The 288358-nt window shown below is 41.9% G+C and overlaps 2 protein-coding genes and 2 non-coding genes across 7 annotated transcripts; 3 read left to right on the top strand and 1 right to left on the bottom strand.

Moving 5' to 3' along the window:
- The first annotated feature begins 69023 nt into the window (after window positions 1-69023).
- ACTN2 (actinin alpha 2) lies at window positions 69024-144459 on the top strand. Of its 4 annotated transcripts, none has more exons than XM_068982230.1 (21): window positions 69024-69149; window positions 97962-98076; window positions 98942-99061; window positions 102249-102335; window positions 108003-108090; window positions 109654-109732; window positions 113114-113193; window positions 116030-116117; window positions 118921-119013; window positions 120861-121091; window positions 123435-123582; window positions 125475-125625; window positions 129399-129507; window positions 131750-131890; window positions 133561-133743; window positions 136255-136389; window positions 137300-137479; window positions 138360-138506; window positions 140227-140292; window positions 142674-142832; window positions 144301-144459. In XM_068982230.1, the coding sequence occupies exons 1-21, from the start codon at window positions 69024-69026 to the stop codon at window positions 144457-144459; spliced, it is 2685 nt and encodes an 894-aa protein (XP_068838331.1). The 4 variants fall into 4 exon arrangements, with proteins under 4 accessions (XP_068838331.1, XP_068838330.1, XP_068838332.1 ...); XM_068982229.1 differs by lacking the exon at window positions 116030-116117 and adding an exon at window positions 117228-117313 and having other exon boundaries at window positions 113114-113195; XM_068982231.1 differs by lacking the exon at window positions 116030-116117 and adding an exon at window positions 117228-117313 and having other exon boundaries at window positions 69064-69149; window positions 113114-113195; window positions 142650-142832.
- Window positions 105409-105515, bottom strand: LOC138088054 (U6 spliceosomal RNA). Its single transcript, XR_011145646.1, has one exon. It is a non-coding gene; the product is annotated as a U6 spliceosomal RNA (small nuclear RNA).
- A 29872-nt stretch (window positions 144460-174331) lies between the features above and the next one.
- Window positions 174332-287758, top strand: MTR (5-methyltetrahydrofolate-homocysteine methyltransferase). The gene is made up of 32 exons (XM_068982985.1): window positions 174332-174541; window positions 185073-185162; window positions 187767-187836; window positions 189832-189924; window positions 191290-191396; window positions 193433-193492; window positions 194236-194330; window positions 197627-197727; window positions 198758-198819; window positions 199865-199932; window positions 201988-202067; window positions 204681-204793; window positions 208034-208174; window positions 209313-209498; window positions 228326-228505; window positions 231023-231139; window positions 231446-231586; window positions 243179-243268; window positions 244293-244445; window positions 247465-247572; window positions 248599-248699; window positions 256644-256711; window positions 257307-257427; window positions 266135-266216; window positions 270998-271096; window positions 272124-272199; window positions 275420-275575; window positions 277181-277377; window positions 279893-280093; window positions 280781-280973; window positions 282381-282493; window positions 282942-287758. The coding sequence occupies exons 1-32, from the start codon at window positions 174332-174334 to the stop codon at window positions 283026-283028; spliced, it is 3759 nt and encodes a 1252-aa protein (XP_068839086.1). The 3' UTR covers window positions 283029-287758.
- TRNAE-UUC (transfer RNA glutamic acid (anticodon UUC)) lies at window positions 237389-237461 on the top strand. The gene has a single exon. It is a non-coding gene; the product is annotated as a tRNA-Glu (tRNA).
- Window positions 287759-288358: the final 600 nt, after the last annotated feature.

Below are 288358 nucleotides of genomic sequence, written 5' to 3'. Positions count from 1 at the left end.
CACCCACACAAGGAGCAAGATGAAAACAACACCGAGTCTCATCCTAATCAAATGGTGAAAATCTATATAAAATAAGTAGTAGAAAACCCAGAAAACAATGGAGCTGCATATTTATCAATATGGGGAATGATGTGAGAGAAGACTTTCTAGACTTTTCGGAAAACAATTATTGAGGAAAAGTTCAGCAGATGTAACTACATATAAATGGCAAATTTAAGTATCTTCTGCTTTTTAAAATAATGGGTAAACAAAGTAAATGACCTTGAAAAGACAAACAACAGAGTGAAAAAACAACAAATACAGAAAATAAGAGGATAAAATATGTATATATGTATGCTTATAACACATAGCTCATAAGAATAATGATAAAAACACTGAGTTTAATAGATAAACAGCCAAAAATATAAACAAATGATTCACATGTACAAAGTCCAATTATTAAATTTACAGGAAAATGTTCAACTCTGTAGGAATGTAGATTAGATTACTGTACCATATACCTACTAGATTACTGTACCATATACCTACTAAATTAATGTACCATATACCTACTAAATTAATGTACCATATATCTACTAAATTTTCTACAAAGTAATGTTTATTCCTGGAAAAAGCAGATTTCAATTTATATTTTGACGCATTACAAGTGATACTATACATCAGTATCACCCTTTCAGATGCAACTTGGAAATATGCAGCAGGAATGCAAAATATGTTTATATCCATTACTGGAATGCAAAAGTAGGAAGTCAAGAAACACCTGGAGTAACAGGCAAATTTGGCCTTGGAATGCAGAATGAAGCAGGGCAAAGACTAATAGAGTTTTGCCAAGAAAATGCACTGGTCATAGCAAATACCCTCTTCCAACAACACAAGAGAAGACTCTACACATGGACATCACCAGATGGTCAACACTGAAATCAGATTGATTATATTCTCTGCAGCCAAAGATGGAGAAGCTCTATACAGTCAACAAAAACAAGACCAGGAGCTGACTGTGGCTCAGATCATGAACTCCTTCTTGCCAAATTCAGACTTAAATTGAAGAAAATGGGGAAAACTGCTAGACATTGAGGTATGACCTAAATCAAATCCCTTATGATTATACAGTGGAAGTGAGAAATAGATTTAAGGGCCTAGATCTGATAGATAGAGTGCCTGATGAACTATGGAATGAGGTTCGTGACATTGTACAGGAGACAGGGATCAAGACCATCCCCATGGAAAAGAAATACAAAAAAGCAAAACGGCTGTCTGGGGAAGGCTTACAAATAGCTGTGAAAAGAAGAGAAGCGAAAAGCCAAGGAGAAAAGGAAAGATATAAGCATCTGAATGCAGAGTTCCAAAGAATAGCAAGAAGAGATAAGAAAGCCTTCCTCAGCAATCAATGCAAAGAAATAGAGGAAAACAACAGAATGGGAAAGACTAGAGATCTCTTCAAGAAAATTAGAGATACCAAGGGAACATTTCATGCAAAGATGGGCACGATAAAGGACAGAAATGGTATGGACCTAACAGAAGCAGAAGATATTAAGAAGAGGTGGCAAGAAGACACAGAAGAAATGTACATAAAGGATCTTCACGACCCGGATAATCATGATGGTGTGATCACTCATCTAGAGCCAGACATCCTGGAATGTGAAGTCAAGTGGGCCTTAGAAAGCATCACTACGAACAAAGCTAGTGGAGGTGATGGAATTCCAGTAAAGCTATTTCAAATCCTAAAAGATGATGCTGTGAAAGTGCTGCACTCAATATGCCAGCAAATTTGGAAAACTCAGCAGTGGCCACAAGACTGGAAAAGGTCAGTTTTCATTCCACTCTCAAAGAAAGGCAATGCCAAAGCCTGCTCAAACTACCACACAATTGCACTCATCTCACACGCTAGTAAAGTAATGCTCAAAATTCTCCAAGCCAGGTTTCAGCAATACGTGAACTGTAAACTTCCTGATGTTCAAGCTGGTTTTAGAAAAGGCAGAGGAACCAGAGATCAAATTGCCAACATCTGCTGGATCATGGAAAAAGCAAGAGAGTTCCAGAAAAACATCTATTTCTGCTTTATTGACTATGCCAAAGCCTTTGACTGTGTGGATCACAATAAACTGTGGAAAGTTCTGAAAGAGATGAACCCGCCTCTTAAGAAACCTGTATGCAGGTCAGGAAGCAACAGTTAGAACTGGACATGGAACAACAGACTGGTTCCAAATAGGAAAAGGAGTACGTCAAGGCTGTATATTGTCACCTTGCTTATTTAACTTATGCAGAGTACATCATGAGAAACGCTGGACTGGAAGAAACACAAGCTGGAATCAAGATTGCCGGGAGAAATATCAATCACCTCAGATATGCAGATGACACCATCCTTATGGCAGAAAGTTAAGAGGAACTCAAAAGCCTCTTGATGAAAGTGAAAAAGGAGAGTGAAAAAGTTGGCTTAAAGCTTAACATTCAGAAAACAAATATCATGGCATCTGGTCCCATCACTTCATGGGAAATACATGGAGAAACAGTGGAAACAGTGTCAGACTTTATTTTTGAGGGGCTCCAAAATCACTGCAGATGGTGATTGCAGCCATGAAATTAAAAGACGCTTACTCCTTGGGAGGAAAGTTATGACCAACCTAGGTAGCATATTCAAAAGCAGAGACATTACTTTGCCGACTAAGGTCCATCTAGTCAAGGCTATGGGTTTTCCAGTAGTCATGTATGGATGTGAGAGTTGGACTGTGAAGAAGGCTGAGTGCCAAAGAATTGATGCTTTTGAACTGTGGTGTTGGAGAAGACTCTTGAGAGTCCCTTGGACTGCAAGGAGATCCAACCATTCCATTCTGAAGGAGATCAACCCTGGGATTTCTTTGGAAGAAATGATGCTAAAGCTGAAACTCCAGTACTTTGGCCACCTCATGTGAAGAGTTGGCTCATTGGAAAAGACTTTGATGCTGGGAGGGATTGGGGGCAGGAGAAGAAGGGGGCGATAGAGGATGAGATGGCTGGATGGCATCACTGACTCGATGGACGTGAGTCTGAGTGAACTCCGGGAGATGGTGATGGACAGGGAGGCCTGGTGTGCTGCGATTCATGGCGTCACAAAGAGTCGGACATGACTGAGCGACTGAACTGAACTGAACTGAACTTCCTAATTTCATTTCTGTTAAGTCTGTAGCTGTCCAACATGCCACAGTTGTAAACACTGTTGTCACTTTATTATGTGGAATGGTGGATTCTAAAAAGTAAAGTTACATGTAATTAAATGTACAGTTAATATACAAGTATAGATTTTAAATATAAGCATATAATTTTACAGTTTAAAACAAAAATAATCAAAGATCAATTGAAAAATGAAAAAAAATCAGTCTTTTCCTGAATTACCTATGCATACCAACCATTTTTACATAATGTTATTTTTCATTTGAAGTCAGCTTCTAATATTTGAACTTTAATATAGTTAAGTTTTCTTCATAAATAGCTCGACATAATTGATTAAAGAAAATCTGTTAAGTATTTAAATAAAAAAGGACATTTTGGGATATGCTTTTTAGTCCCAGTTTGATTGAGAAATAATTGGCCTACATCACTGTATAAAGCATAAAATGTGATGGTTTCACTTACATATATTGTGAAATGATAACCACAATAAGTTCAGCTAAAATCCATCTTCCTGAGTAGGTTCAGTAAAAGGAAGAGAAAAAAGCTTTCTCCTTGTGATGAGAACTCTCAGGATTTATTCTCTAATAGCTTTCCTATCTATCGCACAGCAGTGGTCACTATAGTTACCATGTTATACAGTGCACCCTTCATACTTATAATTGGACGCTGGTACCTTTTGAATTATGTTATTTTTCCAAGGGCTTTTCTTTAGCCTTAGAACAAAAGAGCATACTTTGAAGAAGATACTCAGTTCCAGGAATCAGATTTCTGTAACAGAAAGAATAATGAAATGAATTCACTCTATTTGCTATACATATAAAGACAAAAAATTTTTCAGTCTGTATCTCAGAGGACCTCTCTGTAAAAATCATACTTATACAAATTTTAAGCTACCAGTGGAATTACAGACATTAAAGAATTCAAGGTCTTAGATTACAGGGCAATGTACCCATATATAGACAGTTATTATTTTGGACTCTCAGATAGGTAAATGGGGAATCCATTACATTGGAGCTTCAAAATCGGTCACATCAAAGTTCTCTGAACGTTTTAAAGGTTGGAAGGACGGTCGTATGCCTTTAAAAGTTAATCGGATTAACAGTACCAAAGGGAGTTCTATTTTATTTCACACGTTGTTAGCCTTTTGTTTTCATGGCATGTTCTGTCAAGCATTTCAAAAGATCGCAGAATCTTTAGGGAACCATGGCTATTGTACAAGTACATCAAAGAAGACTATAAAAATAATGGATTGAAATAGTAAACATCTTTCTCCCAATAATAAGGAGCCTGGGATTGCTGTGCTAGAGATATGATTCATTCAGAGGTTCCATGATTTGTAACTGTAGTTTATACACAATGCTTTCTTAGAACTCATACCATGATCGCTAATAAAACGAGCCTCCAAGTACATTCCAGGTTTTCCTGGAGGGTCAGTTCAAGTTAATTCAGTGAACGTCAACTACATCTCTGCAGTGTGCTTGACGCTTTGATAAATGATGGGAAGGTGACCAATACACAAGGCCCACGTTTTCCCAGAAAGAGGTGTTAGCAGAGTCTAGTACAGAGGCAGCTGTTGAAAATAACCTCTGCCATCTGTGTAATAGACATGAGACCAGAGATTGAGGGCACAAAAGGGGTCGGCTCTCCCCAGGGAGTTCATCTTCCCAGGGAAGGTGACGTGTGAGCTGCACCTTGAAACATTGAAAAGAAACAAACAAGGGGTGACATGCCTGGGGATGAATTATTTTGAGCAGCGGATCTACCTGTGAAAAGTCACTGAGACACAGAGCAGAGAGTTTGGGGAACTGCCAGGCTGATAGGAACACGGAGTACACTCAACAAAAAAGGCAAGAAAGGAAGTGGGCTTGGGAGACCAAGATTGGATATGGAAGATGCTCTAAGCCAAATCTCTTTCAGGCAGGAAATCGGGTCAAAGGAGCAAAGGCTGCTGGCAGAGACCAGTAGGAGGTGATAATTATGATAGTTCATCCTCGGGGTTATGTTACCGTTTTAATAAATTTCTTCACAAATGCCATTTAGAAATTATTTCCTGCATTTTAGGGAATTTGGGGGGGGGGTGTTGGATACGTGTATCTATGTGGCTGAGTCCCTTTGCTGTCCACCTGAAACTATCAAAACATTGTTAATCGGCCACAAAAAGTGAAAGTGTTAGTCTGTCATGTCTGACTCTTTCTGACCCCATGGACCATAGCCCATGAGGGTCCTCTGCCCATTGGATTCTCCAGTCAAGAATACTGGAGTGAGTTGCCAGGCCCTATTCCAGGGGATCTTCCCAACCCAGGGATCGAGCCTGGGTCTCGTGCATTACAGGCAGATTCTTTACTGTCTGAGCCTATGCTCCAATATAAAATAAAAGGTTTTTTTTTAAAGAAAAAAGAAATTATTTCCTTCATTTTATAGTATGATTGACTGAAAATTTAGAAGGTAAAAGTTTTGAAACTGTGCAAGGATTTTATGAAATGAGAAGCTACCAGAAAGGAAGGTGTCACACAAAAACCAATGGTAATTAAGACATAAGCCTCTGCCTATGTCTGGAGCTCGGTGGAGACTCACAAATGCCTTACATTTAGGAGCTGGCTTCCAAACTGCCACTTAAAAGAAATAGTAACTCAATGGGATAAGTGAGTGCCAGAGTCAGAAGGGCACATCAGTCAAACTAACCTTGCCCTGGGTAGATTTTCTGTTGCTCCGTCATAATCTTTTTTTCCCCTCCTGAGGCTAGCTGACGATTTTATTAGCATTAGCATGATATCTACATATCTAAATTTAGCCAGAAAGACATTAACTGATATAGTTTCATCAGTAGAATTACCAATAGTTACAGAGTCCATGTCAAATATTGAGGTTTTGTCCTTGAATTGTTACAACATGTAGCACTGAATGAAGGATTATGTATTTCTAGTGCTTTTGTGACTTTTTTTGGTGATTTGTCTGTTTGTTTTTAGTTAAAATTGCTGACTATAGCAATATTTGTCTTCCTTCGAATCAGAGAAGATTGTCAGATTCCATATCTCTAACTAGATCTCCCGCCTCCTCTGGAATCCTCAGCAGAAATCTCAGGACTATACATTATAGTTTTGCAGATAGACCAGAAACAGCCCAGAAAAGTCCATTATGATGCCCGACATTTACGTCTTTAGGGAAGGCAATTTTGTTTTCCATGTAACTCCACACGTAGTCTTTTATTTATTAAAAAAAATTTATTTTGCACACCACGCAGCATGTGAGATCTTCAGTTCTCTCACAAGGGATCAAACCCACACCCCCTGCATTGGAAGCACAGTCTTAACCGCTGAAGAGCCAGGGAAAGCCCCCACATGTACCATTTTCTGATTAAGGAAAATATCAAATGGTAATTTGGGGAAGGGCAGTTTGTCACCACCTACACAAATTTTAAAAATTTGCTCATTTTAAGAAAGCAATCCTGGGACTTCCCTGGTGGTCCAGTGGTTAAGACAGTGCACTCCCAGTGCAAAGGCCACAGGTTCCATGCCTGGTGAAGGAACGAAGATTCTGCATGCAATGCAGCATGGCCAAAAAGCAGAAAAAAGTAAAAAAGCTATCCTGAAGAAACCTAATACATATACATTGAATATATCTTCCAATGTGTTTCATAATTTTTAGATGGTGAAAAATTGGGGGCAATGTAAACGTCCATCAGTAGTGGAAATTGTTTCATGGACTAGGGTATCTCTGTACCATGAAATATAAGACTGCAGTTGGATAGAATGTCCACCATATAGTATTAAGTGGAAAAAGCAAATTATAAGATAATATATGGAGTTTGTTTTACCTTGTTATAGAGAAGTATATTTGAATGATGGACACCAGATTTTTAACAGTGATTACATTACACCATGGAGTGGACTCAGAAAGTGAGGCAAAGTACATTTTTACTTTATATACTTAAATATTGCTTACAGTTTTTTTTTTTTTTTAACGAGCATGCATTACTTTTATCTTTTCTTTTTTTGGAAGAAAAATCTGAGTCTCAGATAAGTGAAGTAATTTGTTCAAATCACTCAGTTAGTGAAAATGACAGGATGAGAGTCCAGGTTTTCTAATTCCAACCAGATGCTTTTTCTCCCAAACAAGGCCCTGAGATACTTTACCTGAATATCTAGCTTCCTGCAGGGTTTCCCGGGTGGCTCAGACTGTAAAGAATCTGCCTGCAACACAGGAGACCTGCGTTCGATCCTTGTGTCAGAAAGATCCCCTGGAGAAGGCAATGGCTACCCACTCCAGTATTCTTGTCTGGAGAATCCCATGGACAGAGGAGCCTGGAGGGCTACAGTCCATGGGGTCACGAAAGAGTCTGATATGACTGAGTGACTAACAGCACACAAACACACTAGCTTTCTGCAGATCTAGTCAGGTTGCATATTTCTTAAGAAAGTAGGTTAAAAATAGGGCTTCCCTGGTTGTCCAATGGTTAAGACCCTGTGCTTCCAAAGCAGGGGGCATGGGTTTGATCACTAGTTGGGGGACTAGGATTCTGCATGCCATGTGGTGCAGCCTAAAAATAAGTAAATAAATAAAATTTTAAATTAAAAAAAATTTTTTAAGAAAAAGTTAAAAAAAGAAAGTAGGTAAAGTGTATAATTTCCTTCTTTTATCAAGGCAAATAAATTTCTGAGCCTCTTAACAATATATCCTTCTCAAAAATTTTTTTCTCTAGTACTATTATAATCATCAGGGAAATATTCATTTACAACTACTATATTTTATTTATTGACCAGTTCTGACCATTTCCCTAACTACTAGCCTACAAAGACAAGATTGAAATTAAGTTGGATACTATTTCATAGTTGAACAGAAGACCCAGACTTTCCAACAGAGCTCATAAGTCTATTCGCAACTACAGAGGAATTTGCTATCATGTTTCCTCATCTGTTCTTAGAATATCTTTTGCTGTCTTACTCAACCATAGTTGTTATTTTTAGTTGCATTTTGGTATTCATGATGGATGGCACCACTGCTCTTCATAAAATAAAATATATGAAATCTTTGTTTAAAATCGACAGCAATAATAGATTTTTCCATATGTCTAGTTTTTTAAGTTTACTTTTAGAGATTAAAAAATTTCCAGTGTGGAGTTAGAATTTTCAAACTTTAGGAGTGGCCATAATATATGGTTGATCTTTTACTCAATTGATAAATGAGACATCTGAAAGTAATTCAATCAGGGTCTTCCGCACTGCAGGCAAATTCTTTACCATCTGAGCCACCAGGGAACCCCAAAGAATTATGAAGTGGGTAACCATTCCCTTCACCAGGGGATCTTCCTGACCGAGGAATCAAACTCAGGTCTCCCGTACTGCAGGCAGATTTCTTTACCGTCTGAACCACTAGGGAAGCCCATAATTATTGGGTTGATCTTTTTCTCAATTGATAAATGAAAGGAAGCATCTAAAAGTAATTTGAGGGTAATTACATGTTTAATTGAATACTTAATTATGTTGGAAATGTCACTATGCTAAATAAAAAGAGATACCAAATGTATATTTTATATCTAATCATATATGCAAAAAATAAGATCTTGAAAAAATGTATACCAATATTAATATTAACTCTGGATGAGGAAACTCTGATTTTTGTTTTCTTCTCTGAATTCCTTGCAGTTTCTTATTTTGTTGAAAGAATGTTTATTTTTGACATCAGAAAAAAAGACCTAGAAGCCAATTTAACTTGAAACAATACTTTCTAAATGTCATTTTCTGAGAACAATAGTCAACTTTAGGCACTTCTGGAAGAGAGTGACATAGTCTCATTTTAATTTGTGTGTATTCTTGCTGGTTTGCTAAGCAGGAGACATCAGTTCAATCCCTGAGTCGGTAAGATCCCCTAGAGAAGGAAATGGCAACCCACTCCAGAATTCTTGCCTGGGGAATCCCATGGACAGAGGAGCCTGGAGGGCTACCATCCATGGGGCAGCAAGAGTCCAACACAATATAGCAGTTAAACACTCTTGCTGGTGATAAGGTGTAATTGAAATTTGACCTTTTTAAAGAAAAATTAGCCTTCAGTGAAGAGAGAAAAGGAAACTAAAAGACAAGAAGAGAGGGAAAAGAAGTAAGTAGACTGACTTGATTTGCCTGGGTGGAGCACAGATTTCAAACTAGGATGTACAAAGCCAGGGACTTCCAAGCAGGGACTTGACAGAAGGGAAGGGGTGTTATAGAGTGACTGGGAAAGGAAACTTTCTTCTGGGCACAGGAAAGCAGCAGCTGTAACTGGGTTTTCCTTTCCTCACCCCATCCTTCAGCCATGCCTTAACACAATCTCAAGTACGTAGCAGGCTTTTTTCTCTTTTTTTTAGGATGATAAATGAAGAAAGTACAGCTGTTTGAACCTAGATAGGACTGAAGTAGTGACTACAATAATAGGGGGAAATCCAAGATGCAGCTCACTCTTGCTGGGATCATGATGTTGGTGGACAGCTCTGTTACTCAGCTGAGTCCACAAGAGTTTGTATCTGAAAGCCCCATGGTGGGTCCTAACATGCAGTCAAAGAGTAGACTAAAACGGGGAAACTGAGCTAATTATCATAAAAGGCACTGGCAACGCACTCCAGTACTCTTGCCTGGAAACTCCCATGGACGGAGGAGCCTGGTGGGCTGCTGTCCATGGGGTCACTAAGAGTCGGACACGACTGAAGCGACTTAGCAGCAGCAACAAGAGTTGTTAGAAGGAAAAAGAAAAGACTAATGATCTAATTAGTTATTTGTCGTTTTATTTTCCTAGGAATCAAGAAATGTTGAGTAGCATGGATGGATGGATCTAAGTGACCCATCACTTAGATCACTTATCACACTAAGTGAAGTTCATCAGAAAGAGAAAGACAAATGCTATATGATATCAGTTATATGTGGAATCAAAAATACAACACAAATAAACTACAGAAACAGACTCAAAGACATAAAGAAAACAGACTTGTGGTTATTAAGCAGGGGTGGGGGGAAGGATTGGGAGTTTGGGATTAGCAAACTATTATGTATAGGATGGATAAACAGCAAGGTCCTACTGTGGAGCACAAGGAACTATATTCAATATGCTGGGATAAACCATAATAGAACATGGTTCTACATGAATATGCTGCTAAGTCAGTCGTGTCCGACTCTGTGCGACCCCGTAGACGGCAGCCCACCAGGCTCCCCCGTCCCTGGGATTCTCCAGGCAAGAACACTGGAGTGGGTTGCCATTTCCTTCTCCAGTGCATGAAAGTGAAAGGTGAAAGTGAAGTTGCTCAGTCATGTCCGACTCTTAGCGACCCCATAGACTGCAGCCTACCAGGCTCCTCCGTCCATAGGATTTTCCAGGCAAGAGTACTGGAGTGGGGCGCCATTGCCTTCTCCGCTGTATGAATAGATATATGTGTATAACAATCACTTTGCTGAAGAGCAGAAATTAACACTGAATCAACCACACTTCAATAAAACTAAAAAAATATTTCATACATTAAAGAAAGAAAACATTGAGTAGGAAATAAAAAGGTCTTAGTCATACTAAAGATAGATTGATAAGTGATATTAATATCTATTATTTGATGGACCACTGACTTTCAAAGTAAAAATATTAACAGCTGTTATTTGACAAGCCACTGACTTTTTCATCTTGTAAAAAAATTTTAGCCTCTTTCCATGCTTCAATATTCACTTCTGTAAAATAGGATCCAAAGTATACTCATCCATATTCGTTAAAGCAAAGACATTACTTTGCCAACAAAGGTCCGTCTAGTCAAGGCTATGGTTTTTCTAGTAGTCATGAATGGATGTGAGAGTTGGACTATAAAGAAAGCTGAGTGCTGAGGAATTGATGCTTTTGAACTGTGGTGTTGGAGAAGACTATTGAGAGTCGCTTGGATTGCAAGGAGATCCAACCAGTCCATCCTAAAGGAAATCAACCATGACTATTGACTGGAGGGACTGATGCTGAAGCTGAAACTCCCAATACTTTGGCCACCTGATGTGAAGACCTGATTCATTTGAAAAGACCCTGATGCTGGGAAAGATTGAAGGTGGGAGAAGGGGACAACAGAGGATGAGATGGTTGGATGGCATCACTGACTCGATGGACATGAGTTTGAGTGAACTCCAGAAGTTGGTGATGGACAGGGAAGCCTGGCATGCTGCAGTTCATGGGATAGCAAAGAACTGGACACGACTGAGCGACTGAACTGAATATTCCTTAAAAATGGTGTAAGCATTAAAATGCGCTGCTGAAATAACAGCTTATAAACATATCATGATATGTTAGCATTTAGTATTCTTGAGGGAAAATTCTCTAGCCCACTCACTCCTGGTGAGTAACAGTTGTTTTGGGTGAAGTAAAAAATAGCAAGGAATTATTTATAGTAAGTTCTCAATAGTACTGGGGTTATTTACTTGGTTCCTTATTTTTCTTCCTCATTCATTCTAAAGTTCAAAATCAATTGGATATTCATTACCAACTGCTAAAGTTGTGGTCCAAAATAGGAAATGTAATGCCAATTCCTTCCATTTTTCTTCTTGTTAGTCAGTTTCAGAAGTCATATCAAGAAATACAGTTGAAACTATAGCTTAAAACAAGGAATACTAGATTATCTGTGAATTTCACCTGCCTAAAGCATCCTTAACCAGGGGCCATGCCATTTGCCACTGTTACCTCCTCTACTAGTTGATGGCACTGGGGAAGGTGCAGTGAAGTTGGTTCCTTAGAAGAAGTAGAGTGCAAGTTTTGGAGATTAGGGAGGTTGTGTTTTTGTTTTTTTTTTTGTAATAATGCATAGAAATTAATATTGCTTGCATATCTCCACAGAATATTTTGATATCAGTTTTAAATCTTCTGAAACTGATCTGTTTGTCAAAAAAACCCCACTTACTAAGAGCTTAATATATCAAAGGGAGTTATACTAAGGGGTTAGATATACAAAGATAAATAAGACAGTCCTCAATCTCAAATAGATCATGCTCTCAAATAAAAATAAGCAAAAAGTTCTAAAACTAGGACTTTTAATACAAAAGAATATATTTCACTGTATTTTTCGATATAGCTAAGTTAAAAGAAATAGAAAATCACCCATTTTCCTTATCACCTAAAAATAACCACTTTTAATATACACACATAAATGCATATACTTTAAAGAAATCATGTTTGAAATCACTACTGTTTTTTCAAACTGCTTCCCTACTCCAGGAATATTTTTCCATGCTAAAATCTCTGTTAATAGCTACAAAATTTGAGGGTACTATACTTTATGGGGGTCATAATTTATTTAAATATTTCCCAAACATTTAAGCTCTGGAAAATATTCCATGTTTTTAAAAAATATGGGCTTCCCTGATGGCTCAGTGGTAAAGAATCCACCTGCAATGGAGGAGATGCAGGAGACGTGGGTTGATCCCTGGATGAAGAAAATCCCCTGGAGAAGGGAATGGCAACCCACTCTAGTATCTTGCCTGGGAAATCCCATAGACAGAGGAGCCTGGGGGGCTACAGTCCATGGGGTTTCAAAAGAGTCAGACACAACTGTGAAGCGACTGAACACACACAAAAATATACTCCAGACAGGATTCTGAGTCTGTGCCACCTGAGTGAGGCTAAATTGTAATTTTACTGTCTGTGCCTCACCTGGACCAGGTAGCTGCAGCAGCAGCAGCCAGAAGTAGGCCCTTTGTTGTGTGTGTGGTTGAGATGCTCTCTAGGTACCAGGGAAGAGCATGGAGTCTAATAACATCAAGAAACTCTTGCATGAAGACCATAAAGGAGAGACTCCTGGGTAGAGCATGTCCTGCTAAAAACCTATCCTCCTTCCTATGGTAGGCTGGCTTTGAATGTGTGAGCGTGTCTGGTCTTCTTGGCCCCAACAGGGCAAGAAGGAACTTGTGGCTGGGCCTTCTCTGGTGGTCCAGTGGTTAAGACTCCACAGGGAGCACAGGTTCCATCTCTGGTTGGGTAGCTTAAGATGCTGCCCCATGTGACAAAAAAAAGAAAGAAAAAAAAGAAAGAAACCACTGGCAGACAGATCCTGAAGTGGTCCCCCATAGTCCTTTTACTGGTCTTCACGCCTTTACATTTCCTCTTGAGTGAAGATGGGACTGGTGACTGGTGACTTGCTTCCAACCAATGGAATATGGCAAAGGTGACAAGATATGTGATTACATGTATACAACTGTAGCATTAATCTCACCAGGAGACTCTCTTCCTTCTTGGCTCTGAGGAAACAAGGGACTGTTGGGAATACCTACCTAGCAAGGAACTTAGGGCTGCTTCCAGCTGACATCCAGAAGGAAATGGAGGCCCTCAGTCCAACAGCCCATAAAGAACTAAAGGCTGCCAACAACCACATGAACTGGGATGCAGATCCTTCCCCACTTGAGCCGCAGATGCACCCACAGCCCCTGCTGATGCTTTAATTTCAGGTCTGTGAGATGCTGAACTGTGCCTGGACCCCTGACCCACAGAAAATGTGAGATAATGAACATGTGGTTTTGCAGTAGCGTTGGCACCTAGCAATGATTACTACTGTGAAGTTTGATAATGCCCTGAGTCATCAATGGTCTCTAGGCTAGGAAAGTAAGAAGAAGCTGGACACAGAAAGACTTTGTCTGTAATCCTTGATGAGACTCTTCACCCACCTGGTTCTGTACTGTCAAGTCATAGGAGGAGAGACAGCTTCAGCTTTTATTACATGGAGGGAGCCATCAACTTGGGCAATCCAATATCAGACCAGGAGAATGGCTGTAACTTGGGAATTGTTAAGGAAAGCATGCTGCAACCCTGAGAAGGAAAGGAAAAATGAGCCATGGGCAAAGAAGGAACTTCTTCCTTGGAAAAAAGAAAAAACAAAGAAAAATGTACCTTATTTCCAAAGATGTGGAAATAGCCAAACAGAGGAATATGAGTCAGAACTAACACAACATGTTGCTGAAAATGATTACCAACATCTTGGATTTAAAAAAATAATAAAAGAAGTCACTTCTACAACTGATAGGGTAGCTCAGATGGACTAATTTTCTTGCTGATAAAAATCATTAAGCCTTCACAAATTGTTTAAAAATCTTAAAATTTGAGGTAGTAGAGAATGACTTATAGCAGGCAGACACTGCAGAGATAATCCTTGAATAATGAGCTGTGAACCAGTAAGATCTCTTAAAGTGACCTCAGCTCTTTTTCTCATTTATTAATTCTCTGCAAGAAGCCAGCCGGGCACTGCTGAACCTCTGTGTCTGGGGTTTGTTGATCCCTTCCAGGACGGGCCTCTCCTTGAATCTTCTTGCCTCTGCAGACTCAGATTTGCAGTGTTCCTCACTTACTAAGGGCCAAACCTCTGACTCAATAGTGAGGTCTCTAGCCCCTCCCTTCCCCATGTCTCATTTTCCTTTTCTTCTCAGGGCTGCAGAAATTACCACCTTATCTACAACACAAGGTGAATTTGGCCTCTGAGTATCACCATCCCAAGTCAGTATAGTCCTATGTCATATTGTAGGGCTTCCCTAGTGGATCAGATGGTACAAAATCTGCCTGCAATGCGGGAAACCCAGGTTCGATGTCTGGATCAGGAAGATCCCCTGGAGAAGGGAATGGTTACCCACTCCACTATTTTTGCCTGGAGAATCCCACGGACTGAGGAGCCTGACAGGCTACAGTCCACAGGGTCACAAATAGTTGGATACAACTAAGTGACTGACATACTATTGTATGATACTATTGTAGATCACTGCCCTGTCAGGGCCTAGTCCCCTAATATCTCCTTGGCCTCTTCACCTTTTTCTCTCTGTTTTTCTCGCTCAAATCCAGCCACATTTGCATTGTTGATGCTTGCTGTTCCTCTAACACAGGAGACACACTTCCACCTCAGGGGCTTTAACTTGCTGTTTCCTCTGCCTTAAAGTTTCTTTCCCCAAGTATCTCCATGGCTCTCTCTCTTTTCTCAGGTCTTTGCTTAAATATCACTTTTTTTTATATAAAGATTTTTTAATGTGGATCTTTTAAAAATTTTATTGAATTTGTTAGTTGGAAATTGGTCAAGAATCTACCTGCAATGCAGGAGACTTGGGTTCGATCCCTGGGTTGAGAAGATCCTCTACAGAAAGGAATGGCAATCCATTCCAGTATTCTTGCCTGGAGAATTCCATGGACAGAGGAGCCTGAGGAGCTATAGTCCATGGGGTTGCAAAGATTCTGACAGGACTCAGCAGCTAACACATGCACACATAGAATTTGTTACAATATTGCTCTTTTTGTACCTTGGTTTTTTGGACCTGAGGTATGCAGGATCTTAGTTCTCCAACCAGGAATCAAACCTGCACCCGTTGATTGGAAGGCAAAGCTTTAACCACTGGATCACCAAGGAAGTCCTTCAAATATCACTCTTTTGGTGAGCTCTTACCTGCAAATTCCATCTAAAATTATCACCCCATGACCTCTCTCATGATGCACCTATCTCTTTTCCCTTAGCACTTTTTATTTAATATGCTAGATGTTTTGTTTATTTATCCTGTTTGCTGTCTCTCCAGCTAAAATATAAGTGCTGGTTGTGGATGCATGGATTGGTGCATGTTTTTTTTTTTCCTTTTGTTACTTCTGTAGTACATAGAACAGTGACTGACATGTCAATCATTACTTGTTGAATTTCTCAACTTGGTTTAAAAGATTCTTTTTCTCATAGTACCATTTCTCCCATAGACTTTTAGGCTAGTACTAAGTTGCAGAGATGTCTTGGTGATCCACGACTATGGTTTTAATATTTCAGTTCCTTTTGACTAGAAGTACTTGTTCTTAACTGACTAAGGCGAAGTAAATAGAATATCTAGGACTTCCCAACGGACAGAGTCATGGGTTCCAAAGTTCATTTACAAGTCAATTGTTTGCACATCCTGAACTTATTTTCAGAACACTATGGGCACAGCTAGTTAACTGCAGGGAGTCTGAGAAGACTGGATAATGCCAGAACTGGGAACCAGATATCCCACTGGGATGGGGCAGACCCCAAAAGGACAGCAGCAGGTGCACTGAACTCTGAGGATGTTTCATGCAGCCAGCAAGAGACACTGTCCTGAAGGCCAGGGCACAGGCAACAGTTACATTAGAGAGAATCCGAAGAAACGGGGTGACCCCATTGGGAAGCAGAGTTTAGCAAATGGCTGTCTGCTGCTGCTAAGTCACTTCAGTCGTGTCCGACTCTGTGCGACCCCATAGATGGCAGCCCACTAGGCTCCTCTGTCCCTGGGATCCTCCAGGCAAGAACACTGGAGTGGGTTGCCATGTCCTTCTCCAATGCATGAAAGTGAAAAGTGAAAGTGAAGTCGCTCAGTTGTGTCCGATTCTTAGCGACCCCATGGACTGCAGCCTACCAGGCTCCTCCGTCCATGGGATTTTCCAGGCGAGAGTACTGGAGTGGGTTGCCATTGCCTTCTCCGAAATGGCCGTCTAGGAGTAATGATACTTTAAAGACGAGTTTATCAAAAAACACCATGAAGCTCAAAGGCAAGCCAAAGAACAGAGAGAAAATATTTACCATATGCATATCTGACAAATGGATCATATCCAGATTATTTAAGGAACAACTTCAAATGAAAAAGGAAAGATAGATGACCCAACAGAAACATGGGCAAAAGTCTTTAGCAGTCATTTCAAAAAAGACAATCTCTAAATGTCTAATAAACATATGGATATGTTCTTAGCATCAATTGTAACAGTCAAACTAAAGCCACAGTGAGACTTTATTATACATCCACTAGAATGGCTAACACTGGGAAGGCTGGAAATCGAATGGTATTGCCATAAAAACAGACACATAAATCAGTGGGACAGAAATGACAGCCCAGAAATGAATCTACACATACATTATCAATTCATTACGACAGAAGAGACAAGAAGGTGGGACACATGTACAATCATGGCTGACTCATGTCGATGTATGGCGAAAACCACCACAATATTGTAAAGCAATTAGCCTGCAATTAAAATAAATTAATTAATAAAAAATAAGAGAGACAAGAATATACAACAGGGAAAGGGAAGTCTTTTCAAGAAATGGTATTTGGAAAACTGGACAGCCACATACCGAAGAATGAAACTGGACCACTCTCTCATACCATACACAAGAAAGTAACTCTTTAAACCTGGACATAAGACCATAGTGCCGGGGGCCAGCGTGAGGAACTCCGCCCATGGCAAAGGTCATGAGGAAGGAGGCTTGGCATACGCAAAGGCGTGATCAAGCCTCAGGAAACCCCTTGTTCCCGAGCATCTCACCCCAAAACCAGAGTCTGTTTTATGCTCTCACCTACACCTCTGACTTTACGGGGGGCTCTCCCCCATAACCGTTTCTCTCGGAGAAGGAGTAAACGTGCAGCTCCAAGGCAATAAAAATTCTTGGGTGTGACAAGAGTGTTTCAGCTTACGGACTCCTCTGAAGGTGATCTAGCCCACCTGTATAGGTTCGTCCGGCCACATGTGATTATTTACAGCCTCCCAACCTGAGAGGCACGAGATGTTTTAGACTTACTAAAGGCAATTTCTCTTGTGGAGTTAGAAATTATTAGTATGATGGGTTGGTTAGGAATTATATTGGTGAAGGGTTTTTCATTTGTTGTGTCAATAATTGCTGCTAATTCCCTGCTCTGGGTGGGACAAGGATGTCTCAGGTCAAACCTCTCTGCTGACAGACTAGCTTGTGTGACAGGATTATCCATACTCCTGCCACATGATTGTTTACTACCTCTTAACCATAAACAGCACAGAGAGTATTTTGAGAGTCTTAATTAGCATAGGGCTTTTTCTTCTTGTTGAGTCAATTATTGCCGCCAGGCCTCCATATTCTTAGGCACCTGGGAATATATTAATCAATGTATTTGGAATATAGAAAAGGAAATGTAGTAGTTTTTGATGTTAGCAATACTAGACTTTTTGAGTTAATGGATTTTCTCTTTTGTAATAGATCACTGTACTTTGTTATAAATCACTGTGTCCTTGCTATGTAAAAATGTAACTTTATCATATCTTAAGACTAAATAGATCTTAAGGGGAGCATTGGTGAAAGGATTTTCATTTGTTGGGCTGATGTTTGCTGCTAAATCTCCATGTTCCCTACCCTTATAATGAATATAACTAACATATAGGAGAAATAAGTATTAACCTTTAAGACTAATCATGTTAACCTTGGGTTAAATAAATTCCTTTCTTGATTGTAACTCACTACACCCTCACCCTATAGGAATGTAACTTTATTTGGAGGGTGGTGCCTGGTTTAAGAAAAAACACACTTGGAAAAAATAAGTTTTTTGGTTATCAGAAAGAAAGGATCATAAAATGTCAGCGGGTCTCACTCATGGCCAGATGATGATGTAATATCCCTAAGACCTTTTTTTATACATTTATGTGAAGCACCTGATTTTGATAAAGGTCAGGACTGCTGACCCCCGCATGACTCTGTATTCATCCCTATGTGTAACAAAAGGTATATAAGCAAACCCAAAAATAAAGAAATCGGATCAGTTTCCGGAAAGACTGATTGCCCCATGTCGCTTCTTTCTTGCTCCCGTTTTTCTGGCTGAATTCCCATCTGGAGCATGGATGCTATTCCACGTAATCCAAGTTATTCAGCCTCTTTTTCTCCACTAATCTTCCTACTACACTATCTATTTCTAATCTCTCTATATCTGTGATTAAATATGTATTTTTCCAAAGACACCGACTCCGTCCCCCCACCTTCGAATCACCCTGGATCCACTGGGGCTGGACCCCGGCACCATAGATTATAAAATTCCTAGAAGAAAACATAATCAGTAGCTCCATGTCATCAGTGTTGGCGATGATTTTTTGGATTTGACATCAAAAACAAAGAGAAAAATAAATAAGTGAGACGTCATCAAACTAAAAAGCTTCTGCACAGCAAAGGAAACTATTAACAAAATGAAAAAGCAACCTACCAAATGGGAAAAAATACTTGCAAGTCAGATATCTGATAAAAGTGAAAATCCAAGATATATAAAGAATTCATATACTTAGTAGCAAAAAACCAAACAGTTCAGTTAAAAATGAGCAGGATAAACATTTTTCCAAAGAAGACATACAGATGGCCAACAGATATATAAAAAGATGCTCAGCATCATTAATCATCGAGAAAATGAAAATCAAGACCACAATAAGATATTACCTAACACCTGTTATAATGGCTATTATTTAGCAAGACCAGAAATAAGTGTTGGTGAGGCTGTGGAGAGAATGGAACACTTGTGCACCATTGATTGGAATGCAAATTGGTGCAGCTACAAACAGTATAGGAGCCTCAAAAATTTAAATAGAACTACTGAATGACCCAGAAAATCCTATTTTGGATATTAATCCAAAGAAAACAAAAATCTTAACTCAGAAAGATATAGGCGCTCCAGTGTTCATTGCAGCATTATTTGGGCTTCCCTGGTAGCTCAGATGGTAAAGAATCCGCCTGCAATGTAGGAGACCTGGGTTTGATCCCTGGGTTGAGAAGATACTGTGGAGGAAGGCATGGCAACCCACTCAGTATTCTTGCCTGGAGAATCTCCAAGAACAGAGTATTATTTACTATGGCCAAAATAAGGAAATAACCTAGGCGTCCATTAATGGATGAGTGGATAAAGAAAAACATGGTGTATTTTATGGTATAAAGTATATTTTATACTTTATATTATTACTCATAATAATATTACGGAAAATTATTCAGCCATAAAAAGATAAGGGAAATTTGCTGTTTGCAACAATGTGGATGAATTTTGAAGGCATGTGCTTAGTGAAATAAGTCAGACAGATAAAGACAAATACTATATGATCTTGCTTAGGTGTGGAATCTAAAACAAACAAACAACTGAACTCATAGCTAGACTGAGGGTTGCCAGAGATGGGGTAGGAAGGTGGGAGGATGGGAGAAATGGGTGAAGGGTATCAAGAGGCACAAATTTCCAGTTATAAAATAAATAAGTCCTGGGGATGTAATGTACAGCATGGTGACTATAGTTAATGAGGGGGTTGACTCATCTCTGCTCCAGCATGTTGGGGCTGGGAAGCCTGGAAGGCAGGGGTGACTTGCTGTTGCCTTAACTCACACCCTGGTGGTTGATGCTGGTTGGTGGCTGGGACCTCAGTGGGGCCCACTGAGGGGACACCTCATTGCAGAGGGGACACCTCTCCACGTGGTGGAGAGGGGATACCTGTCCATGTGATGTCTCTGCTAGGGCTGGTCTGGGCTTCCTCACAACACAGCTAAGGATTCCAAGAGAACAAAGCAGAAGCTGTACCATTTTTTTGTGTGTGGTAAAAAACATATAACATAAAACTGACTATCTTAACCATTTAAAAAAAGAAGAAGACACTTCCCTTGTTGTCCAGTGGTTAAGACTCCATGATTCCACTGCAGGGGATGCAGGTTGGATTCGCCAAAAACTAAGATCCTATATGCCAGACAGCACGGCCAAAAAAAGCAAAACAAACAAGCAAACAAAAAAAACCTGTCTTCTTTTCAAGCAAAAGTTAGAGGAGATATTTCCCAGCTTGTTGGGTTGGAAAATAAAACTATTTTGTATTTTCAGCATCTCCAGCCTCTTTGAATATTGGCAGAAGCGGCAGAAGTGACATTCTGGGACTTCCAGTCCCAGCACTTAGAAGGCACTGTGGCTTCTCCTTTCCCCCTCATGGGATCCAGTTGCCTAAAAAGGAGTTCAAGATATACCACTAAATGATGAGAAACCAGAGGGAGAGCAGAAGGCCCAGGCAGCCCCCAGCCATTAGCTTCGTTGTTTGCAGTGTGCAGTCCCTAACATGCAGTTAAGGAAACCATGTTTGTGGTCTATCCTCAGGGGAGCCCCAAGCTGAGCACAGCTGCATGTGGGACCTCAGCCAATACCTCATGGAACAGAGTCAAGTCATCCCCATGGAGCTCTGCCCAGATTGCAAAATCAGAAGCAGATAAACGGTGGTGTTTGCTTCAAGACACGAAGGGTTCAGGTGGTTTTCATGCATAAAGTGACAACTGAAATACCTGGCACTAGGCAGCACACAGTGTGACATTTTCATATTCCTTAGCCCAGTGTACAAGGTCCTAAAAGATCTGTTCCTCTGCCTGCTGTTCTGACTTCCTCTGGTATCACTCTCTGTGCTAGTCAGCTTGGTCTTTCTTCACAAAATACCACAGACTGGGAGCTTAAACAACAGAAATTTCTCTTCTTACAGTTCCAGAGGCTGGAAGTCCAAGGTCTAGGTTATCATCTTGCATATAATGTTATCATCTTACATGATAAGTCAAAGGTGTATCATATATTTGACTCCACTCATCAAACACACATTAGTTTACCACACACTAGTTCCCTGGGACTTGAAGATAGATCAGATATGTTCCTTGACCTCCCAAACGTTCCCCCTGGCTGCATACGGTGCCTGGAGGAGGGCAGAACATAGACAAAACCTTGAACACAATGTGATTAAACACTCTAATAGAAGTGTGCATGAGAAGAGGGATGCAAATCCAGGTTAGGGAACAATGAATTCTGCCTGGCGAAGCAGGTCATAAAGAACTACAGACAGGACATTTTAGTTGTTCCTTGAAGAAGGAATAGCAAATGGTTAGGAGCTGAAAGGCAACATTTCATACAAAGAAAGAGTGTGGGGACTTCCCTGGAGGTCCAGTGGTTAAGAATCCACCTTCCAATGCACAGAACGTGGATTTGACCCCTGGTGGGGGGACTAAGATCCCACATGCTGTGAAGCAGCTAAGCTCCCACACTGCAGCTACTGAGCCCACGCTCAGAAACAAAGAGCCTGTCCATGGCAACGAAGACCCAGCCCAGCCAAAAGGAAAAATAAAAGAAAAAAATATGAAGGATAATAGGCTTCCTGGGTAGCTCAGCTGGTAAAGGATCCGCCTGCAATGTGAGATCTCAGTTCAATTCCTGGATTGGGAAGATCCCCCAGGAGAAGGGATAGGCTACCCACTCCAATATTCTTGGGCTTCCCAGGTGGCTCAGATGGTAAAGAATCCGCCTGCAACGTGGTAGATGTGGGTTTGATACCTAGGTTGGGAAGATCCCCTGGAGGAGGGCATGGCAACCCACTCCAGCATTCATGCCTTGAGAATCCCCATTGACAGAGGAGCCTGGTGGGCTACAGTCCATGGGATCGCAAAGAGTTAAACACAACTGAGCGACTAAGCACACGTGAAGGAAAAGGTAGGTGTTATGTTGGCTTGATGTGGGGAGGGTATAGGAAAGAGGGTGGGCGGCAGGTAAGGCTGGAGAGAGGGGCAGGGCTAGGTTATAAAAAGCCTGTGGACCATAATCTGTACTTTGTTCTGTAGGTACTGGGGAGATGAGAGCAAATCCTACTCTGACAGAGACCTAACTCTGGATGTCAAGAACTTACCTTACTACCACTTGTAGTCCTAGAAATGATTAAGAACCTCCTGGGTCTACACTACTAGCAAGGATCCCATGGCCGAGGTCAGAAGTTACTGAGCCTTGGAGGCTGGGAAGAAGTGGGGAGTAAGGATTGGAGATCCTAAAGAGGAAGGGACTTGGGCAGGAGATGTGGGAACAGAGAGGGGCTGGGGGTGGACTGGGCAGGGCTGGTGGGTAGAGGTCCCTCTGGGGGGTGAGTAATAGTATGACACAGTGAGTGGGTCAGGGGCAATGAGGGACAGCACTGGGCCCCAGCCTCTTTGGGTCTATCTTTTCCCATCTTCCTCTCACTCTTCTCATCACAGACATGTGGAGGGAGCAAGGTGGTAGGGAGGGGAAGAGGTGCAGAAGCAGGACATAGGTGACAAGGTGAGTCTCTGCATTGTCAATACCAGGGACTAGAGTTGGGGAGGGTGCCTGGCGAGGAGGCTAAGGTGGAAAGGGACTCTCTATCTCTATGCTGCCCCCTCTCTATCTTTTCTCCAGCAAAGCTCCTATTTTCAACAGATACTCACTGTGGAAACGAGAGAGGAGGGGGCGAGGAGGGGTTGTCATGTGGAAGACAGTATTGGCTAAACTCAGACATGGTGTGATGCGGCGATGATTCTGCAGTGGCAAAGGAACCCAGCAGAGACAGGCAAAGTGTGTGTATGTTCGCAGGAGCATGTGGGTACCTCAACTGTTATGAAGCGGAGGGACAGGGAATCTCTGGAATTGCCCAGTTGGGGTGTTGGGGAGGGGCAGGTGCAAGCAGCCTGTGTAGATCAATGTCCTGAAGTCAGGGAGGGGCTGCCCAGGCCCAGAGACTCGGAGCAGAAGGGAAGCCACAGGGCTTGGCTCAGTGGTTCTACCGCAGTGGCTTCTGAGGTTCGTGCCAAGAACTCCTTGATGGACTCCTACAGGATTGGCATTGGCCTTCAGTGGAAAGAATGGCTCCCCTAGGGTAAGACCAAGAGGGTGTAGATTAAAGAAAAGCATGCTAGTCATCTGATGGTCAGATTGCTTGTTTTGTTTTGGTTTTTAATTAAGAAGGTTAAAGGACATATTTCGAATTTGCTTTTAAGCCTTTCCCCAAACTCCTAGAATGGTTCCAACTCTATGCACTGTTTTTCTATAACAATATATAAAAAGATTTCAGGTTGCAAAACTTACCTTCTCCACTTAGACTTCATTCTATTACTATTAGAAGTAACTGTTTAAATTTAAATGGAGTCAGTTTAATTATTGAAAGCCTATAAATGAACAGTATTTAGGTAACTATAACACGTACGTATATTTCAAAATCAAAGTATAAGAACTCTGAGGGCTTCCCAGGTGGCCCAGTGGTAAAGAATCCTCCTGCCAATGCAAGAGAGTCGGGAGACACAGGTTTGCTCCTTGGGTCGGGAAGATCCCCTGGAGGAGGGCATGGCAACCCATTCCAGTATTCTTGCCTGGAGAATCCCATAGACAGAGGAGTTTGGTAGGCTTACAGTCCATGGGATTGCAAAGAGTTGGACATGACGGAAGCGATTGAGCAGGCATGCTATATACATATATAAACAATCACTTTGCTGTGTACCTAAAACTAACATAACACTGTAAATTAACCATATTTCCATCTTTAAAATGGTTTTAAAAAGATGAGAAAAGAGCAAAAATCTCAAAAAAAAAAGGTATCATTCACTAAATTATACAAGGAGTGTATATATATATATTCTATATATAAATGTGTATATTTCACTGTTAGTTCACTGCTGTTATTTTTGTTATAACAGCAACTAACATCTTTTAAAAAGAAGGTTCTGAAATCTTGCCCTGGCTTCCAGAATTCTGGGGAGAATAGTCCATTGTAAGGACTAATTAGATATTCACTGCCTGCTTTATGGTCTGCTGGGCAAAAATAAAGATAACTGGCTTTGGACAAGTCTGGCTAAACATAGCCTTCAAGTGTGTAAACTCTATCCTCTTCCAGGATGCATTTCCAACATCAAATAGTGATGAATTAAAGCTTTACTTTATCTTCTCGGTAATGAGTAGGCTCGCTCGACAGGACACTTCAAACAGGAAATAAAAGGCAACGTCATTACATTCTCTGTCCACAAGGCTGTCTTACGCACTTAGTTCCAGTCCATTCAGCTTACAGAGTCCTGGCTGTGAACATCCTCTGAGGTTACGATGCTGTTCGGGTGTCCAGCGTCATCACTTTCCATTCCCTCCGGCGTCTGGAGTCTCATTTTAGCTGCCGAGATCACGCGGCTTGTCTATCACGTCACTTGTGGATCCTGGGGCTGTTTCGACTCTACGGTCCAGCGTCCCCACTCCCAACACCCAGGGTCACGTACCGTGTGTGTGATTTAGAAGATGAGGATCTAACCAGAAGGCTTTTCCTGCAACAGATGTTTCTAGAGGAAAGTGTGAGACACAGAGTACAAACTTCGGGTTAGCAAAGAGGAAGGCGGGTAGGGACAATTAGGAGTTTGGAATTAGCAGATACACACTACTATATATAAAACAGATAAACAACAAGGTCCTACTGTATAACACAGGGAACTATATTCAATACCTTATAATAAAATACAATGGAAGTATATGGTTATGTTTCATATATATATGTAATATATATATCTGAATCATTTTGCTAAGTGATTCAACATTGTAAATCAACTATACTTCAATAAAATAAATAAATACAGAAAGAAAGTGTGAGCAAGGCAGTTTCTCAGTGTGCAGCAATGAATTCAGCCCCACTACCTAGGTAGCTGTAACCCACATCGCCTTTCCCCTAGAGTAAGTGACAATAGAGTAAAAATCCCCCTCTGAATTCCCAGGGCTCCAATTGTCCTTCAAATCCTCCCACAAGTCCACCAAGACCACCATCACATAGGTGGGGGCAGGGATTCTCAGTAACCCATTTTTTTCACCCAGGAATATCTCTTTAGGATGATCACTTTTACTTCATTGCTATTCAGTTCCAGACCTAGAAACGTAAAGAGGGAAATCCAGAAATAGAATTGGAAGACAAAGCAAGCAAGCAGTGGAACAAAATCCTTTCTGAGAGTTACAAGGACTTTGTGGAATTTCCTTTCTTAATAATCCTCAGGATCATCAAAAATAGGTTCCGGCTGCCCTTCTGGGTCCTGCAAAGTTCTTGGTCATGTACCCCCTCCTAATTTGAACACCAGGCTGGGCAGGTGGGAGCCCTTGGGGCAGGGGTCCCTTACAGAGCAGCTGCACAGAAGCCTCGGGAGCTCAGGGTTGCCAGCCCTCCCATAGCGGCTTGCCAGGTTTCCAGAGTGTTAGAATAGTAAACAGTTGTTTCTCCGAAACAGAGATGGGGTTATCCACAGCCTCACATGCTAAATTTAAGTTTAATGAAGCTCTTTCCTAACAACCCAGATCAGCGATTTTAAACAGGCTGGTGGCGAGGCGAGATCCATCTCTCAGGGTTTGGGGGAATCAACTGGCGAGTGTAGTCTGAGAAAGCTCCCAGGTGATTCGGTGCTCTACCTGCAAACCCCAGGGCCTCTTCAGAAAACCGCTGGCACAGATCTCGGATGCTGACAGAGGCCCTCTCTGGCTTCTGCAATTTGCCCACAGTGCTCCTGACATCTCAGAGTTAACCTCTGAAGCACTTAGGGAAGATGACACAAGCCTCCCCTGCCAATACTTCCATGTGAACTTTTTCACACAGAGCATAGAGAGAATGAAGACCATTTAATCAAACGTTGACAACAGTTGGCTGAGTAGTTAGGTTTGATCCTTGGAGGGGAAGATCTTCAGCAGAAGATCTCAAGTGTAAATTTGCATGTCATCAATCACGTCTTCCATAAGCCCTGTAGAACAGGGATGGTTGCACAGTCTGAAGCAAAAGACTGACGGTGGAGGCAGATACATCCTTCCACTGCCCTGACTCAGATGCGTTTTCCCGCTCCATATCCTATACTCATGCCCTGAGCTTTCGAGGGAAGTGTCCTCCTTGCAGAGATGCCTGGAAAGAGGGGAAACACAGGCATTATTTATCTGAGCTGTGATGGGAAAGATCTTATGACTTTTGAAACCCAAAGGCATATTAGGGAAACAAAAATGAGCCTGCATTTTCAAAGCTGCTGGTCGTTTTCTGCTTGGTAAGGCACGAAGAATTTTACATAATTGTGGGGACGACTGTTCCTTCTGAGGTTAACACTTATATTGGCCATTTACTTATGCAAATAAAAGATAAAGCCCCAGATTGGAACATGAGACCTTGGCAGACACCCCTTGATGACTTCCAAACTAATGACCATGTCTATGCCACTCTGGTTCTCAAAGCAGTCCTGAGACCCTTTCAGGGGATCTGTGAGATTGGAACTATTTTTCCAACACAAAGAACTTGGTTTTGCTACTCCCATCCTCTCACAAATGTATAGTCAAATTCTCCCAATGTTATATGACATGTGATAATGGAACAGATTGCTGGAGCTGATAGGAGAATCTAGCTATCTTCTATGAACATACCATATAGGGACCTTCCCGGCAGTCCAGTGGTTGAGACTTTGTCTTCCAATGCAAGGGGTACAGGTTTGATCCCCACATGCCTCATGACCAAAAGAGCAAAACACAAGACAGAAGCATTATTATAACAAATTCAATAAAGACTCTGATAATCATCCACATCAAAAAAATCCTTAAAATGACAAAAGTCAACCTAAACAAAAAGAGACATAATAAAGATGTGCAAAAAAAATGCTAAACAATGCTACTGCATTCACTATATTTTTTCAAAATACAGTTATGTTTCATAAAAATATATTCTTTGTGTGAAACTAATATTATGGGTTTGTTATTGTTATTTTTAAATGAAGTAATAAATATTCTTAAAATTTGTTTTTTTCTTTTTAAAATTATTATTGTGATCAAATATACATCACAATTTAACATTTTAACTGTTTTAAATGTACAGTTCAGTGGCATTAAGTACATTCATATTATTGTACAACCATCACCACTATCCATATTCAGAACTTTTTCATCATCCCAAACTAAACTGTACTAAACATTAATGCCTCATTAGCCCTTTTTCCCAGGCCCTGGGAACCACTATTCTACTTTGTTTCTATGAATTTGACTACACCAGGTACCTCATACAAGTGGAATTATACAGTATTTGTCCTCTTGTGGCTGGCTCCCATCACTTAATATTTCCAAGATTCATTTATGCTGCATCAGAATTTCATTCCTTTCTAAGGCTGTATAATATTCCAGTGTAAGTACATACCACAGAATTTCTGTTTTGTCATTTGTAATGAATGGCTTAGCAATTTTAAGACACTTCCTTTTACTTAATTTTTTGTAATTTCAAAGTAGTTAAAGTACTGATGTTTCAACATAACTGGTTTTCATCATGTTCTTCTACTCAAATAATGCAGGAATTTTCATTATTGGTGGTTGGAATGCATGAAAGTACAGTTACTTTGGAAAATGGTTTGGTAGTTTTTTTAATAAAATTAAATATAGATATTTACTTGATAGTAATATACCAATGTCATTTTCTTAGCTTTGACAAATGTTCCATGAAATTGTATTAAGATGTTAACAACAGGGGAAACTGGGCATATTGGAACTCCTTACTTACTCTCTTTACAACTTTTCTGAAAATACAAAATTGTTCCCAAGTAAAAAATTTTTAACTAAAAATAATTCTCAGTTTTAGTATCTGCTATGGTAAATATTGGGCTTCCCTGGTAGCTCAGCTGGTAGAGAATCCACCTGCAATGCAGGAGAGGATTCCTGGGTCAGGAAGATTCACTGCAGAAGGGCTAGGCTAGCCAGTATTCTTGGGCTTATACTGGGCTTCCTGGGTGGCACTAGTGGTAAAGAACTTGTCTGCCAATACAGGAGATTCAAGAGATACAGGTTCAATCCCTGGGTCGGGAAGATGCGCTGGAGTAGGAAATGGCAACCCACTTTAGTATTCTTGCCTGGAGAATCCAGTGGACAGAGGAGCCTGGCGGGCTACAGTCTGTGGGGTCACAAAGAGTTAGACATGACTGAAGTGATTAAGCACACCGCACATGGTAAATACTGAGAGATATAAGCCACATAAATCAAAAGCTCTTTATGGTTCCACAGAGAAACTGTGGAAAACAAACAGGAAACAGATATTTGTTTTCCTGGCCTACCTTGCAGCCAGCAAGGCCATGCATCTGAGTTCTCACCAATGAGACCAAGAAATAGGTGAGAGCTGTTTCTCAGAAATCTGCTTTCTCCCAAAAAGTCCAGGTGGGAGACAAGGACATGCTGGCATGACCTGTGCCCTCCCTCTTAACTGGAATGCCTGGGCTGAGGCGAATGTGTTGCAATTGTGAGGCACCACACACATGGCCTCTGGACATGCAGCCTCATTATTCTTTTCATCACCTAAGACTCATTTAAGCTGTTGGTAAAACTTTCTGCTCTTAGCATCCAAAGCATGGCAAAGGATACAGTCACCTAAGATGCTCTGTGGCAGGCAGTGCTGCAGATCCTAGTTGCTGAATGGTTATTCATTTTTTCTCTCTTGCATGTACTTACAGATTACTTTGTGCCTAAAACAAACAAACAAAAACACAAAAATAAAGTGTGGACTCTGGCAGGAGTATGTGTGTGTGTGTGTTTTGAAAGTTGCTGACAGCTCAGCTGCTGGGCAGAAGATGAGGGCGCTATCTTCCATCTCTGGCAAGAGCGGAGCTGCTGAGGCTCCAGAGATATCATGTGGGGAGAGCCCCGGAAAGGGCTCAAGGGCCAGCCTCCCCTTGCCCCACACCTGCCAAGCCCCAGCACCCTGGAATGACGCCCTTCCCATGTAGTGCTACCCAGAGACCAAAGTGTGAAGACTCACCTCCCCCAGCATCATAACCAAGGAGGGGAAGAGGGTAGACCTAGTCCACTTATGTGGACTTCCTCCGAGGCCAAACCTGAGCAATTCCAGTGAGGCTTCAGAGAAGAGAGCTGCCTCTGGGGCGCTTTTACCTCCCTTCATCAGTCGGCTAATCCATTCCGCTTTCAACCTTGCTTCTTCTCCCATCTATGTGTGCTGGAGAGAAGGTGGGTTGGGATTCAAAGCACAGAAGTGATGACTCTGCTTGGCTTACCTGGGAATCTAACACAGGATGCTAGCCTTATGACCTCCACAGCGCAACCACATACAAATTTGGTGATACAAGATGCAGACATAGAGAATAGACTTGTAGACACAGTGGAGGGGAGAGGATAGAATGAATGGGGAGGGTAAAATGAATTGAGAGGGTAACATTGACATAAATACAATAGATAGCTAGCGGGAAGCTGCTATACAGCACAGGGGGTTCGGCTGTATGCTCTGTGATGACCTAGAGGGGTGGGCTGGAGGGGGTTGGGAGGGAAGGTCAAGAGGGAGGGGATATATATATACATATGACTGATTCAAAATCACTGTACAGCAGAAACTAACGCAACATTGTAAAGCAATTATCCTTTAATAAAAAGAAATTGGTGGTACAGAAAGAGATGGCAAAGGTTTCCTGAATCTCACATCACACAAGTACCAGCTTTCAGGGTTCTTCAGTTCCTCCTCAAATTCAAAGCTGAGATTTACCTAGGCACTAGATAGAATTGATGTTTCCATGTAACTTGGTATTGGAAAAAGGAAATATTATAGAAAGAAAAAAAATAACTGGACAAAGAAAGAAGTTTGAGGGGTTTCTTTTAGGTTAACAATAGAAAAGACAGAATAAAAGCTAATTCTCAAGCCTAAGGGAATATTCTTTTAGCCATAACGATTATCATAAGGAACAGAAAAAATGGAACTTGAATATTTATTTTGTTGTGGTTAAAGACAGCAATGAAGGAGAAGGAGGAAGGCAAGGAGGAGGAAGAGAAGAAAAAGAGTAAGAAGAAGGAAAGGGAAAGAGGAAGCAACAAGCAGAAGCAGAAATGATTGCATCTAGCACAGTAAAATAATATTTTAAGTATAACTAGTAATATATGGTAATATGCTATATATATATACATTCACAATCAGTATGTAATTATAATTTCCTAGATCATTTGGCTTCTACATTTAATTAGAAAATATTTAATTATAATATGTATAATTACATGTATAAAATTAACTATAGTATTCCTGTATTTTTGGAATTAGTAAAAATGGAATTATACAATGATATAAAAGTGCACTACTGAAATATATATGAATGTGTGACTATGCAAACTGAACGTTTCCTCTTTCTAACCTGCTTTTCATCCCTGGATGAAATGAGGTGACCTAACGAGAGCATTCCTCATCGTGTTGGCCCATAGAACGTGCTTCATAAGCTTTAATCGCTTAGGTTCCGATCTTGGGATCAACCAATCAACATGCATTTCCTGAACAGCTCAACTACTATTGTACATTTCAGACTTGGAGGGAAAAAAAGGCCAATTCCTAATCTACAAGGCTACTTACCTCTACTTTCAGATATATTCCAGTTTGGAAGGCAAACTTTCTGGTCACCCTATGAATAAGTGACTGTGGATGGTGATCACGGCTCAGAAGCATCCTTCATGCTGCGTTTTATCTAGCTTCTTTTTCTCTTTCCTTTCCTTTCTCCATGTCACTGCCAGGTTTTTTTGGATGGTTTTTTATTTTTTTCTGAAAACAAAACAAGAACATTCATTAGCAGCTCTTTCACATGAAAATAAAGAGTTGTAATCTTCATTATAAGTCCAGCAGTGAATCATTTCTTGAAAAGCTGTATGCAAAGCACTGCTGTTCTTCTCTTGGCTTAGCCGATGAAGACAAAGGCAGAAGCTGGTTGGCACAGAGATGACCCAGAACAAACTTGTGTTCTTCAAGTAGCCTGACCTAACCCCATGCGTCTGAATGTAAGCATGGTATAAAATCAGTAGGTGACACAATGAGACAGCAATGTAGATCTCTGATATTTTAAAACATTATTATAATGAGTGGTACAAGGAAGATCTGTTTTTGGATCTCAATTATCATTGGTATCAAAGGGAATAAGGAATTAAAATTTTATTTAGTCCCTAAGCAGTCAATTAAGATGTGATCCTCCCAAGCAATGTGATTTGAGAACTTAGATTCTTTTTAATTCCTCTGAAAATAGTAGATATTATCTTGATCTGAATTTAGTGTGGTCCTTTCAGCAATAGGCACAATTTGTGAGAATTATCTGTTTGGCAGAGTGTCATGCGTGTGTGCTCAGTGGCTCAGTTGTGTCCAGCTCTTTGCAACCCTATGGACTGCAGCCTGCCAGGCTCCTCTGTCCATGGGATTTTCCAGGCAAGAATACTGGAGTAAGTTGCCATTTCCTCCTTCAGGGGTTCTTCCTGACCCCGGGACGGAATCCGCCTCTCTCGTGTCTCCTGTGTTGGCAGTGGTGAAGGCCATTTTACCCTCCTAATGTAGAGGGCTGCCTTCAAGTTGGGTACCTGGTTGAGCCCTGGAAGCCTTAGTGTGAGAAATGCACTCAGTTCAGACTTACAAAACTGTTACAGGATGGGAGGATTCAGAATTGACTCTTGCAGCCAGATTTCCCCTCCTGGAATATGTATATTTTTGGTACAAGCAATGTTACATTAGTGTTCAGTGTGCTTAGATACCTTCTGAAAAGCGTAAAGTTTCAAAGGTGAGGGGTATGTTCAATTAACCTTGGCAGAATAAAAGCCAACTCTTTGCTGGAACCTAAGTAGTATCTTGTTGGTTTGGATGATAATCTTATCCTAGGCATTGGCATACTGATACAAATGCTAATCCTTTTATGAATAAGTTTGACTGAATTTTGATTCTGGCTGCTATTTTTGGTCTCCTGGAAAATGGGCTTCCCTGATGGCTCAAATGATAAAGAATCCGCTTGCGATGCAGGAGACCCAGGTTTGATCCCCGGGTTGGGGAAATGCCCTGGAGAACGGAATGGCTACCCACTCCAGCATTCTTATCCGGAGAACTCTGTGGACAGAGGAGCATGTCCGGGGCAGGGGAGGGCGGGGCTACAGTCCATGGGGTTGCAAAGAGTTGAACACTTCTGAGGGACTAACTCTGCCAACTCTTCTGTAAAATGTCTTACGTGCCCCACAAATATCCTGTCGGGCCCACATTCTCAGGTGGATAGCAGTCTATGCTGCTGCAAAAACCCTCTTACTCCAATGCTGAACTTAAGCATTCTGCTGCTAAATTCAAAGAATGGTAACTGTTTCTCAGATTTCAGAAAATGATGATCTGATGGATAGGATTTTCTCAACTTCAAATTATTTTTTTCCATACTTTTCTTTAAGAACTTGGTTTGATCAAAGACAAAATGAGTAAACAGGTAGCAAATAAACTAAAACTCATGCTTTGATAGGTTTCCTGTTTTCCTTATGAGTGACCCAGGCAGTTCAAATCTGTGTTATTCAAAAAAGATCAGAAGTATTCATCTCTGAAACACTGACACTCCTGCTGTGTGTGTGTGCTTAGTTGCTCAGTCATGTCCGACTCCTTGCAACCCCATGGACTATATAGCCTGCCAGGCTCCTCTGTCTATGGAATTCTCCAGGCAAGAATACCTGGGTGGGTAGCCATTCCCTTCTCCAGAGGATCTTCCCGACTCAGGGATCGAACCTGGTCTCCTATATTGCAGGCAGATTCTTTACCATCTGAGCCACCAGGGAAGCCCTGATTTTCCTGCTACAACCTATTAAAGGCTTTCCTGCCTAGGGCAGTGAGGAAAACCCAGACGACCTGGTGTGCAGAGGACAGGAAGGAGCAAAAGAAGTGGGAGGATGAGATGGACCTCACCCTGCCCTATTTTAACAAGTGCTTGCCCAGTTCTGCATACCAGCCTCTGCTGAGTGGATGAGCAGATTGGCAAAACACGTGTAACTAAAAGAACAATTTCTCAGTAAGCCTGTTTCTTGGGGTGTAGAAACAGCTGAAAGGTTCTTAGTGGTTTTTAGGATGCCTTTTCCAAATGACACATGTTCACGACCCAAAATTTATTTGTAAAACCAAAACTTTGAACCGGACCAGCTACGTAATTTATGGAGCCCAATGCAAAATGAAAATGCAAGGCCTCTTGTTGAAAACTGAAGACTTTTCAGTGGAGACAGCAGAGCATGAAGCCAAGCACAAGAACCTTCTGAGGGGAGGGGGAGAGCCTGGGGTACTGCATGGGTTGTGTGCCCAGGAAGAGCTTTACTTGGCGACTTTCCTTTGACTAGTTTTCTCAACAGCCACAAACTAGTGTTCTTGGGGGCAAGGTCCCTAGAAAACAGCCACAGAGACCTAGGGGAACATGTGGGACATTCCCATCTTGGGCTCCTGTCTGTGTTTTAACCAGCCTTCCAGGTGATGTTTGAGAACCACTGCCACTTGATGGATTTTGGTGCTTAAAATGATGGAGAAGGACAAATGTTCTATGGTATCACTTATATGTGGACTCCAGAAAATGCAACAAACTAGTGTATATAGCAAAAAAGAAACTCACAGATATTGAGAACAAACTAGTGGTTATCCGTCAGGAGAAGAAAGTGGGGAGGGTCAAAGACAGGGGTGAGGGATCAAGAGGCACAAACTATTATACATAAAATAAATAAGCTATGAGGATATATTGTACAACACAGGGAATATTGCCAATATTTTATAATAATTATAAATGGAACGTAACTTTTAAAAATTATAAATCACTATGTTATACACTACAACTTACGTAATATTGTGTATCAACTATACTTTGATAAAAAATAAAAATAATAATAAAATGAAATAAAATGAAATACCATGTAAAAATAAATAAAATAATGGATTTGGAGCGTTTTAATCTTCCTTTTTTAATTGTTATCTTCCTTTTTTTAAATTCATTTTAAATTTTATTTTTGGATTGTATTCTGTGGGATATTAGTTCCCTGACTAGGGATCAAATTCATGCCCTCTGCATTGGAAGCACAGAGTCTTAATCACTGGACCTCCAGAGAAGTCCCAAAATGATGAATTTTGGAATAGAAGTAATCTCAGGGATCATGAGGCTTATCTTATATACAAGAAAATTAAGGGTGGGGTGAAGCAGAGTAAGGCCTAGAGTTCATGGTTAACTCTCTACTCATCTGCTGAACAATTTTTAGAGGACCAAATGGTCTATGGTTCATCACTCATGGTCATCTTCCCAGCCAAGCCAGCTCATATCCCCGTTTTAAAGATGAGGAAATCAAAATGCCAAAATTGTTCAGTGAGTCCACAAGCAGAGCTGGAATTCAAACCCAGAATTCCTAAATGCCCTGCCCAGGGATCTCTACTCGGCCTACAGGTAATGCGATACAGGTGAGCTAACCGGCTAGCCACTCTCCACCAGCATCCAAATCCAACACCAACCAATGGAGCCCAAAGTCCCCAGGAAGTGTGCAGCTCAGGGTGGCTCAGTTTGGTGTCCTGACAAGGACTGATGGAAGCCTGGGTTGTTTTGAAGAAGCTGGTGTTTGTGGTTCATGCTGTGTGGACTCATGGATCTCGCCACCGGCACAGAAGTGAGTTAGGAGTTTTCTCTCCTAGTCTAAGGTTCTTTCGGAGGCCTGTAATACCCTCTTCTGTATCCTCATGTCTGCTCCTTGCATTCCTATCATTCAGTTACTTTGAAAGTCTTGGCCTCGGCTTATCATTTTTTCCATTCTTAGGCCAAGGCTATTTGTAGTTTCTCCACCTGTCACCACGTATGTTAGGCTGCAAAGGGCGAGTGCAGCTTCATGAATTGCATGATCCCAACTCAAGCTCCTTTAGAACACCATGCTTTCTTTGAACATTCCATTCGAGGGATCCTTTATGAATCTTCACAGCTTTTCAGCTATGCCCTTTCACTTGGGTTGGGTGATACATATTGAGTTAGATATGTACAAAGTTAGTTTCCTTTAAGGTTTGAATTATTTCCCATTTGTAAATGAGAGATCTTTGATAACTTACTAATTGCATAATATGTTCCTGATTACAGAAGTTATTGCACAAGTCCAAACCATACAGGATTATTATAGAAGAAATGCCATGGAAAGGAAGCAGGAAAACATAATGGAATAGAAAGTAAGAGGAAAGAAATTTTCATAGTGCAATTTATAGTGCAAATGGGAAATAGTCACCAAAGCCATAATTGAAATGGGAAACTGAATATTATTCATCAAGAAAGAAAATGGAATGTATCATAGACCTAAACATAAAAATCCTAGAAGATAACACAGAGAAAATCCAGGTGAGCTTGGATTTGGTGATGAGCTTTTAAATACAACACCAAAAGTATTATCCTGGAAAGAAAGAAATGATAAGTTGGTATAGAAAGCAGACTTATGGTTACCAAAGGTGAAGTGGGGGAGGGATAAATTAGGAGTTTGGGATTAACATATACACACTAATATATATAAAATAGATAACCAACAAGGACTTACTATATTGAGCACAGGGAACTATGCTCAATATTTTGTAATAACTTATAAGGGAGAAGAATCTGAAAAAGAATATGTGTATAGTATAGTCCATGAGGTCACAAAAGAGTTGGACATGACTTGGTGACTAAACAACAGCAACATCTGAAACCAACATATTTCAAACCAACTATAGTTCAGTAAAAATAATTTTTTTTAAAGTAATAAGTTGAACATTAAAAAAAAAAAAACTCCTGTTCTGTGAAAGTTACTATTAAGAGAATGAAATGACAGGCTACATACTGGGAGAAAATACTTGCAAAAGACATCTCTGATAAAGGATGGAAAAGGAAAGTGAAGTCACTCAGTCATGTCCGACTTTTTGCGACATCATGGACTATAGCCTACCAGGCTCCTCTGTCCATGGGATTTTCCAGGCAAGAGTTCTGGAGTGGGGTGCCATTTCCTTCTCTAGGAGATCTTCCCAACCCAGGGATTGAACCCGGGTCTCCCTCATTGTAGGCAGACACTTTACCGTCTGAGTCACCAGGGAAGTCCTGATAAAGGATAGTTATCCAAAATATACAAAGAACTCAAAACTCAACAGGAAGATCTGAACTAACACCTTAAGAGAGAAAGTACAGATGGCAAATAAGCATATGAAAATATGTTCTACATCATATGTCCTTCAGTTCAGTTCAGTTCAGTTCAGCCGCTCAGTCATGTCCGACTCTTTGAGTCCCCATTGGGAACTGCAAATTAAAACAATAATGAGATCCTATTACATACCTGTTAGAAAGGCTAATATACAAAACACTGCCAACCCAAACACTGGTGAGGATATGGAGCACTAAGAATTCTCACTCATTGCTGGTGGGAATGCAATGCCACACAGCCACTTTGGAAGACAGCTGGAGTTTCTTACAAAAGTAAACACATGATCCAGAAATAGAGTTTACCCAAGTAATTTAAAAACTTAAGTCCATATGAGAACCTGCATATGAGTGTTTATAGCAGTTTTGTTCATAAATTGCCAAAACTTGGAAGCAACCAAGTACATGAATGAATAAACAAATTATAGTGCATTCAGACAGTGGAATATTATTCAATGATAAAAAGAAATGAGCTATTAGGCATAAAAAGACACAGAGAGGGACTTCTCTGATGGTCCAGTGGCTAAGACTCCAAGCTCCCAGTGCAGGGGCCCCTGGTTTGATCTCTGGTTGGGGAACGAGACCCCACAGGCTGCAACCTAGAGTTCACACGGCACCACTAAAAACAATCCTGCTTGCCGCAGCTTAAGATCCCACATGCCACTAATAATGGTCCCTCATGCCATGAGATCTGGGGCAGCCATTTAAATGAAAAGTAAACAAATACATTTTTTTAAAAGCTATATAAAAAAAAAGACACGGATTAAGTGTAAATGTTTGCTATTAAGAAGCCAATCCGAAAAAGCTACATACTATATGACTATGTATGACATTCTGGAAAAGGCAAAAATATTGAGACAGTAAAAAGCTGGTTGCTTGGGATTTGAGGGGAGGAAGTAATAAAGGTGTGAAGCACAGGCCATTTTTAGGTCGGTGAAAGTATTCGATATGATTCTCTAATAAAGGACACAAGTCATTATACACGTATTTCAAGATCCAAAGACTCTACAATACCAGGTAGGAACCCTAATGTAAATGATGTGCTTTAGTTACTCTGTGTGTGTGCACTTGTTATTCACTCAGTTGTGTCCGACTCTTTGCAATCCCATGGACTGTATGTAGCCTGGCAGGCTCCTCTGTCGGATTCTCTAGGCAAGAATACGGGAGTGGGTTGCCATTTCCTTTTCTAGGGGATCTTCCCAACCCAGGGACTGAACCCAGGTCTCCTGCATTGCTGTCAGATTCTTTACCATCTGAGCTACCAGGGAAGCCCGCTTTAGTTACCATTTCCTTCTCCCGGGGACCTTCCCGACCCAGGAATTGAACCCAGGTCTCCTTCACTGCAGGCAGATACTTTACCAACTGAGATATGAGGGAAGCCCCACTTTAGTTACTAGTAATGAATTAATGTTGGTGCATCAATTGTAAGAAATGTACACTAATTGCAAGATGTTAGTAATAGGGGCAACTAGAAGTAATAGGGGAAATAGGTGAGGAAGTAAATGGGAACCCTCTGTACTTTCAGTTTAATTTTTCTGTAAATTTAAAAAACAAAAGCTTTGAAAAAAAAAAGACGATTAGTTAAAAGATCATATAAGCTTACAGTAGAATAAAGGATTAACCAAGCCTGAATCATCTACCTCTGGATTTCTTGTTACGAGGGGGGCTATACATTTTTCTTGTTTAAGTGACATCTAATCTTACTTTTTTTATGTGTAAAAGCACAGATACACATACAGTATCTAAAGAGATTTACAGATTCTCTCTCATATGTTAAGTGTATGGGGGAAGGTACAGGTTTAGGGGGGGAAAAAAGTAAAAAAGATGCCTGGGGGTGTTATAATGAAAAAGCGAGTGACTTTTTTTCACATTTTGCTTATCCGTCCATCTGTCCATAGACATCTGAGTTGCTTCCACCTGTTGGCTAGTGTGAACAATGCTGCTATAAACATGAGTGTACAAGGATCTCTTTGAACCCCTACTTTCAATTTTGGGGGTATCTACTAGATCGAAGAGAAGTCTATGTTGCTGGATCAAACAGCAATTCTATATCTAACTTTTTTGAGGGGCCTCCATGTGGTTTTCCATCGTGACTGCACCACTTCACCTTCCCCCCAACAGCGCACCAGTGTTCCAGTTCCTGCACCTCCTCACCAGCACCTCATCTTCTGTGTGTGCGGCGGCAGGTTTGCCTTCCTTTTAGGTAACATGATGCTTCCATATTCAAATTTTCTAAGACTTTATTGATGGAAAACATGGTAGATGACAAAATCCTCACTTCTGTGTGGGATTTTTCCAAAACACTTTTCTCTGTGTTTATGCAGGTTGTCCTGAGTGCTCTGACACTGATCTCCCTTGTGATGCTGGAGTTTCGTAAGATCAAGTGAGTTCTGGGTCATAAAAGGAAAAGAAAATTGTGTTTCAGTTGTTGTTGTTGTTGAGTCACCAAGTCGTGCCCAACTGTTTTGCAACCCCATGGACTGGACTGTAGCCTGCCAGGCTCCTCTGTCCATGGGATCTCCCAGGCAAGAACACTGGGGATTCTCTATTTCCTTCCCTAGGGGATCTTCCTGACTCAGGGGTTCAATACACAACTCCTGCTTAGCGCAGGTGGATTCTTTACCACTGAGCCACCAGGAAAGCTCTTTTGGTTTTAATTTTCCATCATTATAGGCTTATTTTTTAATATTATGCATTTATATTTTTAACTTTTAGTTTATTGTATTATTTTAAAATAGTAAACATCACTTTATAGTCCTCTATATTTTTCACATTTTTAATTCTCGTTTATTTCTTTAAACATAGTAGGCATATTTTATTTTATGTTCCGATTCTGGTCATTCCAATATCTGAAATGTTAGTCTCTTTTTGATACTTAATTTTTTTCCTGCAAGTCCTTTTTTCTGCCTTACTTCCTTCTGTGTTTTGGGAGTTTATACCATGACTTCACATTTTCTTTTGTTTTTTAAATTTTGGCTGCACCTTGAGGCATGTGGCACCTTAGTTTCCTGACCAGAGATGAAACTTGGTCCCCCTGCTTTGGAAGGCAGTCTTACACTGGACCACCAGGGAAGCCCCCAGACTTCACATTCTTTTGAAGCTGATTGATAAGATTTTATTAACCCCACTGAAAGTGTCTGGTCCTCCAGAGAGCATCTGGGTTTACTTCTACCAGGACACTATGGGCACTAGTGATTGATGGCCCTCTATGTTTTGCTTTGCTTTGCTTTGTTTAAAACATAATAGAGCATCATGAAAATATAATAATGTGCATACATTGAAAATGTCTAATTTAATAAAGCTGTCATATGTTTATACCTGAGAAACCATCACCACAGTCAAGATGCTGAAGATATCTACCACCCCCCACAGTTTTCTCGTGCCCTTTGTCATATCTCACGTCTGCCCCTTACCACCCTAGGCAAACACCCTTCTGCTTTCTGTCTCCATAGTTTACGGCAAGTGGAATCGTGCCATATGCGCTCGTTTTTGGTCTGGCTTCTTTCCTTCGGCATAATTATTTTCCAATTTAGCCACATGCTTATGCGGATGAAGTGTTCATTTCTTTTTATTACTGAAAACTTTTCTCTTGAATGTATACTCATTTCCTGGGGCTTCTGGAACAAGTTTCCACAAACCAAAGGCTTGAAACAACAGAAATGTATTCTCTCCACAGTTCTGGAGGCTGAAAGTCCGAAATTTCAGAAGACTACTCTTTTTCCAGGGGCTATTGGGGAGAAACTACTTCTCCCCCTTTCCAGTTCCTGGCAAAAGTGTGGAATCCTTTACTTGTTGCTGCATCATAATCTCTGCCTCTGTGGGCAGAGGGCCTCCTCCTCGTCTCTTCAGGTCTCTAACCAGGTCACTATTATGGTATTTAAGGTTCATCTGGAAAATCCAGGATTATCTTTTCATTAGAAAATCCTTAAAAAAAAAAAAGACACTTCCCAATGCATTCAGAAGTTTTGGGTATTATATCTGGATGTCTTTGGGGGCAGTTTTGCAGCCTACCGCAGAATGGATACACCACAATTCTTTAATCTAGTCACCTGTTGCTGGACATTTAGTTTATTTTCAGTTTTTGGCTACTACAAATATGAACACTCATGAATAAGTCTGAGTATGTACACATGTTTTCATATCTCTAGGTATATATCTAGGAGTGGATTGGTTGGAAGATATGGTAGGCATATACCTAACTTTTAAAGAAACTGTCAAATCATTTTTCATCAGCAATGTCTGAGAGTTACATTTCTTCCACATCCTGGCTAACACTTGGTATGAAAACATTAGTCACTCTGTCAGGTCCGACTTTTTGAGATCCCGTAGACTGTAGCCCACCAGGCTCCTCTGTTCATGGGATTCTACAGGCCAGAATACTGGAGTGGGTTCTGTTCAGTCATGTCCAACTCTTTGTCACCCCATGAATTGCAGCACACCAGGCCTCCCTGTCCATCGCCAGCTCCCAGAGTTTACTTAAACTCATGTCCATTGAGTCAGGGATGCCACTGAACCATTTCATCCTCTGTTGTTCCCTTCTCCTCCTACCTTAAATCTTTCCCAGCATCAGGGTCTTTCCAAATGAATCAGTTCTTCACATCAGGTGGACAAAGTATTGGAGTTTCAGCTTCAGCATCATTCCCTCCAAAGAAATCCCAGGGCTGATCTCCTTCAGAATGGACTGGTTGGATCTCCTTGCAGTCCAAGGGACTCTCAAGAGTCTTCTCCAACACCACAGTTCAAAAGCATCGGTTCTTCAGTGCTCACCTTTCTTTATAGCGCAACTCTCACATCCATACATGACCACTGGAAAAACTATAGCTTTGACTAGATGGACCTTTGTTGGCAAAGTAATGTCTCTGCTTTTTAATAAGCTGTCTAGGTTGGTCATAACTTTTCTTCCAAGGAGTAAGCGTCTTTTAATTTCATGGCTGCAATCACCATCTGCAGTGATTTTGGAGCCCCCCAAAATAGTCTGTCACTGTTACCACTATCTCCCCGTCTATTTGCCATGAAGTGATGGGACCAGATGCCATGATTTTACTGTTCTGAATGTTGAGTTTTAAGCCAGGTTTTTCACTCTCCTCTTTCACTTTCATCAAAAGGCTCTTTAGCTCTTTTTCACTTTCTGCCATAAGGGTGGTGTCATCTGCATATCTGAGGTTATTGAGATTTCTCCCGGCAGTCTTGATTCCAGCTTCTGCTTCATCCAGTCCAGCATTTCTTATGATGTACTCTGCATAGAAGTTAAATAAGCAGGGTGACAATATACAGCCTTGACATACTGCTTTCCCAATTTCGAATCAGTCTGTTGTTCCATGTCCAGTTCTAACTGTTGCTTCCTGACTTGCATACAGATTTCTCAGGAGGCAGGTCAGGTGGTCTGGTGTTCCCATCTCTTTCCGAATTTTCCACAGTTTGTTGTGATCCACAAAGTCAAAGGCTTTGGCATAGTCAATAAAGCAGAAGTAGATGTTTCTCTGGAACTTGCTTGCTTTTTCAATGATCCAGCAGATCCTGGCAATTTGATCTCTGGTTCCTCTGCCTTTCCTAAATCCAGTTTGAACATCTGGAAGTTCACAGTTCACGTATTGCTGAAGCCTGGCTTGGAGAATTTTGAGCATTACTTTACTAGCGTGTGAGATGAGTGCAATTGTGTGGTAGTCTGAGTGTTCTTTGCCATTGCCTTTCTTTGGGATTGGAATGAAAACTGACCTTTTCCAGTCCTGTGGCCACTGCTGAGTTTTCCAAATTTGCTGGCATATTGAGTGCAGCACTTTCACAGCATCATCTTTCAGGATTTGAAACAGCTCCACTGGAATTCCATCACTTCCACTAGCTTTGTTTGTAGTGATGCTTCCTAAGGCCCATTTGACTTTGAATTCCAGGATGTCAGACTCTAGGTAAGTGATCACACCTTTGTGATGATCTGGGTCATGAAGATCTTTCTTGTATAGTTCTTCTGTGTATTCTTACCAGAAATGGTATGGACCTAACAGAAGCAGAAGATATTAAGAAGAGATGGCAGGAATACACTGAAATGGGTAGCTATTCTCTTCTCCAAGGAATCTTCCCAACCCAGGGATCAAACCCGGGTCTTCTGCATTGTGGGCAGATTCTTTGCCGTCTGAGCCACCAGGGAAGCGTAACATTTGGTACGGTAAATCTTTTTAATTCTAGCCATTCTAACATGCATGTGATGTTATCTCATTATACTTTTGATATTCATTTCCATGGTTAACAACTGATGTTGGCATCTTTTACAGTGTTTATTTGCCACCCCTATACTTTTATTAGTGAAGAGCCTGTTTAAATATTTTGCCCATTTTTTAATTGGATTGCTGGTTTTCTTATGATTGAGTTTTGAAACATCTTTACATGTTCTTGATATTTAACCTACACACTCCAGGACTCTTGCCTGGAAAATCCCATGGGTGGAGGAGCCTAGTAGGCTGCAGTCCATGGGGTCGGTAAGAGTCAGACACGACTGAGCGACTTCACTTTCACTTTCATGCATTGGAGAAGGAAATGGCAACCCACTCCAGTGTTCTTGCCTGCAGAATCCCAGGGACGGGGGAGCCTGGTGGGCTGCCGTCTATGGGGTCGCACAGAGTTGGACACAACTGAAATGACTTAGCAGCAGCAGCAGCAGGTATATACCTACTTACAAGACAGGGCTTGTATATATTTTCTCTCATGTGCAATTTGTCTTTTCATTTTATTACCAGTGTCTTTTGAAAGACAGAATCGCTTAATTTTGAGGAACCCCGATTTATCAATTTTTTTCCCTTTGTGGATAATGCTGTGGGCATCATATCATGTCTAAAATAATGATATTTGTCTAACCAAAGGGTAAACAGACTTTCCACAAGATTTTCTTTCAGAAGTTTTACAGTTCTAGGTTTTACATTTAGGTCTATGATCCACTTTGAATTATTTTTTGTGTATTGTGCAATGTATAAATTGAAGTTTAGTTTTTCGTATGGTTATTCAATTGTTCTAGCACCTGCGTTGAAAAGATTATTCATTCTCTGATTAATACCCTTGCAACTTTGTCAAAAATCAGTTCCTCAGTCATTTTGCTGTATGGCAGAAATTAACACAGCATTATAAATCAACTATATTTCAGTAAAATTCTTTAAAAAAAAAAACTAACAGCTTGGGAGGCTCAAGAGGGACAGCATATATGTATACATCTTGCTGATTCATGATGTTGTACCGCCGTAAGTAATACAGCATTGTAAAGCAATCATACTCTAATAAAAAATAGAAAATAAAAATAAATAAAATAAAATCAAGTCATGAGAAAACTGAAAAAAAAACTGGCAACTTTTAAAAACCAATTGCTCATATATGTGTGAGTCTATTTTGGGGGTTTCTACTCTGTCCCACTGATATGTCTGTCTATCGTGATGTCAATACGAATTGTTTTTTGTGTGTTTACCATAGGTTTCTAAAAATCCTTGAAATTAGGTAGTGTTAGCTCTTCAATTTGTTCTTCTTTTTCAAGTTTGTTTTGGCTACTATAGATCCTTTGTATTTTATATGCTTTTTGGAATTCCATTTTTCAATTTTTACAAAAAGCCTGCTATGATTTTGATCATGATTGCATTTGCCCCATAGGTCAATTTGAGTAGAAAATACATCTTGACAATGTTGACTTTTCTAGACCATGAACACAGTATATCACTCCTTTCATTTAGGTCTTTCTTTAATAAACTTTTGTAGTTTTCAGTGTATAGGTTTTATATGTCTTTTGTTAGATTTATCCCTAAGTAGTTTATATTTTTGATGCTGTTAATAAGTGCCATTATTTTAAAATTACATTTTCTGGTTCTTCATTGATAGTATATAGATATATAATAGATTTTTATACAGCAGTCTTGTATTCCTGCAACCTTATAAAACTCATTGGTAGAATTTATCAGTTAAGCCATCAGGGTCTGGAGGTTTCTTTGTGGAAAGGTCTTTAAAGTTTCAGTATCTTCAATGAGACTGTTTAGGGCATCTTTTTTTGGCTGCACCACTAGACATGTAGGATCTTAGTTCCCTGACCAGGGATCAAACCCTTCCCCCTTGCAGTGGAAGATTGGAGTCTTAAGCACTGGACAGCCAGGAAATTCTAGAACATCTATTTTTTGTTGAGTGAGATTTAGTAAGTTATGTCTTTCAAGGAATCCATCCATTTTATCTAAGTTGTGTCTGTGTGGGAGGAGGTTGGCATACAGTGGTTCATAATATTCCTTTATTACTGTAAAACAATAGAAAAAATATATGTTGGTCTCTGCCCACAGTTTCTGGCACAGAGCTCCTAAAATGCTTGTAAATTCTTAAGTAATGAGAGCAATAAGAACATTTTTGATATAATGAGTGACTCTGGATGGCTCCTAAGACCAAGTCATGATTAAAAGCTAGAAATTTTTAGCCTTACCCTCCATCCTCTAGAGATGGGAGAGTGGCTGGAAACAGTTGATTTCTGATCCTGCCCAAGCAAGGATGACTCCATACAACCCAACAGCATGGGGTTTGGAGAGCTCTCAGGTTGCAAACCTCTCCACACTGGGAGGTGATACCTCCCCCGCATCCTCCACCAGCTCCATGGGGACACAGGCTCCTGCACTCAGGACCCTCCCAGCAGGCCATTCCTATTATCCTCTGCCAGTCATTCCAGTGCACCAGTCACTGACTGGCCCTTTGGAGTTTAGCTTTTTGGGGGGAAGAATCTTCTATTAGACTTTCTCTGTGGAGTATTTCCTATATTCCCTAGCCTTAGTCTTCTGTGCTTTGTACCCTGCATGCCAGAAAGTCTTGCCTTTTTTTTTTTTTTTTTTGATCAAATGCCCTCAGGACAAAATCTAGCTTTAGATGTTTGTATTACTTCTCATAGCTCCTACTTTTCACTTAGTTCTGCTTTCTAGATATGTCTTACTTTAATGTCAGCTCATTAATGTATTCACAAAGATGTTTTAAGATATTACATCAAGTCTCTTAATTTATTTATTGTATTGAACTTCTTTCAATACCAGGCTTCCTTTAGAAAAACTCTAACATTTTCTAGATGAGAGAATGAAGAAGATGGAAGAAGTCTTCCCATCATTTTATAAACCTCACTGTGCAGGTAATAATTATCTCTCTATATAAACAAAATCTACCCTTATCAACTTCTTAAAGGTACTTTGTTCTACTGTCAGTAGAATCAGAATAATCCACTTTCTTAAAAGTTGCTTCATTAAAATAAACATTTACAAAGTTTTTCTGCATGTAGTATTTCATTTGCTCTTCATAATACCCCTGGTATATATATGGAAGGCAGGAATTCTGCACATTTCACAGCTGGGGAAGCTGAAACTTGGAGAATGATTTGTCCAGCATCACCCAAGTATTGGGTTGGCCAAAGTGTTCATTCGGGTTTTTCTGTAAGCTGTTTGGAAAAACCCCAGTGAACTTTTTAGCCAACAAAATAAGTGATAATGCTGGGTCTTGAGTCTAGATTCTCAAGTCCTGATGATGTGAGATGCATGTGATCCTTACAGTAAGTGATTTGCTACTGCTGCTGCTGCTGCTGCTAAGTCACTTCAGTTGTGTCCAACTCTGTGCGACCCCAGAGACGGCAGCCCACCAGGCTCCCCTGTCCCTGGGATTCTCCAGGCAAGAACACTGGAGTGGGTTGCCATTTCCTTCTCCAATGCAGGAAAGTGAAAAATGAAAGTGAAGTCGCTCAGTCGAGTCCGACTCATATATGCTTCTAATTTATGTTTTTTTAAGTTTAAACACATTACATGTAATGTTAATATACATATATAAATAATATAAGTATAAATAAATAATATACATATACATGTAATGTTAATATAATTGGAGTATTTATGATCAATACTACAGCACAAAGTATTTAAATACAGTGCTTCTCAAACTACAAGCCAGTGGCGTATCTTTTTAAAATGCAGATTGTAATTCTCAAGGTCTAGTCTAGGGTTTGACCCCAAGCTCTACTGTCTTATTAGCCAGCCCCTAAGTGTAGCTGCAGGTCACTTTGAGCAGAAAAGGTTTCATAAGTTTTATAAATAAGAACTTAGGTGAGAGGGCCAGTGGTTAAAATGTCCTGGAGTAAGTACCAGGTAATGTTGGCTCCAACCTTAAAAAGCCACTTGGGGTCTTCCCTGATGGCTCAGTGGTAAAGAATCCGCCTGCCAATGCAGGAGACATGGGTTCAATGCGTGGTCCCGGAAAATCCCACATGGTGTGTAGCATCTAAGCCCGTGCACCACTACTGACCCTGTGCTCTAACGCCCAGGAGCCACATCTACTGAACTCCACCCACCCTAGAGCCTGTGCTCGGCAACAAAAGATGTCACTGCAGCTAGAAGCCCACACAACGCAACTAGAGGATAGGTCCCTCCTGCCGCAGCTAGAGACTAGGTCCCGCTTGCTGCAATTAGAGAAAAGCCTGAGCAGCACCGAAGACCCAGCAAAGCAGAAAATAAATAAATAATTAATTTTTAAAAGTCGCTTAGCTGTTGTCCGTGAGTGGCCCCCTTTTCCCACTCCCAGTGTGACCCATCCCCCAGCCCCAAGACTTTGGTGGCTAAGCGGTCAAGGCAGTGGCTCTTATCACTTGAAGTGACAGGAGAGATTTTATAATTCAGGTTTTTCATTTTTACATGTATAGAAATCTAGCTCAGAAAGGTAACTAAACCTGCTCTGAGGTCAGAGCAGAACCAGAGCCCGAGTCAACCTGGCTCTAGTATCAGTTCTTTTTGTTTGTACGTTTGTTTGGATGCACCTCTTGGCATGTGAGGTCTTAGTTCCCTGACCAGGGATCGAACCCACACCCCCTAAATTGGAAGCGTGGAGTCTTAACCACTGGGCCATCATGGAAGTCCCTCTAGGAGCAGTTCTTTGCTGCCACCATGCACAGCCTCTCCAGACATCAGTGATGATTAGCCCTGGGACAGGTCCCTTAATCCCTTGGCCTCAGTAAGCATCCTCACATGTAAAATGAGAGGGTTAGACATGATCACTAAGATTCCACCACCTCTAACCCTCTCTAAAACGTGTTTCTTTTTTACTTCTCCTGTGGGAAAAGAATAGAAGGATAAGAGATGGGTCGCCTCCTCCTGTAGAAGTTCAGACTGAAGGGAATTAACACAAGCACAAAGTGTTGTTTAAAATAAAATTTCAAGTGGGAATGTACTCTTTTCACTTTAAGAAGCAAGTCCCCTGATTTTCTCAGTCTCTGTCAAGTTAGAACATTGTTTTGCCTCGAAGCACTTGTCTTATTTTCTGCTGAGTTGCCTTAAAGACTAAATTATAGGGTGGACTTGGAACTTGGCTTCCTTTCTGGGACAAAGAGATAACAACAAAAACTCATCATCGCGTCCCTTCATCATTGCCAAATCTTCCAGTAGGGAACTTTAATAGCCCTTCAGTTGTGGTCTTCCAACAATTCTTCCGCTGCTTGGCTCTTTATTTTGTTTAGAGGGTCAGGGTCCATTACTGGGGATTGAGAAAGAAACACTCAGACTGTAATTGGTCTTTCGAAGATGTGTTTGAAGATTTCTCTTCCATAAAGGAAATAAAAAATATCTAATGATTTTATAACTTTCTAGAAAACAAGCATATTTGTATGAATATTCAGAAAAAAGAAACCATATTACTCAAACACACATACAAAAGAAAGAAAAAGGAGGCTGAAATAGGAGAGAAAATTTTCTGGCTTCCTGTCAAAGAAAAATAGCTAGCCTTTTGGTATATTCAGTAGACCTATACATCCTGATTAAATTCCAGCTAACAATAGGTATTTTGAATCTTTGCTAATGAAAGCAGTAGGCTGTTAAAAAAATGATTGGCACATCAGTGAGCAAATTCGCCCACAGCTAGTTAAGAGCTGCAGTCAGGATTCAAACATAGATCTTTCTGATTTCAAGCTCTTTAGCAATTGTGGTATACCGCTTTTATATTTTTTTAAGCTTTTCCTTCCCCTTCAATGTTTATTTATTTGGCTGCTCGGGGTCTTAGTTGTGGCATGTGGGATATTTAGTTGCGGCCTGAGAACTCCTACTTACGGCATGTGGGATCTAGTTCCCTGATGTGGGATTGAATCGGGGTTCTCTTCATTGAGAGTGAAGGGTCCCAGCCACTGGACCACCAGGCAAATCCCCCTATACTGCTTTTCTCAGAGGCAATAATCTTGGTCTATGTCATTTCAGCGGTTAGACTCTGATCCAAGCTAGTCAAATATCGTCTGATGCATTTCTTTTTTAATGTTACTTTTTTTTAAGTCAAAGTATAGTTGATTTACAATGTTGTGTCAATTTCTGCTTACAGCAAAGTGACTCAGTTATACACATATAGACATTTTTTAAAATATATTCTTTTTGATTACAGTTTATTAAAGGATATTGATATAGCTCCTTGTGCTATAGAATAGGACCATCCTGTTTATCCATTCACCTCTGCTAACCCTGAATTCCCAGTCCAGCCCTCCCCCACCGCCCTCCCCCTGGCAACCACAAGTCTGTTCTCTCTGGGAGTCTGTTTCTGTTCTGTAGATAGGTTCATTTGGGTCATATTTTAGATTCCACATATGAGTTATATCATGTGGTATTTGTCTTTCTCTTTCTGACTTACTTCTCTTAGTATGCTAATCTATAGCTGCAGTCTGAAGCAGTTTTGAATTTAGTGATTCTCCGCAAAAGAACGTGTGGAAACTCAAGGCAAAATAATTTGCCAAACATGTGGTTGGAGAAAAGTAGGTTCCACTTTTGTTCTTGAATGACCCACTTCCCTGGGCCACTCCAGTGTAGAAATACTCCCATATAACAAGTCAAAACAGGTCACTTCTTTATTCAGCAAATAGTTTTTGAGCAGGTTCTAAGTACCAAAGACAAAGGTAGCTGCGGGGACACCAAGAATAAGGCCAATTGCTCCCAGCTTCAAGGAGCTCACAGACTAAAGGGGAGAGGGTCACACAAATGAGGGCTTAACAGGACAGTCACGCAGTAGCTGTGATAGAAGTTTGCACACAAATGCACGTGTGTTCGGGAAGGCGGGACTCAGGTCTGATCAGGCGAGACAAGGCAGACTCTACAGGGGAGGTGGAGGCTGAGCTGAGATGTGAAAGATGAGCAGTTTTCCAGGTCCCTATGTTGGAACTGGTGTTTCAGTTCAGTTCAGTTCAGTTGCTCAGTCATGTCCGACTCTTAAGAAGGAAAAGATACATGCAAAAACATGGATGCCTATTAGAGCCCTAAGTGTGGGACTCTAATGAGAACTGGACAGGGTAACGATAGCAGGAAGTCAGAGCAGACACAGTGCATGTGGGCTGATGCAAACCCTGAGAAGAGGCCTTATGCACTGCACTGGACAATGCCGGTTTGGTCTCTAAGACAGGGGGAGCTACTAGAGAATTTATGAAGAGCGTATAATTAGATTATCCCATTAGAAAGATCCCAAATTCAGACACTGACACCCTATGGAACCTAAATCTGCCAATAGCGTTAGAGAGCTTTTAAGAAATGATTCCGGCCACTATCCAAGCTCTGTCAAAACTATAAAGTATGTAAAAGCCTTTGCTCACCTTTCTCACTCCTTCTTCTTCTCTCCCAGCACTGTGTTCTGTTCTTTACCATCTAACATCCTATATCCCATCCACCCAGGCCTTCCCATTTCCCAAAACTCCAAATTAAACCTCGCCGCCTAGAACCTAAACTCAGATTCACAAGATCATCTCAGACATTGTGTGAATAAAACAACTGGCACGAATGGACACTTATGAACAGGAAGAGTTAACACTGTATGTTCTCCAGCCTTCCAACCGCAACCCCCCAGCTATAGGAGAATGCTCTCCTGGGGTGAACTTGGTTCAAGTGAATTCAGAAGGGCATCTCTGACAGGGAGAGGGTCTCTTCCCTGGAGATTATCCATCAAAAACTGTAAATGAGTAGCGTTCTCTGCGCTATACCGTAGGTTCTCATTAGTTATCTATTCTATGTTGTTGTTGTTGAGCCACCTAGTCATGTCCGAGTCTTTGCAACCCCATGATCTGCAGCATGCCAGGCCTCTCTGTCCCTCACCATCTCCTGAAGTTTGCCCAAATTCATGTCCATTGCATCAGTGATGCCATCCAGCCATCTTATCCTCTGATGCCCTCTTCTCCTTCTGCCGTCAATCTTTCCCAGCATCAGGGACTTTTCCAATGAGTCAGCTGTTCGCATCAGATGCCCGAAATACTGGAGTTTCATCTTTAGCATCAGTCTTTCCAATGACTATTCAGGGTTGACTTCCCTCAAGATTGACTGGTTTGATTTCCTTGCTGTCCAAGGGGATCTCAGGAGTCTTCTCCAGCACCACAGTTTGAAGGCGGTGATCCACAGCCTTTACGGTTCAGCTCTCGTAACCATACGTGACCACTGGGAAGACATAGCCTTGACTATACAGAGCTTTGTCAGCAGAATAATGTCTCTACTTTTCAACACACTGTTAGGTTTGTCATAGCTTTCCTGTCAAGAAGCAAGTGCCTTCTGATTTCATGGCTGCAGTCACCATCTGCAGCGGTTTTAGAGCCCAAGAAGTGGCAATCTGTCACTACTTCCACCTTTCCCCATTCTACTTGCCATGAGGGTGGCCTGGCATGCTGCAATTCGTGGGGTCGCAAAGAGTCGGACACAACTGAGCGACTGAACTGAACTGAACGGGGCTGGATGCCATGATCTTAGTTTTGTAATATTTAGTTTTAAGCCATCTCTTTCACTTTCCTCCTTCACCCTCATCAAGAGGCTTTTACTTCTCTTCGCTTTCTGCCATTAGAGTGGCATCATCTGCATGTCTGAGGTTCTTGATGTTTCTCCCGCCTATCTTGATTCCAGCTTGTAACTCCAGCCTGGCATTTCTTATGATGTGGTCAGTGCATAGATTAACCAAACAGAGTCATGGCAGACTGCCCTATCATACTCCTTTCTCAATCTTGAACCAATCTGTTCCATACAGGGTACTAACTGTTGTTTCTTGACCTGCATACAGGTTTCTCAGGAGACAGGTAAGATGGTCTGTCATTCCCATTTGGGCTTCCCTTGTGGCTCAGCTAGTAAAGAATCTGCCTGCAATGCAGGAGACCTGGTTTTGATCCCTGGGTTGGGAAGATCCCCTGCAGAAGGGAAAGGCTACCCACTCCAGTATTCTGGCCTGGAGAATTCCATGGAGTCGCAAAGAGTGAGACATGACTGAGCGACTTTCACTTTCATTCCCATTTTAAGAGCTTTCCACAGTTTATTATGATCCACACAGTTAAGATTTTGGCATAGTCAGGGAAACAGAGGTAGATGTTTTTCTGGAATTCCCTAGCTTTCTCAGTGATCCAGCGAATGTTGGCAATTTGATCTCTGCTTCCTCTGCCTTTTCTAAACCTGGCTTGGACATCTGGAAGTCTTTGGTTTGCACAATGCTGCAGCCTAGCATGCAAGATTTTAAGCATGACTATACTAGCATGGGAGATGAGTGCAACTGTCCGATGATTAGCACATTCTTTAGAACTACCCTTCTTGGGAACTGGGATGATGACTGACCTTTTCCAGTCCTGTGGCCACTGCTGGGTCTTCCAGATTTGCTGACACATTGAATGCAACACCTAGGCATCATCCTTTAGGGTTTTGAATAGTTTTACTGGAATTCTGTCGCATCCACTAGCGTGATTAACAGTAGTGCTTCCTAAAGCCCACTTGACTTCACTCTCTGAATGTCTGGCTCTGGATGGCTGACCACACCATCAGAGTAATATGGTTCATTAAGATCTTTTTTGTACAGTTCTTCCCTGTATATTTTCCATCTCTTTTTTACCTCTTCAGTGTCTACTCAGTCTCTATCATCTCTGTCCTTTATTGTGCCCACCTTTGGGCAAAATGTTCCCTTGATATCTCCAGTTTTCCCTAAAAGATCTCTAGTCTTTCCCCTTCTGTTTTTTCCTTTGATATTTATACACTGTTCATTGAAGAAGGCCTTCCTGTCTCTCTGGGCTGTTCTTAGGAAATCTGCATTTAGTTGGATATACCTTTGCTTTTCTCCCTTGCATCTTTGCTTCTCTTCTTTCTTTAGCTATTTGTAAGGCCTCCTCAGATAACCACTTTGCCTTCTTGCTCTTCTTTCTCTTTGAGATGGTTTTATTTGCTGCCACATGTACTTTTATCCATAGCTCTTCAGGCACATTGTTTACAAGTTCTAATCCCTTGAATCTATTCATTACTCCACTGCATATTCATATGGGACTTGATTTAAGTTGTACCTGGCTGGCCTAGTGGTTTTCCCTGCTTTCTTTAGTTTAAGCCTGAATTTTGCTTTGAGAAGCTGATGATCTGAGTCACAATCAGCTGCAGGTCTGTTTTTGCTGACTGGGTACAGCTTCTCCATCTTCAGCTACATCATTTGGTGATGTCCATGTGTAAAGTCATCTCTTGTGTTGTTGAAAAAAGGTATTTGCTATGACCAGTGCTGTCTTTTGGTAGAATTCAGTTAGCCTATGCCCTGCTTCATTTTGTTCTCTAAGGCCAAACTTACCTGTTACTCCAGGTGTCTCTTGACTTCCTACTTTGGCATTCCAATTCCCAGTAATGAATAGAATATCTTTTTTGGTGTTAGTTCTAGAAGGTCTTGTAGGTCTTCATAGAACTGATCAACTTCAGCTTCTTCAGCATCAGTGGTTGGGGCATAGGCTTGGATGATGTGATGTTGAACGGGTTGCCTTGGAAACAAACCGAGATCATTCTGTCATTTTTGAGGTTGCACCCAAGTATTGTATTTCGGACTCTCTTGTTGATTGTGAGGGCTACACCATTTCTTCTATTGGATTCCTGCCCACAGTAGTAGATATAATGGTCATCTGAGTTAAATTCACCCATTCCCATCCATTTCAGTTCACTGATTCTTAGGATGTCGATGTTTATTCTTACCATCTCCTGCTGGACCACGTTCAATTTACCTTGATTCATGGACCTAACATTCCAGGTTCCTATGCAATACTGTTCTTTGCAGCATCGGATTTCCTCACCAGACACATCCACAACTGAGCGTTGTTTCCGCTTTGGCGCAGCCACTTCATTCTTTCTGGGGGTTATTAGTACTTCTGCTCCACTCTTCCCCAGTAGCATACCGAACACCTTCGGACCTGGGGGACTCCTCTTTCGGTGTCATTCTTGTCCTTTTATATAGTTCATGAGGTTCTTACGGCAAGTATACTGGGGTGGTTTGCCATTACCTCCTCCAGAATATACACTATTTTATACATAGTATCAACTTTGTATGTATATCAATCCCAGGCTCCCAAGTCATCCACCCCCCCACTTCCCCCTTAACCTCCATACATTTGTTCTCTACGTCTATGTCTCTATTTCGGCTTTGCAAATAGGTTCATCGGTACCATTTTTTCTAGATTCCACATATATGTGTTAATATTTGTTGCTTATTCAACAAGTTGTGCCCAACTCTGTAGCCCACCAGGCTCCCCTAGGACTTCCCAGGCAAGAATACTAGAGCGGGTTGCCATTTCCTTCTCCAGGGGATCTTCCTGGCTCAGGGATCACACTGGCATCTCCTACAATGGCAGGTAGATTCTTTACCACTGAGCCATCAGGGAAACCCATATTTAATACACAATATTGGTTTTTCTTAGCACTCTGTGGTAACCTAAACAGGAAGGAAATCCTAAAAAGAGGGGCTATATGTATACATATAGACGATTCACTTTGCTGTATAGCAGAAACTAACACAATAACATAAAGCAACTATATGCAAATTCACTTTTTAAAAAAATTGTAAATGGACCCTTTGACCCCAAAATTCCATTTTTATAAACCTATCCTACAGATATAGACAAATGTCCATGTGTAGGGGATTGATTAAGGAAATTATGAAACATCTCTAAATGTTGATGTCTGTGATTTGGAAATGAAAGGCAACTTGCAAAAGTGATTTCTTTTGTGGAAGAAAATAACATATGTCTATAAAATATTTGTATTTAGAAGAAAACACTCCAAATTGTTCATATCAGCAAACCATGGCGAATGGGTAGGGGCCAGAAACATGTGGGGACTTTAGCTATTTATTTTCTACAGTTTTGTACTATTTGTTTTTTACCTGGAGTACATGTCACGTTTATAATAAATGATAGCCTTTATTACTCCAGCTGTAGTCTTGCCAGCTCAGAGAACAATGCATCATCTAGAACTGAACATCACATCTATTAATCCAGTTTAACTTTGCATTTGATTTTTTCGGTCCTCCTACACTTGGCTTCTATTGAACTTGCTGTCAGTTAAGACACCCAGGTCTTTTTCACAGAAAGCAGTGTGGGTTAAAAAAAACAAGAGATAAAATTCAGTCCAATTATTGTTACTTATTGTTAACAACAGACTTAAAACAACATGAAATGCTTGGTATTTTCAACATTTATTCATACATCATCCCACGTTCTCTTTTCTATTGATTATGTTTATGATTTCCTTGAGTTTCCATGATGTTCAGTGTCTCTTAAGGGAGTAAAAAAGGACAGGTGGGTGGCATGTGCAGTTAGGGCTATTTGACAGTGCTTGGGGATATTTCAAATTTTTTTTTTAAATAAATGTACATTTGTGAATGTAATGCTTTTTCATAAGTTTTAAAAATAAGATCAAACTATATGAATGATCGTGCAACTTCTTTTTTTAATGTAACACTACGTCTTGGATATGTTTCTATATTATTGCATGTAGATCATTTTTCCTAAAGGCAGAATCTTCTCAGTAATGTTCATTTAACTTTGACCATCAATTTTTAAAAATTAAAGTATAGTTGGTTTACAATGTTTGGTTAGTTTCTGGTATACAGCAAAGTAATTCATATATATAAATACATATATACATATATATTTGTATGTGTGTTTATATACATTCTTTTTCTTTATAGGCTATTATGAGATATTGAATATAGTTCCCTGTGCTATATAGGAGGTCTTTGCTGTTGTTTATCTATTTTATATGTAGTAATATGTATCTGTGAATCCCAAGCTCCTAATTTGTGCTTTGCCCCTCCTTTCCCCTTTGGTAACCATGTTTGTTTTCTATGTCTGTGACTCTGTTCTATAAACAAGTTAATCTGCATCAAATTTTAGGCTCTACATATAAGTGATATCATATGATATTTGCCTTTCTCTGTCTGACTTGCTTCCCTTAGTATGATAATCTCTAGGCCCATCCCATGTTGCTGCAAATGGCATTATTTCACCTTCTTTTGTGGCTCTGTGTGTGTGTTTTATCCATTCATCTGTCCTTCACCATTAATCTTTACATGTAGGTGGGAGAAGTTGGGGAGAAGTTGCAGAAGGAAGGATAGAGACTTTATAAATGTTATTGTTTAAAAACGCTAGCAGGCTCTGTAGCTCAGGGGTTAGAGCACTGGTCTCATAAAAATGCTAACCAGCATCTAAGCCTTCAGCAAGTCGCAATCCTTTTGTTGGCGGCAGGTCCTGCCTTGATGTTTGTGGGTGGTGGTTGCTAAAGATTGGGTGGCTGTGGCGATTTCTTACAACAACACAAGGAAGTTTGTCACATTAACTGACTCTTCCTTTTGTGAATGATTTCTTTGCAATGACCTTTGATAGCATTTTACCCACAGTAGAACTTTTTTCAAAATTGGAGTCAGTGCTCTCAAACCCTGCCACTGCTCTATCAACTAAGTTTAGGTAATAGTCAAATCCTTAGTTGTCATTTCAATAATTTTCATAGCATCTTCACCAGGAGTAGACTCCATCTACACAAACCACTTTCTTTGCTCATTCAAAAGATCTCTTCATCTGTTATTGAGATTGCAGCAATTGAATCACACCTTCAGACTTCACTTCTAAATCCAGTTCTCTTCAACTACTTACTTCCTCCACTAAAATCTTGAATTGCTCAGAGTCATCTGTGAAGGTTGGAATCAACGTCTTCCAAAGTCCTGTCATTGATGATATTTTTACTTTATCCCATGAATAATGGTTGTTCTTAATGGCATCTATATTGGTGAGTCCTTCCCAGAAGGCTTTCCACTGGGCCCAGATCTATCAGAGGAATCACCATGTATGGTAGCTATAGCTTTTAAAAAAATGTATTTCTTAAATAATGAAACTTGAAAGTTGAAAATATTCTTGGATCCATGGGCTACAGAATGGATCTTGTGTTAGCAGGCACAAAAACAACATTAATCTCATTGTAATCTCCGGCAGGGGAATCCCTGGTGGCTCAGCGGTGAAGAATCTGCCTACAGTGTAGGCGATGTGGGTTCAATCCCTGGGTTGGGAAGATCCCCTGGAGAAGGCAATGGCATCCCACTCCAGTGTTCTTGCCTGGAGAATCCCATGGACAGAGGAGCCTGAGGGGCTACAGTCCACGGGGTCACAAGAGTCAGACACGACTGAGCAACTAAACCAATACCACCACCCAATCTCTAGCAAAGATCTTATGTGACCAGCTGCATTGTCAACGAGCAGGCAAGTTTTGAAAGGAATTGTTTTTTTTCCTGTGCAGTGTCTCGCCAATGGGCTTAAAATATACAGTCAAACACATTGTCAACAGATGTGCTATCATCCAGGCTTCATTGTTCCATTTTTAGAGTCAGGGAAGATTTAGCATAATTCTTAAGGGCCTCAGGATTTTTGGAATGGTTAATGAGTGTTGGCTTCAACTTAAAGTCACTGACTGCATTAGTCTCTAACAAGAGAGTCAGTCTGTCCTTTGAAGTGAGGCACTGACTGCTCTCTAACTATAAAAGTCCTAGACGCTGTCTTTTTCCAATATAAGGTTGTTTAGTGTAGCCACCTGCATTAATGATCTTAGCTCGATAAGATCTAAGTTATCAAGTTATCTTCCGGATAACTTGCAGTGGCTTCTAGATCAGCACTTTCTGCTTCACCCTGTACTTTAACATTCTGAAAATGGCTTCTTCCCTTAAGCTTCATGAACCAGCCTCTGCTAGCTTCCAACTTTTCTTCTGCAACCTCCTCACCTTTCTCAGCCATAGAACTGAAGAGTTAGGGCTCTGCTCTGGATTAGGCTTTGGCTTAGGGGAACACTGTGGCTGTTTTGTTCTTCTATCCAGACCACTAAAACTTTTCCTGTATTAGCAATAAGGCTGTTTCCTGTTCTCATCACTCATGTGTTCACTGGAGCAGCACTTTTCATTTCCTGCAAGAAACTTTTCCTTTGCTTTCACAGCTTTGCCAACTACTTGGAACAAGAAGCCTAGCTTAGAGATTTCACTAGCAGTCCAGTGGTTAAGACTCTGCACTTCCAATGCAAGGGACAAGGGTTTCATCCCTGGACAGGGAACTAAGATGCCTCATGCTGCATGGAGCAGCAAAACAAACAAACAAGAGGCCTTGCTTTTAGGCTCTTGACATGCCTCCCTCACTAAGCTTAATCATGTCTAGCTTTTGATTGAAAATAAAACATGTATCGCTTTTCCTTCCACCTGAACACCATAAGATTTAACTGACCTAATTTCAATACTGCTGTGTCTTAGAGAAAAAGAAAGCTCGAGGAGAGGCGATGGGGAAATGGCTACTTGGCCGAGTAGTCAGGACACACACAACGTTTATTGATTAAACTTACTGTCTTGGGCACAGTTAGTGGCACCTCAAGACAACAACATCAAGGATCACTGATCACCGATCACCATAACAAATACAATGATGAAAAAGTTTGAAATATTGAGAGAATTGCAAAAAATGTGACACAAAGACATGAAGTGAACAAACGCTGGTGGGAAAAGTGGCACCAATAGACTTTGTGCAGGGTTGCCACAAATGGTCAACTTATAAAAAATGCAATCTCTGCTAAGAGCAACAAAGTGAAGCACAAAAATGAAGAAAGCTGGGAGCATGTCCTCTCAGGTGAATCATCTGTTCAAGACTTTTGTCCACCTTTCTGTTGGGTGGATTGTTCTCTTAGAGCTGCAAGAAGAGAGTTTTAAATATATATTTTGGATATAAGCTCTTTGTTGGATATGTGACTTGCAGATGTTTTCATTTTTTTTTAACACATAACCTGTTCAATTTGTTAATATTTTGTTGAGGACTTTTATATCTAAGTTCATGAGAGAAATTGGTCTAGTTGGAATAGACTGATTGGAACAAACTAATTGGAATAGTTGTCTTTTTTTTTTTTTTCATACCGTCTTTATCTGGTTTTGGTACCAAGACAACGCTGGCTTCATGAAATGAGTTGGGAAGTGTTCCTGCCTCTTCTTTCATCTGGAGGAGAATGTGTAGGATTAGAGCTATTTCTTCTTTAAATTTTGTTAGAATATGCCAGTGAAGCCACTGGGACCTGGCTATTTCTTAATACAATTGATTTTTTTGCATATTGATCTTGTATCCTGCAACTGTGATAAATTAACTTATTCGTTCTAGTAACTTTTTTGATGATCTCATTGGATTTCCTACACAGATGATCACTGTGAAAAACAGTTTTACATCTTTTCCAATCTTGATGACTGTTTCTTTTTCTTGCCTGGTTGCCCTGGGTTAGAATCACCAATACAATGTTGAATAGAAGTTAGAATTGGTTTCTTCCTGATCTGTTCTTGATTTTAGGGGGAAAGCATTCAGTTTTTCAAAATTAAGAATGATATTAGCTGTAGTTTTTTTTTTTTTTAATAGATGCTCCTTTTCAGATTCAGGAAATTCCCTTCCATTCCAATTTGCTGAGGATTTTATCAACAATGAATGCTGGACTTTGTCAAAAGCCTTTTTGTACCTATTGAGATGATCATATAGCTTCTCTTTTTAGTCTACTAATAGGATAAATTAACTGATCTTCAAATATTTAAATCAACCCTGAATTCCTGGAATAAATCCCACTTGATCATCATGGATCAATTGATAAAACTGTGTGGAAATTTATTGCATCAATTTTCATAAGAGATACTGATCCGCAGTTTTCTTTCTTTTTGGAACATCTTAATGTACCTTTGCTATCAGACCAATACTGGTCTTACAGAATGAGTTGGGAGACAGTCTCTTCTTTTCAGTTTCCTGGTTATGTATAATTGGTATTCTTTCTTTCTTAAATGTTTGATTGAATTCCCTGCTGAAAACGTGGGGGCCTTAAGAGGTTTTGTGTGCTTGTGCTGGGGGTGTGGGGGAGTGTTTTAAACTACAAATTGAGTTTCTTTAATAGTGAGGTTTAGTAGTTTGTGTCATTAAAGGAATTTGTCCATTTCATCTAAGCTGTTGAATTTATTGGCATACAGTTGTTAACAGTATTCACATATTATATTTTTAAAGTATATAGAATTGGTAATGATGCCACTTCTTTCATTCCCAATATAAATAATTTATGTTTTTTTCCCTGATGAACAATGTGGCTTGAAGTATATCAACTTTATTGATCTGCTCAGAGAACCAGGTTTAAGTCTGCTGGTTTCTGCTTTACCTATTTTATTGATTTCTACATTGATCTTTATTATTTTTCTTTCTTGTGCTTACTTTTTGTTTACTCTGTTCTTTTTTTCTGTTTTTAAGGTGAGAGCTGAGCTATTAATGCAAGATCCTTCTTTGCTAATATAAGAATTTAGTGTTACAAATTTCCCCTTAAGCACTGCTTTAATGGCACCCCACAACTTCTGATATATTGTTTTCATCTTCATTCAGTTAAAAAAATACTTTCTAACACCTCCCCCCTTGTTTTTAGATTTTTATTTTTAATTTTTTTTTGGCCAAGTGGCATGGAATGCAGGATCTTAGTTCTCCCACCAGGGATTGAACCTATGCCTCCTGAAGTGGAAGCTCGGAGTCTTAACCACTATACCACCAGTTGTTGTTGAAGTTGAAAATGGCTCAGTCATGTCCGACTCTTTGTGACCCCATGGTCTGTAGCCCGCCAGGCTCCTGTGTTCATGGGGAATCTCTAGGTAAGAATACTGGTTGCCATGCCCTCCTCCAGGGATCTTCCCAACCCAGGGACTGAACCTAGGTCTCCCACATTGCAGGTGGATTCTTTACCATCTGAGCCACCAGGAAAGCTCATGAATACTGGAGTTGGTAGCCCAACCCTTCTCCAGGGGATTTCCTCACCTAGGAATTGAACTGGGGTCCCCTGCAAGTCCCTAATATCCCTTTGGAATTTTCCTTTCATTCTTGGGTTACCGAGAAATGTGTTAGTGAATTTCTAAATATCTGGGGATATTCTAGAGGTCTTGTTTTTGATTTCTAATTTAATTCTATTGTGGTTTGAGAGCATACTTTGTAAGATTTATATATCCTTTTCAATTTATATCAGAGTTGTTTTATGGCCTTGGATATGATCTATCTTGCTGCTCATGGTAGTTATCCATAATCCCTAAGTCCCACTGGGGTGACTCAAAGGCCCCTTTTGGAAGCCCGTCCCCATGGCAGGTTTTGTTATAGGAGAGGAATACTGAGCTTGGCGACTTGAGACCTTCATAGCAGAAGCAAGACTGCTCTTTGTTTGAGGGTGAATGCTACCTCATCTGTCAAGACTGCTCACTGCAAATATAATGGTGAGAAATAGCCTGGGTAAATAAAGCAGCTGGGGTTCTGCAATTTTGGCACACCTGCAAGAATGTGCAGTCATACTCAGGACCCATGGTAGATTACCCCCCAATAAAGTCACTAAAGTTCTTTTCATTCTCCTGGATTATGTTTTTCTGTCTCTATTTCATTTTGGATAGCTTCTATTTTTTTAAATATTTATTTATTTGACTGTGCTGGGCCTTAGTTGCAGCATGTGGGATCTTTAGTTGTGATATGCAAACTCTGAGTTGTGGCATGTGGGATCTAGTTCCCCAACCAGGAATTGAACTCAAGTTCCTTGCACTGGGAATGTGGAGTCTTAGCCACTGGACCACCAAGAAAGTCCCCATAATTTTATATTTTTATACTTTCAAATTCGCTACTTTTTTCATTTGCAATCTCTAACCTGCTCTTAATCCCATCCAGCATACTTTTATCTCAGATTTAAGTCATTTTATTTCTAGAAGTTTCATTTAGATATTTAAAAAATATGTATCCTCCATTTCGTTTTTAACTTTTTAAACATATGAAATACAGTTATTATAACTGTTTTAATGTCTGTTCTTTTTTTTCTGTTTTTAAGGTAAGAGCTGAGGTTATTAATGCAAGATCCTTCTTTGCTAATATAAGCATTTAGTGCTATAAATTTCCACTTAAGTAAGTGTTAGTTGTTCAGTCGTGTCTGACTCTTCGCGACCCCATGGACTGCAGCCCACCAGGCTCCTGTGTCCATGAGATTTTCCAGGTAAGGATACTGGAGTGGGTTGCCATTTCCTTCTTAAACACTGCTTTAATGGCACCCCACAACTTCTGATATGTTTTCATCTTCATTCAGTTAAAAAAATACTTTCTAACACCTCCTCCCTTTGCTTTTACAGTTAATATGCACTCAGATGGGAAACTCAGAAGATGCCCAGAGCCCTCTCTCTGTGTGTGGCCTTCTCCTCTCTGATACTTTATCCTATGAACACTTGCTGCCTTCGTCTCCCTGGACTCTCAGCTTCATGTCCTCAACTCAGGGAACCCTCTGGACTCTAGCTCTACCTCTAACATCTGTGTCAGCCCTCAGTCAGTTTTAATTGCTTGCTATTTTCACTATGGGTTGTGTTTTCCTGCTTCTTTGCATATGTGGGAATCTTTGATTGGGTGCTGGAAATTGTGACTTTCACCTTGCTGAGTGCTGGATGGTCTTGCGTCTTTATAAATCTTGAGCTTTGCTCTGTGATGTAGTTCAGTTACTAAGAAACAGTTACTTGGAAACAGTTTTATCCTTTTGAGTCTTGCTTTTATAAATTTGTGATTGTTTTATGATTTTTTTTTTTAGGGAAGAGCAGTGGTCATTCTAGGCTTAATCTAGAAATAATTAAGTCCACGTTACTACTTGTCTAGGACTAATTCATTCTACACTACTGAAGTAAGATCTCCCTAGGGACTTCCTGGTGGTCCAGTGGTTAAGAATCCGCCTTCCAATGCAGGGGACATGGGTTCAGTACCTGGTCTGGGACGATCCCACATGCCTTGGGGCAACTTAGCCTGTGGGCCACAACAACTGAGCCCATGCATCTAGAGCCCTTGTTCCTCAACAAGAGAAGCCACCATATGAGAAACCTGTGCACCAACTAGAGAATAGCCCCTGCTCACTGTACCTAGAGAAAGCCTGAGCACAATAGGCGTGAGACCTGGCACAGCCATAAGAAAGAAATCATTTTTAAATGGTTAAAATGGCAATTAAAAATATTTATATATAAAGACCCTCCTAGGTCCTCGACTCAATGCTTTGTGAACTGAATGTATTTGCAGTCCTGGGATTGGAGCAGGCACCCACCTGGTCCTGTGCAAATGCCATGCGCTATTCAAACGAGGAGAGTGAAAAAGTTGGCTTAAAGCTCAACATTCAGAAAACAAAGATCATGGCATCCAGTCCCATCACTTCATGGGAAATAGATGGGGAAACAGTGGAAACACTGTCAGACTTTATTTTTTTGGGCTCCAAAATCACTGCAGATGGTGACTGCATCCATGAAATTAAAAGACGCTTACTCCTTGGAAGAAAAGTTATGACCAACCTAGATAGTATATTCAAAAGCAGAGACATTACTTTGCCGACTAAGGTCCATCTAGTCAAGGCTATGGTTTTTCCTGTGGTCATGTATGGATGTGAGAGTTGGACTGTGAAGAAGGCTGAGCGCCAAAGAATTGATGCTTTTGAACTGTGGTGTTGAAGAAAACTCTTGAAGGTCCCTTGGACTGCAAGGAGATCCAACCAGTCCATTCTGAAGGAGATCAACCCTGGGATTTCTTTGGAAGGAATGATGCTGAAGCTGAAACTCCAGTACTTTGGCCACCTCATGAGAAGAGTTGACTCATTGGAAAAGACTCTGATGCTGGGAGGAATTGGGGGCAGGAGGACAAGGGGACGACCAAGGCTGAGATGGCTGGATGGCCTCACTGACTCGATGGACGCGAGTCTGAGTGAACTCTGGGAGATGGTGATGAACAGGGAGGCCTGGCATGCTGTGATTCATGGGGTCGCAAAGAGTCAGACATGACAGAGCGACTGAACTGAACTGATTCTCCCTAACCCTTTCAGATGGCTCTTTCCTTGAACACGGGTGGCTTCCTCTCAAGCATGTTCTGATTAGTATGCACTCAGATGGGAAACTCAGAAATCCGGAAGATGTCCAGAGCCCTCTCCTTGTGTGTGGTCCTCTCCTCTCTGATACTTTATCCTACGAATACTTGCTGCCTTCTTCTCCCTGGACTCTCAGCTTCATGTTCGCAACTCAGGGAGCCTTTTGGACTCTACCTCAATCTGAGAGGATTGAGGACCACACACAAGGAGAGGTCTGGCCTGCAAGCTCTCTCAGGGATACAAACTGCGGCAGTTATAGAACTCCCTTGGTTTGTTTCCCATCTCAGGATTCCTGTCCTTCATTACATGATATCTGTTATCGGAAAACCATTGTTTCATAGATTGTCATTTTCTTGTTTCTTCTTGTTTCACGAGGAAAGGTGAGGGACTTCTCTGGTGACCCAATGGTTAAGAATCTGCCTCGCAATGCAAGGGACTCAGATTTGATCCCTGGTCAGGTGGATGGAGGAGCCTGGTGGGCTGCAGTCCACGGGGTCGCGAAGAGTTGGACACGACTGAGCGACTTCACTTTCGCTTTTCACTTGCATGCGTTGGAGAAGGAAATGGCACCCCACTCCAGTGTCCTTGCCTGGAGAATCCCAGGGACGGGGAGCCTGGTGGGCTGCCGTCTATGGGGTCGTACAGAGTCAGCCACGACTGAAGTGACTTAGCAGCAGCAGCAGCAGGGAACTAAGATCCCACATGCCGTGGCGTGACTAAGCCCACGTGCCGCAACTACTGAGCCCACACATCACCACTAGACGTGACGCAACTAAAAATAATAAACAACAAAGAAACCCGATGCAGCCAAATAAATATTTTTTTAAAAAGAGGAAAGGTAATTTCAGTCCTTAATGCTCCATGTTGGCCAGAAGTAGAAGTCTCTTTACTAACTTCTTAAGTTTAGCTGTTATTCCTTCAAGTTTTTTTTTTTTTCTCTATTCTCTCACTTTAGGGACTCCAACTATACAAACATTAGACTGCCTGAAATCTTGCCATCTCACTCATCCTCTGCTTATTTTTTTTTCTCTCTCCATGTTTGTATTGGATCATTTCTATCGCTAAGTGTTCAAGTTCACTCATCTTTTCTTAGCCAATGTCTATCTACCCTGTAGTGAACCCCACTGAGGGTTTTTAAAAAATATTTATTTATGACTTTGGCTACATCAGGTCTCAGTTGTGGTGTGTGGGCATCTCTAGTAGTGGCACGCGGGCTTAGTTGCCCTGCAGATTGTGGGATCTTTGTTCCCCAACCAGGGATTGATCCTGCATCCCCTGCACTTGGAAGGCAGATTCTTAACCACTGGACCACCAGGGAAGCTCGCCATTAAGCGTATTTTTAATCTCAGATATTGTACTTTCAGAATACATCATGAGAAAAGCTGGGCTGGAAGAAGCACAAGCTGGAATCAAGATTGCCGGGAGAAACATCTATAACCTCAGATATGCAGATGACACCACCCTTATGGCAGAAAGTGCAGAGGAACTAAAAAGCCTCTTGATGAAAGTGAAAGAGGACAGTGAAAAAGTTGGCTTAAAGGTCAACATTCAGAAAACGAAGATCATGGCATCTGGTCCCATCACTTCATGGGAAATAGATGGGGAAACAGTAGAAACTGTCAGACTATTTTTTTGGGCTCCAAAATCACTGCAGATGGTGACTGCATCCATGAAATTAAAAGACACTTAATCCTTAGAAGGAAAGTTATGACCAACCGAGATAGCATATTCAAAAGCAGAGACATGACTTTGCCAACAAAGGTCCATCTAGTCAAGGCTATGTTTTTTCCAGTGGTCATGTATGGATGTGAGAGTTGGACTGTGAAGAAAGCTGAGCGCCAAAGAATTGATGCTTTTGAACTGTGGTGTTGGAGAAGACTCTTGAGAGTCCCTTGGACTGCAAGGAGATCCAACCAGTCCATCCTAGAGGAGATTAGTCCTGGATGTTCTTTGGAAGGACTGATGCTAAAGCTGAAACTCCAATACTTTGGCCACCTCATGCGAAGAGTTGACTCATTGGAAAAGACTTTGATGCTGGGAGGGATTGGGGGCAGGAGAAAAAGGGGACGACAGAGGATGAGATGGCTGGATGGCATCACCGACTTGATGGACATCAGTTTGGGTGAACTCCGGGAGTTGGTGATGGACAGGGAGGCCTGGCGTGCTGCAATTCATGGGGTCGCAAAGAGTCGGACACGACTGAACGACTGAACTGATTGTACTTTCATTTCTAGATATTCAATTTGGGTTGTTTTTTTTTTTTAATCTTCCACGTCTCTGCATAGCATGTTCAATCTTTCCTCTAGCTTCCTGAGTACATGGAATTCAGTAATAGTTGCTTCCAGTGTTCTTTTCTAACTCTATCATGTGTCAATTTTGGATCAGTTTTAAGTGATTGTTCTCATTATGGATCATGCATTCCTGTTTCATTGCATACTTGGTAATATTTGATAGGTGCCAGAAACTGCAATTTTTACCTCGGTAAGCGTTGAACAATTTTGTTTTCCTATGTGTATTCTTAAGTTTTCTTCTGGGATGCAATTATGTGACTTGGAAATAGTTCGACTCTTTCAGATCTTGCTTTGGAGCTTTTTCAAGTAGCACCAATACATCTAGCTATGACAAACCTAGACAGCATATTAAAAAGCATAGACATTACATTACTTTACCGACAAAGGTCCATATAGTCAAAGGTATGGTTTTGCTAGTAGTCATGTACTGATGTGAAAGTTGGACCCTAAAGAAGGCTGAGTGCCAAAGAATTGATGCTTTTGAACTGTGGTGTTGGAGAAAAACTCGAGAGTCCCTTGGATTGCAAGGAGATCAAACCAGTCAATCCTGAGGGAAAAAAACTGAATATTCTTTGGAAGGACTGATGCTAAAACTCCAATACTTTGGCCACCTGATGCAAAGAGCTGACTCACTGAAAAAGACCCCTGATGCTGGGAAAGACTGAAGGCAGGAGAAGAAGGGGACAAAAGAGGATGAGATTTTGGATGGCATCACTGACTCAAGGGACATGAGTTTGAGCAAACTCCGAGAGACGGTGAGGGACAGGGAAGCCTGGTGTGCTGCAGTCCATGGGGTCACAAAGAGTCAGACATGAATGAGAGACTGAACAACAACCAGTATGCGTCATTTAGTTTAAGCCTAAAGACTCTTTCCCAAGCCCTCCCTCACTTCTGAATACTCCATCTGATGCTCTGTAAATTATAAGGTTTTCCCCTCTAGTTAATGGAAATGGAAACTATTCCTAGACTTCTGTAAATTGTAACCATCATTCTTTCTAATCTTTTTGGGTGCTTCTTTCCTGACCTCAAATGTTTTTCTCCCATGCATTCACTGATCAGACTCAAGGGAGACCCTCTGCGAGTCTCCAGGGTTCTCGCTCTTTGCAGCCATCTCCTCTTCTGCAACTGGCCTTGCAAATTCTAGCTGCATTGGTCTCTCTGAACTCACAGTTCACTGAGTTATACCTGCGTTCCCTTTATTCCCTTTATGATACATCTTGGAATCTTTTTCCAGGTGATAATCTGGGACAATCATAATACACATGCTATTTGTTTTCTGCCTCTCAAGGATCATTATCCTTCGTTGCCTGATGGTCAGTGTCTTAAAATGCTTTGCTTAATGTATTTCCCCTCAGATTTTAGTTGTTTCAGGCAGGATTGTAAATCTGATGTCTTTTAATAGCTCTTATCTGGAACCTGCTGCTGCCGCCAAGTCACTTCAATCATGTCCGACTGTGCGACGCCATAAACGGCAGCCCAGCAGGCTCTGCCATCCCTGGGATTGAGGTCCCCACAATTTTCAAGGCCTAATATGAACAGTTTTTGTAGTTGTTGGTCCTAATCCAAAACTAAAATTTTAAATTTAAACCCCAGCAAATTAGTTCAGTCACTGTTTCTAAGGATACTTATTTCATCAACAAATTCTTGTGCACCTAGTGTATGGTATCTGGTAGCCATATTTCTAATTTCTGGGGATTACGGCCATGAATGAGACTAAATCCCTGGCCTCACAGAGTTCATATTTTAGTGGACGTGTTGTTTAAAAACATGTTGTTTAAAAACGTTAGCATGATGTATTTGTGAATTTGTCAAAGCCTTTTGACAGAAAGCTCAAAACAATAAAACTAAGTGATGGAAAAAATTCTAAGGAACAATGATAAATCCAGGCATATTTTCAGCTTGAAATCTGTCAACAGGTTAGTACCCCTGAACCACAGTTATGTAGCCTGTGGGCAACTTTTATTCACTTTGGACATAAGTTGCAGGAGGCAAGTGCCTGGCCTGTTAGTCGCCCTCTGGATTCCCAGGGCCTAACGCAACCTCCTCTTCAGGGGACCTCATCTTGGTTCCTTCAGGGGCACAAGGGACAGGAAACAGCTAGCCAGGACGGTAGGGATGAAAAGGCTTAAGTGCAACACATCAGGGGGAGATGAACACGTAACATGAAGCTGGCTGCTTGTCCTCCATTGTCAGTTGTTTCAAATTTACGACTGGCAGGTGAGAGAGGACACTTTCTGCCTTTGGTTTGGTTCCTGACTTTTTAACACGGTTGGTCCAAGTCCTTTGCCTTGATTTTCCCAGGTAAGGGCAAGGGAGGAGAGTAAGGAGAAAAGGGAGTCTGTAGCTTCTGAACTTTACTTTTTAGGGGTGTGTGTGTGGAATTTAGGAATATGTGGCAACACACGGCAAACGTGAATACGCTGGACAAGACAGATGTGCCGGGGGGTGGGGTAGGGTTGGGGGGTGGTGGTCAGGGACCCAAGCCATGTGTGTCCGTCCTCTGACCTCCGAACACCCAAGCACCAGGGTAACCCACCTGGGCGCCGGCAAGTCCTGCCGCTCCATAAGCCTCAGGGTAGATGGGAGGCGTGGGCTGGTGCCGGTGGACTCAGCTCGCCGTGCGGCAGGTTTGGGGTAGCACCGGGCGTGCGGACCCGAGTCGCCCGGCCCCGAGTCGCCAGCCAGCACGTGCTCGGGGCGACGCTGGCGGGCGCGGGCGGAGGCCCAGGCGGGGCGGGGGCGCGGCCGGGCGGCCACGTGACGGGCGGCGCGGGTATTAAGCGGCGCGGCAGCCGCTCGGAGCCCGAGCTGGTGCTTCGCCCGCGACCCAGCGCCCAGCGTACCGCCCCGAGAGGACCGCGCGAAGGTCACCCCGCGCCCGCCTGCCCGCCGCCCGCGCCTCGCCGGCTCCGCCGCGTCTCCGCCCGTCCGCCCGCCCGTCCGACCCCGCGCGCCGCGCCGCCGCCCGGACCACCGAGCGCCATGAACCAGATCGAGCCTGGTGTGCAGTACAACTACGTCTACGAGGATGACGAGTACATGATCCAGGAGGAGGAGTGGGACCGCGACCTGCTCCTCGACCCCGCCTGGGAGAAGCAGCAGAGGAAGGTCAGCCAGGGTCGCGTGCTCACCGTCTGCGGGCTCGACCCGCTTGTCCGTGTGTCCCCTTACCCGGGGGGCCGCCCGCGCGGGGTCGCCGCCGACCGGGTGGACTCGCGGGAGGGCGCTTGATGGAGGGCTCTGTGGTCCCGTGTCCTAGAAGCCCGGGTGCCCCGAGAGAGAGGAGATAAAGTCCAGGGACGGTCACGGAACTGGGCGTCGTGGGTGCGCGCGCGCATGTGCGTGGGTGCGCGCGTGAGTCACACAAGAGTTACAAAACGAAAAATGTTAAGGGAAGAGCAGTGCGGGCGTTTCAGTTTTAACCCGCATTAGACCAGAATCTGAAAAGAGTCTCAGGTCGGCTCCTGACCCCTCGAGTCTGTGATCTTCACCACAGTTATTTCCTGGTCCCGTTGTGTTCAGTAACGGCCCCCCATCCCTCCCCAAATAAAGGAGGTCAAATGAACATCAGCTTCATTCCGATTTTCACAGGGCTGCCCCAAAGAAGAACTGGAAATCATTTATTAAATGTTCTAGGGCTTCTTGGAGAGGGATGCTGTATGATCACCAGACATTCACCCATAAAAGTTATTTCACACTCTATTTATGGTTCGTTGAGGTAAGCACCAGTGACGAGGGAGTCAGCCAGCTCTGAAAGTTCCCTGCTCATCTTCATTGGCGCTCTCTGGGGGCCCAGTGGAACATTCCACTATTTCAAGGTTTCTTCTTGATCCCCTTGGCTAGAACTCTAGCGACTGCTCACCAGGAGGCTAAATCCCGCCTCCGTTTGACTGGGCGCAGAGCCTGGCCGGGTCAGGGATGCCAACGCAGACCTGTTCACCCAACCTTCTGATGACAGTGTCCTGGCAGAAGCAAAGTGCCCTATGCTTTTTCACCCCCTGTTTTTCTTGGGGTGGGGCAAAGTGGGTTTCCCTTCTAAGGGCCTGCTTTTAAGTGGATAACGTCTGTTGACCATATGTGTGCATGGGAATGCTCTGTGTAGCTGCCACAGTGGGTGATTATCTGATAGTGCCTGGTGAATAAGTGTCTGGCTGCAGGAAACACATCCCATATTCCTAACAAACAGAAGCAGAGAGGTCTCATATTTGGATGAATATCAAATAACCATTTTAGAGGGCTTTTTGGTTATTTATAAAATAACCAAATATTTTCAAATCCCGATTTTTCTTTTGTTGTCATTTCTCTGTTAAGGAGATCACTTAATAAATTATTTATTTGAAAGCTCCAGTTTAGCTACATTTCATTCTCCCTCTGAGTCCCTACCTTCTTAAAAACAGTGGAATGAGAGTAATAAGTGGAAGTTGAGTCAACAGAGGAGAATAAAATTTCAGACCTTCTACAATTTTTTAAATGACTTATTGTGAGGGAAACACCTGGTCTGAGGATTATTACTGTTTATTATTATTGTGTCATCTGGGCTGATGGATGCATCATCAGTCAGAAAGAAGTTAAATCGTTGCTTTAATTTTTAACAGTGTGTTTCCTTTTAAAAAAGTTTTCCACGGTTTTGATTACTACATTCTTTTCATGGATTTTTTTTTAAGTTTTAAGTCTTGCAAAGATTGCTCTTTTTTTTCTCATGATAGGTAGTCTGCCCATCATTTTTGAAAGTAATAGTCTAATCACAACAGTTTCTGTTGATTTTTTTTAAATTACAGTACAGGGTGAGTTAATTTTAATTTCAAAAAGCCATATAGACATGTCATTTGTCATATATACATATATGTATATAATATATATATTTGTATACATAGTTTTTAATTATTTTACATATAATGTATAATTATATATAATTTTTAATTTTTACATGCTATTTGGGGATATAATTTCCTTGTTGTAATTTTTTAAAGTTTGGGGTTCCTATGTGAATATATTATTAAAACTGTATAACACTTGAAATATATTATTGAAAAACAGGCATATGTCCTGGTCCTAGTACAGAATAATGCTAAAAAGGGAGAATTAATTTTTTTTTCTCAGGTAGGTTGAGTGCTGTGCTGTGACATTAGGGAAAAACAAAACAGAAGGAAGCTTTCCATTAGGACATGGACCTGAACAGATCCAGAAGATCCTCTATTTTCTACTTTTTGCAGAGAACCCACTCGAGGCAGTAAAATAGTTCTGAGCTGTGAGGTCGCAGCAGCCGGAGCAGTGGCCTCTATTTATGTCCTATGAGCCAAACTGCTGGAACAGGACAAGGATAAAATGCCATTGTTTCTATTGTGGGCTACCTTCTCCACACTTGCCGTTTCAGTGATATGCCGGGTATGAGATCTGTCAACAGATGCTGGTAACACATGATGACGTCTGTAGTGTTATAATGGATGTGGGGACTAATTATATCCACAGTTCACAGAGTCTCATGGACTGTGGTAATCCTTGCTCTCTGGTATGGAATTCCTCACTACAGAAGGACTTAGTAAAAGTATAGTGCTGTGTGTGTGTGAGGAGAAGTTTCTTTTTTTGTTTTTACGTCAATTTTGTCATCTTGACTATTTTAAAGTGTACAGTTCAGTGGTGTTAAGCACATTCATATTGTGTAGTCAGTCTGCGTAACTCTTTCCTTCTTGCAAAAACCCATTAAACTCTGTACCCATTGAACAATAATTTTCTATTGCCTCCACCCCTAGCTCCCGGCAACCACCCTTCTACTTTCTGCCTCTATGAATTAGACCCCTAGGGACCTCCTCCTGGAATCATACACTATTTACCCTTTGGTGTCTGGTTGATTTCACTTAGCATCATGTCCTCTAGGTTCATCCATGTTCTGTCATGTGTCAGAATTTCCTTACTTTTTAAAGCTGAATAATAATTCACTGACTGTACGGACCACATATTTTGGTTACCCATCCACTGATTGATTCACACATGGGTTGCTTCTACCTTTTGGTTATTGTAAATAGTGCTGTGAACATGGGTATATAAATACCTTTTCTTGACCTTGCTTTCAGTTTTTTTTTTTTTTTTTTGACTGTGTACCAAGAAGTGAAATCTCTGGTTCCTGTGGCAATAATTCACTTTCAACTTTTTGAGGATGCACCGTGCTCTTGCCACAGTTTAGAAGATGTTGAATTTAGCAAGAGTGTGTACAGGTGCTTCAGAGTTCTCCCCTGCTGTTTCCAGGGGTATTTGAGAATATTTGTATTCATGTAAATGGGGCTCTCTTCAGTGGACTTTTAAAACTTCTAGATCTTTGGTGCTTAGAAATAAGTTTCTCAACCAATACAGTATTGTAAAGTAAAATAAAGTAAAAATAAAAATTAAAAAAAAAGAAAAAAAAAAGAAATAAGTTTCTCTTGGAAGCAAAGAGCACATTCAGCCTTTAATTCAACAGTGGCTTAATTGGGAGGTGACTTGTCAGAGCAGCAATGCTGAATATGTGTGCTATCTCCGTGGGCACCGAGTGCTGTCCTTCACCACCCTGCAAGGCTAAAACAGGCCTTTTAAGGAAGTGACTGTGTGTTTCAATAATAAAGTCTTCTCCCATCCTTAATCTGTAAGAGCTAGGTGATCAATACACTTTTCTGTTCATTGTCAATAAGAGAGTTGTTCACTTATTCCACATTCAGAATTCTGATCATTTCTCATTGTTTCTAAAGAAATTCAGGTTCTGTGTATTCACAATTTAGATGGACCAGGTCACCGTTCATCTCAGTGCACCGGCTGTCAGTCCTGCCATCAGACTAAAATGTTGCCATGTGGGGTCAGGCAGTGGGGAAGGACACTTGTGTGGGAGTAGCTGCCCACAGGTCCGGATTAAATAGAGAGTTCAGAAACTGCCAGTTGCCCCTTTCCATGTTCTGATGAGCACCTGTTAGCTTAGGATGCAGGTTCGGGCTCTTCTACCCTGCACATTGGAGTACGCTCCTGCAGAAATTTTTCCTGGGGAAGAAAAGGTGAGAATGGTTCCAACAAGGTGAATGATGAAACCAAGGGCCTGTGAAGTGTCTCCAATTCAAGAGCCCTAGATGAACCTCAACTCCGCCTGGTACCCTCTGTTTGGCCATAATTAAGTCACTAAACCTTTAGAGTTGTGTCTCTTCATCTGGAAAATACAAATAAGGGATTCCCTGTCTTTCTTGCCTCATAGTTTTTCAGAATCAAATGGTCAAACTAGTTTCCATCGAAGGGGCTTTGTAGACTGCACAATGATCTGTAAATGTAAATATTATTACTATCCTTATGCAGCCAGTAGTTGTTAATTTCATCAAGCAGTGTGGATAGTAATCAGTATTGTGATTGGACTTTCGAGGGAAGAAGAAACACATTATCCGTTCCTTAGTGATTTGGATGTACTTTTTTGTGTGTGAAGTAAAATGTACAGAGCATAAACTTTACCATTTTAACCACTTTTAGGTGTACAGTTCAGTGACATTAGTACAGTCACATCTGACCTAGAGGGGTGGGGTGGGGGAGGGTGAGAAAGTCACCAAGTGGCCAGACTGGGAGTCGGGCCTCGAGACACTCAGCTCCGTGTTAATGGATGTGCTTGCTGACGTCTCTGCTATTCAAGATGTGTTTGAAGAAGTGTGAAGAAGAGAGGAGCTTAACTGAAGCCAAAGATGCAGAATCAGTCCCAGGGCTCCGTGACAACCTAGAGAAGTGGGATGCAGTGGGAGGTAGGAGGGAGGTTCAGGAGGGAGGGAACATGTGCATACTTATGGCTGATTCATGTTGATGTATGGCAGAAGCCAACCCAATAATTGTAAAGTAATTGTCCTCCAATTAAAAATAAATAGATTAAAAACAAATTCAGAGAGAAAATTACATTGGTAAACTGGGGAGCCAGGTTATAGACGACCTGGGATGCCAGGGTGAGTGTGGACTTCGAGCTCCAAGAGTGCTATTGGGAATGCTTGAGCTAGGGGGAGCCACGTTTCCAGTAGTTTATTGTTTGCAGAATAAGTGGGAGTCGGTAAACGCCTGAGGTGGAGGATCCAGGTAGAACTCATTACGGGGACTATACATTTCAAGTGGTGAGGATTAGAAGCAGTTCTGAGGAAGGCATTGATTTGAGAGAGATCAGGAGGGATTATAAAAAGTATTAAATAACCCCATGTGGTTCCCTGGCAGGCTGTTGTATAAATCCAATTAAGCGGACATGATCTCACCATTAGAGCTCCTGGACTTAAAACTCAAGATAGTGATATTGACAAGTAACAAAACTAACCAGGAGTACCTGCTTCTCCACTAGGAGATGTGTCTGGGCAGAAAGCTAACCATTTATGGGATGCAGGGGGCCGAGTGCTGAGGGGCCAGTTGTGCATCCAGGTGGCTGTTGCCTAAAGAGAGGGCTGGAGTTTCAGGTATCCATTGATGTCGAGAGAGAGTTGATGATGGGCAGGCTTATAAGACAGGATCTTGTAGGAGCCCTAAGAGACCTCTGCCCCCAGAGTGGCTGTTGTTCTCAAGGTGCCCTTGGTTTGCTATGCAGAGTCACAGGTGCAGTAGCTGTAAGGTGGAGAAATCAGTCTTTTTCTCTTCATCTTCTTTTAGGTACTGTGATATGTCCTGGAGTCTGCCCTTCACCCTTCATCCTAATTCACCGAGGAAGAAACTTGAACCCCAAATAAGCTTTTCTGAGAGTGTGGGAGGAGGAATGGAACTCTTAGCTGTGAAACCTAATGAACACAGCTTCAGAAAACTGTCAGAATGCCCTGCAGTCTCTTGCTGCAGCTGGGAGACACCTACAGAGAAGGCGCAGCTCCGGGGTGGGCGGGGGTGCTCCCATGACGAGCAGAGGAGTTGACACGGAATACGTTGGAGGACAGTCAGAACTGTACCACTGTTTCCCTGGGAACGGGACTAGTTCTTCCAGAAAGAACAGAAAGCAAAGATGAGGGGAAATCGCTTGCTAACTACTGTGCTAGACGAATTTCTCAGGCAGGAACATCTCAAACACAAGAGATGGGTCTGTGTTTTACACAAGCACCTGTCTGAGCAATTGCACACACACCTCTCAGTATACCCCCCCACCCACAATTTCCTTGAGCAGAAATTGTCAGTAGAAGATTGTTCCCTTGCAACTTGTACTGAAGAGCAGAATGGAAGTGGAGCAGGAATGTGGCCATTCGTTCTTCGGCAGCTGTTGATTACGGTCATGCTGGGGACCAGGGTTAGAGCATGGAGTTGGCTCCATCCCAGGCCTTAAGGGGCTTGCAGCATAGTTCAGGAGACAGGGGAGTGAGAAGCACAGAGGAGGGACTGGCTCACAGATGAAGCAGAGAACATTTCCAGAGCCCCTTCTGCATGGTTCCTGGTCACAGTGCCTGGAAGCATCTTCCTCTCTGGCACCCAGGTGGGGAACGTGGGAGTTAGCCTCGAGCCCTTCCTCTCTCCCAGCCCCTGTGGAGCCCACCTCCTAAAGTCCCCCAGACCCTGCCCCTTCCTCCACATGTGCTTTAAGGCCCTTCAGAGTCTCTGGATGGGGGCGGTGGCCTCTGCTTTGTCACCCTTCCACACTCTGTGCTTGTGCTCGGACTCGTCCCCCGATGCTGCAGGAGTGATCTTTATGAAACACAAGCCTGGTCGTGTATTTCTGCTTAAAGCCGCTCTGTCGTTCTTTTTTAAAATTTATTTATTTGGCTGCCTCGGGTCTTAGGAGTGGCACACGGACCTTTGACGTGTTATTTGGGATTTTTCACTGCTGCACGATGACTCTAGCTGTGGCTCGCAGGCTTCATTGCTCCATGGGAACTTAGTTCGCCAGCCAGGGATTGATCCCATGTCCCCTGCGTTGCAAGGCAGATTCTTAACCACCAGACCCCCAGGGAAGTCTCCCTCTGTGGTTCTTTATTGCCTCAAGGGGGCCTTTCAGACCTCTCACAGGGGTTTGGGAGGCCAGGCCATCCTCCGTCTGCTACTCCTCTTACCCCAAGGGTCCTTGGGGTCATCGTGTTGTTTTTAGTTCGTCCCTCTGCTTATACCGGAGTCCGGCCTCCTCTTGGTTCTGGGAGCTCTTCCGCTCAGGCCCCTGCTCTAGAACGTGGCTCACTAGATGCTCTCCTGGTCTCTCCCCTGAGCAGATGCTCTTATTTGGTTCCCTGGGCCTACTCAGAGTCTGCACTCACATTTGTGAAGTTCAGAAATTATTAGTCATATTTTGGAAAAGAATTTAGTACAGTTATTAATAATTTTTTTTGCAATCTTTGTAACTCCATGAGCTACTGATGTATTAATCCAACTCACACTAATGTTTAATGCTCCTTAAAGCTGTTTTCTCAAAGCATTTTCTCAAGTTCCACAAATGATGGATTTCTCCGACTTAGTTCTTATTCCAAGACTGATCCTAGAAAGAGAAACTGCTTAATGTTTTTTAAAAGTTGCAATTTAGAGATAAAATTAAAAAAATAAAATAAAACCATACATGTAGATATATTTAAAATAAAATAAAACCATACATGTAGATATATTTAAATGATAAGAAAAACATACATGTAGATATATTTAAATGATAATAAAATGTGTCACCCCATGAATGAACAAAATTCTGGTATCCTAGATTTAATTTCTCATGACTCTTTTGTCCAGATTGAAAACATCTACCCATGTAATAAAATTCCAAATTCATTTAGACAGAGAAATAGACATTTAAATTTGTTTTTCTGTGTGTAAAACCTGGTAAAACAAGAATTTTTGGAAGACATGCCAGGCTTCACAGTAGCAGAATTAGAAAATAGGGAAGAGATGCATGTGATTCTGCAGAGTGTGTGGACCCTGGAAAAGAATCTGCCTGGGAGAGTCTTGGTATAAGCCAAATCCAGGACTACAGAGTTAGCATGCTTTGAGTGTTGTGTTTGTTTTGGCTAGGGGTTAAATATTAGGCATCATTCCTAGAGATTACTGTATAATGAAAATGGATTCTTATTAGTGTCTGTTACAACATGAAAAGGCTTGCTATCTTAGTAAAAAACTATTTTTTTTGGTAATTGTGAGGGTCAAGTGGACAAGTAGGTGACTATGAGACTGAGGTGGGAAATGACAGCAGCATTTGATGTTGAACATATGACTGCATCATATATAGATACTTATAACTGAGATTGGCAAATCAAGAAATCCTATCTTTTAGAGTCATGAGGGGTCTTTTAAGTTACTTTATCGTAGTCGAACAGGATGGGAAGATAATAATTACTTAGGAGATAATCTCATTGCTTTTTGTTAGAATTTTAAGATATTTTGTACATATTAGGTTGAACCATAGGAAATTTTTGACACTAACCATTTTGACCTCCCCAAACTGCAGTTTCTTATGGCTCAACCTTATAGTATCACTGCTACTGTCCCACTATATTCGAGGTACAGTATTTGACCAAGACCATAAAACTGAAATCAGCTTGTTTCTGGTCTTATCTCTAGTGCCTTTGGTATTCAACTGGGAAAATAAGAGGGTGGTTAGGTTTCTGTAGCAGTTAAAATTGAAAGGTTTGGATTGAGGGATTGACAGCCCATGGAAATATCGAAAAGAAAGGTCAAGCCGAGAGATTTACATGCAGGAGTTACCTGCTCAGAGGCCAAGTTTGAAACTGTTAGGAGGGGGAAGTGGAAGATGTACCTGGCAGACGCTGAGGTGAGCTAACATCGAGGGCTCCTGTAGGAAGCAGTAATTACCGAAATGTGGAAGCATTGCTTTTCTGGATGAAAACATGCATTTATTGGATGACTTGGAACCACTCAAACTGTCGAAATGTCTTTGCTTTTCTTCCTGGAGAAATCTCACCTTGGTGTTTTGTTGGAACTTTGCCAGTCCATCTGAATCTGGCATTTGAGTTGGTTTAGTTGCTAGAACAGAAACCCAGGGACTTGGCACCATGAAATGGGAGCTCTTTTAGCTCATGAGATAAGTTACGGTTTCCAAAGGAAGTGAAAAGCTGTAAGAAACTATTTGTGGTGTGTGCTCAAGTCTGTGACATAAAATCCTTCTGCAACTGGAGTGGCCAGGGCGGGGCCTTCTTGAGGAAGACTTTGTTGCAAATCTGTAAGGATTATTAAGAGAAGTGGTTTCATGACTGAAAAGAATTAGTTTCATCTTAACATACCAAATGTAGCATTCAACCACAAGGTAGATTTCTCTTTTCTGTTTTTGTTTATTATTATTATTTGGTTGCATCATGCAGCATGTGGGATTTAGTTCCCCAACTAGGGATTGAACCCACGCACCCTGAATTGGAAGCTCAGAGTTTTAACCAGTGGACTGCCAGGGAAGTCCCTAATATTCCCTTTGATTTTTCCTTTCACCCTTAGGTTACCTAGAAATGTGTTATTGAATTTCCAGTGGCCTGGGAATTTTCTGGAGGGCTTTTTGTTTCTGATTTCTAACTTAATTCTATTGTGGTCTGAGCTGCTTTGTAAGACTTAAATCCTTTTAAATTTACTGAGAGTTGTTTCATGGCTCTGAATATGATATATCTTGCTGGTCATGCTGGTTCTTTATAATCCCCAAGTCTCATTTGAGTGATTCAAAGTGCCCATAATAGAAACCTGCATACATAGTGGGTTTTGTTATAGGAGAGAAAGACTGAGCTCTGGGAGTCTTGACTGCCAAGGAAGTCCCAACTTTTTCTGTTTTATTGTTTATAAAATTTTAAAATGAGATGAATGGTGGTCCTCATTCCGGTGTTTTGTTTCAAGTTTTTTTTTTAAATCTTGTTTATATTCGTTTTTTCAGTATAACAATAAAATAAAAATATTCCAATAAGACAGTAAAAATGATCTTTTAAAATATGGACTTTTTGCTAGTGGATTAAAAAAAGGGGGAGGGGACTTGGCACATGGTTCCCAGTATTCCAAGCTATTCACTGTTACAGGGCAAAGCAGCTCTTCACTGAGAATTTCCAGGCACTGTTTTAACTATACATATTATTTTATTCCAATGTCATGGCAGTCTTAAGAGATGAGTATTATGATTCTTACTTTTCCATTAGGGAGGTTAAGTAACCCACCTACGGGTGGTTGAGGGTGGGGAAGTGGTAGCTAGGAAATGTACACAGAATTTTGTCTGTGTTACAAAGATATCTTTCACAATCAAAATTTTATAAAATACAGAGGTGCTAATTATTTGATTGTGTATTTTGATCTGCAAGTGGCAGAGCTGAATTTTGTATCCAGGTGACTTAACTCCAGAGGAGGTGCTTTTATTTTTATTTTTAAAAGATTTATCTTGTTGAAGTTTCGTTGATTTACAATATTGTGTTAATTTCTGCTGTACAGCAAAGTGATTCAGTTATATACATATATTCTTTTTCATATTCTTTTCCATTATAGTTTCTTACAGGATATTGAATATAGTTTTCTATGCTATACAGTAGGACCTTGTTGTTTATTCATTATATATTGGATTGAACCAAAATATGGGTTGATAAGAAAATTCATTCAGGTTTTCTCATAGCATCTTATGCAAAAACTCTTATGAACTTTTTGGCCAACCCCAAATATAATAGTTTGCATCTGCTAAACCCAGATTCCCAATGCATCGCTCCCCCAAACCCCCATTTAAAAGGGGGTGTGTGTCTGGATTTTTTGTGTGTGTGTGTGTGTGTCTGGATTTTTAATTTCTAAGGGGGACTATCTGATGAGAATGAGAAGACTAAATCTGAGACATAGTAAATATTGTCCTTCCAAGATTTTCCCATAGTCAGGCTCTAGCCATCACTCTGTCCCACAGAAATGCCAGAGGAGGAGCACAGGGGCCACAGGAGAAGCCAACTACATCTTTCAAATGGAGGCTTATTGGACATGCCACTAAGGGCACATCTTTGGAATTAACCACTGGTCTGTCTGACACAGTTCCAAAAAGAAACTGGAGTTCAGGATGCCTAAGTAATTGAGTCAGTTCCCTTTTGGAACGAGAAAAGGAGACTTCCAGAGGCAAGAGTGTAGATTAGAGCCATCTTCCTGCAGACGTGATGTCTTAGTGGACAAGGATGCTCGCCAAGACTCGGGCTCCATAGACATTTGGCCAGTGGCAGTGCCAAGGACTCCCTTCACTTTACATTGAAAATATCCTGCCTTTCTTTTATTTGTTTTTAACTTATTATAGAAAATTTCAAGCATACACAGAAGCAAAGAGAGCATATAGTGAATCCCTCTGAACCCTACTGGGCAAGTTTCATAAATAAACGATGCCCGGCTCTTCCCCCAACCTCAGCTTTATTGAGGTGTCATTGAGAAGTGAAAAATTGTATGTATTTATTATGCCACATGTTTTGATAAATGTGTACATTGTGAAGTAATTACCAGGGATGTGCAATCCTAAAAGGAAAAAAAAAGTTATGTTCAACAGATGCTTTATTCTTTAAACAAAATCGTGAAGCGAAACTGCCAAGTGAGCCAATTGTTACCTTCCCTGTTTTGAAAGTTCTGGCTCCTCCCCCAGACCCAGGCTTCCTGCTACCTGCTTTTGACCATCCAGGCCTCTTCCCTGCTCTGCTTGGACACCTCTCCTAACCCCTAGCTCCCCTGATAATTTCTCACAGGGTTATGATTATGTTATGATTGTCTGATCTTTAGGCAAGACCTGCCTTTCCAAGGATCATCAGGGTTTTTTTAACTTTTTTTTTTTGGCTGCATTGGGTCTGGTTGCTGTGCACGGGCTTTCCCTAGTTGTGAGGAGTGGGGGCTCCACTCTAGTTGTGGTGTGCAGACTTTTCATGGCAGTGACTTCTCTTGTTGCAGAGAGCAGATTCTAGGGCACAAAGGTTTCAGTAGTTGTAGCACGCAGGCTTAGTTGCCTCACAGCATGTGGAATCTTCTTGGATCAGAGATCAAACCATTGGTAGGTGGATTCTTAACCACTGGACCACCAGGAGTGTCCAGGGGTTCATCAATATTTTAACAGTGACCTTTCTAAGACAATAATGCTATTGTCTTATTCCTAGTTCCAAGAAGAACCCTAATGGTGAATTTCAGGCTCGGAAGGGGAAGAGAACAAAATTGTGCCAAGAAACCTCTGTTGGCAGGGGCAAAGTCTTTTAACATCCTGTAAACGTGGATGGGTTCACTGTAGTTTGTGGCCCCATGTGAGAAGGCAGTACTGGAAGGCTATTTCTCTTCTCTTGCTGCAAACTGATCAGATACATTGATCCCATAGCCTCCTTCAGGTTTATTGGTTTGACTCCTGTGACCATTGCTTTTACTGCTCTGAGTGGGGAGCTTGAATTTGAGACACGAGGTGGGAACAGTGTCTCTGCCTCTTTATTTCCTCCACCACCCCCAGAAGAGAGCCAGAGGAAGGAGTCGAACAGATATGTAACATGTCTTTGGGGAAAGGTTATTTTTAGGGGCAGTCTTGCCAAGACTGCTTCCGGAGATTTTATTTAGACGTAGATCAGGTCCTCACCTGCTTAGGTATGTGAATTTCTAGGGGAGGCCTGGAAGGGATAGGGACTATCTGTGTGTAGCAGTTCCAGGCCACCTCCTTCCTTGCAAAGATTCATTTTGTTGGTTTCCCACCTTTATTGAGATGTAATAGACATTTAACACTGTGTTAGTTGAAGGCATATAGAATGATGCCCATCTCTCAGCTTTTCAGTTCTTTATGAAAGGAAATGAGGAACGGGGGGAGATTGATCCCAGAGGTCGGGTGACCCCCTCATCTAGGTTTTCCCAAGACAACCTCAGCTGTGGCTCTTGTCCCAGAGTAACTATAAATAGTGTCACCTTTGACCCTCAGAGGTGGTCCGGCTTAGACTTCAAATTCTGTGGTCACTCTGTTCAGAGGAGATACACAAGGCCATTTCGGAGAAGGTTAAAATAATATTGAGGCCCAAATAATTTGTATATTGGACAATAATGTCTTTTCTGAAAGTTCTGGCCTATTTCTGAAGTTGAAAAAATGCGAATATTAGTGAAATGAGAGTTCTAAAACTTTGACAGATTTAAATATCACAGCCCAGTAATTTCTGAGTCTTCTAACTCACGAGTCCTTTGGAAGACCAAGCCTTGCAGCCAGCGGTGGGAGTGAGCTCTATGTCTGAGCAGTACGGGCCCCCTGACCTTACTGGAGGCCTCCCGAGGGCCAGGTTTCCCTCTGAGATCCGCATCACCATTGTCATTTTGGTAGTTTGTATACCGTCTGTGTAGTCTTGTAAGTAGTATTTATGCTCATACCTCAGGTAGTTTGATAAAAATATGTGCTAGACTTTAAGGGTGCTGATTTTGCACATCTAGAAAATTAAGATTTTCTTTACCAGCGGCTCAGGGTAAAGAGGTCGCCTGCCAATGCAGGAGACATGGGTTTAATCCCTGATCCCTGATTCAAGCAACTAAGCCCATGCTCCAAAGCTATTGAGTTTCTGCTCTGGTGCCTGGGAGCCACAACTACTGAGCCCCTGGGCTGCAGCTTCTGAAGCCCATGCACCCTGGAGCCTGTGACCCACAGCAAGAGACGCCACAGCAATGAGAAGCTCACACATCGTAACTAGAGAGTAGCCCCCACTTGCAGCAACTAGAGGAAGCCCATGCACAGTAAAAAATAAATAATAAAAGTAAATAAAAACCCTAAAGTGCTAGTCGCTCAGTTGTGTCCAACTCTTTGCAACCCCATAGACTGTAGCCCACAAGGCTACTCTGTCCATGGAATTCTCCAGGCAAGAATACTGGAGTGGGTAGCTGTTCCCTTCTGCAGGGGATCTTCCTGACCCAGGAATCAAACCCGGGTCTCCTGCATTGCAGGTGGATTCTTGACCACCTGAGCCACCAGGGAAGCCCAAAAAATCTGAGTGAAACATTATTAAAATATCTGGACCTATTTCCAAGGTCAGATCTCTAAGTTTGTTTTTATGACAGCTTAAGTCTTTTTCTTAAAAAAATTATACATATCTTTAGAGACTTGAAAGTCTGATAGTAAAGTGGTAATAAGTATATTTAATGTGGGGTAAAATTATGTTTAATGTGAAATTGTCCCTTCTGTGATGAGACACAGGCAGAGTAGTCGCCGTGGGAGTCCTTTAAGGACTTGGTCAGGAAGCAGGGAAATTGCTGTCAGAAATACCTGGGGGGTGACCGTGGGTCTATTGCTGTCACTGGTGTCTGGGTAACTAGATACTAAGGACTCCAAAGGATTTCTCTTCCATGGCCCTTGGACTTGGACAGTGTGTACCTTCTCCACGGGGCATTTTTTGTTGTTGGAGTATAGTTGATTTGCAGTGTTGTGTTAGCTTCAGGAATATAGCAAAGTGAATCGGTTATACATATACATATGTCCATTCTTGTTTTTTTAAAGATTCTTTTCCCATATAGGCCATTACAGAGTGTTGAGTAGAATTCTCTGTGCTATGCAGTAGATTCTTATCACTTATCTATTTTATATGACATTTTAAAATGTGATATTGAACTAGGGATTTCCACTGTGAAACTTACCCATAAAAAAAAGCCTTGAAGTAGCACTTTATCAAGTGATTAACTTCAGAAATTTAGACTTGCTGGAGTATGTCCAGTTTAAGTCGCTTTCCTTTTTCAGGTAGAATGACGAAGGCTGAGGAAAGTAAAGCTAGTTAGCATAATTACAGCTAACCAGAGAAGGGCAGAGACTCTAACCTAACAGATTGTATAGGCTTTCCTAAACTACTTTTTGGAGATACATTTTCAAATAATTGCCCAAGTCATATGTCTTTATTACAGAAAATATGGAGGAGAAATTTTTTATAGTCACACCATAGAGAAAACTAATGTTAACATTTTGTCATATTGCCTGCTAGATGACTTGAGGCCATAGTTGAAAAGCATATATTTATGTTTTATACTATAATATATATTGTCTTACATGGCTTAGGATATGAAGACTTTTGAACACTTTGCCCTCAGCATGAGCCCTAGGGAAGAACTTCTTGATGGAGGAAGTGCCAGCCTGATTCCCTCCAGTGGCAGGAGCTTTGGAAATGCCCAGCTTCCCTGTTTCGTAGCCCTTCTGCTTTCCAGAGCTTTCCTTGTATGTAGTGCAAACCTGTGGATGGAGCTGACTGGGGACTGTTACCCACTTAGAACCGTGCTAGGGTTCAAACCACCAGCGCAAAGCATGTGGCATATTCCAGAGAGCCATTTCCTTCAATATAAGGAGGCAACCATTTATTTGGGTCCCTGAAAATAGTAACAGTATGGTGAACTTGAATTAAAGTATATTTATTTTGCTGTCTGGGTAGAACAAGCTGCTTCCCCAGTTGCCGGATGGTCTGGGAGGGGGGAAGGGGGAGGGGGAGAAAACATCAGTAAGCTTTTCTTTAAGCTTGAATTCATCCTCAAGAAGAGGGTCATGAAAGTAAATGAATGCTGCTCTTGCCTGTAACCAAGGAACAGTTGGGTCTGCCCTGACCCAGAGCCGTGTCTTGCTCATAATTACCCAGGCTCCAAGGGAACAAGTTATTTTGGGAAGCATAGCTCAGGATCAATCATATGTAAGGCTGTTTGTTGGGAGCCTTAAATGCTTGCTTACCAGAAAGTCCTCAAAGGAATTCTTCACCAAGGTTGTGCCAGCTTGGGGGAGGCAGGTGTGACCCCACGCAACTCCCAGCCAGAGGCTAAGTCAGGTTGTTGGCCTCAGGAAATCTTTAAGCTCAGATGACCAGGCAGCAGTAGCTTTCATGTGGTTCTTTGAACGTACCTTTTTTTTTTTTTTTAATACTCTAAAACAAAAATGGCCAAAACTTTGATTCTATGGATATTTGATTTGGTTTGCATATGCTTCCAGTCCTAAAATTGTTTGGGAAGTAACTGCATATTGCTAATCTTAACTTTCTTTTTTTTCTATTTAACAGTTAAGATGGGGAGTTTTGTCAAGATCATTTAATTGCCCTTTAGAAGACAGAATGCTGTAACTTTTTAGAGAATGTATTTCTAAGTGGATAATTACTTTACGATGTTGTGTTGGTTTCTGCTATACAGCAGTGTTGAATCAACTGTAAGTGTACATATATCCCCTCCCTTTTGAGCTTCCCTCCCACCCATCTAGGTCACCACTGAGCAACAGGCTGAGCTTCCCATGCTATACAGCAGGTCCCCACTAGCTGTTTTACACGTGGTAATGTATATATGTCAATGCTGCTCTCTTAATTTGTCCAACCCTCTCTTTCCACTGCTGTGTCCACAAGTCTCTTCTCTCAAGAATTGAAAAACATCCCTTGGAATTAAAGTAAAGGTAGTTTGGATTGCAACCTAGTATCTGGTCTGTGGCTCAGAGAACTGCTGATGTCCTTGCTAGGTTGCCTCTGTCTTGAGGGCTATAGAGATGTGAAGATGAGTAATTGCAACAGAAAAGGAAGAATTAGGGAATGAGTAATAAGGACTCCTGTAAGTGGTAATAAAGTGTTTGTAGGGAATTTTCTTGAGTGGGGAAGAAATTAACAGATGGAAATATACTTTAGCTTCTAGAGAAATGTATGATTTTTTTATGAAACAGAGAAAAGTGCTAAATAATTCAACCCAAATCCAATATTATTTATGGTGATCTGTATAAGAGGGAACACGGGGACACACATTGGGATTGAAATGAAAAAGGAATGCAGTAAGCTGAGACTTCTGACAGTTGTCGTTTTCACAGGACAAGGGAAGTGTACTGTCATTAATATCAGTGAGTGATAGACTCCAGTTAGTTCAGTGTTTCATTCTTCTTTGTAACATTTTTGTTCATGTCCTTTCTATTTTTTATTGTAATATAGTTGATTTACAATATCGTGTTAGTTTCTGGTATACAGCAAAGTGATTCAGTTACACATCCATACGTATGTATATATATATTAGCATATTCTTTTTTGCATTCTTCTCCATTATGATTTATTACAGAATATTGACTATAGTTCCCTGTGCTCTACAGTAGGGCCTTGTCATTTATTTTCTATATATTAGTTTGTGTCTGCTAACCCTAAATTACTAATTTATCGCTCCCCCACCCTCATCCCTCTTTGGTAACCATGTATTTGTTTTCTGTAGATATCATTCTTGTGCATTGATTACTACTGGCCTTCATCAAAATCAGATCAGTAAAATTTAGGTTGGAATAGTGAATATTTTAGCACATTTGAATGTTTACCTCTTTTTAGAAGAAAGACTCTAAAACTATAAGACAGTTCTTAAGTAAAGGTAAAATCACGACTCCCATATAAGCAGAAAACATAAACATGTGTTAAAGATTATATTTAACTAACTCATGGGAAAACTGGAGAGGTGTTCCAGCTGGTTCAAAAGAGAATCTGAAGTACAGTTGTACATTTATAGATTAGGAGTATTGAAACTAATGTCCAAATATCGGCAGATAACTTTTCGATGGGAGCAAGGAGGATTGTCCCTGAACTGAACAAAAGGCATTCCTTGTCTGTAGAAAGGAACCGGTCTGCCTTGCTCTCACTCATCTATTGGTTAGATAGGTGAGCTGTAGAATAGTGTAGAAGGGGTGCTGTAGACAGCGTGCCGCTTGACCTTCGGAGCTCAGATTTTTCCTAACATAAAGTACCTTCCTATTTTTTAATTTTTATTTATTTTTTAGTTTTTATTTATTTAGTTTTTATTTTATTTAGTATTTATTTAGTTTTATTTAGTTTTTATTTTTAGTTGTTTTACAGAGTTTTGTTGTTTTCTGTCAAACATCAGCAAGAATCAGCCATAGGTATACATATATCCCCTCCCTCTTGAACCTCCCTACAGTACCTTATTTAGCTATTTCCTCTTTCCAAATTCCATGACTTTAATCTGTCCCATTCTTTCTGGAAGTTATGAAGGAGACTCCATATATCAGACAGATCACTCCTTAAACCAGAGTTAGTCTGGGCTAGACTTGGCTTTGTTTAAAACCTGAAAAGCATTGTTGTCCCATTAGGCAGCCTTGAGGATCGTTAGCACATTTTTTTTTTTTTAACCTATTCTGAACATCCAGGGACTAAACGGAAGTCAGTTTTATGAACCTGGTGATTGAAGCTTAAAATTCATGATGAAAACCAGAGCTGGTTAGGACTGTGTTTTCAAGGGCTGGGAAAGCCATTTTTACCCTCCCCACTTCAAGTGTCACCCATTGGCCAGATTCTATTTTTAGATCCTCTTCAGTAGTGAGGATTTTCATGAGTAGTGAGCCATTTTTGGGGAGACAAGATTATAGACCCCTTTTTATTTTTTAAACATTTAAGGGTTAGTTAAGTTTGACATAATAAGAATCTTCAAAAGCCTGGAACTTGACCACATAGAGATTTCTAGCTCTGCAGTGGTTTTTATTTTTTCAGTTTAAAAAATCTGATAGCTGTCTTCTTTGTCCCAGAAAGTCAAACAAGATGTTATTTAGCAAATAGTTACTTAGTGCCACTGTGTCCCAGGATAAAGTGTCTGGAACACAAAACAAAAATCCCATCTTTGGGAATTCCCTGGCAGCCCAGTGGTTAGGACTCTGAGCTTCCAAGCTGGGGGTCAGGGAACCAAGTTTCCCACAAAATGTGTGGTGCAGGAAAAAAAAAAAAAAGAAACCCCAGCTTCTCTGTGTGTCACTTTCACAGACATTTTTAGAATGTTCCAGGTGGTGGTGTCACCCACCAGGTATTTCTGAGAGGATTTTTCCTGCTCCCTTACCAAGTCCTTTAAAGCCTTCTCATGGTGACAGCCCTACCTGAGTTGCTCGTAGGCTTTGACACTCCTTAATTAGAGATTGTTAGCTATTCTCACGTTGCCTAGAAAGCAAGCCTGAATCCTACTTGTAAGCAGTATTTGTTGGGGATGAATCAGTGGGAAAAGACTGCCTCTCTGTTTTTTTTTCTCTTACTTTGTCTTTGAGTCATTAAATTTGTGTTTCTGTGTATTCCTGATACTCAGATGAAAAGCTGTATGTTGGTACTGTTAAGGCTCCAATTTATTTATGACTGAAATTGTCATAATTTAAGCTTGAAGTATTAAAGACTTGAATGGGTCCTGGCTCTGTATGGGTTCATACAGGTGTACCTGCTGGGTGCTGGGTTCATTAGGTGATACAAGGGTGAATAAGGCAGGACCAGAGACTACTGCAGAGAGGCAGTGGCACCCCACTCCAGTACTCTTGCCTGGAAAATCCCATGGACGGAGGAGTCTGGTGGGCCGCAGTCCATGGGGTCGCTAAGAGTCGGACACAACTGAGCGACTTCACTTTCACTTTTCACTTTCATGCATTGGAGAAGGAAATGGCAACCCACTCCAGTGTTCTTGCCTGGAGAATCCCAGGGACGGGGGAACCTGGTGGGCTGCCGTCTATGGGGTCTCACAGAGTCGGACATGACTGAAGCAACTTAGCAGCAGCAGCAACAATTCATCATACTTCCCAGCCAACGTGTTGTATTAGGTTCATGATGCATTGCTTAGGGGAAGAAATAAGCCACAGGTTTGGCAGAGGCAAACTATTATTTATAGGACGGATAAACAAGTCCCACTGTCTAGCACAGGGAGCTATATTCAATATCCTGTAACAAACCATAATGAACAAGAATATGAAAAAAATATATATGTGTATAACTGAGTCACTTTGCTATACAGCAGAAATTAACACAACGTGGCAAGCCAGTTGTACTTCAATGAAATTTAAAAAAAGTCACAGGAAAGATGAGCTGACTTGCCCACACCAGACGCTGACTTGGTCACAGAGCCAAGCTCAGGCTTTTAGAACTGGTGATTTTTAGGGACTGCTAACCTGAGCTGTTGCGTGCTATGTTATCCAGCAGGATCTTGGAGACTAAGCAGAGATTTATGGGCGGAGAATAAAAGGGCTACCCACCATGCCATTAGCTGTCTGGTTATGCCAGTTATGAGAACGTTAGGGCCCCACATAGACTTCAGAGATATCTGGTAATCGATTGCAGCACACACAGCATCCTTGGAAGGAACACTCTTCCACTTACTTACTTCTTGCTTTGATTCAGTTTTTTAAAATGTTGTGTGTAATTGAAAAGTGTGCTTGGGTGCTTGGCAACCTTGAAGATTTGGAATTTTTAAAAGATCATTATGATCTTGATTGATGATTAGTCAGTGTTCATTGTGCGGAACAGTTGGTCACCATTGTGAGTGACTGCTGAGTCCTGAAAGCTATTCTAATGTTAAACACCAGCAGAAACACCTTCCCCCCCACCCCTGCAATTGCACTGAATTTTGTTCTTTTTTAACAATTGACATATACTTGATTTACAGTGTTGTGTTACTGCTGTACAGGAAAGTGATTCAGTTACATGCACGTATACAGTCTTCTTCTTCTTTATCCTTTTCTCTTAGGGCTTCTCATAGACTTTTGCATATAGATCTCTGTGTTATACAGTAGAACATTGTTTATCTATCCTATGAATAATAGTTTGCCTCTACCAATCCCGCGGCTTATTTCTTCCCCTAAGCAATGATCCATGAACCTAATACAATGAGTTGGTTGGGAAGTATGATGAATTGTAGGGGACTGGGAAATATTTGGCAAATATAGATTGTGTAAGAGCGCAAGAGAACAGCAATGGGTGTTTTTATCTATATAAAAGCTTGCATCTGCTAACCCCAACCTTCTACTCTATCCCTCTTCCACGCCATCCCTCTCCCAACTCCTCCCCCTGACAACCACCAGATTGTTCTCTTGTGTCCCTGATCCTGAGAAACACCTTTTAAATGTTTTTAAAGTTGGTAGTGTGACCCTTTCAATTTAAGGTCACTCTGCTGAGTTTTCTGATGTGATTCTGGAGCATTTTTCTGATGTGACGCTGGGCATTGTGGCATCGTGCAGACTCACCCAGGGTTGTTCCCCCATGATGGGTCAGGGTCTTTCTGGACGAGGGGTGGGGAAACCTTGAGGTGAACTAGCATGGCTGCCTCTACCAGCCACGTGGGTTGCATTGATCTGCCCCCTCAGAGGACCAGCTCCCTGCCCTTGAGGAGGGCAGTGCCTCCTTCCTTAAAATGCCAGAGCTGCCCCGCTTCTCCTCCCTTAACCAGACATTTTACAAAATGTGTGCATCCTCCTAGACACTCCCACCCCCTGCCTTACTTTTCAAATATTAAAAAAGGACCAGGGTAGTAATTAGAAGCAATCCTGGCAAATTGGGAATTTGTGAAGTGGAAAAGAAAACACGGTTATAATGATTATTGTAAATAGAAAAAGAAATGGAGCGTTGTTAGAAAGTTGACTTAACAGAGTTGTAGTTTTCAATAGTTTTTTGCAGGAGGCTATTGTGATAATAGATTGTGTTGCCCAGCTGGCCTTTGTATTTCTTCTCCTGATAACCTTTTGAATTATTTCATAAAGTTGATCGTGGCAATTTTTTTGGTAGCTGGGAAAGTGTCAGGACATCAAGGACAAATAATTGCACGGCCACCTCATGTGAAGAGTTGACTCATTGGGAAAGACTCTGATGCTGGGAGGGATTGGGGGCAGGAGGAAAAGGGGATGACAGAGGATGAGATGGCTGGGTGGCATCACTGACTCGATGGACATCAGTTTGGGTGAACTCTGGGAGTTGGTGATGGACAGGGAGGCCTGGTGTGCTGCAATTCACGGGGTCGCAGAGTCGAACACGACTGAGCGACTGAACTGAACTGAACTGAGAATCAGAAATAGAATCTGAGTTCCAAGCCATGATAGTGAGCTGGACCGGGCCCCCCACTCCCTCTTGGGGACCACTATTTCTGCTCGCCTGGGGCTCAGTTGTCTTGCCCAGAGGATCTGGCCAGGAATCCATACTCTGACCCTCTTGATGTCTTTACCCATGGACCACAGTAAATGCTAAGCAAACTCAAAATTGTAGAAAACTCTGATGCTGCCTTAAACTGGTTTTGACTTGATAGACAATGCTGCTTTTTAAGTATAGTTGATTTACAGTGTTGTATTAATTTCTGCTGTACAGCAAAGAGATTCAATTATTTATATACATTTCTTTCTTTTCAAATATTTTTTTCTGTTGTGGTTTATCTCAAGATATTGAATATATTACAGCTCCCTATTTTATAGAGTAGGACTTTGTTGTTTATCCATTCTTTATATAATAGTTTGCATCTGCCAACCCCAAACTCTCAGTGACAATGTTGTTTTATAATTAGTGGATTTAAAAGCTGAAAGTTATTCAGGCTTACCCAGTCCAAACTTCATGCTGCTGTGCCCAAATGTCCCTGCCCTCAGTAAACCCTGTTCTGTTTCGTTCAGAAATGCCCAATGACTGAAGTGAGTCTCTATGTTAGGAAATGTGACCTCAAATTAGTATTTTATGTAGTTATTATGAAAATAAAAGCTGGTTCACAAAATATAAAGGGAATTGATATCTGTTATGTTGCCAGATTTTTGTTTGGAGAAAATGGAATAGTAAATTGAACAAGGGTAGTCTTACAGGAGCCAGCCCAGTCCTACAGCCTTATTGCTAGAAGAATTAATAATTAACAGATGGCATGAAATGGACTTATACTCAGAGAACTGTGTCAGATTCAGGATTGATTTTTCTTTCTTTTGGTCCTTTTTTGTGTCAGATGATGATATCTCCCAGGTAGAGATGCAAACTTGTGTTATTTTAACAATATAATTAATCACAGATATTACTCATTTTCATGGAAAGATGTTGTTTTCCCCTCTCTCTTTGGAATAATCTACAATGTAGGTTGTTATATCTGTAGGCTTAATTAACTTAAAAAGAAACTAAAGACAGCTGCATAGTGTTTGATAACTCAAGCATATCTCAACATTTCAGTGAGGATATAAGTACTTTTTTTGTCATTAAGCACAGTGTACTGATTATCATGACATATAATTTAACTTTGAGAAAGGCAATAGAGTTTCTATGGACTTGGAACTTGGCTAGTAAGTTCTTCAAAAAAGAAGGTGTGGCTTCTGAATGGAGATAGTAATTTGTGCTAACAGATATTCTTAGGAAACTCCTACAACTGACATTTTTCTTTCTTTTTTAAAAAAATTTATATTATATTAGAGTACAGTCGATTTCTAGTGTGTTTCAGGTGAAGAGTTCCCTGTGTTATATAGCAGGTCATTTTGGTCATCTGTTTTATATGTAGCAGTGTGCACGTGTTAATCCCAAACTCCTCTAATTTACCCCTTCCCCCAACCTTTCTTCTTTGGTGACTGTAAGTTTGTTTTCTGTCTGTGAATCCGTTCCTGTTTTGTACATAAGCTCATTTGTGTCGTATTTAGATAGACATATAAGTGATGTCATATGATATTTGTTTTTCTCAGACATGCTTTGCTTAGTATGACAGCCTCTAGGTTGCTTCCATGTTGCTGCCGGTGGCATTATTTCATCCTGTGTTATGACTGAGTAATATTCCCTGGTATATATGTACGACATCTTCTTTATCCATTCATCTGTCAATGGACATTTAGGTTGCTTCCAGGTTTTGGCCATTCCACCTGACATTTTTCTCAACCACCAGGTTTTAGGGGTTGAAGAGCGTTTTCTGGCTCTCTAGGAGTATAATGGCGGTGCCCCTGCTGATCATTTGCATATCCTTCAGGCTTCTCACATGAAAACATCATACTACAAGTCGTGGGCACAGAGCCTTAACCCCCAGCTGTTTTCCTCTGCTCTCTGTTTTTTCAGAGTTTCAGCACAATGGCCAGGGAGGGTGCCATATGAGCAGGGAGACCAGTGTGCGCCCACTGTCCTTCCTGGCCGGTGACTCATGGGTTATGATTCTGTATATTTCAGGGGGAAATGCTATTATTTACTCCTCTGCCAAAGGAATATATACACAGTGAGACAAAGACTCCGGTGCCTTTCCATCTTTCGGTGACTGAACATTCATTCCCTTAGCTTTTAAAGAAATAAATACATGTGTATTTATTTTCTTTTTTATTGAAGTATAATTGATTAAAGGGTTAATTTCAGGTGTACAGCAGAGTGATTCAGTTATACGTATGTCTATTCTTTTTCAGATCCTTTTCCCTTATAGGTTATTACAAAATATTGAGTATAGTTTCCTGTGCTATACAGGAAGTCCTTGTTGGTTATCTATTTTATACATAGTAGGGTGTATCTGTGAATTCCAAACTCCTAATTTATCCTCCCCCCTTCCCCTTGGGTAACCATAAGTTTCTTTTCTATGTCTGTGAGTCTATTTCTGTTTTGTATATAAATTCATTTGTATTCCTTTTTTTAAAAAAATTCTACATATAAGCAATATCATATGATTCTTATTTTTCTCTGACTTACTTCAGTTAGTATGATCATCTCTAAGGTCCATCATTCCCTTAGCTTTGTCATGAATATCTTAGGAGGGTGAGAAGGACTAGGAACGTCAGCCTTTTCTATCTGTGAGTAGTTGGTTATGTGTTTTCCCATCTTGGTTCTCTTTGTGTGGCTCAGAAGGATTGTTTTAATGTGCTTAATTTTAAGATGCAGAAAGGATCTATAGAGACTTCCCTGGTGGTCCCATGGTTAAGAATCTGCCTGCCAATGTAGGGGACACGGGTCCAGTCCTTGGTCTGGGAAGATCCCACATGCTTATGGAGCAATTAAGCCCAAGAACCACAACTCGAGAGCTTGTATGCTGCAACAGAAGATCCTGGAGCCACAGCTAAAACCTGACAGCCAAGTAAATGAATACTATACAAAAAAAAAAGTATATTGTTTATCACTGGGTGAACAGGAGCAGAGAAGAAGCTCTTTTCTAGGAGAGAGATAGAGGGAAGTTTGAGTTGGACGCAAGGGAGGAGGTTAGAGAGCCTTAATGTGATGAGGCAGCGTCTGAGATGGACTCTAGGCTGGGGGACATTGACCTCTTTTCTCTAGGGACTGTGTCTGGTTTATAGAACACCATTCCTTTTAAGAAAGGACACCTGCCTTGGTAATCTGGTTTGAACCAAGGAGCCTCCTTTCAAAACCACGTGGACATACCTTGGTTCCATTTCAGTTCTCCAAGATTTAGTTTGCAGGGACCTTAAAGATGCACGTTGCCATCGAGTAACAAGAAAATCCACAAAGATGCCTTTCAGGTACAATGTGTGGGATTTTGTTGCTGCTGTGATGGCTTTCATTTTTATATCCTCCATGATTTGCAGCTTTTTACAGAAGCAGGGGACAATGAGGAAGGCATGGAAACGGTCTCTGTGGGCCACGGTAATGAAAACTGTAAATAGAGTGAAAATTAAACAGTCTAATAAAGCTTAAAATTCCTTTTCAGAATGCACTGGCCTCTTTGCAAGCTATTATCACAAAGCCATTGGGGTCCTTTTTTGCATTGAAGTTGGCCCTTCGGAATACTCATTAAAGAAAGTGAAACTTCATTACACTTAACTGACTAAATTGACCTTGTAGATTCAATTCATTCTCTGGCTTAGCACAACTGAATAATTATCTATGGTAAATTACCTTCATCGAATGCATGCCAATAAAAAGGTGGTATCCAACAGACATTCACAGTGTTCCACAGTGGGGGGTCAGGAACTGCACTGATTTCATGAACAGACTTGGGGTTCTATCCAGAAGTGCTTCTGATACTTGTATTATGAAGGGCCTTAAATAACATGGTAACAAAGTAAGGAAATTTACACCAGCAATATTTGCACATTTTAAAGTAGAATCTAGATAAAGACAACTCAATAAGGATTTTTTTTGAGCTGAGTTTTCTGAGTTGAGTTTTTAATTTTTTTCTCTATCAATTCCATTAAAAAAAATCACAACCTGCTATATTCTCTTTTGCCTTTTCCAAAAGATTAGGAATATGGTTAGTCTCGGTATTTTCAGAAAAAACAAACTGAAAAACTACTTTTAAAGTAGTTTTGCTTGCTGAAAATGGGACCTGGGAAGTTTTTTAACTATATGAACTTGGTTATCTGGAAGCAGCCTAAAATGTTAATCCAAGGAACTAGTTCAAAAAATATGGTATATTTACAACAGTGGAATACTATGCAGCCATAAAAAGGAGTGCTCTTTGTTGATAGTGAATGATCCCTAGGTTATATTTTTCTTTCTTTGTTTCTTTTTTTGGTTAAAGCAATTGCTAAATGTTTATTTTTTTAATTTATTTTAATTGGAGGCTAATTAGTTTGCAATATTGTAGTGGTTTTTGCCATACATTGACGTGAATCAGCCATAAATTAAAAATCCATGTGCAGAACAGCGTGTATATTATGATTTATGTTAAAGGGATATAGAAAATGATGTATGTGTCTGTGTTTGCAAGTGTGTAGAATGCTGTTGAAGAGAAACGCAAGAAACTGATTCTCTTTGTTGTTCCCTCTGGGGAAGGAAACTGGGCGACCGAGAACAGGAGTGGAGAGGGAAGCTTTCTCCTTTATACCTTTCTGTACCCCTTGAATTTTGAATAATAGATTCTTGAAATAATAGATAGGCAGTAATAGACTCTTGTTAATAATCTTAGCTTCAGAACAGAAACGATGATCTAGACTGGCACTGTCCGGTAGAACTTTCATGCCCCATGTCTACACCATCCAGCATAGCCGCCCCTAGTCCTGTGTAGCTTTTGAGCACTTGAAAGGTGGCTTGTATAGCTGGGGGACTAAAATTTTAATTTCCTTTAATTTAATTAATTATATTTAAATAAGTGTGTCAGTGGCTATCATATTGGTTAGGTGCAGATCTAGAGTATATGACTTAGGGTATCTCTCTGTTTAAACCAGAATAAAGTTTAGGTGTGTTTTGGAGAAATAATGATCAGTTTAGGCTCTCACAGTAACATTTATTATTGTTAATCTAAGAAAATACCTACATTTTCTTTTTACCCTAGAATTTAATGCCATCACATATTTCTTTTTAAAAATTTATTTTATTGAAGTAGAGTTGATTTGCAGTGTTGTGTTAATTTCTTCTGTACAGGAGAGTGATTCAGTTATATATATATATATTCATTCTTTTTCATGTTCTTTTCCACTGTGATTTATCACAGGATATTGACTATAGTTCCCTGTGCTATATACAGTTAGGACCTTCTTGTTTATTGATTCTATATATAATGGTTTGCATCTACTATCGAACCTTCCAACCCATCTCTCTCCTGACCCCTGACCCCCTCCCCCTTGGCAACAACAAATCTGTTCTCTGTGTGTGTGAGTCTGTTTCTGTTTTGCGGATAAGTTAATTTGTGTCCTATTTTAGATTCCACATAAAAGTGATATCGTATGGAATTTGTCTTTCTCTTGCTGACTTACTTCACCTGGTATGATCATCTCTGAGTCCAAATATGCTGCTGCAAATTCCTTTCACATATTTCTTGAAATAACAATTGGTCAAATTTGAAAATCCTTTTTGTTACCCAGGAAAATCATTTTAATGGAAACTCTGTCTTTTTGTATTCTAATGTCTATTTCTGAGAGGTTTATTTTCCTATCTATAGCACACACCCTATTTGTGGGTCTCTCTCCAGCGCAGTGTGCCGGGCACTTTGTTCTTGAGCCCAGCAGCTGTTGTGTGACAAGGGGACAGTTTGCATTCTTCTGGCAGCCAGCAGCTGCCAGAAGCATTTCTAATCTGGTTTTGGCAGGAAATAGTGCACAAGTGGAAGCCCAGTTAAAAGAAGCTTGAAAAATAAACAGAATGACTTCGGATACCCCTTAGTATATCATTCATATTTCTGCTTAATATTGCTCTGGTTATTTCTTAACTTGACTGGAATCTGAACCTTTCTAGGGCAGAGCTCTATCTAATTGTCTTTGAAATCTGGGGTCTAACCCGGGGCCTGGAATATGCCAGTAGGAGGTCACTATTATTAATGACTCTTGCTATTATTATTAGTAGTAGTAATGATTGACTATACTGCAAATTTGTTTAATTGATTCAGTTACTAGCTTAAAACTGTTGTTCATCCAGGATAAACTAGTTGTAGATAATTAGCGGTTATGAGTCCCTCTTTTCTTCCCCTTCCTACTACACAGTGTCTCCCACCTTCTGCTCTAAAGTATGACATTTTGAACTTTCTGTAAGGATTATTTATTCATCTGTTCTGTAAGCACATGGATTTTTCTTGTACGCACATCCTAATTTAATCTGTCTTTCTTACAGAATAAGAGGTTTTCAGAAGGCAAGGGCATTGGTATAAAAACACAGTACCTTAAAAAAATTTTTTTATTATTTTTTTATTGAAGTATAGTTGATTTACTAACTAACAGGTATACAGCACAGATTCAGTTATATATATGTGTGTGTGTGTGTGTGTGTATATGTATATGATGTGTTTGTGTGTGTGTATATATATATATATGCATATATATGTGTGTGTGTGTGTGTGTGTGTGTGTGTATACAGACTTCCCCAGTGGCTCAGCTGTAAAGAATCTGCCTGCAGGGAAGGAGACAGAGGAGATGCAGGTTCGATCCCTAAGTGGGGAAGATCCCCTGGAGGAGGAAATGGCAACCCACTCCAGTATTCTTGCCTGGAAAATCCCATGGACAGAGGAACCTGGTGGGCTATAGTCCATGGGGTTGCAAACAGTCGGACACAACTGAAGTGACTGGGCACGGCATGGTTCCTTCATGCAGTGCTTTGAGGATGATATATGCATGTGTATATATATATATATATATATATATATTCTTTTTCAGATTCTTTTCCATTATACGTTATTACAAAATATTAAATATAGTTCCCTGTGCTATATAGTAGGTCCTTATTGGTTATCCACTTACATATAGTAGTGTGTATATGTTAATTCCAAAAGTAGTACCTGTTTTTTGGTTAGACCAAATAAATGACTTCCTTTTCTTTGTCTCTAAAGAGGAAATGCTACTTATATCGTACCTTTGGGCTGCAAATCGTTCTTTCTCTCCAGTTCCCAGATGCCCCTGCCTCCTATGGCCCAGCAGGTGTGCGATGCTGGGTGTGGTCCACACAGCGGGGCACTGGGTATGGACAGAGCTGTGCTCAGCACTGTTTGCTTCTGTTGCAGACCTTCACCGCCTGGTGCAACTCCCACCTCAGGAAAGCTGGCACTCAGATTGAGAACATCGAGGAAGATTTCCGGAATGGCCTTAAGCTCATGCTACTTTTGGAAGTCATCTCAGGTGAGTCTTAAACATTTTTCGTAGGTGTTATACCCAGTTTGTCTGAGCAGTAGATATGTATGCATCTGGTTTGTTTTTTTTTAAAAAGCTCCCTTTGAACCTGGCTGGGCAAGAACATGGTATTATTGGCAAAGAAAGCTTTCCAAAGAGCAATCTGTCTGGAGTTATTTTTCTCTTCTAAAAGAGGAGCAAATTCTGTTTAAAATGGACTTATTAAAATAATGTTTCTGCCACCCACCTCGAAACAGAATGAGAGAAGAGAAAATGACATTTATATAACTCCTCACCAGGCTGCCCTGTCCAGGTTTAGTTCAGCTAGCGTGTATTCCAAAAGTTGTCTTTCATGCCAAAAGCCAGTGTACACATTGGCTTAACTCTGCAAACAGGAGTCAAAGTTTCTGAGGGGTTATACCTTGCCCTGAATGTCAGCTAGCTGGTTTAGACATTGGACTGGAGAATGAATGAAGGCAGGGCTGCCCTGATCTGGGTATCCTCATACTCCCGTGTCTGAGATGAGCCCTGCAATTTGCATGAAGCTCCCTGACTTCTTCTCATAGCTGGTCAGCTACTCCAGTTGCTGCGGGGGCCCCAGCCGGCTGCTCTCTTACTTATTTAAACATTGGTTCATAGACCAAACAAGGCTGTCCCAGCCGGTCTGAAAAGCATATGGACTTCATAGCACAGCCTCTGCTCTGGTCCACTTCATCTTGAAAGTACTGTAATTTACAGAAACTACAGACACACGAGGAACAGTCAGAGAATGATTTTTGTTTAAGGAGGGCGTGTACTCTGAATTTTGTCATCTTGATTCTGCATCAAGGGGCTCTTTTCTCTGTGTCTACACGATTCTCTCTTCAACCGACAGGGGAAAGGCTGCCCAAACCTGACCGAGGAAAAATGCGATTCCACAAAATCGCTAATGTCAACAAAGCCTTGGATTACATAGCCAGCAAAGGCGTGAAGCTGGTGTCCATCGGGGCAGAAGGTAAATGGGGTGTGACGGGAAAGTGCACCAACCTCCCCATAGGGCAGTGGGCCTGCAGCTGGTTGCCTTCTTCCCTCCCCGTTCCCTCCCGCCATCTCCTGTGTCAGCCTCTTTGCCAAGCTCTGGATACGTGAACAGGAGATAAACAAGGCTCTAAGGCTGTTTGAAAAGTATAGCGTCAAATAGAGCTGATACTATCCCCTCGTATATTAAGCTTTTAACTTATTAGCTGTATTGATTTAGTGCTTATTTTTAATATTGACATGAAACAAAGATGGCTTCTTTTTTTGGGCATTTATCTTGAGAACACAGCGTCTAGATTTTAAGAAGATATTGCCATTTTCCCAATGATCTTATTGTTCTAGGATGTGATAACTTAGGATGTGATTTGAACTTTGTGCATTTGTGTGTGTGTGTGTACTCAGTCATGTCCGACTCTTTGCAACCCCATAAACTGTAGCCCACCAGGTTCCTCTGTCCATGGAATTTTCTAGGGTTGCCACTTCCTTCTCCAGGGGATCTTCCCGACCCAGGGGTTGAATCTGCATCAGCTGCATTGTCAGGCAGATTCTTTATCACTGAGCCACCTGGGAAGCCTTAATATATTTTTAGAGGGTGTCAGGTTCAGAACTAGACAGATCCATCTCTTGACCCTCAGCATGGTCCTAAAGTAAATTGCTTTGGAAAATTGGATCCCAGAGATTACAGATGGGGAATTTTGAAGTGTGTCCGTATTCCATTGGCAATCAAAAAGGCCCAACTAAAATAATTGTGGCAAGGCTGACAGATATGGCAACTGTGGACTGGACAAAACTTCTCTTTGAAAAATATCATAGCTTAAAGATTATGGCTGGAGGAACTGAGGTGATCGGCAGTGAAAAGAGTCAGAACATGTGACATTCCTTTAAAAATACTTTTAATTTGAGTAACTTTTCCTATATTATACATAATAAAAAGAAACTCTTAATGCTTTGTGCAGAAAAACGAATAGAGTCAGACTAATCATCTGAAGGAGAAAGAGTTTATACAGCCCAGTGAGTTTTTTAAAAAATTGGAGTGTAATTGCTTTACAGTGTTGTGTTAGTTTCTGCCATCAGTTCAGTTCAGTTGCTCAGTCGTGTCCGACTCTTTGCAACCCCATGAATCGCAGCATGCCAGGCCTCCCGGTCCATCACCAACTCCCGGAGTTCACTCAGACTCACGTCCATTGAGTCAGTGATGCCATCCAGCCATCTCATCCTCTGTTGTCCCCTTGTCCTCCTGCCCCTAGTCCCTCCCAGCATCAGGGTCTTTTCCAATGAGTCAACTCTTCGCATGAGGTGGCCAAAGTACTGGAGTTTCAGCTTTAGCATCATCCCCTCCAAAGAAATCCCAGGGCTGATCTCCTTCAGAATGGACTGGTTGGATCTCCTTGCAGTCCAAGGGACTCTCAAGAGTCTTCTCCAACACCACAGTTCAAAAGCATCAATTCTTCTGCACTCAGCTTTCTTCACAGTCCAACTCTCACATCCATACATGACTACTGGAAAAACCATAGCCTTGACTAGACAGACCTTAGTCGGCAAAGTAATGTCTCTGCTTTGGAATATACTATCTAGGTTGGTCATAACTTTCCTCCCAAGGAGTAAGCGTCTTTTAATTTCATGGCTGCAATCACCATCTGCAGTGATTTTGGAGCCCCAAAAATAAAGTCTGACACTGTTTCTACTGTTTCCCCATCTATTTCCCATGAAGTGATGGGACCAGATGCCATGACCTTCGTTTTCTGAATGTTGAGCTTTAAGCGAACTTTTTCACTGTCCTCTTTCACTTTCATCAAGAGGCTTTTGAGTTCCTCTTCACTTTCTGCCATAAGGGTGGTGTCATCTGCTCTGAGGTTATTGAGATTTCTCCCGGCAATCTTGATTCCACAACAGTGTGAATCAGCTGTATATATGCATATATCCCCTCCCTCTTGAGCCTCCCTCTCGCTTTCCGCATCCCACCCCTCTAGGTCATCACAGAGCACCGAGCTCAGCTCCCTGTGCTATCCAGCTGCTTCTTCCCACTAGCTACGTATTTATGCCTGTAGTGTATATATGTCAGTGCCATTCTCTTAGTTCATCCTACCGCCTTCTTCCCCTGCTTTGTGCACAAGTCTGTTCTCTATATCTGCATCTGTGTTCCTGCTCTGCAAATGGATTCATTAGCACCATTCTTGTAGATTGCATATATATGCATTAATATATGATATTTGTTTTTCTCTTTCTGACTTACCTCACTCTGTATAACATACTTTAGGTTCATCCACATCACTATGCTGACTCAATTTCATTCCTTTTTATGACCGAGTAATAGTCCCTTGTAAATGTGTGAATGTGAAGTTGCTCAGTTGTGTCCAACTCTTCACGACCCCATGGACTGTAGCCTGCCAGGCTCCTCTGTCCATGGGGATTCTCCAGGAAAGAATACTGGAGTGGGTTGCCATTTCCTTCTCCAGGACTTCGTCCTGACCCAGGGATTGAACCTGGATCTCCTGCATTGTAGGCAGACTCTTTACCCTCTCTGCCACCAGGGAACTTTATGCAACTTTTCTCTATTCATCTGTCAGTGGACATCTAGGTTGCTTCCATGTCCTGGCTGTTGTAAATAGTGCTGCAGTGAACATTAGGATACATGTGTTTTTTTGAATTATTGTTTCCTCAGCCCAGTGACTCTTAATAAGAACTAATAAGAAGGATCTCCATTATCTGTGGGAGATTGGGAGTCCTGGTGAGTCTATCGGGAGCTGAGACTACCCTGCCATTCATTTATTTTGCAACTGAATCTGATAGCCTGCCAACTGGGGAGCTTGAGAAGAACAATCAGAGTGAAGATGAGTCTGTGTTCTCTGTCTTTGATTATTTAGAACCTTAGCACATCTAGTCTTTAAGCCTGGGAAATCCCTGGGTTGTTTTCAGTGACTTTGCATATGCAAGATCTGTGCTCATTATTAACTTAGAATTTATTTAAACTGGAGACATTTGGTTATGAATACCACATTTATAACCAGACATGCTACAACACTTACAAAAACGGAAACTGGTCTTTCCATATGTTATTTTCCAATAGCTCTGAAGTCAAAACTTATAGAAGACTCATAGGAAAACTTTATGTACTGATTATATTATCTTTAACCTCATTTTTTGTTGTTTTTTCTTACCTAAAGAAATTGTTGATGGCAACGTGAAGATGACGCTGGGTATGATCTGGACCATCATCCTGCGCTTTGCTATTCAGGATATTTCAGTTGAAGGTAAAAGACTTGGGTAAAAACCTGATAGATACTTAGAATAAAATTGAGCTGATAAAGTCAAGTTTGAATAGAGTTTTGTAAAACTGAACAGTCACTTACATGATTGAATGAAAGATGCCTGAGTTGGGTTTTCACGTGTTTTCTATTTGTATGAAAAAAAAAAGACCCCAGCAATGCTGTTTCATTCATGGGGGTGGAATCATTTAGGAAAAGATGAGCACATGTTCAGAACAGAAGTTGCTTTTTTAAATGAGTATTTTTTTGAGCTTCTTTATTGCTTATTATACTTGTCAGTTCATGATTATAACAGTTCTTTAGACTTCACAGCTTGAAACCCTTTTTTCCCCAAGTGCGAAAAGATAATCAATTGAAATCTGTTTGTGCATTCCTTAGTTCATTTTTAACTTCCTCTCTCTCTCATCCTTCACTCCCTCCCCTTCTTTTTTTTAAAAACAAAATCTCTTTTGTCATCCTATCTTTCAGCCCAGTAGCTGTCCCATTGTTGTAATATAATCCCAATCCTTGGCCCTGCCACTAAAGATGCAACTCTTTAGTCTTTCATGCCCACTGCATTCCCAAATATTTTGATGAATTCAACACTGTCAGAAGTGTCAAATTAGAACTTGGCTTATGTAGTGCTTGAATCACAAAATGCATAGCTGCACATCATACTTAAGGGTAGTCTGACTTGTTCAACCTTCTCCAAGTTTGTCACCTAACAGATAACCAGGCACCTGAATGGTAAGGGCCAAGAGCATTGTTTATAATTCTGTCCAGGAATTTCTCTAAAGATCAAACTAAGATAGAATGATATTAAAGCCTCAATAATTCAAGCCCAGGAATAGCAGCCAGCTTGAATTTATTGAGTCTGAATTTGAAAACTTTCATACAGTGGACTTTTTTAAAGAAATATTTATTTATTTATTTGACTGTGTCGTGTCTTAATTGTGCATTAGCGATCTTCACTGCAGACACATGGACTCTCTAGTTTTGGTACATGGGCTTCGGAGCATCTGGGCTCAATAGTTGAAGCTCTCGGGCTTAGTTTCTCTGTGGCATGGGGGATCTTAGTTCCCTGACCAGGGATCAAACCCATAACCCCTGCATTGCAAGGCAGATTCTTAACCACTGACCCTCCAGGAAAGTCCCTCATACAATGTACTCTTATTAAAGTACATTCCTTTCATGCTTGTGGAAATAATAAGATGCTTTTAAAAAGTTTCTGCTTTGTTAAGAAAGTATAATTTGTAATCATTTAATCAATTTTATATACTTCTACGTTTAAATATTTAAGCAGTTCAGCCCACTTTGTAGAACAAGTTGAAAAATCTTGTTCACATCATTGCGTTTACTACACTAGCAAATTCTTTTCCCACAGATATTACAGAGGTGAACTTGACCTCAGGTTTTTCTGATTGGTTACATTTTAAGTTACTGATAATAGTAATTGAAAACTTACTTCTATTTCAAATGAAATGAATGGTAACTATGAATGGTATGATCCACTAGAGGTTTTCCCCCAAATTATTATTAATGTGCCCAAGATAAGATAATCAAATCATAGTTTTTTTGTAAAACACGGCATGATAGAAAGATTTTCAATTGACTAGGAAATAAACATTCAGAAGTGTGATTTCACTGGCAAAGTGCTTAAATCTCTTCAAACAGAAGTCTTTTATTGTCCTACACAGTGGATAGTTTGTTAATTTATTTTTTAATTTGTTTAACTTTCATGGAGTCATTTCTTAAATACCTCACTTGATTTCTGTAAGTGTACAGAAAAATTGTCTAATTTATTTAAATGACAACGATTATGTAGAAAAAGACATTGTCATTTAGACGGAATTCTTTGAGAAGCCACTGTCCATCAGCAGAAATGATGGGCCTCTTCTAAGAAGGAAAATGAGAGGTTGCCGTATCTGCTGTTGAGGGCAGTGCAGAGATGCCCGAGTAATGCAGTTTCTTGGTGTGTCCTGTGGTTGTTCATGATGGAATGACAGATGACACTACCTGTTTGTAGCATGCTTTGTATGCCCACCGTCAGGGTTTTCTGTGGGGCCTTTTCAGGTTTAACCTTCACCTACAGGGGGTGAGGTATACCTCAGTAGTGTACTATTTGGCACAGGCTTGTAACCTTCCATTGAATGCCTCAAAATGAAATCGGGGTGAGAGAGAGTCAGCTTTGTTACAGTAGCCAATTCAATAGGGAAAATACTTGCTTCAGCATTCATGGTCTAAGAGTGTTCAGACATATTCAAACAGAAATTAGGTTAAACTCATGGCTTTTCTTGCCTGGAGAATCCCGTGGACGGAAGGAGCCTGGCGGGCTACAATCCATGGGGTTGCAAAGAGTCAGACACAACTTAGTGACTAAACAATAACGATTTACAAAATGACTTACAAATCTAAGGTTAAGGGACTTCCCTGGTAGTCTAGCAGGTAAGACTTTCACTTCCAACACAGGCAGTATAGTTTCAATCCCTAGTTGGGGAGCTAACACCCCCTGCCTTGGGGCCAAACAAACCAAAACAAAACAGAAGCAATATTGTAACAAATTCAATAAAGACTTTAAACATAGTCCACATCAAAAATCTTTAAGAAAAATCATAAATCTAAATGTAAGTGGCAGTTATAAGGTTGTATTAATCCACTCTCCATATGTTTACTTGCCTAACCTAAGTTTTTTTCAAATTTTTTTTATTGAAGTATATTTGCTTTACAGAATTTTGCTGTTTTCTGTCAAACCTCAACATGAATCAGCCATAGGCATATACATATATCCCCTCCCTTTTGAACCTCCCTCCCGTCTCCCTCCCCATCCCACCTCTCTAGGTTGATACAGAGCCCCTGTTTGAGTTTCCTCAGCCATACAGCAAATTCCCGTTGGCTCCCTATTTTACATATGGTAATGTAAGTTTCCATGTTGCTCTTTCCATACAGCTCACCCTCTCCTCCCCTCTCCCCATGTCCATAAGTCTATTCTCTGTGTCTGTTTTTCCACAGCTGCCCTGTGAATAAATTCTTCAGTACCGTTGTTCTAGGTTTTGTCTATGTGTGTTAGAATACAATCTTTTTAAATATGGAACACTTCACAGATTTTCGTGTCTTTCGTGCACAGGGGCCATGCTAACCTTCTCTGTGTCATTCCAAGTTTAGTATATGTGCTGCTGAAGTGGGCACTAACCTAAGTTTTATTTAAAGTTTATTCTAAAAGTTTGGATTATCTCCTCCTATTGTACTTTTTCTTACTAATTCCATTGGCTAGAACCCCGGAGGCAGGCTCTTATGTCTATAGCAGAACAGCTAGCCACGGAGTGCCATGTATCCATATCTGTATGAATTAATATTTCAATAAAGTCTTAGAACTTTCAGTCTTTTTCCTTAACAGGAATTTGCTATCAATAAGAGACATAATCAGGAACCATTCAAATTATTCTTGGAGCACACAAAATTTCGGGGGTTGTGTGGTTTCATCTGGATTATGGGTCAAAGAAAAGCCTGAACTAGAAGTGGGAACTTTAGAGAAGTAATTATAGAATACTTATCTCGATTTGAAAAAGTCAGCTTCATACTGAAATGGAAGGCCAAGGCCCCGTTTTGCATAAGAGTCCACATGCTCAGGTTTTGAGGAGCTGTTTGGATGTATGAAACTTTGGGTCCTCTAAGAAGCAAGGGCCAAGCTGTCATAACCTGTTCAGGCTGCCATACAAAATACCATAGCCTGGGTGGCTTAACAGAAAGTTATTTGGCTGAAAGTGCAAGATCAGGTTGCCAGCATTGCCAGTTTCTAGTGGGGGCTTTCTTCTGGGCTTGTGGATGGCTGCCTTCTCTGTGTGTCTTCACATGGCAGAGAAAGAGAGGGAAGGGAGAAAGTCAGGTGGGAGGAGAAAGAGAGAGACAGCAGGGAGCTTGCTCATCTTATAAGGGCACTAATCCCATCACGAGGGCCCTGCCCTCATGACCTCATCTAACCCTAATCACCTCCCAAAGGCTCCATCTCTAAGTACCATCACATTGGTGGTGAGGGCTCCAACCCATGAATTTGAGGGGGACACAGACATTCAGTCGGAGAAGGCAATGGCACCCCACTCCAGTACTCTTGCCTGGAATATCCCATGGACGGAGGAGCCTGGTAGGCCGGGGTCCATGGGGTCGCTAAGGGTCGGACACGACTGAGCGACTTCACTTTCACTTTTCACTTTCATGCATTGGAGAATGAAATGGCAACCCACTCCAGTGTTCTTGCCTGGAGAATCCCAGGGACGGGGGAGCCTGGTGGGCTGCTGTCTACGCGGTCGCACAGAGTCGGACACGACTGAAGCGCCTTAGCACCAGACATTCAGTGGAGAAGGAAATGGCAACCTACTCCAGTATTCTTGCCTGGAGAATCTCATGGACAAAGGAGCCTGGTGGGTACAGTCCATGGGGTCGCAAAGAGTCGGACACGACTGAGTGACTAACACACACACACACACACACACACACAGACATTCAGTTCATAGCAGAAATGCTAGAGATTTGTTGGAGGAAATGCCTGTGGAGGATAAGATAAGGGGAAGCAGTACTGGCAGGGCGCCTTCAGGCCTAGTGCCTGGCTGACACTTGTGCTGTGGAGAGAAGGGCTTGGGAAAGAAAAATCTGATTCTGCAGAGTGGTCCTCAGGCAGGTTCAGCTGGGCTGGTGGGGAGTCCCTCAGCCTCAGCTGCTCTCAGAGGAGCCCCACTTGTGGCAGGAATGGCCCCACTCTGGTGCCTCTCCCTTGCTCAGCCTGGCGCTGGAGTAGCCCTGAAGAAGTGTGTCCTCAGGGGGATGCAGGGGTAGATTCAGAGAGTGGCAGCTGGGGCATCAGTTCTGTGCTGTGTGACATCTAAGCAGCGTCTGCAAGGCTGTTGCAGCAAGGTGGCGGCTGTTCTTGTGTTTTGCCGCACTGTGTGGCACACGGGATCTTAGTTCTCCAACCAGAGATGGGACCTGAGTCCCCTGCAGTGGACGTGTAGTCTTAACCCCTGGAATACCAGGAAATTCCCAGCAGTGGTTAGTGGTTGTTTTTTTTTTCACCTTGGTCAGAACCCCAGTGGCCAAACATGGAATTTGCCAATAAAACCCTTTAAGTATTTTTAAATCACTGAGGGAATATACAAGGGAATACATTTCAGACCCAGTGGCCTCTCTGAATTCCATTTACTTAAGAATGTACATTTTAAATGAGATCATTGATAGGTCGTGTGTATGTGTTAGTCGCTCAGTCGTGTCCGACTCTTTGCGACGCCATGGACTGTAGCCCCCAGGCTCTGTCCATGGGATTCTCGAGGCAAGAATACTGGAGTCGGTTGCCATTTCCTTCTCCAGGCAATAACAGGTTAGTTAAGTTATAAATTATACACATTAAAAAAAGTTTTTTTCATCAGAAAGGTAAGTTACCAGTACCCGTGATGTCTGGTTTGGTATTCATTATGTCATACCTTGTTGTCGCTTCTGTACTATCCTTTTTAAGCCCCTTCAAGGGGCATCAGAAGTCAGTCCCTGGGAAGAGGGTTCCAGCCCCTCTCCTGTTGCAGAGGTGATGTCTTTGGTGATGGGCCGTCTAGGAAGTCTCTTTTAACAAGTGACAAGAACTTGGGTGAGTGACGGGTAAGGGTGAACTCTTTCTCTTGGCTATCATTACAGAAACCTCTGCCAAAGAAGGCCTGCTACTTTGGTGTCAAAGGAAGACCGCTCCTTATAGAAATGTGAACATTCAGAACTTCCATACCAGGTGAGCAACCAGGGCCCTGGGGTCCTTATATGCTCTCTGGAATATGAGTGGACAGGGGGAACAGTGTTTATTTATTTCAGTGTCTCTTCCTGTCTGTGGGGTGTTTTCTGTATGTAGTAGAATTCAGGCTCTGGACTGATTGATGCTTAGGGTCCCACTGGGGAAAACATGGGATTCAGGCTAGGGAGATTAGTACTATTCGTGAGCATCATGCAGGGATACGGCAGGGATGGCTTCTCAGGGACAAGGAGAGATTGAACTAGGGTCTGCATATCCCATGTACGAGGTCCACCCTGTCCCTCCTGTCTGCAGTGCCCAGAAGATGCTTCATCAGTCAGCTTTGTAGGCTGGGATTGGAGAAAAGTAGAAAAGGCCTGTTTGAAAAACTATAGGGAGCTGAATGAAGGCGGTCCAGAAGTGATGTGAGAGGGTGATTTCTGTCCCTTGCTTCAGTCTTTCCTTTTGCCAGATGTTTATGTTTTCTCCCTTTATGTGATAGGGATACCTGTGAATATAAATGGGTCCCTAGTGCTCATAGATGAGAGAAAGGAAATGAAGGATACAGATGAACCCCCAGGACCAGCTGGGGAGGTTCATCTAGGGAGATAAGTATTATTAGGTGTCCTGAGTGCACACAGGTGAGGAGGAGCCTTGCTGTTCCTACAACAAGCAATCAGGATGAGAGGACCTGGAAAGGCTGGGACCTGTTGGGTGAATGTCAGAGGCCCAGTCTGGCCTTCCACTTACCTTTTTTTCTTCCTCTGGCCCAAAATGGGCCTGAGCCCTTCAACAGTGTAGCCCCTGGGGTCTCCTTCTTCCCCACCCTTCAAGGCACAGGACCCCCGCTCCTGGTCTTCAGTGAACCTGCTGCTCGTCACCAGGGAGCTCATAGCCTGAGGGTGTCTGGGAACACAGTGGTGTCTTTGGGCAGAGCGGAAATCCAGGCTTTCCCAGCTAAGTTCTTCAAGTGCTTATGTGTCATTGCCTGAAAACAAACAAACAAAGCAATAATAGAAAAGAACCCTATGAAGAAGGATAAGGGAGAGTGGAGGATTTCGGAGTGTACTAAGGAGCGTGCTCCTGGAGGAAAGTGTGTCCTGGGCGTTTCAGGGTGGACTGTCCTGGTGTCTGTCTGTTGGGACGACTCCAGGGACTTGGAGGAGAGAGAGAGGAGGAAGCCAGACCTGCCAGGCCCTGAGTGGGGAGAGGGGCACTGGTTGGGGGAGCATCTTCCCTCCGTCCCTGCTGGTTCTCCCAGCACAGAACCGACCAGCACAGGAGAAGCGCGGCAGGGAGGGAGTTCCAGGCAAGGCTGAGCCTGAAGCCGTAGATGGAATCGAGACTAGTAAGAGGGTGGCAGTCTTCGGCAGACCCCAGGAGAGAAATGAGTATTCCCTGGGAAGGGGCCACGGCGTTACTGGGTGGGGGAGCGAGGGAGGTAGCTGGGGCTCCGGGTCCCAAATTCCAGGCCAACATATGACCAAGGGCAGACCCTTGCCGCTGCTGTCGCCACCTCTCCATTAACCCGAGTTCCTGTTCCTCCCGACTGTGACTGTCGTGCAGCTGGAAAGACGGCCTTGGACTCTGTGCGCTCATCCACAGACACCGGCCCGACCTCATTGACTACTCAAAGCTGAACAAGGTCATTTGGGGAGCCTGGCATGCTGTGTCCACCCTGCCCCCAGCATGTCGTCTGAGACTGAGCCCGGCGGCCCTGAACTCACACCAGCACCCAGGCTGCTGCCAGTATGCCCTCCCAGCCGGCCCTGCGAGGGGTGAGGACAGGAAGGGTGGCCGGGAGCGTGCTCACCCGTCATTTTAGGGCAGGACAAGACCCAAAGCCAGGTTACCATTGTGGCCCACATTACGATGTTTGTTGTATTGGCTTGGCTTTCTATGAAAGCTTTATATATGTTTCTTAGAGATTTTACTTTCCCAGATTGAAAATATGGGAAGTGAAGTATCTATTTGGGGAAGGAGATGCAGATACCCCAAACCTTGTATTTAAATTCCTTTTATCTTTTCTGAAGGATTTAGTTGCTGACCTGTTTACTCAGAGTTGATTAACTTGTTTCTCACACAAGAGATGCTTCATAATTACCTTGCTATTGATGTAAGGTGTCAGTTGCACCCTTAGAAAATAGGTTTGAGGGATTTTTGTTCTTCTCTTTTCAAAAAATTCAGCTTACGAAAATTTTTATTTTTTTCAGGTTAGGAAAGTTTCATTCTCCTTTTAAGCTTAAGCTTTTATTGCGCTTGAGTTTCAAATAGTCTGAATTCTTTCTTTAAAGTAGTTTGCACGAATGATCTGTGATGGAAAAAAGAAATCCTGCCCCCTTCTAAATCTTGCAGTGGACAGTCTATCTGCCCAGTAATAAGGCCATGTAAAGACTTAGGACACCCCATGACCATTCCTGCCAGGGCGTCAGGCACGTTTCCCCCTGCTGCTGGTGTGCTTGGCTGGCCGTGCACCTCGAGTTGCTGTGTCTGGTGTGGAATCTGGTCTTTGCTGCATGCTTCTCTCACGGTGTGGCCCGTGGAGGGTGGGGTGGAAGAGTGTGCTGGCTTTGGCCCCCTTGCAGTTGTCACTTGCTCACCACCCTCCCTCCAGACCTGTCTTCACTGACCATGGGCTAGCGTATGAAAAATGCACTTGTGTCCTGAAGGTGAGAACTGTGGTCCTCAAATGGAAGATTGCCGAAGGCAATGGGCAGCCAGAGTTTTTCAACTTCCCCAAGTGTATACTCTCATCCCAGAGTTATTCTGAAACGTAGACAGTGTATATTTTTTTCAGTTGCTGTTTAGCTTATTTGCAAAATGAGGGAATTATACTAGAGAGACCTAACTTCATTAGCCGTTTATAAGGGTCAGTTTTTAGTGTTCATTCGCTCAGTCGTGGCCGACTCTTTGCAGCCCCATAGACTGTAGCCTGCCAGCCTCCTCTGCCTACCAGGCTCCTCCGTCCATGGAGTTTTGCAAGCAAGAATACTAGAGTAGGTTGCCATTTCCATTACTCCAGAAGGTCTTCCCAACCATGGGCTTGAACCTGAGTCTCTTGTGTCTCCTGCCTTGGCCAGCGGATTCTTTACCACTAACGCCACCTGGGAAGTTTTTATTACGAAAGGTCAATAGACATGTGGTAATTGGCCACCTATGATCAGTAAAAAAAATGATAATAATTAACAATACCAGTTAATACTTTGATAAGCTCTAGATTAGGCTCTTAATAAGTATATATGTTCATTATGTCTGTATTAGTATGTGTCATGCATCTGGGTATTACTTTTAATATTAATACATATATTTTATGTATATTATACATATACAGGGGCTTCCCTGGTGGCTCAGCAATAAAGAATCTGCCTCCAGTGCAGGAGACAGGGGTTCAGTGCCTGGGTTGGGAAGATCCCCTCGAGGAGGGCATGGCAACCCACTCCAGTATTCTTGCCAGGAGAATCCTGTGGACAGAGGATCCTGGCGGGCTATGGTCCATGGAGTCGCAAAGAGTCAGATACAGCTGAAGCCACTGAGCATACACGCACGTACACGCACAAACAGTCTTTCAGTCTTCGTAACGCACAGTAAACTATGTAATGTCACGTGCCTATAAAGTTGCCTATAATAAAATCTTCTTATCCCAGATTTACAGATGAAGAAGAGGAGAATTTTGTAATTTGCCCAGGGTCACATACCAGTAGCTGAGCCAGGGAAACACTTAATTGCCATGTTTTATGTCAAGTCACATTCTCAGTGAGATACCATTCACAAAGTCTCTGAATTATCGCTTTGTTTTTAACACTGAAAATTTTCTTCTGTGTTAAGAACAAAAAGAAACTTTTACTCACATATTTGGCTTTATAAAATTTGCATAAAATGTGCAGCTAAGACTCCCCTTATTATATGGCTGCTTTTAATAAAAGGATTATATGCTTTGTGAAGACAACATGGAATTGAAAAAACGTTTTGCCTAAGATGATAGTAAACTCTGAGAGGCCAGGAGGCTTGCTTTGGTTTCTTCCTTGAGCACTGAACATCTTTGAAGCCTGCATGTTTTAAATGTTTCACCATATCAAAGTGATCGTTCTCATTGCAAAACATTGCAGCTTCTGAAATGTTTAAATGGCTTTGATGGTAAAGTTCATTATAGTCATCTCTGGACTAACATCACTTCTCATTTTGATTTTTCTGTATTATATACTCCCCCATCCCATTTCAGATTCATGATACTTAATCTCTTTAGAAGATAAAAAGAAGAAACATTAAATACATCTTTTAATTTTTCAATATTTCAGTTAAAAACTTATGGTTAAATATACTTTGTTATGTTACATATATATTTAACCAGTTTTACTATGGATGACAAACACAGTCATAAGAACAAAAATTTCTTCACAGTTTTCATTTATAATATTGTTTCTATGGTTTCTTTAATAATTTGATTTTTAAAATTTAATATTCTCCAAACCAACCTTTGGCTCTTTGTAGCCATGTTGTAGCAATATTTAGCGATCTAAAAGTTTCATCTAAACAGGCTAAAAGCAGAATTTTCTTGTATTTAAAACATAAATAAATGTAAAGTTAGTGTTATACTAATGAATATTCTCCATGACCACCTTCCAGATCTGGAAAAAATGTATGTTTCATGCTTCCTTTTGGAATCATCTAAATTTTTGTTATCAAGAGTTGGAAATAAATGCTAAGATATCCAGGGTGGTTTCTTTTTCCCCCCATTCATGAGAAGATATCTCATAACTTTCCTCCCAGCCACACAGTATCTGTTCTCTCAGACTTTTTGCTCACATTTTATAAAGTGTGCATGGATTGAGTAATTTTTATGTTATTTTTGATGTTTCTCTAAATGTTTGAAGTGTTTGGGCAAAGATAAGAAAGAAAATCTTATACTATTGTAGTTATGTATGGATGGGAAAGTTTCATCCCTAAAATGAGGGCATATAAAAAAAATTCATTAAGTGCTGTTCAAAAAAAACATGTTAAAAAGCTGGTTATATTCTTTTCCATGCAGGATGACCCAATAGGAAATATCAACCTGGCCATGGAAATAGCAGAGAAGCACCTGGATATTCCCAAAATGTTGGATGCAGAAGGTGAGATGAAAATTGTGTTTACTGACTTACAGAAAATCTGTGGGCTCCCTATGTTACAGCCACACATGGGGACTTGTAAATTGTATAGCTAGGTTACATCTGAAGCACTGGGGTCCCTTAGAAGTTTCTGTCATTGGCCTCATAATTATTAGAATATTTCATGTGTAGGTAGTTCAAAATTATTTTTTAGAATCCTACTCAAAACCAAGCCAGCAAGACTATAGTGAAAGGACTTGGTAAAAGGTTCAACTTTGGCAAAGAAATGGAATGCTTTGGTTTGTGATTTTCAATGGAAAGCTTCCTATCTTAATTTAATTTTTTAAACAACATAAAGTTACTTCTTTTTTTAACTACATAGGCAAAAATTTAACAAATAAATCTCCTTAAGCTTTAAGACTCCACAAGGGAAAAAGAGTCCTTCCCCCTAGAAGTTATGGAATCACAATGTAGGCTATAGAACAGTTAACCACCGTGCGCCTCTCAGACTTTCACGTTTCATCTTTAATTTGTTCGAGTTAAATTTAGTTTCGTTAGAGCTGGAACCTCTCAGTATGTTGCAGCTTAGCAGCCCTCATGCTGGGGACTGGTTTCAGTACTTTTCCTGCCCTTTTTGTGAGATGAGTTTGTGTGTTTTGCCCTGGCACAGCATTGAAAGTGCACATACACACGGACATCATTCACTTATTTCATTTCACTTATGCATGAATCACTTCTCACTCAGCAGATACTTGATGAGCACCCACCATATACAAGACCCTGGAGATGCTGCAGGGGATGATGAGATGTGTAAGGCAGGGCCCAGCCCTCAAGGAATTTGTATTACTGTGCTTGTGGTTAATCTTATTATTCTCTGTTGTGTTGCTTCTGCTAATAGTTCTAGTCAGTTGTCAATCTTCTGTTCTTCCTTATTTTTGGTGACTGTATCACGGCTGCCCTAACAAAATACCACTAAGTAGGTGACCTGAAACAACAGAAATTTTTTCTCTCTTAGTTCTGTAAACTGTAGCTCTGAAATCACGGTGTTGGCAGGGCCGTTCTCCCTCCAGAGTCTGTGGGGGAGGACCTCTTCTGGTTCTTCCAGCTTCTAGAAGCCCCAGGTGTTCTTCGGCTCCTTTTAGCATTGCTCCAGTTTCTTGACTGTCTTTACACGGCCATCTTCCCTCTGCGTCTGTTTCTGTGTCTCTTCCCTCTTCCTAAAGGATACCAGTCACCGTGGATTAAGGGTGCGTCTTTCTCCAGCATGACCTCATCTTAACTTGATCACATCTGCAAAGATCTACTTCTAATAAGGTCACATTCACAGGTACCAGGAAGCAGGACTCCACATGTCATTTGGAGGGCCACAGTGTAACCCATTCAGTGATCTGTCCGTGAGTAGTCTAATTTTGCCCGTTTGTTAATGGCCATTTTACCAAACACCTGTGATACTGGGTGTTGAACACACTTGAATACATTCTTCAGAATGTACTTAACGGTTTTTCACAAACTCATTAGAGGGAGAAAGGCAATGAAACAATGAAGTCTCAGCATAGAAAAAGTACCTTTTTCTTCTTGTCCATCCATCTTCTGACCTGCGTTTACATTTGGGTGCTCTGTCCTTTAAACTTTCCATACAGTAAATACCTGTGCAGAGTTTACCACTTGAATGAACCGCTAGGTTGCTGAAGAGAGGAAAAAACAAGTGTCAGTAAATCCATCTGTTCCGTCACTGATGCCTCCCTGACTTCTGACAGTGGAGGGTGAGCTTGGAATTGCCCCGTTACTCTGGCAGGCTGATCATCCTCTTGCTCCTGGCTCTCCTTGAGTCTGAGTCCTGGTCTGGGCGTATCTTCTGCTTATCCTGAGTACATGGGATATATATGTTGGCACTCTGTTCATTTCCTACTCCTTTGTGACATCATTGCCTCTTATTATTTTTCCTTTTTTGTTTTGTTTTTAATGGTTCAGAAAAATGCTTATGTATGATGTTATTTTCTTTGCAGAGTAGTTTCTGTAAGAGTCTTCTGGCGAAAGAGTTATGAACTTGAGTGGCTTGGGTGTGGGGCGTGCGGTGGTGTGACCAGCTCCCCCGCAGATCTTCCCCTACCGTTAATTACCCTCTGTGTGTTTGCCACCTGCATCCGGACTCACCGTCCCCACAGCTTCGTAGCAACATGGTCCTCCCTGTGTCGCTCTTTCATTGTAACGTCTTAAATACCAGTTTCCTCCCCTCAGATCATTAATCCCTTCGGCAAATCCTTGCCTCCCTCCCAGCAACCCCTAGCCCCCTCCCCCTACTCTTGACCTTTCTTCCTGTCATTTGTGATGGTCTCTGAACTCTGAATGGAGTAGCTAATTGGGCTACTCACCCATGAACCTATAATAAAAACTGGTGAGATTCTTTCCCATCTTAAGTACCTTCCACACTTTTTAAAAAGCTGTGAGAGTTGTTTCTCTATGTTCCTCCCTCCAGTGAGCACCAAATGCAGATTTGCCGGTGCTCATGGTCTGTGTGGACCTACCGGAGGCCCCCTGGTGACCCCGGGACGCCCCGTCTGTCCAGAGGGAGAGAGCACAGTTGTGTGTACTCAGTGGAATTCTGGAGTTCCCATTCCAGGCATGGGTGCCACTTACTTGCTTGTTTAAGGCTTTTCGGAGCTGGCCGTGCCCTTCTCTCTGGCGGTTCTTAAGACGTGCACACAGAGTAAGGAATTTGCAAATGTGACTTCTTTGATTTGAGCCAAAGTTTGAACATCAGAAGTGTGTGGGCAAGGGGGAAGATTCAAGACTTCGGCCTCTCTGAGAGGCCTGCTGCTGTTGGAACATCCAAGCAGTTAACCTTCTTTTTTCCACACGGATTTGGTATACGCTGCCAGACCTGATGAGAGAGCTGTAATGACTTATGTCTCCTGTTACTATCATGCTTTTGCTGGTGCACAGAAGGTGAGGATGTGAAACATAAGTCGCCACTCACCTCTCGCCTTCTGTGTCTTGATTTTTTTCTTCAGTTGTTTTTCTCTCCCCCTTCCCCCAACTCCTCGGAGTAAGGAGATGCATCTGGTTCCAAGGGAGTAGTCGTTTGTCTTTTTTCAGTCAGTTTTTCTTTGAAACGTACTGTCTATGCAGTAAGTAGTATGCCATTCGTGTTCGTTTTCTAGAAGGTTCCATGCTGTTCCACAAGCCCACATCCTGTTGATATCCTCTGGAAATCTGATGACGAGCTTCCACCTTGGGGAATTACAGGCACCTTTTTAAACTGCATTCTGTCAGTGATTGAACTGAGTCTCAAGTTAGAAAGCTTAATAATTCAGCCACAAATGGGGTGGCCAAGGTGAGAAAGGAAGAGCGTAGGTTCCTGTGGTTCTGTTTTCTCTCTTCCTGGTGGTTGTCTTGGCAGCTCCTACGCATGGTGGCGAGAGTCATAGTAAGAAGTTCAAGTCATGTAGACCCTTCTTTTTAGAAGTTCTGTTACTCGGGGTGGTTTCTATCAATGGCATGGTAAGTATGTATAGAAGGATTGAAAATGTGCTGTCTTCAGTGAACTTCATCCCCGTTTAAGTGAGGATGGCGCACAGAGCAGAAAGCCAAGGCTTATGAGGGAGGAGAGGGGAAGTGGTGGCCACAGTGGGGCCAGAGAGGTCTACATGTCCTCCTGCATCTTGCGAAGGGACACACCTTGCTCACAGCCAAAGTGGCAGATGACGTGATCCGCTTAAAAGGCAGGATCCCACAGGTCCTTAGGCAGTGGGAGCCAGCTCTAATAGGCAGCACCAGGGTTCCCATAGGAATACCTTGCCTGCACTTAAAAAAAAAAATACCCACCCACGGTGGGAGAGAAACGCTCATTTTGACGATGTAAAAAGAAATGTGCTGGTTGAAAGCACTGTGTTCACCAGCGTTCCGTTCTGTACAGCCCTCCTAAAGGCCAGGGTGGTGGGCCCAAGAAACACAGAAAGTCAAGTGTAAACAGTTTGTTCATCCCTTTGTTCACCCTGGTTTCTGCTCTTCATCTGTGTGTATGTCTGTTCTCTGTGTTATTTTTCCCTCCCTCAGACATTGTGAACACTCCCAAGCCCGATGAAAGAGCTATCATGACATACGTTTCCTGCTTCTACCATGCTTTCGCGGGCGCGGAGCAGGTATTTAACCCTCGTCTATCCGGTTGCCGTGCTGCCCTCGTGCGTTGGTTTCAGTTATGTGTTTACGTGTGCACGCGAGCACATGCGTGCATACCTGGGTGTGTGTCCATGCACTTATACCTTACCTGGGACTCTTGAGTGTTTTGTAATGACCTAACTTGGCAAGTTCCAAACTGTGAATGCTTTTTTACTTAACAGCGTTACCTTTCAAGTTCTTGAAGCGTTCTTAGCTCTCTGTCCTTCTAAGATATTGCTCATATTTCACTAGTCAATTGTGGGAAATACTCATGCTTTAGGAAAAGCAAGAGCCATGAAAATTGGGCTGCATTGATTGAGTGGTGCAGGGGGATTTGACCAGGAGGAGTGGACACCTTTTCAGGGCCCATTTTCATTAATAGTTCTCTTCTACCTGGATGCCCTTCACTGTTCGGTGACCTGTTCAAACATCTTGCAAGACGAATATTAATGTAACTGAAATAGTGAAAAGATAACAGTGTTAAAACCTCAAAAAAATGCATACTCCTTAACCAACAGCCTGAGGGACATCACAGGTAGGTGTCCCTCTGTTTTCTCCCTGGTCCCCTGTTTTTGCCTCCTGCCTCTTCCCGTATCTCTACTTGCAGTGTTCTTATAGATGGGGGTGGACAAGGGATGTATTATTTCTGTGATCTCTGTAACTCTATAAGACCGTCTCCAGCAAATGGTAGTAATTGAAAATTGGCCCCTGTGAGGGTTTCAGAAGCAAGGCTTGGGACGAGGCAGGAGGGCTGGAAGCCAGATGGGCCTCATGGTCATGGTTTAAGGTGGCCACTCCTAGCTCAGGCTCCCCACAGAAGGACAATAGAAAATTATTGATACCACAACAGCTACTCAGGTGGATTAAACAAAGTCTTAAAGCAGGTTCTGTTTCGAGAAAGGATCCCAGCTAACACATTCTATGTGTTCATTTTGGGAGAAGAGGGCTTCTGTGAGCTCAGGGCAGTGACAGGTGTATTCAGAACTCAGTCCTCTCTGCTTTGATATCTAATGTGATTGGAGAGTTCCTGCCCTGTAGTTTTGAGGTTGGTTAGAGCAGCAGTCGCCAACCTTTTTGGCACCAGGGACTGATTTCAGGGAAGACAGATTTCCATGGACCAGGGTGGGGGGTGGTTTCGGGATGATTCAAGTGCATTACATCTACTGTGCACTTTATTTCTATTTTTATTACATCAGCTCCACCTCAGATCATCAGGCATTAGATCCCGGAAGTGGGGGACCCCTGGGAGGGCTCAGGTGGACGCCCAGGGACCAGAGATTTTTGTTTCTGCGACCCATCGATTTCTGTTACTAACTTGTTCGATGTTCCACAAAGCTCATGTTTTCAACTAACGCTAATCTTCCTGTTATTCCCTACAGTATATTCACCTTGCTGTGTACGTCTGTATGAAACTGTCCCAAAGGAGTGCAATGACCCATAGTGTGAAAGAGCCATATCCTCAGGCTTACCCCACCAGAACCTAGAACCTGCACCATTTACAGCACGTGCCACCTCCGCCCTGCCGCCTTCCGCCTTGTGTATGCACGTCCCTGTCGACAGAGCCGTCCTGTTTACCTATTGTGTTTTACAGGCTGAGACAGCGGCTAACAGGATATGTAAGGTTCTTGCTGTGAATCAAGAGAATGAGAGGCTGATGGAAGAATATGAGAGGCTAGCGAGTGAGGTAAAGGAAACGGGTCCCCGCGGTCTTGTCCATTCCCTCCCTGAGGGTGAGAAACAGAGGGCGAACACGGATTGTCAAGTGTTTTGTTTTGTTTTTTTTCTTTGCATTTTTCATCTCGGGTAGAATAAAGTAGGAAACCCCACTAGCTCTCAGGAATTGTTCATCTTGTAGCAGCTTAATTATTGGCACAAAGATCATGCTGCAGGTTGTTCTAAGCACTGCAGGGCATGGAGGTAGCTTGCATGTTACAAGGTGTAGTAAGAAGCTCTGCATCTCCGGGGTTGGACTCCCCTAGATGACATTGCGTTCCTTGTTTTTTTCCTGCCTCATTGGCTTCTGACATCACATTGGATGTGCTCCGAATTCAGAATCCCGGCTCCACGCAGTGACTTAGGAGCTAAGGAACATGTACAATCCATAGTGAGAGGACAGAGGCTCAGCCCTGTGTATGTATTTAAATATCAAGTATGTAGAGGGAACCTGGTGGGGGCAGAGCTGGTAGAGCCCTCCATCCAAGACATTTGAGCACGAGTTTCCAGGATGCCTTTTTACAGCTCTTCAGTCAGGTTCTTGGTTAGAGTAGCACTTGCCACGCTGCTCTTCTTTTTGTTCCTATTAGAGTATAAATATTAACTAAGCAGGACCAGAGAAGCCAGGCGGCTTAGTGGTAAAGAATCCACGTGCCAGTGCAGGAGATGCAGGAGACTCAAGGTCGATGCCTGGGTCGAGAAGATCCCCTGCAGGAGGACATGGCAACCTACTCTAGTATTCTTGCCTGGAGAATCCCATGGACAGAGGAGCCTAGCAGGCTATAGTCCATGGGGTTGCAAAGAGTTGGCCACAACTGAGCATGCGTGCAACAAAAACAAAGTGGACCAGGGTGAGGTCCACAGCCACCTCCTCTCTGGATTGAATTCAGCCACAGTGACAGTAGCGGAGAACAAGTAATGTTTGCTGTGAGCTACTCGGGCTCATACTTGGCCTGTCCTGGGTAAAGCATCGGAACACTTGGAATCAGTTTTCCCAAGTGGTTGTATGTGTTAGTCCAAGCTGATGATGCTGTTTTTACTTTGTCCTGTTGTGGGAAAATTCCATTTGCAGCATCATTTAATGCCAGTGATCCAGCTTCAGGGTTGAAGTATGACCAGGACTGAAGGACAGATGCTCCTCGGTGATGATAACCTTCATTTTCTTCCCTGGTCCTTTATTCATCCTCTTCAGATAGACCGTGCAGAGCATTTGTAAGGCCTTGGTGGTAATTCAAGAGAAAGACTCATCCTTCATTCTTGGGATTCATTGCCATTTTCACCTTCATCCTGTGGATTTCCTTGAAAGTTAGCTATTAAAATACACTTTGGCATTGAGTCAGTTCCAGATTTACAGTGCTTTTGCCTAGTAAATAGACCCATTAGATTTGAGCTGATTGAAACTAGAAATACATTTTAAGTTAAACCCAGTCCTTTCCTGATTTTATTCCACCACGTGAAGTTTTTATTTTTATTTTTATTTTTTTTTTCATTTGAAAGCTCCATCCAGCATTTGTCTGCTCATGTCTGGTCCCCAAGTTTCTTGTAAATGTCTCATTTTTGTAAAGCATGCCTTGTGCTGACTCTAAGTTTTCAACCTGTGCACTTGGGCAAGGGTGAGTGGCCCTGGGTGGGGACTGAAGTCTCCATTTGTGCCCTCCTTACACATGGGGCTGTTACAGACTTCTATAATTTCAGGAGCTTTTGGTCAACCCATTCCGGATTGTTAGATGCCTCTGTTTTATAACTGGGGGTCAGTTTGCTGGTGTTTTTAGCAGTTTTTTTTTTTTTTTTTGGTGTGTGTGTGTGTTTCGCGAGCAGCTTTTGGAATGGATTCGGCGCACGATTCCCTGGCTCGAGAACCGGACTCCCGAGAAGACCATGCAGGCCATGCAGAAGAAGCTCGAGGACTTCCGGGATTATCGCCGGAAGCACAAGCCTCCCAAGGTGCAGGAGAAGTGCCAGCTGGAGATCAACTTCAACACTCTGCAGACCAAGCTGAGGATCAGCAACCGGCCGGCCTTCATGCCCTCCGAGGGCAAGATGGTGTCGGTGAGTAGCTGCTTGGCCCTGGGGGCACCGCGCTCCTTTTTTTCATAAAGTCCCTCCTCTGATTTGCCGCTGAGAGGAGGCACTGACTGTCATTTTGACCCTGTGGCCGCTTCCTTCTGGATCTTTTCTCTCTGCCATCATGCGGTTCTCGCCTCTCCCTGCTGTTGGCGCCTCACGCAGAGCAGGCCTCTCACAGAGACCCGGTGGTGATGGTCCCTCCCTCTCCTCCCCGCCTCTGGGTGGACCGGCATCTCCATCACATACCTCTGTTCCCTCCTGTTACCACCTCCGCGTTTCACCTTCTCCAGGGCTCAGTCCTACATTTACTTCCCACTCTGCATATCAGTTTCCCCCACTCTTCCGAATCTTTCCCATCCGCATTAGGAAGCAGTCTAGACTCTGCCAGCAAAAATGAAAACCTCCTATGACTCCACATCTCCCCACAGCAGCTGTCCTATTTCTCAGCTCCCTTTGCAGCAGGACATCCAGAGAGAATTCTTTATGGTCCTTGTTTTTGGTTCCTTCCTGCTCCTTTACTTCTTTTACTCTTCAACGCGCAGTAAGTAATCTGGCTTCCGTCCCCACCTGCATGGAGACCGTTCTGTTCAAAGTCAGCAGGATCCATGTTGACAACCCAGTGGTCCCTTCTGCTTTCATGTTCTCTGTTGCTGTGACCGTAGCTTCCTTGAAACTCCTTCCACTCTTGAACTTAGCTGAGTTCCTCCTCCCTGACCACCGAGTCCTTCCAGTCACTGCTCACAGCTTTGCTTCCTCCCCTGAGGCTACAGGTGGATGGTTTCTGGGTCAAGGGCTCCTGACTTTCTCCTCTGTCTTGACACCTGCAAGTGAACTCATCCAGGCTTGTGGCTTTAATTACCAGCTATAATGGCAACGTCTCCCAAATTTGACATCTCCAGCTCTGATTTCTGCCCCAGTTCCAGAGTCATATGTCCACTTGGATGTCTCAAAACCTAACATCCAGGAGTCCTTCTGCAGCGAGCTCTGTCTGAGTAAACGGCATCACTGACCCCTAAGTTACTGAAGCCCCAAACCCAGGGTCATCTCAGATCCTCCCATTCTGTCACTTTCTTGCATCTGGTTCCTCAGCAAGTTCCACTGGCTCGGGATCATACCTTGAATCTGAGCCCTTCTCTCTGCCTCTGCTGGTGTTGCCTATGCTAAGCCACCAGTGCTTCTCTTTGGACCCTGCAGTAACTTTCTCGCTTGCTTTTCTTGTTCTTTTCCCCCTAAAATGCATTCTCTACATAGCAGCTAACATCATCTTAAAAAAATTTTTTTTTCCTGTTGGCATGCCAGCTCAGGTGCCCTGTGGCATGTGGGATCACGTAATTCCCCAAACAGGAATCAAACCCACATCCCCTGCATTGAGTCTTAACCCCTGGACTACCAGGGAAGTCCCCATCTTTTAAAAACATATATCACAGTATGTCTCCTTTTTTCTCAAAACCCTCCAGTGACTTTCTAAAATATCTGGAGTAAGATCCAGATCCCTTTTCTGGGATCTGACGTGGTCTGACCCCCATGCCACCTAGCTGACCTCATCTCTGGCTGCTCTGCCCCTCACCCATCTATGGACATACCACCTGGTCCTTCCCAAGCCCAGAGTGCACCCCTTCTGCAGGCCTTTAGCTCATCCCTCCCTTCGTCATGAACTTGGCTTTTCCATCCCTGAGGTCTCGACTCAAAGGGCAGCTCCTCAGAGGGGTCTCTGCTCAGTAACCTGCCTAAAGGAGCTGCTCTCAAATGCCCTCATCAATGCCACTTGACTGTGAGTTGTTTTCCTTAGCAGCACGTCACTGTCAGAAATAGTTCTGCTTGTTTAATTCTTTATTTGTTGTCTTTCTCTCCACCCCCCACCACAATTATGAAAACTACACCAGGGCCCTGGGAACTTTAGAGGTGCCGTCCACTCTTATATCAAAGGTTCCCACAGTGCCTGGCGCATGTGTGATGCCCGGGAACCAGTTGACGGCTAGTAGAGCCCAGTCTCTGAGTCATTTTGGGGCTGAGTCATTCTGCGGCTTCAGCTTCTAGGAGCCAGAAAATTAAAGTGTGTAAGCCTTTGTCCATATCTGGAGAGGCATTTAATATCTGTTCACTGATGAGAAGGGCCATGTTAGTCCAAAAAGGCCTGGAGATAATGAAGATGTTTAGAAGCCAAAACATGGGGATGGTTATTTGGGGTGGGTGGGGAGTACAGAGGGTGAAAGAAGGACAAGAAGACACCAAGGAAAATACCGCTGACATCACAGAGGGGATCGTAGGGGAGCCCAGGGGGCCAAAACAAGACGGATGTGCCGTGCTTGTCCCCAACCATCCCAGGACATTGCGGGCGCCTGGCAGCGGCTGGAGCAGGCGGAGAAGGGCTACGAGGAGTGGCTGCTGAACGAGATCCGGAGGCTGGAGCGCGTGGAGCACCTGGCTGAGAAGTTCCGGCAGAAGGCATCCACGCATGAAACCTGGGCGTACGGTGAGTCCTTGGGGCACGGTGAGGCTCCTGGAAAATCAGGGCTGGGTTGCGGACAGAGCCATGCGTGTGTGCATTGACCTCTGTCCCCGGTGCCTGTGACCCTGTAGGCAGCTGTCCTCACCCCTTCCTGGTTTGCTGTCCCAGGTTCTAGGGTACTTCAGGAGATGGGTATGGGGAATTTCCTGGCAGTCTAGCAGTTAGGACTCGGTGCTTTCATCGCTGTGGCCCAGGTTCAATCCCAGGTCAGGGAACTGAGATCCAGCAAGCTGTACTGTGCAGCCAAAAAAAAAAAAAAAACCCAAAACAGTAAATATGAAGATGGATGTTTTTAGCAAACAGGACTCATGCTACATTCTTCCCACACTTAACTACACAGCTAGGCCTCCTCCTCCTTAAGGTCCAGCCTCCTCCTAACTCATCCCACTTTCTTCTGTCTGATTCCACAAGCATCTGTTTATTCCCTAACTGTGGGTCAGACAGCCCTGGCCCAGAAACTAGCTTCTGCAGATAGAAGTTTTATTAAATGCTACAAAAGCAACAAAATTTCCCACTTCGAAAATCTTCTTGCAAGGAAAGAACACAAGGTATGGTTTTCTGTCTTCCTAATGCTCTTGTTTCACTTAGATCCATCGGCTCCTTTCAGGCCTCCCAGGTATACCTGTTTGCATGGCTTTGATGCTGTGGTTGTGGTATCATTTCAACTCTCCGCTCTTTGCTGAGCTAGAAGAACAGAACATCCCCTCATGACATGATCATCTATTTTGAGAAAGGACAGGGAGGTTTCCCTCATCCTTTGGGTTCCTTTTGCTGTCGTACTGCTTGACTGTCCATGTTGCGCAGCAAGACGGTCACACAGACGTGCAGCCAGGCAGGTTGGCATCCTAGCACTGACACCTCCCAACTGCGCACCCTGCATGCTTCTTAGCTCTCAGGGCCTCAGTGTCCTCTGCCAAGTAGGGTGACAGTCGTCCCTGCTTCACAGGGTTTTTGTGAAGATTTAATGAGTTCATATTTATAAGGTATTTCAGTTGGTATTTGGCACATAGTCCGTGCTGTGTTGTCATCGTTCAATATGTGAACATTTGCTTTCCATGTCTAGCTTTGTGGAATTACATTCTTTAAGGTCATCAACCAGGGAGTAAAAGTGGGTCCAGTTATAACCACAGAAGTTGCCTGACTTAAGAAATATTTGTGGGGAAACAGTTTCAGAGAGAAATTTTTCTGTTGTTATTAGAAAAACATCACAGCCTGCATTTAATCTCATTAAAAAATAAAGTTTTCAAACAAGCAGAATTGGGCTAATATGGTTGAACCCTTGGGCAGACAAATAAGAGTACAAGTGTTTTATCTAATAATCTCAGATAATTTTCATGGGCTAGTAATTACTAGCTTAACTGAGCATCACACAGGAAAGTCAGATACTTCTTTAGGAATGACACAGACTTGTTATTTAGAATGTGCTCAGTGTGCTTTCCTGGCTTCCCAGGTGGCGTTAATGGTAACGACTCACCTGGCAGTGCAGGAGACTTAAGAGATGGAGCTTCTATCTCTGGGTTGGGAAGATCTCCTGGGAGAGGGCACAGCAACCCATTCCAGTATTCTTTCCTGAGAATTCCATGGCCAGAGAAGGCTTCAGGCTACAGTCTCTAGAGTGGCAAAGAGTCGGACATGACTGAAGTGACTTAGCATGCACGCAGTGTGCTTTCCACCCTTCCAGAACACACAGGGGCTCAAGGCCTCTTTAGCAGAGTGACAGCCTGAATTCTAGCTGAGATATTATCTCTCTCTCTTCAGGGCTGTCCTCCTTTCTCCCTTCTCTTGGTTCTCTGAAATGACCCGGGGCTTTGCACAGAGGCCAAAGCCCTCACACTCCCTTGCCTCAACCCTTGCAGGCAAAGAGCAGATCTTGCTGCAGAAGGATTACGAGTCATCAACCCTGACGGAAGTGCGGGCTCTGCTGCGGAAGCATGAGGCCTTCGAGAGCGACCTGGCCGCGCACCAGGACCGCGTGGAGCAGATTGCCGCCATCGCCCAGGAGCTCAAGTATGTGCTGCCTGCGGGCGCTGCCGCTGACATTGAGCCCTGGGTCCAAGCGAGGACCCCACAGAGAGCTTCCCCAGGCATTCCCAGGGAGGGGGCCGTGGGGGCCCGCCTTTCCTGTCCTGTCCTAAATGTCGATCCAAGCCAAAGGATGCTGTGATGGGATTTGTCCTGGTGTTTTTTTTTTTTTTTTTTTCTTTTCTCCTAAGCTTTTTATTTTGTATTGGGTTTTTTTTGCCCCTCAACTGTATATTTTGTATTGGGGTGTCAGGCCTTCCCTGGTGGCTCAGACAGTAAAGAATCTGCCTGCAATGTAGGAGATCCCTGGGTCAGGAAGATCCCCTGGAGAAGGGAATGGCTACCCACTCCAGTATTCTTGGCCTGAAGAATTCCATGGACAGAGGAGCCTGGAGGGCTGCCGGTTCGCGAAGAGTCAGACACAACTGAGCGACAAGACTTTCACTTTCAGATACCCAATTAACTGTGTTGTGGTAGTTTCAGGTGAACAGCAAAGAAACTCAGCCATACATATACATGTATCTATTTCCCCCCTAGACTCCCCTCCCATCCAGGCTGCCACATCACATTGAACCAACGTGCTATGTAGTGGGTCTTTGTTGTATCCATTTTAAATACAGCAGTGTGTACATGTCCATTCCAAACTTTTAACTGCCCCTTTCCCCCATCCTTCCCCTACCTGGCCACCATAAGTTCATTCTTTAAATCTGTGAGTCTGTTTCTGTTTTGTAAGTAAGTTCATTTATATCATTTCTTTTTAGATTCGGTCTATAAGGGATGTTATAGGATATTTCTCATTCTCTGTCTGACTTGCTTCACTCAGTATGACAATCTCTCGGTCCATCCATGTTGCTGCAGGTGACATTATTTCATTCTTTTTAATGGCTGAGTGACAGTCCAGGTCCTTTTTTTTTTTTCCTTAAAGAGTGACACTGACTTTTGCGCTGGTCCTTTGGTTTTGGTAGTGTCCCTGTGTCCATCCATCGGGCAGCACCCCCACACCCAGCACAGGCAGCTCTGCTTCCAAGAGGATGAGAAACAAGCACTCGGGATGGGAGCATGGCTTGCAGAGGGGGCCTCACCCAGGCCTGGGTGCATGAGATGGCCCATATTACCCCCTGCCCCAGGAACCAAAGACCAAGACGCCTCCAAAGGAAGAGATATTAAGGCTGCACTTTCCTTTGTCATCAAATAAGTGCCGTTTCATTTGCATGCTCTTTATTTTATGGGAGGAGCTAGCATGAGGTTGAGGCCGGGGTACTTTAAGCCCCAGTGGGTGTTGTAGGTCCCACTGATCCAGATGTTGCCTCTGGCTGTGGCCATCCTTCCAGAGAGGGGCTTCTCTGTTGTTCCTAAGCCTTCTTCTTCTTTTTTTTTTTTTAAGGTCCTTGCTCCCTTTCATAAATACAAAATTCCATTCCCTACTTCTCTATCCCTCATTATTACCACTGATAGAGCTGTACAATTTTTAGAGCCTGTAACATAATGATAACTTTAAACAACCAATAGTAAATGTTTCTTATGATAATGTTACATTTTAAGACTCTCATGTTCCTCTCTTTTGACTGGAGCGAATTCCTTAATTAACAGAGATGGCTTCTTTTAAGAGTATCTTCTTATCCAGCCTTGCCCAAATATATTCTTAAATATTTGTGGCCTTCATATCCAGTTTTCCACTGTACTTGTGGCTTTACCGTTGTCTTATTTCTTATGCTTCTTGAATGTTGGCCATCTGGCTGCTTGTTAACAATTTCAAATAAAAAAAAGGGAGAGAAACACGAGCAATTTAATGTTATATCATAGTTCCCATAAATAATTTGGGATGGTTTCAAGTATTGCTCATAAAAACTAAGTAACAATTTATATTATTGTTATTCCTGGCATCCCCAATGTGTATTTCTTTACTCACTCAAGAGAGGAACCACAGAATCTAAACCTGTGTTCATCTTACTATTATTAGTCTCCCTTTCCTTTTTACTTTTTCTAAAATAATGAATGTTTATGCAGTCCTCAAAGTACAAAAGAAAATGCCCTGCACAGCTATGCACACCCTAAGCCCTTGAAACTCGGTATGTGAAGAGCTGCTGCTGCTGCTGCTGCTGCTGCTAAGTTGCATCAGTCGTGTCCGACTCTGCGCGACCCCATAGACGGCAGCCCACCAGGCTCCCCCGTCCCTGGGATTCTCCAGGCAAGAACACTGGGGTGGGCTGCCATTTCCTTCTCCAATGCATGAAAGTGAAAAGTGAAAGTGAAGTCGCTCAGTCGTGTCCGACTCCTCCATCCATCCATGGGATTTCCCAGGCAAGAGTACTAGAGTGGGGTGCCATTGCCCTCTCCGTGTGTAGAGCTAATATGTATGAATTAGAAATTGCCCTGATGATAATCACAGAAAGCTGTGATCGATGCCTCCACTGTGGATCAGTAGAAGGTTCCTGGGTTTTTAGTTCTGAAATCTTTCTGCTCTTTAATAGTTGCATTTGAAGAGCCATATCCTTTTCACTTTGTATTCAGGGCTGTGCATTGCTGCCATGTTTTGGTTGGTTTTGATTTTCTGGTTATAATAATCGCAGAATCTCAGTCCATCTCAGTTAGTGGGGTGTGTGTGTGTGTGTGTGTGTGTGTGTGTATACGTGTGTGTGTGTATGTGTGTACAAAGCTGCTCTTAAGAACTGGATTCTTTAGGTGATTGGGAGTTTCTTACCCACAGAAAGCATACTCACATCACAACACATGCATCTCCTTTATTCAGAAGCAGTGACATTCAATAAAGACGAGTTAATTTTGTTTAAGAGAATAAAAAGCAGGTTAACAAACAGCCATTGCCTTAATTTAGAGTCAAAAGAAGGAATAAGCTTCAGGGAAATGGATTTGGTCTGATAGGAGGGAATTTCCTAAAAGCCTCATTTTGGACCGTTTTGAAAGGAGATATCTCCTGAAGATGTCTATAAGCCTCCCTGAGTCTTGCTTTCATCCTAACTAAAAGGGTGATTAAATTTTGTCCAGGATTCAGACTTTCTATCCCCAGAGACACTAGGTTTGCTTTCTAGTCAATAATTTGCTTGAATGGTAGATTCAGGTAAAAGGGTAAAATCTCACCTCACAAAGACCCCGTTAGGATGTACAGCAGGGCTGGTGAGGACTGGGGACCGTTGAGGCAGAAGTCACGCTGTCCCTGCTGTCACACAAGTGACATAAGATGAGTCAGTCCTTGTCAGAGAGGAAGGGCTTGGTGCTGCTGGGCTCAGAGTCCCAGCACCTCCTCCCCCCGCCTTCCCCCCGGGACGTGGTGCTCTGTCCTGCCTAGTGCCCCCTGAGAGGAGCCAAGGACACAATGGGGTGCAAGCTGATCCCCTCTCCCTTCCGCACGGCTCATCTGATGTTCCCGTCTCCATGGCTTCAGCACGGTCCCCGGGACTGTCCTCAGGTCAGATTCTTGGCTTCATTTACGGGTACATCATCACTTAAAAATAATGCACTCCAGGGGCCCAGCCAAGAAAATGAAGGCAGAATAAACTTAACCTGAGGTGTCAAGGGGACAGCTTTTCTCTCTGTTTAGAAATCTGTTGACCAGCAAGAATTTTCCTAATTCTTCCTGTGATCTGTCAGATCATGTTTGCAATGCTGAACAAAACCCTGAAATACTCTGCTCGTTCTCCATTACATCTTTTTTTTTTAATTACTACCAATTTATTTTGAGCCTGTGTCCACTTTTCTTCATGTCATCTGGGAAAGTTCTTCTTCATTTTCCCTTCTAATAGTGAACTGGACTATCACGATGCTGTGAATGTTAATGATCGCTGCCAGAAAATCTGTGACCAGTGGGACCGGCTGGGAACGCTTACTCAGAAGAGGAGAGAGGCCCTGGAGGTGAGTCTCCAGGCCACCTGTTGGCATGACACCTTCTAATAGAGGTTCCTTTACTAACTCACTGTTATTCATTTTGTTTTTCTGTGGCATGATGTGTATAAACCAAAACAGATTGTCTGTGGACTTCCCTGATGCTCCACTGGCTAAGACTGTATGCTCCCAATATGGGGGTCCCAGGTTCGATCCTTGGTCAGGGAACTAGATCCCACATGTCGCAACTAAAGATCCTGTATGCCACAACTAAGACAGAGCACAGCCAAATAAAATAAATATATATTAAAAAAAAAGCTTGTGTAGTGAATAGAGCTTCTACAGAGAACATGAAAATCAGGAGAACAAGGAAAATGGAAAGTTGGTAGTTTTGTTGTCATTTATCCATATGGCAACAACATGCCCTTTTGAAATAAAAATATAAAAATCCAGTAGTAATGAGATAATGGTATAAACTCATTTTTGTGAAATAATAATGGCAGTGACTTTCCCAGCATCCTTATCTAAGAGTAAATTGAGCTGAGACTGAGTCAGGAAATAAGGAAGAATGGAAGTTGAGACATTCAAAGGGAAGGTGGCAACACACGTTGAGGTAAGTAAACATGGACGTGAAACAGAATCAGGATGAATCTGGCCCTATTCAAGTATAAGACTTGGAAAAACAGAAGTAAGTGGCTGGTTTTTAGCTGAACCTAATCATCTCTCAAGATTTCCCCAGTGGCTCAGTGGTAAAGAATTTGGCTGCAGTGCAGGAGATAGAGGAGACTCGAGTTTGATTCCTGGGTCGGGGAGATCCTCTGGAGGAGGGCATGGCAACCCTTTCCAGTATTCTTGCCAGGAGAATCCCATGGACAGAGGAGCCTGGGGGCTATGGTTCACAGTGTTGCAAAGAGTCAGACACAACTGAAGCGACTGAGCATGCGCACATGCAGTCTTCTCTCACCATGGAAGACCCAGACGGCGTGAAGAAAGAAGCAGTTAGCAATTTTCTGAGTCATTTCACCCTGGCTCTGATGAAGCTTTTAACAGTGTAATATCAGGCTTCCTATGTTAATATATTCACTTAAGAAAAACGTTGAGAGAAAGGAAGGACCGGGCATATGACACAGAAAGCTCAAATTTTTTGAATAGGAGGAAAAATGACTCCCAACTATGGAAGAGTTTTAGATTCCAGATGCCTCCCTGCCTGCTTGCCAGCTTTTCTGCCATAGGGAACGACCGTAGTATCGTTCTCTGTGACTTGAAGCCTTGTGCTTTCAAATGCCCAGAAAGGCTGCTGCTGCTGCTAAGTTGCTTCTGTCGTGTCCGACTCTGTGCGACCCCATAGACGACAGCCCACCAGGCTCCCCCGTCCCTGGGATTCTCCAGGCAAGAACACTGGAGTGGGGTGCCATTGCCTTCTCTGCCCAGAAAGGCAGAGAGGTTAAATTCTGAATGAGGATTTAAGAACATGAAACTGTAGTTCCTCCTGTCCTCTCTAGATAGGTGACTGTTGGGAAAGGCACAGTGTTGATCATAAAATGAGGACGATCCCGTGAATTTTCTGTGAACCAGCCTGGTTAGAGAATCAGGTCCTCTAACTTCTAAAGTGTGCTTTAGCTGAAAGCACCTTACTGGATACTCTGTGGATTCTCAGTCTTCAAAAGGTAGATGTGGGGACTTTCCCGGTGGTCTAGTGGTTAAGAATCTGCCTGCCAGTGCAGGGGACGTGGGTTTGATCCCAGGTCCCTGGGAAGGTCCACGTGCCACGGAGTGACTAAGCCTGTGCCACAGCTACTAACACTGAGCCTGTGCTCTGGAGCGCATGCTCTGCAATAAGAGAAGCCAGTGCAATGAGACGCCTGAGAACCACAGCAAAGAGTAGCCCCCACTCGCCACAACCGGAGAAAGCAAACTCGCAGCAACAAAGACCCAGCACAGCCAAAAGCAGATAGACAAATACATGAATAAATAAAAATTTAAAAAACACAAGAGTAACATGTGGTAGAGTATTTTAAACACTTTCAGAACATTGCGACTCTGGATGTAATTAAATCCACCTCTGATTCAGAAGGTGCTTCAGAGACCTGCAGGGCTCAGCCTAATCATTTGGACATCAGTTAATCTTTTTGTATACACATGCTGATGATGAGAGAGTTGTGATGGACGAAATTTCAGATAATAGTTTGTTGCTCTGGAGTGCATCTTTACATGTCTCAAGAACTTTTTCTGATTTAGTCTATGATAACACTGGCTTCTATTTAATCTTCAGAGGACTGAGAAATTGCTGGAAACCATCGATCAACTTCACCTGGAGTTTGCTAAGAGAGCAGCTCCTTTCAACAACTGGATGGAAGGCGCCATGGAGGATCTACAAGACATGTTCATCGTCCACAGCATTGAAGAGATCCAGGTAACTGAGCACAGCTCTGTATTCCCACTACTAGAAATGAATTGTAATTTCAAAAGAATTCTCTCTTTTGTTTTGTCTCATTTTTTAATTAAGAAAAATGTGGCTGGGGACATCCCTGGTAGTCTAGTGGTTAAGACTCTGAGCTTCCACTTCAGGAAGCAGGGGTTTTCTCCCTAGTCAGGAAAGTAAGATTCTGCATCCTGTACAGCGAGGCCAAACACACACACGCATAGATAGGGCTAGAAAGCCCAATGTACCCTTTGACCTTTAGCTTAAAAATGTGTATACTACTCTGCTACAGCTAAATTAACATCAGCCAAATAAAGGAGAATATGTCTAAAATGGTATGTTCTTTAAAATAGAATGTGAAATCATATGAACAAAATAGACATATGTGCTCTTGGACTTAGTCACAGCAAATTATGAGTTTATTGGCTGCTAAGTTTCCTACTTTGCAATGTTTGTATTTACTGTTCATTAAAATCTATAGAATTTCACCAGACCATAAAGCATAAAAAAAAGCACAAATCAGCACCTTCTACCTCCCACAGTCCGAAATGTTCTGCTTTGGATCTCTTCTGGAGCATCAGAATTACAAATAAGACTTAAAAGTGATTTAGGGAGGTAAGTTCCTCTCAAATATCCAGGACCCAATTTATTTAGAGACCATTTGATGTATAATGGAATATAAAGAGAAAATACTATTAGATTATTTTTTCTGTAAAATAGATAGATCATCAAAAATAATCTAGATATAAAAGGAATAGTGAAGGTTGGGATTTGAACCCAACCAAGGAACAGGAATTCCTGTCAAGGAGCATTCTAGAAGGGTTTGTACCTGGTTGTAAGGAGAAAGAAATTACTTCCTTGAACGTGGCCTTTGTCTTCTGAAAGAAGCTGTGAGTGTTTCTTGCATGCACTCTTAAGCAGAGGTTGGCAATCTAAAATCGTTTTTGAAATAAGTGAAATATCAAAATATTCCTTGGAAGCCATACTTGATGCATGAAGTAGTCTCTTCATTTAGTGAAAGGTGTGCTGGCAGCTGATTGGTTGCAGCATCTGTACTGAGTATTAGCATCACCCTGGAAGGTGGTCCCCATGGCATCTACATACAACTGAACACAAGGAGCTGCTGTCTTACACACTAGGGTCCAAGGATAGGGCTGTTAAGTGGAGGCTTTATAAAGCCTGAGGGGAATGAGTTGGTTTCTGTGGCCTTTTCTTTTGCAGGAAAGGGAGGTACTTCCTGTAGGTCTGTAGGTATAAAGGCAGCAATTGGTAGGTTCCTTTTGAGGCGCTAAGGGTAAATAAACCCTGGTCATTAGGAAAGGCAGCTAATTTAAGTTCTGTATGTTGCTGGCGAGTAAGACCTAAACAATAGCTGAGCCTCATGATTAAATCAGTTATGATTTTTAAAAAAAGAAAACAATTATTTTGTAAAGACTTTGGATTAGTAGACACCAGTGAGCCATCAGGAGGTCTTTTTCTCCCCCCATTTCGACGAACTTGACTTTTGTGTACCAGATAGCTTCTCTGAGACATTCAGAATTTGTCATCCACTGGAGAGTCCTGCGGTTGTAAAGTTATTTATCTGCCTGCCGAAGGGAATAGCAAACCTGTAAAATTCACTCTGAAGTAAGTCAGGTTTTCTCCGCTTGTCTCTGGCTTAGAGCTTGATCACTGCCCATGAGCAGTTCAAGGCCACGCTGCCCGAGGCTGACGGCGAGCGGCAGTCCATCCTGGCCATCCAGAACGAGGTGGAGAAGGTGATTCAGAGCTACAACATCAGGATCAGCTCAAGCAACCCCTACAGCACTGTCACTGTGGATGAGATCCGGTCCAAGTGGGACAAGGTGGGTGACTGGGGGTCCAGGGGTGGGCCAGGAGGCTGTGGGGTGAGGCACGTGTTTTCAAGCTGAGGTGGAGAGAAGAGGTGAACCCCTGGGGAAGTTAGAGTGACTCCCTGGTGATCAGAGTTGCCCTCACTCCAAATTTCACAGTTGCGTTAAAAGAGAAACTGAGGCATAGTAGCAAGTTTAAGTTTTTTTTGAGCAAAAGTCAGTTCGAACTGGGCTGCCTCCAATCTAGCAGACAGAAGGGAGCTCCAAGGAGCTGTACGAAATGAAAGACTTTTATAGGCAGAAAAGAGTAGGAAAAAGGAAGTTACATGGCCAAAAAGAGAAGGTTGGTTATTGCAAAGTTACTTCCCTTTAGGAGTCTACCTGGCAGATGGTCTCACTGCTGCTAATCAGGTGATTCCTGATTGACTGGTTTTTAAGATTCCATTTCTGGGAGAGTGGAAATTGTATTTAAGTCTAGGTCTGGTGGAGTGGGATTTAGCATAAGCGACTCTATTTTGGGCCTGTTGTCTTGTTTTTCACAGATGAAATATGTTACACTCTTCAATACCTAAATACATTTAGCAGTTTCTATGGTCTGTAAGAAAGTAGAAATGATTGTCCTTAAGGAAAATCTTATCAGTGTTAGCAAACTCAGTACAGGTTATGATACTAAAACTATTTTTAAAACCCCAGCTGAAAATTTGGTGGAATCCATTTTCTGCTGGTACTTCATCAGAGATTTTTAAGAATATGGGATAGACATGTCCCAAGTGTGTGTGAATTTAAAATGTGGGAAAATTACTTAGGAAACTATATATGGGGAACCAAAGGGTTCCCTGCTAATTTACTGCCACTTATATTTTGGGAAACTGTACAGATTTAATTATAGTCCAGTGGGATCATGTGAACCCTTTTGTCTCATTCTTAAGAAAGATTTATTTTCATGGTTTAAATTATAGCATGGTTAACTTAGTAGGCTGCTAAGTCTTCAGTGAAGAAGTCCAGCAGGGGGATTTGAGGTGGCTTGCTATAAACACACACGTAACAACTGTTTAGTTACAAACCATGCCAAAGAGGGGGGAAAGAAACAGGTATGGGAAAGAGAGTGTTAAACTGAGAGACAGTTAGTTCTTGTTAAACTGAGAGACAGTTAGTTCTTGTTTCTGACCTTAAAATTAGCTCTGGTCTTCTGACAGTCAGAGTAAAATGGAAACCGTGTTGAGCTGAGTAGTTTCCTTGGGCAGAAAAAGGGAAATATGCCATTTCTTTTCTTAAAATTTATTTATTTTTTAATTGAAGGATAATTCCTTTACAGAATTTTGTTGTTTTCTGCCAGATATCAACATGAATCAGCCATGGGTACATATGTCCCCTCTCTCTGGAGCCTCCCTCCCTTAAAGTGAGACACACTTTTCTCCTGTCACTTAAGTTATAAAGCAAAATTTTCCAGAGGGAGTTTTGTAAAAGGGACATTGAATAGTAATGTCTTTTTGCCAATACACACAGAAAAAGGCTTCTGAAGTAGCTCTTTTGTCTGTGGATTCAAAGAGAACTCAGGCATAGCATAAAATATAAATCACAGGGTACAAATGGAAGGAAAAAAATGTAGGCCTGGTGGGATCCTTTCCGGTGGGCCAGCATTATTCAGGGTTGAGCTCCCGAACCTGGCGGGGGTTCCCAACTGTTTTGTGTCTTAGATCCCTTTGGTAGTCCAGGGAAGCCTGTGGATCCTTTCTGATAAAAATATGTATAAATTCATAAATAATATTAAAGATTACAAAGCAAATAAATTACACTGAAAAATAGTTATTAAAATATATATGTGTATAACTGAATCACTTTGCTATACAACTGAAATTAGCACATTATAAATCAACTGTACTTCAATAAAAAATACATATTAAAAAAGACAAAAAAATGTATTTTTAAAGTTGGAATATACTACCATATTTTAAACCCCTATCTAATAGCAGACCTAGTAAATGTGAGTGGTGATGAGTGTGCATCATATTTTGAGAGGTAGGCAGTAACTAATATATATAAGAATGTGATTTCTGTTGTGATAAAGTCACAGTAGACTTGGTGTCCGTATTCATAATCGAAGGAAATGCTCATTTTCCACTGGAGCTGGGGAAAATAAGGATGTCCGTTTTGGTTCATTCAACTTCACAAATCCTCTGCACTCTGCACCCAGCCCTGCAACCTGCACTGGCCCCGCCCCCCTGGATTAGTGCTGCAGGCCGGGAACCCCAAGCTGGACAAATGGTCAGCGTCCCTCGTGCAGACTGCCTTTCAGCAGGCACTGGTGGCACCGGCTGGCAATCAAGGCTAGACTGAGCTCCCCCTTTAGTCCCTAAAGTAGGGAGCACACTCCCCTTCCTCCCCCTCCCCTTCCCCCTCCTTCTCCTCCCCTCCCCTCCTACTCTGCTCCCACCCCTGCCCTCCACCCACCACCACCTATCTTGGTCACTCCTCCTGGACCACCGCTGGTCTCTAACCCCCATTGTCCTTGAATCCTGGCAGGTGAAGCAGCTTGTGCCCATCCGGGACCAGTCACTGCAGGAGGAGCTGGCCCGCCAGCATGCCAACGAGCGTCTGCGGCGCCAGTTCGCCGCACAGGCCAATGCCATCGGGCCCTGGATCCAGAACAAGATGGAGGTGGGTTGGTGCTTCAGAGAGAGCATGTCATGGCCTCCAAATCGGTCCCCAAGCAGGCACAACCAAGGCTCTCCACTCCGTGCCGTGAGAGCCCTGTCCAAGTCACCTGGGTCTTGCCCTGGGTGGCCCCTGGACTCTTGCAGCCTGGGGGTGGGGGCGTTGGGGTGAGGGCGGGGTGCTGGGGGAGAGTGCACACGCACCAAGGCTGGCGAGGCTATTCTCGCTGTCATCCGCTCATCTTGTCGTTAAAAATGGTGATGGGTCTCCTGCTCAGTTTTCAGCCTCTGCAGGACCTAGATTTTAAACCATCCATCCCTCAGGAGGACACGTGAAGAGTCACAAATACTTGGCATTTTCAGAACCTTTAAGGAAAAGTAATCTTTGAATGACACTGATTTCTGGGTTCATCTTATTACCAAGAACAGCCAAGAGACATTTATTGACCTACTGTTTTTTTTCTCTGAGTCCCCCCTTATGGTGATAAAATGTTAGCTTCTTTCTTAAAGAGGAGAATATCTAAAAATCTAGAGAATTCATTTGACCACTGATGAAGCATCCAGTGGTCTGAAATCTCTCTGGCAGCCACATTCCTGCAGACCATCCCCCGATCTCGAAAAGAGGCAGCTTCAGGCATCCATCTTCATTGGAAGAGGCTGAAAGGCCTCCTTTCTTCATGGACCTTGGTTGATTTTTTTCTTTTCCTATTCTCTAGATAGATTAGAACTAGGGCTTCCTTCATGCTGTGGTACTGCCCTATTTCCCACATCACCTGAAAAATAAGGGACTTTGGCTGCCACCTAAAATGCTGGTGTAGCTGGCATCAGAAGCAGAACCAGGAAGGATGCCGCCCACAGAGTCACTCGAGAGGCTGGCTCACCTTGTTCTCCTCCTCTGCTCTTGCCTCCACCAGGAGATTGCCCGGAGCTCCATCCAGATCACGGGAGCCCTGGAGGACCAGATGAACCAACTGAAGCAGTACGAGCACAACATCATTAACTACAAGAACAACATCGACAAGCTGGAAGGCGACCATCAGCTCATCCAGGAGGCCCTGGTCTTTGACAACAAGCACACTAATTATACTATGGAGGTACAGCTGCCACACAGGCCTGCAGTGCCCCGGTGCCTGCTTGTGACCACTTCACCTAGTCAGGGTGTTTTCCGCCCACATTTGTCTCTATCTGTTCCTGTTTCGTTCTACAAGTATGAAAGTGAGAGATCATTAAGCCTTTACTGTCACTTTATGTGAAACAGCTTTGTGAACTAGATCAAGCACTGTGTGTGGGTGATCAGTCGCTCAGTCATGTCCAACTCTTTGCAACCCCATGGACTATAGCCTGCCATGCTCCCCTGTCCATGGGATTTCCAAGTCAAGAATACTGGAGTGGGTTGCCATTTCCTTCCCCAAGGGATCTTCCTGACCCAGAGATTGAAGCCAGGTCTCTTGCATCTCCTACAATGGCAGGCGGATTCTTTACCACTAGCACCGCCTGAGCAGCTCAGATCAAGTGCTCTATAGCTGTTATTTATCAACATCATCCTCAACTTTGTCTTCATTATTATCACAACAGTGAATTCAGTGCACTGCTTTGGAGAGACTCCCAGGAATGGGACTGTTCCATTTCTACCAGTTTGGCCCAGTTTTGATCCTTCTGGGAGCCAGTGGGTCTAATCCAGGGCTCATCCACTACCTGGTGAATAGAAAGGTGTTCCTAGTGACAGAAAGACTGTACACTGTACATTTTATTCTACAAAGTGCTAGTTGTCACTGTTAGAACCCTGCTCCTCACTTCTGAGTATTTCCCACTACAGAGTCTTGAAAGAAAGTGGAAAAGTAGAATTAAAAAGAAATGTATCGAGAAGTTCTACTTGTCTCCCTTTGGGTTGACTCTCCTGTTATGAAAGTGAGCAGGTGATACTGACCTGCTGGGAGAAGCTGGAGCTGATCATTTTCTGTTTTTCCTTGGTAGCACATTCGTGTGGGCTGGGAGCTGCTGCTGACGACTATCGCCAGAACCATCAACGAAGTGGAGACCCAGATCCTGACGAGAGATGCAAAGGGCATCACTCAGGAGCAGATGAATGAGTTCAGAGCCTCCTTCAACCACTTTGACAGGGTACCTCACTCCTAGTTATTTGAAAGGCAATGCTGGGGACATCAAAAGACATATTTAAAATAGCACTCATGCTGTTATTTTTAAATTGCCATCTCCTTAAAATTTATTGGGAAACAGGAAGATTAAGGCCAGAGGAAAAGAGCCACTGAAATGAAGTGTGCTGAGTTCTGATGTTGCTCAAGCTGACATCAGACAAAGTCTAGGTTTGTGGGCCCTTTATACGGATCACTTAACAAATACCTTTGCAGTTGGGAGCAAAGCAAGATTTATTCCAAGTGAAAGTGTGTCCTTAACAGAATATAGTTGGAGGATTTAGGTGATTTTCTAAGCACTTAAATACAAAGCTCTAATGTACTTTCCTAATTAACTATTTAGGTGAAGCGCCTGATGAAAATTAGCCTACTCTTTTGCCATAACACTTAATTTTTTTTTTAACAAACAAAATCAGCTCCTGAAATGTTATAAGAAAAATGTATCAACAAAATGACGACCATATAAAAAGTTTAGTGCTACTCTTAAAATATTATCTAATATTTTGATTTAAACATAACTGGGTAAAACCAGTTCTTCACAAGAAAATGCCCAGTTTGCTTATCATTTAGTTAATAGTGACTCTTAAGGCCACATTCCATTTGTTAAAAGATGCCTAACAAAGTATATTTCATTCTTTTGCTCAGGACCCTGTGTATGATTTACAGATATTAGTTAAATGGGTCTTAAAATGCCTGTGGACTAGACCAGCTATATTCAGGCCTATTAATGAGTTCAGAAAGTAGACTTCTGATCAGGGAGCTGAGGCATAAATAAAGTATTATATACAGAGATGGATGCTAAAGTTATTTTGGCTTCAGCACAGCTGTACTGTTGATACTGTAACACTGACCTGACTTCCTTCAGGTCAGGTCATTTTCCTCCCATGGAGGGAAATAATTGACCATTGTTCCTGCACACATCACCTGGGCTTCTAGGAGGATAGCTCCACTTGTTTGGACCACTTCAGAGAGGGAAAATTCACATCTATTTGAATCCAGGGTAACGAGACTGTCTTTTGCAACAAAAGTCCAAAGGAGGACAATGCAGAACCTGCCAAGTTTAAAAGTTTAAGCAAAGAAACTATAGTCCAATAAAAATTAATTAAAAAACAAAAAACCCACCTTCCCAGTCTCAGTGAACAATTTACATTCACCTAACAAGAACTCCTTTCATACTAGCTTTCCCTTCCCGCCCCCCAGTAAAAAAATTAATAGAAGTTTAAGTTAAGGATTCTATGTCTTGGAGGGACTCGGGCCTGAGAGTGGCTGAATCCTAGTCATGCTGTCATCTTTGGGGGAATTTTACAAGCGAGGTCTGCCTGGGGCCTTAAGAGTGTGAGGCTTTCTCAGAACACTTAGACTATGTTCGGTCATCAGCGGGTGGCAGTGGGCAGCTTCTGATGTGGTCATTTTCAGTGGCACTGAGTATTCCTCCTGCTTTCTTGAAGGTGTGGTCTCCATTTCTGACTGCTGTTTACCCTCCTTCCCTGTTTTTTCCTTTTTAAGAAATTATTTTGTACTGTAATGACCCTATGTTGGGCCTGTCCTTTCTGTAAATCAGACCTTTAAAAATTCCTGGGCAGATGTCATAGTGTCCCTTCTCTTGCTGGATTTTGTTCCCTGGTCAAGTCGAGTTGTTTATTTTGCCTCTAACACTCAACTTCTTTCTTCTTTCTTTTTGTTGAAAGAGGAAGAATGGTCTAATGGATCATGAGGATTTCAGAGCCTGCCTGATCTCCATGGGTTATGACTTGGTAAGACAGAAGCTGAAATTTTACTACTATGATATTCTACTGAGCTTATTTAGGTTTGTATTTTAGAAGACAACTGGCTTAAACTATGGCAGCCCACTTGGGATTGTTTCATTTACCAAGGTTACTAGGTAACATTGGAGGTTTGCCTGGTACCATATGAAAATAACTTCCCAGAGTCAGAACATATATTCATTCAGTCATTGGTCAGCTGGATTTTTGCTTGTGAAGGAACATAACATAAACTTCCCTGATGGTTTTTGAACAGCATTATGTGAGAGATCATTTACATACCATACAGTTGGCCCATTGAAAGTAGACACTTCAATGGCTTTTCCTGCTGATTTTTAAAGGGCTTTTTCCTCTAGTATTTTAGAAGGTAAAAAGTTTTTCATGGGCTTTCCTGGTAGCTCAGTGGTAAAGAATCCACCTGCCAATGCCAGAGACACGGGGTCGATCCTTGATCTGAGAAGATCCCATGTGCCTTGGAGCAACTAAGCTCTTGCACCGCAACTATTGAGCCTGTGCTCTGGAGCCTGGGAGCCACTGCTGCTGAGCCCACGTACCACAGCTACTGAAGCCTGTGCGTCCTAGAGGCTGTGCTCCATGACAAGAGAAGCCACCTCAATGAGAAGCCCTTGTGCAACTAGAGAGTAGCCCCCACTCTTTGCAACTAGAGCAAAGCCCACACAGCAATGAGGACCTGGCACAGCCAAGAGATTAATAAATTAATTATTTTTTAAAAAGTTTAAAATCAGCTAAGAAATCTTACATTTCCCTGTGGGTTGTGAGTACCTGTATTAACCTCACTTCTGTTACCTGTTAACACATTACTGACCAAAGACATAGTAATATGTCTTTTGTTACCTGAACATTATGGACTGGAGATGTGAGAGTGATATAATTTACATCATCATGCGAAGCTGTTAGAGCTTAAAACTGATCAAGGGTTCATTATGCAAAACTTAATGATTGTTGTTTTCATTCACATTTTGCCCCATCAGCTTCTGGTCCCAACTTGTGTATATTATAAAAACAAGCTTATTACCATAAAATTTTCAAAAATGATGCATAGCGAAATTTTGAGTGAAGACTTTTTCAATGAATTGTATGCAAATTATTTCTCTGATTGTCCAAGTGACATATATACTTTAGTGTCTCATAATATGATAGTTCTTCCAAATATAGTTCTGATTCAGACGATGTGAAAATTAGACCTATAAAAAGACAAAATATCTTAGTGATTGATTCTGATACGGAAAGTGAAAATGAAACTCCCTCTCGCTGGAAGAGACTTTATATAGGTGTGGAGAAGGCAACGGCAACCCACTCCAGTACTCTTGCCTGGAAAATCCCATGGACGGAGGAGCCTGGTAGGCTGCAGTCCATGGGGTCATGAAGAGTCGGACACGACTGAGCGACTTCACTTTCACTTTTCACTTTCATGTGTTGGAGAAGGAAATGGCAACCCACTCCAGTGTTCTTGCCTGGAGAATCCCAGGGATGGCGGAGCTTGGTGGGCTGCCATCTATGGGGTCTCACAGAGTCGGACACGACTGAAGTGACTTAGCAGCAGCAGCAGGTGTAATTATTGAATATAATAACTTGCAAAGTGTTAGTGAAGTAACAGTATTAATTTTTGGCCAGTCAAAGCAAAAATCACTGTCCCACAGGCATTAATTTCTGCGAAAATCCCCCAGTCAATAATGACTTATATGTAATGTTAAACATGAGCTACTTTGATGCATCTCCCCTTTCAAATAACCACTGTGAGAGCCCTCCTCTAACCTGCCTTCTCTTTGGCAGTATTATTATTCTCAATTATAGCCCGAGAAAAGGCCTAAGTCTCTGAATTCTTCTTCCATAATTATGTTAAGTCCCAAGGCAACAGGGCTTCCCTGGTGGCTCAGCAGTAAAGAATCTGCCTGCCAGTGGAGGAGATGGGAAACGTGGGTTTGATCCCTTGGTCAGGAAGATCCCCTGGAGAAAATATGGTGACCCGCTCCAATATTCTTGCCTAGAGAAGCTTATAGACAGAGGAGCCTGGTGGGCTACAGTTCGTGACCCCATGGACAAAGAGAGTCGGACATGACTTAGCAACTAAACAACAACAACCCAGGGCAACATGGATCAGAGAGAGAAAGGAATTCTGACATCAGGAACTTCTGGGTTGATGCTGTAGCTACATTTCAAAATCCTCTAATGGCAGTAAACTTAAGTCGCCCATAAGGGGAATCTGTTCCAAACATGGAAGGGAAGTGCAGGATAGATTTAAGTTTTCAAGCTAAAGGGGAACTCGCATGCCAACAGGCAAAAGCGGGAGAGCGGCACAGTCAGGAGTTGTGCGCTGTTGAAGTCAGTGTTTCCTCGCGCTCTTGCCTCAGGGTGAAGCTGAGTTTGCCCGCATCATGACCCTGGTGGATCCCAACGGGCAGGGCACTGTCACCTTCCAGTCTTTCATCGACTTCATGACCAGAGAGACGGCTGACACCGACACTGCCGAGCAGGTCATCGCGTCCTTCCGGATCCTGGCTTCTGACAAGGTCTGTATCCACACATTTTCTTCTGCCTTTCTGACAGTCCACTGCTTTTGTCCAACAAGAATGGAAACAGTGTTGCAAATAATAATGATTTTGATCCCACTGCATTTTATACCACATCCGCACTGAATTCAGAAAGCGCTTACTCACTCACAACAGGTTAAACACAGACATTCTGTCCTGGCATTTGTGCTTGGTTTCATAGAAGGAACCAACAGTATGAATTTTGCAGTTTTTGTGTGTGTGTTTTTCTGGTTCAACCCTGCTTTACACTCTGGATTGGTAGATAAGATTTCTGAAAGATGAAACAGTGCAATTCAGATGTTAGAAAACTGAGAACCTTCTCTCAAGGATCAATGACACTGACTGTGCCCAGCCCTTGGAGCAGAGTTAAATAGAGCCAGAAAAAAAGGGCAAGTTTTTCATTACATGTAACCTAGAAATTAAGTAGGAGTTTAATTGCAAGTTTAGAATTTTCAAATCTCCCAAAACAATATTAAAACTTTTCAGTATGTATAAGTTCAGTTTGGGATATGATCCCTTTGCCTTGTGTTCTAGCTAAAAGGGAAAGGAGGTTAGGATTCTAAAACACATCAGCTTGGCCATGTTTATTACCTTAAAAAAAAATCTTACCTGACAACATAAAGTATCTTTAAAATAATTATGTTTGTTTTAAAATGAATCCTTTATCATGTGGATAGAGGTTAAGGGGAGAAAGTCCAACTGATTTAGGAGATAATAAACCAAGGCTTACCTAACACACCCCAAACCCTACTATATATTACAATATATTTGCTCTCTATTTATCTTGACCTATCAGTCTGTTTTATGAGAATTATCCTATTTTCTCCTGGACATTTGACATTAAAAACAAAAGACTCCATTGTTCAATGTCAGTTTAGTTTTGCTTTAGAAGGAGTTTTTCACCAGTGGCAACATGCCTCTAGTTTTTTAATAAATTGTGTAGGAAAGCAAGCACATATCACATGTATTTTTTAAAAACCACATTGATCGTTTTAAATTAAGTATTCCTATATTTTCATTAGGGTATGGTGTAAACCAAACCTCCCCTTTATCTTTCTGTATGAAATTTACATCGTAGTATTTTTCCCTAACATTATGGCTCAGTTTGAGAAGTGTTGATGGTACTTCTCCCTTTGCCTCTATGAAGCATATTAAATTTCCCACTGGCCAGAAGACAAATTACAAGTAAAACTCAGCCTTTGGTTGGCTGTCTGGTACTGTGCCCGTTAGACTCCCTACCTTTAGTCTTTTATTTTTTTATCTGTATCTTATTTTGGAATATAGTTGATTAACAATGTCATGTTAATTTCAGGAGTATAGCAGAGTGATTCAGTTAATCCTTTTTTTAACAATTAAACAAGTGCAAGAAGTATGTCACTATTTAAACAGTTTAAGTTCCAGTGTGTCTTGCCATTGATTTTTAAAACATGTGTGTACTGTTTTCCAGCCATACATCTTGGCGGAGGAGCTGCGTCGGGAGCTGCCCCCAGACCAGGCCCAGTACTGTATCAAGAGGATGCCTGCCTACTCAGGCCCAGGCAGCGTGCCCGGAGCCCTGGATTACACCGCATTCTCCTCCGCACTCTACGGGGAGAGCGATCTGTGAGGCTGGGGTTTTGTAGTCGCTGATTAGAACGCAATAAAAGCAGAAGTCACAGTTTGTTTCTCGGAAACTTTGACAAGCTTTATTACGTTATAGAGGGAGAACGCTTTTTTCGCCGCTCAGTTATTGCCAGCAATGTAAGATGGCTGAAGTTAAGTTTTTCTAGTAGATGACATAGTGTACTTTATAATAAGTAGGTTTCTTTACTTCTGAGTTTTTAGCTAAATGCAATGAAATATCAGGGGTTCTGCTGGGTTCTTTGATAAAACAAAGCCAATCCTTGAGTAGTGTGAAATTAGGAAGACCTAAGGATAGAAGGAACATACAAAATGGGAAAATTCTGAGATACCCAAGATTCAAGACCAGAAAAATAATAGTAAATGTTGGACATTTTAAAAAAAATTCTTCATATATATAATATGTTTATATGGTTATCTCTTGGGGAATATATTTGGGATACTGGTGTTTTACTTTCTGATTTATCCAAAGATTTAACTATATTTAAGATAAATGGTAACTGTCACCTTCTTGTTAGCTGAATTGAATATTGTGAACTTCCAGAGAATAGAAACAGACATCCCAAAAGACTTTAAGCACTTAAAACATTTTAGATAGAAATCATAGCTCTTTGTTATTTAGGACTACATGGTCCAGTTAGTGGACTGCAATGCCTTACTCATACTGCAAAGCAGGAGCCTCACCATGGAAGTTAGTTACATTGCCAGGGAGGAGATGGAATCACTAGGTAAAATGTGTTTGGGGGGTATTATTTATTGATTCCAGGTTTCTGTGGTTTTTCTAGAGCTCGTTAGTGTGTTAGATTCTTACGAGATGACCATATATAAGTGCTCTGGTTTTAAACAAACAGGTGTCAATAGCAATAGTTATGATGGGGGACAAGTCAAAAGCTGCTATTTTTATAGCTCTCCAGGCAGAATTTCTCCTTTTTTGCCGTTTAGTTTTACTATCTGGTAAAGAGAAGGTGTTAGAGGGAAGAGTTGATAGGAAAGGACTAACTCTCACCAACAGTAGAGGTAAGTTCTTTAACTGCAGAACCTTTACATACTTCAGGCGGATTCATTTTGTGTAGCAGGAATTCTTGATGTTTCTGCCAGCTCTCGGTGGGTGTCCCCACTGTGATTGGATGGGGCATGTGGAAGCCCCTTGCAGAGGGCACCAATGGCTCCTGCCATCCATATCTGTCAGCTTTCATTCATTTTTCTGCTCGTGCTGCTCTGTGCTGTACCTCTCCTGTTTCTCCATCTTGTTGACAGCTTGTAAAGAATAAATCAGGAATTCTTTTTATATCTGAATCCTTAATGATCAGATGAATTAGAAACAAACAAAAACAGTTGTAAATAGCAATTGAAGTGTTACTAGAAAAACAGTCATGTGCCTGTTAACCCCTAGTCTTTTTCTTCAGATTTTTCAGTAGCTGGAAATGGGATATTTTCCATTCATGACTGTCCCATAACTTAATATTTTTACACAATTGGCCCATTTAGAACCTTCAACCTTTGTAAGTTTCATTTAATTTGCTTCATTTTATTAAGTAGCTGATAGTTTACAAATTTCTGAAATCTGAGTCCTTGAGTTCAGGGCCGGACACTTCTGGGGTGGTGTTTAGGTGAACTGTGACTCCTTATTCTACTTCATGCAGGTGCTATATTCCAGCTGTATAGGGAGAAAAACGGGAAGATATTCTGCCTTTGAGGCTACTAGTGGGAATTTATGGTGTTTTACGATTGGTATAGGTAGTTCATCGTCCTAAAATCTTAGTTTCTTTACAACATTCAAGCAAGAGAATGGATCAACACTATCTGCTAACAAATGAAAAAGGGAAATAAACTCTGAAACACTTAATAAACATGTTTGTACTCTCATTTTAGAAGTTATTTTTATTTCTGAAGCTGAATTATTGATTAAACTCAATTTGTAAAAGAAAAGGAATCCCTGTTTTATTCTTCTTATTATTTCAACTGATAACCAGTTTCTTTGGTTAACCACAAACTTTCCTCACTTAAAATTTCCATCATCACTTAAAACTCTCATTTGGTCTAGCATTTGCCTTGTTTAAAGAATTAGAGACTGGCTTGTTGGGTAGAGGGTAAATTAGAGATGAGGAATTAAGGTTGGCCCAGTTAGAGGTGAGTGATGAATGGACTAGGGAACAAAATGGATTAGGAAGACATTTTTACCCCAGATATCATTTTAGAATCCCCAGTAGGTATTTTGAAAGTGTATGGCACCCCCAGCCCTAACCCCAGAGCTTCTAGTTGTGAAGGGTCTGCGTTAAGACCTGGTCATCTGCATGTTTTGAAAGCTCCATGGATGATTCTACTAACCCTCAATTGAAAACCCCTGGATTAGAGGTAATGGAAAGGGTCATTAGTAATCAGGAAGTGTAAAACAGATAGAGAAGCTCTTACCGGAAAGGTTAATGGTTGGACCACATGCATGGCCAGGCCAACCCCTGTACCATCTGGTTGGTGATATACAAATATTGGCAATGGCTGAATTTCAGATGGGTACACTTGTCTTCATATTCTTTCCTGCTGCATACCTGATTCACACATATTCATGAAATAAGCTGGAGAAGAGCTCTCTACAGCCTTTAAGTGAAAAGAAGCAAATCAAAATGATGTAAAGTCAGAAACTTGTATTTCTTTTTAAAATTTTAATTGGAGTATAGTTGATTTACAATGTTGTATTAATTTCAGGTGTACAACAAAGTGAATCAGTTATCCATACACATATATTCACTCCTTTCCTATATAGGTCATTGCAGAGTACTGAGTAGAATTTTCTATGCTATATAGTAGGTCGTTATTAGTTATCTGCTTTATATATAGTAGTGTGTGTATGTCAGTACTAATCTCCTAGTTTATTCCTCCCTGTCTTTGTATTTTAAGAAGTAGCTAATTGTTACCAAGCTGACAAAGACTCACCCACAGTTGCCTTGGGTCATTTGACAAGAAGGCACTGAGTGTTCAACTGTGTCCGTGAACTTTCTCAAATACCCAGGAGCCTGTGTAGTGCTTTAACTGCCCTGTGTGTGACGTTCTCTTATTTCTGATGGAATTGGCAGAGAAGGAGACAAGTTTTTTTTTTTTTTCCCCTTTCGGATTCATTAATTAATAACTCAGTACTTAGTGTGTTAGTCACTCAGTCATGTCTGACTCTTTGTGACCCTGTGGACTGTAGCCCGCTAGGATCCTCTGTCCATGGAATTCTCCAGGCAAGAATATTGGGGTGGGTAGCCATTCTCTTCTCCAAGAGGTCTTCCGAACCTGCGGATGGAACCCAGGTCTCCTGCATTGCAGTCACATTCTATACCATCTGAGTCATCAAACAGCTGACAAGTCATCATTCTTTTTAAGCTGGGAGCTGAAGACTGTTGTGATCCATCAATGGGAACCCCTAACCAAGGATTCCCCAGGACCTTAAAGTCTTTTCAAAGTAATCTCCAAAGCACTGCAGACTTCCGTGTTGATAAAACAAATGGACAGAAGTGATGGCAAATTGGAGTATCAGTAAGAAATAAATGGCTTTTTCGGGTCATGTATTTAAACATTAGGAATTCTTTTCAACTACTTTCAATAATAATACTTAGAACAAAGAAACAATCCAACTGAAAAATGGGCAGAAGACCTAAGCAGACACTTCTTCAGTGAAGACGTACAGATGGCCAACAGGCACATGAAAAAATATCCAACTTCGTCAATCATTAAGAAGTGAAAATCAAAACTACAATGAGGTACCACCTTACACTGGTCAGAAAGGCCATCATTTAAAAGTCTACAGATAACAAATGCTGGAGAGAGTGTGGAGAAAAGGGGACCCTCTTACACTGTTGGTGGGAATGTCAATTGGTACAGCCACTATGGAAAACAGTATAGAGGTTCCTTAAAAAAAAAAAAAGAGTGGCCATAAGATCCTGCTGTCCCACTCCTCAGCATATATCCAGAAAAAACTAACTGGAAAAGACACATGCACCCCAGTGTTCACTGTAGCACTATTCACAACACCAAGGCATCGAATAACCTAAATGTCTGTCGACAAATGAATAAAGAAGGTTAGTATACATACACAATAGAATGCTAAGCAGCCATAAAAAAGAATGAAATAATGCCATTTGAGGCAACACGGATGGACCTGAGATTATCATCCTAAATGAAGTAAGAAAGAGAAAAACAAATACCATACGCTATCATTTATATGTGGAGTCTAAAAGACAACACAAAGAACTCACCTATGAAACAAATAGACTCACAGAACAGATTTGAGCTTGCCGTGGAGGAGGGAAGGACTGGGAGTTTAGGATTAGGAGATACAAGCTATTCTATATAGAATGGATAAGCAACAAGGTCTACTGTATAGCACAGGAACTATGCTCAATATCCTGCGATAAATCATAATGGAAAAGAGTATGAGGAAGAATGTAGATATATGTCTAACTGAATTACTTTACAGTAGAAATTAACAGAACCCATAAATCATTAAAAAAATAATCCTCAGAATGATTTAACTTTAGTTGCTGAATTGTGTCCAACTCTGGTGACCTGATGGACTATAACCTACCAGTCTCCTCTGTCTATGGAATTTTTCAGGCAAGCATACTGGAGTGGGTAGCCATTTCCTTCTCCAGGGGATCTTCCCAACCCAGGGATCGAACCCAGACTCTTTACCACTGAGCCACCAGGGAAGCCCTTAGAATGAGTTACCCAGTTAGAAAAGCACCTCTGAATAACCAAGGCAGCACCAACTGGTAAGAAGAATGCTTTCTGTTCAGTTCAGTTCAGTCGCTCAGTCGTGTCCGACTCTTCACGACCCCATGAATCGCAGCACGCCAGGCCTCCCTGTCCATCACCATCTCCCAGAGTTCACTCAGACTCACGTCCATAGAGTCAGTGATGCCATCCAGCCATCTCATCCTCTGTGGTCCCCTTCTCCTCCTGCCTCCAATCCCTCCCAGCATCAGAGTCTTTTCCAATGAATCAACTCTTCGCATGAGGTGGCCAAAGTACTGGAGTTTCAGCTTTAGCATCATTCCTTCCAAATGAATCCCAGGGCTGATCTTCAGAATGGACTGGTTGGATCTCCTTGCAGTCCAAGGGACTCTCAAGAGTCTTCAACACCACAGTTCAAAAGCATCAATTCTTCGGTGCTCAGCCTTCTTCACAGTCCAACTCTCACATCCATACATGACCACAGGAAAAACCATAGCCTTGACTAGACGGACCTTAGTCGGCAAAGTAATGTCTCTGCTTTTGAATATACTATCTAGGTTGGTCATAACTTTTCTTCCAAGGAGTAAGTGTCTTTTAATTTCATGGCTGCAATCACCATCTGCAGTGATTTTGGAGCCCAAAAATATAAAGTCTGACCCTGTTTCCACTGTTTCTCCCTCTATTTCCCATGAAGTGATGGGACCAGATGCCATGATCTTTGTTTTCTGAATGTTGAGCTTTAAGCCAACTTTTTCACTCTCCTCTTTCACTTTCATCAAGAGGCTTTAGACAACCACAATGTCAAGTTTCACTAGATAAAAGTTGTGGGAATTGTTTACATCATTTCTTTTAGATTTGACGTGTATTATATGAAAAAACACTTAAAACATATTTATCCAAGCATATAAACTATTCCCATTACAATCTTTGACTTACCTCATCTTATGAAATATTCAGTATGTACTATTTCATGTTAGCTAAAACATATAATTTATGCTAGATACCAGACTAATTAATTTTTGATAGTTTATATTTTACTCTTTCATTAAATACTTCGAAAAACTTTGATCAGAATGTTTAAGACAATGGAATTATTTCCTGAATTTATACATGATTTTTGTATAACTATTCCCAAACACAACTTCAGTACACATAAGCACTTCTTTTAGCATCCCTCCCCTTGTTTCATGAAAAACGTAAAAAGTGTAGTTACATATTATACTGCACAAATGAGAAATATTTACATAATACAAATTTTAATTCTATTAGCACAACAGCATTTTAATCTTGACTTAACTGCCTTTATAAGATTCTGTTCAATATTTATTTCTCAGTGGTTTTTAAATGATTTCTCAAAATAAAGACGAGTTTATTTGAATTGAAAATGAAGTCATTTTTTTTTTAACAACAGAAAGTAAGGCTGATTTACTTAATCATTTAGCTTTATTTGGGTAATTAGGCTACATGGGGGACATTTTCCATTTTGTCAGTTATCTAAATCTGAGGCTCCAATGTTTTGATGAAAACATAAAACACATGATAATATGAAAACATTTTATTGAAAGAAAAAAGGAATTGGCAAAGCTGTGTTAAAACTAACAACTTCCCCTAACTTTTTCTGAATACAATGGACTAAATAAGGAGTCTTTAGGAGAAAAGTAATAGGAATCATTCATAGTTGCTAAGTTCGAGGAATGGCACAGCTACAGCTTAGAAGGAATCTGAGGTCTGTTTGAGAGATCACCCCAGTGATATGGGCTGCTCCGCTCAAAACTGTCATGTGGAAACAAAAACTTGTATATGTTTTAAGCCACTGTATTTAGAATATCTTACAACAGCTTGCTGCTAAGTCGCTTCAGTCGTGTCTGACTCTGTGCGACCCCATAGACCCCACCAGGCTCCCCCGTCCCTGGGATTCTCCAGGCAAGAACACTGGAGTGGGTTGCCATTTCCTTCTCCAGTGCATGAAAGTGAAAAGTGAAAGTGAAGTCGCTCAGTCATGTCCGACTCTTAGCGACTCCATGGACCGCAGCCTACCAGGCTCCTCTGTCCGTGGGATTTTCCAGGCAAAAGTACTGGAGTGGGGTGCCATTGCCTTCTCCAACAACAGCTTGGCCTTATCCTAAATAATACAGTAATAGTAACCTTGACAGCTTCCTCACCTAGCTGTATATCTACATTTATGATATTCTAGATATACTAAACATTTTAACTTTTACCTTTTCATTTCTCAACTTTAAATGAGTTTTGATAGAGAGATAAGGACATTTTGTACCTAATTCAACACATTCATTCACTCATTTTACAACCACTGTATTTTACAGCCAGTAATATCCAGAATGCTGCATGGTGTGGCCAAAAAAATATTTAATAAAATAATGCTAGCACATATCAAAGTGTCTTAAATTCAATGAAGTATAATAATATAGAAACTGTAAAAATTAATCCTAGGCTATATACAGACATGGAAGAGGAGCATATAGTGATTTGGAGAAATCAGAATGAGGTGAAGAATTTAGACAGCAATTTTTTAAAAAATGGAGGATAGGGGACGAAAGGATGAGAGGAAACTAACAAAGCAATAGCAGAATTAAAATCTGCATCAGAATTGGATTTTATAAAGACAGCAATTATTTTGCAAAAATCAGAAGTGGAGGATGGATATCTAAGTTAAAATGTTTTTAAACCCTAAAAATTATAATTATTCTAAAGTAACAGAATGGTTGAACAGAAGCAATAATCAAATATATCACAAAATAAAATTTTCTTGAACTGAAAAAAAGGATTTAAGCATTCAAGCAAAAGAGCACACAGTATACTGGGCAAAAATCAATGAAGAAAAACTAACACCTAGACATTCTGCCATTCAAAAGAGACAATATGGACACCTTATCTTTGACAAAGGAGGCAAGAATATACAATGGAGTAAAGACAATCTCTTTAACAAGTGGTGCTGGGAAAACTGGTCAACCACTTGTAAAAGAATGAAACTAGATCCCTTTCTAACACCGCATACAAAAATAAACTCAAAATGGATTAAAGATCTAAATGTAAGACCAGAAACTATAAAACTCCTAGAGAAGAATATAGGCAAAACACTCTCCGACATAAATCACAGCAGGATCCTCTATGATCCACCTCCCAGAATACTGGAAATAAAAGCAAAAATAAACAAATGGGATCTAATTAAAAGCTTCTGCACAACAAAGGAAAATATAAGCAAGGTGAAAAGACAGCCTTCTGAATGGGAGAAAATAATAGCAAATGAAGCAACTGACAAACAACTAATCTCAAAAATATACAAGCAACTTATGCAGCTCAATTCCAGAAAAATAAACGACCCAATCAAAAAATGGGCCAAAGAACTAAATAGACATTTCTCCAAAGAAGACATACGGATGGCTAACAAACACATGAAAAGATGCTCAACATCACTCACTATTAGAGAAATGCAAATCAAAACCACAATGAGGTACTACTTCACACCAGTCAGAATGGCTGTGATCCAAAAATCTGCAAGCAATAAATGCTGGAGAGGGTGTGGATAAAAGGGAACCCTCTTACACTGTTGGTGGGAATGCAAACTAGTACAGCCACTATGGAGAACAGTGTGGAGATTCCTTAAAAAATTGCAAATAGAACTACCTTATGACCCAGCAATCCCACTGCTGGGCATACACACCGAGGAAACCAGAATTGAGAGACATGTACCCCAGTGTTCATCGCAGCACTGTTTATAATAGCCAGGACATGGAAACAACCTAGATGTCCATCAGCAGATGAATGGATAAGAAAGCTGTGGTACATATACACAATGGAGTATTACTCAGCCATTAAAAAGAATACTTTTGAATCAGTTCTGATGAGATGGATGAAACTGGAGCCGATTATACAGAGTGAAGTAAGCCAGAAAGAAAAACACCAATACAGTATACTAACACAAATATATGGAATTTAGAAAGATGGCAATGACAACCCTGTATGCAAGACAGCAAAAAAGACACAGATGTGTATAACGGACTTTTGGACTCAGAGGGAGAGGGAGAGGGTGGGATGATTTGGGAGAATGGCATTGTAACATGTATATTACCATGTAAGAATCGAATCGCCAGTCTATGTCCGACCCAGGATACAGCATGCTTGAGGCTGGTGCACGGTGATGACCCAGAGAGATGTTATGGGGAGGGAGGTGGGAGGGGGGTTCATGTTTGGGAACGCATGTACACCCGTGGTGGATTCATGTCAATGTATGGCAAAACCAATACAGTATTGTAAAGTAAAATAAAGTAAAAATAAAAATTTAAAAAAAAAATTAGAGAATTATTCAGTACAATTTTCCTGAAATAAATTTTATTGACTTTTCAAAAAAAAAAAAGAGACAATTTTCAAGATAAGAAAATAACCAGACAGAAAAAAGACAATAAAATATAAGTCATCTGGGCTCAGACTTCTCTCTAACATGAGACACAAGAAGACAACATAGGAAAAATGGAGAAGATTGAAATAGCTGTCCCTCCAACAAAAAAACAATTGGCAGGAGCTGTCTGAAACAACTAGTTTGGAAAGCTGGGCTGGTAGAACAGTTGCAGAGCCTGGAGAGAGTCTATTGAAGCAGCTAAATCTCAGGCTGTACCAGCTACCATCTCCCATCCTTCAACAGTGTGGCAGGCAGCTGTGAAAAGAGGCAAGCATTCCTGGTGCAGCTTGCTACCTTCAAGGTGGGTAACAAGGAGCTTATCTCCCAAAAGTCGAGGTCTTGTGTTTTGAGTGCTAATTGCTGCTTTTTATCACTGAGGAGCCAACACAGAAGTCAAGCATTATTTCAACCTACATGGGTTGAAGTGGCTTTCCAGCAAGGAGAGGATTCAAAGATGGGATCTGTTTTTCAGTTTATGGGAACCAGACATTTAAGGAAATCTTTGTAAGGCCAAAGACAACTGCAGAGATGATGGGAGAGATCAGTGATCTTACTTAACACACAATACAAGTGCTGCAAAGTTAATTTGGAAAATTCACATGGCTCTAGCCCTCAACCAGGAAAAACTAGCAATCCCTGAAGAGTGGGAGAATTAGACTTCCAGAATTACTACGTTATACTCAGAAGGTCTAATTCTCAACAACAACAAAAAAATGTAAAACATACCATAAACCTAAGAGTATGACCCATTCATCAGAAATAAAAAATTTGAGGGACTTTCCTGGTGGTTCAGTGGTTAAGACTCCTTGCTTCCAGTGCAGGGGGTGTGGGTTCAATCCCTGGTCAGGGAACTAAGATCCCACATGGCACATGGCAGGGCCAAATAAATGAAGAGAGTCTTAGACAAGATGACATTTAAAAAGAGAAAAGCCATCCAGGTTAGAAAGAAAGTAAAATTATCTCTTTTCTACAGATGATATGATCTTATATGTAGAAAATTCTAACGAACCTACAAAAATTTGTCAGAGCCAAAAGAATTCAGCAAGGAGATTTAACATCAACACCTCATATTTCTACACACTTGGAATGAGCAGTCTGAAAAGGAACCAATGAAACAGTTCCGTTTACAATAGCATTAAAAAGTAATATCATTTTCCTTCCTGTCCACTTGTCTTACTCCACCTGGGCTGCTCTAACAAAATACCGCAGGCACCTAGAGGCAGGGTATTAACACCAGATTTATATTTCTCATAGTTCTGGAGGCTGAGAAGTTCAAGATCACAGTGTTAGCGTGGGTGAGAACCCAAACTTCCCTGTATATCCTCACATAGCAGAAGGGACAAGGGAGCCTTACTGGGCCTCTCTTACGGGGTCCCTAACTCCCTCTGACAGTTCCACCTTCATGACCTAGCCACATCCCAAAGCCCCTACTACCAATGAGCATTAGGATTTCAACATACGAATTTGGAGGGGACACAAACATTCAGCCCACAGCACCATTATTTTTTCTTACATTGTAGTCCAAATCTGTCTCTTTACATGACTTTCGTGGGTTTTCGTATTTTGAATGAACTTCTTCCTTTTCTCTAGTCACTAGCTTTCCCCTGGTATTTCTGTTATCCTATTATGATCAACTTTGTCTTATTCACTCATAATTTGTCTTGCAGGATCTTTGGGGAGCAAATCCTATTCTGAACATCTTTATGTTCCCCCAAAGCATCTGACATGGTGCCTATCCACTTTGGGTACTTAACTGGTATTTATTTGATAGAATTTTCTAAAGCTCTGCTGTAAATATTAATTATGCACTTTGATAATCTGAACAGTGTCATAGGTTTCAGTTTCTTTGAAATTCATTTAGTTCCTAATTTTTAAAATCCAAGATTGAACACATGACAGGACTAACCTTGCACTGCACATTAATGGTTTTTGACAAATTGAATAATTGGTGATTAAATATTTACTTGAAGAAAAAATACATTATTTAATTTTAATGTTTTCAGGCTACAGTTCATTTCTGTGTGACATCCAAGTTGATGGTTTTAATAAAGCTTATATTAAGGTTCTTAATAACCAACTGGCTGGCCAAGTGTAAAAACCACCTCAAATACTATTAGAAGTACATGATCCTTATACATGGGTATCCTTAATCACATACCAGGTATAGTACTTTTACACTTTAAAGGGGAACAGCAATACCAACATGGTTGTCTGTCACCAGAGAAAGACTAGCTTTCCAGAAAGACTGAGGTAAGACTTGAATGACTTTGAAAACTAGTGCTGTCCAGTCATTACAGCAGAAGATACGCAATCTCCATTACAGACGCCAGCTGCATCTGCATCTCAGGAACAGGGTTAAAGACCTCAGCAGCCAGGTGAGCCTTCCTGAATTTATTGGTCTACGCCTCCATTCCTAACCAATATTCAGTCCCACCCTCCCATAGTTGCTGAGAGGCAGGTGTTTCTTTACCAAGATTAATAACTTTAATCAAGTTACAGTCAGCTTGACCTAGGGATTATTTTGCTTTATTTAATGTTAACACTAGTGAAATTTATCTTGTGTGTGTGCTAAGTTGCTCCAGTTACATCCACTTTTTGTGACTCTATGGACTGTAGCTGCGATGCTCCTCTGCAAACGGGATTCTCCAGGCAAGAATACTGGACTGGGTTCCCATGCCTTCCGCCAGGGGATCTTCCCAACTCAAGGATGGAACCCTTGTCTCCTGCATTGGCACCTGGATTCTTTACCACTAAGCCACCAGGAAAGCCCCAACCCTTTATTCATTTATTTATCTTTGGCTGCACGGGGTCTCTTGGCGGTGAGGGCTTTCTCTAGTTGCCGATACGTGGGCTTTTCGTTACAGTGGCTTCTCTTGTTGCAGAGTACAGCCTCCAGGTACACAGGCTTTACAAGTCGTGTCACACGGGCCCTAGAGCACATGGGTTTCAGTAGTTGTGGAGCACTAGCTTAGTTGCTCCGAGGTATGTGAGATCTTTCTGAACCAGGGATCGAACCCATGTCCCCTGCATTAGCAGGTGGATTTTTAATCAAGGGACCACCGTGGAAGTCCCCATTAACCCTGTAAACACTAAAGTTTTCAGTTCAGTCAGTTCAGTTCAGTCGCTCAGTCGTGTCCGACTCTGCGACCCCATGAATCGCAGCACGCCAGGCCTCCCTGTCCATCACCAACTCCCTGAGTTCACTCAAACTCACGTCCATCGAGTCAGTGATGACATCCAGCCATCTCATCCTCTGTTGTCCCCTTCTCCTCCTGCCCCCAATCCCTCCCAGCATCAGAGTCTTTTCCAATGAGTCAACTCTTTGCATGAGGTGTCAAAAGTACTGGAGTTTCAGCTTTAGCATCATTCCTTTCAAAGGACCCAGGGCTGATCTCCTTCAGAATGGACTGGTTGGATCTCCTTGCAGTACAAGGGACTCTCAAGAGTCTTCTCCAACACCACAGTTCAAAACCATCAATTCTTCGGCGCTCAGCTTTCTTCACAGTCCAACTCTCACATCCATACATGACCACTGGAAAAACCATAGCCTTGACTAGATGGACCTTTGTTGGCAAAGTAATAATGTCTCTGCTTTTGAATATGCTACCTAGGTTGGTCATAACTTTCCTTCCAAGGAGTAAGTGTCTTTTAATTTCATGGCTGCAATCACCATCTGCCATGATTTTGGAGCCCCCAAAAATAAAGTCTGACACTGTTTCCACTGTTTCCCCATCTATTTCCCATGAAGTGCTGGGACCAGATGCCATGATCTTTGTTTTCTGAATGTTGAGCTTTAAGCCAACTTTTTCACTCTCTTCTTTCACTTTCATCATGAGGCTCTTTAGTTCTTTTTCACTTTCTGCCATAAGGGTGGTATTACCTGCATATCTGAGGTTATTGATACTTCTCCCAGCAATCTTGATTCCAGCTTGTGCTTCTTCCAGCCCAGCGTTTCTCATGATGTACTCTGCATATAAATTAAATAAGCAGGGTGACAATATACAGCCTTGACGTACTCCTTTTCTGATTTGGAACCAGTCTGTTGTTCCATCTCCAGTTCTAACTGTTGCTTCCTGACCTGCATATAGGTTTCTCAAGAGGCAGGTCAGGTGGTCTGGTATTCCCATCTTTTTCAGAATTTTCCACAGTTGATTGTGATGCACACAGTCAAAGGCTTTGGCATAGTCAATAAAGCAGAAATAGATGTTTTTCTGGAACTCTCTTGCTTTTTCCATGATCCAGCGGATGTTGGCAATTGATTTCTGGTTCCTCTGCCTTTTCTAAAACCAGCTTGAATGTCAGGAAGTTCACGGTTCACGTATTGCTAAAGCCTAGCTTGGAGAATTTTGAGCATTACTTTACTAGCATGTGAGATGAGTGCAATTGTGTGGTAGTTTGATCATTCTTTGGCATTGCCTTTCTTTGGGATTGGAATGAAAACTGACCTTTTCCAGTCCTGTGGCCACTGCTGAGTTTTCCAAATGTGCTGGCATATTGAGTGCAGCACTTTCACAGCATCATCTTTCAGGATTTGAAATAGCTCAACTGGAATTCCATCAACTCCACTAGCTTTGCTCGTAGTGATGCTTTCTAAGGCCTACTTGACTTCACATTCCAGGATGTCTGGCTCTAGATGACTGATCACACCATCGTGATTATCTTGGTTGTGAAGATCTTTTTTGTGCAGTTCTTCTGTGTATTCTTGCCAGCTCTTCTTAATATCTTCTGCTTCTGTTAGGTCCATACAATTTCTGGCCTTTATTGAGCCCATCTTTGCATGAAATGTTCCCTTGGTATCTCTCATTTTCTCGAAGAGATCTCTAGTCTTTCCCATTCTGTTCTTTTCCTCTATTTCTTTGCATTGATCACTGAGGAAGGCTTTCTTATCTCTTCTTGCTATTCTTTGGAACTCTGCATTCAGATGCTTATATCTTTTCTTTTCTCCTTTGCTTTTTGCTTCTCTTCTTTTCGCAGCTATTCGTAAGGCCTCCACAGACAGCCATTTTGCTTTTCTGCATTTCTTTTCCATGGGGATGGTCTTGATCCCTGTCTCCTGTACAATGTCACGAACCTCATTCCATAGTTCATCAGGCACTCTATCTATCAGATCTAGGCCCTTAAATCTATTTCTCACTTCCACTGTATAATTATAAGGGATTTGATTTAGGTCATACCTGAATGGTCTAGTAGTTTTCCCTACTTTCTTCAATTTAAGTCTGAATTTGGCCATAAGGATTTTATGATCTGAGCCACAGTCAGCTCCCGGTCTTGTTTTTTTGATGACTGTATAGAGCTTCTCCATCTTTGGCTGCAAAGAATATAATCAATCTGATTTTGGTGTTGACCATCTGGTGATGTTCATGTATAGAGTCTTCTCTTATGTTGTTGGAAGAGGGTGTTTGCTATGACCAGTGCGTTCTCTTGGCAGAACTCTATTAGTCTTTGCCCTGCTTCATTCTGTATTCCAAGGCCAAATTTGCCTGTTACTCCAGGTGTTTCTTGACTTCCTTTTTTATTCCAGTCCCCTATAATGAAAAGGACATCTTTTTTGGGTGTTAGTTCTAAAAGGTCTTGTAGGTCTTCATAGAACCATTCAACTTCAGCTTCTTCAGCATTACTGGTTGGGGCATAGACTTGGATTACTGTGATATTGAATGGTTTGCTTTGGAAATGAACAGAGATCATTCTGTCGTTTTTGAGATTGCATCCAAGTACTGCATTTTGGACTCTTTTGTTGACCATGATGCCTACTCCATTTCTTCTAAGGGATTCCTGCCCACAGTAGCAGATATAATGGTCATCCAACTTAAATTCACCCATTCCAGTCCATTTTAATTCACTGATTCCTAGAATGTTGACATTCACTCTTGCCATCTCCTGTTTGACCACTTCCAATTTGCCTTGATTCACGGACCTAACATTTCAGGTTCCTAGGCAATATTGCTCTTTACACCATCGGACCTTGCTTCTATCACCAGTCACATCCACAACTGGATATTGTTTTTGCTTTGGCTCCGTCCCTTCATTCTTTCTGGAGTTATTTCTCCACTGATCTGCAGTAACATATTGGGCATCTACCGAGCTGGGGAGTTCCTCTTTCAGTGTCCTATCATTTTGCCTTTTCATACTGTTCATGGGATTCTCAAGGCAAGAATACTGAAGTGGTTTGCCATTCCCTTCTCCAGTGGACCACATTCTGTCAGACCGCTCCACCATGACCCACCCATCTTGGGTGGCCCCACATGGCATGGCTTAGTTTCATTGAGTTAGATAGGGCTGTGGTCCATGTGATTAGATTGATTAGTTTTCTGTGATTATGGTTTCAGTGTGTCTGCCCTTTGATGCCCTCTCGCAATACCGACCCTCTCACTTGGGTTTCTCTTACCTTGGACATGGGGAATCTCTTCACGGCTGCTCCAGCAAAGCACAGCCGCTGCTCTGCTTTGATCTTCAGATTAAAGTTTTATCTGTCCCCAAACGCCATGTACGAATATCTCCCATTGAAAATATAGAATATTTGAGATTCCAGGGTTTCATGAATGACAACAACATTTGTTTAATGTTAACAGTGAGGCAACATTTTATAAACTCACTTTATTCTGTAAATTAAGGCCAGGGAATCTGAGTACCAATGGAAATTCCAAGCAATTTGGTGTGTCCATTTTTCTGGAAAGGGGCTCTTTCATCAGCTGTTTAAAGGAAGTATTAAGACTTAGTGATAAACAGGGGGAATGTTGAAACCAGTTTTCCCGAATTTGAAGCCCAGCTTTACCACTTCTTAGAAGTGTGACCTTGGTCAGCTTGTTTAACTTCTCTCTGTTTTTTGTTTTTTGTGCCTTTTTCTTCTAGGTTAGTTAAGTGAAGCAGACGGGGTGGAGAAGAAACAAAGAAATCTGCAACTGGTTGTGATCAATGAATTGTAAACAGCATTGCACTCTTGCCCTCTGATCAGCCAGCCTCTCTTTAGTTTGGTTTTCTCATCAGTAAACAAGGATGATGACAGACACTAGCTTATAGAGATCCTTTAAAGATATACTTGATTATCATTTGTCCTACCCTCTAAGCCAAGGGTCCCCAAACTCTGGACCGAGGATCAGTACTCCCTGTCAGATCAGCGATGGCATTAGATTAGAAATAATGTGTACAATAAATGTAATAAGCTTGAACCACCCTGACACCATCCCCTGCCCCCTGGGCCATGGAAAAATTGTTTTCCACGAAATTGGTGGTGGTTGTTGTTCAGTCGCTAAGTCATGTCCAACTCTTTGCAACACCATGGACTGCAACACGCCAGGTTCCCCTGTCCTTCACCATCTCCTGGAGTTTGCTCAGACTCATGTCTACTGAGTTGATGATATCATCCAACCATCTCATTTTATACAGCTGTCCTTTATTTTCAAATTCTCTCAAGTGTTGTTTCTTCCCACTAGTTTCTCTCTACAAAAATGGCCTTAACTTGGAACATACTTTCTCTTTAGAACTCAGCTTCTCCTTTGAAATCTTCCCCCAACACCCTTGGGGTTCTGAGTTTCTTTGGTACACTACATGTGATTCTTTTTTTTTTTTTTCTGTTAAATTATTATTCTTAATCAGATTGTGAGTTCTTCCTCTTAAGAGAAATGTGGGGATGTGATGTAGTTTGTCTTTCTTGGCATTCCAAGCGTGTAGTCTAAAGTCTGACACATAGTGTGTGCTTAATAAATGTTTATTGTCAAAAAGTGACAATTAACAGGCATATATGTACTTCAGAGTTTCCCAGCACCTTCACACGATCCTACTACTAATCCGCACAACAACCTTGTAAAATAGTAATTATCACCACCCTATCATTTCCTGTTTTATAAAGTGTAGCGTGTAGCCTGAGATGATCTTGCCCAAAGCCAGTTAACAGTAAAGCGTGACTAGTACGTGCTCTTCCAGATTTCAAGTACCAGCCTCTTGACATCATATTAATACATTTTGAAGTCAGCGCCGACTTCGTACCAGGATTTAAATTTGGGGAGACCACTGGTGGCCACACTTTAAGACGCTGGACTGAGATGCGCAAAACCTGAGGGTCACCTGGGATCCTGAACTACATCTCCCAGAAATCCTGGGGCGGGGTGGGGGGCGACAAAGCCTCATGTGAGTGGTTGAATCGGTCAGCCAATAGAGTCGCTAGGAGCTCCTATAGACCAATCGCGGGTCTGAAGGGGCGGTACCTCCCATCGCGAGGCTGGATTGCGCGCAGAATAACAGTATTCTGCGTTACCCAAACCCTCGGGGGACTGCGGGCCCTGGCCCCGCGCCTCGGCCGCCACGTCGTCCGCTTTTCGGGTTCAGCCCGCGTCCTCCCGTCGACTCGGCCTCCGGTAGCGCTGGTTTAGCCTCCAGGCCTTTGCCGAGGACAGGCCAGGTGACCGAGAAGAAAGCACGTGTCTGAGCAGCGGTCTGGACCGGGGGCCCTCCTGTCAGCGCCGCGCGGCGCTCGTGCCCTGACGGAAGCCCCGCTGTCGGGTCTGGTTGCGGGGAGGCCCCTCAGTGTCCCTGGGACCCCTAACTTCTGTGAACTACTGGCCCGGCGCTGGCTGGCGTGGCTCTGGGCCCTCACGTGTGGAGGGTGCGTCCTTTCCGCCGCGTCCCCCGGCCCGAGGAGGAGAAAGACTCCGCAGCATGGCCCCCACGCTCCAGGACCTGACGCCATCTGGTAACGCAGCGACCCGCTCTCCGCGCTTCGGTGGTTTATTACCTCCTAATGTCTAGGGTGATTCAGTTACCTCCCGGAGACACCTGGTTAGCTTTCCCCGGGGGCAGGCGGCGCCTCTGAACTTGCGAACCCTGAGGTCCAGTGTTGTCTCGCTGCCTGCGTTCCTTCTCTCCCCGACCCATCCGGCTTCCTCCCCAGGTAGACAAACCATCAAATCCATAAAGCACGCCCCGACACGTGCCCTCGAAACATCTTCCGAGCGCCAGGGTAACTAAACTTTTCAGTTTGATGTACTGTATTCCGTCCGGGCCTGCCTTATAAAAGTTTTGCATGATTGAACGTTCTTATTCAATATGTTTATTGAGCATCTAAGCCAAAGAAGGTTCAGGTGCTGAGAAATAAGGAAGCCCAGAAAGCTATTTAAAACTGCATTGAACTTTTATTTTCCACTTCGAGGTTACAACAGTAGTTCTGTCAATTCTAGTGTGTGTAAAACCACTCGTTAGAATAAATTAGTGGGTACTCAGTAGGTTGGGATAATGGGTAGTAATTCCAGGTGATTTTGATGTTGGTGACTCACATTAACAATGTGGAAAAAGAAAACTAATGCAAGAATTAAGTATATCAATATTTTCAGTTTTAAAATGAGCTCTAGGTCTTTAATGCCCTCCCTGATGGTAATTTGTGAACAAATACACCTATTAAAACTTGTGAGGTATGAAGTAGCAAATGAAGAAACAAGAGAATCAGTAACAAGGATACAGTCGATGTGACAGATAAGGATCTTCAGCTCAGGAATTCCATAACTGAAATTTTTCAGAGGTGAGCTAGTGACCCTTTGATTCTAACGTCCTGATAAATGGGACCATTAGAATTGTTCATGAAACAGGTGGATATGTGACTAAGAAACATTTTATCACTGTTGCTGTAAAGTGAGACCTATATCTCCCACAGGGGTATCATTTACTTATTTGAACAGTATTTTTTACTGATGACTTCTGACCTTCCTTTTCCCATGTAATCTAAAAATGAAGTATGTGATTTCTCTTTTATCTGAATGTATCTGGAGCAAAAACCCCTGAAGATTTAGAATAGTTTAAATAGTGATCTTTTTACAGCAGATGAAAGGAAAATTGTTAAGTGTTTGAATCTAGCTCAGCTTGCTGACCCCAAGGCTCACCACTACAGCTGAACACCAGGTCAGTAAAGTTAAATCAAGTCTTGGGCCCCTGAAGGAGCTCTGAGCCAGACCCGTGGGCCTAGAAAAAACGTCAGAATTATTCCTGCTTCTCTTTATGTGGGGAATCTGTATGTTGGGATGAAAATCAGTTTTAACTTCCTAAAAACCCTTACTTATTGATGTCCAGTGTTAGTGAAGCTCTTGGATGAATAAAACTGGGAATTCCTGAATCTCAGGGTTGGGCCTTAAGCCTGAGTGTCCATGACCTCAGGCCATGGTTGTGGGCTGGCGAATACTTCTTGTGAGAAAAGTTTTAACTATAGCGTGTAAAGATTGCTTAGTTTCATTGTTGCTTACTGCTGCTGCCAAGTCCGACTCTGTGCGACCCCATCAATGGCAGCCCACCAGGCTCCGCCGTCCCTGGGATTCTCCAGGCAAGAACACTGGAGTGGGTTGCCATTTCCTTCTCCAGTGCATGAAAGTGAAAAGTGAAAGTGAAGTCGCTCAGTCGTGTCCGACTCTTAGCGACCCCACAGACTGCAGCCCACTAGTACTATGTATTGGATTGGCCAAAATGTTCCTTCAGGTTTTTCTGTAAGATGTTATCTGGAACTCAGTTGATAAATGATCAATGAAAGAGTGAGTAAATGAGCCAGTGAATTGCTATTAGCCAGTTACATGTTTCTAATCCTTCCTGGTCTCATTAAAATTAAAGGGGAGATAGTATACTATTTCAGAAGTGGAATATTGCACAAGCAAAGAGATGTCTACAAAATGTAGCAAGTTGGTGCAAACTAGAAGTTAGAGATTCAGAAATGAAGTGTCTTGCAAGGGACTTACAGGGTAGTAGTAAGATAGTCTTTAATATAGTCAAGTCAGGAAACTGCTGAGAAAAGTGTTGGGATCATTTGTTTATAATGCAAAATTATTTTCCTTGCTCTGTGTTTTCCCCAGTTAGAGCAGTGGATGTGGGAGTCCTAAGTAAATCAGAGCTACATGGGATCATTTTGTCTACAGAGTAACTGTGTTCTTGACAGTAATTTATTACTTAAAATCATGTGTATTTGGGGTTTATTGGTTTGTGCTGTCATCTTGTCTTTAGAATGGTTCTTGTCTTAACCATTATTTAGGATGGTTCTTAAGGGTGATACTATCTGACTTACCCACCTCAATATCTAATTGGTCCTTTAACCAGTTAATACCGTGTTTGTTTACTCTTTGAAGCATTTACTATGAATCATGGTATCATTACTGGAAAATAAAACATTAATGGGTAGAAAAAAAATCACCCAAGTAAAGTACATTGACTAGGTCCTCTCAAGCTGGGAAAAACATTGTGATCTCTTAGGCTCACTGGACAAGAACATTCCTTGTGTCTATCTCTTTTAGACTGTGTTGTTTTTATATATCATCCCAGATGGTACCTGCAATGCAGGAGATGCAGGAGACTCGGGTTCTATCCCTGGGTCAGGAAGATCCCCTGGAGAAGGGCATGGCAAGCTACTCCAGTGTTCTTGCCTGCCGAATCCTATGGACAGAGGAGCCTGGCAGGCTACAGTCCATAAAGTCACAAAGAGCTGAACAGGACTAGAGCAACTGAGCCAGAGAAGGTGATGGCACCCCATGCCAGTACTCTTGCCTGGAAGATCCCATGGACGGAGGAGCCTGGTAGGCTGCAGTCCATGGGGTCGCTAAGAGTCAGACACGACTGAGCGACTTCACTTTCACTTTTCACTTTCATGCACTGGAGAAGGAAATGGCAACCCACTCCAGTGTTCTTGCCTGGAGAATCCCAGGGACAGGGGAGCCTGATTGGCTGCCGTCTGTGGGGTCGCACAGAGTCAGACACGACTGAAGTTGACTTAGCAGCAGCAGCAGAGCAACTGAGCACACACATATATATTTTAAACATAAAAATACTTCTCAGACAGTGTTGTAACTAGTCAGATAATTGAAGGACCTGCAAAGCTATATTTTTATGTTCAGCTGTCAAAGATGTTAGGGAGAGTCTTTGCTGTTTAGAACCTAACTAGGCAACCCACTCCGGTATTCTTGCCTGGAAAATCCCATGGACAGAGGAGCCTGGCAGGCTATAGTCCACGGGGTCGCAAAGAGTGGGACATGACTAAGCGATTTCACTTCACTTCAGTTAGGAGTAAAATGTATAGAATGTTCTAGACCTAATGAACTGAATACAGATAAATACCTGTTTTTAATTTTTTTGTTGCTTATGGAAGAGCAACATTTCAGTGTCTGCTCACCCTGTCAAGGGGAAGAATTGTTAAGGTGAGTTACTGTCATAACAAGGTTCTGGAGGAGCGGTGGTAATCAGAAGCCAGTGAAAGCTAATCTCCTACTGGAAAACATTGGGGAACACTTAAAGATTAGAACAGTGAATGATTATACCAACACACGTGAGGAGGGTTTTTTAGTTTCTCTTACCTTAAATCCTGTGTTATCTCCCAAATGGTAAATAAGGACATGGAAACGGAAGCGGCGTTGGATTTTTAAGGGCCTCAACTGCAGAGGAGTTTTGTGTTCAGCTGTTACAGTTCCCACTCATGGTTGTTTTAATATGTGTTCCCTTTTACCTCTGTTTTCTGTTCACAATTCTCTTGCTCCTGTTTCACATATTTCATCATATTTATACATTTCCTTGTAGATGCTAGTCTATGTATATATTTTTCATTTGTATAAATAGAACCCCAGTAGTTAGCCATTTCTGACTTCCTCACTCAATCAGTAGAGCAGTACAGGGGTAGATCTGGTTACCACTCAGTAGTATTCCACACATGAGCATCCTGCACATTTGACTTTGCCATTTCCCGGGGTTGTCTCCAACTTGTGACTTCTCTAATATCCTCTGATGTGTTCTCTATGCCTCAGTGGAACCTTTGTTTGGGAAATAACACTCAGGAGTGAGACTGTTGAGTTTTCCACACGTTTAATTTTACTGACTCCTGCTAGGTTGCTCTCCAGAATGACTGTATCTGTCTACGTTCCAAAAAGCAAGGGTTCTGATTTTCTTTGGTACTATCCAATCTTCTAATTACTGCCCATCCATTGCATATAGATTGGTTTTGTCTTGTTTTAATTCATGTCTCTCTGATGGCTTATTGTTGGAACATCTCTTCATATACTTGTTGAGTATTCAGTTTTTCCCTCCCTTGATTTGCCTATTCACATCTTTTGCCCATTTTTCTGTTTAATTTCTTATTGATTTGTAGGAGCTCCTGGTATATTAGAGATTTTAGTCTCTTTCAGGTTTTTTGTTTTTTTTTTTTTCCTTCCTCTGGCTGTGCTGTGTGGTTTGCAGGATCTTGATTCCCTGACCAGGGATCGAACCCTGGTCCCCAGCAGTGAAAGCGCAGAGTCCTAACCACTGGACCTCCAGGGAAGTCCTGGTACCTGTCCGTCTGACATTGCAGAATCTTCCTTCAGTTGTTAATCTGTTTATTACGTTTGTCAGTGGTCACTTTCATTTGACAGAAATCCTTTGTTTTTATATAATCAAATTTACTTAAAAAAAAACATTATAGGTTGAGCTATTTAAGTCTTTAAATGTCTTGCCGTGTGCTAAGTGAGAAGATGTTCTATATCTTACTTTCCTTATTTTACAATATCTTATAGTATGTAATAATATTTGGTAGGCTAAGTAGTCTCTTTCTACTTTCCTAAAGTTAATTCTTTCTGGGCTTTTGAAAGTGAAGTTGCTCAGTCGTGTCTGACTCTTTGCAACCCCATGGACCGTAGCCTACCAGGCTCCTCTGTCCATGGGATTTTCCGGGCAATAGTACTGGAGTGGATTGCCATTTCCTTCTGCAGGGGATCTTCCCAACCCAGGGACTGAACCCGGGTCTCCCGCATTGTAGACAGACGCTTTACTGTCTGAGCCACCAGGGCTTTTAGTCTTCCACATAAATTACAGAGTAAGTTAGTCAAGCTTCTTATTTAAAAAATTATATGTTTTCTTTAGAGTTTTTTAAAAAGCCTTTTGTCTCTTATGTATATGATAACTCTTAACAAGCTATCAGAATTTATGTGGGGATGGGGTTTTAATGGTAAATGGTGAATTATCTTAAAGATTGAAAACAATTTATATTTCTGATTTGAAAAGTGAATACATTAGAGGCCTCTTGCAAAAATGCTTAGACCTTTTTTGAAAATAGGACAGGTGGGGACACACTCCATTGTCAGATTTGCAGTGAGTAGAGAAAGGCCAAACCAACTCTGATGAAGGATACCAGGGTGGGCGGAGGTAGGGCATTTCTTTTGTTGTTATGTTAACTTTCCTTTCTTATTTCTGTCTCCTTAAACTCTTGTATGCTTGGTCAGTGGGGAGATAGAAGTACAAAGACATGTAAATCATATGGTATTTACTGATCATTTTGGTTGGTGGTGATGGTTTTAGTTGCTAAGTCGTGTCTGATTCTTGCGACCCCACGGACTGTAACCTCTCAGGATCCTCTGTCCATGGGATTTTTCAGGCAAGCATACTGGAGTGGGCTGCCATTTTCTTCTGCAGGGGATCTTCCTGACCCAGGGATTGAACCCCGGTCTCCTGCATTGCAGGTGGATTCTTGACCGACTGAGCTACCTTCCTGTTAAACTACTGACCATTTTGCTGATGCCAAAAGACATATTTCTTTGTAGAAAAACGTGTTTTTTTTTTTTTCCCCTCAAAGGTTTGAATACTTTATCTGTTTATTTTTTAAGACATTTTTTCACTGTGGACCATTTTTGTTTTTTTAATTTATTTTTTAATTGGAGGAAGATTGCTTTACAATGTTGTGTTGATTTCTGCCTTACAAGAATCAGCCATAATTATACATATATCGTCTCCCTCTTAAAGCCTCCCTCCTCTCCCCCTCCCCACCCCTCTAAGTCATCACAGAGCGCCAGGCTGGGCTCCTTGTGTTATAAAGCAGCTTCTGTTTTACACTGTATTGTTGTTCAGTCTCCAAGTTGTGTCCAACTCTTTGCAACCCCATGGACTGTAGCACGTCCGGCCTCCCTGTCCCTCACCATCTCCTGCAATTTGCCCAAGTTTATGTCCGTTGAATTGGTGATACTGTGTATATGTTGACGCTGCTTTCTCCATTCATCTCTTCTCTCCTTTTCCCACTGTGTCCACAAGCCCATTCTCTGTGTCTGCATCTCCATTCCTTCCCTGCAGAGAGGTTCAGCAATCCTGTTTTCCTAGAGTCCATATATAAGTGTTAAAAATGATATGTTTTTTCTCTTTCTGACTTACTTTACTCTGTTTAAATAGGTTCTAGGTTCATCCACCTCACTAGAACTGGCTCAAATTCATTCTTTTTTATGGCTGAGAAATATTCCATTGTTATTCATGTACCACATCTTTATTCATCTGTGGACGGACACCTAGGCTGATTCCATGTCCTGGCTACTGTAGATAGTGCAGCAGTGAACACTGGGGTGCATGTGGCTCTTAGAATTGTGGTTTTTCTCAGGGACTATGCCCAGTAGTGGGATTGCTGGATCATACGGTAGTTTTATTCCTAGTTTTTGAAGGAATCTCCATACTGTTCTCCATAGTGCCTGCATCAATTTACATTCCCACCAGCAGTGGAGGAGGGTTCCCTTTTCTCCACATCCTCTGTAATTTTTATTGTTTGTAGATTTTTTTTGATGACGGCCATTCTGACTGGTGTGAGGTGATACCTCACTGTAGTTTTGATTTACACTTTTCTAATAACGAATGATGTTGGGCATCTTTTCCTGTGTTTATTGACCACCTGTATGTCTTCTTTGGAGAAATGCCTGTTCAGGTCTTTTGCTCATTTTTTGACCGGGCTGTTTGTTTTTCTGATATTATATTGAGCTGTATGAGCTGCTTATATATTTTGGAGATTAATCCTTGTCAGTTGTTTCGTTTGCAATTTTCTCCCATTCTGACTGTTGTCTTTTCATCTTGTTTATGGTTTCCTTTGCTGTGCAAAAGCTTTTAAGTTTAATTAGGCCCCATTTGTTTATTTTTGTTTTTATTTCCATTACTCTCAGAGGTGAATCAAAGAGGATCTTGCTTGCTGTGATGTATGTCCAGGAGTATACTGCCTGTGTTTTTCTCAAAGAGGTTTACAGTTTCTGGGCTTACATTTATTTAAGTCTTTAATCCATTTTGAGTTTATTTTTGTGCATGGTGTTAGGAAATGTGCTAGTTGTATTGGTTTACATGTAGCAGTCCAGTTTTCTCAGCACCACTTATTGAAGGGGCTGTCTTTTCTCCTATTGTATATTCTTTTATTCTTCCTCCTTTGTCAAAGACAAGGTACCCACAGGTGCATGGGTTTACCTCTGGGCTTTTTATCTTATTCTGTTGGTCTATATTTCTGTTCTTGTGCCAGTACCATTACTGTCTGGATGACTGTAGCTTTGTAGCATAGTGTAAAGTCAGGAAGGTTGATTCTTCCATCTCTCTTTTTCTTTCTCAAGATTGCTTTGGCTATATGAGGTCTTTTGTGTTTCCATACAAATTGTGAAATTGTTCTAGTTCTGTGAAAAATACCATTGATATTGATAGAGATGTCATTGCATCTGTAGATTGTTTTGGGTGGTATGATTATTTTCACAATATGGATTCTTCCAATCCAAGAACATGGTATATCTCTCCATCTGTCTTGTGCCATCTTTGATTTCTTTCATTAGTGTCGTATAGTTGTCTGCATACAGGTCTTTTGCCTCTTTAGATAGGTTTATTCCTAGGTATTTTATTCTTTCTGTTGCATTTGTGAATGGGATTGTTTCCTTAATTTCAGATTTTTCATTGTTAGTGAATAGGAATGCAGAGATTTTTGTATATTAAGTTTAGATCCTGTGACTTCACTATTTTCATTGATTAATTCTAGTAATGTTCTGATGGCATCTTTAGGATTTTCTACGTATAATATTATGTCATCTGCAAACAGTGAGGGTTTTACCTCTTTATTTTCCTTCTGGATTCCTTTTATTTCTTTTTGTTCTCTGCCATGGCTCTGTTTTCCAAAACTGTGTTGAGTAATAGTGGCAAGAGTGGGCATCTCTTTTTGATGTGGACCCTTTCTAAAGTCCTCACTGAATCTGTTACAGCGTTGCTTCTGTTTTGTGTTCTGTGTCTTCGGCTCTGAGGCATGCGGGATCTTAGCTCCCCAGCCAGGCATCAAGCCTGTGCCTCCTTCGCTGGAAGGCGAAGGTTTAACCACAGGCCTACCGGGGAGGCCCCTTGAATACCTTGGCTAGCCAGCAGGGACCATTGTGTAGCACGTGGAACCCTGCTCAGTGTTATGTGCCAGGGGAGGGAGGTTTGGGGGAGAATGCTCACATGTGTTTGTATGGCTGAGTCCCTTTGCTGTTCTGAAACTGCTACAACATTGTTACTTGGCTATACAGCATTACAAAATAAAATGTTTAAAGTTTGGGGAAAAACATTTGATTGAAGTCTGCATGAGCTACTCCCTCCTCCAGCCCCTCCGCCACATCCACACCCAGTGTTCCCACCAGGTGGGTGACTCATCACACATGCCCTCATTTTAGGAAGGCTTGCAGCTACATTCTTTGGAAAAGAAAGGAATTCAGTTGCGCATGTAGGTTAAAGTTTTTCATCTTTCTTTTTATTCCCCATCTGAAAGGATCTCCATGTAAATGTTTTCGCTGATTGTTGTGTTTGATCTGCCACATTCAAGTTCATCTCTAAACCTGCAAACATGCCATTCCTGCCTCCTGCCCCAACATGAGCAGAACTGAGAGCTTCAGGCTTCCGTGATCCTTTTTCTTAACCCACTGGACTTGTAGAGTATAGAAAGCAACCTTTAGAGTTTCGATCCTAGCTCTACTTTTTATTAGCTGTGCAATAATAATGACATAATAGGAGTTGCTAACATTTGGGGGGTGATTATGCCAAGGTTATATGTCTCATGACTTTTATGATATGAGAGTTCCAGTTGTTAACATCTGGAATATGCCTTCAAATGCATCATCTCGTTCTGTTGTCACATGTCCTGTGATAAGGCAAAACACAGTCTGTCCAGAACCCCATAGCTACTTTTGAGAGCTGGGACTAAAACCCAGATTTCTTGGCTTTTTTTGTGCTGTCCCCATTACTCTGTGCGACCCCATAGACGGCAGCCCATCAGGCTCCCCCGTCCCTGGGATTCTCCAGGCAAGAACACTGGAGTGGGTTGCCATTTCCTTCTCCAGTGCATGAAAGTGAAAAGTGAAAGTGAAGTCACTCAGTTGTGTCCGACTCTTAGCAACCCCATGGATGGCAGCCCACCAGGCTCCCCCGTCCCTGGGATTCTCCAGGCAAGAACACTGGAGTGGGTTGCCATTTCCTTCTCCAAGGCATGAAAGTGAAAAATGAAAGTGAAGTCGCTCAGTTGTGTCCGACTCTCAGCGACCCCATGGACTGCAGCTTACTTAATCATATCAAATTCTGAGTGCTTCTTAGCTGAAGGACAGCCACATCATGGGGTGTCTAAATTAATGCCACCCCTGAATTGCCTTTGTTGACATTAATTGGAAATGACCAGACCACTGCCCGGTTGCCTACCAGTCTTTCTGTTATGCATGTCTCATTAAGCCCTGCCTTTTCTTCACACTTTCAGGAAGTGATTTTTTTCCTTTGGTGCTTGAGGTACTACTGCTCAGATTTTTGAATCTTTGTTCCTTTTTCAGTTTTCTTACCTCTATTAGCTCAGTAAAAAAAATTTGCCAGTTTTGGAAAGGAATAGTAAATCCTGAAATAAACATAGTGCCAAGAAACCAGATACCGACAAATTGACTTTACAGGTTGCTAGAACAACCTTTCTGAAGCCTATTAAGGAGTAATTCAGTCAAAATAGCTCTGTAGCCACCATCCATCCCCTGTTTCTTTATAGAATACCTAAGACTCTGGACAGTAAGGTCTGGGTTTTAAATTTGCAACACTGCCAGTTTACAAATATTCATATGTTACTGGTTTGGGGTTTAAATGACCTCTTGTCATCTTTCCTCACTGTTTTGCTGTGTTGGTTTAGGAAATACGTACTGAACACTTAAGTGCTGGATACTGTCCTTGGTGTTGCTAGGGATACAGATGAGTTGGCCTAATCCCAGTCTTCCTCCAAGAGGCTCAAAGAGTTTAGAGCCAGCTGCATTTTACTCCAGCTTTGCTCCCCTCTCAGGAAGCACAGAAGTGCATATTGACTAGAGAGGTGGGTGTCATTGTGATTTGTTTTGAATAATTTGTAGTAACTTTGGTAGGCAGTAGGGAATTGTTGAGGGTTGGAAGCATTGGAAGCATTGTTGAAGCATTGGAAGCAACTGGTTTAAACATGCTTTTTGGGAAGATGAATCTGGTGCATAGGATGGATTGGAACATAGGGTGACCAGGTATAGTCACCCTGGTGGTTGAGATGACACTTTGTATAACACTTGATTTTTTTTTTTTTTAACAAAGCATCTTTGTATCTGATCTCCTTTAACCCATAAGACAATTCCGTGAAGTTGGGGTGAGTAGGCATTGTCTTTCTTAGTTTCCATGGATGCAAACTGAAGCTCAGAGAGGACCTGTGATGGCTGGATGTGTAGTAATGTCTTGAGGAAAGGGTTGGCACTGGGGATGGAAGGTGGGCCCAATGTGGATGGCATTTTGGATGCCAGAGCTACAGGGCTTGAGATCTGAGTAGATGTTGATTATCAAGGAGAATGAGGAGTCCCATAACACTGAGGTTGTCAGGTCAGTCTTCTGCAAAGGGTGATGCGTTCATAAAAATAGAGAAATCAGACAGGGAATGTGGCAAGTTTGGTTTTGGATAGCAGATTGAGGGGCAGGCTGTAACAAGTGGACAGCTTGGAATCTGAGTCTTAGATTGGAGGCCATTGTTTTTGATACTTAGAAGGTCATGGGTGACTTTAGGGAGTGATTTCAGTAGCGTGGTGGAGGAAGAAGCCACAGCCTGAAGGTAGGTTGAGGTAGAATTGCTGGAGGTGGGAAGGGGTAAACGGGAGGGAGAGTGGGAGGTGTGGGTGGAAGTGAGCACATGCTCTTCTTCAGATGCAGAGGGACCCAAGCTGCAAGAGGATTTTGTGGTGTGTGTGGGGGGTGAATTTGAGGAGCTCCCCAAAGAAGACTCTTTTGTACAGGATTAGATGAAATCACCTCTGAGTTAAAAGGATGAGAAGGATTTTGTGCTAAAGGCAAGCAGAGGTCTGGGACAGCAGGTATGGGAAGTGTTGTTGAGGGAGCTGAGAAAAGGTGAACCAAAGAAGAGGCTCCAAGTTAGGAATTTGGATGATTCCAATCAGCATGGTTTTGTGGCTTTCCAGTAGTTCTTGGAGACCAGAAAATAGGGTTGGAAGGAGTAGGCATTAGGGCTTTTCAAGGCCGAGTAGCCTGTCATGAGTTCTGGTGGTAGTGGAAGAGACTGTCAGACTTAACAGTCTAAATGGCAGTTCGGAATTATTGATGGCTTTCAGCTGTGAAACCAAGTCTTATGTCTTATTCTGGGCACATGCACAGAACCAATGGGGAGGGAGTCCTGCAGACCTCCAGCAGCTGGCTGGGCTTGTAGCAGCTGGCTCTTTGCTGTCTGTTGTGCTCATCTTTGAAACAGGAATACCTACAGCCTACGTTCACCTTGGTGTAGTGCTATACCAGTGATTCTGGGCTGTGTGCAACCTCTTGTTTCATTAAGCATTGTTGTAACTTAATGAAAACATTTTGGGGCAGCGTTTTTCAAAGTCTTCAGAATTGTGAGAATATATCTATGAGCCCCATTTACTCCCTGTTGTGAATTATTGTAATTTAGTCTGCAATCCCTCTCCACACCTATTTTTCTCCTTTCATTTTGGAAACTAACATTTTCACTTTCTTTAAAGCAGGGATGGAGAAGACCCTGCAAGATGAGATTGAAGCTATCCTGCGGGAGAGGATTATGGTGCTTGATGGAGGTATGGGGACCATGATCCAGAGGCACAAGCTGAGTGAAGAAGACTTCCGAGGACAAGAATTTAAAGATCATGCCAGGCCCCTGAAAGGCAACAATGACATTTTAAGTATAACTCAGCCCAATGTCATTTACCAAATCCATAAGGTAAAGCTTCCTTGAGTTCTTATATTTTTATCTATCATTCTGCAAGTCCTTTGGTGTCCTGAGGGCAGACCACTGTGCTGAGTGCTCTGGGGGAGACAGAGAAAGGGGTGATTTACTCAGAAAGAGGGGGCTTATTCAGAAAGCAGGTTTCAGTTCAGTTTGGCCGCTCAGTCATCTTGGCGACCCCATGGACGGCAGCATGCCAGGCTTCCCTGTCTATCACCAACTCCTGGAGCTTGCTTAGACTCATGTCCATAGAGTCGGTGATGCCATCCAACCATCTCATCCTCTGTTGTCCCCTTCTCCTCCTGCCTTCAGTCTTTCCCAGCATCAGGGTCTTTTCCAGTGAGTCAGTTCTTCGCATCAGGTGGCCAAAGTATTGGAGCTTCAGCATTAGTCTGTCCAATGAATTTTCAGGCCTGATTTCCTTTGGGGCACTTAATTCACTACAGCAGCCCCAGTGATGTGAAACTGAAAGGTAATTGTTATTCTCATTTTGTAGATTTGAAAACTGAGCATCTCAGAGGTTAAATAACTGGCAATACAGAGGATCGCTGACTTGAAATCCCATGTTCTTTCATCTCATTTTTCTGTCTAGCTAGCCAACATTAAGAGATCAGAAGCAGGTAACTGGCTATTGCTAGACTTTTAAAAATAACCATAAAACTAAATTGTTTTATAGGTTATCATAGGAATTTTGTAGAACTATGGCTAAAAGAAATAATAAGTTGAATTAATCTGTTTTCTTGGTCTGGATTCAATTTGAAGGACAAAGTGACTTAAATGAGCAAATTTTCTCTTTGGAGTAGGGCATTGTTATAGGTATTTCAGACTTCTTTTAAAAATTGCAGTATAACTGACAAATAACATTAGCTACAGGTGTACAACGTAATGATTAGATATTAGTATATGTTACAAAATGGTCACCATGGTAAGTCTAGGTAATATCTGTTATCATACATAGTTACAGTTTTTTTTCTTGTGATGAAGATTTTTAAGATCTACCTTCTTAGCAACTTATAGTGGTATTAACTATAGTCTTCATGCTGTGCATTACATCCTCGTGACTTTCTTTATAACTAGAAGCTTGTACCTTTTGAGCCCCTCATCCCTTTCCCCCACTGTCCACTCCCCAACTTCTGGCAACCACCTTTCTTCCTTTTTATAGCTCAGTTATATTCCATTACATATACATATGACATTTCCTGTTTTCATTCACTTGTCAGTAGACACTTGGTTTGTCTCCATGTGTTGACAACTGTAAGTAATGTTACAGTGAACATGGGTACATCTTTTTTTTTAAACTTTATCTAACTGGAGGTTAATTGCTTTACAGTGTTGTGTTGGTTTCTGCCACGCGTGAACATGAATCAGCCGTAGGTGTACTCATGTCCCCTCCTCCTTCAGCCTCCCTCCGACCTCCCACCCCTTCAGCTGTCACAGAGTACTGGGCTGAGCTGCCTGTGCCTGACAGCAGATTCCCCCTGGCTGTGCCCCACGTGGGAATGCGTATGTTTCAGTGCTGCTCTTTGAGCTCATCCTCCCCCTCCTCCTGCTGGGTCCACAAGTCTGTCCTCTGTGCCTCCATCTCCATTCCTGCCCAGCAAATAGATTTATCAGCACCACTGTTTTAGATTCCATATGTATGCGTTAATATATGATATTTGTTTTTCTCTTTCTGACTGATTTCACTCTGTGTGACAGACTCTAGGTTCATCTGCCTCACTAGAACAGACTCATTCATTCCTTTTTATGGCTGAATAATATTCCATTGTATGTGTGTACCACATCTTCTTTATCCATCCATCTGTCGCTAGACATCTGGGCTACCTCCATGTCCTGGCTATTGTTAATAGTGCTGCAGTGAACACTGGGATGTGTGTGTCTTCTAGAACTGTGGTTTTCTCAGGGTGTATGTCCAGTAGTGGGATTGCTGGGTCATAGGTAGTTTTATTCCTAGTTTTTTAAGGAATCTCCATAGTGGCTGCATCAATTTACATTCTTACCAACTGTGCAAGAGATTCCCTTTTCTCCACATCCTCTCCAGCATTTGTTGTTTGTAGATTTTTGATAATGGCCATTCTGACTGTTGTGAGGTGATACCTCATTGTAGGTTCGGTTGCATTTTTCTTTTTTTTTTTTTTAAATCTCTTTGTTGTTCCTTTTAATGTAATCTTGAAAAATTCAAATAGTGAAATCTACTAGTAGGCATTCCATAACCTATTATATAAACTCTAATTTTAAAAATTTTATCAGGTTTTTTTTTTTTTTACTTCATTTTGCTTCACAGTACTGTATTGGTTTTGCCATACATTGATATGAATCAGCCACAGGTGTACATGAGTTCCCAATCCCCCTCCCCCCTCCCACCCCATATCATCTCTCTGGATCATCCCTGTGCACCAGCCCCAAGCATCCTGTATCCTGTATCAAACATAGACTGGCGATTCATTTCTTACATGATAGTATACATGTTTCAATGCCATTCTCCCAAATCATCCCACCCTCTCCCTCTCCCACAGAGTCCAACAGTCTGTTCTGTATATCTGTGTCTCTTTTGCTGTCTCGCATACAGGGTTATCGTTACCATCTTTCTAAATTCCATATATATGTGTTAGTATATTGTATTGGTGTTTTTCTTTTTTGGCTTACTTCACTCTGTATAATAGGCTCCAGTTTCATCCACCTCATTAGAACTGATTCAGATACATTTTTCTAATAGTAAATGGTGTTGAGCATTTTTTTCATGTCCTTATTAGCCATCTGTATGTCTTCTTTGGAGAAATGTCCGTTCACGTCTTCTGCTCATTGTTTCGGTTGGGTTGTTTTTCTGATATTGAGCTGCATGCGCTGCTTGTATATTTTAGAGGTTAATCCTTTGTCAGTTGCCTTATTTGCAATTATTTTCTCCCATTCTGAGGGTTGTCTTTTCATCTTGTTTATGGTTTCCTTTGCTGTGCAGAAAAGCTTTTAAGTTTAATTAGTCCAGTTTGTTTATCTTTGTTCTTATTTTACTCTAGAAGGTGGGTTATAGAGGATCTTGCTGTGATTTGTATCAAAGAGTGTTCTATCTGTGTTTTCTTCTAAGAGTTTTATAGTTTCTGGTCTTACATTTAAGTCCTTAATCCATTTTGAGCTTATTTTTGTGTGTTGTTAGGAAGTGTTCTAATTTCATTCTTTTACACCTAGCTGTCCAGTTTTCCCAGCACCACTTAATAAAGGGACTATCTTTTCTCCATTGTATCTTCTTTCCTCCTTTGTCAAAGATAAGGTACCTATAGGCACATGGTCTTATCTCTGGGCTTTCTGAGAGAAGCAAGCAACCAAAGGAACCGTAACTGATTCTGTGAGCCATTCAGTTTCACTGTACTGACTGTGTATTCTTAGACATGCACGGCTTACTATTTGAAACAAGCATGCTACTGGCAGGATCAACCAAGTATCTTCTATCTTTTTGAGTTAGTGGTTTTATTTGGATAATACCTAGAAATAAAATTGCTGGGTCATATAGTAGTTCTATTTTTAATTTTTTGAGGAGTTACCGTTCTATTTTCCATAGAGGTTGTGCAAACTGTACATTCCCTTTACATTCCCGCAAGAGTTCCTTTTTCTGTATCTCTTTACCAACACTTGTTATTTCTTGTCTGTTTGGTAAAAGCCATTCTGATCGGTGAGCTCTGATATTGTGATTTTGATTTGCAGTAAGGATGCTGACTGTCTTTTCATGAGCCTATTGGCCATCTGTATGTCTTCCTTGGAAAAATCTCTGTCCTGGTCTCCTGCTCATGTTCCCTTTTTGGCCACGCCATGCTGCATATGGAATCTCAGTTCCCTGACCAGGGATTGAACTGTACCCCCTGCAGTGGAAGTGTCGAGTCTTAGCCACTGGACTGCCAGGAAAGTCCTGTATTCTGCCCATTTTTTTTTTGAATTGGTTTGTTTGTATTTTTTTGTTAGTTACTGAATTGTATGAATTCTTTATTTTGGATATCCATATTAGATACATGATTTGCAAATATTTTCTCCAATTCAGTAGATTGCCTTTTCATTTTATTGCTTGTTTCTTTTGCTGTGTAGATGCTTTTTAGTTTGATGTAGTCCTACTTGTTTATTTTTATTTTTGGCGCCTTTCAAACTCTGCTTAAGGAAATCACTTAAACAAATGAATGATTAAATGATTCATTGAGGCTGGAAGGAACCTTCTCTTGGCTGGTCAAGACTTTGTTCTAGATAAGATGCAGAATAGTTTTCATTTGAAGAAAAACTAGCAATACCTTTCCTTTGTTCTAATAGAAATTGTCAGTACTAGAAGATTTAAAATTGGTTCTTGAATAGGTTGATTCTACAAGTTTTTCTGCTAGGCCTTCTAATATGTAGTCAAATTGCATTATAAAATTCCAGTACATTGTATATTGGGAATGCCATCATGGGTATGAATTGCTTGATACAGTTACAATTATTATGCATGCATGCTCAGTCATGTCCAGCTCTTTGCGACCCCATGGACTGTAGCCTGCCAGGCTCCGTGGGATTGTCCAGGCAAGAATACTGGAATGGGTTGCCATTTCTATCTCCAGGGATCTCCCCGATCCAGGGATTGAACCTGTGTCTCCTGCATCCCCTGCATTGCAGGAGAATTCTTTACACTGAGCCACCAGGGAAGCCCAATATGGATGCAAACATCAGTTCTTATCATGCAGTTGGTGAAATCACCACCCTTCCCCAACCATTAGCTTCCTGAGGATACTAATTTATGCCTATTTTTCACTACTGAATTCCAACTGCTTAGAACAGTATCTTGCACAAAGTAAGTCAGTAAATGTTTTTCAAGAGGGTGAATCTTTGTCTTCTTTGTTAGGCAACTAGAAAGAACAGCAAGTTTCCCGGGATAGGGACATGAAGCAAAACGACAGTAAATACAATAAGGTGTATCTGGCTGTCCCATTTGTGTGGGATATTGATTTGCTGGAGTTCTCTGGATGTAGAGACCATGTCGTGTTCATGGATGAGGAAGGAACTAGGTCTTTTCACACTTAGTTATTTCTAGTAGTATTACTGACCATAGAGCTGATCCCTTGATCCTTAATTTTAACAGAATGTCCAGGCTCTATACAAGCTGCAAGTCTCTGACACTAAGCTGTTCTGATTGTAATGTAGGTGCCTGACTTTCAGCTTCTGGTTGGGGAGGCATCCATTTCAAAGGCATCCTTGTCTATAAACACCCTGCCAGCTGTATGAAACGGCTACTGCTGACTAACCGACTAGCAACCAGGCTTCTCCCACCATGAAGTTCCTCTTGGAGAAAGCCCTGGGTAACCTAAATGAGTGACCCTACCTTTTCCTTCCTGAACCCTAATTCCTGCTGTTAGGTTTTAAGTTCTTCAGTAAAGAGTGAACCCACAATATTCTAAGCATCTACCTTGATCCCAATGAAGGCAGAACCCTGGTTCTCTCATTTGTTTCCCTCCAATCCCCAGCTACCGCACTGCATGATCCACATAGTCAAAGGCTTTGGCATAGTCAATAAAGCAGAAGTAGATGTTTTTCTGGAACTCTGCTGCTTTTTCCGTGATCCAGCGGATGTTGGCAATTTGATCTCTGGTTCCTCTGCCTTTTCTAAAACCAGCTTGAACATCAGGAAGTTCACGGTTCACGTATTACTGAAGCCTGGCTTGGAGAATTTTGAGCAATTCTTTACTAGCATGTGAGATGAGTGCAATTGTGTGGTAGTTTGAGCATTCTTTGGCATTGCCTTTCTTTGGGATTGGAATGAAAACTGACCTTTTCCAGTCCTGTGGCCACTGCTGAGTTTTTCAAATTTGCTGGCATATTGAGTGCAGCACTTTCACAGCATCATCTTTCAGGATTTGAAATAGCTCCACTGGAATTCCATCACCTCCACTAGCTTTGTTCGTAGTGATGCTTTCTAAGGCCCACTTGACTTCACATTCCAGGATGTCTGGCTCTAGAGGAGTGATCACACCATTGTGATTATCTTGGTCGTGAAGATCTTTTTTTGTACACTTTTTCTGTGTATTCTTGTCACCTCTTCTTAATGTCTTCTGCTTCTGTTAGGTCCATACGATTTCTGTCCTTTATTGAGCCCATCTTTGCATGAAATGTTCCCTTGGTATCTCTAATTTTCTTGAAGAGATCTCTAGTCTTTCCCATTCTGTTCTTTTCCTCTATTTCTTTGCATTGATCGCTGAAGAAGGCTTTCTTATCTCTTCTTGCTATTCTTTGGAACTCTGCATTCAGATGCTTGTATCTTTCCTTTTCTCCTTTGCTTTTTGCTTCTCTTCTTTTCACAGCTGTTTGTAAGTCCTCCCCAGACAGCCATTTTGCTTTTCTGCATTTCTTTTCCATGGGGATGGTCTTGATCCCTGTCTCCTGTACAATGTCATGAACCTCATTCCATAGTTCATCAGGCACTCTATCTATCAGATCTAGGCCCTTAAATCTATTTCTCACTTCCACTGTATAATCATAAGGGATTTGATTTAGGTCATACCTGAATGGTTTAGTGGTTTTCCCTACTTTCTTCAGTTTAAGTCTGAATTTGGCCATAAGGATTTTATGATCTGAGCCACAGTCAACTCCCGGTCTTGTTTTTGCTGACTGTATAGAGCTTCTCCGTCTTTGGCTGCAAAGAATATAATCAATCTGATTTTGGTGTTGACCATCTGGTGATGTTCATGTATAGAGTCTTCTCTTGTGTTGTTGGAAGAGGGTGTTTGCTATGACCAGTGCGTTCTCTTGGCAGAACTCTATTAGCCTTTGCCTTGAGTTATTCTGTATTCCAAGGCCAAATTTGCCTCTTACTCCAGGTGTTTCTTGACTTCCTTTTGTATTCCAGTCCCCTATAATGAAAAGGACATCTTTTTTGGGTGTTAGTTCTAAAAGGCCTTGTAGATCTTCATAGAACGGTTCAACTTCAGCTTCTTCAGCGTTAATGGTTAGGGCATAGACTTGGATTACCGTGATATTGAATAGTTTGCCTATGCCAAAGCCTTTGACGGTGTGGATCACAATAAACTGTGGAAAATTCTGAAAGAGATGGGAATACCAGACCACCTGACCTGCCTCTTGAGAAATCTGTATGCAGGTCAGGAAGCAACAGTTAGAACTGGACATGGAACAACAGACTGGTTCCAAATAGGAAAAGGAGTACGTCAAGGCTGTATATTGTCACCCTGCTTATTTAACTTATATGCAGAGTACATCATGAGAAGCACTGCAGTGGAAGAAACACAAGCTGGAATCAAGATTGCCGGGAGAAATATCAATAACCTCAGATATGCAGATGATACCACCTTTATGGCAGAAAGTGAAGAGATACTCAAAAGCCTCTTGATGAAAGTGAAAGAGGAGAGTGAAAAAGTTGGCTTAAAGCTCAACATTCAGAAAACAAAGATCATGGCATCCGGTCCCATCACTTCATGGCAAATAGATGGGGAAACAGTGGAAACAGTGTCAGACTTTATTTTTTTGGGCTCCAAAATCACTGCAGATGGTGACTGCAGCCATGAAATTAAAAGACACTTACTCCTTGGAAGGAAAGTTATGACCAACCTAGATAGCATATTCAAAAGCAGAGACATTACTTTGCCAACTAAGGTCCATTAGTCAAGGCTATGGTTTTTCCAGTGGTCATGTATGGATGTGAGAGTTGGACTGTGAAGAAGGCTGAGCGCCAAAGAATTGATGCTTTTGAACTGTGGTGTTGGAGAAGACTCTTGAGAGTCCCTTGGACTGCAAGGAGATCCAACCAGTCCATTCTGAAGGAGATCAGCCCTGGGATTTCTTTGGAAGGAATGATGCTAAAGCTGAAACTCCAGTACTTTGGCCACCTCATTCGAAGAGTTGACTCACTGGAAAAGACTATGATGCTGGGAGGGATTGGGGGCAGGAAGAGAAGGGGACGACAGAGGATGAGATGGCTGGATGGCATCACGGACTCGATGGACGTGAATCTGAGTGATCTCTGGAAGTTGGTGATGGACAGGGAGGCCTGGGGTGCTGCGATTCATGGGGTCGTGAAGAGTCGGACACGACTGAGCGACTGAAGTGAACTGAACTGAACCTCACTGTGTGGCCTGAGCGTGCCTGCACCCTTCAGGACGTGTGGATAGTAGGACCTTTTTGTTTTTTCAAAGGTTCCCTGATAGTAATTGCTGAGCTGAGTCTTGCAATTGTGATAAGAACCGTAGGGCCAGTCAGGCCGTGGCATTGGCTCTGTCCTGGCTCAGCACTGGGGGTAAGGGCCCAGGTGAATGCCTCATGGATTTCCTAGCCCATTGCTGTTGTTAGGCTGAGACCTACAGGAACTGATATTTAAAACACCTGTAGGTAGCCTCTGGCTGTGTTGTCATTAATGGCCTCCTTTAATCTTGACAGCTTTTACAGAGGAAAACTGAGAAGCAGAGTAATTAAGTAGCTTGCCCACATCCATCCGTGTTTTTTTGTTTAAACTTTTAATTTTATGTTGGAGCATAGCTGACTAACAGTGTTGTGATAGTTTCAGGTGCACAGCAGAGTGACTCAGCCATACATGTATGTGTATCCATTCTCCCTCAAACTCCCCTCCCATCCTGGCTGCACATGAGATCGAGCAAAGGTCCCTGTGCTACACAGTAGGTCCTTGTTGCGTATCCATTTTTAATATAGCAGTCATACGTGTTTTAATTGGTGAGAATAGGCTTGGAATCATGGGGTGTCATATACCAAGCCCATGAGTGGGATATTATTCCAGGAAAGAAGGTGGAGAGAAAAGGTAAAGAGCTAGAAAAAACACCTTATAAACTTCATATTATGGAAAATTTTAAACCTATGCAGAATTGGAGAAAATAACTGGGAATTTAGAAATATTCTCTGCCTAGTTATAGAGATAATATGTGTTCATTGTTACAAAAATAAAATGTCTAGCTCGATAGAAAAACATAAAAGAAAATAAAAACCACTTGTAATATCAGTATGTGTATTTATGCTCAGTTACTCAGTCATGTCCAGCTCTGTGACCCCATGGATTGTAAATTCAGTACCAAGACATACTTGCCATTCACATATTTTAATTTATATTTCAGACTAGTTTTCTGTATTTGGGTTTTTAAAATTAAATTGGGATTATTATTATTCCATACTATTTTATAATTTGCATTTTTTAATGCCATGAGTATTAAATATTTCAAGACATGGTTTTAATAACTTTATTCTATACATATATCACCATTTGCTTAATTTAACCTTATTTTTAGGCATTAAGTTTGTTTTCAGTTTTTCTTTCCCTTTTTTGAAAAGCTAAATTTTATTTTGTTCTGATAAAACAGAACCCATAGTTAAGAATAAATTCTGTTTAAACCACTGCTCCAAATTTCTATTTTTTTCCCCAGAGATAACCACTTATACTAGTGGTATATGTCTTTCCAAATCTTTTGTTATGCATTTATGCATAAGTGTATATGTATGTGTATACTAGAAAACTCAATACTATTTGTATGTGTGTATATTTTAAATTTAATGGTGTCATATTTTGTTTTTCTACTGAACAGTGTTTTTGGAGATGTTTCCATATTCGTAGATATTTATACACAGTGTTGTTGTTGTTTTACCTATTTTTTGGCTGCTTGTTGCATGTAGGATCTTAGTTCCCCGACCAGGGATCAAACCCATATCCCCTGCAGTGAAAACAGAGTTTTAACCACTGGGCCACCAGGGAACTCCCCACATGTGGTGTTTTTTAGCTGCCACATAACATGTAATGAAATGGACATATTATAGTTTATTTAGCCGTTTCCCTATTGATGAGTATTTAGGCTGTTTGTGACTTTAAAGTGTGTAAATCTTGGAATTTATTGCCAGATATTTCTACAAACTGGCTTACGTGGGGTTGAGTTTACTCAGTGTTGGAAAATCAGGAGTTTACTCAGTGTTGGAAAATTCACCAGAGTGTTTATCAGATTGAGACAGAGTGAAACAAGGAAGAAAGATTTCAAACAGAACAGGAGGACGCCAAGGTCCTCGGGGTTTAGTGAGGGTTCTGATCTGGCTCAGCCAGGAGCTGTGGGCTGAAGCAGCTGTGGTCAGAATCGAGATTGCAGCAAGAGGGGCCTTCTCAACAGAATCCTAACTGTGCTGAAGCTGGGGCATGGCAAAGGAGCAGACGGAATATTTGTTGAGGGCCATCATGTGCCAGAAGCTTGATGTGTGATCTGTACTATCATCTGGTCACCGGTGAAGCAGGGTTATAATACTTTCAAATGACGAAACTGAAGCTCAGAGTTTAAGGAACTCGACTCAGTTCACACCACATTTGAACTTTGTCTGACTTCAAGTTCTGTTTTATTTATACCACACGCCTTTCTATGAAATCCCTATATCCTTTTGTGTCTCTGTCCTGTATCTACTGCAGTGTCTTGCACTTAGTAAGTAGTTAAGACATATTTGGTGAAGATGGTGGGGAAAAGGCAAGTTTACTATTAGGAGGCAGGGATTCTCTAACTCACAGCATTGATATGACTTTCTCTTGTTGCAGGATTACCTCCTAGCTGGGGCAGATATCATTGAAACAAATACTTTCAGCAGCACTGCTATTGCCCAAGCTGACTATGGCCTGGAACACTTGGTAAGGATTTCATTTTCCCTTGTATCTAAGATAGTTACGAGCGTTTACTGTTGGTAGTTGCTAGTGAGAAAGCCAGCCAAACCTGCAGGGTCAAGCCAGTGTCTAGTTATCTATTGTTTGTGGTCAGACAGAGCAAATGGTTGGAATCTCTTCTGCTTGTAAACATAACTGCCCAGTCATTTTCCAGCTGGCTTCTTTTGTGGACAAGTGACAATCAAATAAAAATGATGCTTATTATGCAGTAATTGAATAAAAGCATAATGATTGGCCATGTGTGCAGTTTTGTGAAGCCTTTTTAAACTGAGTGACAGATCTGGTTTCCTTTTTTTAAAAAATTGTGGCAAAATACATGTAACATAAAATTTACCGTTTTAACCATGTTTAAGTGTGCAGTTCAGTGGCATTACGTACATTCACATTGTTGTGCCACCATTACCACCATCTATCCACGCAACACTTTATCTTGTAAAACATTAAACTCTATACCCATTAAACAATAATTCCCAATTTTCCCTTCCCCTAGCTCCTAGAAACCACCATTCTGCTTTCTGTCTTTGTGAATTTAGCTCCCCTAGCTGCCTCATCTAAGTGGATTATCAGTATTTGTCCTTTTGTGACTGGCTTATTTCACTTAATGTCCCTTAAGGTTCACTCATGCTGTAGCATGCACTGGAGTATCTTTCCTTTTTCAAAGTTGAATAGTATCCCATTGTATGCATATACCATATTTTGTTTATTCTTTCATCCACTATTGGATACTTAGGTTGGTTCTACCTCTTGGCTGTTGTGGACAGTGTTACTCTGAGCGCAGTATACAGATAACCTGTTTTGCATCTGTGCTCGCATTTCTTTCGAATGTATACCCAGATAGCGTTGCTGAGCTATGCAGTAATTCTGTTTAATTTTTTGCAAAACTGCCACCCTGTTTGCTGCAGTACCTGCATCATTTTATATATCCGCCAACAGCGTACAAGGGTTCCAGTTTTCCCCTCTTTGCCAGCATTTGTCCTGTTTCTGGTTTTTTTTTTTTTTTTAATGATTTTATTTATTTATTTTTGGCTGTGCTGAGTCTTCGTTGCTGTGCAGGCTTTTCTCTAGTTGTAGTGAGGGGGAGGTCTGCTCTCTAGCTGTGGTGCTCAGGCTTCTCATTGCAGTGACTTCTGCTGCAGACCACAAGAGAGGTGTGGGCTTCAGGAGTCACAGCTCCTGGGCTCTAGAGCACAGAATTAATAGTTGTGGTACACGGGCTTAGTTGCCCTGAGGCATGTGGGATCTTCCTGCTTAGAGGATCAAGCCCGTGTCTCCTGCATTGGCAGGCGGATTCTTTACCACTGAGCACCAGGGAAGCCCTGGTTTTGTTTCTGTTTTGTCCTCATAGTAGGCTTCCCTGTGCTTCCCTCGTGGCTCAGAGGTTAAAGCGTCTGCCTGCAACGCGGGAGACCTGGGTTCGATCCCTGGGTTGGGAAGATCTCCTGGAGAAGGAAATGGCACCCCACTCCAGTATTCTTGCCTGGAGAATCCCATGGACGAGGAGCCTGATGGGTTACAGTCCATGGGGTTGCAAAGAGTCGGACACGACTGAGCGACTTCACTTCACTTCATAATAGGCATCTTAGTGGGTGTGGGGTAAAGGATTTGGTTTCTTTTTAATCAACACAGTGCTTCCATATTCAGTTTTTGTAAACCTGATGGAAATAGGTGGTAGAGGCTGAGATTCCTATTTCTGGGTAGAATTTTTCCCAGACCCGCCTCTGTGTTCAGGCACGTAGTCCTGAGTGCCCTGACGCTGATTTCCCTCAGTGTTGGGACTTCGTGAAATCACTTGCCTTTGGGGTTATCAAGGGAAAATGAAATTGCGTCATAATTACTTCTGTGTTATTTGGGGCAGGATTGGCAAACCTTTTCTGTAAAAGGCCAGGCAGTAAATATTTTAAGCTTTGTTGGCACATACAGTCTGTGTTGCAGCTGCTCGACACCGGCATTATAGTGCGAGAGCAGTAATAGATAGCACACGGATGAATGGGCTTGACTGTATTTCAGTAGAACTTGTGGGCACTGCTTTGGGCCTTTGTGTGTGCTTGCCTTTTAGTCATGAGAGGGTTCATGGCCCTTCTCCAGATTCTCTAGAGGTTAATAATCTACAAAAAGTTCAGACCCACTGTCTCCAACCATTGTCTGGTGAAAGAAGCCAGAGCCTGAGGGCGTTGCTAAGGGAACTGCCTAGGCAGGTATTGACAGAGCTGGTCTAGAGCCCAGGTGTCCTTTCTCCGAAGCCTGTGACTTTCCCATTACTGTTTTTTTTGTTTTTAATTCTCAGCATATTTTGTGACATCAGCTTATTCTCATGTGCCAGATGTCCAGAGATTGCCAGCTAGCTCATGGTTTTGGGGAGGAACGTAAAAACAGTTCCCAAAGACTTGCCTTTCCTGTTGCCTTCATTGCTGGGGCAGCTGGTAGGCCTTATTGGCTAAGATTTTATTCAGACCTCAAATTAATTCACTCTGCATTTTCTTACTGAATAAAACTGAGTTTTAGAAGGTCATGAATTCCTTACTTATTTTATGGAAGAAAAGGACAAACTAACACTTGCCATTGATGTATTAGGCCTACCGGATGAACATGTGCTCTGCGGGAGTGGCCAGAAAAGCAGCCGAGGAGGTAACTCTCCAGACAGGTAAGGAACCTTGTTCTCCTTTTTCTTTCTTAAAAAAAAAAACAAAACAAAGCTGCTCCCTTTGACATTCTTAGCTGTAATAATCTATGCTTATTGCCCTTTTTCCTTCCGTGACAGCTGGCCTACAGCAACACTGCAGATGCCATCATGTACTTGTTTGTAGGTTACTTCTCTGCAGTTTCATAATCAAGCATTCAACGTCTCTCTGAATTGACCCTGTCTCCATGAGTCTGTCTCCTGCTCCGTGTTTACTTGATGTTATATCTTAATTTTATGGCTGGGACCATGGCTTCCCCATATGTTTACAGCTAAGATGATTTCTCCACCTTCAAAAGCACATCTTCAGGTTATTGAGGCACAACTGACTGCTGTGGTCATAGTGGTGATCATTAAGATATGTGATCTTATCCCTTTTAAGCAACCCTCATCCTTGAGGTTTTCCTTACCTAGGTAAAGAGAGTGTCTTTCAAGTGTTTTCCACTTCATACCACTAATGTCTTTGAAGGCGCTGTTGTGTAGCACAGAAAAGAGGGTGGCAGTAGAGTCAGTCTTGCTGGGATTTGCAAAATGGCTCCCCAGAATAACTCACCTGCTGGCTGGCTGCCGTGGAACACTTGGGCACCAGCTGGAGGGGAGGCTTTGAGGGCGGGAAAGGGATAGAAGAAATACATGGAACCCCTTAAGATTTGGAAATGTGAAATTATTGCCAACAGGAAAGAAGTAAAGCAAAATTGTTAGGAAGTTAGACACAGCATACTAATGAAGACTGAAGCAATTTATAGGAACTCTGTTTCTGAGAGATAATGTTAAATATGGAAGGGCATTGACTATTGCTGCAGTAGAATCACAGGGCAGAGGATATTCAGTCAGCCAAAGCAGGGAAAGATAAGAATAGTTTTCTGTACCAACATTATTGTCCAGCTTGGTGGGACTGGGGGGCGGTTGGATAAAGAATATTGTAACCTGCTAAAGGCTGGGTTATTGATTGGTTGCTAAATGGTAAAACATAACCTTTTGGTTAAAATCACCACAAGTGATAAGCAGTGTGCCCCCTGCTTCTGTTATGATATGTAAATGAACACAACATGTCAGGCTCTTAGGAGCACCAGGACTCTAGCCTAGAGGAAAGATTATTCAGGAATTCTTAAAGAGTTATTAAAGTAAGATTTGATCTCCTTCATACTTTAACTTCAGGCTTTGTAATTATTCATTGTGATTTAATATTTTCCCCCTGCAAAGGCCTTGCAGTACAGCAGTGGGGAGCGTTTCAAGATCAATGCTGCTGTGAGGAAGCTTTGCAGAACCTATGTTCATGACCTTCAAGGTTTCTTAAGGGTAGGAAGAGAGAGAGTTTGTCCAAGCATAGCTGTGGTCATGTTTCCATGGTGACTCAGACGGTACAGAATCTGCCTGCAATGCAGGAGACCTGGGGTCGATCCCTGGGCTGGGAAGATTCCCTAGAGAAGGAAATGGCAACCCACTCCAGTATTCTTGCCTAGAGAATTCCACGGAGAGAAGAACCTGGCAGGCTACAGTCCATGGGATTGCAAAGAGTTGGACGTGACTGAATGACTTTCACTTTCATATAGCCGTGGTTGATAGAAAAGGATTACTAACTGAAACTCTTTGAAGCCAGATATGAGAATTCAGTTTTTTTGCATTGGCTTGGAGGTCACATGTGCACATAATTCCTGTTTCATAATTTCCCCAGTGGGGTCCAGGACGGCCCTCATAATCAAATATCTATTTGCAGTAAAATCTATGAATTGTCTACTAAGTGGAGTAAAAACTATAAATAGCCTCTTGTAGTTCAGGTGAGGTCAAGTTTTGTTGTTGAATTAAGGGGAAAAGTGAGGCTTTTGTGCTTTCTGAATTTCAGAGTGATGGACAAAGGATTGTATTCCTGTGTTCTAGGGAAAATCTGATGGCCTATTGACTCACAGCAAAAAGGGCAAGCTATTTAGGGATTTCACACTTGTTTTTCTTTTCCCAAAGGAATTAAGAGATATGTGGCAGGAGCTCTGGGTCCGACAAACAAGACACTCTCTGTGTCCCCATCTGTGGAAAGACCAGATTACAGGAACATCAGTGAGTATCATATACCATCATTGACCTTGGGCGAGTACCTCAGTGTCTCAGTAAGCTGTACATCTGTAATATGGGGCCAGTACCAGCTTCTGTTAAGGGGTTGTTGTGACTTAAGGGCTTAGCAGTCCCTGGGATGTAGTAGACATTTAAATAAAAGTGAGCTGTTACCAGTCATTGGATTAGTATTATGTATCTTGAGTCTATTTTCAAAGATCCATGTTGTTGTGTTTGGGCTTCTTTATCAGCTGTGGAAGTAAAACCAATCAAAATGAAACTTTAAACTGAGAAGTTGAGCAAATATAGATACTAGGCCTTGTTCAGTTTATACAATAGCCTACTATACCCCACTTTATTTGTCAGGGAGCAGTTATAAACAGACTAACATTATACACCAGCATCTATAAGCATACTTGTATTGAAATTTTATGAGAAGGCTAGAAATCTAGGTCAGTTTAAGCATTAGACTGCAAAAAAACAAAAAGAATTAAACGGTCGGAGCCGAATAATAATACCTTGTGTGGTAATGAATTCAGTGTCGAAGACAAGTTCAGGCAAGCGTGATTTGTAGATTTTGGTTCCAGATACCACACTTTTCCACTAGGAGTTGCTCATTCTGGGCTGACGTGTGGCTGGAGCTTCTTTTGGTCTTAGTGTGGCAGTGGAGAGCTTTCCTTTCTCATGCACTATGTAAGATGAAGTAGGCTACTCTGTTGAATATATGTGCATCTTTCCTTTCCTGGGCAAGAGATAAAATGGGGAGTGGAATAACCTCTGAGATGGAAACAGATAAGACATTTTTAACAAAAAGTTTACCTAGGAGTGATTGTATGCTTTTGTGTTTGAGACTGAAATTGCACACCAGGCAGGTTTCTTCTCTGACAGAGTTGGTGTCAGAGGACAGGCGCAAAATCGATAGAACCACAGACTTTTACCCCAGAGGGTGTGAGAGAATGTGACTCGACCAGTCATGAATCCACATCAGTGTGACACGTTTCTCTAATTATTCCTCACACTCTTCCCTGAATTGATTGATTAAAACCATCCCTGGAAAGATCTGTTTTAAAGATCTTAAAGTAAGAGCTGGGGTTCAAGAAATCATGTCCCTCCCCACCCAGTCAGTGGCTTGTTCTCTGTTCACACATGGGAAGTGAGCCTGTGTGCAGAGTGTTTAGGAGTGTCTGTGTTTAGTTTGCTGGTTTAACTTCCATCACTGCCATGTTTCTTAGAAAATGTGGTGTTGCCCTTAAATTATGCGTATAAACCAGCAGTAGGTAGTTCACCTGGAACCAGGCCTAAATTTGGTGTGTCCTGGGCTTTCAAAGGATACTAATGACTGATGTCCTGGGTGTGGTTTGTTTTCTGCAGCATTTGATGAACTTGTTGAAGCATACAAAGAGCAGGCCAAAGGGCTTCTGGATGGTGGAGTGGATATCTTACTCATTGAAACTATTTTCGATACCGCCAATGCCAAGGTGAGTTAAAGGAGGAAAAGGGGGCTGAGCTGGGGTGCCGGCTGGGGTGCTTCCCCTCATGAAGTGAGGAAATACAACATATTATTATTTTATATAAAGAACTTTTAAATTATGAAACTGATATTTTCATGTATAGCTACTGTATGTGCATGGATGCATAGGTCAGACATACATGCATGATTCTAAAATTCAGAGTAAATGTATGCAGTAAAAAGGAAATATCCTCCCTGCCCTCGTTCTGTGGGGATCTAGCCGTCTTCCCGAGGGACAACTGCTGTTACTGGTGTGGAGGCCCTATGGAGATTCCATTCAGAGAAAAGTATGCGTGTGAGTGTGCATATGTGCTTGTATTCCATACATATGTACAAAGGTATGTGGTGTGTGGAATAAAAAGTAAAAAATGAAATAAAAATAAATAAATAAAATAAGTAAAATAAAAAACTCCTCATACATACATTTTTGACAGTGTCTCTGAGTATAAATTTCTACATGTGAAATTGCTGCGTTAAAGAGTCTGGGCACTGTTACTTTTGATCTTCACCCTCCAGGATTGGACTCATTTATCCTCCAGTCCGCGAGCAGTCCACAGGAATGCTGGCTGCTTTCACCACACCCTCTCTATTGAACTTTTTGATCTTTTCCACTCTAGTAGGTGAAAAATACTACCTTACTCTAGTTTTTAGGTATGCAGTATCTCTGTCTGTGGGTTCTGATGTGGAAGAGCTTTGGGCATTAGAGGAACTTCGTTTCTGGTCTTGGAACTTAAGAAAACATGGACAGTACAGATTAACACAGCGTTCGTGTCTTTACAGCCCATTCTAGCTCATATTCTTTTTTACAGTGACATACACTGTTGGTTCATGTACCTACCTTGTTTATGTGAGGCTGTAAAAGTAGAGGCTTCATATTTACCTCTTTTTAGTTTTGATTGAGAGAAGGAAGAAAAAGAGTAGCTCTTCAGCTCTTCCTCGGGGGAAATATTAGTTCATGGGTGGACTTCCAGTCATCGTTTGTTTTGTTGTAATATGTACAGTGGAAGCACAAGCTGGAATCAAGATTGCCAGGAGAAATATCAATAACCTCAGATATGCAGATAACACCACCCTTATGGCAGAAAGTGAAGAGGAACTAAAGAGCCTCTTGATGAAAGTGAAAGAGGATCATGGAAAAGTTGGCTTAAAGCTCAACATTCAGAAAACGAAGATCATGGCATCTGGTCGCATCACTTCATGGCAAATAGATGGGGAAGCAGTGGCTGACTTTATTTTGGGGGGCTCCAAAATCACTGCAGATGGTGATTTCAGCCATGAAATTAAAAGATGCTTACTCCTTGGAAGGAAAGTTATGACCAACCTAGACAGCATATTAAAAAGCAGAGACATTACTTTGTCAACAAAGGTCTGTCTAGTCAAGGCTATGGTTTTTCCAGTGGTCATGTATGGATGTGAGAGTTGGACTATAAAGCTGAGTGCCGAAGAATTGATGCTTTTGAACTGTGGTGTTGGAGAAGACTCTTGAGAGTCCCGTGGACTGCAAGGAGATCCAACCAGTCCATCCTAAAGGAGATCAGTCCTGGGTGTTCTTTGTAAGGACTGATGTTGAAGCTGAAACTCCAATATTTTGGCCACCTGATGCAAAGAGCTGACTCATTTGAAAAGACCCTGACGCTGGGAAACATTGAGGGCAGGAGGAGACAGAGGATGAGATGGTTGGATGACATCACTGACTCAATGGACATGGGTTTGGGTAAACTCCGGGAGTTGGTGATGGACAGGAAGGCCTGGTGTGCTGCAGTTCATGGGGTCACAAAGAGTCGGACATGACTGAGCAACTGAACTGAATATGTACAGTGTTACCTTGAGAAAGGGGTGTGGGTTTTGTATGTCACATGGAGAACTTGTTTCTCCTCCCCGGAGAGCATGATATGTATCTTATCTGAAGAGGCCTTGGTAAAAGAAACATTCTTATCAGCCTGTTAGACTGTGACCTTTGACATAGTCTCTCAGTAACAAAGATGTCCTTTTTCTCCCTGGCAGGCAGCCTTGTTTGCAGTCCAAAAACTTTTTGAAGAGGAGTATGTTCCCCGGCCTGTCTTTGTAAGTTCTAAAGTATTTGGTATTTGCATGATGAAGTTTTTTTGTGTGTTTTTTTTATATGATCATTTTGAGGGTGGGGTTTTAGTTTTCCTGATAGAACTTTTGAGAGTATTGATCATCTTTTAGGAACCAACTATTTTAACTTCCTCTGTTTACCTCCCTCCTACCACCACTTCAGACCAATAGCAGTCTTATCTGCAGAAATGTGAAGACAATGAATCTAGAGGTGGTTGGTGAAAGGCAGGTCCCCCAGAGTCAAAGGCTGACTGTCTCTAGGGCCCAAGGAGGGACGGACTTGAAGCTGACCATGGAGCATCCACCACCAGAGACAGCAGACTGCCAGTTCACTGAGGCACTAGGCAGGCCCACACTGCTTGCTGAGAATAGATCAGAACCCACAAGCGTTGTTAGACGAATCAGATGTTGAACAGCAAGAGACCAGGATAACCTTAAATATCTGTGGAAAGTCCTTTCCCATGGGACTGGTGGGGTGAAGCCTAAAGCTTTTTTGGGCACTGCTTTTGCCTCCCTGACTTTCCCTTTTCTCAGCTTCTTTGGCTTTCCAACCTCTCCCCTGGACACTCATCTGTTTCCAACCATGGTTAAACAGTTTGCCTTAAAGTTGGAGTGCTACAGTTCTCTTTGAAGTTTTTTTGTTTTTTAAAAGCTTCTTAATTTTGCTTTGTTTTTGAGACTGTATTCTTAACTCTGTGTGGTTGACTGAGTTTACTTTTTCAATTCAGATTTCAGGGACAATTGTTGATAAAAGTGGGCGAACTCTCTCTGGCCAGACTGGGGAGGCGTTTGTCATCAGCGTGTCCCATGCAGACCCACTCTGGTGAGTGATCATTCTTTCCCGCCTCCATTCCTTTTGGGGTTCATCTCTTCTGATGACGACAGCCTGGGACCTGGGCATGAATTGCTTCTTCATATTCCCATGGTATCACTTATGTGAAATATTGACTTTGCTTGAGGTACATTCTGACTGCCCTGAGGACGTCCGAAGACCACAGCCTAAATGAATCAATTTGAGTTACTGGGAGATTTCTTATGCTCCTTCAACAAGCCAGAGAGTTGCCTTTTTGTCTGTGAATGTTCCCCTTATAGTTTAAGACTGCCTTGGCCCAGTAAAAACACTTTAAATCTATTATCAGCACTTAAAAACAACAAGGTTTTTTCACTCCCTGCTTGTGTAGCAACCAGAAACAGCCTAGCTTGGAATAAGGTGAAGCAGCCTAATTTGGAATACAGTAGGAATTCTAAAACTTAGGTTTTTATCTTTAGAATTAACATGGCCAAAAAAAAAAAGAATTAACATGGCCAGGACTTTCCTGGTGGTCCAATGGCTAAGACTCTGCACTTCCAATGCAAGGGGCCTGGGTTCAAACCCTGGTCAGGGAACTAGATCCCACCACATGCTGCAACTCAACGTTCTCATGCTAAACCAAAGATTGAAGATCCCGAGTGTGGCAACTAAGACCCATCGCAGCCAAATAAATACATAAATATTTTAAAAAATTAACATGGCTTTTACATTGTATTTTAAGATCTCTCTATATTTTTCTGATCAAAATGGTGATGAGATGGAAGCTCCTAGAGTATACAGTTTCCTCCTGTGCCTTGTCCATGCGTGTACTACTTCTGCCTGGAGGCTGTGCCTGCCCTGCATTCTCACCCCGACACGTGAGCCTTTCAGTCCATCCCTAGGGTCCTCTCCAGGGACCCTGCCCTCTCTTACCAGCCCAGGGCAATGTTCTTCTCAGAGTGCTCTGTGAGCTTTTATTATAGTGTTGGCCATAAAATAAGAGTCGTAGACATTTATTGGGAGTTTGCTGTGTGCCAGGCTCAGTTCTAAGTGCTTTATGCTCTGTTAATTTTGGCAACAACACCTTGAGGTAGCTGTTTGCTCTTCAGATCTTTTGTTTATTTTTTGAGTTGGGTAGTTTTCTTATTGTTGAGTTTTAAGAATAAAAAAAACCTTTGAATACCATATAGGTGTTTTACAAATATTTGCTCCCAGCCTATGGCTTATCTACTCATGCTCTTAAAGTCTGCTCATTCATTGGACAGAAGTTTTTAATTTTAGTGAAGTCCAGCTTATCAATTTATTTTTCTTTCATGGAACCTGCTTTTGGTGCTGTATCTAAAACTCATTGCCAAACCCAATCTTTATATACATATTTTTATCTTTAATAGTTTTGCAATTTACAGTTAATTGTGTTGCATTAATTGTATGAAAGATGTAAGATCTGTGTCTAGATTAAGTTTTTCAAATGCGAATGTCCAGTTGTTCCAGCACTATTTCTTGAAAAGATAATCCTTTCTCCATTGGATTGCTTTTGCTTCTTTGTCAAAGGTCAGTTGATTCTGTTCCTAGATTGTATTCTTCTGCGTTGCTCTGTGCTCTCATCAATACCAGAGATTCCTTTGGCTTTTTAATGCATCTTGAAGTCAGGTAGTATCAGTCCTTCTTTGATCTTTGTTCTTCTCCTCCAAGAGTTGTATTAGCAATTCTGGGTCGTTTACTTCTTCATGTAAACTTTAGGATCGGTTCATTGATATTCACAAATAACTTGCTGGATTTTAATTGATGTGTGTGAATGTATATAAAATTGGGAAAAACTGAGGTCTTAAGTATAATAAATCTTCCTGTTCGTGAACTTAGGATATATCTCCATTTATTTAGATCTTCCCTGATTTCTTTCATCAGAGTTTTGAAGTTATACACAAGTATTTCATTTGTTTTGGTGCCATTGTAAATAGTGTATGTTTCGTATTTCAAATTTCAATTGCTCATTGCTACTGTTTAGGTAAACAGTTAACTTTTGTATATGAACCTTGTACTTTACAGTTTGGGTTCAAAGAGCGTTTTAGATGATTCTTTGGAATAGTAATAGTCTTACCTGTGAACAAAGACAAATTTGTTTCTTCCTTTCCAGTCTGCATACCTTTTATTTTCCATTTTCTCTTAATGCCCTCTTTGGACTCCCAGCATGACATTTAGCAGGAGGTGAAAGAAGTCATCCTTACCTTGTTCCAGATCTTGTGGGAGAAACATTTAATTCTATATCACTAAATAGATGTGCTTTGTCCAATGTGAGAAGTTTTCTTCTGTTCCTAGTAAACTAGGAGTTTTTATCACAAATGGGAGTTGTGAATTTGTTAAATAAATTTTTTATTGTGGAATAATTTCAGATTTGCAGAAAAGTGGCACACATGGTACAGAGAGTTCCTGTACGCTCTTCAGCTATTTTTTTTAATCTAGTTTTTTCTAATGTGACATCTTACATTACCTGTGATACTTTCAGCAAAACTAAAAGCATATTACTGTTATTTAAACTCCACACTTTATTCAGGTTTCAAGTTTTTCCACACTGTTCTTTTTCTGTTCCAGGTTCTAATCTAGTATATCACGTTGCACTAAGAAATCATAATAAAAGGAAAAAAGTAAAATATGAAAAAAATAAAAGATGACATAGTCCCAGTCACTTCGTAATTAATTCTTCAATTCCTGAAGGCCTTGGCTGCTCCCTCTGAGAGTGGCTTTGGAGGGGTTTTAGCAGCTCTGCTTTGTTCTGTTTTGAGTCCGCAGTAAGTTTGATTTGCAAAACACAGAGCTCCTTGGTTACAAGTAAACCCACTTAATTTATAAGAGGACAAATTCTAAGTCCAAGGTCACATTGCAAGTCAGTTGGAGCAAGGGCCAAGTCTTAGTCTTCTAGACTCCCAAAGTGGCTTCCATATACCACTAATATTCCATCTACCTGCAAGATTTTCCTTTTTCTTTCTCTTGAGTATTGTTTTCCAGTCAGTGTTTATTAGCGGTGGTAATTTGCAGACATTTTTGTTTCATGGTATACCAGTGATGAAACTGTGAACTTATTTTTTTATTTATAGTCTGGATCCTTAAGCTGTAAGATCATCTAATGTTGGAGACATGGGCAGAAATGTTTAGTGCTGCAGGGAACATCAGTGAGGTGGCTTTGACTGGAACTGAACTAAATGTGCTTCAAATCAAGAGATTTATTATCTGCTTGGTTTTAAATATACTCCTTTCCTCATCATAACTTTGTATATGTATAAATATTTAGAATAAAAGAGGGTGCTTCTGATCTCTTCTTTTTGTTTTTTCAGCATTGGATTAAATTGTGCTCTGGGTGCAGCTGAAATGAGACCTTTTATTGAAACAATTGGAAAATGTACAACAGCTTATGTTCTCTGTTATCCCAATGCAGGTATGTGTTTCAGGGGAGTCACACATAGGAGAATCCAGATACACAAGACCTGGGTAGACAGGGAAACAGATCTGGATTAAAAGAGTTTGTTTCGTAGATCTTAGGATATAGTCAGCTTTTAATAGGAATTTTTTAAATGAAGAAACTTGAGTCTGGACAACTGTTTCCCTCTAGATATGAAAGAACAGTTTGGCTTAGCCTGAAAGTGTCAGAAGTGGACAGAGCTTGGGGGAATGAAGACTCATTGCTTAACTGACCAGAGTCTTGGAATTGGTGACAGTGCTTGCCATGTGGGCATGGCCAAAGTGATGGGCGCAAAGACCCTGTGTGAGAGCCCTCTTTGTTCCACTGTATCAACAAACGAGCAGATAAAGAACCTGTTACTTTTCCTCTTTTTAAGTTAGGACTTCAAATTTATGGTATATAAAAATTCCTAAGATAAATGTAGACAATTTTTAAGCTGTCCATTTAATATTGATAATCCATCCTGGGTTAACCAGATTTCCTGGTGTATATTTTTGAGCATTAGGAGTAAGATAACTAGAAGTGGATAATAAATGAAACAGGAAATTGGGTGATTAGATGCTGAAGTCTTATGTGGGAAAACTTACTTGAAAGGGGATGGGTTGTGTTTTGGTTGTTTTTAATTGCATGCCTGGTGCTTGATAGTTCAAAGGATGTGTGGTACTCCCTTACACCTTACCCCCTGGCAGCTAGGTGACTAGAATTAATTTTCTTTATAGGAAGGGGAGGGCTAGAGGTAGAGGAATTCTGTCCCATGTAGTAGTGATGCTTTTCTTTGAAATCGAAAAGAAATAATGGATATTTATTTTCTGCTGTGATTTTGTTGTTGTTTGATATGTTGTCTCTGTACGTATTATGTTTAATATTAAGAATTTTTATTTTTTTTAAGTAATCTTGCTTTAATTATAAATAAAAAGTTTTCTAGCCTTTTAACCTAAAGCCTTTACAAATACTATGTCTGTTTGTGAAAATAATTTCCAGTAATGGTTGAAATATGCTTTCTTAGGTCTTCCCAATACCTTCGGTGACTATGATGAAACTCCCCATATGATGGCCACGCACGTGAAGGTCACGAATCCGGTTTCACTTGGTTTTTAAGAGATAAAGAAATGGACTTTTTGATTTAGAATAGTTAGACGTAGACTTTACCTCTAAAGAAAAGCCAGTGTGTATATAAGAAATAAAAGCTTTTGATGAATGAATATGATGGAGGGAGAGAAAGGGGCTTCATGTCAGCATCCCTCTCATAGTGGAAACAAGTGGATTCCCAGTGAGAGCCAACCCAAACTAACTGAAACTCATCCTCTGAGCCCTCCCAAGTGGTCTTCTCCACCCACCAAACTGCTAGGTGGAGTTAACATCTCTTTGCTCCCCACTGTCATCTCCCCTGCTCTCCTTCTCTCCATATACCTTCCATCTTTGAAGTCCTGGTTCACAAAGCCATATTGCCCACAACTCCTCCTTATTTCTAACCCCTGGGTCTCTTTTTCCTCATTCCTTGGATTTTTAGCTTCTGGCTTATTGACATTGTCTCCTAAAGTATTTCTGACTTAATTCTTATGATTTCAATACCTTATGTAGATGTTCTTTCCAGTATTGTCACTTGTCAGTTCCTTGAGTTCCTCTTTCAAGTTATCTTGTCCTTCAGACCAGCTGTGGTTAAACTCCCGACCCACATTATGCATTATGTAACCTCTATCACTTGCGGTCATTGGAGTACTTGAAATGTGGTTGTTGTGACTGAGGGATTGAATTTTTGATTTTTTCAACTTTTGAATTTAAATTTAAATACTAATAACTTAGATGTTATTGGAAAATGCATTATTCAGTTCACATTCATTCTGCTCAGCATATGGGTAAAACAAATTTTCGTTATGATCAGATAGACAGATGCCTCAATGCATTTCATCTGAACTCTTCCCTGCTTTTAACCTTGTATCTGAGTCTTGTGAAGGCTTTATATCTAGAGTCAAATATGTTTAGCTCTCTTTTAAGTGTAAAATTAGTTATTCAGGAAATGTGGATGGTGGTGAACTTAGAATTGATGCTGAATTGATGGTGGTGAACTTAGAATTCTGATAAGTTTTCTGAAACTTTCCTTTTCTAAATGCAGGATTTTGCTGTTGATGGCTTGGTCAACATAGTTGGCGGATGCTGTGGTACGACACCAGATCATATCAGGTGATAATCACTTCTAAGTGTTTAATTTTTTGTTATGGGATGAATTGTGTCCCCCTCAAAATTCATAGATCAAAGCCCTAATCCCCAGTTCTGAATGTGACAGTAATTAGAGGTAGGGTGGTTAAGCAGGTAATTGAGGTAAAATGAGGTCATGTGAATAGATCATGATCCAGTGTGTGGCTGGTGAGGGCACAGACACACACAGGAGGGGCCCCTGTGCAAGCGCAGGGAGAAGAGGGCCAGTGAGAAGCCAAGGGGAGGAAGCCAGCCCTCCTGACACCGTGACCTGAGACTCCTAGCCTCCAAAACATTGAGAAACCTTGCTGTTTAAACTCCTCAGCCTGTGGTATTTAATTATGGCAGTCCTAGCAAACTAGGATACTTTAATTTTTATAAAGTACAAAAATAATAAAATGAAATCTCATGTGCCTAAGACATAATTTTCAGCATTTTGCTATTCTTATTTTATCTATTCTCTAACTTCTTTTTCCCCCTTAGATGATTATAAGCAAATCCTAGCTATCTTAACACTGTACCTTTAAATATCTGATTAATATTCCAATGTTCACTTCCAATGCTCAAGGAAGGACAGCTCATATGTGGAGGAATACCTGCCTCCACTAGATTCTTTCATGGACAGAAAAGACAGTAAGCGGCAAGCACCTTGAGGTCAAGAAGAGTATCTTCACCTCGCCTGGCACCTCGCTTAACCCACGTTGTTGAGGGTTAAGGAAGGGAGTGTGAGACAGGACATGGTGAAGGGTGTGGTTAAGTCCCTGCAGTTTCATGATTAATCCTCTTATAAAGAGTATTGGAATTGAAAGTTGAGGACTGTTTCTGTTTTTATTTTTTTCCCTAAAGTGACTGATGATCATATTTTGAGCCAGTCACCTGACTGTTCTGCGTCTGTTTCATACCTATACAATGTTCACTGTGTGAATTGCCTAATGTTGTACTGCTTTTGTTGACCTCTCTGATAGATTCTATTAAGAGTCTATAATTTTTTAAACATCTTTTAAATACTATCTGAAAGCTATTAATAGTTGAGGATAGCTTATCTATGGATCTCTTTTTGTTTTTAAGGTTATTGCCTCCTTTATAGGGCTTCCCTTGTGGCTCAGTTGGTAAAGACTCTGCCTGCAAGGCGGGAAATCTGGGTTCAAACCCTGGGTTGGGAAGATCCCCTGGAAAAGGGAAAGACTACTCCCCACTCCAGTATTCTGGCCTGGAGAATTCCATGCACTGTATAGTCCATGGGGTCACAAAGAGTCGGACATGACTGAGCGACTTTCACGTTCACTTTCCTCCTTCATAAAAAGAGTTGCTTCAAAAATTGCTGTGTGTGTGTGTTTATCTATCTCTGTATATATATATTTGCTGCTTTTATTTTGTCATTCACATATTAATTTGGGGAGCTGTAGTGAATGGTTCATACTGGTCCTGATCAATTTAGCAGAGCAGGCAGATTTTTCAAGGCTAATCAGAGACATATTTCACTGAAGCTGAGAAGGTTCCAAAGAGTATGAATAACTAAAACAAATTTCCAGGAGTGGTTATTTTGGATTTTTAGTGATGTCTTACTCTGAATCCTCTCTACTGTGTGTGTGTATGTGCTTAAAAAAAATACCTAAAGGATTTAATTTCCTTTGCTCTAGGCATCTCCTCTCTTTACTCTTCCTTCTCAACAATGAAGCCTTTTTTTTCTTTTAAATTACTGTGTGGATTAAGGACATCTTCGGGTTGGGAAGGGGTGGGGGAGATTTGCTGTGTGCATTTGTGTAAACTCTCATATCTGTAGGTGCACGTTTGTAGGTTCACGTCTGTGAGCATAGAAACTGGTCTGGTCCATACACAGCAGACGGGACAGATACAGAAATGTGAAATAGTATAGATTCATTTTCTGCATTACTGAGAAAACTAAAAAGCACAATTGCTGCTGCACATTTGGAACTAGGTATATAATTATGTTAAACAGACTTAATGTCATAGCTGGAAATCAGCTTAATTGAATTTTGTTCTGAGTTAATGGATATTGTGTTTTCTCTTTTAACTCAGAGAAATTGCTGAAGCTGTGAAAAACTGTAAGCCTAGAGTTCCACCTGCCAGTGTTTTTGAAGGGCATATGCTACTGTCTGGTAAGTCGTAAAGATGTGATTTTTTTATAATTTCAGAAATCGTTTGTAGATTAAGTTTGTATGTTTAGTCTACATGGTAGTGATGTTTAGGCCAAGGAACTTGTTTATTAGGTCAAAGAAGACTATGTATTTTTCTTGGCACTTAAATTAGTTCTGGCAAAGAACCCATTGTGTTTTTTAGGGATGGGAGCAGGAAGATACTTCAGGGATATGTGAAGGAAGGCACAGATAGTGCCCTTGGTCAGAGTTATTGTGCACTGCTTTGAAAATGTACATGGGCCACAGCCTAACAATTTTAATTGTCAGATTTGCTGCTAGTTGCTAAAAAATCTAGCCCAGGCTCAAGGTTTTTTAATGATGGTAGTCTCTTCCTAGAAAATTTTATGTGCTTCTAAAATATTATTGTCCTGCTCTTATGTTGAGTATGTGTTCAGGACTTTACAAAGAGTTGTAATATGTATTATTCTGTTTTGTTCTCAACAGCCCTGTGTGGTAGGCAGCTTCCCTTTTTCAGAATAAGCTTTAGTGTTCAAAAGAGTGTTGGTAAAATAGGTTATCATGCCAACTATTAGAAAAAAGGCTTTAAATTTTATATTTTTCCCACAAGACTTTAATGTTGTATTCTTAGAAAATATCTTTAAGCAGAAAGGAAAATGTGTATACAGTTTCTTAGAGAACCTACAGATAGCGCGCATGAGGAATTATGCCCCCTAACTGAGAATTCAACATTTCTCTAAACTGATGTATTTTTGTTCCATATGTTCTCCTAAGAAAAGTGAAATGAAGTACAAGTTACAGTAAAAGTAGTATCTACTTTTTTCACTCAGAACATACTGCATAGAATTAATCCCAGTGAGTGAGATGAAGTTGAGTTAAAAATATACCTCTTCAGTCTACCCTTTTTTTTCCTTTTTATTCTCCAGAAGATAGGATAAAATTAGAAGAAGAGGGATTTGTGATTTATGATACACCCCCTACCCAGAAAAAGGGCTTTCATCAGAGAGAGGTGTGGTGGAATAGTTTATTTCATCCTTAGATCTTACTTCGGCCAAAGTGTTAGTTGTTCAGTCATGCCCAGCTCTTTGCGACTCTGTGGATTGTGGCCTATCAGGCTCTTCTGTCCACGGAATTCTCTAGGCAAGAGTACCAGAGTGGGTTGCCACTCCCCTTCTAGGGGATCTTCCCGATCCAGGGATCAAACCTGGGTTTCCCATATTGTAGGCAGATTGTTTACCATCTGAACCACTTCAGCCAAGGACTAAGTTAAAATGGTTAACCTTTGCCACAGTCGAAATAGGAGATAACCATTTAGTTATGATTTTTAAAAAGAGTTTATATATGTAAGAATGAAAGAATTCTTTCTTCTGATTTGAATTTCATGTGCTATTTCTAAATTGTTTTAAGAAAACACCTTTAATCAGATTTTAGAAGGAACATCAAACATACTCTTTTTAATTGTTCTTTTATAAATTGCAGGCTTGAGAATAAATATAGTTTTTCTGTCAGATGCTTCACAGTCATAATAAATCAGAAGTGCTTTGTGTGAAATACTTTTAGAGCAATGCAGCAGGGCCTCTCCAGCATTTAAATGTTGGCAGCCTGCTTGTGTGCCCTGGGAACTCCAGGTTCTCACTAAAGATCAGGGATGCTCTGAGGCTGGCATGGGGAATGAGGCCGTGAGGATGGTACCAATGAAGAAGGAAATCACAGGCCCAAACTGGGAAGTGATAGTCTTCCAAGTCAGGGAACAAAAGCCATTTGGTAAGCTCAAGCCTCTAGACAAGTCCCCTGGGGTGTTGAGTAAAATGGCTGTACAGGGCTTGCATCCCAGGGGTGACTGTCCCCAGAGCCTGCCTGTGACGATCTAGCAAGGCTTCTGCTCCTAAAACTGTAAATATTAAGAGTAGAACAAAAACAGTGAAAGGTCATTTCCTCTGGTAGTACTTTATATTGCATGTTGCTTTTTTCCTCAGTGTAACATATCCACAGTAATTATCTGATATTTGCCCCTAAATCAGCCTTTAACAGGGAGATGTGATTGTCCCTTGACAAATAAGGAAGGAGGAGCAAAAAGCCTAAGTGGCTCGCCCAGGGTCAGCTGTCTGCCAGCGTTCAGCCCGAGTCCTTCCTCGTGACCCTGTCTGGGCTTGCTGATTATTGGTTCTTGGCCTCTGGATCAAAGAGATGAGATAAATTCTAAATACACTGTTGGTAGGATTAAGAAAGCTTACTCCATCTGGCTTCGAGCCAATGTCTGAAGGGACAGCTGAGGAGCATTCCTTTAGATTCTAACCTCATGGTTTTTGCCCCAGACTCTTGGTTACATAAGAATATGATGATAATTTTGCTTTGTTACTCAGAGCTGGTTATGATTCAGCTCTTTAGAGAAATTTGCAATTTCCAACCCTGAAATATTTCTTCCTTTGAGAGTTCTGGTGGTAAACATAGAGACTTGTCCTGTGTTTAAATATCCATAGGGGAAAAGGCCATGCCAAGCTAGTCAGATGGGATGTGGCATAGAAACTTCTTTTCTATCTCATGACGACATTTGTTTTCTGTCTCTTGTCGTTACATGTATTTTCAGAAAATTTTCAAAATACTTCTCCTTTTAAGGTCTAGAGCCCTTCAGGATTGGACCATACACCAACTTTGTTAACATTGGAGAGCGCTGTAACGTTGCAGGATCCAGGAGGTTTGCTAAACTCATCATGGCAGGAAATTATGAAGTGAGCATCATTAATAAGTCCCTTGAGTCATCCGCCATGTATTTTGGCTAAGACAGCATCCAAACAAAGCTGCTCTGCCTTTGATAGCATTGTTAGCAGAGCTGCTAGACAGTGTGAGAATGGTAAAGGGTGTTTGCAGCTGGCCGGGCCGGTGGGAGGATGAGGCTTCGAAAAATCAAAGGTGCTCTTGTTGATATTTGTCAAAAAAATGCACTCGAGGTATGAAATGGGATGAGATGGGAGAGACCCAGGTTCTAGCTGTTTCTATTAATTGTGAAATTTTAGAAGTTTGAAGATACTGTTCATTTCAGCTTCTCACAAATCCTTTAAAAAACGGAAAGCCAAGACAATTCCTATTTATATTCTCATGACCACATCAGATACTGACCAGCATGGTATTATTGATTCTATTCACTGTAAACTACAATAAACAAGCAAACACAAAGAATAGGCCCTGCCTTGAAAAGTTTTGCCCTAGTGTTCTTAAACTTGATCACTCTATGAATGAGCAGAATTTAATCCAGAGAGAGCCCATCATGGACAGACTTCTTTTTTCTTATGCAAATATGAAGTTGAAACATGGAGGAATCTGATCTGGGCTTTAATGATTTTATTTTTTTCATTAACCTTCTCTCATTTGAAGATTTTAAAAACCTTTAGATTTTCCAGCAACCAGTATCAAAGTAGACTTGGTTTTAGTCACAGAGAAAGTGAAGTGTGCATTTATCATCCTTTATGAACGTGTTAATGAGTGCTCTGTGATGTCCCATGGAGGTCTGCTCTGCGGGTATTTCAGTTATATGGTTCCTGACGGTTCCCATCTGTCCTCTTCCCTTCATCCCTGCTACTACTCAGCCAGCACGTCCTGCTGCTATGGTCTCCCCAAGTTTAGAAGCTTTCATGAGGTGGCTTTTTTTGCACATGGGATTCAACCCAAACTCCCTAGGCCATCATCCAGTTCTCTCCAGTTAGGCACCAACCTGCCTTCTGTCCTGATCTGTCATCTGAATGTTCCAGGAGGCTTTCTTCTGCCTCCAGGCCTTCATTCATGTCTACTCTTATGAAATCCCTGTGACCGTTCATGGTGGTATAGAGTTCTGCAGTGGCGGTGTTCTCTTTATGTTTTGATAATTAAAACCATTCTGTGGTGTCCTTTTCAGTCTCAGATTTGATAGATTTGCTACTGAGAGCAGACAGCGTTTTAGGAAGAAGCAGGCAAGTGGGAGTGGTATCTGTCATCTCATCAGGTCTTACTACATGCCTGTCACTGTGCTCAGCGCTTTGTGGCATTATTTACTTCATCTTTTCAGACCTGTGAGAGAGGTGTTGTTCTCATCCCCATTTTACAGATGTCCAGCTGGAGGCTTGGCGGAGGTTAAACCACTCGCCTGTTGTTTCACAGCAAGTGAATGTTAGACCCCAAGTCCTCCAAGCCCATTCCCTTCACCGCTCTGCTGTCTCAGTGGGGATGGGGCTGGGAAGTAGGAAGTGTGTGGGGAGGAATGACTCCTCGCTGGATTCCAGTTCCCCTATTTAGTGCTCCCTCAAGGTTCTCTGGTTACGGAATGAGCACTGACCTGAGAGAAGGTCCCGTCCAGTCTGTTCACTCAACGTGTACATCTTTAAACAAGTCACTTCATTCATCCCTTGGAGCCTGTGTGGGAAGTTGGACCCCTGAGCTATTATTCTGTCACTCTTCTGATATAGAAAGGTCAGGCATTGGCGGCTCTGTTGTGTGTCTTTTGTCCTCTGGTCTAAACAGGTCACTGCTTACTGTCTCCCCTCTGCTTCCTCCAGTTTGTTTCCCAGGGGCAGCTGAAGCCACTCCCTCTCAGGTAGCTTTCTCTTTTCAGTCCTCAGAGATCTCGCCCTGCCAGGTGTTTAGGCAAGACATTTGACTCTCACATTGTATGGCAGCATCCATAGCTTCTCATATGACTGTCATATGCCCTCAACTAGATGTAAGCCCTTCAGGAACAAGGACTATGACTTATGCTTCTTTTTATTCTTTATGATATTTAATGTATTGCTGATACCAAAACATTTTTTGATTTGCTGAATCTTATTGCAACCCTTTTCCTCTGTGTAACGTTGGATCATTGTGAATGGAATTCCCTCGTAGCCTGTGCCAGAGGGTCTCATGCCTCTTCTCATGATTGCTAAAAATTTCTGTTTGATTTTCTTTGGCTAAGAAAAAATTAGGACAATATTAGAATCTACTGTTGATTTTATTCCTGCTTATTTTATTATACTATGAAACATACAACAAAGACTTAAAGTCTCTACCAATCAGTTAGAAAACTTTATTGAACATATCTGTTTTGTCTATCATTGTTCAAACAAGAATGGTAGATACATAAGACCTTTCTCAATTTTCCAAATGCTTAAAATCCGTTTCAGAGAATAAGCCCCTATTTGTGAAACCGTGAGGAAATGGTAATATCATATACCATGTGATAATGTTTATAATTGTTGCAGATGTTTAGAGGCAGCCAGTCATTGTGGAATAAGCAGTGTTTCCCAAAGTATGTTCTCTGGAACGCTGATCCTACAGGATATTCCTTAAATGATCATAAGTGGGAAATGCTGTGTATTGTATTTTGTACTTGGAGATTTACAGTGTATAATAACGTATTAATGGATTTGAAAATTCTTTTAGCATAAAAAAATTTAACTTATATTTCATGTAACTGCTGTCAGTAGCCTGCAGTGAATGCTTTGCATGATTTGGTGAATATTGAAGAGTTAGATAAGTTTTGGATGGTTTCTGTAATGGCTTTTCTTGAAGGAGGTGGGCCTTGAGCTGGGTCTTAAATAGTATAGAAAGGGAGGGGATTGTATTTGAAGCAGAGGGAACAGTATGTGTGACACAGAGGTGGAAGCGGATTTAGCTGGGTGAAGGGTGCCAGGGTTCGGGGGGAGATGTTGAGTTGGATAAGATGATGGGGCAGGTCCCCAGGACCTGGAACACCATGCCGAGGGACTGAGGTTCTTTACGGGAGGAATCAGAGCCTCTGTGGGTTCTGAGGAGTGATGAATTGTGATGGAAGAGAAGTTTAGGAAAGGTTCATCTGTGATGGTTGAGAGCAGCTCAGGGTCAGGGGGTGGGAGGGTGAGGGGCTGGCTAGCTAGCCTAGTGGAGTTAGAAGGGCCTGCCCGGGATGGTGAAGGACTACTTTTGTCAGCCTTTTCTTGGATCACCCTCTCCTGACACTGCTTCCTCTTGAATTCTTTCCTCAGGAAGCACTGAGCGTTGCCAAAATGCAGGTGGAAATGGGAGCCCAGGTGTTGGATATTAACATGGATGATGGCATGCTGGATGGTCCAAGTGCAATGACCAGATTCTGCAACTTCATTGCTTCCGAGCCTGACATTGCCAAGGTTGTACGGAGCTTCGATTCATCAAGGGGAAATTACACGTGCTGCCCTGTCGCTCATTGACTTTGTCACTTTTCCCTTGGTCTGTCATCTCCTACACTGGTGTTCTGTTGAACTGCGTGGAAAGCCCAGTGGTTTCTGATTGTTCGTTTCCTCACATAATGGCAGCCTTTCAATATAAACCAGACTTCAGAGAGAAGGATGTGACAGTAGTGCGACTATTCGCAAGGCTTCTGGAATTGGTCACAAGGATTATTGAATTTCCTCTGATGTCTGAATAGGCTAAGAACTAACTTTTCATGTCTCTGAAGGATATACTTACCTGTTCCTACCAATTATTAGTTCTGTTTCTACTGCAGACTAGGGAACTCAGATATCAGATAGTCCTTCCTTATTGCAGGAAGAATGGACCTTTTTAGGCATATCAGAGTAAGAAAAAATTATAAAACAAGATTAAATTGAGGTATTAATGTCAGCTTTTACATTTGTTCTTTAAGATGAAAGTTAATTTTTGTGTCAAGCTTTTCAGAAATTTTAGATGGGTTCTAAAAAATTAAAAATGTTCATTTCTTTACAATTGAATTTGTGATGAGGAGTGAGTTTTGACTTTTTTGTGTGTTTGTTATTCTTTTAAGGACACTTCCTAGAGCCTTAAGAGCTAGGGCTGTTATTTTTATGTTAAGCTTCAGCAAATGTTTAAGTGAGAAGTCCTGTGGTAAGCACTGAATTACATTAACCCATTCTTCATTTGTGTCTTAAAACTCTGCACTTAAAAGCCTCAAGGCTTCTCTGGGAGTAAATATTTTGAGAATTTAAGGTGAAGAGAAGCTAAATGACCTGTTTAAAATCAGAATCAGAGGGAGTGAAATGACCCCAGTGAAATGACTTCTGTGCTCTCATTCTGATATTTAGCTATGATCTTTTGAGTTACCAGTTTCTGGCCCACACATGAGGTCTCTTGTTAGACTGGAATTACTCCAAATATTTTGGTATTTAGGAACAAGAATAAGATTAAAATCCTGTCTCTGTTATTCGTATATTGTTTCCCTAAAGGAGAAAGAGGGAATAGATGAGAGTCCTTGGAAGGGGATTTGTGGTGACTTGCTGTCTTTCTATGATCGTCTTGCCTTTCTGTACTTAGGTGCCCTTGTGCATCGACTCTTCCAATTTTGCTGTGATTGAAGCCGGGTTAAAGTGCTGCCAGGGGAAGTGCATTGTTAATAGCATCAGCCTGAAGGAGGGAGAGGATGACTTCTTGGAGAAGGCCAGAAAGATTAAGAAGTTTGGAGCTGCTGTGGTGGTTATGGCTTTTGATGAAGAAGGACAGGTGAGTAATTTCTTTTGATCTGGCTTCACTGTGTTACACAGTGGCTTAAAGCAGTAGAAGAGAACTGAGCCCAAAACAGATGTGTATACTGTATGTACCATACATATGTATACACACACATGGGCATACCTTAGAGATACCATGGGTTCCATTCCAGGCCACTGCAATAAAGCAAATATCGTAGGAAAGCCAGTCACATGAATTTTTGGTTTCCTAGTACATAGAAAAATTATGTTTACACTGTACTATAGTCTATTAAGTGTGCAATAGCATTGAAAGTGTTAGTCGCTTAGTCGTGTCTGACTCTTTGCAACCCCATGGACTGTAACCCACCAGGCTCATCTGTCCATGGATTTCCCAGGCAAGAATACTGGAGTGGGTTGCCATTCCCTTCTCCAGGGGATCTTCCCAACCTAGAGATCGATTGTCTAGAAAAAAAGTACATACCTTAATTAAAAATACTTTATTGCTAAAAACTGCTATCATCTGAACCTCCAGGGAGTTATAGTAGTAGCATCAAAGATCACCACAACAAGTAGAATAATAGAAAAGAAGTTTGAAACATTGTGAGAATTACCGAAATGTGACATAGACATGAAGTGAGCAAATGCTTTTGGAAAAGTGGTATCAATAGATTTGCTTAATGCTTGGTTGCCACATACCTTCAGTTTGTAAAACAGTGCAGTGTCTATGAAGAACAATAAAACAAGGTCTGCCTCTATATATATGTATATATGTCTGTGTATATATATGTGTGTGTGTGTGTGTATACACCTATTTACATCTATCTAGATATGAAAATTTGACATATAGTAGTCTCTACATCAGTTGAAAAAGGAATTACTCAATAAATGCTGTTGAATAACTGGCTATGATTTTAGAAGAAAATAAAACTTGAGCCCAATTTCGCGCCATATACCAAAATAAAATATACATCAATTAAAGGTCTAAATTAAAAAAAAAAAGTCCAAAGAATATATGGGAAAATATTTATCTGAATTTCGGAAACCAGAAATAAAACTGATAGACCTATTTATATAAAAGTGTAAAATTTTGTATGACAAAAGGTACGGTTTTATTTGCAGCATGAGTTACAACAGTGGGTTAATACCCCTAATATGCAGAGTTTCTATAAATCAGAGAGTAAAATACCCCTATCAAGTCAGTGAAAGAATGAACAAAGAAAATGAGCAGCAATTTTTAGAAAAGAAACACAAAATAGCCAATGAATATCCTAAGTCATGCATTCGATTTTCCCTTGTAGAGTGATTTTCTTAGTTCGTAAAAGTGGAATGGCTAGGTGAAAGTGTGTGTTCATGTGACATTTTTGATATACATTGTTAAATTTTCCTTCTGAAAAGTCATCTGCTGCTGCTAGTTAAGTGTGGTAAGGCCAGTTGACATAATTTTTATTTTTTTACCAAAGGTTTGACTATGTAGATAGTTAAAGAGACATATTTTTTTATGAAAACATAAAACATATATTGTTTTATGAAAAACAAAAGCCCTAAGCCTCAAGATCCCCAGATAACTGCTTACAACTTAACTGATTCTTGTATCATTTACCTCCTCATCTTCAAATTCCAGTTCTAGTTATTATTTATTGCTGTTCTAGTGGTTAAGAACTTGACTTTTTCATCATCCTCTACCTCCTCTCTATGTATCTTTGCTTTTATCCCCCCATCCTTCCAATATAGTTAATTTCAGTTGTAACTATTTTGGGCACTCATATTAAGTAGTGTAAAAGTACTTAGAGCTGCCAGAACTTACACAGGCCTGGGAAATAGACTCTTGGAGGGCACAACAGAAGTTTGTGCACCACGACCCAGGAGAAAGGAACAGTGACCCCACAGGAGACTGTCCTGGACTTGCCTATGGGTGTCTGGGGTGGGTGCAGGAGTCTCCAGTGAAGGTGTGGGTCAGTGGTGGCCTGCTACAGGGTTGGGGGCATGGACTATAGCAGTACATGCATGGGATCTTTTGAGGGAGGTCACCATTACCTTCATTACCTCCACCCCAGGTAAATAGCAGGTAAATTTGGCCCCAGGTAAATAGCAGGGAGGGAACACAGCTCCACCCATCAACAGAAAATTAGATTAAAGATTTACTGAGCATGGCACTGCCCATCAGAACAAGACCCAGTATCCCCCTCAGTCAATCTATCCCCTCAGGAAGCTTTCATAAGCCTCTTATCCTTCTCCATCAGAGGGCAGACAGACTGAAAACCACTATCACAGAAAACTAACCAATCTAATCACATGGATCACAGCCTTGTCTAACTCAGTGAAACCATGAGCCATGCTGTGTAGGGCCACCCAAGAAGGATGGGTCATGGTGGAGAGTTCTGACAAAACTGGAGAAGGGAATGGCAAACCACTTCAGTGTTCCTGCCTTGAGAACCCCATGAACAGTATGAAAAGGCAAAAAGATATGACACTGAAAGATGAACTCCCCAGGTTGGTAGGTGCCCAATATACTACCGGAGATCAGTGGAGAAATAACTCCAGAAAGAATGAAGAGATGGAACCAAAGCAAAAACAGCACCCAGTTGTGGATGTGACTGGTGATGATAGCAAGCTCCGATGCTGTAAAGAGCAATATTGCATAGGAACTTGGAATGTGAGGTCCATAAATCAAGGTAAATTGGAAGTGATCAAACAGGAGATGGCAAGAGTGAACGTCGACATTTTAGGAATCAGTGAACTAAAGTGGACTGGGATGGGTGAATTTAAGTCAGATGACCATTATGTCTACTACTGTGGACAAGAATCCCTTAAAAGAAATGGAGTAGCCGTCATAGTCCACAAGAGTCCGAAATGCAGTACTTGGATGCAGTCCCCAAAAAGAGAATGATCTCTGTTCATTTCCAAGGCAAACCATTCAGTATCACAATAATCCAAGTCTATGCCCCAACCAGTAATGCTGAAGAAGCTGAAGTTGAACGGTTCTATGAAGACCTACAAGACATTCTAGAATTAACACTCAAAAAAGATGTCCTTTTCATTATAGGGGACTGGAATGCAAAAGTAGGAAGTCAAGAAACACCTGGAGTGACAGGCAAATTTGGTCTTGGGGTACAGAAAGAAGCAGAGCAAAGGCTAATAGAGTTCTGCCAAGAAAACACAGTGGTCATAGCAAACACGCTCTTCCAACAACACAAGAGAAGACTCTACACATGGACATTACCAGATGGTCAACACCAAAATCAGATTGGTTATATTCTTTGCAGCCAAAGATGGAGAAGCTCTATACCGTCAGCAAAAACAAGACCAGAAGCTGACTGTGGCTCAGATCATGAACTCCTTATTGCCAAATTCAGACAAATTGAAGAAAGTAGGGAAAACCACTAGACCATTCAGGTATGACCTAAATCAAATCCCCTTACGATTATACAGTGGAAGTGAGAAATAGATTTAAGGGACTAGATCTGATAGACAGAGTGCCTAATGAACTATGGACGGAGATTCATGACATTGTATAGGAGACAGGGAGCAAGACCATCCCCAAGAAAAAGAAATGCAAAAAAGCAAAATGGCTGTCTGAGGAGGCCTTACAAATAGCTGTGAAAAGAAGAGAAGCAAAAAGCAAAGGAGAAAAGAAAAGATACAAGCATTTGAATGCAGAGTTCCAAAGAATGGCAAGGAGAGATAAGAAAGCCTTCCTCAGCGATCAAGGCAAAGAAATAGAAAACAATAGAATGGGAAAGACTAGAGATCTCTTCAAGAAAAGTAGAGATACCAAAGGAACATTTCATGCACAGATGGGCTCAATAAAGGACAGAAATTGTATGGACCTAACAGAAGCAGAGGATATTAAGAAGAGGTGACAAGAATACACAGAAGAAGTATACAAAAAAGATCTTCACAACCCAGATAATCACAGTGGTATGATCATTCACCTAGCGCCAGGCATCCTGGAATGTGAAGTCAAGTGGGCCTTAGGAAACATCACTATGAACAAAACTAGTGGAGGTGATGGAATTCCAGTTGAACTATTTCAAATCCTAAAAGATGATGCTGTGAAAGTGCTGCACTCAATATGCCAGCACATTTGGAAAACTCAGCAATGGCCACAGGACTGGAAAAGGTCAGCTTTCATTCCAATCCCAAAGAAAGGCAATGCCAAAGAATGCTCAAACTACCGCACAGTTGCACTCATCTCACACGCTAGTAAAGTAATACTCAATATTCTCCAAGCCAGGCTTCAGCAGTACGTGAACCATAAACTTGCAGATGTTCAAGCTGGTTTTAGAAAAGGCAGAGGAACCAGAGATCAAATGGCCAGCATCCGCTGGATCATCGAAAAAGCAGGAGAGTTCCAGAAAAACATCTACTTCTGCTTTATTGACTATGCCAAATCCTTTGATCGTGTGGATCACAATAAACTTGGAAAATTCTGAAAGAGATGGGAATAGCAGACCACCTGACTTGCCTCATGAGAAATCTGTATGCAGGTCAGGAAGCAACAGATAGAACTGGACATGGAACAAGAGAGTGGTTCCAAATAGGAAAAGGAATATGTCAAGGCTGTATATTGTCACTCTGCTTATTTAACTTCTATGCAGAGTACATCATGAGAAACGCTGGACTGGAAGAAACACAAGCTGGAATCAAGATTGCCAGGAAAAATATCAATAACTTCAGATATGCAGATGACACCACCCTTATGGCAGAAAGTGAAGAAGAACTAAAAAGCCTCTTGATGAAAGTGAAAGAGGAGAGTGAAAAAGTTGGCTTAAAGCTCAACATTCAGAAAGCGAACATCATGGCATCTGGTCCCATCACTTCATGGCAAATAGATAGGGAAACAGTGTCAGACTTTATTTTGGGGGGCTCCAAAATCACTGCAGATGGTGACTGCAGCCATGAAATTAACAGACGCTTGCTCCTCAAAAGAAAAGTTATGACCAACCTAGAGAGCATTTTAAAAAGCAGAGACATCACTTTGCCAACAAAGGTCCTTCTAGTCAAGGCAGTGGTTTTTCCAGTAGTCATGTATGGATGTGTGAGTTGGGCTATAAAGAAAGGTGAGCACCAAAGAATTGATGCTTTTAAACTGTGGAGAATACTCTTGAGAGTCCCTTGGACTGCAAGGAGATCCAACTGGTACATTGTAAAGATCAGTCCTGGGTGTTCATTGGAAGGACTGATGTTGAAGCTGAAACTCGAATACTTTGGCCACCTCATGGGAAGAGCTGACTCATTTGAAAAGACCCTGATGCTGGAAACGATTGAAGGCAAGAGGAGAAAGGGACGACAGAGGATGAGATGGTGGATGGCATCACCGATCAATGGACATAGGTTTGAGTAAACTCTGGGAGTTGGTGATGGACAGGGAGGCCTGGCATGCTGCAGTCCATGGGGTCGCAAAGAGTTGGACATGATTGTGCGACTGAACTGAGTGGAAAATTGGAGCCGTGTAGTATACTATGATTCCTTTTCCTTTCCTGAATCCTGTTTGGTTTTTGTGAGGTTACCTTTGTGTTTATTTTGTTTTTATGTATTTTCAAACTATTCCCTAGTTGTGTAAATTTCCAATATGCAATGTATGCAGACACATTAAGTAGACTGTCATTTTAATTTGTTGAATAATTCTCCCTCCAAGACTTCTGACATAATCAGGAGTGGTTGCTCAGGAGCCTGGCTGCATAGCTGTCACTGTGATATGTCCCTCCCCATCATCCTGACAGTTCTTTTCACCTCTCTCATAGCTGTTTAGATTTCAGTTTCCTCATACTTGGTTTAATCTCTAATTTAGCGAAGTGCATCCTCTGGTGAAAGAAGACACGAAAGTAAACGTTTTTGAAGCCTTATGTGTCTGAAAATGGCTTTATTCTACTTTTATACTTAATTGAAAATTATATGAGTACAAGCCTGAAATTATTTTCTCTATGTTTTTAACTCATTGATCCGTTGTCTTGTAGTTTCAGTTGGTACTGGTGAGAAGCTTAGTGCTTGTCTAACCCTTGATTCTTTTTATGAAGCTTGTTTATTGACCCTTTTTCTGGATGTTTCTTGGATCTGCTGTGTCCATGGTTTTCTGAAGTCTCGTGATCATGAGCCATTCATCGTGTTAAGCCCTCAGTAGGCACTTCAGTCAGGACACTTATGGCCACAGTTGCAAGAAGTTTCCTTGAATCAAGGTTTATCCTCTCGTGGCCTGTGTATTATTCAGAAACTGGATGTTTTGGAAAAATTGCCTAATTTTTTTTACCTTTTCTCTCCAGTTTTTCAACTTTGACATTTGTGAGATTTTGACATCTACATTTATCTTCTCTTGAGTTTTATGTTTTATGTTTATGTTCTCTTGAATTTTATGTTCTTCCAGGAGCTCTTTTTTGTTACCTAAATGTTCTTTTTCAAATTTATATAGCAGCCTGTTTAAAGGAGGCAGGTGTCTTCTCTAATTCCTTCAAGTGTATCTTGAACACCTAGTATGTGCTAGGCTGTGAGGCGTTAGCAAGGAACAAAACCTAGTCCCTTCCCGTGCACAATTTGTATTCTTAGGGGGCAAAAGGAATAAGGAAAAAAACAACATAAAAACAACATGCACACACCACTGCTGCTGCTGCTGCTAAGTTGCTTCAGTCGTGTCCAACTCTGTACGACCCCATAGACGGCAGCCCACCAGGCTCCCGCCGTCCCTGGGATTGGGTAGTGTTGAATACAATGAAGGGATATGGAGAGAATGAGGGTGACAGGCATACCACAGTGGGAGATGCTCTTTTATGCAGAGTGGTTGGAGATGGCCTCATGGATAAGGTGACATCTTAGCAGAAAGCTGAAGGGAACCAAGGGAAACATGTAAAAATGTAGGGAAGAGGGAGCCTTGAGATAGATTCCTGCTGGTTATGTTTGAAAACCACAGGGAGGCCGGTAGAGCCAGAGCAGAGGGGAGAAGAGGTTAGAAAGGCTTCAGGTCAAATCACGTAAGGTCTTGGAGACCTCTGCTAACACTTGGACTTTTCCCCTGAGTGATCTGAGAAGCCACTGAAGGGTTCTGAGCAGAGGAGCGAACCTGGTCCTAGTTGTATTTCAAAACCACTCTGGTTCTTTGTGGAGAAGGGTCTGCGGGGACCAAGCAGAACCATTGGAGGTTGTTGCTATAGTTCAGATGAGAGTTGACTGTGACTGGGACCAAGGTGGGAGCAATAGAATATGTGAGGACTCATCTGCTTCATATATTTTTGAAATAGAGCCAGTAGGATTTGCCTTCATGGACGTTGTGAGCCATGAAAGGAGGAGGAGTCTGGGAAATTTTTAGGTTTTATTGGCCTGGGCAGGTGAAATAGAAGGACAGTGAACAGCCTGTTCAGATGGGGTTGACTAGAAGTGTGTGTTTGGACACATGTTTGTGTGTTAAGTGTGTGCTTGTGTAGATGAGTCTGGTTTTCCTGGGCAAAGTCTGGCTTGAAGATAAGATTCCCTTCCTTGGGAATTATTTGTGCATTGATGAAAATTAAAGCAGTGAGACTGACTTCACCAAAGGAACGATGGTAGATAAGAGGTCCTAGGATCAAGTGACTCTTGGAGCCACAGTGCTTAATGGTCAGGAAGAGGAGAGGATGCTTTCAGAAGGACTTAGGAAGGACACGCCTCCCTGGTAGAAGAGGAACCAGAGGAGAGAGATCCCCTGGAAGCCAAGTGCAGAACAAGCTTTCCGAAGGGCATGGTGAGCTGTGCATAGATCAGGGAGGAAGAGACAAGCATTTACCCTTGGATTTGAAAACGGAGTCATTTATGATCTTGCAGAGAAGGGGGGCAGCAGATGTAAACCGTTTGAGGGGAGTTTTGCCATAAAGGGGAACAGAAATAGAGTGGAAACCAGGGATGCATGTGAGAATAAGAATGAATGTGTGTGTGTCTGTATGAAGGCAGATGATGTGACCACATGGTTTTGTAAGCTGGTGGGCATGACCTGGTAGAGAGAAGGGGAGGAATTGATGTGCAAGAGGAAGGGGGCACTTGCTGGGCCCATGACCTCATGGGCTGAGAGGCCTGGCAGCCAGTCTGCACAGGGATGGGGAGTTAGCGTGCTCACAGTGCAGGAGAGAAGGCAGAGCTGAGACTGCGGGGGGAGTCGGTGCTTCTGTTTTCTCAATGAAGCAGGAGGCAAGGTGAACTCTGAGAATGAGAGTGGAGTGTTGTGTGCTTTGTGTATGTGGTGCTTTCCTTGGAGTATAAAGCAGAAATGTTCCCACAGGGAAGGATAATCACTGCCTGTGCTTTTAAAAAAGCATACATAGCCCTGGGTTCTGCCCCTTGAGTTTCTGACTCATTTGGCTTGGGGTAAGATCTGGCTTCAATAATTTTACAGCCTTAGTGGTGATTCTCTTGAATACTCTGGCTGAAAACCACCAGCAGAGTTTATCTCATTTAGTCCTCATAGCAACCACGTGGGGTAGCTGTCGTCCTGTTTTACAGTGAGCCAAGGTCAAATGGCTGGGACATAACGGAGCCACATTTGGATCCCTGGCCTGCCTGGTTTGAAAACTGATACAGGCTTCCAAATCCTGTGTTATCTCCACTGCAGAGTACTTGATCTTGGCTAAGAACAAGCGTTCCCAATTTAGATTTGAATGTGTCCACAAATAAAAAGCAAATGTAGAAGAAATTTTTTGACTTGCGAGTTATGAGAAAAGTAACTAAGTTATACTAAGTTAAAAGTATACTTAAAAATCATCAAGATCTGTGCTGGTATAACAGTGGTAAAGAGGAAGTCTTGTTCATTGTAGAGTATAGCATAAATTGAGATAGTCCTTTTTTTTTTTTTAAGTTCTACCAAGTTTATTACCACAAACCCATCTCACTCTACCCTCATGCCTGTGTGCTCAGTTGTGTAACTCTGTGGACTGCAGCCTGCCAGGCTCCTCTGTCAATGGACTTTTCAGTTCCAGGCAAGAAACTGGAGTGGGTTGTCATTTCCTTCTCCAGGGATAGTCCTTTTGAATGACCCTGTAATACCTAAAGACATAAAAATGTTCATACCCTTTGAGATAATGATCTCATTTCTGGGAAGTTATCCCAATAAAAGCATTAGCAGTATAAGAATACGGTATATGCAGAGATTTTTTGGTAGCTTTTTATTGAAGATATAATAACCTTAATGCCCAGTTGGGTAGATACTGATAACTGTTGAAATATTATTCAGAGTATTTAAATATTAATTATGAATGTTGTGGAGCAGCATAAATAAAACCATAAAACAATAGTGTATAGACACTGCATATATACAGCTACATAAAAACTCCATTTGGTAAAGTTTGGAGGAAAATGTTGTAAAGGAGAATAATTGTTAGAGTGAGATGGTGAAATTAAAGGTGCCTTTTTCAAAACTGCTTTTCCTAATTAAAAATATTGTTCTATATGATTATAGACTTACATGTTCATTGAAGAACTGTGGTATTAAAAATTATAAAGAGCAAAGCAAAAAAATTCATACAGTTGAAAAGTTCAGGAACCAACAATGCAGGTATTTTGGTGCGAAGGCATTTCTTCTGTTGATTGAGTTTACAACGCTATTGAGTGTAACAATCAGTTAAGAACCAAGATTTGCTTTGCTTGACTGATACGACACGTTATAAGTAGAAAGCTCTCTTAAATGGAAAACCACTGTTGCAACCAAATAAAGCAGAGGAATTCACACACACTGTTGTTCCAGTACATGATGGCTATCTTTGCTTTATGCTTGTGATCTATATTGTGATGACAACCTCAAGGTCAAAGCAAGGTCAAGGCCAGCTATGACAGAGAACTGGCCTTGAGACTTCTGGATTAGAAGGCAAATAAGGAGGCATTTCTGTGTTTTTTGGTCGATGTTAGTAGTTTAAATCAACTTATTTAAAATTTTTTTATAACTTTGTTTATTTGTTTTAGGCTGTGCTGGGTCTTCATTGCTATGCACCAGCTTTCTAGTTGTGACCAGTGGGGGCTACTCTCTAGTTGCAGTGGGAGGGCCTCTTATTGGTGAGGCTTCACTCGTTGCAGAGTACAGGCTCTAGGGTCTCTGGGCTTTGGTAGTTGTAACACAAAGGCTCAGTTGCCCTGCAGCATGTAGGATCTTCCTGGACCAGGGATCAAACCAGTGTCTCCTCCGTAGGCAAGTGGATTCTTAACCACTGCCAGGGTTAAGGGAACTCCTTATGTGATAATATATAAACTATAGTAAGAAACTTCCGTGGGGAAAATTAACTATCACTACTCACTTTCTAGATTGAATTCTCCTTTTCTGATTGAAATAATTATTTTTATATGACAATTTTTGATTATGTAGGTTTCTTAGAAGTACAGTTAGCACATAATAGAATAGACTGTACTTTGCTTATACATGTGTATACTGATTATATGAAAAGATAATCAGTATTGTCCTATAAAGATTCATTATATTCAACACATTTTCCTATGTTAAAGTGGTTTGAAAATAATTTTCTAATTTATAGAGAAATAAAACTCTATCAGGATATCGATTAAAATTAACTGATCCTAATCTTGAAAATGGAGAAGGGCATGGCAGCCCACTTCAGTATTTGTACCTGGAGAATTCCATGGACAGGGGAACCTAGCAGACTACAGTCCAGGGGGAAGCAGAGTCAGACATGACTGAAGTGACTTAGCACCCAATCTAGAAAATAATGAGGAATCTGTATCTGGCAGTCATTCAGGAACATGATATGTCTTTCCAGTTACTATTCAATCAAGTTTTATAGTTTTTCTTGAATAGGAAATCTCAAGAGCATTCCTATGTATTTGTGTTGTTTCCTTGTTGTGATTTTGGTTTATTTTCCCTTTCGTAAATATTTTTCCTTTGGTAGTAATTTTTAGATTTTTATTTCATCAGCTTTTTATTAAATTCAGATAAGTTGATACGGGTTTTGAGTTGAATATTCCAGTAGGATGTGTACCAGTAGTTCTAGGAAACCAAAATCACCTTTACTTTTACTTTGCCGAAGGTAGTTGACCCCAGCCAAGGAGTTGATTCTCAAGTTTTCTGCTCTGAGACTCTTTGAGCTTTGTTAAAATCTGATGTATATTTTCACATTTCAAGAGACTCCTTTTTAGTGGCTATAGAGAGGTCACCCTCTCTGGCTAAGATGGCATGGTTGAGTATTTCTCTCCTTTAGTCTTTCTTTATAAGATGGATTGTATTTTAAATTCTTTGTAGGAAGGAGACTTATCCAGTGTGCCTTCAGAGGTGAGAGTTTGTTGTAGGAATATGAGGAGCATAGGCCTCAAACCCATGTTTGGTCTTACCTCCATGCCTGGGGTGTTCATCCTGTCCTTCAGAAATAATAGCATGACATTCAGTTGGTATACCTCCAATGCCGAGGGTCCCAGTTGCTCAGAATGCATCTGGTGTGAGAGAGATTTGAGTGGATTCATTTGCTCCCGTTGAGACATAGTGTTGCTTCATCCAGCCTGTAGTATTAGGCTTTGCGGAGTAGGATTTTCTAGCTAACAGCCTCTTTCTGTTGTTTCTAGAGAAAAGCTGTGAAGAGACATTGGCTCATGATAAAGACCATTCAGATGAGTCTGCTTTCTGATCTCCTCACCTGCTATGTCACTGGTGGTTCTTCTAAACCAGTAGTTCTCAAATGGGGTGATTTGGCCACCCCAGGAGACACTTGGCAATGTCTAGACAAATTTTTGTTTATTATCATGACTGGGTTGTTGGGAGGGGATGTCCTTCTGACATCTAGTAGGAGAGGGCAAGGATGCTGCTAAAAACCCTACAAAGCACAGGGCTGCCCCCCACAGCAAAGAATTATCTGGTCCAAATTGCCAATAGTATCTTTTTGAATTGTGGTTTACTCTGGATGTATGCCCAAGAGTAGGATTGTGAATCATGTGGTAGCTCTATTTTTAATTTTTTGAGGAACCTCCATACCTGTTTCCACAGTGACTGCACCAGTTTGTGTTCCCCTTTCTCCACACCTTTGCAGCATTTGTTATTGTAGACTTTTTGGTGATGACCATTCTGATGATGTCAGTCAGTGGTTGACTTTATTTTTGGAGGCTCCAAAATCACAGCAGATGGTGATTGCAGCCATAAATTAAAAGACGCTTACTCTGGCGCCGGGCCACGGAGGAGGGGGTAGGTGGCGGCGGCGGCCATTTTGAGCTGCTGCCGCCATTGGAGTGGGGGGCCCCCCCTTTCCCCCTTCGCCTGCTGACAGGAAAGGTTTAAGGGGGACAGAGCCCTGGGAGGCCGGGCCGGGTTTAAAAAAAAAAAAGAAAGATGCTTACTCTTTTGAAGGAAAGTATGACCAACCTAGACAGCATATTAAAAAGCAGAGACATTACTTTGCCAACAAAGGTCCGTCCAGTCAAGGCTATGGTTTTTCCAGTAGTCATGTATGGATGTGAGAGTTGGACTATAAAGAAAGCTGAGTGCTGAAGAATTGATGCTTTGAACTGTGCTCTTGGAGAAGACTCTTGAGAATCCCTTGGACTGCAAGGAGATCCAACCGGTCCATCCTAAAGGAGATCAGTCTTTGGTGTTCATTGGAAGGACTGATGCTAAAGCTGAAACTCCCAATACTTCGGCCACCTGATGTGAAGACCTGACTCATTTGAAGAGACTCTGATGCTGGGAAGTATTAAGGGCAGGAGAAGGGGACAACAGAGGATGAGATGATTGGATGGCATCACCGACTCAGTTTACATGGGTTTGGGTAAACTCCGGGAGTTGGTGATGGACTGGGAGGCCTGGTGTGCTGCGCTTCGTGGGGTCACAAAGAGTCGGACGTGACCAAGCGACTGAACTGAACTGATTCTTACTGATGTGAGGTAATACCTCATCGTAGGTATTTTGATTTGCAAATTTTGATTTCCATTTCTCATAATTAGCAATGTTGGGCATCTTTTCATGTGCCTTTTGGCCATTGGTATGTCTTTAGATCTTTTGCCCAGTTTTGATTGTGAGTTACCCAATTCTTAATCCAGGGCAACTTCTTTTCTGTAACTCATTTTTCTCTCTGATGTTATCTGTTTGCTGGAGAAAGGACAAATAAGGTTTTCATATTTAATCCTCTTCTATCTGCCAAGTGCTGGCTCTGGGCACTGAGGATATATAAGGACCAGTAGAGGACCCAGCTCCTTGCAAGATTCAGTGTCTTTCACAGGTTTTGGTGAAAGTGGAAGAAAGACTTGATGAGGCAGGGAAAATCTAGGACAGTAGGATTCCAGAAAGATCTGAAAAGCAGGGAAAGAGTTCATTTTTAGGGCTTGGAGCACTACCTGGGAAGCCCTGTTAAAAGGAAGGCAAAACTAGATAGGTTATAGGTCTTACCTAAATATTCAGGGATATTTGTTTTAAATACATCTCAAGTTAGTAGGTCAGTCTTTTTTTGTTCTTCCTGGGAGCTGTCTCTTTCTACTGTGTCTGCTTCCTAGCTTTCCGTTTGAAGGTACTAAAGCAGACCCATCCTCTGCTCTTTCCAGGGACTGATATGTGTACTAAGAATTTCCTTCTCTGGAGAAGGAAATGGCAACCCACTTCAGTATTATTGCCTGGGAAATCCCGTGGACAGAGGAGCCTGGTGGGCTACAGTCCCTGGGGTCGCAAAAAAGTCGGAAACAACTGAGCACACACACACAGGGGCAACAGCATTGGTATTGTGTGAGTGTTGTGTCACTGGGCGGTCAGGTTGGCTCTGCTGCTGCCTGGTCACCAGCCTGTCTCTGGCTGGCCTGATCCATTGGCTGTGAAGTTCTCAGAAAAAGCAACTTATGGACCTTCTCCCTGCAATTGTGTCTACACCAATCCCTTGTGTGGCAGACTGCCTCTTCATGGTTGGCTCCAAGGTCAAATCTAAGCAATCAGAAATTCTCAACTAATGGAGAAACTTCCCTTTATTCAACTTCCCTTTTTCTGGGCAGCGTCCACTGTTACCCCTCCCCTAATACACACCCTGCCCCCAAATCCCACTTGTGGAGATTTATTCTCTCTCCTTTGTGCTTCCCCAGGGCCCCTCCTGGCTGTCCTTCCTTCCGTGGCACTGAGCACCTGTGTCCATTCCACCTCCTTCTCTCACCATGAACTCCAAGCCAAACTCATTTTCACATCCCCCAACCCAGGGGCAGCTATGCTGTTCCTGGCCAAGTTATGACCATCAGATGAACTTGAGCAACAAAATGCTGATGGGAAAATGCAGCCCTCTTTTCCTCACCAGGTTGCCTCTCAATGTTGACTTCATGTCTGAAATCCTGTTCATTTCCCCGTTATTCCCAATTTCTTAGCATCCACATTCTGCCTCAAATGTGAGTTCTGCCAGGGGCACAGCCTCCATTCTTTCAGGTGAGGAGTGAACCGGGAGACATTCCAAGGCGACCTTGCGTCTCCCAGCTCAGTGCTGTCCCCGAGCTTCATCCCCTGCCTCCACCTCTGCCCTCAGGCCTGCTGCTTCTCCCTGGGCTCTGGGTGTCCTCACACTTGCCTTCAGCTCATGTTCACACATGAACTACAGTAGAGAAGCCACTCCAGGGATTTCTGAACAAAGTCTGTGCCCTCAGTGATTTCGTAAAGCCCAGATGTCCCTTGTCATGTGTCTTCCCCTTGGAAACGTCCCTTTCTCAGCCTGTTTCTTTCTGGCTTGTCGGTGCCTGTCTGATGGTGGCATGTGCACCTCTTCCACCACTTCCGTTTTGAACTCTGGCAGCAGAATGGCCCCTGCTGTATCCCCTGTCCCATGTTAAGCTGGTTCAGTCATTTGAAACCTTTAAGCTGCCTCTGAAGTTGGTCCCATTCCTTCTCTGCTTCTTGTTAGGCTGCATTTTCACAGAATCTGGGTGTCTTTGATCCTTTTTCTTGCCTTCTCATAGTATCAGCCTTGATAAATAAATGAAAAATTATTTTTCATTCATCTTATTTCTCCCTAAGTGTCTGATAATCATGCTGAGGCTGAGCAGTGGATTTATTAATGAAGCCTCTACCTACTGATTCCTATCTAGCTTTCCTACAGCTTAAGGATAAACCTAGTGAATTGTAAAATCAAGAGAAGATATTTATTCCTCCCTCTTGGCCTTTAGGTTTGCATTATTGTCACTGGGGTTTCTTCTAACTCAGCCTAAGAAGGTGTACCTCACCCAGTGATTCTCACCTGGGCTGTACGTTAGGATCACTAAGAGGCTCTTTAAATACTGTTACTTAGGTCTTATTTCAGGGTTCTGATTTAACTGGTCTCGAGTGAGGTTCAGGAACATGTATTAGTATTAGAAAACAGAAATCCCTCTGGGTTACTCAAATGTGCCAGCAGAGTTGAGAGCCTTCTGGATCTGTAAAGTCCTCAAGCCTTGAGGCTTATTAGCATGTTTGTGTCACCACCCTGGCTGAGGAACAGGACAGAGGGAATCTTGGAGAATCTAGCTTGATATGCTATGGCAAAGGCCTATCCTTTGAAACTGTGCATTCTGAGATTTGCTTGTTTATTCAACAGATGGTAGTTGCTTTCTGTTAATGTGGCAAGTAGTGTACTAGGTGTTGAGAGAACAATTTGAAAAGGCCTCATTCTTATGGAGCTGATGATTGTTCGATTCTGGCCTAGTGATGGATTCATGACTCAGATGAAAGAAATGAGCAGGACCTACCAACCCTACTTCCCTGGTGGCTCTGCTGGTAAAGAATTCACCTGCAATGCAGGAGACCTGGGTTCGATCTCTGAGTTGGGAAGATCCCCTGGAGGAGGGAAAGGCTACCCACTCCAGTATTCTGGCCTGGAGAGTTCCGTGGACTGCACAGTCAATGGAGTCGCAAAGAGTTAGACACGACTGAGTGACTTTCACTTCACTTTACCAACGCAACTAGGTTACTATGAAATAGTAACAGCACTGGTAGCCCCAACCCCCTGTTCCTATTCGGTAATGAGCTCAGCTGGGCCATTAACCTAGAACCTAGACCTCTGTTTGGCCCTCTGGTGAACGGATAACTGAAGTCAAAGATGAAAAGACAGCCCTAGGTGACCTGCTCCTGAACACTTTCTTCTGGGCCCACATGTTGATTTTAACCTTAACTTTATCACTAACTGAAGGGAGAAGTAAGAAGTGGTTGAAGACATTCAGTTAAGAAAGATGAGTCTGCCACCTTCCCTAAAGCCTGGACCAGTGGGGCTACAGAGCCCCCTCCTGTGGTCCTTTCCCTAGAACCTGTGATCTGCTAAGTCACATCCCCAGCACGAGGTGAATTCTAACCTGAGCAGCCACAGGAACAGGGAGAGATCAGAGACCAGCGAGACCAGCTGTGAAAGAACACCAAGGTAGGCGAGCAGTCAGAGGCTTAGATCTGAGTGGGTTTTTTTTTATGCACCCCCTCCATGCTTTTCCTGTCAAGAAGCAGCCGTCTTGTGATTTCATGGTGGCAGTCACTGTCCCCGTTGTTTTTGGAGCCCAAGAAGAGGAAATCTGTCACTACTTCCACCTTTTCCTCTGCTATTTGCCATGCAGTAATGGGACTGGTTGCCATGATCTTAGTTTTTTTTAGTATTTAGTCTTAAGCCGACTCTTTCACTCTCCTCCTTTACCCTCATCCAAAGGCTCTTTATTTCCTCTTCCCTTTCTACCATTAGAGTGGTATCATCTGCATGTCTGAGGTTGTTGATGTTTCTCCTGCCTATCTTGATTCCAGCTTGTAACTTGTCCAGCCCAGCATTTCCCATGATGTGCTCAGCTTACAGGTTAAACAAACAGGGTGACAGTAGACAGCCCTGTCATACTCCTTTCTCAATCTTGAACCAATTAGTTGTTCTATACAGGGACAAACCTAGACAGTGTCTTGAAAAGCAGAGACATTACTCTGCCAACAAAGGCCTGTATAGTTAAGGCTATGGTCTTCCCAGTGGTCACATACGGTTGTGAGTGCTGGACTGTAAAGAAGGCAGAACACCAAAGAATTGATGCCTTTGGACTGTGGTGCTGGAGAAGACTGCTGAAAGTCCCTTGGACAGCAAGGAGATCAGACCAGTCAATCTTAAGAGAGATCAACTCTGAATATTCACCAGAAAGACTGATGCTGAAGCTGAAGCTCCAGTATTTTGGTCATCTGATGCAAACAGACGACTCTTTGGAAAAGTCCCTGATGCTGGGAAAGATTGAGGGCAGAAGGAGAAGAGGGCGTCAGAGGATAAGATGGTTGGATGGCATCACTGATACAATGAACATGAACTTGGGCAAACTCCAGGAGATGGTGAAGGACAAGGAGGCCTGGTATGCTGCAGTCCATGGAGTTACAAAGAGTCAGACATGAATGAGCGACTGAACAACAGCAATAACACTATGCCTTTCTCTGGAGGATGGGGCCTCACTAAATGTCCTTGAACTGCATAGAGTATCCTCACCCCTCCTCCCTGTGGGCCCCTGGAGAGCTCCCCTTAGAGACGAAGATGTGTGTGATCAGGAACTGCTTCTCGACCACTCTTAGCACTCACATCCAATCAAGGGTATCCTGCCTCCAAGTAGTTAGCTTGGAAGACTCAACACTTCATTCAGTGGTGTTGGCCATTTTTCAAAAATCATTTTGCATATTTACTCAGAATTTTGTACGTTACTTATACTTTCGGAATTCTGTAGTGATAGCAAGTATTCATTTTTTCTTTAGAGCAAATTTGTTTTTTCTGCAACCAGAAATCATTGAGCATGTAATTAATTGAATAAGCCTTGCATTGAGATTGTAGATTTGACCTGAAGACAGTTTCCCTGACAAAGTTCAGAAATGCTCTGAGTCAGAGATACATTCATTCATTCAACAGAAATATTGAGCACATCCTCTGGCAGGCACTGCTCTAGGTTCTGGGGGTACAGCAAGACTGATTCTAGTCCAATTAATCATATCTAAAGAAACAAGTAAAAAACAATAAACAACATGCTGGATAAATATACTGGGTTGACTAAAAAGTTCATTCAGGTTTTTCTGTAACATGGAAAAGAATTTCTAGGAGGAGAGATGCTATGAAGAGGGGTGGAGGAGGCAGAAGGTGGTGCTGGAACTGGTTTAGAGATCGTGATTATGGGAGGCTTCTCTGAAAAGGGGACATTTGTGCAGAGGCCTGAGTGCTGTGACTCACAGAGCCATGTCACAGTGTGTTCCAGGCAGTGGCAGCAATGGATAGAAAGAGATGGTGGCCACTTCCCACAGTGGCCCTGAGGGAAGACAAGCTTGGTGGGTCTCAGGAACATCAAAGGAGTGGTGTGGGGAGAGTGGAGTAGATGAGGGGGGAGATACTTTCATCAGCACAACAGCTACACTGCTTCTGTAAAAATAAAATCTTAAAATTGGAGGTGCGAGACCTGATTCTGAGGGAGGTGGGAAGCATCGGTGGGATGGTCTTTGCTGGAGTCAAGGCTTGGCTTCCTAGGGTCACTGTTTGGAAATATATTATATTAGCTAATGCTGTGATGGGTGGGGCTGGAGGTGGGTAATAAATGCACATCTTTGAATCTATATAGCCTTACTATAGGAAGGTCCAAGAAAGCCTGGGTGACAGTGCAGGCAGGTCCAGAGAGGAGGGTCACTAATTTTGTAATTTATTTGAATTCTTATCACTTGTGTTTTTTTAAGAAACCTGTTTATTAATATAGTATATGTGTGTGTGTGTGTATGTGTGTGAGATTTTTTACAGAAGCATTATAGCTGTTGTGTGGATGAAAGCATAAAGGAACTTTAAACCAATTCCTCCTCTGAGATAACTTGATAAATGTTTAAAGGCTGTTTGGCATTTGTATTTCTATGAAATCTAAGCATTGGTACTTAAGCGCTTTCAACAAGTGAATGGTCCTTCTGTTTTCATAGATAACACCTCATTTTCCTATTTCAAATTACATCTTTTACTCCTTCCCCAGGCAACAGAAACAGATACCAAAATCAGAGTGTGCACCCGGGCCTACCATCTCCTTGTGAAAAAACTGGGCTTCAATCCAAATGACATCATCTTTGACCCTAATATCCTCACCATTGGTACTGGGATGGAAGAACATAACTTGTATGCTGTTAATTTTATCAATGCAACAAAAGTCATTAAAGTAAGTATGAACATTTTTCTCCTTTCTATCCGACATTGCTTAGGTTTATCACGTGGCTTTGGTGAATAGCTTGAGCTCACATATATATATTTATTGGCAAGGAATATTGACATTCTTATTCTTATAGCAAATTGGTTTTCTGAAATTTAGGAGCTTTTAAAATTTTTTTCTATGTTATTTTATGTTGTGATGTAAAACACACACACACTGAGGGATATATAAAAGATACAGAGTTTGATAAATGATTATGAGGCATATAGTAGCTTCCACTTGGGACCTGAAACAGGAAATGAAAAGTGCCCCGTGTCTCTTCCTTTCTGATTACAGCTCGTTCTGAGTTTTATGGTACTACTTGCTGCTCTTCTATATGATTTTAATGCTTCTGTATACACAGTCAATCTGAATTATCCTGGGTTTTTTATTTAAAAATTCACTTACTCGTTAAAATTAATTTGTGGGCTTCCCTGATGGCTCAGTGGTAAAGAGTCTGCCTGCCAATGCAGGAGACACAGGTTCAATCACTGATCCAGAAAGTTCCTACATGCTGGTGAGCAGCAAAGCCTGTGTGCCACAGCTATTGATCCTATGGTCTGGAGCCCCGGAGCTGCAACTCCTAAGTCCATGTACTGCAGCTCTTGAAGCCTGTGCACCCGAGAGCCTGTGCTCAGCCGCAAGACACGCTGCCACAGTGAGAAGCTCATGCGTTGCAATGAAGAGTAGCCTCCACTTGGGGCAACTAGAGAAAGCCTGAGCAGCAACAGATACCCAGCACAGCCAGAAATTTAATAAATTATTTAAAAAAAAGAAAATTATTTGTGACTCCAAAATCAATACTGATGGTTCTTCTGTAGTCATTCACGGGCACGCACACGTGCAGAGTGGTGAAAACTGTAAGTGCCTGACCCTTGTGATCCAGATGAGTCAGCAGAGGCACGCCCTGCATCCCTGGGTTTGGCCCTCATTCTGTAAAAGAGCACCCTTTTCTGGCCTGTTTAGTGCCATGTTTTTCAGGGTTTTGAGCTTTTTTTTGCTGACTGATTTCTCTAGTTGGGTAGCCCCCGTGCGCTGTGCTGAAGTGCTGCCCTGTGTTCCTGCGTGCACAAAGGCTGTGATGCACTTCATGGAGAAAACGTTTGTTAGGTGGACTTTGTTTAGACATGAATTGTCATGCTGTGGGCTGTGAGCTCAACATTAGGAAATCAGCAGTATATATTAAACAAGATATCTAAATGGAAACATAGGAAACAGGGTTATATGTTGATCAGTGATGACAGTTTTGTGACCAGAGTTTCACAGACCTAACCCTGCACTTCCTGTGGGAGCAGTGGTTTTCAGCATGCCCCAGCTCACTGTTTGCAGTGACTTCACGGAACGTAAGTACCGCAAATAGCAAGAGTTCACTGTAGAAATAGTATCGTTAGTTTTGCATATTTTTGAACTCCATGTTAATATAAACAGACTCTTAAGATTCTTAGGCCTTTCTCCTAACCCAGTCGCACTTTGAAGATCCACCTATGCTGTAGTTGTGCTTTGTTCAATTTTACTAATGTGTAATATTCCCTCATTTACCTTTCCATAATTAACTGTTCTGTGGTTGACATATGCTTGGTTTGTTTCCAGTTTGGGTAAGTCATGAGCAAAACTGTGTATATACATCTCTTGTTTATACCTCTTCATGAGCTTCCCTATAGCATATACTCAGAGTGGAAGGGTTGGGTCCAGTAGTAGATAAAGGCAGCTCTCTATCCCAAAATGCTTGCACTAGTCTGTACCCTATCTAACAGGAAGTAAGAGTTCCTGTTTTACATGCGAACTAATGCTTCATGTGTCATAAGGTGTGGTGGGGACCTCAGTTCCCTTTTGTCCTTTTAAAATTAGGTTTATAGTGAACTACGGAGTTTGTTCCTTTAGGCTATAGAAGCCTAGTAGCTCGTAAACAACCAACTTCTCTGTTTGTCCTCTCTGGTTTTCCTTCTGTTATCTGTCACTGTTTCTTTCTTTTTTGGTTATTTATCCAACAGATGTATGTGTGTATACATATACACACACACATATATACATATATATATGTATACACACACACACACACACATAAATATTTAGCTGCACCATGCGGGATCTTAGTTCCCCAACCAGGGATTGAACCCCTGCTTCCTGCAGTGGAAGCTCAGAGTTTTAACCACTGGACCGCCAGGGAAGTCCCTATTCAGCAAATACTTTATGTCACACTCACCATGTATTGTAGCCATATCATGGTCACTGTAGAAGCACACAGAGATAAAGCGGAAGTTTTTCTTTCCCCTTAGGGAGATTATAGTAGGAAAAGCAATGAAGCAGTGCTTTCGTGTCTCCCTGATATCCAAGTTGTAGTCTGTGTCTAGGTACAAGAAACTCTGAATTACTTTGGACTTTGTATATATATTTTACTTTCCATTCTTACTTTAAAAAGCTTAAGGAACACAATTGCTGCTTTTGGCAAACTAGGGAAATCTTTTCATATGTTAAAATTTTTTCCAGGAAACGCTGCCTGGAGCCAAAGTAAGTGGTGGTCTTTCCAACTTGTCCTTCTCCTTCCGAGGAATGGAAGCCATTCGAGAGGCAATGCATGGGGTTTTCCTGTACCATGCAATCAAGGTATAGTGGGACACCTGTTGCCTTGGACACCAGCCTTTACTTAGGGCAAGCGTTTGCAGACTTTGGCCCACAGACTAACCTGGTCTGCTGCCATTTTCTGTGAATAAAGCTTTATTAGAACAAAGCCACGTGCTCTCTCTTGTATTCTGTCTAGGACTGCTTTTATGCTATATCAGCAGAGTTGAGTGTTTGTGACAGAGGCTGTGGCCTACAGTATTTCTTTATCTGGTCCTTCACAGAAAGAGTCACTGATCCCTGGTTTAGAGTATCACTGGAAATCCTTATTTTTGTTTTTATTGCCCTTAGTTTGGTATGGACATGGGAATAGTGAATGCTGGAAGCCTTCCTGTATATGATGACATCCACAAGGAGCTTCTCCAGCTCTGTGAGGACCTCATCTGGAACAGAGACCCTGAGGCCACCGAGAAGCTCTTACGCTACGCCCAGGTAGGGGGAGAGGTTCTGACGGATGGCTTTTCCTGTATTCCATTGAATCTGTCTTAAATGTACAGTTACTAGTCCTTCATTGTAGAATGGAAGGGAGGATAGCACCATGTCTTTGGATCACTGAAGGTTTCTACAGAGAGTTCCAGACAAGGTATTTTCATTAGGGTGAGGAAGGAGAAACAAGCCTTAAATATCTGCTTCAGTACTCTTAATTTGTATTTCTGTAAGTTTATTTTGAAATGTAAAATTTATTTTTCTCAGACCAAAGTAACACATATTAATTTTTTAAAATTGGTAAAATAAGGGTAAGCAAAAGAAGAAATAGAAATTATTCATAATCCTACTACCTATGATTAACCACTGTTGAGGTTTTATTATAGCCTCTATTCATGGTTTTGGTTTTATTTTTCTGAAACAAAAAGTGCTAATTAGTACGTTCATGCGTATGCACACGCACACACACACTCATGTACATTTTTATAAAAATCTAGCTTTTCTTGATGCTTTCTTGGTAACCTGCTTGTTTAGCAGTATCTAAACAAGATACTGGGAGCATCTTTTCATTTTATTAGATATTTTTCTATCTCATGCTACGACTTGACATTTTGGATTTTCTTGTGTGACCATGTGGTTACCTGGTACTCATTGTTATAGCTTTACATTTTTATATATACTTGTTTATGTTAGGATCTACTCTAAGTCTACAGTTCAAGGCTTGAGGTCTGCACACTTTTGATCTATAGATGTAAGAATAATTATAGTTAATCCAAAAATAAGTTCCTTGTTTCCATTTATTATGTATTGGGCAGTCCTAGGTATATTATACTGTTCATGGAGTTTTCAAGGCAAGAATACTGAAGTGGTTTGCCATTCCCTTCTCCAGTGGACCACATTCTGTCAGACCAAGGCAATGCCAAAGAATGCTCAAACTACCGCACAATTGCACTCATCTCACACGCTAGTAAAGTGATGCTCAAAATTCTCCAAGCCAGGCTTCAGCAGTATGTGAACCGTGAACTTCCAGATGTTCAAGCTGGTTTTAGAAAAGGCAGAGGAACCAGAGATGAAGTTGCCAACATCTGCTGGATCATCAAAAAAGCAAGAGAGTTCCAGAAAAACATCTACTTCTGCTTTATTGACTATGCCAAAGCCTGTAACCGTGTGGATCACAACAAACTGGAAAATTCTGAAAGAGATGGGAATACCAGACCACCTGACCTGCCTCTTGAGAAACCTGTATGCAGGTCAGGAAGCAACAGCTAGAACTGGACATGGAACAACAGACTGGTTCCAAATAGGAAAAGGAGTACATCAAGGCTGTATATTGTCACTCTGGTTATTTAACTTATATGCAGAGTACATCATGAGAAACACTGGGCTGGAAGAAGCACAAGCTGGAATCAAGATTCCAGAAGAAATATCAATAACTTCAGATATGCAGATGACACCACCCTTATGGCAGAAAGTGAAGCAGTACTAAAAAGCCTCTTGATGAAAGTGAAAGAAGAGAGTGAAAAAGTTGGCTTAAAGCTCAGTATTCAGAAAACGAAGATCATGGCATCTGGTCCGATCACTTCATGGCAAGTAGATGGGGAAACAGGGGAAACAGTGTCAGACTTTATTTTGGGGGGCTCCAAAATCACGGCAGACGGTGATTGCAGCCATGAAATTAAAAGGCGCTTACTCCTTGGAAGAAAAGTTATGACCAACTTAGATAACATATTAAAAAGCAGAGAAATTACTTTGCCAACAAATGTCTGTCTAGTGTCAAGGCTATGGTTTTTCCAGTGGTCATGTATGGATGTGAGAGTTGGACTGTGAAGAAAGCTGAGCGCCGAAGAATTGATGGTTTTGAACTGTGGTGTTGGAGAAGACTCTTGAGAGTCCCTTGGACTGCAAGGAGATCCAACCAGTCCATTCTAAAGGAGATCAGTCCTGGGTGTTCATTGGAAGGACTGATGCTAAAGCTGAAACTCCAGTACTTTGGCCACCTCATGCGAAGAGTTGACTCATTGGAAAAGACCCTGATGCTAGGAGGGATTGGGGGCAGGAGGAGAAAGGGACGACAGAGGATGAGATGGCTTGATAGCATGACCGACTTGATGGATATTAGTTTGAGTAAACCTCGGTAGTTAGTGACGGGCAGGGAGGCCTGGCGTGCTGCGATACATGGGGTCTCAAAAAGTCGGACACGACTGAGCTTCTGAACTGAGGTATATTAAATATCTATCATGGGTGTTGCTTTCTAGAATTCAGTTTAAGGAAAAATGAAATCTTTTTTCAAGAAAACTTGCTTTATAATTTATTTCAGAAAGCAATGGCAAAGGAAAACATTTTTCTCACAGAACATGCCAGGAAAGTGGCAGAATGCCTTTGTGTATGTTGCCACCTGGGTTAATGTTCTCTAGGTTAATATGTGAATTTAACTTTGGCAGAACTGCTGACTTTTCCTCTTCCTGTGAAGAGTACTAAAATGTTCTGGAAAAGGATAGGACAGCTTAGGGTTGATTGCATTCTTGATTTGTCCATGTCACAGATGGCAAAATTTTGACTTTTGAAACTGCCTATGCTAGCCTTAGGTTCACTCAACAAAGATGAGTTCAGACTCAGTGCCACTGAGCACATGACCCTCTTCTCAGTTCCTTAGGACATTTGTAATTTCTTAGATGGATGCAGAACAGAATGTCCTGGATCTTGACTGTTGCAAATGTAAACAAGTTCTTCTCAGTTCATTACATAAGAAACAATGGCTAGATTTCCTTCCCTATTTCCATGATTGTGTCTACTCAGATAGGCAAAGTGCTGAACCATTTCTTTGGACACCAGGATACAAGTATGAAACAATATCTAGCTTTTTTTCTTAGCCTGCCTTCCACTTAGCAGGAGATTGTTCATTAATTGCCAACTAAGACAGAGTTCTACTGAAGACCAGAGGGGCATCCTAGCTTCTACTCAAGCATTCTTAGTTAACCCATAAAGTGATGTGCTTTCTCATCTTCTTCTCCACTGTCCAGATGAGACAGCTCTCACTTAGGAAAGAGGGCTGCTTATTTGTGAGACTATTCTCATTTAAGATTTTGTTGGTTTTGTATTTTATAGCAGTCGTTCTTTTCGGTCTACATTTACTTCCAGTATTTGTTTACAAGTTTTTGTTTCTTTATATCTTGCTAAACTGCCAAGAGGTTTTGCTCCTAAGGGACAGCTTAGGAGTAAGAGGGGATCTTAATAGCAATTTCAAGACTTCATCAATCCATCATATAAAAAATTGCTTCCCTGTTTATGTAACCACAGGACTTATTACAAGCCACTGACCCTGTCTGTCAAGTAGGTTAACTGTCTACATTCAAGGTGACTTCTATTGCTGTTAAGGAATTAATAACCAAAACAAGTGTGCTTTCATCATTGCCAGGAGTCGCCAGCTCTTTAACCATTCCTCAGGGTACACCGATTGCAAACAGCGTGAAAAGCAGGACTACTGTGAGGCAAATAAGCATTGAGCAATTTTTTTCTTCATGAGAGAATGATTCTCTCTTTTCATTGTCAAATAAGGTCTGCACTCAAGTTTCATCTGATAGATTATTCAATATTATTGTTGAAAAGGGTGGGAAGAGTCTCATCTCTGACCTTCCTAAACTCTAATGGGCTTTATTGAAAAATAATACCCTTGGTACGGTACAGGTTGACCTGTGGTGACTAAATTATCTTGGGTAAGAAGAAGTTCCAGGTAACATGAGACCATGTAACTCCTGTGGAGTTTGTTCATTGGGCAGTACTGTTTGAGTGTTAATAGGGACAGTCTCTGGGTGTGATGGCTCTTGCATGGCCTTGGATTGTGAGGATTCACATGTCCCCAACTTATGATGATGTGCAGGCAGTAAGCATTCAGTAGAAACTGTACTTTGAATTTTGATCTTTCCCTGGGCAGGCGATATGCAGTACTATCCTCTCTTGTGGTGCTGGACAAAGGCAGCGGATCACAGCTTCTGTTCAGCCTGCCATCACGAGGGAAAACAACCACTGACAACCACTCTGGACCCACACCGCCATTCTGTTTTCCACTCTTGGGACAGTATTCAGTAAATTACATGAGATACTCAACATTTTATTATTTTAAAAAAAAGCTTAGTTTTAGATGATTTTGCCGAAATATTAGGCTAATGTCAGTGTTCTGAGCACATGCAAGGTAGGTGAGGGGCCAAGCTATGATGTTTGGAGGGTTACATAAGTAAGTACATTTTCAGCTTAGAATCTTCAACAGATGATAGGTTTATCAGATGTAAGTATTCTTGATGCTTTTCTAGAAAAAAGGTCCTCTCTGTTCCTTATCTGGCCTTGGTTTTCTTATTGCCAGTGGGTGCTCACACTCCCCTTTGGTTTTCGCTCGAGCAGTTTCCTCCCTTGATGCTGGTCCAGTTTGATATCAGAAATAAAACACATGTCCTCATGAGGCACCTTGCTAATGGGGAGCTACTCTTGAGCAGTACAAGCAGATAAAGGAGTAGCCAACTGAGCACTTGAGCAGCCATGGTGCTTGGAAGCTTTCTATTTTGATGACCTTTCTCCATGCCTCTGGTGTCTCAGCCGCTCAGTGTGTGAGGCCACGACAACTTATGTTTGGATCATGGAGAGCGTCCTACTGAATAACTAGTTGGAAAGCAGATGGACGCAGTATGCCGGGTCATGCTTCTGAAATAGCTGCTCTTAAATGGTACCATTTAGAATATTGACCTTCTGAAGCATGTTTATCATTTATCAGGTGTGATAATGAAACTCTGTACATGGTGAGAAATCCTCACGGGCCACACACTGCATCCTCACTTCCCACTGCTCACAGTCACACAGTGTCGCCCCCTCCCTGCCCCTTCCATGTGGCACACTGCTGTTTTCTGTGAACACACCTGGCCTTCTCTCCAAGAGTGTTTGGAACACTCTGCCCTGTTTTTACTTATCAGACTCCATCCCACAGGCAGGAATTGCCTGCTTGTGTGGTCAACAGGACAAATGATGTTTACATATATCAAGTGATGAGAATGTGAGCTTTAGAAGGACTCTTTTTTTGCGGGGAGTTGGGGGGGGTGTCACACTGCTCTAGTTTTGTATTTTCTCTTAAATAAATGTCAGAGTATATAATCTATGAATTTTATAATTTTTAGATCTAAAAATTGAGATATGATCAACATATATTAGTGTTAGAGGTATAGCATAATGACTTGATATCAGCATGTATTGTGGAATGCTCATCACAGTAAGTCTGGTGAACATCCATCACCACATTTGTTTCTGTTTTTAGATTCCAAGTGTAAGTGAGATCATATGGTATTTGCCTTCTGTTTGACTTATTTCACTTAGCATGTTGCCCTTAAGGTCCACCCATGCTGTTTCAAATGGCAGGATTTCCTCTTTTTGTGGCAGAATAATATTCCATTATATGTATAATATATCACACTTTTTTAATCCATTCATTCACTGATGAACACATAGATTGTTTCTGTGTCTTTTTCTATTATAAATAATGCTGAAAAAAATACATTTTTTAATTGCTATCTTCTTTAAGGCTTTTCATCATATGAGAGCAGCATTAGTCTCTTGCCATGTGAGAGTGCCCTGTGTGATTGCTTGCCACCCCAGCCCTCAGTCCTGGAGCTCCTCCCAGTCCTTCTTCCATGCTGTCCATTAATACTTATATGTTTGTCCCTTCTTTCTCTTCCTGTTCCTGCCACTGTAGTTCAGGCTTTCATCATGAACTGCTAAAACATTCTCCCCTTTCTAGGGTTCTCTTAAAAATACTACTTTGGTGGGAATTCCCTGGTGGTCCAGTGGTTAGGACTTGGCACTTTCAGTGCAAAGGGCCCAGGTTCAATCCCTGGTTGGGGAACTAAGATCCCGCAAGCCGTGTGTCTCACTTCCTCTGCAGAAAAATACTACTTGGAATGTTACTCTGAAGCTTCAGAATTCGTGTCATTCCCCCACCTCCACCCTTGCCACAGTTGCCTGGAAGGTTAAATCCAAACTCCATAGCATGGATTCCTAGCACTCTGTGGCTTGGCCTCTACTATCCTGCACAAACATTGCTCTGGGAAATCGGTTCTTATTCAGCTTTAAATCATTCAGCTAATATTTACCCACATTTTGTTCTCTGCTTTGTGCTTTCTGGACTTAGAGGATCTAGGTAATAAGAGAGGCATGCCCCTGTAGAGCCTGCAGCGCAGTGAGACGTGCACAAGCATGTAGAGGCAGTTGTTGTCCAGTGTGGGGGGAGATGCTGCGACAAGGCACGAGCAGGATGCTGTGGACTGCTTAGGAGGGACACTGAACCCAAAGGTAGAGGTGACCAGGAACAGCCTCCCAGAAGGGATGGGTTAGGGGGACCTGAGAGCTCAACAGGAGTTAGCCAGGCTAAAGTTTGGGGTTGGGGTACAGTACTGGTATTCTCTGCCAGAGGAGGAGTGTCTGCATTTAGCTGTGGCCTGGTATTCTGGTAGGTGCTAAAGAAAAGATTGTCAGATGAGTGGATGTAAAGGGCCAAGGATGAGCGAGATGATGGAGAACAGAACGAATTGAGATGTTCAAGATGGGCTGAGTTCTTCAGGAATAGCAGAAGATGAAGCTGGGAGACAACTGGTTCAGGACATTGTCCAGCATGAAAAGGAATCAATACAACATTCGGAGAGCAATAGAGAGCTTACAGTGAATCTTCCCATGGGGGCAGTTTGATCAGGTTTGCATTTTGGAAAGGCCCCCCTGGCTACTGTGTGGAAGACGCATTGGGGACCAGGGTGATCCTGGGCTGTGGAGACCAGTTAGATGCTTGAACTATGAAAGTGGAAGCAGACTAGAGCAAAATAACGAGGCAGTGTAATTATTAGGGCTAAGTAACTAATTGAATGCGAAGACTGGATGGAGAGTCAAGAGTGATACTTAGATTTCAGATTTGGGCAATGAGTGACATCAGTTGAGATGGAGGAAACAGATAGGCAATTCACCTTCCATCCCAGGATCATCACGATTTTGTCCCTTTGCTGAATCTGTCAGCTTCTTCAAAGTCTCTCTTCACCACTCCAGTTTGTGATGATCACTCTGTCCTCAAAATTCCTAGCCTTGTCTGTGTCATCTTCTCATTCAGCACTGGCACAGGCTTTCTCTTGGAGCTTACCTTTCTCTGTGTATTTCCGTCTACCTTGCTGCTGCTGCTGCTAAGTCGCTTCAGTCATGTCCGACTCTGTGCGACCCCATAGACGGCAGCCCACCAGGCTCCCCCATGCCTGGGATTCTGCAGGCAAGAACACTGGAGTAGGTTGCCATTTCCTTCTCTAGTACATGAAAGTGAAAAGTGCAAGTGAAGTCACTCAGTTGTGCCCGACTCTTAGCGACCCTATGGGCTGCAGCCTACCAGGCTCCCCCATCCATGAGATTTTCCAGGCAAGAGTACTGGAGTGGGGTGCCATTGCCTTCTCCGTCATCTTCTCATTCAGCACTTGGCACAGGCTTTCTCTTGGAGCTTACCTTTCTCTGTGTATTTCCATCTACCTTATGATACGGCAAAGTCCTTGAGAGCATGGTGTATGTCTTGTACCTCACAGCGTGCCCACCTCTAAGATGATTTCTGACTTGCTTTTGTTACAGACTCTTCACATATCTGGGTAGTGATGGTGCTACGTGAGAACTTTAAAAGCTCATCAGATATCAGGTTTAGCTTTTCTTACTGTCCTGGAAATCTTTGGTTCCAAGATGTTATCTTTTAGGAAAGAAGAAAAGGGAAAAAAAAATGGAGTCTCACTCTGTCTTTCTACTGAGCATTCAAATCCTAGTGAGGATCATTTTATAATTATAGAAATATTGAATCACTATACTGTGTACCAGGAACTAAAATTATAGGTTGATTATGCTTAAAAAAAAACCAAACTCATAGGAAAAGAGATCAAATTTGAAGTTACCAGAGGCAGGGGCTAACAGGAGGGAAAATTGGAGGAAGGGAATTCCTCTTAAGATGTATAATTACTAGGGATTTAATATACAATGTGATAAATATCATTGACACTGGTGTATAATATATATGACAGATTTTAGAAAACTCAGGAGTTCTCATCACAAGAAAAAAAATGTTTTTTCTATTTTATTTTATACCTATATGGGATGATGGATATCAGTTCAGTTGCTCAGTTGTGTTCAACTCTTTGTGACCCCATGACTGCAACACGCCAGGCCTCCCTGTCCATCACCAACTCCTGGAGTTTACTCACACTCTTGTCCATCAAGTCGGTGATGCCATCCAACCATCTCATCCTCTCTTGTCCCCTTCTCCTCCCACCTTCAATCTTTCCCAGTATCGGGGTCTTTTCAAATGAGTCAGTTCTTCACATCAGGTGGCCAAAGTGTTGGAGTTTCAGCATCAGTCCTTCCAATGAATATTCAGGACAGATCTCCTTTAAGATGGACTGGTTGGATCTCCTTGCAGTCCAAGGGATTCTCAAGACTCTTCTCTAACACCACAGTTCAAAAACATCAATTCTTCAGCGCTCAGCTTTTGTTATAATCCAACTCTCACAGCCATACATGACTACTGGAAAAACCACAGCTTTGACTAAATGGACCTTTGTTCGCAAAGTAATGTCTCTGCTTTTTAATATGCTATCTAGGTTGGTCATAACTTTTCTTCCAAGGAGCAAGTATTTTTTAGTTTCATGGCTGCAGTCACCATCTGCAGTGACTTTGGAGCCCAAAAAAATAAAGTCTGACACTGTTTCCACTGTTTCCCCATCTATTTGCCGTGAAGTGATGGGACCAGATGCCCTGATCTTCGTTTTCTGAATGTTGAGCTTTAAGCCAACTTTTTCACTCTCTTCTTTCACTTTCATCAAGAGGCTCTTTGTTCTTCTTCGCTTTCTGCCATAAGGGTGGTGATATCTGCGTATCTGAGGTTATTGATATTTCTCCTGCAATCTTGATTCCAGCTCGTGCTTCTTCCAGCCCAGCGTTTCTCATGATGTACTCTGCATATAAGTTAAATAAGCAGAGTGACGATATACAGCCTTGACATACTCCTTTCCTGATTTGGAACCAGTCTGTTGTTCCATATCCAGTTCTAACTGTTGCTTCTTGACCTGCATACAGGTTTCTCAGGAGGCAGGTAAGGCGGCTTGGTATTCCCATCTCTTTCAGAATTTTCCAGTTTGTTGTGATTCACACGGTCAAAGGCTTTGGCCTAGCCAATAAAGCAGAAGTAGATGTTTTTCTGGAACTCTTGCTTTTTTGATGATCCAGCATATTTTGGCAATTTGATCTCTGATTCCTCTGCCTTTTTTAAATCCAGCGTGAACATCTGGAAGTTCACAGTTCATGCACTGTTGAAGCCTGGCTTGGAGAATTTTGAGCATTAATTTGCTCGTGTATGAGATGAGTACACTTGTGCGGTAGTTTGAGTATTCTTTGGCATTGCCTTCTTTGTGATTGGAATGAAAGCTGACCTTTTCCAGTCCTGTGGCTACTGCTGAGTTTTCCAAATTTGCTGGCGTATTGAGTGCAGCACTTTCACAGCATCATCTTTCAGGATTTGAAAGAGCTCAGCTGGAATTCCATCACCTCCACTAGCTTTGTTTGTAGTGATGCTACCTAAGGCCCACTTGACTTCGCGTTCCAGGATGTCTGGCTTTAGGTGAATGATCACATCATCGTGGTTATCTGGGTCGTGAAGATCTTTTTTGTATACTTCTTCTGTGTATTCTTGCCACCTCTTCTTAATATCGTCTGCTTCTGTTAGGTCCATACCATTTCTGTCCTTTATTGAGCCCATCTTTACATGAAATGTTCCCTTGGTATCTCTAATTTTCTTGAAGAGATCTCTAGTCTTTCACATTCCTTTTTTTCCCTCTATTTATTTACCTTGATCACTGAGGAAGGCTTTTTTAAATCTCTCCTTGCTATTCTTTGGAACTCTGCATCCAAATGGGTATATCTTTCTTTTTCTCCTTTGCCTTTTGCATCTCTTCTTTTCTCAGCTATTTGTAAGGCCTCCTCAGACAACCATTTTGCCTTTTTGTATTTCTTTTTCTTGGGATGGTCTTGATCACTGCTTCCTGTACAGTGTCATGAAGCTCCATCCATAGTTCTTCAGGCACTCTATCAGATCTAATCCCTTGAATCTATTCACCACTTCCACTGTATAATCGTAAGGGATTTGATTTAGGTTATAGCTGAATGGTCTAGTGGTTTTTCCTGCTTTCTTCAATTTAAGTCTGAATTTGGCCATAAGGAGTTCATGATCTGAGCCACAGTCAGCTCTCGGTCTCGTTATTGTTGACTAATAGAGCTTCTCCATCTTTGGCTGCAAAGAATATAATCAATCTGATTTCGGTATTGACCGTCTGGTGATGTCCTTGTGTTAGAGTCTTCTCTTGTGTTGTTAGAAGAGGGTGTTTGCTATGACCAGTGTGTTCTCTTGGCAAAACTCTGTTAGCCTTTGCCTGCTTCATTTTGTACTCCAAGGCCAAATTTGCCTGTTAGTCCAGGTATCTCTTGGCTTCCTACTTTTGCATTCCAGTCCCCTATAATGAAGAGAACATGTTTTTTGGGTGTTAATTCTAGAAGGTCTTGTAAGTCTTCATAGAACTGTTAAACCTCAGCTTCTTCAGCGTTACAGTCGGGGCATAGACTTGGATTACCATGGTGTTGAATGGTTTGCCTTGGAAATGAACAGAGATCATTCTGTCGTTTTTGAGATTGCACCCAAAGTACTGCATTTCAGACTCTTGTTGACTCTGAGGGCTACTGCATTTCTTCTAAGGGATTCTTGCCCACAGTTGTAGATATAATGGTCGTCTGAGTTAAATTCACCCATTCCGGTCCATTTTAGTTCACTGATTCCTAAAATGTTGATGTTCCCTCTTGCCATCTGCTTGACAACTTCCAATTTCCCTTGATTCGTGGACCTAACATTCCAGGTTCCTATGCAGTATTGCTCTTTACAGCATCGGACCTTGCTTCCATCATCAGTGACACCCATAACTGGATGTTGTTTTTGCTTTGGCTCCGTCTCTTCACACTTTCTGGAGTTATTTCTCCACTGATCTCCAGTGGCATATGGGCACCTGCCGACCTGGGGAGTTCATCTTTCAGTATCCTATCTGTTTGCTTTTTCATACTGATGGATATACGTTAAATTTATTGCAGTAATCATTTCATTTGTACACTTTATGCTGTACACCTGAAATTTTTGTAGCACTGTATGTCAATTATACTTCAATAAAACTGGAAGGAAGAAAATTTTTAAATAAAAGTTCAAAACCTGTAAGATTTCTCTCTTTTCCTCTCTCCTTGAAGTGAAGTGGAGTCACTCAGTCTTGTCTGACTCTTTGCAACCCCATGGACTGTGTAGCCTACCAGGTTCCTCCGCCCATGGGATTTTCCAGGCAAGAGTACTGGAGTGGGTTGCTATTTCCCTCTCTCCTCACCTCAAGCATTTTCCAAAGATTTAATTCATGCTGGCACTGTGCCAGGGCCTTGAAACATAAGGGAAGAATAAGACATAGTTTTTTTCTGCCAACTAGCTGAGTAAGTGACCTATTGTATCATCTCTCTATTCACATTTCATTCCAGACTCAGGGCAAAGGAGGGAAGAAAGTCATCCAGACTGATGAGTGGAGGAATGGCCCTGTTGAAGAACGCCTTGAGTACGCGCTTGTGAAGGTGAGTGTGGGCCGGAGGCTGGTTGCTGGTCCTGGTGGCTGATGGCATGGCTGGAGGAGAGGTGCTGGCAGCAGCTGACAAAGGAGATTCCCTGGACTACTCCTGAGTGACTTTGCCCTCCATCCTACCCTATGTCTAGCACATCAGGCAGTATCTGGAGATATGTTTGGTTGTTCTGACTGGAGTAGGGGGTTTTTACTGGCATCCAGTGACCAGGGAAGCTGGTAAACATGCTGCAGTGCACAGGAGAGGCCTGCGCCACAAAGAATTAGTCAGTGCAAACTGTCAGTAGTGCCAGAGGCGGGAAGTGCTGTTCCAGACCATGGGGCTGTCTCTTGACCAACAAATGAGTTCTGGCTCTTCTGCTGTAGTTAGACTTTTAGTCCAAGAGATAGGTAATCTCTTGGCTTCGGTTTCCTCATTTGTGAGTCTGGAAATTTCAGGTTTTTTGTTTTGTTTGTCTCTAGAATTTAACTTTTAATTTCTTGGAACTTTTGAGATTCACTTACTTCGGGTTGTGGAACTAGTCATCCACCTCTTTGGATCCTTGAACTGGGGACACTGGAGGATTAGGGCTTGATCAGTGACGGCTAGGTCCTCCCTGCACCCAGCCCTGTCGGTGGGAAAACAGTGATTTCACAGGCGATATTTGTTTACATGTAATCTGTTAAACCACTAGGATAAAAAGTGTATTTTATTATGAATTTGAACTTATTAGTACTCCTTCTGTCACTAATTTTTCACTTTATATCAATAAAATGCTTTATGTCAATAAAGCCATCTAGGCACTTTAAAATTTACACATTTAATCCTCAAAATAACCATGTGAGGTTGGTATTATATGATTATTAAATGAGGAAACTGATGCTTAATAAGTTGTCTAAATTAGTGATAAGAGCCAGGATTTAAACATATGCAGTCTGATTCCAAAACTCACACTCTGTAACTATTTATTTGTTGTTCGATGTTTGAACTTAAGCCAATTTATCCTGTGAATTTTCCCTAATTTTTTGGTTTTCTGTAGGGCATTGAAAAATATATTATTGAAGATACTGAGGAAGCCAGGTTAAACCAGGAACAATATCCCCGACCTCTGAATATAATTGAAGGGCCGCTGATGAATGGCATGAAAATTGTTGGTGATCTTTTTGGAGCTGGAAAAATGTTTCTACCTCAGGTTGGCAAATGGTGGGGGAAAAGTTTCACAATTGAAGGAAAGAGCCTTTATCTTTTAATAGTAAACTTGAGTCTGTTTCTCTGGTTTTAATTTTGATGAGCGCCCAGGGGCATTGAGGTGTGATTCTGTTCATTCTTTGTCTGAATTCACTTTTAGGCATAGTCTGAAAAGTCCATCTAGGGTGATGTGGACATTAGAGGTCATCTGGACATTCCCAGCATTAGTCTTCATGTTCTGGGCTTCTGTACCACCTCTTACCCCAGCAGAAGTCTCTTCCCCCCACCCCCCAAATTAAAATAAAACCCACGATTAGTGTAAAGTCAATCATGTTAAGATTTGATTTGACCAGCCAGTGTTCATCCTTAAGGATGAATATTTTGAAAAGATCATTACCATTTTAAATAACGATATACATTAAATAATATGTTTCAAGTAAAACCAGTAGTCTTACTCTTATTTTGATTTACAGCAGTTACTGACCACATTGATTAACACTGATACGTTTTGAGACTTCTGGGTTCAGGTCTGTGAGGCATACAAAAAATGAAAAATCCCTGTTCTTTTTTTTTTTCTTTAACTTTTTAAAATCGAAGTATAATTGATTTTTAAAATTTATTCTATATTTAATTATTCATTGTCCATTCCCCATTTTCCTTCATAGCATTTATCTTTTCTTATAGATTTACTGTTTTATAATTCACATGCAATAAGCTTTAACATGCCTGTGTCTGTGAAACCATCACCACACTCAGGGAACATTCAGTTGTACTGCATTAGTCTCCCCAAGTTGGGGACAGTTTCACAGCCTTTTTTTTCATGACATCAACTTATTGGTTTAACTTCTTATGTTTGAGTAAACTTTAGACTTAAAAGTTGCAGATGCAGTTTAAGTGATCATGTATCCCCCTCAACTTCTTCCCCTAATGTTAACCTTTTCACTTGATCATAGTGTAGTTATTAATATTGATATAATCATGTTAACTAATGACTTTATTCACATTTCACCAGTGTTTCTGCTACTCTTCTCTTCTCTTTGTGTTCCACAGTCCCACTTTGCTTTTATCTTGAACAGTTCTTGAGTTTTTCCTTATGACCTTGACTTTTGAAGAGTATTGTACACTTTGGTAAACAATAGGCTCTCTCTTAGTTTGAATTTTCCTGATGTTTTCTGATTTTTGGCAAGAATAACACAGAGTAATGCTGTGCCCTTCTCATATCAGGAAGCCCATCATGTTGCTATGTCTCATTACTGGTGAGGTTAACTTTGATCATTTTGTTAAGAGTGTCTGCTGTGTTTCTCCACTGTAAATTTTTTTGTAGGGAGAAACATTGAGACGAGGAACATTGAGACTGTACAAACACCCTGTTTTCTCATCCTGGTTCTCATGAATTTTAGTATACATTCGTGAATTTTATGAAAGTCCCTGTTCTTTTTTGTCTGTTTAACAAATTTGACATGTTATGTTTGTAAATTTAAGGTGTATGGTGATACATATTTTAATATGATTGCCATTGAGATAATATTTATCACACTATATCATTATAGTACATTATTGTCTATTCATTATACTGTATGTTAGATCCCTGTGGCTTATTTACTTGTTACAAGTTTGTACCCTTAAATATCTTCAGTCTTACCCTCCCATCCGTATCCCATGGCAACCACAGTTTCACTCTGTTTTGTTTTGTTTTTTCTTTCCAGTTTGACTTCTTTTAGGTTCTGCATATAAGTGAGATCATCCAGTACTTGTCTTTCTCTTGCTGATTTATCTTAGTATAATGTCCTCAAGATCCATCTGTGTTTTTTGGCACATGGCCGGGTACCCTTTCTTACCATGGCTGAACGATACTCCATTCTGTATATATACCACATCATTTTTATCTATTCATCTGTTGATGGGCTTTTGGGTTGTTCCATGTCTTGGCTGTTATAATGCTGTGATAACCCTATTGAAATCCTATATTTCCTGTAGGTTTCTACTGAGAAGTGGAATTGCTTGATCATGTGGTCGACCTATTTTTAATTTTTCTAAGAACCTCCATATTGTTTTCCATTCCCACCAACAGTGTGTAGCAGTTCCCTTTTCAGCACATCCTCACCAGCGCCTGTTGGTTTTTGTTTTCTTGAGGGTGACCATTCTGACATATGAAAGTGAAAGTCACTCAGTTATGTCTGACTCTTTGTGACCCCGTGGACTATACAGTCCATGGAATTCTCCAGGCCAGAATACTGGAGTGGGTAGCCTATCCCTTCTACAGCAGATCTTCCCGACCCAGGAATTGAACTGGGGTCTCCTGCGTTGCAGGTGGATTCTTTACCAACTGAACTATCAGGGAAGCCCTGAGCTATCATGTGTGAAGTGGTATCTTAGTGTGATTTGTACTTGTTGTCTCCCTGACACTTAGTGTTGTTGAGCATCTTTTCATGTGCCTATTGGCCATTTTGATATCCTTTTTGGAAAAATACCTTTTTAGTTCTCCTGCCCATGTTTTTAATCAGATTATTTGGGGTTTTGTTATATTGCATTAGTTCTTTATATATTTTGGATATTAATCCCTTATCCAACTTATGTTTACAAAATTTTTCTCTAATTCTGTAGACTTTAAGGCTCTTTTTCCTTTTGCATAAGCCTTAATTATAAGTGAATTGTGACACTGGGGATTGAGAAGAGAAGGCTGAGAAGGGGCTTTTGGAGGAGAAGCTTGACACTTGGAGGATGTGCAGAACTTTAGGAAATGATAGAGGGCCTTCTAGGTGGAGAAAAAATAACATGCAGAAGTTCAGAGGACAGAAACTGCAACATTTGATTTCCAGCCTTGTTTTTCTTCTTCTGTACCTGACTGATTAATTTTCCTCATGGTGAGCTCATTCCTCACCCACCCACTGTCAAAAATGGACTCACGGGTGGCTGACCTGAGGTCAAAACATGCATAATTTGTACTAAAATTTCACAAGCAACCATGTGTAAACCATCCAGGTGTTTTGGTAAAGATGTCTCACTCTGTGTATTTTACCCAGGTTATAAAGTCAGCTCGGGTCATGAAGAAGGCCGTGGGTCACCTTATTCCCTTCATGGAAAAAGAGAGAGAAGAAACCAAAGTGCTTACTGGCAAAATAGAAGATGAGGCAAGTCATTTGGTTGGGGCCTGTGGACCTTGTGAGGAATTGGCTCTGGATACTCTTACTGGGCTGGAGGGTAGGGACTTAAGCCATTGGGCTTGACTGTGTCATTGACGATGAAGCAGAGAAGTGAAACAACTTTTTTACCAAGTATCAGAATACCCTGGGATTTTCTATAGAACGTGGCTTTATGAAATTTTTAATAGAAACATAACGAGTTCACTCATTCATCTACCAACTATTTACAGAGCTCTTACCACTTGCCAGTTAGTGTGCTCAACTCTGTAGCTAAAAAAGATCAGTCCCTACCCTTGAGATACTGTTTGGTTTTGGAAGACCTCCTTCCTGAATATTGTCTGTGTGCTGGCCATGTTCTTGGCACCACTGCTGGATTTAGCTCCCTTCCTGTTGGCTGCGCCACCGCAGTAAATCATGAAGCTTTTGACCTGTTTAGCTCCCTGTGCTTGGTCAGCTTTGGCCCCTAAGATTCTGAATTCTTAAATCTATCTGTGTTTGTGAATGGCTCTGATGTAGTGTTCATAAAAATCCCACTTGCCTTGCATGTCTTTTTCTTTTTCTTTTTTTGAGGGAGGAGATGGTGGTGGAACAACAGTGTTGAAGAAGACAGTCTGAGCCCCCCTGCCCTGGGCTGCTGTGGTCCTTCCCATTCTGATGGGACACAGGCAGCTCTCCAGAGCCTCCCTCCCCCTTTACTGCTGACATTCACTAGACATTTATCAGATAGGCTTGGGGTTACACATATGATCTTCAGTGATGGGACTGTTTTATATTTGAACTTAAACTGTTTTTGAGATGATGGAACACATGATCTGGGTTGAAACCCCCTCAGTGAACCGCCTGGGGGGTTGCTGCGGCTTATAGCCTTCTTTGCACAGAGCACGAGGCTTGGGTTCCGGGTCCATCTTTGAGGGTTACCTTGGTTGCATTGAATTGCTTTCTGTTCCAACACCTGTCTGGCTTCAGAGAACCAGGTGACCCTAGCAATGCTGAGCTGTTTGACTTCCTCTCCAGGACCCTTACCAAGGCACCATCGTGCTGGCTACTGTTAAAGGTGACGTACACGACATAGGCAAGAACATAGTTGGAGTGGTTCTTGGCTGCAATAATTTCAGGTAACTTTGGACCCACCTTTCTTACCTGAGCCCCTTTCTTATTTAAAGTAAAAGCATTAACAGGTGATTCATCTTTGGGTGGGGAGGGCAGGGTAGAGCTGTGGATGATAGAGGTGGTTTATCTTTTTCTTCACATGTTTTTGAATTTTCTGCATTGAACATACCTTTTCAAATGAAGTAATTTAGTAATTATTTAATGGTGTACATTCAGTAAGGACAAAAAGAATAGAAAACAGTATTCAAGCAGGGTCAAACAACCCAGAGGCTTCTGGGGAATTGACTTCAGGCCAGAGGCTCAAACATTGGACCCCACCTCATGGCTGTATTTCCTTTTTACTCTCAATAAGCTGCCAGATTTTAAAGCCAAGATCTTATTAAGACCTTGGCTAAATTCTTTTTCCTTTGCTTAGAAGAGAACCATGCATGCCTCTTAGTATTGATGAAGCTAGTTTTTGAATGCTGTATACAAGTAAAATCCCTTTCTTATACCTCTCATTATAGTTGAATAATTATTTAGCGCCAGTTTATTTCTGTGTGAGAGCTCATGACCCACAGTAAGAGCATTGCTCAGAGTTCAACATATTCTCTGTAATGAAAAGCCTGATAAAACTAATGTCTTCTCTGGCCCATATCCAGCCAACGGTCCTTTTGAGGCGTGGACTTCTTTCCATGTGCTGTTTTCGCTGTAGAGAGGAGAAGCAACTGCAGCTGGGCCCCCTTGGGGGTTAGGGTTAGAGAGTTCCCACTGTCAGATAACCATTACCCTCTAAGCCCCCTCCCTGCTTTCAAACTCTTCATCCATGTCTGCGTTCAAGGCCAGTTAAATGCAGCTAAGGAAGGTTGGCGATGAAGGAGCGTTGGCAGAGTGGCACCTTCTTCCTCTGACTGTCTTCACAGGCCCTTTTGTTTGGCTGCCTGTTCACTATCAAAAGACGGAGCATTTTCTCCTAGTCCTGGAAATAAGGAATATTGTTCTTGGAATACATTTATTATTTTTTAAAGATAAATATACCAGAAAGACAATGGCGGTTGTAAGATTTTTACCTATAGAATAAGTATTTGGATGAGGAATAAATATTTGATAAGGTGTTGGCTTCCTAAAATCTCTTGACATTTCTACTGTTGTCTCAGCTTTTAAAATCCTATGCTGTTGATTTCTGTTTGCATTCATCTCAATTAGTTCAGATTCATTTCAGCTAATAAATGTTTATAGATCATCTACTATATACCATGAATTGTATCAGAGACACCCAGATGATTTAGTTGACTTTTCTCCATTCAGGAACTTTACTGTTTGTCAGGCTAAAAAGCCAGGTACATATTCAATGGTGATAATAGGACAAAAACTATTGAAAAAAGGCAGTTTGTAAGCAAGCTCCCTAAAGCAATTCTTGAGATATCATTGTCTGTGTTTATCCTTTTGTATTATGAAAAATGGATAAGTAGCTGAGAGAATCATACCAGTAATTTTTCTTCCTCCAGTAAAGGCATTTTAAGAGGCCAGGGAGAACTGTGGCATTTCTCCAGGGTGCTACTGGAGCCCGATGTCATCAGTGAAAGTGACTTATTAAACCCGAACGCTTTCCTCCAGCACACCCATCTCCTCTGGCTTGTACACTAGAGGATCACTTGTTTTTTGCTGGCTTCCCAGGTGACATAGTGGTAAAGAATCTGCCTGCCAATACAGGAGACACAGATACCTGGGTTCAGTCCCTGAGTCAGGAAGATCCCCTGGTGTGGGAAATGGCAACCCACTCTAGTATTCTTGCTTACAGAATTCCATCAACAGAGGAGCCTGGTGGGCTACCACCCATGGGGTTGCAAAGAGTCAGACATGACTGAGCACTCACATAATAATGGCAGCTGGAGAAACATCTTCTGATGACACTTTATTCTTTTTGTAAAAAATAAGTGAACGTGCCATACCTTTTTTCTTTGGGCTCAAACACCCCTTTGGGTCTTGTGTCTCATAATACATGGATTCTTGACACTGATGGGTTTAATGTTATGGTGTCAGGTAGTAGACAGATGCCCCTGAGATAGGACTTGTGCAGCGAAATGTATCCTTTGACTGTGTATCTGTGCTGCAGGCTAATGCCTGGGTGAATCACCCAGCTAGTTGAGTGAGTCTAGCGAACCATCTAGTACCAGATGCTAATACAACTTTTTCATTCCCGGCTCTTTGTCACTGGTCAGTAAATCTCATGAAATGCTAAGAGTTCTTTGTGGGGAAAAAAGAAGTAAAAAGGACTCAAAGTGATAGTTCTGTCTAGACAGAAAAAGCACATTTTTTTATCGGGATGATGCAATAGAATTTGCAGATTTGAGAATTTGAATAGATTTGGGGATATGTCCACCTTAGGTATTAGAGTTTACTAATACCTAACATTTATTTACCACTTCACAATTTATATAGTGCTGCTTTTATATAACTGATTTTTCCTTTTTTTCCCCTTTGTATTCTTTTCCTGATTTCTTTCTTTCTTTTTCTTTTTTTCCTGTCCTTCATTCTTTTTTTCTTTTTACGGTTTTGATCCTGCTTTGCCTGCCTCAGTTATTGTACTTCTCATTTTACACAGCTAGCAAGTGGCAGGCCATCCCCAGGGCTTCTGAGTCCAAAAGTCAGGATTCTGTATTGTGGCAGTTTAGCTTTCAATATTTATTCCAGTTTTAAGCAACTTTAACTGTAATGTCTAATATTAATATTCCAGTTTAATTCCTCTTTAGAAATAATTTAGAATATTTAAACATATTTTGATCAGATATTTGATTACATTAAACTTGAGTTTAGAATACTCTAATAATTGTTATATAAAAAGACAAATGTAGACTTTTCCCATTTAACATAATGCACCCTGTTTAATTGGATAAGAAAAAATTGGATGTAATAACAAAATTTTAAATTAAATATCATACATCTAGTACTTTTAAAAATATGGATCTGGTGAAAGAGATAACAAGACGTATTTTCGTGTTAATCAGTGGTTCTTAATGTAAAATGTCTGCTGCTAAGTTGCTTCAGTCGTGTCCGACTCTGCGACCCCATAGACAGCAGCCCACCAGGCTCCACAGTCCTTGGAATTCTCCAGGCAAGAACACTGGAGTCGGTTGCCATTTCCTTCTCCGGTGCATGAAAGTGAAAAGTGAAAGTGAAGTCGCTCAGTCATGTCCGACTCTTTGCATCCCCATGGACTGCAGCCTACTAGGCTCCTCCATCCCAAATGTCTAGGATGGGTAAATAATACATGGTTAAGAAGGGAACACTTTGAAACTGTATAATGCTAGAGTTTTCAGCTAAGTGAGGAAAAGGAGTGTATTTAAGTCAAGGGCACACTAATCTAATCTTTCCTAGCACCTCACAGGTTCTCTTGATAATTATTTGGATGCTTTTAACTGTTGTTTGTGTGTGCTTTTGGAGCTTAATTGAAATAGAATTGACATACAACATTGTGTAAGCTTAAGGTGTAAAACGTTGATTTGATTTGCAGTATGATCACCACATAGTGTTAGCTAACCCATCACATAATTACCATTTCTTATTTGTGGTGAGAACATTTAAAATACACCTTCTTAACACTCACATAGCATGCAGTGTTGTTAACTCTGTTCAGAGTGCTGTGTATTAGATCCTAGAACTTAGTCATCTTCCAGCTGGAAGTTTGTACCCTTGACCAACATCTTCCCATTTTCCCCACCCTACAGCCCCTAGAAACACCTCTTCTACTCTGTTTCTGTGCATTCAGCTTTTTAGACTACCCATATAAGCCTGTCATACAGTATTTTTCTTTCTCTGTATGTCTTATCTCAGCATAATGCCTTCAGGGTCCATCCATTGTTTCAGTGGAAAGATTTCTTTCTTTCTTATGGCTTCTTAATGGTTTCATTGTATGCATATATCACATCTTTATCCATTTATCTGTTGACACGCGCTTAACCACAGGTTGGAAATCTTGGTTGGGACTGCAAACTGGTACAGTACTCCCATCTAGTGGTGGTACATGTGAATTGCAGGATCAGAAGACCCTGCCACCTTCAACTTCACTAAACTGATGTGAGGCACCCTAAGAAAAACTAGTTTTATTTTACTTTTTAATTCTTTCTGGAGAGTAAAAGGGGATTTATCTATTACAAGATTTATTTTCAAAATTTTATATATCATTAAATAGTTTTGGATGCCTTTGCTAAGGCATTTGGTGCAGCTTACATTTTGTCTGAATTAGAAGCCCAAATTAAATGCTTGTGTTTACAGCTCTGTTATAATCACTTTAGAATGATGATTGTAAAATTTTAAAATTTCCATAGCATTCATTTTTATTTTCTTTAATCTCTCATGTGGCAAAATAAAAGAATGTGTATAAGAAGAGGCTTACAGACATGGGGTATAGCTCAGAGTGCAGAAGGGAAATCAAGAGAAAGCCAAGGGAGGTGTAGAGGTATGCAGGAGAAGCAGAGAGTTGTAGTAAAGGGGAGAGAAAATGGGGAGGGGTGGTGGGAAGGATGGCGGCGGGCAGGGATGGGATTGATCCAGGCTTCGGATCCTTTCCTTCAGCCAGTGTTCCCCAGGGCCAGTTGTTCATGATTCTAGACTTTCGTTGTGCTAGTCTCTGCTGGATGGCCCTCTTCTTTCCTTCACCTGGCTAATACTTGCTCAAGATTCAGGCGATAGTACCCTCCTGGAATCCTTCTAAAACTGTTGTCCAGCTATGATGGCCTCTCACAGCACACTGTAAAGGCCTCCTGCCTGGCACTTACCACACTGTATTCTAATTCAGAACTTTCCAGCAGTTTCTTAACTCACATGTGCCCAGAAACACATCCCCTTCTTTCTCCAGGGTATGACTGAGGACAGCCCCAGTCCTAGATTGGTTGACCCTGGTGGCAAGTAGCCTCCTTCCTGTATCCCAGGGCCATAAGTACTATTTTCTATGCATGGAAAACATTATAAAGTGCTCCTCTAAGCAGTGATATCTTTGACTGTTTCCCAGAAAAACTTGTTAAAGCAGCCTAATAAGTTGGAAGTTGAACTCGTCATACTCTAGGCCCCTAGTTCATTGTTTCCAGACCTCTTCTTAACCTCCCTAATGGCTGGTCATCTCTCTTGCTGATTGCTCCTTCTCTGTGTGACCCCCCTAAAGGGGAGTACTTCAGGGCTTAACTCTGGGACCTCTTCTCTGTCTGCCCTCACTGCTTCTCAGACTTCAGTGCACCTTCTGACCACCTGGGGATCTTGATAAGTCAGATCTGATGAAAGTAGGTCTGGACAGACAGGCTTAGATCATCTCATTCAGTCTCATGAATTTTTTTTTCTATTCCTCTCCCCTGTCATCTCCTCTCCCCTTCCCCTCCTCTTCCCACTCTTCCCTCAGCCCCTTCTCTCCAACCCCTACCCACTTTTGGCAATTCATTTTTCTAAATATTTTACACATGGTCTCAGGACTTCTTAATGCCATGTAATATGCCAACAAGTCCGAGGTTTTATCTCCAGCTTGGATCGCTCACCTGGGCTGCAGGCTTACAGATCCAGATGACTACCTGAGAGCTCCATTTAGATTTCTTAAAAAAAACTTAATGTTTTGAAATTTTAAATAATCACCATTAAGATGCCCTCTTCTTCTCTGAGCTCACTCCCTACAGCTTTCTCCTTCCTCTATTTCTATCTGACCACAAGGTCTTCTTACTTTTCCTCCAACAAAGCAAGCAGACACATGATGTTCCTGAAAGATAGAGTGCCTGAAACAAGAAAAAGGATTGAGAGCGAGATGATTCTTACCATCACACTGATGAGTTGTAATTCTTAAAATACAACATACAATGTTGAAAGCGTCAGCTTTGAAATCCATACCTCTTTGTCTTGATGTAAAAGCAATATGCTCTTTCACTTAGTGTTATAGGCTGTATTTAGTCATAGTCCAACAAATCCAGTTACCGAACTGTGTGCAGTGTGCTAAAGAGAAAGAAAGGGGCCACCTCACCCCTGTTATAACATGCAGTGCCCCATCATCAACCTCTGTGGCGCGTTTTCTAGTGGATTAGTGTTAACAGACCTGAAGAGAGTCATCATTGATTTGAAATTGTCCGCTTTCTGAGGATTCTCTTTGTGCTAGTTTATTTTTTTTTAAGAAATTTAAGTACTATGATAACAAGCTAAAAAATCCAACTTAAATATAAACAGGTATATAATGAGAAGCAACGCTCCTTCCTGCCCTTGGTGTTCAGCACCCACTGTTAACAGCTGCTATGATGTCAGGTAGTGGTTCTTAAGCATTGTTTGTTTTTTTTTTTAACTTATAATCATTTTGTCTGTTTAGTTATTTAGGAATTGTTGACATGAGGAAACAAAAGAAAATGTGCACTGTAATTTTTAAAACATCTTTATAACCAATGCTCATGATGAAATTACATTGTCAAAATGATGGACCTCCTTGGTGCTCTCTAAATCTAGAATAGAGGAGTAGTTTATAGAACATTTTCCAAGGCTAGAATCCCGTTTTCTCTGAGATCCAGGAAGCCGTCTCCTTCCTGAGTCGCAGCTCCGTGGAGTCGCTCTGTCCGAGGGCGCGCTCCAGGCTTCCTCCGCCCAGTCCCACTCTCCTCGTGTGCCCACCGTGGTCTGCTCTCCCTTTGAGTCTTGCTCGTCCTTCTTGGTAGCTGTCCTTTCATTCCTTCTCCCTCTCCTTTGACTAATGGGAGCTTGCCTTCTCATCAGCTTTTCATGTCCAGGAACTGACCTCTTCTCCTTATCCTGCTTGTTGGCTCCCACGTAGGGTATACTGTTCAGTAGATATTTACGGAGTGAACTTCTCTAACGTCTTTATTGGCCTCCATGGCTAAGAAGACGAGTTTTCGTGTCAGACCCTGGTTCAGATCCCAGCTCCACTACTAGATAGTTGTCTGGCTGGACAAAATGCTTAACTTCCGGGCACATGATTTTCTGGACCCTTCCTTATTAAAAACGTAAAAATCATGTTTTCAAAAATTTTTTAAAAAGAGTATTCTTTGGTAAAACCTACCTCAAAATAAAATTTAAAATAGGAATCAAACATAAAAATATTTATATTGTTTAATGCAATAATCCCATTTATAACAGTCCATCTAATGTATATATTTGGATAAATACATGAAATAAATATATGAAAACAATCCCCCCAACCCCCCAAAAAAGACACAGGCCCCCATGATCGTGCTTCCACGTACAGTTCCTGTGAGGGTTAAACAAGATTGTTTATATAGAAGGCTTAGCATAGTGGAAATATCCCAGGTGTCCATTGACAGATGAATGGATAAACATCTGGCACATTCATACAATGAAATATTATTCAGCCTTAAAAAGGAATGAAGTTCTGACTTAGGCTCCAGTGGGGGAGGAACCCTAAAGATGTTAGGCTAAGTGAAATTAGCCAGACCCAGAAGGACAAATGATGTATGATTCCACTTGTAGAAATATCCAGACAAGGCAAATTCGTAGAGATAGAAGGCAGAGTAAAGGTTACTTGTTGCTGAGGGATTATAAAGTTTCTGTTTGGGGCAATGAAAGAGTTTTGAAATTAAATAGTAGTGATGGTTACACAACATTGCGACTAACTAGTGACCCTCAACTACATACTTAAAAATGGTTAAAATGGCACGCTATGTATTATATATATTTTACCAGAGCTTAGAAAATAATGTCCTGTACCAAAGGCTACCTTAAACAGGTGAATTAGATGCTCTGTGGATTGTGTCAGCGACGGTCCTTAAAAAAGCTTAGTGTAGCCCCTGCCCACGGTCAGTTCCTAATCAATGGCAGTCATCACTGAGTCGGTTGTCAGTGTTCGGTGAGCTTTTCAGTGTGATTCCAGTTTACACGAGAGCAGTGTTCAATGGTTAAATAAGAATGTTCCTTTAGCTTTTTTGATAATTAATGGGATCTCGTTAATTATCTCACATCTCATTTCTGTACCCCAGAGTTATTGATTTAGGAGTCATGACTCCATGTGACAAGATACTGAAGGCTGCTCTAGACCACAAAGCAGGTACTATGCAACTGGGTTCCCGGGCATTTCAGTAAATTGTGTTCTCCCAGTATCTGTCGGCGAAGGGTGATGCCCCTGCCCATGGAGGTTACTGGGACGTGCAGGCACTCAACCGACAGCTCCTGCCTGGAGGGTTCTGTCATTGCCATTTATAAAGGGGGGGACTAAAGGGGTGAATAGGTAACCGTGAAACTCCTTATATAGTTCCGAGGAAGGGGTATGGGGACAGGCTTCTTAGAACAACTTGTATTAGATTTTGTTTTTCTCTCTGTGTGTGTGTTCTTATATTTCTTCTGACACTGTGACATATCCCATCTGGGAAATCCTGAACTAACAGTTTCGTGGCTTTTCCTAAAACGGTGGCAAGCAGATTATTGCAACCTGAAGTTGCAAATCATATTTACTACCAAAAGCAAGCAATAAATTGAAAACCCCCAGTCAGAAAAGAAGTCTCAAAATTATTCATAGAAATTGGGAATTTATCTTCTGGCTTGTGGTCTTTATTACAGAGTTTTGAAAATGAGTCTTCATACTTTTTCTCTTTTTCTCACATCCTCCTTTTCATTGTTCTTTTTTTCCTTTTTTTAAATAATAGATATAATTGGCCTGTCAGGACTCATCACTCCTTCCCTGGATGAAATGATTTTTGTCGCTAAGGAAATGGAGAGACTAGCTATAAAGATCCCATTGTTGATTGGAGGAGCTACCACTTCCAGGTGAGTCATGCTAATGAGCTTCATGCCTCACTGAAATTTTCACAGATGCTAGTGTTTAAAAACAGTGATAAAACCTGAGGTTTTTCCTACACATAGCACCTTGGCTCCTTATTTTATAAACACACGAACTTTCCAGTCTTTGTGCCACAAGAGTCAGAATAATTTGGGGGCCTGCTGCAGGAAACTCCTCCATCATTGCCACCCCCACACCTGTTTTTGGATTCCTTTGGCCTGTAATCCTCTTCCCCTTAATCCTCTCACCTCCTGCTCAGTCCCTGAGACTTCTAATGAGCACCTGAGTGAAAATGTGTGTTTTAGCACAAAGGCATTGCTTAAATTTTAGCCCACTCTCTGTCCTGAAGCAGGTGTCTGAGTAATTACAAGCTCTGTTGAAGAAACTCTGACCTTGTAATAGTTGAGATAGAAAGCTGACTGAGAGAAAATGAATCAGAGGATCACTTTGGGAAGTTGTTTCTGAAGAGGAGAGCTTTTGGGAACCTTTGGGTCAAATAATTTAAAGAAGAGAAAGTTCAAGTTTGGTCACAGGATCATTATTTTGTCAGATGTCTCCTGGGGTCATGATCATAATGCTAGTTGGTGAGAGGTATGTTAATTAGAGGTAGTAGACTTTTTCTGATACATTCCTTATGCCCATATAGCTCACTTTGGCAGGGAGCAGTGCCCAGGTAGAGCATTGGTCCTGGTGGTCGCACAAGCATGCAGTTCGTTTCTGATACGAAATACAGTAGATGGCCAGGCCAAAGCTATTCAGAGTTCCTTTCACACTGGAAACAACTGTATGTTAAGCCACTTGTAGTAGTTAGGAATCTCCAAACAGGATGTATGTCTGTACATGGGGCATGGGGGGAGGGAGACAGAGAAATTGATTTTAAGGAACCGTCTCATGTGATTCTGGAAGCAAGAATGACTGAAATCTGCAGAGAAGGTGGGCATGCTGGAGGCCTGGCAAGAGTTGCTGTTGAATCTTGAGTCCAAAGGCAGTCTGGAGGAAGAAGGCCTTCTTCCTCTGGGAACCCCAGTCTTTTCTCTTTATTGTTGTTGCTCACTTGCTCAGTCATATCTGATTCTTTGTGACCCCATGGACTGCAGCACACCAGGCTTCCCTGTCCATTACCATTTCCCGGAGCTTGCGCAAACTCATGTCTATTGAGTCGGTGATGCCATCAAACCATCTCATTCTGTCGTCCCCTTCTCCTCCTGCCTTCAATCTTTCCCAACATCAGGCTCGTTACCAATGAGTTGGCTCTTCGCATCAGGTGACCAACATACTGGAGCTTCAGTCCTTCCAATGAATATTCAGGACTGATTTCCTTTGGGATTGACTGTTTTGATCTCCTTGCAGTCCAAGGGACTCTAAAGAGCCGCCTTCAATACCACAGTTTGAAAGCATCGATTCTTTGGTGCTCAGCCTTTATGGTCCAACTCTCACATCCATACATCACTATTGGAAAAACCATAGCTTTGACTGTGCAGACTTTTGTCGGCAAAGTAATGTCTCTGCTTTTTAATATGCTGTCTAGGTTGGTCATAACTTTTCTTCCGAGGAGCAAGCATCTTTTAATTTCACGGCCACAGTCACTGTCTGCAGTGATTTTGGAGCCCAAGAAAATAAAGTCTTTGACTGTTTCTATTGTTTCCCCATCTATTTGCCATGAAGTGATGGGACCAGATGCCCTGATCTTAGTTTTTTTGAATGTTGAGTTTTAAGCTAGCTTTTTCACTCTCCTCTTTCACCTTCATCAAGAGGCTCTTTAGTTCCTCTTCGCTTTCTTCCATAAGGGTACATATCTGAGGTTTTCGATATTTCTCCTGGCAGTGTTGATTCCACCTTGCACTTCATCCAGTCCAGCATTTTGCATGATGTACTCTGCATATAAGTTAAATAAAGAGGGTGACAATATACAGGCTTCTCTTAAGGTCTTCAGTTGATTAGATGAGGCCTACCCATATTCTGGAGGGCAATCTGCTTTACTCAGAGCCTACTGATATAAGTGTTAATCACATCTGAAAAATATCCTCACAGAAACATCTAGATTGTTGTTTGACCAAAAACTGGGTACCATGGCCTTGCCAAATTGGCACATAAAATTGACCATCCTCCCACTTTTAATCTGAATAGCACATTTTCATGAGTGGTTACAGTGTTCTATCTCCACTAATTGCTTCTCATACTTGGAGAACTCAGTAGTGTGGCTGTTATTGCTCATGTTAGAAAACTGGCTTTGTTTTTCCACGAAGAACTTAACCTGCTAGGATTATGTGACAGATTGTTCTCCAGGAATATGACTATCTGTCAATATCTGGGATTTCAGTGAGCATAGTTTGGGTAATTGAATGATTATAGTGGGAATATTCATTAGCTTAGTAAAGAGAATGGTAAGAGAATCTACCGATTATTGTCAACATGAAAGACCTTTTAAAATCAGAGTTGTAAAATAAGAATAAAGAAATATTTAAATGAGCAGATGTAATAAGATGCATTATGAGTTGTGTGAATGTGATGCTAGTTTCCAAATAAGAAAGATTTTATGGGGACTACACTTGGAAGTTCAGTATCAGGAAACCACATCCTGCTGCTTGTTCAAGCTGGAGCATCGCTGTTGCTTAGTTTCTGAGTTGTGTGCAGCTCTTTTGTCACCGCACAGACTGTAGTCTGCCAGACCTCTCTGTCCGTGGGATTTCCCAGGCAAGAATACTGCAGTGGGCGGCCGTTTTCTTCTCCAGGTGATTTTCCTGACCCAGGGATTGAACTCGCGTCTCCTGCATCTCCTGCATTGTCAGGCAGGTTCTTTGCCACTGAGCCACCAGAAAAGCCCAAGTTGGAACATTACCAATAGTTAATTGTATTATATCTCTCACCAAGTAAGAGCCACAGATTAAATAATGATCGGAAGTAACATGGCGAGCCTCTCAAGATGTATCATTGGCAACATTAGCCATAAATGACTCTTAACAGTTATAACCTGGTATACCAAGTAATCAGTTAGATCAGTAATGACCAACAGTCCTCATGCTCTTATAGAATATCTGTTCTCCTCATCTGGAAAACTGAAGGTTCTTCCCAGGAGACAGACATCTGGTTCCCATGATCTCCCAGGTCTCTTTAACTCCAGTATTCTGTTTTTCGATGAGTTTTTCTGGTTCTCTTCCTTGCCTGTTACAGTTTCTGAAAAATTATTTAGAAAATAAAAGCCAGTAGTCATGCTTCCAGGTAACCATGTCTTTCTCCAGTTTTGCCTGCATTTCAGCTTTGTATAAGTGGATTCCATCGATACTATTTATACTTAATCTACTGTGTATATTCTTCTGTGTCCCGCTCAACATTATGTCTTTAAGCCCCAACTCATTGTTACAGTAGTCGGGGTTTTTTTTGTTTTGTTTTGTTTTCCACTTTGTGGTAAAATATTGAATTGTATAATGTCCTCTGGTTTATTTATCCATGTTACTTTTGTGGGCATTTGGGGTTTTTCCAGTTTGGGGCTGTTAATGTGGCGTGCTGCTATAAATGTGTATCTTCCCTGAAGCAGACTTGCTGGGTCACAGAAGATACGTATGGTCATCTGCATTCCATGGACAGAGGAGCCTAGTGTAGTACAGTTCACAGGGTCACAAAAGTCAGACACAACTTAGTGACTATATGGCAACAACATCTGCGTTAGATATTTATTGCAGGGTCTTTTCCCAAAGTGATTGTACTAATTTATACTCCCACCAGCAATTATGAGGTTTCTAGTTATTCTACGCCTTTTTCAGTGTTTGCCATTTTAGTATGTATGCAATAGTATCTTAATAAGATCTTCATTTATATTTCTCTGCTGACTAATGATGTTCAGTACATTTTCATATGTATATCGACAGTTTGGATATACTTTTTGAATTTTTTCTTTTTAAATTAGTTATTTCACCATTTTTCTTACTAATTTGTATGCATTCTTTATTCACATTGGATGCAGCTCTTTCTCAGAAAGTGTTAGTCTCTCAGTGATGTCTGACTCTCTGCAACCCCATGGACTGTAGCCTGCCAGGCTCCTCTGTCCACGGAATTCTCCAGGCAAGAATGTTGGAGTAGGTAGCCATTCCCTTTTCTAAGGGTTCTTCCTGACCCAGGGATCAAATCCTAGTCTCCTGCATTGCAGGCAGATTCTTTACTGTCTGAGCCACCAGGGAAGCCCCTATCAGATATATATATATATATATATATTTATATATGGCAACAGATTCTTCCAATATGGCTTACATTTTATTTTCTTAGCGGTATTTTGGGTAACAGAAGTTCTTCATGTTCATGAAGTCTGATTTATGGATCTCTTCCTTTATGGTTAGTGCTTTTTGCATCTGTGTAAGAAGACATCTACTCCAGGAGAGTCAGCTTTGCAAGAACACATTCAGGAATTTGAATGTCTCAGAAGCCATCTGAGAACCCTTATCATCACCTCCTACAGACCTGTAGAGGGAGGGCTTAGCAGTGGCCCAGTTCTTTCCTTTACTAACTCCTTTTTGAGCAGATGGAGGCTCAGGACTTCCAAGTTCTCGTGAAAGCAGATTTCTGAAGGGAATAGCAGCATGGCTCTTCCAGACTTCAGGGGCCTGCAGTAGGTAGCATGAGAGAATTAGAGCTGTTCCCCCAGATACTCGAAATGAGGCTTGAGGATGGATCCTTGGAGAAGCTGAAAGGGTTATACAGATTTGGGATCATTTGTGGGTAGAAATGTGCTTAGAGTGGCCCTTTTAAACCTACAGCAATAAGAGAATAGAAAACTGAGCAGTTTCCTGTCTGTAATACAGATGATTTTGTATCACAAACTAGAAATGACTTTAATAGAAATCTGGCCCTTTTAGCTACAGAACTTCTCAAGGGCAAAAGTCTGGCAGTTAGCTCTCAATTTTTTAACTGGTTTAAAGCCAATAGCTGCAAAATGTCTTTTTCAATTATCTTTTGTGTAATTTAACTTGGAGAATTCAACAGGAAGTCACATTGCTCAAAGCGGGAGGTAATTTTCTGAGTTTTGTTTTGTTTTTTTAAATTGCTCCAAAGTATGGTGCTGAATCACATAACTGATAATATTTTCCTCTGTATAGGATTTCATGGAATGAATTTTCTATGCTAATCTCACTCCTGATTCTATCTTAATTTTCCTGAAATTTATTTTCCATTTTCTTTCATTTTTCGCATCGCATTTTAAGTTTTGGTCATGCTGCATTTATGTAAAACGCTAATTCTGGGATAGGATAGGACATGAAATAGATGTTTGGAGTATGTGTTCTTTTTCAGAATGTGAAAGAGTTTCTTCTTATGCCCTCTTAGATCAGCTCCAGCCTGCAGCTGGGGGTGACTTTGTGCCAGCAGTCCCACAGGCTCAGGGAAGACCTCCATGTTAGACACCTAACCACTTACCACAGATGAGGCCTAATCCACACTGGTAGCAAGGTGGGAGACCTTAGGCTAGGGCTGACACTGCCATAGTTAGTCGGTCACTATGGAAGGTGACTGATTAAATCCTAGATGTTGACTAGGGATTTAGCAGAGATGCATTTGAGATTCAGCCTCAGCCTCTACCCCTTTGCTCTGGGTATGTAGGAAGGAGAGGAGAGATTCCAGTGTTTTGTATTTTTTCAAACTTCAGAAAGAAGTATTCTTCCACCTGGAGAAGTTTGCATAAATGGAAGCTTAGGAAAAAAGTGGAATCAATGTCAAACCAGAAGCACTCTTTTTTTTTTTAATTAGTTAATTTATTTTAATTGGAGGCTAATTACTTTACAATATTGTGGTGGTTTTTGCCATACATTGACATGAATCAGCCATGGGTGTACACGTGTCCCTCATCCTGAACCCCCCTCCCACCTCCCTCCCCACCCCATCCCTCAGGGTTGTCCCAGTGCACCGGCTTTGAGTGCCCTGTTTCATGCCTTGAACTTGGACTGGGATCTGTTTCACTATGGTAATATACATGTTTCAGTGCTATTTTCTCAAAGCATCCCACCCTCGCCTTCTCCCACAGAGTCCAAAAGCCTGTTCTTTACATCTGTGTCTCTTTTGCTGTCTCTTACATAGGGTCATCACTACCATCTTTCTAAATTCCATATATATGTGTTTATATACTGTATTAGTGTTTTTCTTTCTGGCTTACTTCACTTTGTATAATCAGCTCCAGTTTCATCCACCTCATTAGAACTGATTCAAATGTGTTCTTTTTAATAGCTGAGTAATACTCCATTGTGCATATGTACCACACCTTTCTTATCCATTCGTCTGGTGATGGACATCTAGGTTGCTTCCATGTCCTATCTCTTGTAAACAATGCTGCAATGAACATTGGGTTACACCTATCTCTTTCAGTTCTGGTTTCCTCTGTGTGTATGCCCAGCAGTGGGATTGCTGGGTTGTATGGCAATTTTATTTCCAGTTTTTCAAGGAATCTCCACACTGTTCTCCATAGTGGCTGTACTAGTTTGCATTCCCACCAACAGTATAAGAGGGTTCCCTTTTCTCCACACCCTCTCCAGCATTTATTGTTGATAGCTGGACAAACTCAAACTTCATGCCTGTGCTCATCCATCTTGGGCAGTTTTTATGTTGGAAAGGAGCACTTTGATTTGTTTTGTTTTTTTAAATCATGAAATCCATCCATTTCTTCTCAGCGCCCTTTTCTAGACCATTAAATAGACAATGACCAGAATTGCACTGAGAAACCTTGGATACTTACCAAATATCAATTATGTTGATTTAAACATTTCAATTTTTACCAACTAGCTTTAAAAGAAATGTCACTGAAATCACATCAGGCCTAAAATATTGTTTCCTGGGGGAGCTTCATGGAGGAAAAGGACATAGGTATATTTGTGTGTTTCAAGTTGCTGGGGAAGCATCTGAGGAAGAGGAAGCATACAGTCTTGACTTGTGTTCTGTTTTGAAGCTGGAAGCAAATCCTTCTTTATAACTTTTCCTCCTGTTTGAAAATCTTCTCCGCCTCATAGACTACCCAGGGTAATTTCAGAATCTTTGGTCTCCAAGCACACAGTAGGCACAGATGGTCATGAGGAGTCGGTGGGGTTCGTTAGGCTGCTCCAGGGCTGTGGTGCGGTGCCCCCTGCTGGTGGCCATGCCAGCCTCCCAGTTCAGAGGGCACCTTCTGTGCCTGCTGGTCTAGGCCTGAACTTCCATCTCACAGCCCAGTTCTGGTGGCTTATGGCTTTCATCCTTTGCTTTCTATTTCTGTAGAGAAATATGCTGAGAAAGGGGACAGGTGAAATGTTAGAGGTTTTGTCTGTCTCACTGGGAATGAGTTTTTAGAGTCTTTCCTTACAAGCCTATTAAAAACACACTCAGATATTACACCTTTAATTTTTTTATTTTTATTTTTTTGGTTTTCAAAAATTGCCTCAGTAATTCACACTTATTGAATGTCAAACAATTCAGAAAGTAAACTTTTGTCTCTTCCTTCCCAGATTCAGCCCCAGTTCTAATCTCCATGTAACCAGTGCTGACATTTTGCTATCTGTCTTTGCTTTTTCTATTATTCAGACACTTGAAGGTTGGTTGGTTGGGGCGCGGTGAGGGTGGTAGTATTTTGTTTTGTTTATTTTTTAAATAAAATTCTATTAAACACATTGTTTTTGCTAGTTTGGTTTTCCCCCATAAAATAGCACATTCTGGACATCTGTCCAAATGGGAATATATTTTAGTTGAGGGGAAAAAATATGAAAGTATGTGACTTGGGGAAAGCTGCTGCTGCTTTAAGGGGGAAAGAAGGAGGAGAGAAGACTGGAAACACTGTCTGTTTAGTGGGAGTGGAAACTATGGTTATCACCCTTGTGCATGGAATTGTGGCTAAGTCTGCACTTCTGTCCCAGCCTCAGGGCATGTAGTAAGGAAGGATGTATATATCTTCAGTTCTCATTTTAATACGTTATGCTCTATGCTAAAATAGCAGATATGTAGCCTGTGCTATTGATATAAACATTCAGCAATCAGAGGGCAATTTGTTGGTAAAATCAGGTAATTTTAAGCATTAAAGAGTGTTTCTTCCTCAGAACTGACATTTTCAGGTTTGGCGAAAGAAACGGGGTTGAGCCAGTGTTAGGATAAGATCTTGCTGCTTTGACCTCTCTCTATTACTGTGTGTTGAATTTATTTAGGTCCGAGTTTCCTTCTGACAAGTAGAAGGTGGGCTTGGGTTGGAGGAGTGTTGGTGTCTCCTGGTGGGAGGCGGGGAGCAGCAGCTGGGGAGTGGTGTCACATGTCCCCTGCCACTGCCTGCTTCTCCAGGGACTCTGGCTGGTGGCCCAGTTCATCTGCAGGAAGAAACTCCGCTTTGACCTTTATGACAGCAAAGTGCAGTCACCAGGCCAGTCTGCTCCCTTAGTTCAGACAGGCTGCTAATGAGTGTGAGGTCACAGGTCTGATCCCATTGGCAGAGAGCTGAGGACATTGTCCTCTTTTGATCCTAGACTTCTTTGTTGCCTCGGCCAAAAATCCATGTCTTTTCCCCTTGGCTTCCCCATGTTAGGGTGGGGAGAAGGTCATTCTCGCTTTTCAAGGGATATTCGATATTTATTTATAAGTACTGTGAAATTTTTCTCTGGAAAGCACTGTAGAAACACATTATCTCTAATGGTTCTGAACAGGAGTTGTGTAGCAACTGTCAGCCCTGATGGATGTGTTTTTCTCCCTGACCTCTCTTTTCAGAACCCACACAGCAGTTAAAATCGCCCCAAGATACAGTGCGCCTGTGATCCACGTCCTGGATGCATCCAAGAGTGTGGTGGTGGTGAGTGTGGGCCTCGTGCTATTGCGGATCTGTTGTAATGAGAAAGCAGAGAGCACTGAGAGTTGAGGGTATTGCTCAAAATCTTTTGTTTGTTTTTGTCCTATTCTCCTAAAAAAAATTGTCAGACTATCCTAGGGCTTGTGGTGGGGTCACTGCAGGTATCTGCATTGCCGGAGGAGGGTGGGTCAGTGTGTCCTGTGCTTTCAGGGACCTCTTCCTGAGCCAGCATTGGCAGTGCTGGTCTGAGCAGCAGAGCAATGATGCCAGGACACCAACCCAGAGGGGGATTTCAGTCATTTACAGATATTTACAAATATGAATGGGCACTTTCTTAACTCTCCCTAAAGGAATGTAGAATTTATCAGTTTTTTTTTAATTGAAGTATAGTTGATTTACAGTGTTAGGTTAATTTCTGCCATACAGCAAAGTGATCAAGTCACACATGTTTATACATTCTTTTTTTTTTTTAATATTCTTTCCCGTTATGGAATATAGTTCCCTGTGCTATACAGCGGGGCCTTGTTGTTTATCCATCCTACATGCAAAGCTTACATCTGGTAATCCCAACCTCCCAATCCATCTCTCCCCCCATTCCCTCCCCCTTGGCAACCGCCAGTCTGTCCTCTATGCTCATGATTCTGTTTTTGTTTCGGAAATATATTCATTTGGGTCCTGTTTTAGATTCTGCATGTGAGTGGTATCAGATGATATTTGTCTTTCTCTGACTTCACTTAGTATGGTAATCTCTAGGTCCATCCATGTGGCTGAAAATTTCGTTCTTTATTATGGTTGAGTAATAGGAATGTAAAATTTTTTTAAATAACCCATTTCCAGATAGAAAAACGTTTAAACTGAAACGGGCCAATTGACCCTACCTGAAGGCAGAAAAACATCCACAGATGTATGTTGAAAACGCAGAATTTAGTGAATATAATAAACAACTTACCTTAGTGGTTTTTCCTGCTTTTCTCCATCATAAAGCCTAACATTTCCTCTTTTTATGTATTTCATTATATTCATGAATAATGGGACATAATAGCTGTTGGGAATCTACGTGACCATGTGATCCAGTGGTTTCCAAGTATGTTTTTGCCACAGAAAACTTTACAAGTGATGTCTTTTCTGGAAACTCAGTGGGCAAATAAGAGTGACTCCTTCCTTCCCCTCCCTCATCCCATTCCTGTTTCTCCTCAAATGAGCACACACAATTTAAACATCACTAATCCAGTCCAGGGATTCCCGGGTGGCTCAGTGGGTAAAGAATCTGCCTGCAATGCAGGAAACCTAGGTTCAGTCCCTGGAGCAGGGCATGGCTACCCACTCCAGTATTCTGGCCTGGAGACTCCCATAGACAGAGGAGCCTGGTGGGCTGTAGTCCTCACAGTCGCACACAGTTGGACATGACTGAAGCAACTGAGCGCACGCAGCACAATCTAGTCCAGTCTTCACATTTGCAGGCGAGGAAGGTCGCTGAGGGGCCTGGTGATTTGTGACATTCCCAGGCGCTATCCCACAGCCTGGATGAGGGCCACCACACTTCCTGAAACATTTTCCAAAGGAGTTTCTTTCAGACCTGTGAATTAAAGCTGTACAGTACCTGATAACATTATTAAACATTTATAGTGTGCCCAGCACTGCGCTAAGTGCTTTACATGGGCTTTTTATTTAATTCTCATGAAGTAGATGTTTTCATTATCCCCATTTTTGAGGCGAGGAAACGGAAACAAAGAGGTTAGTAACTCTTGAGGCCACAGATCCCTCAAGTAGCAGGTGTGGATCGACACGCAGGTGGCCTTATTCTGTGCTGCATTAGTTAAACTTGTTCTTTTAATGTTTAATAAGGCTCCTTTATTAAGGATAACGGAGAAGGCAATGGCACCCCACTCCAGTACTCTTGCCTGGAAAATCCCATGGACGGAGGAGCCTGGTAGGCTGCAGTCCATGGGGTCACTAAGAGTCGGGCACGACTGAGTGACTTCACTTTCGCTTTTCACTTTCATGCATTGGAGAAGGAAATGGCAACCCACTCCAGTATTCTTGCCTAGAGAATCCCAGGGACAGAGGAGCCTAGTGGGCTGCCGTCAATGGGGTCGCACAGAGTCGGACATGACTGAAGTGACTTAGCAGCAGCAGCATTAAGATAAAATTAAATTGGGCTGAAATCATAAAATTACAGTTTTTTAATTTGAAATTGACATAGACTAATGTGCAAATAAAGTACATTTCTACAACTCTATTTTGAAACACTATCTATATCTTATATTTGGATTGTATTTCCTAAGGAGCTTACTTCAGGTCCATGGTTGAGTGAGTAACCAGCGCAACTCTCTTTAAGGCTAGTGGCTATTTTCAAATGCTAATGAGCGACTGAACATTTCCCATTTGAAGACCAGGCTGTTGAACCCGTTTGAGTACACGGGACTGATGCAGCCCCTACAGGTCAGGGCGCACTTTAGCTGGGAAGCACTTGGCCTCTTGCTTCCATCTCTAGGACACTCTTCCATTGTCTTCAAGAGCTTAAGCACCATTGGCCCAGCTGGAAGCCAGCAGAGGAGGAGGCTGGGGCATCTGTGTTCTTCACTGTGTGGTCCAGCCGACTGTGGTTGGTTCTTCTCATATACAAAGGAACAGCCACCCTTTGAAATCACGCAGATATAAGACTGATGATAAACCAGTTGGGTAACTGCTGGTGACACATTTCGGGAGGCATTGGTAGAGTTTGTTTAGGTTGATTTGTTTAGATTGATAGTTGGTTTAGAGTCTTTTGATCTCACTGCAGTGAGTACGACACAGGCTTATGCTCTGGCTACTGTCTCATGTATTTATTTCGAAGATTCCAAAACATGGTAACTGCTTAATAGTTGGAGATTTAGGTTGCGGGATGCCCCCTTGCTTTTTTCCTTTTTTTTTAAAATAAAAAACAAGATGCCAAAATTGATTTTCAGTGTATTCCCTCTTATTGTGCTGTAATTTGCTGTGAGAAAGAAAAAGAGGAAAAGAAAAGCTGTACTGTGTCTGATGGTTGGCATGAAAACCCAGGTTGACTCTGATTTTGTGATTGATCATATGGAACAGCCCATATAATTGGCCATGAACTTGTTCTCATTGAGCAAGTCAGCCTGGGCAGGAAGGGGCTTGTCACCATACCTCTGGGAGCAGGGGTTCCACGCGGGGTGTGGAAGGGGCCAGCCAACAGAAGCAGCACCTTCCATCTCCCCAGTAGTTCCTGCTGGGTGCTGTCAAGTTCTGGAAATAGGGGGGCTTACTTTCCCAGAGTTTAAAATCTAGCAGAATGTAACAATGTTTTAAAATCTTCAAAGTGTTGACTGCATGTACTTTGGGGACTCGGGAGTAGGCATTCCTTCTTGTTTTCGTGAGCTCTGCTGAGTTTCCTAAAGGAGAACTCCACTGAGGCGAGGGTCATGTAAGACTGATGTGAATACCATTTGGGGGCCTAGTTTGAGGCTTGTCACAATGGCCTTTTCTGATTTTGTTCCTTAATAAAGCAATTTGGTCTTATACTCACTCACAGGTCATTGGATTGTTATTAGAGATACTTGGGCAATTCACATAGAATTCTAGACATTTAAAGCTGATGGGCACGGTAGCTGTCATCCAGCCTAACTTCCTCCCTTTCCAATAACGATATTGAACTTCCCTGCCTGTGTGTGTGTTAGAAAATCCTGTGGAGGATGCAGGGATAGGGCAGAGCTGTGATTTTGGAACTGATGTGATTAGCGGCAACCATGTCTTTCTTCTTGGTAATTATATTTTGAGCGTTGGTGGCAGTGATTCTTCTACCAACTTGGTAATCATAGTCATAAATATACCTGGCTGATTCTGTTTTATAGTTTACTGAGTAGCCTCACATTTCCCAATCAGTTTCCTTTCTTGTTTTAGCAGAAGTTCATGGTTGACTGTGAAGATCAGCCTCATTCTGTCAGCAAACAGTCAGTGAGGATGCACCTTCTGTGTGCAGTCTTACCTTCAAAGGGCCTGTCTTAGTAAGGGAAGTAGACACATAGACAGATGCTGGAAACCTGTGAACAGTGCAGTGATGGAGAGATGAACAGAGTATCTTTGAAACCCTGAAGAGAGGGTACCTACCCAGTGTGTTGTGGATCCCCAGAACTCAGAAATGCTGTTAAACTCACAATCACAGTTTATTACCATGAATGGATACAGATTAAAATTGAGTGAGATCGAGAAAAGGCCAGTTACCAGCTTCCAGGTGTCTCTCCCTATGGAGTCATATGGACAGGGCTTGATACTTCAACTAATGATGTGTGATAGCATGGATGGAACATTGCCAACTAGGGGTGCTAACCAGAGCCTGGGTGCCTTGGGCTTTTACTGGAAGTCAGTCATGTGGGTGTGGCATGCTCACTTGACTGACCTTGGTTACTTAGTCTTGAACCGCTCCAGAGGTCAGACAGAGCACAAGCCAAGTCCCCCACCATAAATCACATTGTTAGCATAAACAATCTGGGATAGCCCAAGGCCCCAGGTAGACAAAGACACTTTATCACTGAAGGCTTAGTATTTATCTCACAGGAGCTGTCCTCTCTTTAGAATGTGCAGCACTGAAACGTCCCCAGCCTACTGAGTTAACCCTTTACTGCATTGCCAGGCAGAAACTAGCATGATTGGTAAAGGGAGAGGGAATGACATTAACGTGGGAAGGCTTCCTGAAGGTTGTGACCTCAGGACTGACCATTGTTATGCCCGTTTTATCTTCTTTGCTGCTCTGTGGTTACTGAATTTTGATCTTGCATTTCCAGTGTTCTCAACTGTTAGATGAGAATCTAAAAGATGAGTACTTTGAGGAGATCCTGGAAGAATATGAAGATATTAGACAGGACCATTATGAGTCTCTCAAGGTAAGTAACAAAAACAGGTCCCCCCTCTTGGTTGGGTAATAGAACAATCCTACAGTTATTATCTTTATTTTGCTGTTGGAAGAGAGGAAGGTTTAGGATCATTTTAGAAAAGTCCTACTTTCTGCTTCACATCAGCATTCTTTACTGTTCCCAATAATTTTTGGCTATATTGAAATTAATTTTATTTATTCCACCAAACATATATTGAGTAAGCGGTAGGTGTTGGGTGCTGTTTGCCACCCGAGTTATGAGAATGAATAAAACATGAGCTCAGAGGCAGCAGCAAGACAGGAACTGAGACAGTGTGCCTAAATGACTCCCACAGATCCCTATTCTTAAGGAAATAATGAAAGAGAATGAAGACATTAGGAACATTGTAAGCTTCTCTCCCTGATCATCCAACACTCTCTGTGCAGAATTCGAGAACTGTCCTTCTCTAGAGGAGCTTCAGGGGATCTATGGAGGTCGGGCATGATTACTCTTTGGAGGTTGTCAGGATATTTCTTCCTGGTTACCTGCTTACTGGGCTTTGTGTTGTGGATAGGGGATGCATTTTGGGGATGGCCTGGTAAGTGAATTGTGATGACCAACAGTGAGAAGGGAATATGTTCCTGAGGTGTTGGCTGGACCAAGACACTGGTTGGCTTGCCCACTCCTTAATCTGCCCACAGTTGGCTGTTTCTTGGTTCTGACTCCTGGGCCTCAGGGCAGTCGGTGGCCCCAGTGAGCCCCAGCCTCAGGTAAAGTCCGGGCAGGAGTCTGCCCATCGCACGCTTACTCACCTCACCGCTGTGGCTGCAGGCCTGCCTTGCACTCGTGCACCCACGTGCACTGGACGTGTATTGCATCTGCACTCTCTATTGTTCTGGTGCTGATGTGAAGCCATTTTAGATGCAACAGGAAGAGTTTTCTAGAAGATGGATTTTTGTTTTCTTGTAAAATATACTTACTAGCTTCCTTGGACATACTTTCATAATAGCAGCTGAAAATCTAAGTCTCTGACTGAATAACTTTTATTTTTTCACAGGAGAGAAGATACTTAACCTTAAGGCAAGCTAGAGAAAATGGTTTCCATATTGACTGGCTGTCAGAGCCTCCTCCAGGTCTGTTGGGCTATGGGTTAGAGAAAAGCACATGTGATAGCTCTGAGCTGAAGAGAGGTTTGCATTTCCAGGTCAGCAGAATCAAACAGGCAGCTGGAAACTCTTAATTATGTTCAGTAGTGATGATGAACGACAATGATGATTGAAAGTGAAAGTCAGTAGGTGCCATTTATGGAGAACCAAACACTGTCCTGAGATTGAACTGCAGCAGCTCTGAGTCCTTGACACAACCCGAAAATGAATGTGTTATTATCTCCACTTTAATTTGAAGAAATGGAATTTCGAGTGATAACTTGAAAGGTTACTAACATTCAATCTCTGCTGTGTCTTCTAAACCGTACTCTTGCCTCTGTGCTGTGCCTGAGTGGGCCTTCTTCATCTGGAAGCCATTCTAGAGACCTGCCTAGATGGCAGTGTCACCGCTTTGGCCTGGGTCCCAGCCGGCCCGAGTACAGACACGGAATGTCTGAAACTGCAAATTCCTGCGTGTTGAAGAGACTAAAACATCGCGGCAAAGCAGGCGCTTCTGTTTCTGTTCACTCTTATTCTCACTCAGACGCTTCCCTCTTTTGATTTCTTTAATTTGGTTTCTTTCCCTTCTGGTTTCTAACCTTTCTTGCCTTGCATAGGTGTTCACGATAAGGTGTAAGATATTTTGATAGGTTCAGAGAGGCATGAGATATGAATGTAAAACTGAGACAGGGTGAACAGGGGTTATATTAATCGAATCCATATTTCCAAGGTGATACCTCTAATCTGCTTCCATGGCTCATCTCATCCATGTTCTACACATGCTCAGCAGAATGATGGGTATCAAACCAAAAATGTAGATGAGCTGGGTTCTAGGTTTAGTCCAGCTGCGTTTAGTGTGAAGAAGGCACATGGGGAATCGGGAGGCTTGGGTTCTAATCCCAACTTGGCTCCTGGCTCTGAATCCCTGAGTGACCTTGAACATCTTACCTCCATGTGCGACAGTTTCTAATATGTGAGAAAGGAGTTACTTTATGGAAATGTTGTGAGAATAAAATAAGATATTATGTATAAACCTTTGAAAAATATGCATTACTATACCAGCCCAATTAATGATTTTGTCTTCAGCTTTCACTATGAAATTGGGAAAATATCACAAGGGAAAATCTATTTTAGTCAAGTCAAATGTCCAAAATACATCTCAGTAGAAATAGTTCCCTCAAGGTCCACAGTTCCAGGCGGCAGTGGTGGCAGTTTTCAAGAGCTGTTTAACCCCCTTGCTGCTGCTACTGCTGCTAAGTCACTTCAGTCATGAGTGACTCTGTGCGACCCCATAGACGGCAGCCCACCAGGCTGCTCCATCCCTGGGATTTTCCAGGCAAGAACACTGGAGTGGGTTGCCATTTCCTTCTCCAGTGCGTGAAAGTGAAAAGTAAAAGTGAAGTTGCTTAGTCATGTCCAACCCTCAGTGACCCCGTGGACTGCAGCCTTCCAGGCTCCTCCATCCATGGGATTTTCCAGGCAAGAGTACTGGAGTAGGGCGCCATTGCCTTCTCCAAACCCCCTTGCAGGGCCCCTCAAGGACAGCCCAGTCCTGGCATATTTTCAGGAAGTCAATAAAAGGAAAAGGAAGGGTTCTTCTTTTCTAGGTCTTTGGTGGTAAACCTAGGAACCTCAAACAAACCTCCAGCTCTGACCAACAAACTCATTCAAGAATAACACCCTTCAGTCACCCGGAAGCAGAGTGTTTCCCTGTCTTTCCAAGCAAGAGGACACTTGAGTCAGGAGAACAGCTGTAGTTTCTTTTTAATTGCCAAACAAATCAGCAGAATAAAATACTTACAAGGAAGGGATTGTCCTGTATAGTAAAAAAAAATGACCAGGAACACATGGGAAAAAACTCCCATGAGTGGTATAAAAAGGTAGAGATTTCCAGGCAAAATTAAGAAGCTGCGCATACTTTGCCTGTACTTTGACCTCTCACTTATGCTACCTAGTGAGAGGAAAACACTCTTGAGACTTCCTGTGTTGTCACTGAGCACCAAAGCATGGTGGTTTAGTTTAAGTTCTCTGATCCCTGTTTGCAGATCAGGAAACTGAGGATGTGAGGGCTGGGAAGCGGGCAGCAGAGTGATCACCTTGGACACCGGCCTGACCCACCCCAGGCTTGGCGGCACGGGGGGCAGCAGTGATGTCCAGGAAGCCCAGGGGCACCGTCTGTCTCTGAAGTCTTCACAAGTATTTCACTTATGACTCACAAGGCAGTGTAAAGAAGAATGTATTGAATATCCATGTACCCCTACCAGTCACTTAAGAAGTAACCTACTGCCCATTTTTAAAAGACAGAGCAATACATAGTGGAAATCCCTGTGAGCCCCTGCCTCTCTGGCAGGACCCTGAACCTGATGCCTGGTTTCCATGCATTCCCTTAGACTTTGATCATGTGTATATGTATCAGTGAAAGTAAAAGTTGCTCAGTCGTGTCCAGCTCTTTGCAATTCCATGGACTATGCAGTCCATGGAATTCTCCAGGCCAGAATACTGGAGTTAGTAGCCTAGCCCTTCTCCAGGGGATCTTCCCAATGCAGGGATCGAACCCAGGTCTCTTGCATTGCAGGCGGATTCTTTACCAGCTGAGCCACAAGGGAGGACAAAGAATACTGGAGGGTATAGCCTATCCCTCCTCTAGTGTTTCTTCCCGACCCAGGAATCAAACCAGGGTCTCTTGCATTGCAGGCGGATTCTTTACCAACTGAGTATGAGGGAAGCCCATGTGTATCAGTAGGCAATATAGATTATTGATCATGTTTTATTTTTTTATTTTTTTGATCATGTTTTAAAACTTGATGGACATGGCTGCTTCTATGTGTCTTTCTCCTTTGTGTTTTCTTTTAGCGTTATCTTCCTCTCTACAAGTGAAGGTGAACCCAGTCTGCCTTATTTCTTGGGCGAGGGTGAGGGGAGGGGTTGAGGGAAGTTTCCAGGGGTGATGTAGTCAATCAGCTGCAGGGGAAGAAGACTTTTATTTAAGATGTGCTGCAGAATTAGGCCTTTTCCACAGTAATTTCGAGTTCCCCTCTTTGTAAAACCACTCCTCTGGGTGACAGAAGGGAGGCAGGGCATGGGAGCTAACAGAGCAGGAAGGAGGAGGCCAGGAAGGCTTCTCATAGGTGGCTCTGGGCACAAAGGGTGCTGAGCCACAGGCCTGCCCTGGCATCATTGGGGTTAATGGATCACTCCTTTCCCGCAGTGAAGCCCACGTTCCTCGGGACTCGAGTCTTTGAAGACTACGACCTGCAGAAGCTGGTGGACTACATTGATTGGAAGCCTTTCTTTGATGTCTGGCAGCTCCGGGGCAAATACCCAAACCGAGGCTTTCCCAAGATATTTGATGACAAAACTGTAGGTTAGTTCCATAAGTGCTTCCGTCCTGCTCTGATATTCAAAACATCATCTTGGGCCCTTAAAGATGAAAATAGCTAGTGGAGCAGTGGGTTTGGATTATGCCAGATGGAGTGTTTTGTTTTTTTGTTTTTTCTTTTGGCTGCACCTCAAAGCTTGTGGGGTCCTGACCAGGGATCGTACCTGGGCCCTTGTAGTATGGAGTCCTAAACCCTGGACTTCCAGCAGATTCCTAGAGTTCACTGTTACAATATGATATAGGATATTGTTTACCTGCTCAGTCCTTTGATGGCTTTTAAACTGCTGGGTTGATTGTTATTCACTGACTAAACTTGGCATTTCGCTTACCCATTCTGTACTGAATCTTTGTTGACATCAATTACTTGCTGGGCATTTGGGATCCAAGAGAAGACGTATCATGGCTGCCATCTGGTACCTGCTGGCTGGGGCAGCAGTGGAGGGTGATTCCCGTATGACCGACCGGGCTTCTGCTTCAGGGCGAAGCCTGGGCCTCTGTGGACACCACACCAGGAGATGAGCTCAAGCTCAAACTGGAAGATCAGGAAAGGCTTCCTGGAGGAGGTGGTTTGAACTGCTCTTTGAAGATTAAGTGGCAGTTACTGAGACTGGGACTGGGAATGTGAGATGGTGATGAAGTAAGGACCCTCCAGGCCGAGGAGACCGAGTAGGAAGGCACGGGCATTTGGGCTGATTTGAATGGCAAGGAGTCCATTGTGCCCAGTGGAAGCACGGGTTGGGGGCAACAAGCCAGTCGATAGATAATCTGCTTCTCTCTTCCAGCCCTGCCTCAGAGACATGGGATCTAAGCCCATGAAGGCTAAGCCCTTCAAAGGATTCAGTAACAGCCAGCTCAGAGCGAGATGAGGAGTGGACTGCTGGACATGTGGGTTTAGGGCTGAGGGGAGCCTGAGAGACCGCCCCTTGCCTTCTTCCTGGAGGAATCCCTGAGGTGCATATTAGGATGCTGGGATACAGCAGCTCTCAGGCTCCCCAGGGTGCAGTGGTGAGAAAGGGGCTCTCGTTCTGCAGTGCTCCGGAGTGATCACAGGGGGCAATAGAGAGGCCAAGGCAGAGCCGGCCGGCCAGGCCCTGGTGAGGCACTGAGGCCCTGCTGGCACCGCCGTAGCCAGGCGAGGCCTGCGGGATCCCTGCCGGGTGCCGCCTGGGAGCAGCACCTGAACCCCACTTCACTCTGCAGGCTGTTCTGTACCCCGGGGGTCACGGTGAGGTCAGGGGCGCTGTCTGTGCACAGGGAACGCGGTGATGGGAGGATCTGGCCTGCTTTGTGTCACTCTGTCTGACACGTTACTGCAGGGAGTGAGAGCTGGCACCCTGCCTTTTGTTAAATGGAAAAATATGAGTGGTGTTAGCTGGTTGAGCTGACTGTGTCTGGGAGCTGTACTTAGCAGAACCGCTGAACCCTCAGCTGCTGCACCTGAGGCGGTGCTGACTGCAAACACTGACTTAAAGTATTTGAGAGGAAAAGCGAGGAATAAGGAGGGAAACTGGAGAGAAGTAGTGGTTTTAAAAAGCTTTCTTTAATGAGTGTTGCTGAATCTCTAAGTGAATTCTTATATTTTCCTAATAGGTGAAGAGGCCAAAAAGGTCTACGATGATGCCCAAAATATGCTCCAGGCACTGATCAGTCAGAAGAAGCTCCAGGCCAGGGGTGTGGTTGGGTTCTGGCCAGCACAGAGCCTTCAGGATGATATCCACCTGTACGCGGAAGGCGCAGTGCCACAGGCCTCGGAGCCCATAGCCACCTTCTACGGGCTCAGGCAGCAGGTATGGAGGCCATGCTGCCGGCGGACACGGAGCCCTCCTTTTTGGTTTAAGCACTGAACGATCATAAACAAGATTGGCATAAGTCTGAGCTTTGTGGTAGCATGGCTCTGCCCCACCTCACCCCAGATGACCCATTGCAGTCCTGAGCCTGAGGCTTTGTGATGGAGAGAATGGGGCAACATGGGTTTGGAAGCTGGGCCTCAGGCACCAGCAGGAGGGAGGTGTTTCCTGTCAGTTTGGATGGGTGAGGGGAAATGCTGCTGTTGCCTCGAGATCACACACAGGTGGATATTCACTTGCTGAAGAATGTCGGTTTGGGTCCAGGCCTGTTGTTGAACAAGGCTGGTGGCCCCGTTTCTCAAGGAGAAAACAGGTGGGAGCAGACTTCCACTGCATGTCTGCTGGGGGCCAGCTGCTTAGTAGGGCACTTGATGAACCATCTTTGTTTAATTTCCGCTCAGCTTGTCGGAAGGCAGTGTCTATGTCCAGAGGAGAACACCAAGGCCTGTGGAGAGTACACTAAGCCCCACAGCTTGGAGGGAGCCCAGCCTGTCCACACCCCCCACACCAGGCTCTTCTGCACATGGCTCCCTGTCTGTGCCCCTACTTTTAACCATGCAAGCTTTTAAGCATGTCCCTTCAGCTGCTATAAAAAAACCAAGGTGTCCTAATCAACTGGAACCAGAATTCACCAGTCATTAACACAGGGTGGTAGAAAGTTATTTTTGCAAGATCTTAACTACCATTCTCAGTCCTTCAAAATGATAGTATTGCTTTTCATCATAACCACCATATAATTCATAATGACGGATATTTTAGCTGTAACAACATCTGAGGGAATCCTTAAACTGGGGACATTAAAAGGTACCTTAACAAGTTAAATGGGAGTAGTACAGCCTTGCTGTGTGCACCCAGGCCCGGCACATCCTCATTGTGCACTCAGGCTCAGATACCACAAGACACAAGAGGATTCTGATGTTAAGTTCTCGCCCCGCCTCACTAGGGAATTAGTGCCTTTCCTTTTACCAAAGTAACTCAGTTCAGAAACCTCCTCCCTGGCCTGAAGTTCCCTCCTTCAGTCCTGTGTCCTCTGATCTCTTTTTACACCCAGCACCATTCCTGTCCAGACAGTCTATAATGGACGGTATTAGGGCTTTTAATGTAATGACCTCAGTACGTATATACTTACCTGGATAGATATTTCTAAGGAGGTGCTTTTTTTCCAGCACACTGGGAAATTCTGACTGTGGCGACTCACTGCACTGGGGGGTCTTCTCTTCTGAGTGGCTCTGATCACTGTGTCTTTGAAAGTGCTGTGGGCTCTATGACCTGTCTCTCCTTATGGTGCCAGGAAGCTTTGCCTCTCCCTCCGGCTTTTATTAGCAAAGAGCAGTTGACGGGCAGAGTACAGCGGGAAGGCAGCTTCTCCCTGCGGGGCTGGCCCTGAGTCTATGACATTCCCGTGTGCCTTTGCCAACTGCCTTCTTGCCTGTAGCCACTTAACCATTTTCTGCCCAGTGTTGATTAAACTGTACTTGTTTCTAGAGCTGGCAAGCAAATAACTATGAAGATTCTGGCTGGCTGCTTACTGATTATTCGTTCTGTCCTAAGCAGTGCTGCCTAGTGGTCAGGAGCATTGGTTGTGGATCTGACCTGCGACTCTCTGGCCTTGAACTAGTTCTTCAAGCCCTCGCTGCCTCAGTTTCTTGTCTGTAAAATGGAACTGATGGTATCACTTACTTCACAGGGTTATCGAGATGATTTAATTAATTAGTTCATATAAAGCACCGGCTAATGCCTGATATTTAGTAAGCACTCAGTACATATTAGCCATTCACTATTTACCTTCTCAGCAAAAATGTGTTGATTGTGAAACGTGTAAGACTGCTTGTCAGCTTAGCAGCAGGAAGTCAGTCATCAGCTGGAGATGGAAAACAGGGAGGATGGCTGCCTGGCCTGAGGAGAGAACCCCAGCAGCAGATCCTGCTTTGTTTAATTTCAGGCTAGCCCATCAGTGTCTTTAGCTGTCACCTGACCCACCACCACCCATGGCTGGCAGCATGTGGCCCTGTGTTGCTGACCTTGGCCGTTTGTTGAACTGCTTCTGTCCGAAGTAGAGGCTTATACACCAGGTGGACCTCATTTGAACGTAACTTCAGGATTTAATGTTGACCTCTAATTGACAACACTTTTGGAGGAAAAAAAAAAAATCTTACGTGACTATCTAGGGTTCCAGTTCCAGTAGGCATTCAGCAGATATTTGTGAGTGTGTGAGGTTAACTGGTTTTTCAACTATGTGTGTATGTCATATCATATAAGCCTCGTTCCATTTGTTTATTCAACATGTGTTTATTGAACACTCTATATATCATGCACTCTTCTAAATACTGGGGTGAACACAGCAGACAGCCCCGTTTGAAGCTTGTATTCATGGGAAGATGCTAGATTGCTGTTTGCTGGGTGTTAGCGCCACATCCATGCTAATGGCCGCTCCACCCACTCCTTGCGTTTCAAGGCCGAGAAGGACTCTGCCAGCTCGGACCCGTACCTCTGCCTCTCGGACTTCATCGCCCCTCTGCACTCAGGCATCCCCGACTACCTGGGCCTGTTCGCTGTTGCCTGCTTCGGGGTGGAGGAGCTGAGCAAGGCCTACGAGGAGGAGTGTGATGACTACAGCAGCATCATGGTCAAGGCGCTGGGGGACCGGCTGGCCGAGGTAGAACTTTGGTACCTGGAGGCCAGGGTCCAGGGCTAGGAGCCAGGGACGGGCGTGTGTGTGTTTATGCATGTGTGTGCGTGTGTACTCCTGGCTCTGACGACACGTGCACTCTTAAATCTTGAATTCTTGAGTTGCTGTCAAGCCTCATCTTTGGGCACAGAGCAGCCTTTAGCAACACAGTAGTTGGAACGGCCCCCAGAGCCTTGATACATGTTTCCCAGAAGAGCGGGGGGCGGGGGGGGGAGGGGAGAAAGGGGGCGGGGGGCCAAACAGATTTCTGATTCAGAGCTTCTGGTTCTGATGCTGGACTCCTCCGTAGATCCCTCATCTTCCTCTGTGGGGTGGGGCAGCCTGTGTGGCTGTGGGGGCCACTTCCCTCTTCCCGAGGCCACTGTCACGATCCCCCCACCTCCTGGCCACCGTAAACCAGAACCTGAGTCAGGAGAAAGTTTGAAGGGCCTCAGATCTCAGATCATGGACTGTGATCCTTCAGAGCCCAGACAGAGACCAAAACTGAGCCCCAGAGCCGCTGGGGACACTGCAGATGAGTGGGGACTGTCGGCTGTCACTTGTCCCTCTGCGGATCTTCCCTGCCTGCAGGGCGAGCCGGATAGCAGGCAGGATGGAGGCAGGAGAGGGGCTCCCACCTCTGCCTGAGCTGTGTGTTCCATGTCCTGGTCCCAGGCCTTCGCTGAGGAGCTGCACGAGCGGGTCCGCAGGGAGCTGTGGGGTTACTGCAGTGGTGAGCAGCTGGCTGTGGCTGACCTGCGGAGACTGCGCTACGAGGGCATCCGGCCGGCGCCAGGCTATCCCAGCCAGCCTGACCACACTGAGAAACTGACCATGTGGAGGCTGGCGGACGTGGAGCAGCACACAGGTCAGGGCTGGAGAGAGGCGTGAGTCTTCCTCGGGTGACACGCACAGTAGCGAAGGAGAGGCATGAAGGGGTGGTGGGGAAACATGGAGAGGGGCTTATGGCAAAATCCCCAGTCCCGTCTTTCCTCAGCGTGCACGTGCTTAAGTCGTGTCCAACTCTTTGTGACCCCGTGGACTGTAACCTGCTAGGCTTCTCTGTCCATGGGATTCTGCAAGCAAGAATACTGGAATGGGTTGCCCTGCCCTTCTCCAGGGCATCTTCCCAGCCCAGGGATTGAACCCACATCTCCTGCGGCTCCTGCATTGCAGGCAGATTCTTTACCACTGAGCCACCGAGGAAGCCCTTTCCTCACTGCTCAGAGTCTGTTCTAGCACTTCACCTCCATAGCATTATTTTTTCCAATAAGAGGAAAAGAAACACATTTTAATTTCTGCACATGGAGGTCCTGCAGAAATGGGACCTCTTCCCTCCATATTATCGAGTGGTGGTCTTAACATCTCCACATTTAAGTTTATCAGTTTATTTTTTTCTCTTCACTACAACAGATGGGAGCTTAGCTGATTCATACCATCTCACACATCTTCTACCCCATTCCCTAATACACGTGTATTACTGTTTTCAGCCTCTCCACTAGTGAGTGACCTCTGTAACCTCTAGTAAGACACTTCACATCGCTCTGTCCTTCCATTCCTTCGAGGAGCATCCCTAGACTTTGGTCTCACAGAACTCCCATTCTTCCCTTCCACTCCCTCCCTCTTTATATCTGTACTACTGTTAGTGCATCCCAGCCACACTGGAGAATAAAAGAATGTAGGTGCATGTGGGGAGCTGTGGGGCTTGTTGAATCTGGGCTGGCAGGAAAAGCACGGGCTCAGGAGCCAGGAGGTGGGGATTTAGGGCCCATAAGCCAGCTGGGTAGGCACCTCACCTTCACACTGCTCTGTTGCCTCGTCCAGAAAGTGAATGATGTAGACTAGGTAGCCGTGACGTGGGCTCTTGCTTAGTGGGGCCCAGCCGTCAGTCATCCCTTAGTGACCTTGGCCCCACAGGAGCCTCTGCAGGCCCAGATGGTGCCCTCTACTCCAGGGTTGGGGTCATCGTCTAGAAGGCCCGGGTGTAGCCTCTGTGACTGATCTTGGAGAGCTGGGGAGAGCTGGTCTTCCAGGCCTCCTCCCCACCCCTGCCCTGGTCGCAAGAGATCTGCATGTCCTAAATCTGTTCATCCCCTTGGTGGGAGTCTGCTGCACTACTCTGCTCACCGTTTTCATGCCACGTCATGTGTCCGCCTAAAAGGCACAAGTTCACTCTCACTCACTTGTAAATAAGACTTTATTGGGTGCCTACCAACTGGCAAGCCTGTCTCAGCACTGAAAAAATGCACATTTTTCCTCATGCTGCTCTCCTCAGGCATTAGGTTAACAGAATCGCTGGCCATGGCACCTGCTTCAGCAGTATCTGGCCTTTACTTCTCCAACTTGAAGTCCAAGTATTTTGCCGTGGGGAAAATTTCCAAGGATCAGGTAAGTTAGCTGTTTCATTGTAGGCGGCATCCCTTGGTGCCTATCTTGTTTTAAATGGAACTGTTAACCTGTTTTATTTTACATGTGAATGAGAATAAAATGAGAGGCAGAAGATGAAGAAATTTACCCCCACTGATGTCTTGCTTTGGTTTCAACTCATTACTCCAATTCTAGTCCTCCCATGTATAAATAGACCACCCTCCCCTCCCTTCCCCACCCACCCCCACCCCCGGCCACACCCCAGCCAGGCCTCTAAGCACCAGATGGTTACTACATATTGTTTTTCTGCCCAGAGAATAAATATCTGTCTCTGCTTAGCTCAGTGGATCACTATTAATATTAAGATAAGACATGGAAGGTACTTAGAGTATCTTAGTGAATGCTAGGGAACTTTAGTTCTCAAAGTCATATCATTTTGTTTTAACAAACTGCCTTTAATCTTTTGCAGATTGAGGATTATGCTTCGAGGAAGAACATGTCGGTGTCCGAGGTTGAGAAATGGCTTGGACCCATTTTGGGATATGATACAGACTAACTTTTTTTTTTTTAACCTGTCTGTACTTGGTGATCCTCAAGGAAACACGGTCCAAAGCGCCTTAATCATAACAGCGCAGTGGCCAGGAGCCCATCTGCATCTGGTTGCCCTTTGCACCACTCCAGGGTGTGGACCTTTGAGGGGACCTTGTAGAAGGCCAGGGTCTTCCTGCAGTTCTTTTAAAACAAGCAGCTGTTTTCCAGGGGACTTTGAATAAAGAGCAGTGAGTCAGACTTCAGGGGTGTCCCTGGTCCCTTGGGGACTAGAACAAGCTGGAGATGGAGGTCTTTTGCATTTCAAAGCAAGTCAGACTTGTTTCATTTTTATGCCAGACCTAGGAGGTCACTTCAGTTGAATAGAAAATGTGACCCTTTGACAGAGTGATGCTGTGGGCAATGGGACATTTAAATCTGAGTGGTTAGAGCAGTTACTATGATAGGGAAGAAGCATCACTCTGCTCTCTCTCCGGAGACTTCCTTTACTGAAACCTCAAGGAGATGCTTGAAGGCGTCCCTTTAGCCAAAGGCACACTCTCCCTGAGGCTTATTAGAGATGCTCAGGCTGCCTGCCCTGGCGTCAAATACAGTTGCATTCTCCAAGCATTTTGTTCTCTCGCAATTTCCTATTCCCTCACCCTGAGGGGGAAGAAGCAGGTAGGCAAAGGGGGTGGCTGCTAAGGGTAGTTAACATCCTTGGGTCGTTTTCCAGAATTCAGCAGGCTCAGCTGCATGTCCTGTGAAGAGTGGATGGACTGGCAGCCTCACTCTTCTCAGTCCTTCCTTTTCTTCACTGCCCCAACTCCAAACGTGTACGGTATGGGACCAGCACGTGGACTTGTTCATGGTTATTCCAGGGAGATGGTGAAGAGCGTGGGGTTTAAGTCAGACACACCTGGATTCAAGGTTCAGCTTTGCCACGTGCTTGCTGTACGCCAGAGGCAAATCACTTCAGTTCTCTTAACACAATTTTCCCGTCTGTAAAATGGGGATAGTGATACTAGTTCCTCTCTTGTGGGCATGAGATGTGGGTTAAATGAGAGAACGCATGTAAGGCAGGTAACATGGGTCTGGCATATAGTGAGAGCTTGATAGACAGCAGCTTCTGTGGAGGTGTCTAGAGCTCAGCACAGGGTAGGTGCTCAAGGAAAGGGAATAAGAGATTGATGGAGGTGAAAAGACATTCAGGAAGTGCACGTGGGAATGACTGGTTCAGTATACTAGGTACCCTTTCTGGAACACAGTTGAACACAGTGACTGGAGTGAGAAGCTACTTTCTATGTCATTAGCATCATCAGATTTCATTTTCTGTAAGACAGTCCCCCCTCCCCTCGTGGTATAAGCTGGCCTCGTCCCAAAGCAGTTACATCAAATATACGCTCAGGTATGTTGGAGGTGAAAGGGGGAAAAAGCTTAGCAATTGATAATCCTACATAACTTAGCATATACATGTGTTCCTGAAGAGTAACATGCCTTTTCAGGCATCCCTGGCCCTTAAAGAGAGAATTATATGCTTTATTTTAAAAAGAGAACTATATGCTTTCTTTAGGGTCCATTTAATCTGTCCTAGATGCTCAGTTGGAGGATTTATTTCCCTTCCATAGCAGCTCTGTTACTCTAGGTGTTGGCACATCCTTCTGTATAAGAAAGAATAATCTTTTCCTAATATTTTAATTTATTTTATCTGAATCACAGTTGTTAAGAGTCTCCCAGTTTCATTAAATGTTTACCATATCTTTTCTCAACTCACTATGTGACAAAACGGCTTCCTTCATTGTATTGTTGATCTGATCCTGTGATGGATTCCTTTTATCTAAAGATAAAACCAATTTGTTAAAGTTTGAGCCCCTGTATTTGCATTAAAGAATATAGAAGCTAGCTTGAGGAAAACCCCTTCTGTAATTTATGTCAGGTGACCTCAAAGGCAGGAAGGGACCATGCTGCACCTGGAGTCTTTTCTGTGTCTCTGCCCACACATGTAGAAAGTAACCTTGTTGTCAGCATCCACGGCTCTCACATCCACTCGCTCGCTCTCATCCTTTCCATTAGGGATCCCATACCTGTTTTTCCCTCTAAAGAAGCACTTGTTTGGAAGCTTGCTTGCTTACCTGTGTTTGGGGTTGAGGCCAGTGTATGGGATGATGGTAGAGGTCAGGTCTCATAGTGTCCTTTTTCTCCTCTGAGACATTCTGCCGTTCCTTCCTTTCACAGCTGGGCTCATTTAGAGAATAGCCTGTCTTCTCTCCGTTTCTCTCAGGCTTATCTTCAACAAGTATCTGAGTGTCTGTTTTGTGCCAACTGCTTTTTCCCATTCTCTCCTTAACTCAGTGAAGTTAAGTGTTTTTTTTTTAAACCCATCTCTTCTGTCATAAATGACCTCTTAATTGTTAGATCCGTTAAGGTCTAACATTGGCTATGCTAGTGATTTTTCTTCTCTGGATTTGGGCAGTGTTGACCACTTCAGAAATCGTCTTTCCCTGTTTCCTCCCGAATTCACTCTTCTGGTTAACTTTACATGTTTCTTATTTCTTAGCTTCTTTCATAATTTTCTTTTCCTCTACCCATTTAAATCCTGGTCCTCACGATTCCATCACTAGTTACCTTCTTAGTCATGTAGTTTCTGTGGGCAATCTCATCAAACCAGTATCTTTATCCAGACTCCTCTATCTTGAAGAACATAGCATAGCAAGCATCCAATATACAAGAGACACCTCAAACCCAGTGCACCTCCCAGTATCATCGTACTCTTCTCAAATTCTTGATATATTCAATAATGAAGAATTACCATCACTCCAACAGAAACCTCAAACTCACCCCAATTTGCACATAAAAGACACACTTTTAGTTGGGAAGGTGAAATACCTTTCCCAATACCTTAACCAGATGGTTAAGGCAGGCAGTGTTTTAGGTTAAGGCCTCATTTGGGACTTGAAGTATAAAGGTGAAGAAGCAAGGTAGAAACAAATGAAGAACTGCCTTTTTCATGAATACTGAAGGTTGTAAGGGTGTCAGATCTCCCCCTAAATTATCTGTAGACGCAATGCCATTTCAAGCAGAAATTCCAACAGAGGTTTTGCTGAACGTGACGAGCAGATATTTAAATGTTTGTGGAATGGCAAAGGCCTAAGATAGCTGGGTGCTTCTAACTATGATGAAGAGGTTGAGGAGACTTACAAGATAGTAAGTTTTATTGTAGAGTCTGTGTTGTATGTGGTGCAGAGGTAGGCGTTCCGAGCAGTGCAGTGAAATGAGGAGCCTGGAAAGTAGCCCATGCATATATGCTGACCTTTGAGATATGATGAGATGGCATGACAGATCAGTGGAGTATGAAGGGTGACTCCATAAGTAGTTTTAGAACAACGGTTATCCTTACAGAAAAGATGAAGTTCGGTTCATGCCTCACACCTAGCAATCAATCCCAAATACATTAAGGTCTGAATTGCAAAAAGCAAATATTTAAATGTTTGCATGAAAAAAAAAATCTTTGGGTAGGAGCAAATCTCTTGAGACATATGCTAACCCTGAAAGGTGATTAAGTCAAATATATTCAAACTAGCACTTAGGTTAAGCTAATAAACAATTTAGTGTAGTAAAAAGACAAACCAAGACTTGATATTTACAATACTGTTAACTGAGAAGGAAGTAGTAAGAATATAGAGAGAATTCCTATTTTTTAAATAATAGGAAAACAGATTTCCTCTTCCCAGGACGGTATCTAGAGGCATTCAGGATGGTTCAGCATTTGGTATACTGCTGTAAGCTTCCCTACAATACAACCTCTTAACAAGACTAGGCTGTCCTTAACCCCTGGTGATAGAATTGTTTACCTTTATACCAAGAAGGTTGGGATAGCACTAAAATCCGCATGTGGTGTGTGCCCAGGCCAGCTTCAAGGAGTTTGTGCTGTGAGACCTAAGGTTCTTTATGAGGTGGTCTAAAACAAAAAGACATGTCAGCCAGGCCTGGTTTTCTGTGTGGTGTATATGTCTGTTACAGGATCAAGTGCACTTTCCTTATCGAGGAGCAGAAAATCAAGCACAGAGTCAGAAAGCTAAATTTAAAAAATGAAGCTTTTTTGAGTAATGTTAAAAAATCAAAAAGAAGAAAAAAAATGAAAAAGACTTGAAGAGGCATTTCACAGAAGAGAAAATACATGGGGCTTATAAATCAATAGAAACCTTGTGAGATACAAATTACTATCACAATGAGCTTGTAAGTTACATGCATAAGATTTATAAAGTTAAGGAATCTAACAGCACCAGGTGCTAAAGAAGATCCGTGTGAGCTCATTTCATGATGTGTAAACAGGCGCCCCTGCTTTAGAAAACAACCACACCTCACCAAGCTGAACATTTGCACACTTTGGGCACTAGCTTATGACTCCACCTTCCAGCTATGTATCCAGTAAACACCTTCATTTGTGTACCAGGAGGTATGTACAAAATTGTTTATAGTAACATCTTCATGATAGTTATAACTGGAAAAACTGAAATGCCTTCCTGTCTATAGGACAGCATTTAAGTAAATTAGGTGTATTAACAGTAAGGAATATTATTCAGTAGTAAAAATATAAGTGAACCACAGCTATACCTGACAAGAAGAATGAATCTCTGAAAATATTAAAGAGAAAAAAAGTCCCAGGATATGATTGAGACTATTTTTATTGAGCACAAAACCAAAGAGCATCTTCTCAATGCATGTATAAATGGTAAAACTAAAAGTGTGAGGAAAAAAAAGATAAGCCAAAATGATGTTATGGGGAGGGAGGTGGGAGGGGGGTTCATGTTTGGGAACACATGTAAGAATTAAAGATTTTAAAATTAAAAAAAAATAAATAAAAAAATAAAGATTATATAAGCTTTGAAACAAAAAAAAACAAAAACAACAAAAAAAAATTCAGTCTAATAATCACCTCTGAGAGGGAAACAGAGGGAGCAGATATCACAGACACATGGGTAGACCTGGTTATTAGTAATGTTCAGGTTTTGGGGTTGTAGGTTTATGGTTATTTATTATGTTATGCTTCACAACTAGCTTTATATTACAGAGTTCTGTATGTATTACATGTTATTATAAAAATAATAAAGGAAAAAGTGGAATAATAAGCCAAAATGTGGGGTGCTGACTTTGTAGATGTTTTTTATGTGTCAAATATGTTTTTTAAACGAAGGACAAAGAGCACAGCAATGCAAAGGTGGGGGATGGGAGCTGAGAACTGAGCATCTGTGCCTGTGTCCAGCTAGAGCCAAGTGTGGCTGCAGATAAAGGCTTTGAAGGACAGTCACTGGTGATACCTGTGCACAAGCGGAGAATGCAGACAAGGAGAGAGGCATT

This window comes from Capricornis sumatraensis, chromosome 10 (assembly GCF_032405125.1).
Source record: "Capricornis sumatraensis isolate serow.1 chromosome 10, serow.2, whole genome shotgun sequence".
NCBI lineage: Eukaryota > Metazoa > Chordata > Mammalia > Artiodactyla > Bovidae > Capricornis > Capricornis sumatraensis.
The sequence above is the reverse complement of the archived record's forward strand: the minus strand, read 5'-3'. Positions and strand labels throughout refer to the sequence as shown.

Coding starts and splice junctions, on each gene's coding strand:
- ACTN2 (XM_068982230.1), top strand. CDS start 69,024: ATGAACCAGATCGAGCCTGGTGTGCAGTACAACTACGTCTACGAGGAT. Junction 121,092..123,434: donor CCGAGGGCAAGATGGTGTCG/GTGAGTAGCTGC, acceptor CAACCATCCCAG/GACATTGCGGGCGCCTGGCA. Junction 133,744..136,254: donor TCCGGTCCAAGTGGGACAAG/GTGGGTGACTGG, acceptor GAATCCTGGCAG/GTGAAGCAGCTTGTGCCCAT.
- MTR (XM_068982985.1), top strand. CDS start 174,332: ATGGAGAAGACCCTGCAAGATGAGATTGAAGCTATCCTGCGGGAGAGG. Junction 185,163..187,766: donor ACTATGGCCTGGAACACTTG/GTAAGGATTTCA, acceptor TTGATGTATTAG/GCCTACCGGATGAACATGTG. Junction 204,794..208,033: donor TCATGGCAGGAAATTATGAA/GTGAGCATCATT, acceptor TTCTTTCCTCAG/GAAGCACTGAGCGTTGCCAA.